The 262,986-nt window shown below is 43.9% G+C and overlaps 4 protein-coding genes, 1 long non-coding RNA gene and 3 other non-coding genes across 10 annotated transcripts; 1 reads left to right on the forward strand and 7 right to left on the reverse strand.

The window, feature by feature from the left end:
- Window positions 1-18,514: 18,514 nt before the first annotated feature.
- Window positions 18,515-51,374, reverse strand: LOC138770143 (oxysterols receptor LXR-beta-like). Its single transcript, XM_069949082.1, has 10 exons — window positions 51,249-51,374; window positions 38,395-38,476; window positions 32,781-32,859; window positions 32,494-32,655; window positions 29,303-29,572; window positions 27,844-28,064; window positions 26,705-26,884; window positions 25,467-25,566; window positions 22,952-23,160; window positions 18,515-20,056 (listed from the first exon to the last, which is right to left on the reverse strand). The coding sequence occupies exons 3-10, from the start codon at window positions 32,818-32,820 to the stop codon at window positions 19,910-19,912; spliced, it is 1,329 nt and encodes a 442-aa protein (XP_069805183.1). The 5' UTR covers window positions 32,821-32,859; window positions 38,395-38,476; window positions 51,249-51,374; the 3' UTR covers window positions 18,515-19,909.
- Window positions 51,375-53,552: 2,178 nt separating this feature from the next.
- LOC138770144 (testicular acid phosphatase homolog) lies at window positions 53,553-116,317 on the forward strand. Of its 3 annotated transcripts, none has more exons than XM_069949083.1 (11): window positions 53,553-53,657; window positions 77,394-77,489; window positions 78,883-78,969; window positions 89,935-90,087; window positions 101,562-101,660; window positions 101,790-101,885; window positions 103,485-103,617; window positions 105,058-105,140; window positions 112,763-112,869; window positions 113,505-113,680; window positions 114,613-116,317. In XM_069949083.1, the coding sequence occupies exons 1-11, from the start codon at window positions 53,553-53,555 to the stop codon at window positions 114,699-114,701; spliced, it is 1,224 nt and encodes a 407-aa protein (XP_069805184.1). In that variant the 3' UTR covers window positions 114,702-116,317. The 3 variants fall into 3 exon arrangements, with proteins under 3 accessions (XP_069805184.1, XP_069805186.1, XP_069805185.1); XM_069949085.1 differs by lacking the exon at window positions 53,553-53,657 and adding an exon at window positions 57,064-57,119; XM_069949084.1 differs by lacking the exon at window positions 53,553-53,657 and adding an exon at window positions 67,941-68,034.
- Window positions 116,318-128,175: 11,858 nt separating this feature from the next.
- On the reverse strand, window positions 128,176-136,523 carry LOC138769492 (nectin-1-like). The gene is made up of 5 exons (XM_069948007.1): window positions 136,361-136,523; window positions 132,433-132,765; window positions 129,611-129,943; window positions 129,037-129,327; window positions 128,176-128,332 (listed from the first exon to the last, which is right to left on the reverse strand). The coding sequence occupies exons 1-5, from the start codon at window positions 136,398-136,400 to the stop codon at window positions 128,295-128,297; spliced, it is 1,035 nt and encodes a 344-aa protein (XP_069804108.1). The 5' UTR covers window positions 136,401-136,523; the 3' UTR covers window positions 128,176-128,294.
- A 5,209-nt stretch (window positions 136,524-141,732) lies between these two features.
- On the reverse strand, window positions 141,733-144,835 carry LOC138769229 (uncharacterized). Its single transcript, XR_011359227.1, has 5 exons — window positions 144,638-144,835; window positions 143,701-143,786; window positions 143,095-143,146; window positions 142,143-142,192; window positions 141,733-141,810 (listed from the first exon to the last, which is right to left on the reverse strand). It is a non-coding gene; the product is annotated as an uncharacterized lncRNA (long non-coding RNA).
- LOC138770215 (small nucleolar RNA SNORD88) lies at window positions 142,017-142,107 on the reverse strand. Its single transcript, XR_011359451.1, has one exon. It is a non-coding gene; the product is annotated as a small nucleolar RNA SNORD88 (small nucleolar RNA).
- Window positions 142,975-143,065, reverse strand: LOC138770214 (small nucleolar RNA SNORD88). Its single transcript, XR_011359450.1, has one exon. It is a non-coding gene; the product is annotated as a small nucleolar RNA SNORD88 (small nucleolar RNA).
- Window positions 143,442-143,531, reverse strand: LOC138770212 (small nucleolar RNA SNORD88). The gene has a single exon (XR_011359449.1). It is a non-coding gene; the product is annotated as a small nucleolar RNA SNORD88 (small nucleolar RNA).
- A 15,500-nt stretch (window positions 144,836-160,335) lies between the features above and the next one.
- On the reverse strand, window positions 160,336-230,043 carry LOC138769396 (neurotrophin-4-like). Its single transcript, XM_069947833.1, has 2 exons — window positions 229,959-230,043; window positions 160,336-161,213 (listed from the first exon to the last, which is right to left on the reverse strand). Exon 2 carries the CDS (start codon window positions 161,190-161,192, stop codon window positions 160,485-160,487), a length of 708 nt encoding a protein of 235 aa, XP_069803934.1. The 5' UTR covers window positions 161,193-161,213; window positions 229,959-230,043; the 3' UTR covers window positions 160,336-160,484.
- Between the last annotated feature and the right edge of the window lie 32,943 nt (window positions 230,044-262,986).

The raw sequence follows: 262,986 nt of genomic DNA on the forward strand, positions 1-262,986 counted from the left end.
GGTTCCCTCACACACACTTTTTGTCTGGGTTTTTTCAAGCCAAAAAAAGAAAAAAAAAAAGGCCATAAAAACTGTCAATGTGGCACGTGGCATTTTTTCATGCATTCGTGATTTTTTTTTCGGGCGTTGTTGACTTTATGTGTGAATGATTAGATTCCACCTTTTATTTTCCAAAGAATGGGTGGGTTCACACTACGGTATTCTCGCGGATAAACTCTGCGGAATTCCACTGTCTGTCCGCGCGCAGCGCCGCGCGCCTTTCCGCCGGCTCCATAGACACCATTCTATGGGCCGGCGTATTCCGCTATCCACCGAAAGGAAGTGACATGTCAATTCTTTCAGCAGATAGCGGAATACGCCGGCCCATAGAATGGTGTCTATGGAGCCGGCGGAAATGCGCGGCCGTGCGCGGACAGACAGCGGAATTCCGCAGAGTTTATCCGCGAGAATTCCGTAGTGTGAACCCACCCAATCTGTGCGGAATGATAGGTGGAATCTGATTGGTTGCTAGGGGCAATTGAGCCAATTCTACTTGTACACCAGTTTGATAAATCTCCCCCATGCGTGTAAGGAAGATCATAAATTTCCATTGACTTCCAGCTAACATCTGGCCGCTGGCATTTTTGCAGAAAAAAAAAAAAAAGCCAAAGTTTTTAATGACTTTTTCCCAAGATTTTAATGCCTGAAAAGTCATTAATACATTTGTATTTAGGATTGTAAATAAGATCGTAATAGAGTTTGCATCATATACTAAGAACGATGAGGGTTTACATTGAAAGACCTGTGAAAGATTTAGGGTGGGTTCACATGTACAGGATCTGCAGCAGATTTGATGGCCAAGACTAGATTTAAAGCAAATCTGCAACTTCAAATCTGGTGCGGATCTGGTGCGGATCCTGTAAGTGTGAACACACCCTAACAATGATTTTGAGCTCAGCTCTTAAGAAGCGATCAATGACATATGAAGACTAATCCAGAAAATTATTAATTGAAATTAGAACGAATTAACGATACATTGCACGATAATCCCAGTAGAATATAGACCCCTGTGTGCCCCACCAGTAGAATATAGACCCCTGTGTGCCCCACCAGTAGTATATAGACCCCTGTGTGCTCCCCCAGTAATATATAGCCCCCCTGTGTGCTCCCCCACTTGGATATAGACCTCCTGTGTGCTCCAAGTTGTATATAGACCCCATTCTGCTGCCCCAGTAGTATATAGACCCCTGTGTGCTGCCCCCAGTAGTATATAGACCCCTCTGTGAAGCCCCAGTAGTCTATAGCCCCCCTGTGTGCTCCCCCTGTTATATAGCCCCCCTGCGTGCTCCCCCCATTTATATAGACCCCCGATGTGCGCTCCCCCAGTTAAACAGACCCCTGTATGCTCCCCCTCCCATATAGTATATAACACAATAAAAAAAACACTTATACTCACCTGGGTCCGGGCGTCTCCTTTTCTCTTCACTCTTGTGGCCGCAGGAAGGGTTTTCCCTGCGATCAGGCCGCAGTCCCCTTGTCCTGGCGCCGATGCTCCAGTGATGTCACAAGGACAAAGCTGCCACTTGTGACCGCAGGGAAAACCCTTCCTGCGGCCACAAGAGTGACTGACAGGAAGGGAGCCAATGTCTCCCGCCCTGTCAGTGCTGCTGCATGTAACTATGAGCGCTCATTACGAGTGCTCATAGTTACAGTTCAGATGGCAGCAGCGAGCAGGGCAGCGGCCCTGTCCAGCGGCAGGGCCGCCGATAGGGCAGTACAAGTGGTACTGCCGTATGGGGCCCGGACCCTAAGAGACATGGGGGGGCCCGCCGGCCACCGCCCCCCGTCCGCTACGCTAGGGGGGCCCGCACTGCCTCCCTTGCCACCTGTTTTTGAGCATCCCGAGAAGCTGCGGCCGCGCAGCTTCTCGGGATGCACTGATCACTTTGATGTTCCGCCCGGAACATTAAAGCGATCAGAATACAGGAGCAGGACCTGTCAGCGTCCTACTCCTGTATTCCCTCCCATAGGCTGCCGACACTTCATACCAGCAGCCTATGGGAGGCCGGGACGTGACCTCTCCGGCAGGCGTGAGGATGTGACGTCATCACGCCTGCCGGAAGTCCCGTCCCTGCGGCTCGCAAGATGGAGCCCGAAGAGGAGGAGGAAGAGCGGATTAGGTGAGTAGGATGTTTGTTTTTTTAGGGGCACCTCTGGGGGCATTATTAGTATATGGGGGGCACCTCTGGGGGCATTATTAGTATATGGGGGGCACCTCTGGGGGCATTATTAGTATATGGGGGCATCTCTGGGGGCATTATTAGTATATGGGGGCACCTCTGGGGGCATTATTAGTATATGGGGGCACCTCTGGGGGCATTATTAGTGTATGGGGGCACCTCTGGGGGCATTATTAGTGTATGGGGGCACCTCTGGGGGCATTATTAGTATATGGGGGCACCTCTGGGGGCATTATTAGTATATGGGGGCACCTCTGGGGGCATTATTAGTATATGGGGGCACCTCTGGGGGCAATATTAGTATATGGGGGCACCTCTGGGGGCATTATTAGCTCATGGGGGCACCTCTGGGGGCATTATTGGTATATGGGGGCACCTCTGGGGGCATTATTAGTGTATGGGGGCACCTCTGGGGGCATTATTAGTATATGGGGGCACCTCTGGGGGCATTATTAGCTCTTGGGGGCACCTCTGGGGGCATTATTGGTATATGGGGGCACCTCTGGGGGCATTATTAGTGTATGGGGGCACCTCTGGGGGCATTATTAGTGTATGGGGGCACCTCTGGGGGCATTATTAGTATATGGGGGCACCTCTGGGGGCATTATTAGTATATGGGGGCACCTCTGGGGGCATTATTAGTATATGGGGGCACCTCTGGGGGCAATATTAGTATATGGGGGCACCTCTGGGGGCATTATTAGTATATGGGGGCACCTCTGGGGGCATTATTAGTATATGGGGGCATCTCTGGGGGCATTATTAGTTCATGGGGGCACCTCTGGGGGCATTATTAGTATATGGGGGTACCTCTGGGGGCATTATTAGTTCATGGGGGCACCTCTGGGGGCATTATTAGTATATGGGGGCACCTCTGGGGGCATTATTAGCTCATGGGGGCACCTCTGGGGGCATTATTGGTATATGGGGGCACCTCTGGGGGCATTATTAGTATATGGGGGCACCTCTGGGGGCATTATTAGCTCATGGGGGCACCTCTGTGGGCATTATTAGTATATGGGGGCACCTCTGGGGGCATTATTAACTCATGGGGGCACCTCTGGGGGCAATATTAGTTTATGGGGGTACCTGTGGGGGAATTATTAGCTCATGGGGGTGCCTCTGGGGGCATTATTAGTGTATGGGGGCACCTCTGGGGGCATTATTAGTTCATGGGGGCACCTCTGGGGGCATTATTAGCTCATGGGGGTACCTCTGGGGGCATTTTTAGTTCATGGGGGCCACCTCTAGGGGCATTATTAGCTCATGGGGGCACAGCGGGGGATCCTACATACAGGGGGCATCCCACACAGCGCAGTTACTATGGGAGCCTACAGGAGGGAGAAAGGGAAGGAAGTTGCTAGAAATGTGCGGAGCCTAAATTGTTTGTCTCGCAGGTTCTGAAAAGATTAAACATATCTGGAAGGAATCATCATGGAGGTCTGGGCCGGATGGAGAGAAAAAGGGAAAGTGACGCCTCAGATCAAAGAAGACGTCACCTGTGAGTCCCTGTATGACACTTTTCTTATTTTGTAGAACATTATTTAGTAGGGGCGCCCCGAGGTGACAGCTACTACATTATCTGTACTCAGAGATATCACTGTGTTATCTGTGGTGTTACATAGGACTGCAGGTGACATCTACTACATGATCTATACTCAGAGATATCACTGTGTTATCTGTGCTGTTACATAGGACTGCAGGTGAAATCTACTACATTATCTGTACTCAGAGATACCACTGTGTTATGTGGTGTTACATAGGACTGCAGGTGATATCAGGTGATTTCTCCAGGTTGCAGAAGTTCAAACTTCATCGTGCCCTGGTGTGCTTGTGTCTGTATACATGTGTGCTGGTGTCTGTATGTGTGTATACATGTGTGCTGGTGTCTGTATACATGTGTGCTGGTGTCTGTGTGTGAGATCAATTCTAGAGAACTGGCTCATATACCCCATTTTCCCCAGTGGCTTAAAATGTAACCTCTGTTATACAGTTATAAAATTGTAGAACCTAAATGTGAACAAGGTGCAATTCAAATAGACACTTACTTGTATAGCTGCCTCTTGTGCTCTGTATGCAGTGCATTATATTCACCCTTGCAACGTACAATTGATAGCGTGTCTACAAGCCCAGCGGGGCTCATTATGATGGAGACTAAAACTTATACAAGAGTGGGGTAGGGGTTCCCCTGTATTCAGAATGCTGTTGAGTGCTAGGCAATGCCCCGTTTGGGATTATTGAATTTCGAGGGTCTATGCAGAGCAGGATAAAGGCACCTCTGCTGCACAAACAGGATCTCCTAGAAAGCGTTCTCACCGCCATGTATTCGCTATCACTGGCTTGGGTGAGCTAAACTAGTCTGCCTGGGGGGGGGGGGGTGATTTGTATATGCTCACTACCATGGAACAGCCTCATTATATTAGCCTTATCAACATATTCTATGTTAGTGAGCATACCGGGGGGGGGGGGGGGGGATATTGGTGAACATATACAAATCAAACAGCCCCCCAGACCCTCGAAATTCAATAACCCCAAACGGGGCATTGCCTAGTACTCAACAGCATTCTGAATACAGGGGAACCCCTACCCCACTCTTGTATAAGTTTTAGTCTCCATCATAATGAGCCCCGCTGGGCTTGTAGACACGCTATAAATTGTACGTTGCAGGGGTGAATATAATGCACTGCATACAGAGCACAAGGGGCAGCTATACAAGTAAGTGTCTGTATGGTGACATTTAAATTGCACCTTGTTCACATTTAGTTATAGCTGTATAACATAGGTTACATTTTAAGCCACTGGGAAAAATGGGGTATATGAGCCAGTTCTCTAGAAATGATCTGAACCAAATTATACCTCCCAGCAAGGCGTGGGTCGAACACACAATTTTTTTTTCATTAATGTAGGGGGCCCAGACACTTTGGTTGTATGGGGCCCCGAAATTCCTGATGGCGGCCCTGTCCAGCGGTCTTGAGCACAAGAGCGGGGAGTGGGTGTTGGGGGCCCCAAGCGATCGCTTGGGGTGCTTGGTGCCAAAGACCACCACTGATGTTATCCCCCCGTCCACCAGTATAATTCTTTCCTGTTTACTCCATCTTATTCTCTATTGTCATCTCCAGATATAATGTATGTGTGTGTATGCTGCTATAGTAACATGCCATGAGAAGAAGCTGTAAATTATCAGATATGGCACAAGAGTATGCGGCTCAGTGAAAAGATAGGGAGGCCTGGAACGTGTACATAGTTACGCACAGTCATTTACACAGGTGTCCATAGAGATAACAGTGTCTTTCCACTGCAAATTATTACAGCAATAAATCAACAAATCTATTATCGGTTTATTCACCAGATATTCCAATATACAAGAGTATGTAGGATTGTTATATATTACTGCTTATTTCTGTTATCAGGTTGCTATGTATTGGGGTTTTCCTAACTCATACAGTAAGAGTTTGTCACTAGGATACCAGTAGGGGTCCAATCCTAAAATGATGGGCTGACACCTGGCCTTGCAAGAAACTACAGGGGACCCCCAGGGCCGTATTTACCACGAGGCACTCGTGGTCCGGTGCCTAGGGCATCACCTTTCTGAGGGGCAGCAGCAGGGAGCAGGGGGAAGGAAGCAACTTTTATTTTTGTTTTTATTTTTTTGGTCTCCCACCTCCCGTTCACACTTGCCAGTAAATTTGGTGTCTTTTCGAGGGGGGTGGGGGGTATGGCGGTATTGGTCAGGTCTGGTATGGCGGTGCTATCCAGTCACAGTATGGCGGTATTGGTCAGTTCTGGTATGGCGGTGCTATCCAGTCACAGTATGGCGGTATTGGTCAGGTCTGGTATGGCAGTGTTATACAGTCACAGTATGGCGGTATTGGTCAGGTCTGGTGTGGCAGTGTTATCTAGTGATGGGCGAATACTGTTCGATCGAATAGTAAGGTATTCTATCTATGGAATATTATCCAATAGTTCGCCGAATATTCGATAAATATTCGATAAGTGTTCAAATCCCCCAGCTTCCCGTTTTTACCTCCAAGTGGTCGAATAGATGTTTTTCAATAATCGAATACTTGTTCCCATATACTTTAAAGTGAACGAATATTCGATCGAATATTCGAATATTCGGGAGATATTCGTACGAATATCAAATATTCGAATATTTCACTATTCGCTCATCACTAGTGTTATCCAGTCACAGTATGGCGGTATTGGTCAGGTCTGGTATGGCGGTGTTATCCAGTCACAGTATGGCGGTGCTATCCAGTCACAGTATGGCAGTATTGGTCAGGTCTGGTGTGGTGGTGTTATCCAGTCACAGTATGGCGGTATTGGTCAGGTCTGGTGTGGCGGTGTTATCCAGTCCCAGTATGTCGGTATTGGTTAGGTCTGGTATGGCGGTGTTATCCAGTCACAATATAGTGGTATTGGTCAGGTCTGGTATGGCGGTGCTATCCAGTCACAGTATGGCGGTATTGTTCAGGTCTGGTGTGGCGGTTTTAAATGTGACGCCTGATCAGAAATCAATATGATATTCAGAAACTATAAAATCATGATGCCAATTTGGTGAGTGAAGATGGGGCATCTTAAGGTTTAGTGTCTAGGGCAGCAGTAGCTGTTAACTTCAATAGAGTAGCAATACAATTCCTTGCCCAGCCGGGTGATAAGGGGCCCCATGGAAAACAGTGAAGGGGATGCAGCTCTGGGGCGCCTTTGTCACAATTGGTGGGGTCCTAGAGGTCGGCTTCCTTCCTCTCCCAACCATAAAATTTTTATGGGATGGGAATACATATGTCCCCCTTTCAAAACCACTAACGTCAAATGATAGCCCCTTTAAAGGGGTCAACAACTCTGCACAGGCAATCTACGCTCTAGAGGCACATGCGGTGTCCCAGAGCAGGTGTTCCACTGCTATTTAGCAAGTGTGTAGGTTGGTAGTATTCAGTGTATATGTTCTGGATTGAAGGTCGCATTCTGCACTCTAACCACTAGGTGCCACTCTATACTTGATCCTCTATGTAGCACAGCTGAAGGAGGATTTTATCCAAGGGCTAACTGTTCTTATGAGTTATTGCTTATATTATACATTTATATGTGATTATATGTAAGCTGATCATGACCAATCTCTGCTGAGAATCACTCATGCAGGGCCCTCCTCAGTCCCTATGCTGTGTCACAAAGTGTGTTTCCCCCAATCGTACAGCTTACTGAGGGATATATATATATATATATATATATATATATATATATATATATATATATATATATATAGTGTGATGAATCTAGTTAGGGTGTGTTCTCACAGGTTGGTTCCGGAGAGAGAGTACAAGAAAAGAGTGGTCCAGGGGCTGGCCTAGAGGTCTGGACCCATAGGTGAGGACTATTGATTAAAGACTATTACTAATTTCTTCCAAGCTCCTTCACCCTAGCCATGTCCGGCTAGTAAGTTAATGCAGTGAGGAAACCAGAATCCCTATCCACCCTGGACAGCTATTTTCTTCAACCCTGATAATTTTGACAAGGAAAACGTCAGTATCTAGGTAATCGCAACTAAAGCCGGAAGCTCTACTGTCCACTGCTAGGTTACCTTAGCGGACTCCCCGATGGCTAACTTTACCCATGCATTCCTGGGTCTGGTGTCACTCTGTGCCCATGGACAGCAATAGGCAGATGTTCATACCCGTGGATGTAGGTACTGTCCACTAAGCCTCCACAGCTGAGTACCTAAGGGCCCACTACACACCCTACCCTGCAGCTCATCAAGGGATATAAGTCACCAAAAAGTATAATGTGTATTGCACCTTTATACAAGGAAGACTGTTTTACATGGTTAAGTTTATCTGCTGGACTTTGTGGTTCCTCTGCACAAACACCTGCACTACACTAACCTATTAACAGACATGTGTGAGTACATCCAGGGGTGGGCACATACCACACCTAACCACTGTGACAAGTGCCTAAGTGGTACATTACACCTGTCCTAGCTAAAACTACTTGGCTTCCCTGGGTTATCTCACACAGACAGATTGCCAAAGTTGCCATGTGTTTCCTTGATCTAATGGCTATCTAGCAGTGTCAGCAGTTTGGAACATAAATTGGAGCTGACAGATTCCCTTTAAAATCTCATTATTCTGAGGATGGGCCATCAATACTGCATCAGCTGCATAAGTGAATACATTTGCTCATACCTGGAATAGTCTTACTATTGGTAGCACCATAATACTGCAGCTTTGCCCCATTCATCAGTATCTTGCAACGCCGTTACAATTTGCAAGTAATTGACTGAAGAGGGACAATATCTCTTGTTGTCTGTTGTCTTCTTATATGGGTACCAGGGCCGAGGTGCTACCCTTACAGCGATGCTCCTACATTGCTGCTTTGATCAGCATACTTGGGTTGCGATGGACAGCAACAAATAATTTACAATGCATTTGGCCACAGCTGCTATACACAGATATATGACCAGAATGATGTTTTTCTTTATATAAATATGGCAGCGGTCTGAACAGGGGCTGACTCAATACAATTATTCCCCATATGTAAATTTTCTGGAAAAATAGTTTGCGGACTGTAAATGTTGCAATACTTATTTAAATCTCATTAGGAATTTACATGCATTACCCATAGATGTATACTTAGAATATGCACAGTACGTTTCCTTTCCATAACAACCTTCATTGCAAAGTAAAAGTTAGACATGGAAAAAGTGAAATGCTGCCCTCTATAGATGATCCAGGCTTATTACACCAAGGAAGTCCTGTCACTCTTAGATATAGACAGGTCAAACCAGTGCAGTTTTTTGTCAACTTCCAAACAGAAGGCCATGACATGTGGGAGGGGAACAGGAAGAAATGCAGTGTCTCTTACAAATCTCCTTGGGTACCCATAAGTCTGTCGCAAAAGGATACCTTCATTGGGAAAAACTGTACAATTGAGGCTCTAGTACCCTGTTAGGCGCCTCTAACCTGGATACAAGATGAGATAAGGTTTGGGATGGAGGATACAGGTTCTGTATAGAATCCAGTAGCATATTTGCACACAGATGTTGTAGCCTGTAGATCCTGCACACTCATAGGTTGAAGAAGTTGGATGCAGCCCTAGAGAGTCCTGGAAAACACGTTTTCCTAGCAGCCTTAGGGCTGCATCCAACTTTGTCAGCCACCGGTAATCAAATGCAGAGCGTTCGAGTTTGGACAAACCTATGTGCGTGCTTGTGGTCGCTCATCACTAATCATGACCTGTTGGGGAACCTGAGGACTTGAAAGATCAGCAGTAACATGAGAAAATATTATTTTACTGAAAGAGTAGTAGATACTTGAAGCAAATTTCCAGCCGATGTGGTTGGTAAATCTTTAGTCTCACACCAAAAGCTACACTGCCCAAAAGTAGCCTTTTGCTGCGTTTACACGGAACGATTTCCGTTCGAATTTTCACAATAATGATCGCACTTGTAAACGCAGCGAACAATCAAACGACGAGCAAGAAATCGTTCATTTTGATCTTACAACATGTTCTTAAATCGTCGTTCGTAAAAAATTTGTTCCGTGTAAACAGTCGTTCACCGATTTAACCTACAGTTTGTACGAAAACAATTTTTCTGTACGATATATCGTTCCGTCTAAATGCTGATCATTATAAAAAAAATAATCGTTAATCGTACGATTGGGCTAATTATCGCTCTGTGTAAATGCAGCATATGAGAAACATATTATAGGGCAGCAGGAGGAACACTTTTACGAATTAGACCACACCTGTAATCACTTACCTATCCGCCTAGGACATAATCAGGATAAATTCTGCAGCAATCCGACATGTCTATCTGGGTGCATTATTTTTTGTCAGTGTATATCAAACCTATTGACAGGCACCGTTGTCAGGATATGGTATATGCCATATGGCAGTGGTTTTAATATTCTGGCAGAGAATTCACTATACACAATTCTTCCTGAGCATAAATACAGTTTTTATGCAAATCTCATTGGCTCAATGGAAGTTCATGGTGCAGATGGTCACATATCTGTTAAACCTAAATCTCCAATTGTAGATAAGAAATTCCCCAGACAATGTAGAAGGATCTGATGCACAGACATGGGCCCTGCCTTTATTTAATCTCCCTTAGCATCCAACAGAAACAAGCAGTGCAGGAAATACCCCGCTCTCTTTGCCAGTTCCAGAGACATCTTGTTTGTCTATAATAAAGGCAGCATGCAGCGCTCTAGCTCTTGTGGCCATCAGTACAATTAAATTCTGTACATACGTGTAAACTTGCCAACAGTCCTGATATTGTGGGGACACAGCAGGGGGCATTATTACAATGTGAGGACACAGCAGGGGATTATTACTATTTAGGGGCACAACAGAGGGCATTATTACTATATGGGGTACAGCAGGGGGCAGTATTGCTATATGGGGCACAGCAGGGGGCATTATTACTATATGGGGGCACAGCAGGAAGCATTATTACTATATGGTGCATAGCAGGGGACATTATTACTATGAGGGGGCCACAGCAGAGGACATTATTAAGGTATAGGGACAAAGCTGGGGGCATTATTCATATAAGAGGGCCACAGCAGAGGGCATTATTACTATATAAGGGCATTATTGCTAAATGGATGCATAGCAGGAGACATTTTTACTATATGGAGGCACAGCAGAGGACATTATTACTATATGGGGGGCACAGCAAGGGCATTAATACTATATGAGGACACAGCAGGGATATTATGACTATATGGGGGCACAGCACAGGGTATTATTACTATATGGGAGCCACAGCAGAGGACATTATTATGATATAGGGACACAGCTGGGGGCATTATTAATATAAGGGGGCCACAACAGAGGGCATTATTACAATATAGGGGCACAGCAGGAGGCATTATTACTATATGAATGCACAGTAGGGGATATTTTTGTTATATGGGGTACATCAGGGGGTATTGTTACTATATGGAGGCACAGCAGGAGGCATTATTGCCATATGGGGGCACAACAGGAGGCATTATTACTATATGGGGCACAGCAGGGGGCCTTATTAGTATATGGGGCCATAGCGGGAGGCATTACTACTATATGGAGGCACAGCAGGTGGCATTAATACATATGGAGGCACAGCAGAGGACATTATTAGTGTATGGGGGCACAGCAGAGAGAATTCTTACTATTTGCCTCCTCCCTGTGCTACAAACTATCATCTATTATTGTGATTCTCATTATCTATTACAATGGTCCCTCAACTTACAATGGCCTCAGGATACAATATTTTCAACTTACAATGTTCCTTTTTGGACAATCATAACTTGAGACCAAACTCAACATACAATGCTACAGAGAATCAGGATCTTGAGGACAGGGCAGGGACAAGGAGTTTTGGTGCCCTAGACAGAGAGGGCAAATGCCCCACCCACATAGTGTATAGCAGGGGTCCCCAAAAAGTTTACACAGGGGGCTAGTTCACTGTCCCTCAGAGCAGTGGAGGGCCAGACTATATACTACTGCTATATCTGGTCCGCAGGGAGCTGTTGCCGCTGGAGGATGACTGTCTCTACCCATGAGGAGGAGGTGGAGGATCATACTGCTCATCTGTCTCTGGTCCAGGGAAGAAGCATTGGGAATGGCTTAGGATGATGAAGTTGTAGTTCTACCACAGCCACACAGGATCATTCTGGGAGTTGTAGTTCTACCACAGCCACACAGGAGCATGCTGAGGGTCGTTGTTCTACACATGATCATGCTGGGAGTTGTAGTTCTACCCCAGCCACACAGGTGCATGCTGGGAGTTGTAGTTCTACCACAGCCACACATAAACATGCTGGGAGTTGTAGTTCTACCACAGCCACACAGGAGCATGCTGAGGGTCGTTGTTCTACCACAAGTACACATGATCATGCTGGGAGTTGTAGTTCTACCCCAGCCACACAGGTGCATGCTGGGAGTTGTAGTTCTACCACAGCCACACATAAACATGCTGGGAGTTGTAGTTCTACCACAGCCACACAGGAGCATGCTGAGGGTAGTTGTTCTACCACAAGTACACATGATCATGCTGGGAGTTGTAGTTCTACCCCAGCCACACAGGTGCATGCTGGGAGTTGTAGTTCTACCACAGCCACACATAAACATGCTGGGAGTTGTAGTTCTACCACAGCCACACAGGATCATGCTGGGAGTAGTAGTTCTTCCTCAGCCACACAGGTGTATCCTGGGAGTTGTAGTTCTATAGTACAGTGTGATACTACATGTCCTGTACTGCTGTGTGTGTCTAGTATCTCCTCTCTACAGTATAGTGTGATACTACATGTCCTGTACTGCTGTGTGTGTCTAGTATCTCCTCTATAGTACAGTGTGATACTACATGTTCTGTACTGCTGTGTGTGTCTAGTATCTCCTCTCTACAGTACAGTGTGATACTACATGTCCTGTACTGCTGTGTGTCTAGTATCTCCCCTCTACAGTACAGTGTGATACTACATGTCCTGTACTGCTGTGTGTGTCTAGTATCTCCTCTATAGTACACTGTGATACTACATGTCCTGTACTGCTGTGTGTGTCTAGTATCTCCTCTCTATAGTACAGTGTGATACTACATGTCCTGTACTGCTGTGTGTGTCTAGTATCTCCTCTCTACAGTATGGTGTGATACTATATATCCTGTGCTGCTCTTTACCTGTGCCAAGATAAGCTGCTCCTTTAGGCACCAGTGGAGGGCGACTTTATTTTATTTTTCTGGAAGTGTACAGGACCCTGAAAATACTCTGGTCCTACATAGGAAGTAATTTAAAGGAACCAGTAGTTCTTTCTAACTGTTGCTTTATCTATCTATTGGGGTGATATTTTGCAGCTTCAGAACCAATTACCAGTTTTCCAAAGAGCTATGGACTTAACATACAATGGTCGTCCCAGAACCAATTAATATTGTATGTTGAGGGGCCACTGTATTATTATAATGATGCAGACATGAGAAAGGCGTCAGGGCCTGTGCGGAGAGGGGCGTGGTGTGGGAAGAAAGAGGTAGGACATCGATGTGAGGCCTAGAAAGGCGTGAGCTACAGTATGTGTGGGACGGTGAGGGGTTCCGCGGGTGGGAGAAAAAGGACGTTCTGAGTGTGCACTGCAACCACAACCACATAAAGAGTGTCCAGGGGGAACAAAGGTAAGATCCTTGCACTGTTTGAATGTTTTTCTTTTTTTAAAGGCTGCCAGAGTTCCCCTTTAAATATTCTCTGATCTTTAGTAATGAATATTCCTCTAATTGCTCTGTTAAACTAATGCAAAGCAAAAAAGATTGATTTCCCTAGAAACAGTTAGTTCCAGGTCACAGGACATAAGGGGAATTCCAGCACCAAACCAAATGGGGGGTGATGTCAGTCTACTGATCAGGCAGGATTCCATTATATCAACCAGGAACATACGATAGTATTGTCTACAGAGGCTATAATAGTCCACTCCGCAGCACCATCACACTAGATTCCTATGCACTCTCAAGTTTTGGACTCACCCAGAATCTGTATTTCCCCTTTCAAAGTGTGTGGGCAGAAATCCATTTTCTTCCCCTTACGGAATCTTACATCATAGGCTTTCATCTGCTTTGATTTGTTCTGCTGTCAGACAGGTTAGATTTGCTCACCATGTTATATCCTATTACCTTTGTTTTTTTTTTGCAATCACTTAACAACTGCTGTAGGCCTCATTTATACTTGTACGTGGATTTGTATCTGTTTGTATATTTGTGCTTTACATGTATTTAAAATTTTTATTTATTTCTTATTGTTGATTTCAGTACTTGCATTTTTGGGGTAATTTTCCTGAATAAACAATCATGTCATTCATCGCCCATGTGACTGGATGTTTCTGAAAATGGCTGTATGCAGTGACCGCAATGTGGGAATGTGACAGTGCTCTGTATCTGCAATGCACATTCATAGCCTAAGGGCTTATTCCCATCTTTCGTGAAACACAGAACCTACGTACAGGGAAGCCCAGTGGACTCTTTCCCTGGCCGGTATCATGTATCAATATGATGCTGGGAGTGGGGAGACTGAATCTTTGTGGCGCTGTAATAATGCAATGTGTCATTACAGTGCAGCAAAGATTCAAACAGTTTCCCCACTGCCAGCATTCATAATGCTGCGTGGGAAAGACTCCACTACAGGGATTCCCTATTCGTAGGTTACATCTCATGCGGAACGGGAATAAGCCCTTAGGGTGCATTCACACGTACAGGATCCGCAGCAGATTTGATGCTCTATTTGGCTATATAGATCAAATCCGCTGCGGATTCGCAGCAGAAAATATGCTGAGATACAGTGTGTGTGCAGCTACCCTTAGGCTGGATTCCCACGTTCCGTATATTTGGTCCGTAGGCAGACTGTATGTCACAGACTGAACTGCTGGAACTCCCTGCATCATAATTCATTATGATGCAGTGAGCTGCAAAACAGTTAAAGTGCCCTGCTACTGTACTGACATGGCTGGCTTATGATGCAGGGAGCGTCCGAAACATACTGTACAGTTGGCCTACAGATCATACAGTATATGCGGAAAGTGGAAATCCGGCCTAAGTTATGTTCACACACAAACTAATACCATAATAATACGCCCTGGTCCCGCACAGTCACATGTCACTAGCACTTATGCATACAGAGTTAGCAATACTGAGCCTCCCAATGTCTATTCTAATGCAGGTTAGCATTAGGAGTAATGTAAAAAAACAAAACAAAAAAAACAACCTTATTAAAGCAAATCTGTCAAGCCCCCCCCCCCCCTCAATGCTGGTATGGTTTATACAGATTTATTGCAAGTAACTTTATTAAAGGAATGCTAAAGTTGTTATTCACCTAAATAACCCTTTAACAGAGGAGATGCAACAATATTGTCCATCTGGAAGACCTCAACACATCTGTCAATGACATGGGACAGCTAAAGGGATATTCGGATATTCTCATCTCAACTACTACAGTTCTATTTGTAGGACTCAATAAATGTGCAAATAGATTCATTTAGCAAACTAATCTCCTTTCCCTGATATGCTGCTCTTTTCCTCCACAGCTCTTTGTCTAGGTTACAGACCACCACTCTGCTCTAAAAGCAGTGGCCTGGCTGGTACATATATAGCTAAATGTATGTTAGATGTATAGAGATATATTGTATATTTACTAAATATATAAATATGTATATTATATCTAAATATAGCAGCCAGACCACTGCTTTTAGCGCAGAGTGGTGGTCTGTAACCTAGACAACGAGCTGTCAACAATGGGAGGGAAAGAACAGCATATCAAGAGAAGGAGGCAAGTCTGCTAAATGATTGTATTTGCTAAAATATTTAACTTGACATCCCCTACAAGTTTAATTATATTAGCTGAGATGAGAATACCCCTTTGCTAATTTCAATGGGCACCGTGTCATACTGCACTTACCCTGTGGGGGCGCTGCAGGAAAAGCCAACACTTGTAAGTTACAACTGATTGCTGATGGTTTCATCAGGGGTTGTCCAGGATTAGGAAAACATGGGCACTTTCTTCCATAAAAAGTGCCACACCTGTAGGCAAACATAACCCGTAGACAGGTGTGGCGCTGTTTTTGGAGGAAAGCTGCCATGTTTTTCTAATCCTTGACAACCTCTTTATTATAAAAGGCGGTTTGTAAAAATAAAGGGATCATCCGGATCGGTAAACCCCTTTAGGAAGCTTACAATGAAATGTATTCTGCTACGGTAGGTGTCCCAGACAAAGAAGCAGGATGTATTTTAACAAGATTTCACTTTATTTTGAACAATCCATTGAAAGGGAAAACCACCGCTGTCCCACGTTCTCAAACGTAAAGCAAAAATTATGTTAAAAAGCTGTAAAAAAAATTATTTTATTGTCAAATATTGTCAGCATTTAAAGAATATGTCTTCAATCATGAATAACTTATTTCTGTAAGGATAAACCGTGGGAGTAGAATTAATGCTATAACAAGTGCCACCCCCCCCCCCCCCTTCAGAAAACAAAGAAAAGAGGAGAAACATAAAAAAAAAAACATACGTGTTAAAGTGACAGCATACCAAGGCGTCAAGAACGGGATGGTCCTTCCTTTTAATGTTAGTTCTGTTGTCAGCATGGTTTACGTTTCCAACCTTAAATAGTGGAGTAATCGGCCATACCTCCCAACAAGGGCCGTTATCTGGTCACTTATATTGTCTGTATGATGACTACAATACACGGCCTCGCTACAGTTCTAATGAATTGAACCTGTGTCACCATAGAGCCCTTGTGACCCTACAGCTCTCTAAGACTTTCCCAAGGAAAGAAACCTGGATTTCCCTTATGGCGGATCAATGCAGGCGTCCCAGGAAGCCTATCCAGGGGCAGTATTCTCCCTGCAGTGGTCAAATATTGTTTGTGGGTAAGTATGTGTGAATGTTTTCAAGGCTTTTGTTTCCTTTATATACTGCAACATTCTTACCCCTAGAGGTATTGCGTACTTTGCTTTAGTGACTTAAAGAATCCAAGAAAAAAAATTTAATCAACTGGTGTCAGAAAGTTATACAGATTAGTAGCAGATTATACAGATTACTTAATTAAATATTTTAAAATATCAAGTCTTCCAGTACTTATCAGCTGCTGTATGTCCTGCAGGAAGTGGTGTATTGTTTCCAGCCTTCACAATGCTCTCTGCTGCCACCTCTGTCTGTGACAGGAACTGTACAGAGCAGGAGAGGTTTTCTATGGAGACCTGCCAATGCCCTGGACAGTTCCTGGCACGGACAGAGGTATCAGCAGAGAGCAATGTGTCACACTAAAGAATACACCACTTCCTGCAGGACATACAGTAGCTGATAAGTACTGGAAGACTTGATATTTTTTTTAATTTACAAATCTGTTTAACTTTTTGACACCAGTTGATTTAAATAGGGTAAGAAAGATTATAAACCTGGAAAGTGGTATTTCTTAGAACTATTTATGCCTGAAACCCCCAAATAAGAATGACAGTGATATGGAAAACCAAGGCCTGGTTCACATTGTTTTTATGCTGTCAATTAAAGTTATCTGTCTGCATCCCGACAACAACGAGATGCAAACTTTCTATCTATCCATCCATCCATACACTGTGGCACACAGCAGCATTAGGATGAAATGGAGCTGCCTAGTGACTCTTTTCAGGTCCATATCTGTTGATATACTCTAATTGAATGGGCTTTAATAGTGTATCAGTCTGCGCTTTTGAGTCCAGTTAGCGTGAACCAACAGAAATTGGCCTGATCAGTCACTAAGTGACTCTGTTCGTGCCAATGAAATGAATGTGCCCGCTGCTGTACACCATAGTATCCCATTCTTAGCAAAATGCAAACACTTACCTGTGACTGACAGGATAAACACAATGTGAACCAGGACCAAGGTACAAAAAGGAAAATATAAATGTGTCATTATATATGCACACAAAACTAGACAGATCTCTCTGGCAAGTCCTTAAAGGGGTACTCCGGGCAGGGGTCATTTTCAGTGTACGGCCGGGGAGGGGGTGGATATAGAAGCCGCCAGTCCATCGCCAGGTTCCGGATCGCACCGCCCCGTTCTCCTGTCGGTCGCCGCTTCCTGGTCTGAGCTGCGGCTTGAGAAGTGACGTCTCAAGGCAGCTCAGCTATTCAGCGGCCGAGGCAGGACTCCCCTACGACTGCTGAATGGCTGAGCTGCCTTGAGACGTCACGTCTCAAGCCGCAGCTCAGACCAGGAAGAGGCGGCCACACGGGAGAATGGGGTGGAGCAATCCGGGACCTGGCGCTGGAACCCTCCCTGGCCGTACAATAAAAATGACCCCAGCCCAGAGTACCTCATTAAGCGTCATTAAGAGGACCCCTCAGCTCTCCCGACCTGTCTGCTGAAGTAAATACTATATTCCCCACATAATAATTCTGCAACATCTTTTCTGGAAATAAAAAAAAAAAAGTCTAAATCTTTATAAATAAGTAACAGACAGGTCAGGGGTGATGACGAAGCCCTCCATAAATCTGGCAAGTCCTTGAACTTGCCATAGCTGTTACTTTAAGGCCGCGGTGTACGATCACCACCAAACCTTCATATTAGAGAAGTGCTATTCTTTACTAGAGATGATACGGCTATTGAAATGCTGAACGATGGGACTCATCTCTAGTCTTTACTTACCATACAGGCTATAACAATTGGCAGTGTTCTGCACATTAGTTTGACTACTTTTTATACTAATTCTAGGAATGGACTGGGTTGTCCATAGGTCACGTGACCCAACACAGCCATTTATAAGGACATATTTTAAGTTATCAATGACAAGTCAAACACAAATAGGGGAATAAATCTATCATATTAGAAGAGGAAGACATTAAAGGGACTTTCCAATTACAAAAAAAACCATAGCAGGGGCAGGGATTGTCTCTCCCAGTTTAGCATCCCTATTGATTTACATTCCACGGTGGAGTAGTCCCTATGATGTTCTTTATACTCTGCAGCCAATCTGTGACATCAGCGGTCACATGCAAGAGAAAGTGCAAATGACTGCTGAGGGCAGTGACCGGCCACAGCATCCCATATACAGTGTACAAAGACATCACCAGGGTCAGGGTGAGTATAATGCCCACCCTCCTAAATGTTAAATATACATATTTTTTGTACTTGTAAAACCCCTGTAACACATCAATATTGGTGGGTAATGCATTGCATCTGGTAACTTCTAGCTTGATATACCTCCACCCTCTTCCATCTAAGTGCTAAAAAGCATGAACACCGATTGTCGAAATTGAAGGGGGAAAGGGTGAACATGTAAATCCATGTTCTTTTGTATGTTTTATAATCTTAATAATATAGTCCCAATGTTATCAGTGATTGTAATGACTATAAGTATTACTTAGATCCTAGAGTGCCTGCCAGCTGAGCAGAGTAAGTGCCAAGAAAAAGAAATATCGTAAGTGCAAACTAATAGGAAGGTGTCGGGGAAAGTGCAAGATGTGATGTGGGGGAGGCTTAGGTCATTTCTAGCTGGTGGAAGATGGGTTATTGGGAGGAGGGGGATGTCCTGATCCATGAAGCCTTGTACAACCGAACATCATAATCTCTGATTCTCTACACTGACAGCACTAGGGAGGTAGCAGACCTCATAGCACAACATTTCTGTATTAGAAAATACTATTTTTTTTAAGGTTCCACAACAGCAGGATTAGTGCGAAGTCCAGTGGCTCAGTCACGGCTTCACCAGACTAAACTAAAGTATCTCTGTACATTTACATCTAGCACGACTTGCTCAGAAGTCATTGTCACATGACTGTGAGGGGTTCTATAGAGCCTTGCAGGGGAGTTACTTTATAAAAGTCATCATCCCGAAGGGGTAAGAAGCTCTGTGTCTAACCTTCTCACCAAACTAAGGTTTATCTAAACCAAACCAGCCCGTGACAGAAGCCCAAAGAGAGGGAGATGGATCCCTTTCCATAGAGTAGGCCAGCTATAAATAAGTCTCTGTAAAGCTGTTTATAGTCCCCGCCAGCCTTAAGTGTCCATCCTTAAGACAATCAGAGTGAGAAAACCTTCTCTGGGTTAGTTGAAACGTTTACATCATCTCCCCATGTGATGTCAGAACGGTCTCTGATGCAGGTCTGGTCATTTAGTCCATATGCAGGACCTGTATCATCCATTGCTTTGCAGAATAGGGAGGTTGGAGAGTCTCAAAATTGCACTGTCCTATATCGTCTACTCGTGAACATCCCAGATCTCAGACAGTAGAGGAGGCAGTTTTTTATCCTGAAGTCGGAGGGCAAACACCTGTTCTGAGTGCACGCTGCTGAGGGTCCGCAGGCTTACCAACTTCATCAACATACGAGGAAACATCAGGTGATCCTAGGGAAGCAATGGAGAAAGAAGGGTAAGTAACCTGGCTGGAGTGGGTTATAGGTATTTGGAGATACACAAAATGTATGTTTCAATACATTGATACATCCCACGCCAGCCAAGTTCTGTGCATGAGCCCTATTAATTAAAATAGAACCCTTGCACGGAACACAGCCAAATGTCAGGTTCCCAGGAGTCAGGACATTTAAAGTGAATCTGTCAGAAAATAGTCCCATATGTAGTATTCACATATTGGAGACAGAATCTAGTCACATGGATGAGCTGTTCATTCAGAAGCTCTTTGCATAGGAATGATGCAACATGAATTACTCCACTTATGATAAGAAAACACAATCTCTTACCGCTGAACAACACTGCCACCTGTAGGCCATGAGATAGAAACACTCCATAAATAGGGGATATTCTCATAATAGGACATCAATAATAGATAACAAATCAATGTGTAGCCTAGGGCTGGGCGATATGAACGATATGCAAAAATATCGTCATCAATTCGGATGACGATATAGATTTTCGGCATATCGTCATATCGCTATACATGCCCACGGAGCGGTAGTGAATAAGCTTCTCACTTACCGCTCCGTGGTACCGCGCTGCAGGGCCTTCCGTTCACGCATCGTCAGCGCGCTAGCTGACGATGCGTGTGAAGTCAGGTCTCTCCCAGTGCATGCTGGGAAGAAGACGCGGCCTCTCGCCTCGCGGACTCCCATCAGCCAGCCCTGCAGGAAAGGTAAGTAGCAGAGGGGTTGGGGGGTGCAGATGGCTATGGCATGGGGCTGATGATGGCCCTGGCTGGGGGGACATGATGTGGCAATGGCATAGGGCTTGGCTGGCACATAGGGAAAGCTGATGATGGCATAGGGGAGAGGGAGATGACTGGCACCGGGGGGGGGGGGGGGGCTGATTGGCAACGGGGGGCTGATAACTGGCAAGGGGGGGGGGGGGGGCTGATAACTGGCAAGGGGGGCTGATGACTGGCATGGGGGGGCTGATGACTGGCAAGGGGGGGCTGATGACTGGCAAGGGGGGGCTGATGACTGGCAAGGGGGGGCTGATGACTGGCAAGGGGGGGCTGATGACTGGCAAGGGGGGGCTGATGACTGGCAAGGGGGGGCTGATGGCACAGGGGAAGGCTGATGACTGGCACAAGGGGGGCTGATAACTGGCACTTTATTTTAAACAATTTTGTGTTTTACTAACACTTAATCTTTACATTGTTTGGAAAAAGATCTGTTATACAATACACATCTTAAAAAATTCTTAAAGTGTTGTAATTTGTATACACACACAAAAAAATTGATACATCGTGATATATCGTTATATCGTGCATGCATCAAATTATATTGTGATATAAATTTTAGGCCATATCGCCCAGCCCTAGTGTAGCCCTACCCTAATAGCTGGTCTGCCTTCAGGATATCCCACCAATGTTTAACCCCTTAGCGACCCATGACGTATCTGATACGTCATGGCGCCGCGGGGGGTGTTCAGAGCGGGGTCCCGCCGGGACCCCGCTCTGAACGGCGCTGATCCCGGCTGACACGTGCAGCCGGGCAGTGCCTCTGTTAGCCGGCGCGGGTCCCGTTGCTGCGCCGGCTAATTAAGCACTTCAATGCAGCTGTCAAACCTGACAGCTGCATTGAAGTGCTTTATGCACAACATCCCTGGTGTCTAGTGGGTCGGATCGGGGGGGAGATCCGTTCTTCTGGCCGTGTCGGGCCTCAGCGTCGGAATGACGCTGATCCCGGCTCGGCAGTAGATTGCTATGGCCTGCAGCAGGCCATAGCAATCTATGACCGATCTCATGGATCTTTGCTGTGTATATACACAGCATTGATCTCTATGAGAGATCAGTGCTGTCTATATACAAGTCCCCCAGGGGGGCTTCTAGTCCATGTAAAAAAAAAAGTAAAAAAGTGTTTTTATTAATAAAAAATCCCCTCCCCTAATAAAAGTCCAAATCACCCCCCTTTTCCCATTTTATAAATATAAATTAATAAATAAACATATTTAGTATCGCCGCGCGCGTAATCGCCCGAACTATTAATTAATCACATTCCTGATCTCGCACAGTAAACGGCGTCAGCGCAAAAAAATTCCAAAGTGCAAAATTGCGCATTTTTGGTCGCATCAAATCCAGAAAAAATGTAATAAAAAGCGATCAAAAAGTCGTATATGCGCAATCAAGGTACCGGTAGAAAGAACGCATCATGGCGCAAAAACTGACACCTCACACAGCCCCATAGACCAAAGGATAAAAGCGCTATAAGCCTGGGAATGGAGCGATTTTAAGTGACATATATTTGTTAACAATTATTTGAATTTTTTACAGGCCATCAGATACAATAAAAGCTATACATGTTATATATCATTGTAATTGTAACGACTTGAGGAACATGCATAACATGTCAGTTTTACCATAGGGCGAACGGCGTAAATGCAAAACTCCCCGAAATCAAAACAAATTCGTTTTTTTTTTCAATTTGACAGCGCAAATGATTTTTTTCCGGTTTCACAACATATTTTATGGAAAAATTATGCCTGTAATTGCAAAGTACAATTGGTTTCGCAAAAAATAAGCACTCATATAAGTCTCTAGGTGAAAAAATGCAAGCGCTATGGACTTTTAAACATAAAATGGAAAAAGCAAAAGCGCAAAAACGAAAATTGGCTTGGACCTTAAGGGGTTAAAGCCCTGATAACCTCTTTTAATCAAGTAAAAGGATTTGCTTCGATTATTCTTTGTCAGGCTATCCAAACAATCTCCAGACTGGCATCAGACCATGGAGTGAAAAGACAACTCCTAAGTCACCAGGTGGTAGATGTCAAGCTGGTCTCTGTGATATATTCTCTTCCGCTCTCACAATCATTCTCCATACCTACCTGAGGACGCTTGATGCGGGTATAGGAATGCAGAGCTTCCACGTATGGTAACTGGAGGGTTTCCACAAGCTGGTGATTCTGCACATTTGGTCGGTCAGCGGAGAAGATGTTTATCGCTATAAGGAGGGCGTACTCTGCATCGTCCAGCTGCATCTGCCGCATGCCACGTGAAAACTCAAAGATGGGGTTTATGAACTCCACCTGTAACCCTGGGGGCAAGAAACACCATAACGTAAAAAGTCAGCACCTGGGAGCTGTTATGGAGGCTACTAAACATCTTCCAAAGGTTTTGAAAATCCAAAAGCCTGCACCCTCCATGTCCTCTATGGTTATGACCTTGTAGTAGTGTTGAGCGCGCATGCTTGGTCAAGGGAAAAAAAAAAGCTCTTTTATGCTCTTCTATTTTTGCTGTAACATTCTTGCTATGGAGCCATCTGCCACTGTAAAGACCAGATTTTGTGTGATCTAACAGAAAAATGTTGAATTTTATCACAAGACAAACCCTTCTGATCGATAGATGTACTACTTACAGATGCGTGTATATGTATTCTCCATTAAATGAGAAGTCTGGCAAAAATTTTTATTAATGTATTGTATTGTCGCCCAAAAGGTATACAAATTACCAATATACACTTATTATGGGAAATGCTGATAAAGTGCTTTTTTCCCTGCACTTACTACTGCATCAAGGCTTCACTTCCTGGATAACATGGTGATGTCACTTCCTGGATAACAAGGTGATGTCACTTTCTGGATAAAATGGTGATGTCACGACCCGACTCCCAGAGCTGTGCGGGCTGTGGCTGCTGGAGAGGATGATGGCAGGGGGATGCTCAGTGTCCCTCCAGTGCCCTGTGTCCCTCAGTGTCCCCCTGCCATCATCCTCTCCAGCAGCCACAGCCCGCACAGCTCTGGGAGTCGGGTCGTGACCATCACCAAGTTATCCAGGAAGTGAAGCCTTGATGCAGTAGTAAATGCAGGGAAAAAAGCACTTTATAAGCATTTCCCGTAAGTGTATATTGGGGATAAAGGACTTCTCCTTTAACTTGTACGTGATTGATCTCACCAGAAGTTTGCATGAATCACAATCATTTTAATAAAAAATGATGATATTGTATGACCAGAACCCATCAGATTCAGTCAAAGTTATTATACAATGGGGATCACGTTTAAGAGAAAAAAAATGATGATGGGTATAAAGATACCCATACACATGAGATAGGAGAAGAGCGACCAAATGTACTGCTGACAACTATCTTTCCCAATCACTCGATACATATGAATGTTCGGCTCCAGAGCTTACTTGGGTATTTCGCTCAAAATGAACTTTTTAAGTTGCTGCCCTTGGTGAGAGCATAAACATGCTATATTAACCTCTCTGCCCTCCCTGCCGTCCTCCTATGTTATCTTCAGGTCCTAGCTGAGCGATCCCACCTCCATTTCCAAGATAGACATGTTTGGGCAGTGACAGCTTGCTCAGCCAATCACTGGCTGTGGTGCTGTCCAGTCTTGGTCAGTGATTGGCTTACACTGCCAGAAGAGTGTCTCAGAAGTGGAGGAGGGATTGCTCAGCCAGGACCCGAAGATGATGTAGGAGGACACTAGGAGAGCACGTAAAGGTAAGAAGGTAGGCTTTGTTATATTCTTACCAAAGGCAGCAACATGTTAAAAGTTAATACAGACCTAGAGAAAGAGAAGTGGCTGCACCTTACACCCATGGTTTACATAAATGCCTCTCGGCTATATTCAAACCATATTGTCTCATGTACCGCGTGCAGGTATTCTGGCACACACCCTACTCTATAACAACACTGTGCCAGTCAGCGACCGCCAGCCCCGCGAAGCAAGCGCCAACAGGGGAGGGGGGGCCACAGAATGGCCCTGCAACCCCACTGTCACAGGACCAAATACCATAAGGGTTGCCGGTAGCTGACCGGCAGAGTGTTGTTTTAGAGTACAGACTCATGTATGCCAGAAAACCTGCACGCGATACATGAGGCAATATGGTTTGATCAAATTATATACCAACATTCTGGCGTTGTTTTTTAAATATAGCAGAGAGGCATTAATGTAAATCATGGGTGTAAGGTGCAGCCACTCCTTTTTCTCTAGGTCTGTATATTAAAAGTTAATACCCCTTTAAATTTTTCCTGTATGAAAGGAAAGGATAAGCCACTGTCAGACTCTCTTGGCAGCAGCTTATTGTTACGAGAACAGGAAGATTGGGAAGTTGAAATCCAACAGGCTTCACACACAAACAGGCTGGTCCAGCTGAATTTGGCAGTTTCACTAAAGGTATGTACCATGGACCGAAAAGCACTGAGTATGCCGCTGTATGGTACCCTGAAGGCAGGAGACCCAGGAGTAACACAGTCTGCGAATCCAAGGGAAGTAAACTCTCTGGGCCTCTGTGTAAAAGTAGAGGCACACAGAGATTATTATTATGAGCCCACAGTTGGCTACGGGTACAGTTTTATTGAACATTGCCACAAGCCTTATGAATTATGTAACCTACCTGCTCTGTGGAAGTCATCCTTGCTGTATGTGAAGTCTTTTAGGAAGGTTATACATTCAGTCTCGTGATTGTAACGCCTTGCAGTCTCCAACAACATGATCTATTAAGGAATCAAGTTACGAAGCTTAAGAGGAGTGGTCTATAGCCAAACACTTCAAGTTTATTTCCAACATTTATTTTATTCATTTACATAGTGCTGACCTATTCTGCAGCCCCACATCAGTCCCCATCCTCTTGTAGGACTTGAACCCAGGACTTCTAGGTATAGGTCTACATATCTGTAAAGGTCACACTGCACTTTGTAATATAGTAAGAGTTAGGGTCCTATTACACGGAGCGATATTTAACGATTGACGATAAACGATCGCAAACAAGATTGTTTATCGTTAAACTGAAATCGTTCACCATATTAGGGTCCATTTACACAAAAACATTATCTGACAGATTATCTGCCAAAGATTTGAAGCCAAAGCCAGAAACAAGAGTATAAACAGAGAACAGGTCATAAAAGAAAGCCTGAGATTTCTCCTCTTTTCAAATCCATTCCTGGCTTTGGCTTCAAATCTTTGGCAGATAATCTGCCAGATAATCTGTGTAAATGGACCCTTACACAGAACGATAGTCGTTAGTTACAATCGTTACTACGATCGTCATAGCGATCATTACTATGATAGTTTACCCCTTCTGACCCCAGCAAAACAATGGACAATATGCAATTACACTGAACAATTAGTAAAAAAAAAATGCGGAACTTGAGCGAACGAATGTGGAATTACAGGGAACTATTAACAATAATTTCAGGTTCAGATCTAAATCAACAACATACGAACAATTTTTTGATCGTTGCCTGTAATTACAGAGAACGATTATCGTTTAAATTCGAACGATATAACGATTTTTCGCACAATAATCGGCCAGTGCAATAGGGCCCTTAGAGTTCTATTACGCACATGCTCCACATTCAACTTCCCAGATAGATATTAGAATCTCTGCAGCCGTGGGACTGAGATGTATTCAAGCCCCACAATCAATATGATATGACCAATATGCTGCCTATAAGGTAAAGGGGGAACTATCAGCAGGTTAGACTATCAACAGTCTAGCCTGCTGATAGTCCCCCTTTACTGAGGGCTAAAGGATTAGGAAGGTTACTATAGTTCTTTTTGTACATCTTCTAAGGGACTACCCCTTTTTCATAGCATGCTCTTGTAAGCCAGCTGACTTGTAAAACTCCTTACCTCAATGGTGGATGCTTTAAGAAGCGCTATCTGGTCTTCACGAGACAGCTCCAAAAAACCCGGGACCTGTTTGGCAAAATCCACAATCTCCTGTACAGAGATGATTGCAAGCTCTGTAAAGTGAGCAAAGCGTTGTTGGCGGGCTTCCCTGCTGTTGGGGTCGTTTGCAAGCGGCCATGGCTGAAAAAAAAAAAAAAAAAAGAGGATAGATTATAAGGATAAGGCCCTTAGGAAAAGTGAGAGAGAGAGAGAGAGAAAAAAAGCATAAGCTAAATGTCAGAGCGGAAAGGAAAGTGCCGAGACAGCATGCTCAGAAACGGGGATGTGAAACTGACACTTGTGAGCCGTACTGCCATCTAATAAAAGTTACAACATGGCGACATCCTCTGTCTGCAGCCATGACAGCAGCTATAGCCAATACAGCAGCAGCAGGACAGTCACCCCTATTCTCAGTACACTCTAGACACTATTTTTTCTCACCTCTCACATTCAATGTACATGTTCTTTAACCAAGTTTCTAGCCAATGGTATTAGACTTGTAATGTGTGCACTACTACTGTGCCAATGTCCAAATCCAGTCAGATAAGGAGTAGCGGTGTTGTTGGGAATCACTGTGATCATATTTATTACAAGCCTTTTGGGGATACCTATAAAAGCAGCCTCATCTACATGCAAATGTTTTTTGTTAAAGTTGTCTGGATAATCCTTTCTTATTATAGAGGCCCCCTGACCTATTATAGGGTGCCTCAATCCCAGGACCCCCAGGAGATTAGCTGTAAACAACCAAGGAACCTGGCAGCCAGTATCAGTTCTCCTGAACATAGCCAAATACAGTGCTTGGACATTGTCATCAGTCCTATCTAGCTGAATGGAGTGGTATAGTGCACTAGTCCAATCTCCCCTCCTTTAAACCAGGTGGAAGCAGGACACACATTTCTGTGATAAATAGGGGTCCCAGCAGTTGTACCCCCACTGATAACAGACTTATCACTTAGGATAGGTGATAAGTGGACCATGAACGGACCATGGTCAATATAATGTATGTACATGCCAGGTCCTCCAGAGCAGGAAACACAATGTTGGATCTCCTCTCTAGACAAATGGCAAACAAAATCATACAGTCTAGTTATTCATCGTACCGTTACTTTGGGCTGATCACTAAAGGAGCGCTTGTTGCATTGTTGCTGTGCGGAGACCAGTTGTTGGATCATCTCTTCTTGCTGGGGTGTGAGCTGTACTACATCCTGTGTGACCATGCAGGGACTGGGTGGGATTAAAATTGCAGAGGACCGAACCACATCTTCCTCTTGTTGCTGCTTCTTGATCTTTTTGCTTCGGATCTGCTCTTCGGAAAGCACACCTAACAAAACATGAAGATGCATGAATGCACTGCCCGCTTTATGAGAATTACTATGTCTGGCAAAACTGAGAGCGACAAGTGGAAAGAAGACGGAGAGAGCCAGTTACATCAGCAGCATTCTGCCTGCTTAACCATTGCTCCATACAAAACGACAGTACCCCTGTCATGAAGGTCTCCTCTGGAGACCCCGCATTAGCCACAGCACAGTATGTCAGTGTTCCTGAAAGTGATACTGTAGGTTACACTTGTCTTGACGCTTTAAAGGGGCTATCCAAGATTAGGAAAAAAAAACAAACAAACACAGTTACTTTCTAGCCAAAACAGCACCACCCCTGTCCTCAGGTTGTGTGTTGTACCACAATTCAGCTCAATTTACTTCAATAGAATGGAGCTACATAACCACACCCAAATTAAAGATGGGAGAGGTGCTGTTTCTGGAAGAAAGCGGACATGTTTTTCTAATTCTGGACAACCACTTACAGGGGTTATCCAGCGCTACAAAAACATGGCCATTTTCTTCAAGAGACAGCACCACTCTTGTCTCCAGTTCAGGTAAGGATTGCAGTTAAGCTCCATTCACTTTAATGGAACAGAGTTACAAAACCCCACCCAAACTGGAGACAGGAGTAATGCTGTCTCTGGAAGAAAGTGGCCATGTTTTTGTAGCGCCGGTTAACCCCTTTAGGGTGCCTTCACACATATCGAATCTGCAGAGGATTTTACGCTGCGAGTTTGCAGTGTGAAATTTTCATTTCGCTGTCAGCATGTGACCCAGGCCCCTTTAACCCGCCGCCTGCCGCCCACAGCCCCATAGCATACATTACCTGCTCGGCGCCTTGGCTGTGTGTGAGGCTCCCGGCTCCCCATCAGCCAATCAGTGCTGCTGTGCACTGATTGGCTGATGAGGATCAACAGCAGCCGGGAGCCTCACACACAGCTGCAGCGCCGAGCAGGTAATGTATGCTCCGGGGCTGCGGGCGGTGGGATGCGGGGGGTTAAAGGGGCCTGAGTCACATACTGACAGCGAAATGAAAATTCCGCTGCGGTCATTTGACCCCATAGACCTTCACTATACCAGGATCCGCAGCGGATTTCGCTGCAAATTCACAGCATGAAATCCGCTGCGGATCCGGTATGTGTGAAGGCACCCTAATAGCCACTGTGATGTCATAATAGTGAAGAAAAGACATATTTAACCATACAGCTTATTGTCAGGGCAATAGAGCTTTCTCACTTACACTGTTCCCGCATGCCGGCCTCTCTGCACTTCCGAAGCCGGCACTCCTGGCACTTGCGACGCATATACATGTCCATCTGGCATTTGCCATTGTTCTTGCAGGTATACTTGGCATTTTTGATGACGCTGCGTCTGAAGAAGCCTTTACAGCCCTCGCAGCTCAGCACGTTGTAGTGGAAGCCAGAGGCCTTGTCCCCGCACACGCTGCACACTTCATTACCCAGCATCTTTGGTGCAGGACCCTTCTTTCTTTTACGCTCGGGCTCATCCGCTGTTGGTTCAAAAGTGAAAAAGAATTTTTTCCAGAAACTAATACATGACACAAAACCCCCTAATCTCTCTTTAAATCTCCAACAACTTTCTAATAGTAAGATACACTTTCAGTCAATGAATGTTTACATTCACAGCTGCAAATCCGGTACACACCTAGTTCTGCTGTCAGCCGACTCCTGACTGATACATTGCAGCAAACTACCAGAGACGTGTCTATCTGCTGGTGTGTTTGGCTCACAGAGCATTGCTTAGAGTCCTTTTAAACTGGCCAATTATTGGCAATGGGCAAAACCCTCCCAGTGAGACGAAAAGACCGGCACAACCTTATTCACACTCAGCGGTATGAACGCTATATTTCAAAGTCCCTGTTAGGAAGCCGGAGAATAAACAGAGACGTCAGCAAACAAAGGCACGAGTCACTGATAGCAATACAGTACGGGAGATGATAGAATTGCGGCACTCACCCGATTTATCTCTTCACCTTATAGTAGTTTAAAGATACATAGAAGTACACTGGATGGTGATACAGGTGAGGGAGGACGTACAGAGGTGCAAACAACAACGGCCGTTTTGTGCGCAAGCGCAATTAATCACGGCTTCACGCGAAACGACTGTCACTGTTTGCACCTGTCTACGTCCCCTCTCAATTGTATCCCAGTGCAGTATACTTCTATGTATCTTTGAACTACAATAAAGCCTGAAGAGACAAGTCAGCTGAATGTCGCAGTTCTTTTATCTCCCTACTGGATCGCTATCGGCAATGAGCAATGTTAGAAATTATCATTTGGCCGATAACTGGAACATGTAAAAGTGTCAGCGATCGGCCATGGAGCAGGAAAACTCAGCTGATTGCATCTTTTGAGCAGCCCTATAAATCATTGTTTGCATGGATGATACAGGAATCGTTTGTGCAGCCCGTCCACTCAATTAATTTTACCATGTAAAGGCCAAGAGAGCCGATCTGACTGATAAACGCTGGTTTGCTTCGAGACAGTCCCATGTGAAGAAATCTAAAAGGACCCTCAGACTGGATACAATTGTACCCACTTCTCAGCTGATAGCAGGCCTAGCTGTGTACTGGTTTGCTGACAGTGAATGTAAACAATAGTAATCCTAAAAATATCAACTGAGACACAAAGTATAGTAGAAAGTTGTAGCTTTTCATTTAAAGGGAAATGAACTGGCGCCAGAAAGTTTTACAGAATTATAAATTACTTCTATTTAAAAATCTCCAGTCTTCCAGTACTTATCAGCTGCTGTGTGTCCTGCAGGAAGTGGTGTATTATTTCCAGTCTGACACAGTGCTCTCTGCTGCCACCTCTGTCCATGTCAGGAACTGTCCAGAGCAGTAACAAATCCCCATAGAAAACCTCTACTGCTAAGGACAGTTCCTGATATGGACAGAGGTGGCAGCAGAGAGCACTGTGTCAGACTCCCTGTGCTTGTGTGCATGATCTTCTACTGGTCCCTAGGACATATAAATAAGGGTCCATTTACACAGAAAGATTATCTGACAGATTATCTGCCAAAGATTTGAAGCCAAAACCAGGAACAGACTATAAACAGAGATCAGGTCATAAAGGAAAGCCTGAGATTTCTCCTCTTTTCAAATCCATTCCTGGCTTTGGCTTCAAATCTTTGGCAGATAATCTGTCACATAATGTATCTGTGTAAATGGACCCTAAGTTAAAGGTAAAGCATTGCTTCTGTCTGAATTTCCATTCTTTTCAATGCACATGCTCAAAAGAAAGTGACACATATTGAATCAAAAATCAGCAGGACGTGGGGCACTCACACCCATATTTGTCCGGCTGTCAAAAAGGTTCACGTCCTCCTGTACAACAAGAATCGCTACAGGGTGAACTCTTATCTTTACAAAGTTCTCACAGGTCATAGTGACACGTCAGATGTTTTGATCAGTGGGGGTCCAAGTGCTGAGACCTGTGCCGAGCACCAAAACAAATGGACAGAAACATTTGTCGTGCCCATGTGCTACTGATCGGGCTGCAGAGAAAGTGGCGCAGTGTGTATGGATGTATAGAAGGTCTCACTTGTGTATCTATACACTTCCAAGGAAAGATAAGCAGCAACAATCAGGTACATTTATAAACTGAGCGCCTGTAACCCTTTGGTTTGGCAGACATGAGGGGCTCAGTGCCTCGACAGCCACCAATCAAAACTTCTAACTTCATAAAAATGATAGGTAACCTACATAGTAACTGTTCACTGCACAATGTTCAAAGTATTACTAGCATTACATAGGCAAAAATACTGCGGAGACACCATCACGTGTTTCTCAACGTCAGTGAGCTAGCCAGACCTTCCTCCGGGAAGAAACAACCAAGCCAAGGAATGTCTCCAGTCAAGGAAACCACCCAAGCCAGGTATCCATCCAGAGACAGCTGTTTCGGGGTGTTTGCCCCTCATCAGTGTAGAGCAGGATTCTGGCTAGTGGGAGCAATGTCTAGTAAGTACTAGCATTACATAACAATTGACACAGAGGAATGTGGAAAGTTGTGGACTTCCTAGAGAAAACTTCTCCTGCAATAAGGAGAGAAGTGCTTAGCTGGGTGCTTCTCCCTGCTCACACCCATACCCCAACAAAACTTTTGACATGTTGCTTCATTCCACCAATTCTCAACAGTTTTATCCCTGGACAAATTTTCAGAACAATTACCCAATCCCCACTATGAGAGTGCTATTTTTTCTTCTACCTTGTTCTGGGGAACCCTTAGACAGGTTACAATGGACTCCGGGGTTACCACTAATGATAGGTAGGAAAACACTGGTTTACCAATACACCCAAAATGCCATAATGTTACATATCTACTAGGTACTTGGCTGCAGTCAGATAACGCTTCTATGGCTACAACTACAGCCTACTGCTCTAAACTCGACCCCATCATCTGGCACACTCACCGGCGCTGTGCGAGGAGCCTTCTCCATCTGTTCCCAGGGTTTCATTTTCGTTGAGCGCTGAGGAACTTCCCTGAGATTCTGACCTTTCCTCCTTTATGTGCAACTTAACAGGGCTGGCAGAATCCAGCAGCAATGTATCCACAGAGTGGAAGGACTCTCCATCTGTTCAGGAGGAAGAGATCATTGTAAGACAAGTCCTTTATTACATTGGGTCAAGTTCATCTTGCTCGTAAAGATAAATCAGAACCTTTAATTCTCTGTATAAGAAGATCGGCTGGATCACTTACCGAGTGAAACATCGGAGCCATTGACAGCCGTGGCTGACATATTTGGTCAGGCGTCTCCAGGCATCTTCTGGGCCAAACACTGTACAGAACACATGAGGGATCAGAAACATTACTCAGAGTTACTCATCATTTACAACCACTATTCTGCTGCTGACATCATCTTCCCAGCAATAAGCCCTGTGTGCAGAGCTGGGGGAACTATCCCAGTCCAAGCATCTATTTTATGCCCAGGAGGGGGTAACACAGAAGCAGCACCCGTCACTAAGGAAAGCAGCAGCCGCCATCACTAAGGGAAGCAGCAGCACCCATCATTAAGGGAGGCAGCAGCACCCATCACTAAACGAAGGCAGCAGCACCCATCACTAAGGGAAGCAGCAGCAGCATCCATCATTAAGGGAGGCAGCAGCACCCATCATTAAGGGAGGCAGCAGCACCCATCATTAAGGGAGGCAGCAGCACCCATCATTAAGGGAGGCAGCAGCACCCATCACTAAGGGAGGCAGCAGCACCCATCACTAAACGAAGGCAGCAGCACCCATCACTAAGGGAAGCAGCAGCAGCATCCATCATTAAGGGAGGCAGCAGCACCCATCATTAAGGGAGGCAGCAGCACCCATCACTAAGGGAGGCAGCAGCACCCATCACTAAGGGAGGCAGCAGCAAAGCAGCAGCAGCACCCATCACTAAGGGAAGCAGCAGCAGCACCCATCATTAAGGGAGGCAGCAGCACCCATCATTAAGGGAGGCAGCAGCACCCATCACTAAGGAAGGCAGCAGCACCCATCACTAAGGGAGGCAGCAGCAAAGCAGCAGCAGCACCCATCACTAAGGGAAGCAGCAGCACCCATCACTAAGGGAAACAGCAGCACCCATCACTAAGGGAAGCAGCAGCACCCATCACTAAGGGAAGCAGCAGCACCCATCACTAAGGGAAACAGCAGCACCCATCACTAAGGGAAGCAGCAGCACCCATCACTAAGGGAAGCAGCGAAGCAGCAGCACCCATCAATAAGGGAAGCAGCGAAGCAGCAGCACCCATCACTAAGGGAAGCAGCAGCACCCATCACTAAGGGAAGCAGCAGCACCCATCACTAAGGGAAGCAGCAGCACCCATCACTAAGGGAAGCAGCAGCACCCATCCCTAAGGGAGGCAGGAGCACCCATCACTAAGGGAAGCAGCAGCACCCATCACTAAGGGAAACAGCAGCACCCATCACTAAGGGAAACCTCAGCACCCATCACTAAGGGAAACAGCAGCACCCATCACTAAGGGAAGCAGCAGCACCCATCACTAAGGGAAGCAGCAGCACCCATCACTAAGGGAAACAGCAGCACCCATCACTAAGGGAAGCAGCAGCACCCATCACTAAGGGAAGCAGCAGCACCCATCACTAAGGGAAGCAGCAGCACCCGTCACTAAGGGAAGCAGAAGCAGCACCCGTCACTAAGGGAAGCAGCAGCACCCATCACTAAGGGAAGCAGCAGCACCCATCACTAAGGGAGGCAGGAGCACCCATCACTAAGGGAAGCAGCAGCAGCACCCATCACTAAGGGAAGCAGCAGCACCCGTCACTAAGGGAAGCAGCAGCACCCATCACTAAGGGAAGCAGCAGCACCCATCACTAAGGGAAGCATCAGCAGCACCCATCACTAAGGGAAGCATCAGCAGCACCCATCACTAAGGGAAGCAGCAGCACCCATTACTAAGGTAAGCAGCAGCACCCATCACTAAGGTAAGCAGCAGCACCCATCACTAAGGGAAGCAGCAGCACCCGTCACTAAGGGAAGCAGCAGCACCCATCATTAAGGGAAGCAGCAGCACCCATCACTAAGGGAAACAGCAGCACCCATCACTAAGGGAAGCAGCAGCACCCATCATTAAGGGAAGCAGCAGCACCCATCACTAAGGGAAGCAGCAGCACCCACACCCATCACTAAGGGAAGCAGCAGCACCCATCCCCATCACTAAGGGAAGCAGCAGCACCCATCACTAAGGGAAATCAATAGATTTACCCTAAAAGTAGTGGCCCACTTGGTGAATTTGCTGTGGATTTTTTTTTACATAGAAACCCCACAGTAAATACAAAGGCAGCTAAGTGGATCTCATCTACATGCTGCAGAAAAAAATATTTGCAACAAAAACTATCCTGGGGGTGCAGAAATTAAAGGTGTTATCCAAGATTACCAAAACGCTTTCTTCCAGAAACAACGCCACTCTTGTGCTTAGTTTGGTTATGGTATTGCAGCTCAGGTCCATTGATATAAACAGAGCAGAGATGTAATACCACACAAGGGCAGGGGTGGTGCTGTTTTTGTTTCTGGAAGCAAGCACCTATATTTCCCTAATCCTCGAAAAACCCCTTTAAAGGGGAACTACTGTATCAGCAGGTTAAACTAATCAAGCCCCACCCCCGGTGCTCCTAACGGCTTACTGAGCAAAGGATTTCACAGCTAACAGTGCAACAATGGTGCAGAGGATGAAGGTAACAGACATACCTCCATCCTCAGCGCCCTGTGCCCACTAGGGAGCTATCAGCAGGTTAGATTTGTCTAAGCTGCTGATAGTTCACCTTCATCAGCATATCATCTGCTGTGTCAGAACAACTGCATATTTTAATGCGGATATGCTGTGAATCCACACTGAAATATATAAGTGTGGATTAGAAACACACGGTATATACTAAAAACAAGCAAATCCACAGTGTCAGATCTGCAGAAGGTCAGCGGAATCAATGCAGAAATGCTGCATCTAACACCACCATGCGATGCTGAAGGGGTCTCCCCCCAAAGTCCTGTCTATCGCAGTGCACACAGAACCTCAAAGGGGTTATTCAGGATTGTAACACAGCTCCACTGAAGGTGCTAAACTTAAAGGGGCTGTCCAACCATTTTCTCTTATTGGAATATAGAATTATTGCCAATCTGTCTTTTTTCCTTAGTTGTTTCTTCCAACTTTTTTTCTGCTGTGTGTCCCGGGGCTTCCTCCTCTGTTGATGCTTTCTGGATTTGTGTTTATTTAGATAAAGAACTTCCAGGTCACAGGGGTCAGCAACCTGCAGTAAAGACGTTGGCGCGCTGCCATGCAATGCCGGCACCCGAGTGATGTCACAGGACAAGAGCGCTTTCAATCACGTCCAGAGAGGTGTGATTACAGCGCTGGAACCCGCCCAGGACCATGACTAGATGCAGAAGACATACGCACAGATGACTACTTGGCCGCTATTAGCATAAAGTGTAGGACTTTATAATAGTAAGATTGTGGATTAATCAAGCAGGGGACGCAGGGTACAGGGGTAAGTTTGGGAAGCGTGCTGGGTCATGTACCAGCATGTTTCCTTAGCTTTAGGGCCATTTTTGGCGTGCTTTATTTTCGTTTTTGCACTTTCGTTTTTTCCTCCTCGTACAGACCCACATGAACCTTAATTTTTTGTGCCACTAATTGTTCTTTGCAATGGCAGGCTTAATTTTTGCATAAAGTATGCTGCAAAGCCAGAAAAAAATTAAATGTGTGATGAAATTGAAAAAAAAAACAAAAACACTTTTTTTTATTTGGGGGAGTTTTGTATTTACACCGTTTGCCCTGGGGTAAAACTGACATGTTATACATGTTCCTCAAGTTGTTACGATTACAACGATATGTAACTAGTGTAACTTTTATTTTATGGCTTTTAAAAATTAAAAACTTTAAAAAATCTATGTTCCTTCAAAAATCGCTCCATTCCCAGGCTTATAGCGCTTTTATCCTTTGGTCTATGGGGCTGTGTGAGGCGTCATTTTTTGCGCCATGATCTGTACTTTCTATCGGCCCCTTAGTTGCGTATATGCGACTTTTTGATCACTTTTTATTACAATTTTTCTGTGACAAAAAATGCACAATTTTGCACTTTGGCGGGTTTTTGCGCTTACGCCATTTGCAGTGCGACATCAGGAATGTGATAATTTAATAGTTTGGGAAAGTACGCACGTGGCGATACCAAATTTGTTTATTTTTATTTATAAAATGGGAAAAGGGGGGTGATTCAAACATTTATTAGGGAGGGGATTTTTTATTAATAAAAACACTTTTTTTTTTCACTGTGTACTTTAACTTTGAGTCCCCCTGGTTAAGTTTCAGTATTACTGGAGTGATCTTCCATAGAGATCACTGCAGTATACTTTATACAGCAATGATCGATAAGATCATTGCTGTATTACTCTGGTCTGCAGCAGACCAGAGGAATCAACTACCGAGCCGGGATCCCGGCTCGGTAAGCAGAAGGGATCTCCACTCTGCGATTGCATCGTGGGGGAGATCCCCCACTAGACCAGGGAAAGGGGGCCAGTAATACCTTTAAATTCAGCTGTCAGTTTTGCCTCGGCCACGCGGCCCCCCTCTGAACGCCCCCTCCCGCATCAGGACATACAGTTACACCCTGTGTGTGACATCAGGTCAAGTATCCTCTCTCCATATTACACACAGCAGCAGCACTGCCCTAACACTGTAACACAGTACAATAATAAAAATATAGGGGAGATTTATCAAACATGGTGTAAAGTGAAACTGTCTCAGTTGCCCCTAGCAACCAATCAGATTCCACCTTTTTATTTTCCAAAGAGTCTGTGAGGAATGAAAGGTGGAATCTGATTGGTTGCTAGGGGCAACTGAGCCAGTCTCACTTTACACCATGTTTGATAAATCTCCCCATAGTTCCTTTATTTATACAGCTCCAACCTATTTTGCAGTATTGTACAGATTTTGTAGGATTGTATAGTCACTCATATTGGTCCCTGTCCCCAATGGAGCTCAAAATGTTTTGAAAGGTGTGATGAAATCCATGCAGACATTGAGGGACATACATGCAGCTGTTATCCCAGGACTCAAACCCTACAAAGAACATGGCTGTAATATCTGTGCCCCCCACAACATGGCTAACCTCTGTGCCCCCCCCCCCAACATGGCTAACCTCTGTGCCAACCACAACATGGCTATCAGCTCCTGGTCTCCTCCATGTCATGCTGCTACTGCTGCAGTTTCTACTGGGCTTAGATGTTAGCTCCTCCTACAGGGGTGGGGCTAATGAAATAAGGATCCAATCGCGGCTGAGCAGCTGATGACGCGGCAAAGGGGGGCCGGCATGAAGGACGGCTGGTGCGGTCCGGCCCGCCTCCCGAAGATGTCTTCATTGTCCCAAGATGGCGGCCGGGGGTCGACACGAATGCGGTGAATATACTGCACCACACTTCCGGGGGTGGGGGAACACGGGGAAGGGGGCCATTCACTTACATAACATACATTACAAAGTTGTAGTACAAAGTTGTATAATATTTTGTGAATAAATGTTTAGCGCCGCACTACCCCTTTAAGTTCCACCCCTTCATTTCTACAAGAATCATTCAGAAACATGCAGAAAATCCTAAAGATTAAGAGTGAGGAGAGATTTTCTCCTTTTTCATGGTATCATTTATTTCTTGGTTTGAGTGTTTCTTTACAAAAACACACACATTTTGATCAGTCAGGTTCTGGCTGACCGATTAGCCAGACCCTGAACAAAACTTTGGGACGTCAAGTTTTTTTCCATTCAGTAAGTGCTCATTTAAGCGTAAACCAGTGAATGAGAAGCATTGATGTACGTACCGCGCAATGTTCAGCAGGGGAGCGTAGTGTGGAGATCCCGGCAGGGCAGTCAGATACACGCTCTTGTCTTCAACTCTTGGATCTGCAGAAAGAAAGTCCACACTGTTAGCATATACATGGTCCTGACACAAGAAAAATAGAAGCAAAGCACGAGGGTCTGTCAGCCGAAAATAAAACCAGGGTTTCTCAACCAAGTTCCTCAAAATACAACGGAGTCTGGCACAGGGTGTAACACAGCAAACACCCAAAACTTTATTACAAATGGCCTGTTATCTCTAACAAAAAAACCTACTAGGCCGACACAACCTCCCCCCCTGTATTACAGAGGTCTTGGACAGCGCGTCCTTGTCCACATGAAATTCCAAAGCTGAACTATTTTCTTCAATTAAAACTTTATCTGAAATGAAAAATCCCCCCCCCCTTGGGAAGCGGCCATATCTCATTGCTATTCCCTATGGAGGCATTCACAGCTGTTATCGAGGAGGGAGAGGAAACGTTCATGCACCAGACCCCAAACATCTGCAGCACTATCTGCACCACCCACACACAGTACAGCAATTATAAGAGTAGGGATGAGGGATCAAAGGCTCAGATGGTTACTGCTAGTGATCACTGCACTGTACACAAGCTACTACAAACAACCTCCTTCTAAGACGCATGTACATATAATGAGGTCCCCCTCAGTCCTTATAGTTTGTTCCGGAGTTGCTCCTTAAGTGCCCTGTTGCTTATGTAACAGATACATCATGCTGTGTGAGACGAATGCTATCAATTGTGTCTTCCTGTCTTTATCTGTCAATTTTATGACCTCATTTCCTGTCTTATTTTCTCACTGCCGAGTTGAGACCTAGAAACGGACATTAGATTGTCAGCTGAACCCATCTGATGTGAATGTCGCCTTCTAGATGGTGTTGGGGGGGGGGGGGGGGGGCAGGGGGGGGGTCGTACACAAGGGAACTGGACGCAGAGGCCAAAGCTGTAAAGAGGACCTGAAGGCCCAGTTATAGCGTGGTCACACTGCCCACACTGTTAGCAAAGAACGCTGAATGAAGTTCTGGACTAATGCCAGGCGTACCGCAAGATCAGTGATATAGTCACAAAGTTACCTATCCCACTATGTGAATTAAAGAGGTTTTGCCAAAACAGACACATCCCCTATCTTAGCATTCGGGCCACTTGCACTATGAAGAGCTGGATTCCTGACGCTTCAGTCTGCACGCTGCGGCCGTGTGTGTAATTGCTGGCCACTTCTTCCACTGTCTAGAAGAAGATTGAAAATAGCCAAGTACAGTGCTCAGCTATCTCTTCCACTGACGGCCAGGTACAAGCACATTCACGTGGGAGCTTTGGAAGTTCTTCTCTCGAGATCAGAAGGGGCCCCAGCCATAGGCTGTATCCATGTTTTCTAGGCAGTCCTCAGGCTGCATCCAACTTCTCCAGGCAGTGGGATTCAAATGTCGATCATTCTGGTTTGTGCAAGCCTCAACTTTCGTCAAGCTCGCTCATCGCTACTGTCTATGGGGGGTGAAATGGGGATCTGTAGCTGGTTACTCTGCTCCAGTGTTAACTATAGACTTATTATTGAATACAATCGGGGACTAGCACGTGGAGGGTAATAATTATCACAATACTTAAAGACCACCTTGGAGGTCCAATAATACCCTAATTTTCTATAACAAATTTTAGGACTACATCTGCTCTTTCTTGGGGCATCTTTACTATAGAAAGGACAATTCCTTTAAATTCAGCTATTCCAATTGGCCACATTACTCCTGAAGATGCCAAATTTTTTGTCCCCACAGAAATAAACAATGAATGCTCGGCCAAACCTAGTGTGAACATTGACTGGGGGGGTCGAGAGAAGTAGATGTTTCCTAAAAGTCAATATTTTCTGTGTATGGCTGCCACTCACTGAGCAACACTCCAAGGCTTCCAGTAGAGAAGCACACCACCACTAAATGCTTAGGGTCCATTTACACAGAAAGATTACCTGTCAAAGATTTGAAGCCAAAGCCAGAAACAAACTATAAACTGATATCGGGTCATAAAGGAAAGCCTGAGATTTTTCCTCTTTTCAAATCCATTCCTGGCTTTGGCTTCAAATCTTTGGCAGATAATCTGTCAGATAATCATTCTGTGCAAATGGACCCTTAGTCTCTATATAGTTCCATCATCGTCTAACATAGTCCTGGTAAAGCTTGGCACAGAGGACGTTTGCTGATAAAACACCAATAAGACTGAAATGACTGATAGTAACCTCTGGGGACTAGTTTCTCCTTCAGCTGGGTTACACTGTGCACCATCCTATGATTCACAATATCTGTTAGAGAAAGACAACGAGCAAAGTCCGAGAGACACAAGGACTAGGGGATTCTTTCCCAGCGTAGATGTGCAGGGGGCAGGGTCTGTTTTGTTGCACAACGTTTCTATGATCTGTAGTGACGGCGTGGTCTATCCAGGTGAGAAGTGAGTGAAACTCTGTACCCTGGACAACCGCATGCATAATACATCAACGCTGACGACTGTATCTTTACCATGGGACAGGTCGCTTACTTCTCTATGTTGGTTGTCTATGTTGGCTTTTATTATGGGTCTAAGAAAAAAAGCAAACAGGCTCCTGAACTGGTCTTACTGGTACACAGTTTGGGTCAGGAAAGAAAAAAAAAACACACACACACAAAAAGATATAAACCACACCTGCTCTAATTATAATGTAAACTCGTCATTGTATTGTCATATCACATAATATTACAGAAGCGATACTCCTAGGACACTGACGTAATATATATCATCTAAAACCTCAGTCCATCACTTGCACAGTTCTGCACCTGCAGGGTATGGAGTTTTTCCTGCACTGTAAACAATAAGGGTTGTGTAAGACTGACAAGAAGGCGGCTGTGGCCTTGGTCATGCAGCCAAAGATCGTGTGGTGCACTCTCTAAATCATGCTAATGTAAGTGAATGGGGTCATATTGCACTTGCAGGAGTAATGATTTATGCTGCGTTTACACTGAACGATTATCGTGCGTGTAAACGCTGCGAAGGATCAAGCGACAAACGAGAAATCGTTCATTTTGATCTTACATGTTCTAAAATAGTCAATCGTCGTTCGCAAAAAATTTGCAGATTGTTCCGTGTAAACAGTCGTTCGCCGATTTAACCAATGTGTGAGATAGGCTTAAGCGATCGCAAAACGAATTTCCGTACGATATATCGTACCGTCTAAACGCTGACCGTTATGAAAAAAAAAATCGTTACTGCGACATCGTTAATCGTACGATCGGGCCAATTATCGTTTTGTGTAAACGCAGCATTAGAGAGTGCAATATGACCCCATTCAATTACATTAGCATGATTTAGAGAGTCTAACACGACCCCATTCACTTACATTAGCATGTGAATAGGGTTGTGTTGGACTCTCTGAATCATGCTAATGCAGGTGAATAGGGTTGTGTTGTGACCTGCAAGTGGCCTTGATAATAGGACTTTGATTTTTAATACATTTCTAGCTATTGTCAAGTCACAGAGTCACAGAGCTTGTGGGAGATCAGACATGAAGTAACTGTGTAGTGCTAATGTTGGAATTGGGCTATACCTACACAGCAGCACTCAATGGGACCCCAACTACATACATTAGCTGCCAGGCAGAGAGACACAGCAGTCATTGGCCACACAACCCCTGACACAGTTGCTGTGTAACCCTAGATGACAGCTAGGACCACATTGCAGCGTAACACAAAGACTACAATAGACCATACTTTATGTCGTTGTGTACCACTAGCTTAATGGTGTTGATCAATGCAACATGATAGAAGATGAAAGGTAATGGCTGCCGCTATATTACACATAATCTGCTGTAGGCATAATCACTCAGATGGGATCACAAGAGATCGCTTGTCAGCTACATCTCCTACAAATCCTCCATCCTGCTAATTCTTACAAAAACTGACAATGTAACCTGCAGCACTAGGACCGAGCAAACACCTGATAGAACCACCTTCTCTAGTCGCAGCCATTTAACCAAACTTGTCGAAACCCACTCAAGAGGAACTGTAAGCAAAGCTTTGTGTGTACACGTCTGAATGAACTATAACACAGTTTCTGATTGCAAAACCCGTGACCTCTGACCTGCATCCACCGACGTCTTCACAAACCACCGCATGGGCTATTTTCATGACTTTATCCCTGTCTGTGGGTCAGTGGCCTCCTCATTCTAATGTCACTGTAAGACACAGTCTTCCCACCACCACCCTATGAAACAGAGCAGGACCTCTACTTCCACTAAGTTCATAGACTCCCATTTAGAACTGCTTGGCTGCCACCACCTGCTCCATTCTATGCTTCATCTCTCACTATAGGGATAAGTATTTGGTACATTGTCTACAAAGAATGGAGAAGTTTGTAATTTTTATCGTAGGTACACTTCACCTGTGAGAGACGGAGGGGGGATTTACTAAGCTTACGCCAGGGAGAAGGTGCAGATTCACCCCTTCTCCCTGGTGTATGCCTCCCGTGTGCCCCGCTCGCACGAGACGGGGAGGAGGCGTGGCCTCATTTATCATGATTTACGCCTGCTCACAGGCGCAAATCATGACGCAAATCTACACCTGCTGGTGTAGATTTCATACGCTGGGCGCAGATTCTGGCACCCGGCCGGCTGAATTCACTAAGAGGTGTACGCCTCATAGTGAATCCTGCCGTGAAAAGGGGCGGGGCTTAATATAAGATCAGCGTAGTTGTACGGCGTACAACTACGCTGATCTTATATTAAGCCCCGCCCTCTTCATAAGCCCCCCCCCCCGAAAATTACACCATTTGATTATTATATAATTATATTTTTATATAATAATTTAGCATTTTATTGCATGAAAATTAAGTATTTGCTACAATAGAAAAACAGAACGTAATATTTGGTCCAGAAACCATTGTTTGCAGTTACAGAGATCGGACATTTCCTGTAGTTCTTGACCAGGTTTGCAGACACTGCAGCAGGGATTGTGTCCCCCTCCTCCATACACGTCTTCTCCAGATCTTTCAGGTTTCGGGGCCGTCACTGAGCAACATTGAGTTTCAGCTCCATCTAAAGATTTTCTATTGGGTTCAGGTCTGGAGACTGACTAGGCCACTGCAGGACTTAGAAATGCTTCTTATAGACACGCTTCTTAGTCGCCCTGGCTGTGCGTTTAGGGTCACTGCCATGCTGGAAGGCCCAGCCACGACCTATCTTCAATGCTCTTACTAAGGGAAGGAGACTGTTGGCCAAAACTATGCAATACATGGCCCCATCTGTCCTCCCTTCAATACGGTGCAGTCGTCCCATCCACTTTGCAGAAAAGCACCCCTAAAGTATGATGTTTTACCCCCAATGCTTCACAGCTGGGACCATTCTGTTGGGGTTGTACTCATTCTTCTTCAACATAAGTAGAGTGGATACCAAAAAGTTCTATTTTGGTCTCATCTGACCACATGACCTTCTCCCATGTCTCCTCTGGATCATCCAGATGGTCATCGGCGGACTTCAGATGGGACTGGACATGTGCTGGCGTGATCATGGGGACCTTGTATGCCCTGCAGTACTTTAATCCATGACAGTGGAGTTACTAATGGCAATCTTTGAGACTGTGGTCCCAGCTCTCCTCAGGTTATTACCAGCTCCTAACGTGTAGTTTCAGGCTGATTCCTGACTTTTCCCAGATCTTTACCCCACGAGGTGAGATCCTAAATGGAGCCCCAGAAGGAGGAAGACTGACAGCCATCTGTGTTTCTTCCATTTTCTAATAATTGTGCCAACAGTTGTTGCCTTCTCACCAAGCTGCTTGCCTATTGTCCTGTAGCCCATCCCAGTCTTGTGCAGGTCTACAATTTTGTCCTTTGTGTCATTAGACAGCTCTTTGGTCTTGGCGGTGGTGGAAAGTTTGGAGTGTGATTGATTGAGTGTCTGGACAGGTGTTTTTATACAGGTAATAGGATCAAACAAGTGCAATTAATGAAACCAGAGTAGGAGGAGCTTCCTCCTAAATAACAACTATCAAGTCTGTGAGAGAACTCTTGCAGGTTGATTGGTGGTCAAATACTTATTTAATGCAATAAAATGTTAAATAATTATTTAAAAATCATATAATGTGATTTTCTGGATTTTTTAAAATAGATTCTGTCTCTCACAGTGTTTCTACGATGAAAACTACAGACCCCTCTACTCTTTGTAGGTGGGAAAACTTGCACAATCGGCTGTGTATCAAATACTTAATTTCCCCACTGTATATTTGAAAAAGAAATGGTGATGTCCCTGGAAGAAGCCAAGTAAGAACAAAGCTCGCAACTCACACCTTCTTAGACCGTGATGAATCAAGGAACCATAGGTACACACAGTATCCATGCACCCCCTAAGGGATACATACTCATAAGTTGCTCTGAAATATAAGTGTTAGGGTCATTCACATGTTCTGTGATTACGGTCCATATACAGAAGATGTGTTATGGACTGGAATCATGGGACTCCTGGCACCATGATTCGGTATTTATTTAATGATACATGATGCCGGGAGCTCAGCATTCTATTCTGCAGCATATTGTCAGTATATACAAACCTTGCATGGAATGTGAGAATGACCCCTTACTGGCTTTAAAACATAACATTTGACATGTCATACAAATAAGCCAAAAGGTTCGATCAGTCAGAGTCTGAGTGCTAAGACCCCCACTGAATGCAAGAACTAGCAGGCAGAAGCACTCAGCTAGGCACTTCTCTCCTCTCTGCAGGAGGTAGGCTCAGAATTTCTAAATAATCTATGTCCTGCAGCAAGCAGAGAGACAGGGAGAGAAGCCATGGGCTAAGAGCTTCTACTGTCTCTTTCTAGGGGCCCAGATATCCCCTCCTATGTTATACCCCCTTGCTTACTGTATTGACAAAGCTGCCTTCTTATCTCTATATCCCTATAATGTCACCCAAATGCCATCTGACTGCAGGACAGGTGATGCCAATGATGTCTCACAGATATTGGGCACATGTATGTAGCTCATGCACAGAACATGTATGGCTGGACAGCTGGAGAGCGGGCATCAATAACATTTTAGTATCAGAAAACCCTTTAAGCAGTGGAAAATCTACAGCCTGTGCACTTGTGTGTGGGGAGAATGGAACTGAGTCATTGCTGCATCCAGCACATATTCATGAGCTATTCACATCCAGTGTGAGGGAGACACTGAGCCTCTGTCTCCATTGCTTACATATACAGTTTGATTAATAAAGAAGCTTCCAATGAGTAATCTGCACGTTTCACACAACGCTGCCAATTGTGCGGCAAATAGCAAAGAAATGTCATGTATAATTCTGGGAATAGGAGTAACAGCGCATTGTAAATAATACACGCCATATGCTCAAGGGGTTGTGTTTTCTTACCATATACAATATGTTAGAACCTACCTCTATCCCCCATGGGGAATGGTCACACGTACTGGAATCTTTCTCCCGTGTGGATTTGCACACAGGACGTACACAGCGGATTACAGTATCATGCAGGTGGATGACACTTTATATATCACATCCACATACCATCACGCCTAAACATATATTCAGCTTCCGCCATCACTGCTGTTCTCCCAAGGTGGTCCTGTGACACCCCACCTGCACTGCTGTCCTAGGACAATAGAAGCGGTGGCAGGGGTAGGATGGGTCAGTACATGTTGGAATATCCCTTGAAGGAGATTTTTGGCGATTTCTATTTTCTCTGCAGACATTTTCAGATTTGTTGCAAAAATGGAATCCAGTCCATCTGATCATCCCTCTGGATTGTAGGTATACAGGAATACATTCTCCAAATGCCACACAACTCAACAGGAGCCTTATTCTATTTGCCTTCTATGAAGTTTCTCTTATTGTGTGTGTATAAGATGGGGAGATTACACGCACAATGTGCAATAAAGAATAAAGCCGCTGGGCTATCCTAAAAGGATCCAACAGGTCACTGTAACTAATAAACCCTGCACAGAATTCTCTAAAAGGAAGCTGTCCCAGTGTATATACAGTGCAGTCTGCAGGCAGCATGATATGGGAACCTGTCCCAGTGTATATACAGTGCGGTCTGCAGGCAGCATGATATGGGAACCTGTCCCAGTGTATATACAGTGCGGTCTGCAGGCAGCATGATATGGGAACCTGTCCCAGTGTATATACCGTGCGGTCTGCAGGCAGCATGATATGGGAACCTGTCCCAGTGTATATACAGTGCGGTCTGCAGGCAGCATGATATGGGAACCTGTCCCAGTGTATATACAGTGCGGTCTGCAGGCAGCATTATATGGGGCAGGAGGAGGAGGCTAAAGGAAGCTGTCCCAGTGCATATACAGTGCAGTCTGCAGGCAGCATGATATGTGAAGCTGTCCCAGGGTATATACAGTGCAGTCTGCAGGCAGCATGATCTGTACAATTTGTCACCCTGCAGCAGCACATGGGATGCCACATCAGCAGCATGTACCTAGAATATGCAGGATACAGCAGAGCTATAATAGGCAGGCTCACTTCTCATACAGTGTGGGGGTATCTGCATTAAAGTGTCATTTAAGGAAACTTTTGACATGTTATAAGCTTTGACTGGTCAGGGACTGGTGCTGAGACCCCCACCAGTAAGAGAAGCCCCCAGCTAAGCATCTCTCTTCCCACTGCAGGGAACAGGCTTTTAGACTGCCTATAGAATCCGTCTCCTGCAGCAAGGAGAGAAGCGCTCAACTGAGTGCTTCTCCTTGTTTGTTCTAACCAATAGTAGGAGTCTCAACATTCTCAAAACTTAAAAGAAAAACTTTCTTCCTATCATAGTTAAGTGTTCAAAGCAGTACTGTCATGCTAAAGCATTACTGTCAGTTGGGGTCAGAGTACTAAGACCCCCACCGATTGCTAGATATAGCTTGGAGAAGCAAACACCTGCCCCCCACCTACTTGGCTGAGCATTCGATCAGACTTAGGGCCCTTTTACACAGAAAGATTATCTGACAGATTATCTGCCAAAGATTTGAAGCCAAAACCAGGAACAGACTATAAACAGAGATCAGGTCATACAGGAAAGCCTGAGATTTCTCCTCTTTTCAAATCCAGTCCTGGCCTTGGCTTCAAATCTTTGGCTGATAATCTGTCAGATAATCTTTCTGTGAAAAAGGGCCCTTACAATGGAGTTGTCACCAATTGGACTGGGAGTGAAGCGCACAGTCAAGCACTTCTCTTGCATATATGTACCTGTTTGGTTAGATTCACACTATAGAATCCGCGCAGAGAAATTCCAGAGGATTCCGTCCCTCATACCTGCTCACGGTGGCGCACATATCCACCTGTGCCATAGACACCATTCTATGCACGGGCGAATTCTGCCGTCTGCCGAAAGAATAGACATGTCTCCGCCCATGCATAGAATAGTGTCTATGGCACAGGTGGATATGCGTGCCACCGTGAGCAGGTATGAGGGACGGAATCCGCTGGAATTTCTCTGTGCGGATTCCGTAGTATGAATCTACCCTTAATGGGGAGTCTCAGCAACAAGACCACAACTGACTGACTTGGTGTGATAGTAACGCCTTAAAGGACGAGCTCTGGGAAACTGATAAAAGGGAGGAAGGCAGGGGGTGCAGAAAAATAATAAAGTATTCTAATGCCAGTATTTTGATGGATGGTAAACCAAGATGAGAATGGACCTGAGCTGTCACTTGGGGTCTACCACCCCCTAAGTGAAATGGGCATGTCAGCACTGATGGTATGGTCTCCAGTATAGGGGATCCCCCCCCTCTCCCTACGTATATGCATATATTTCCAGGAGGAATAACAGAGGAATAGTACAATGCAAAGTTAGGAGAAAACATGGTCTAGACTTGATATTTTATGGAGACAAACATAGTGCGCTTCACTCATAACTCCATCCAGGTCAAACATTGTAGCCATCCTTCAGGTGTATATATAAAAGTTAGTTTTCCTAATGATAGAAGGCATACAAGGTATTGTTTTCTAGTTGTTTCATCTTATCTGATAAGAGAAGGTTATTGTTCAGGTTATTACCCTCCGGCTCATACCAGGCAGAACCTTTATCAGATCTCTGCACATTGCAGGTGGTATAATAACTTGCAGGAGGTGTTAGTGCTACTTTGCATATATTTCTCCCATGGAGCATTGCTTGGAATTCATACCTTAAGCTGGATCTCCTTAATGAGAGCAAGTACCCTGTGAGCTATGTCCAAGACATCTTGGCCAGCAAACCCCAGAACAGCTGTCTATACAGGGGTGTCTCTGGGTTGTGTAACATCCTTAGTCATGTACCCAGGCTCCTTTCGGAGGTCAAACGTTAGCGTATTGCTATGTGCAGCTAGCATAAGAGAGACAGCGTTCTTCACTATGGAAAAGAACAGGTTTGCCAGAACCTGTGTGAAGCCCCTCTCACTGCTGATGGTTACTACAGTTGTATCAATGACCTGGACTACAATCTGACACAGTATATCCCTGTAGCTATTACACTGGGGGCTCACAGAGGAGGCTCTAGACTGGATACATCAGCCGTAACAATCTCTGGAGCTTTGTATCATTTGGCACCACACTTTGTGCTTAGGTTGTGTTCACACGCTGCTTAATGTTTTTTTTGTGCAGTTTTGGAAACCACAACCAAACATACTCTTATTTTGTGGGAAAAGTTCCAGAATAACTTCTAATTTATTCATAACAATCTGAGCTCATTCTAGGCTATGTAGTCAGGTGGGCGGCCCTACTTAGTAACTGACAGCTCCCTATACACACATTTATATATAGATAGATGTCAATCACTAAGTAGCCCCACCCACTTGACTACCCAAGAAGGAATGAGCAAAGATTATCAATGCAACAGATTCCCTTTCAAGTTTCCATGTCATCAGCCCCCTGTGATCTCTAAAATAAGCTTGAAGAAGTACACGATTAAGCGCTTCTCTCTCTGCATGGACACAGTCTCCATTACAAGTCTATGAGATGGCATTGAGTCAGGTAGGAAAGGGCTTAAAGGTGTTATCCAGGATTAGATAAAGCACGGCTATTTTTCTTTCAAAAACAGCACCGCCCCTGTCCCCAGGTAGTGTGTGGTATTACAGTTTATCTCCTTTCACTTCAATGTAACTAAACTGCAAAACCTCCACACCCAAAAGGTGAGGACAGGAGAGGTGCTGTTTCTGGAAGAAAGTCTGGATAACCCCACTTTTCCTCCAGGGCTATCAAATCTTTTGATTTGTCAATGGACTTTGTAATGTCATTTTTCTATCACAAATAAGCAGCAGCATTTGCCCCAGAATTCTCCCCAATACAGTTAAAGGGGTTATCCAGTGCTACACAAAAATGGCCACTTTCTTCCAGAGAGAAGTGAATGGAGCTTAATTGCACACCGCACCTGAACTGGAGACAAGAGTCATGCTGTCTCTGGAAGAAAGCAGCCATGTTTTTGTAGCGCTGGATAACCCCTTTAAATGGGTGAAATCCACTACAGCTATCGATGCGCCTGGGATGTAAGGGATCTGCACCTCCGGGTAGTTTCTTGCAGGTAATTTCTGATGCGTGTGGAGGAGCAGTGTAAGATCCCATCCACGTGCCCAGTATTGTGTCCCACTGTGGACTGCCTGCTCCCCTGATGAGTCCGCCAGGTTTCCATGTTTTACCATAACATTAATACGGGTGTGAACAGAGCCGTACATAAGCCAACACTACCTGCCTGCAAGTCACAGGTGACAGCGACAACAAGGCGGCCACTGACCAATGCCATCAGGTCATGTGACACGGCCACCGAGGCGCACTCTGTGCGCTGTCCGTGATTCATGTGGCACCAGTCACCATCTTGGATCAGGTCGCAGCGTAATAGTGATAGCTGCCATTTCTGCACTATATAATATAGGCTGATGGGATGTGGAGGGGACAGGGCGGCTGTGGAGGCTGTTACCACCTGGAAGGGGCATGAGGAGACACCACAGCACAGGGTCAGCCAGGACAGGGCACAGGCTGCGGAGGCTGTTACCACCTGGAAGGGACATGAGGAGACACCACAGCACAGTGACAGACAGGGCACAGGCTGTTACCACCTGAAAGGGACAGAAGGAGACACCACAGCACAGTGACAGACAGGACAGGGCACAGGCTGTTATCACCTGGAAGGGACAGGAGGAGACACCACAGCACAGTGACAGGCAGGACAGGGCACAGGCTGTTACCACCTGGAAGGGACATGAGGAGACACCACAGCACAGTGACAGACAGGACAGGGCACAGGCTGTTACCACCTGGAAGGGACATGAGGAGACACCACAGCACAGTGACAGGCAGGACAGGGCACAGGCTGTTACCACCTGGAAGGGACATGAGGAGACACCACAGCACAGTGACAGGCAGGACAGGGCACAGGCTGTTACCACCTGGAAGGGACATGAGGAGACACCACAGCACAGTGACAGACAGGACAGGGCACAGGCTGTTACCACCTGGAAGGGACAGGAGGAGACACCACAGCACAGGGTCAGGCAGGACAGGGCACAGGCTGTTACCAGCTGGAAGGGACAGGAGGAGACAGCACAGTGACAGGCAGGACAGGGCACAGTGACAGGCAGGACAGGGCACAGTGACAGGCAGGACAGGGCACAGTGACAGGCAGGACAGGGCACAGGCTGTTACCAGCTGGAAGGGACATGAGGAGACACCACAGCACAGGGTCAGGCAGGACAGGGCACAGGCTGCCACCTATAGCCCCGGCTACACCTGTGACAGCTCACTGCCTGCCCCTCCCACCTCCTGCAGCTAGGGGGTGACATTCCCTGTCCTCAGGTATCCCCCAGCCCTTAGCAGCCCCCTCCCCGGTGCTCGCTCCCGGTATTACCTGCCCTTCTCTCCCGCCGCCGCCGCCTCCTCGTCCTCCCATCATCGGCTCTAAAACTCTTCTACAACAACTTCGACCTCTCTTCCGCGAACCAGCGCGACACTTCCGCCGCTAGCCCCGCCCACAGGCACGGCGCTCAGGGTTTCCCAGGCTCTCCCAGCCAATCAGGTAATACCAGGGCATTGACCTCGCCGGCGAAGAGGAGGCGGGAACGGTGGGCGGAGACTCCGGCGAGATAGACGCAAGGCTCAGCCAATCAATGGGCGATGAGAAGTCATGTAGTTCTGTCCGTGTAATTAAGTGCGTCACCGTTATTTACTGCGCGCGTGGGCTGTAGTCGGGGTCAGCGCTGCCGGAGGCTTAAGGGGGCGCAGTGCTCCGTCACACCCAGCCAGTATTGTCATCCTACACGCCGCTTTTGAGGCCGTTTTCCAGTCTGCAGGGACAGCTATTTAACCATTTAAAGTCTAAGCCGGTTTTTGCTCTACGCTTCCCCCAATGTCTTCTACCCTTTTAATTTTCTTTCTGCCATTTATAGAACCATATTAGAGGTTATTTGTACTTTGTAATGAAACCATTTATTTTTACCTTAATTTAAAATAAAACTTTAAATAACTATATTATATATTATTATAGCTCATGATTGGTATCATTGTGGGGATTTATTATCATTTATTATTATTATGAATGAGGAACCTTCTGCCATCATCGCAGACCAACCCACCTGTACAGTAAGAGCCTGCTCAGCCAATCACTGATGGAGACTGAGGAAGCGCAGCGGCCAGTGATTGGCTGAGCAGCTGTCACTGCAGAAATAGGTTAGTCTGCGGCTGCTGCAGTCAGCAGGGGACCCAGAGACATGGCAGGAGGACATTGAGGGACAGGTACGTATTAGAGATTAGCGAACCCCAAGCATGCTCGAGTTTGTCTTGAGCATTTGATTTCCGGTTGCCAAAGAAGTGTGATCCACTCCCAAGACTGCCCAAAAAACATGGATACAGCTATAGACCATACGCTGTGCTCATGTTTTACACAACTCCTTAGGGCTTCATCCAACTTCTTCAGCCATCAGTATTTAAATGCTTGGGTTTGGATGAACTCGGGCATGCTCAAGGCTCGCTCATCCGTAGTAGGTATAACATCTCTTCTATACACCGATGCCAGAGTACCAATTTAAAGTAAGGACTACACCCCCCTATTGAGCCCTGTAATAGGCTCAGTAAGCGAGTGCTGATCTAGTAGATCTGACGCTAGCTTACCCATCTAATGTGGCCCTAAAACCCAAGTAGTTAAATTATGGTGTCAGGACGGGGAGGTAAGGATGAGACGAGAAATTGGGCCCTGAGCCTGAACCCACCCACTGTCCCTACCTACTTGCCTCAAACGGCCCTAGGCAGCTGCGGACAACCACGAAGACGTGCCCTACACTGTATAGGTGAAACACAGAACAAGACAGACAGGCAAACACAATAAAGGAGAGTCAACAAGCCAAAGTCAGAACCAAACGGGCAACACACTACAAAATCAGAAGGTCAGGTAACAGGTCGAGCAAGCAGAGGAATTAGGAACGGGGATCGCAGGAATAGGGGGAGATGGGATTAGGGTATGAACTTTAATAGCCAGCGCTGGGAAAGACTGGCTCAGCTTTCATTTATGAGGATCAAGAGCCCAGTCCGGATCCATATTGGACCGACCCTCTGTTCCTCAAGGCTCCGGAGAGGCAGAGGCATCTGTCAATCAACAAACACTGCTCAGCTGCAGCAATCAAGGCTAGCAGAGAGCAGTGTAACTCCTGAATTGCCAGTAAGATGAAAAGCAAGTGGGTGTGTCACACAAAAATTAAAAACAGACCCAGTTCACACCAGGCTCATTGCACATTCCTGACATGTGAGTCTTTGTTTTTGTTGTGATTGGGTAGGATGGTGGGCCTAGTTAAGATAAATATACATGATGTTAGACTTATGCCGGCCGATCCCGCTGCTCATCAGTCTATGGTGTATGGGGCCCCTGCAATCAACCACCCCACAGATGGGCAGGGCAGCAGGCAGTTGACATAACGGACGGCCAGATGATCATTCAGCCGTCAGTTATTGAAGGTGTATGGGGGCTTTTACCCCTGAAGCAGAAGGAGGTTCAGGTTGTGCTCCTTGTCCTCCTCTTACAATGTAAACAAATAGCATCACATCCTACAGGATATGGCTGTGTTCAGCTTGGGGGATACTTCCTAATGTAAAATAAACAGCTATTGGGTTTGGGTTGTCCTTATATCTGTACAATTACCTTCTATAAGGGCTTACACACAGTATGGCTGCAGCAATGCTATCCGACTGGCTCCTTCTGGTCTTCTTCTGCACTTCGGTATTAGGAGACTCTTCCTTGAGATTAGACAATCTGACTTTTGTGGTTGTGGTGAGTAAATCTGTACGGCTTTTATAAATCATTGTAGGAATGCTGGATTGATTTAAAGGGGTTTTCTGGTTTATAAAACCTATTTTCAATGTTATTTTTAGGTAATTTAGGTAGGGAAAGGGGTGCTCTACTCTGGACAACTGATCGGAAAGGGGGGAATTTATTAAGATGAGCACAGATGCAGCACTAGGTTCATGCAGCACTAGCTAGAGGGCTCGGCTTGCTGGGTTTATCCTGGCCCCTCTGCTGCTTGCATTGACAACTGATATGCTTTCCCCCCCCCCCCCCCCCAAAAAAGCGAAAGTTTTGCATGCAAAAAATCTTTAGTATATTACAGTATTAGCAAAGCCGAGCATGTATCAATATATAATAGTTACACAGTTACCAAATAATACCACTATACAAGGAACTAATATTATCATCATACATATTACCAGTATAATGTTACTTAACAAAGCCCACTGTACTGAGACCGACACTATAGTGTCCCCTCAAGAAGTAATATTGTTCCCTTCTGTGTCCCCAAGTAGTAATACTGCCCATTCTTAGACCCAAGTAGTAATAACATCCCTTCTGTGCTCCCAAGTACTAATAATGACCCTTCTTTGCTCCCAAGTAGTAATAATAACAGTTCTGGGCTCCCAAGTAGTAATAATAACCCTTCTGTGCTCTCAAGTAGTAATAATGACCCTTCTGTGCTCCCAAGTAGTAATAACATCCTTTCCGTGCTCTTAAGTAGTAATAATGGACCTTCTGTGCTCTTAAGTAGTAATAATGATCCTTCTGTGCTCTTAAGTAGTAATAATGGCCCTTCTGTGCTCCCAAGTAGTAATAATGACCCATCTGTGCTCCCAAGTAGTAATAAAGATGCTTCTGTGCTCTTAAGTAGTAATAATGACTCTTCTGTGCTCTCAAGTAGTAATAATGACCTTCTGTGCTCTCAAGTAGTAATAATGACTCTTTTGTGCTCTCAAGTAGTAATAGTGCGCATTCTGTGTCCCTAAGTAGTAATAGTGCCCCTTCTGCATTCCCAAGTAGTAATAGCACCTCCTTCTGTGCTCCCAAGTAGTAATAATGACCCTTCTGTGCTCCCAAGTAGTAAAAGTGCCTCCTTCTGTGACCCCTAATAGTGACAGTGCCTCCTTCTGTGCCCCAATAGTAATAGTGCCTCCTTTTGTTCCCGCAAATAGTAATAGTGCCTCCTTCTGTGCCTCCAATTAGTAATATTGCCTCCTGCTGTGCCTTCAAATAGTAATAATGCTCCCTGCTGTGCCCCCAAATAGTAATAGTGCTTCCTTCTGTGCCTCCAAATAATAATATTGCCTCCTGCTGTGCCTGTTAATAGTAATAATGTTCCCTGCTGTACCCCCAAACAGTAATAATACCTCCTTCTGTGCCTCCAAATAGTAATAATGCTCCCTGCGGTGCCCCCTAATAGTAATAATGCTCCCTGCTGTGCCCCCTAATAGTTATAATGCTCCCTGCTGTGCCCCCAAATAGTAATAATGCTCCCTGCTATGCCACCAAATAGTAATAATGCCTCCTTCTGTGCCTCTAAATAGTAACATTACCTCCTGCTGTGCCTCCAAATAGTAATAATGCTTCCTGCTGTGCCGTCCAAATAGTAATAGTGCCTCCTTCTGTGCCTCCAAGTAGTAATAGTGCCTCCTTCTCTGCCTCCAAATAGTAATTGTGCCTCCTTCTGTGCCCCAAGTAGTAATAATGCCCCCTGCTTTGCCCCCCTCCTTTATTATGAAGTTTTTTGCAGCAAAGGCCAGGCAGACATAACCAGCTGCTCCAGATCACTTCTAGACCATAGGCCTAATGCCGCCTGCAGTCCAAAAGTAAACAGCTGATCGCTCTCTGCTCTGTGCCTCCTGTCACCTGTGTCTGCTCCCTTATGTCTCAATGGCACAGACACAGTGGGGCACTCCTGTACAGCACAGGGGCAGGGTGTCCAGTGTTATTCATTTCCAGGAGAAATAAGACCAGGTGTTTTTTTTAATGCATTTTACCATGTTTTTTTCCGCTATTTAGCTGATTTGGGCGAAGTTGTGGCAAAAATGGCTCTATTTTACCGAAAGTGAGCAACTCGCTGTTGTTACAGTTATAAACTGCTGATTCCCATGTCTGTGTGAACATACCCTTCAGGGGAAACTGATGTGTAGGGAGGGCTTATAGGATAGGCACCTGCACTGATAAATAATCCTTGCGATAGGATGTCTAAGCCGACTCTCTAAGGGTAGGCTTTAGCATTGCGGCTGAGGACCCAGCTGTGTTTGTTTACATGATATACACCTGGTCCGTATACAGCTCCCAGGAGAAGATGCAGACACAGATCAGTGTACGCAGCTCATCCTAATACTCCATACACAACCATAATACTTCCAGTCCCTGTGATCTGCTCCCAGGTCTCCCTATGGCTATTAGGCTGCGACAGAACTGCTCTATGCAATAAATCCCCAATTTCACACAGTTCAGTAATTGTATATTATTATCATCTATGGTGATCTCCATCCTGTTTACCTGAACCATAAGGAGTCTAATTCTTTGGTCTCACAATGCAGCCACATTACGCCGGTCTGGATGCAGCCTAGCCCTGTACGTGTCCACAGTGTTTGGTCTAAATGATTTGTATTGTGCATATTCCTTGACCCAGAATGCCACCGGAGAAACCGCACCTTATTGTGTTCTGATTTAAAAGAAAGAAATCCCTGATGCAGAACTACATCCCATCCTCCATATTCAACCTCTGCTGCCAATGCTAGTGGCATCTATAGAGTAAATACTACCAGACCACTTCCATAGAGATTTGGCCTATTCTATGGTAAATTCTATTTATTGCTGAATATTATTATTATTATTATTATTATTATTATTGATTATAATACTATGTTAAGTAAAACTGAACTGATCTATAAAAGTAATATTTCCTGGGTCCTAACTATTCAGTACTCAGCTACCCCCAGGACTTACAGCAGAGCTGAACTGTATGACAAGCAGATGATTGCAAAAAAAAACATAAGCATGTATCAATACTGGCAGATAATAAAAATATCAACTCACCAATAGACAACAAGTATTGATGCTGGAATGGCTTACAGCACAAATAGATGATTTTATAGTAGTCAGAAATTAAAGGGGTACTAGTTAAATCAACTAGTGCCAGAAAGTTATACAGATTTGTAAATTACTTTTATTAAAAAAAAAAGCCTTGGAGTACTTCTCAGTTGCTGTATATCCTGCAGGAAGCAGTGGCATAGCTACCGTGGTTGCAGCAGCCGCCATGGCGACCGGGCCCGCCACCCAGGGGGGGTCTGACAGGGGGGTCCCTCCCCCCTTACCACCTCATTGTTCTTATTGCCAGGGTCTGCCTAGTTCCTGCCCAATGTGTGTATTTATCTCCCCTCTGCCAGAATGCTCTGCAGGGCCCAGGACCCTCCCCCATGCTGTACAGTTCAGGTACAAGTAGGAGGTTCTAGGACAAACTAACCATCACTGTCCCAACAACAAGAATGCACTACAACACAGAGAAGCAAGGCGGAACTGAAAACTAAAATACATAAACATATAACAACATACAGCAGCAACTACAAGACGAACCAAAACACAATAAAGAACTAGGAACAAGACTAAAACAGTGTACCAGAGATTGAAGAAACTGCTGTTAGAACGTTCAATCGAAATCAGCAAGGGATCTCATAAAAAACAAGTTTGCAATTTATTTTTTGTTGCTTTTATCATGCTGTAAAACAAAGCTATACTTACTCAGTGGCGGTCTTTGGCACCAAGCACACCAAGCGATCGCTTGGGGCCCCCAACATCCAGGGGGGCCCCCACGCCCCACTCTTGTGCTCAAGACCACTGGACAGGGCTGCTGCCCCGCTCGCTGCTGCCATTTGAACTGTAACTATGAGCACTCGTAATGAGCGCTCATAGTTACATGCAGCAGCACTGGCAGGGCAGGAGACATTGGCTCCCTTCCTGTCAGTCACTCTTGTGGCCACAGGAAGGGTTTTCCCTGCGGTCACAAGTGGCAGCTTTGTCCTTGTGGTGCCGCCGCTCCAGTGACATCACTGGAGCATCGGCGCCAGCACAAGGGGAGTGCGGTCTCTTGTGATCGCAGGGAAAACCCTTCCTGCGGCCACAAGAGTGTAGAGAAGAGGAGACGCCCGGACCCAGGTGAGTATAAGTGTTTGTTTTATTGTGTTATTTACTGTATGGGAGGGGGAGCACACAGGGGTCTGTTTAACTGGGGGAGCGCACATCGGGGGTCTATATAAATGGGGGGAGCACACAGGGGGGGCTATATAACAGGGGGAGCACACAGGGGGGCTATAGACTACTGGGGCTTCACAAAGGGGTCTACATACTATTGGGGGCAGCACACAGGGGGTCTATATACAACTTGGGCCAGCAGAATGGGGTCTATATACAACTTGGAGAGCACACAGGAGGTCTATATCCAAGTGGGGGAGCACACGGGGGCTATATATTACTGGGGGAGCACACAGGGGTCTATATACTACTGGTGGGGCACACAGGGGGTCTATATACTACTGGGTGAACATACAGGGGGTCTATATACTACTTGTGAGGCACAGAGGTGTTCTATATATAACTGGGGGAGCACACAGGGGTCTGTATACTACTGGGGGAACCACACAGGGGGTTTATATACTACTGGAGGAGCACACAGGGGTCTATATCCAAGTGAGGGAGCACACAGGAGGTCTGTATCCAAGTGGGGGAGCACACAGGGGGGGCTAAATACCCCTGAGGGAGCACACAGGGGGTCTATATACTAGTGGGGGAGCACACAGGGGGTCTATATACAACTGGGGCAGCACACAGGAGGTCTATATACTTCTGGGGGAGCACACGGGGGGGCTATATATAACTGGGGGAACACACAGGGGTCTATATACTACTGGGGGAAGCAAACAAGGGGTATATACTATTGGGGGAAGGACACAAGGGGTATATACTACTGGGGACAACACACAGCGGTCTATTGTTTTGGAACGCGTGTCGAGGGGGGGGGCCCAGACATAACTTCGCTTGGGGCCCCAGAAATGCCAAGACCGCCCCTGTACTTACTTGTATCCAGGTCCAGTCTCTTGGCAGATTTTTAGTCCTGTGCTGGTTGAAAAAAGAAACTAAACACAGAAATTCTGGCTAGTACACAGAGTCACGGCTCAATGTGTCCATCAATCACATGACTGCATTCTCTCGGTGAGCACTCAGGCTGGCTTCCTGTGTTTTATCTCTTTTTTTTTCAACCAGCAAAAGACTAAAAAATCTGCCTTCAGGAGACTGGACCTGGATACAAGTAAGTACAGCTTTGGTTTAAAGCATGATAAGTAAAGAAAATAATGAATGTAAATAGCAAACATGCTTTATATCACATGTACTGTTGATTTAGATTTAGAAAGTCATAAAGACAGGTACACTTTTAATTTAATTGTGAGTTTTTTTGTGCACTCCATTGAAGTCAATGGGAAGTTGGCTGGCAGTGCACACACTATATAGAATACTGGGCTGTAATTGATAACAACTGTCCAAGTACTTAAAGGAAAAGCCTGGAGTTTTTTTTATCCCAAGGGCAGGATGGGAAATGATGGGGAACGTGTACTTACCTCTCCCCTTGCCTGCGAATCGCTATGCCAGAAGATCTGAGACCCCCACTAGAAACCATTTTCCCCTGAGTTGTGATGACGTCATGACTTGGAGGGAAATGCTCGACCTGGCTTATTTACAGCCCGTTTAGCCAATCAGTGACTGGAGCAGCGCTCTGCCCCGGTCACTGACTGGCTGAGCAGACTGTCATTCAGCCAGGTTGGGACGTCAGCAGCAGCAGAGGAGATCCCACAGCCAGCGGGGGTCTTGAGGACAGTCAGATGGTGAATGGCTGGCATGGTTAGAAGTAAATTAGTGCCGTTTGTTGTTTTCCTACTGTGCCCCGTCATTTCCACAAACCCCCCTGAGACTTCTCCTTTAACAGGCTCATTATTTACCACCTGATGTCGCTTTTTTGACCTTTTTGCCAGTTCCCACCATTTGCTACCAATTTGGTTCCTCTGGAGAGCAGAGCCCTGCGCAGGTCTTTACAACTGGTACCATTCAGGGATGGGCCCAGTTTCCCCAAGAGCCCCATAGAAGTGCATGGTCTGCCCCTATGGTATACAGTATATGCGCTCATCCCATCACTAGAGAATCAGATGTCTTTTATACCTTAGTACTCTGTATTACAAAGGTTTCAGTTATAAGGATACAATGCACATAATACCCAAATGTTCTCACTGTACAGAATAGTAGGATGTCTGTGCCAGACGATGACACATTTCCTTACACACTATATATCAGGTGCCCCAGCTGAGGATGACTGATAATCCAGCACAGACTGGGAGAGATTGAGTCATGTAGTGTTATGCAAGCAGTCATGCTGTGCCTATCTGCTCGGCTTCCTCCTGAGATATTACACTATTTTCTATGTCCGCTCTGGAATTTCCTGTTTGCTACAGTGAATATATCGGCTTTGGCCTTGGATCAGTGTGCCTGGCAGGCTTTGTGCACCTTGTCTATTGCCTCCCACATTCTCCATACTGTAAATCCTCTTACTGCACTTTCACTCACTGATGCTCATGATGTCATGTCAGCTACAATGCCGGTAACCTGCAGCAGATTCCAGCTCTCATTCTCATCTGATTCACTGGTTATATACGTCATAGAATAGTGATAATACACAAGCAGTGCTAGAATAGAATAGTGATAATACACAAGCAGTGCTAGAATAGTGATAAAACACAAGCAGTGCTAGAATAGAATAGTGATAACACACAAGCAGTGCTAGAATAGAATAGTGATAATACACAAGCAGTACTAGAATAGTGATAATACACGAGCAGTGCTAGAATAGTGATAAAACACAAGCAGTGCTAGAATAGTGATAATACACAAGCAGTGCTAGAATAGTGATAATACACAAGCAGTACTAGAATAGACTAGTGATAATACACGAGCAGTGCTAGAATAGTGATAATACACAAGCAGTGCTAGAATAGAATAGTGATAACACACAAGCAGTGCTAGAATAGTGATAATACACAAGCAGTGCTAGAATAGTGATAATACACAAGCAGTACTAGAATAGACTAGTGATAATACACGAGCAGTGCTAGAATAGTGATAATACACAAGCAGTGCTAGAATAGAATAGTGATAACACACAAGCAGTGCTAGAATAGAATAGTGATAAAACACAAGCAGTGCTAGAATAGAAAAGTGATAATACACAAGCAGTACTATAACAAAATAGTGATAATACACGAGCTGTGCTAGAATAGTGATAATACACAAGCAGTGCTAGAATAGAATAGTGATAATACACAAGCAGTGCTAGAATAGTGATAATACACAAGCAGTACTAGAATAGTGATAAAACACAAGCAGTGCTAGAATAGAAAAGTGATAACACACAAGTAGTTAAAATTCAAAAAGACACCATAGCACTCCTATAAGTCTCTTTCAGACTCACAACATATAATAAAGTCTCTAAGCAGAAAAGCAGCAGGATAGAGTCCATACAAAAATACAAAAGGTAACAGCATCCAGGTGTTGTAAAATGCAAACGGCAGGATGCTGTCACCTTTTGTATTTTTGTAGTACACAAGTAGTGCTAGAATAGTGATAATACAAAAGCAGTGCTAGAATAGTGATAATACAAAAGCAGTGCTAGAATAGTGATAATACACAAGCAGTACTAGAATAGAATAGTGATAATACACAAGCAGTACTAGAATAGTAATAATACAAAAGCAGTGCTAGAATAGTGATAATACACAAGCAGTACTAGAATAAAGATAATACACAAGCAGTGCTAGAATAGTGATAATATACAAGCAGTGCTAGAATAGTGATAATATACAAGCAGTGCTAGAATAGTGATAATATACAAGCAGTGCTAGAATAGTAATAATACACAAGCAGTGCTAGAGTGATAATACACAAGCAGTACTAGAATAAAGATAATACATAAGCAGTGCTAGAATAGTGATAATACACAAGCAGTGCTTGAATAGAATAGTGATAACACACAAGCAGTGCTAGAATAGTGATAATACACAAGAAGTGCTAGAATAGTGATAATACACAAGCAGTGCTAGAATAGTGATAATACACAAGCAGTGCTAGAATAGTGATAATACACAAGAAGTGCTAGAATAGAATAGTGATAATACACAATCAGTGCTAGAATAGTGATAATACACAAGCAGTGCTAGAATAGAATAGTGATAATACACAAGCAGTGCTAGAATAGAATAGTGATAATACACGAGCTGTGCTAGAATAGAGATAATACACAAGCTGTGCTAGAATAGAATAGTGATAATACACAAGCAGTACTAGAATAAAGATAATACATAAGCAGTGCTAGAATAGTGATAATACACAAGCAGTGCTAGAATAGAATAGTGATAATAAACAGGCAGTGCTAGAATAGTGATAATACACAAGCAGTACTAGAATAAAGATAATACATAAGCAGTGCTAGAATAGTGATAATACACAAGCAATGCTAGAATAGTGATAATACACAAGCAGTGCTAGAATAGAATAGTGATAATACACAAGCAGTGCTAGAATAGAATAGTAATAATACACGAGCAGTGCTAGAATAGAATAGTGATAATACACAAGCAGTGCTAGAATAGTGATAATACACGAGCAGTGCTAGAATAGTGATAATACACAAGCAGTGCTAGAATAGTGATAATACACAAGCAGTGCTAGAATAGTGATAATACACAAGCAGTGCTAGAATAGTGATAATACATAAGCAGTGCTAGAATAGTGATAATACACAAGCAGTGCTTGAATAGAATAGTGATAACACACAAGCAGTGCTAGAATAGTGATAATACACAAGAAGTGCTAGAATAGAATAGTGATAATACACAATCAGTGCTAGAATAGTGATAATACACAAGAAGTGCTAGAATAGAATAGTGATAATACACAAGCAGTGCTAGAATAGAATAGTGATAATACACGAGCAGTGCTAGAATAGTGATAATACACAAGCAGTGCTAGAATAGTGATAATACACAAGCAGTGCTAGAATAGAATAGTGATAATACACAAGCAGTGCTAGAATAGTGATAATACACAAGCAGTGCTAGAATAGTGATAATACACAAGCAGTGCTAGAATAGAATAGTGATAATACACAAGCAGTGCTAGAATAGAATAGTGATAATACACAATCAGTGCTAGAATAGAATAGTGATAATACACAAGCAGTGCTAGAATAGTGATAATACACGAGCAGTGCTAGAATAGTGATAATACACAAGCAGTGCTAGAATAGAATAGTGATAATACACGAGCAGTGCTAGAATAGAATAATGATAATACACAAGCAGTGCTAGAATAGAATAGTGATAATACACGAGCACTGCTATAGTGGAATAGTGATAATACACGAGCAGTGCTAGAATAGAATAGTGATAATACTCAAGCAGCGCTAGAATAGTGATAATACACAATCAGTGCTAGAATAGAATAGTGATAATAAACGAGCAGTGCTAGAATAGTGATAATACACAAGCAGTGCTAGAATAGTGATAATACACAAGCAGTGCTAGAATAGAATAGTGATAATACACGAGCAGTACTAGAATAGAATAGTGATAATACACGAGCAGTGCTAGAATAGAATAGTGATAATACACAAGCAGTGCTGGAATAGAATAGTGATAATACACGATCAGTGCTAGAATAGAATAGTGATAATACACGAGCAGTGCTAGAATAGTGATAATACACAAGCAGTGCTAGAATAGAATAGTGATAATACACGAGCAGTGCTAGAATAGAATAGTGATAATACACGAGCAGTGCTAGAATAGAATAGTGATAATACTCAAGCAGCGCTAGAATAGTGATAATACACAAGCAGTGCTGGAATAGAATAGTGATAATACACGATCAGTGCTAGAATAGAATAGTGATAATACACGAGCAGTGCTAGAATAGTGATAATACACAAGCAGTGCTAGAATAGAATAGTGATAATACACGAGCAGTGCTAGAATAGAATAGTGATAATACACGAGCAGTGCTAGAATAGAATAGTGATAATACTCAAGCAGCGCTAGAATAGTGATAATACACAAGCAGTACTAGAATAGTGATAATACACAAGCAGTGCTAGAATAGTGATAATACACCCAGGGCCGGATTAAGGGTGGTGGAGGCCCTGGGCAACAATTTTGTTGGGGGCCCCCCCATTTTCTTCCCCCACAAATAAACCATACAGCATTCTATACAGGTGGCTTCTTACTGTAGGGGACTTAGTACCTACCCCTCCTCACTCCTGGCTGTATGGCTCAGCATCCTCCTCTGTTCTGCAGATGATGGTCCCTAGAGGCTGCAGTGCAGAGGAATTTGCCAGGCCCTAGAGACAGGATGGGGGAGGGATGAGCATGGCGGTGTGTTCCCACTTAATTCAATGCGAGAACACAGCACTTTAGCACTTTCTGTGCTCTCTTGCCCACTGTGTTAGCCACCACAGCTAGCATATGCAGTTGTGAATCGCAGGCAGAACCTGGACTTGCAAGTCTAAGTCCTATCTTCAGTTCCCAACTATATAAACTACCTGAAGCAGTAAGGAGCACCCAGAAAGTACTTAAAGGCTGTGTATAATCTATAGCGGATATGGTACATGTGAACATACCCTAAGGATCATGGCATATATAGCTGCACACAGGCTACATGTCATATGCTGCACACAGGCTATATATATATATATATATACCATGTGCTGCACACAGGCTATATATACACCATATGCTGCACACAGGCTGTATATCATACACTGCACACAGGCTATATACCATACACTGCACACAGGCTATATATCCTATGCTGCACAGAGGCTATATACCATACACTGCACACAGGCTATATACCATACACTGCACACAGGCTATATACCATACACTGCACACTGGCTATATGTCATATGCTGCACACAGGGTATATATCATAGGCTGCACACAGGCTATATACCATACACTGCACACAGGCAATATATCATAGGCTGCACACAGGCTATATACCATACACTGCACACAGGCTATGTATCATACACAGCACACAGACTATATACCATAAACTGCACACAGGCTATATATCATAGGCTGCACACAGGCTATATACCATACACTGCACACAGGCTATATATCATACACTGTACACAGGCTACATGTCATATGCTGCACACAGGCTATGTATATATATATATATATATATATATATATCCCTGCTCTGATATATGCCCCCATAGTATATGGCCTCGGCTCTGATATATGCCCCCATAGTATATGCCCCCTGCTCTGATATATGCCCCTATAGTATATACCCCTGCTCTGATATATGCCCCCATAGTATATGCCCTTGGCTCTGATATATGCCCCCATAGTATATGCCCCCTGCTCTGATATATGCCCCTATAGTATATACCCCTGCTCTGATATATGCCCCTATAGTATATACCCCTGCTCTGATATATGCCTCTATAGTATATACCCCAGCTCTGATGTGCCAATACAAAACAAAACCTCATACTCACCTGATCTGGGCATATGACAAATCTGTCTTCTGGCTCTTCACTGTTCCTTCAGCCTGTCAGCCACTGTGACAGATGCTCCAGCATGCTCCATGATGTCACATCCCTGCTGGAGAGATCAGGTTTCCTTGCTAAGGTCCCACGCAGTCCACTTCTCAGTGAGGGGGAGGGGCAAGGGGGAGTGAGGACCTCGGCAGGAGAAAGGCACCCGGAAGCTTGACAGGAAGAATCCATTCAAAGACCCACCAGGGGTGAGTCTGAGCCTGCCGGGAGGGAGATGCTTACACAGGATTAACCCTACACCTCCCTCCCTCCCTTCCTCCCTCCCTGGACAGCATGCGGTGTGGCCAGTGCTGTGTCCAGGTAGGGTTTCCACATGCTTTTTGCACATGGGACTGGCTCCCAGACACCACTTCTGGGTTTGGGCTGGTGGAGGCCCTCTAGTGGTGGAGGCCACTGGGCACGTGCCCCTTGTGCCCTCCCTTTAATCCGGCCCTGAATACACGAGCTGTGCTAGAATAGTGATAATACACAAGCAGTGCTAGAATAGAATAGTGATAATACACAAGCAGTGCTAGAATAGAATAGTGATAATACACGAGCACTGCTATAGTGGAATAGTGATAATACACGAGCTGTGCTAGAATAGTGATAATACACAAGCAGTGCTAGAATAGTGATAATACACAAGCAGTGCTAGAATAGTGATAATACACAAGCAGTACTAGAATAGTGATAATACACAAGCAGTGCTAGAATAGAATAGTGATAATACACAAGCAGTGCTAGAATAGTGATAATACACGAGCTGTGCTAGAATAGAATAGTGATAATACTCAAGCAGTGCTAGAATAGTGATAATACACAAGAAGTGCTAGAATAGTGATAATACACAAGCAGTGCTAGAATAGTGATAATACACAAGCAGTACTAGAATAGTGATAATACACAAGCAGTGCTAGAATAGTGATAATACACAAGCAGTACTAGAATAGTGATAATACACAAGCAGTGCTAGAATAGAATAGTGATAATACACGAGCAGTGCTAGAATAGTGATAATACACAAGCAGTGCTAGAATAGTGATAATACACGAGCAGTACTAGAATAGTGATAATACACAAGCAGTGCTAGAATAGTGATAATACACGAGCAGTGCTAGAATAGTGATAATACTCAAGCAGTGCTAGAATAGAATAGTGATAATACACAAGCAGTGCTAGAATAGTGATAATACACAAGCAGTACTAGAATAGTGATAATACACAAGCAGTGCTAGAATAGAATAGTGATAATACACAAGCAGTGCTAGAATAGTGATAATACACGAGCAGTGCTAGAATAGAATAGTAATAATACAACAGCAGTGCTAGAATGGAATAGTGATAATACACAAGCAGTGCTAGAATAGTGATAATACACAAGCAGTGCTAGAATAGTGATAATACACAAGCAGTGCTAGAATAGAATAGTAATAATACAACAGCAGTGCTAGAATGGAATAGTGATAATACACAAGCAGTGCTAGAATAGAATAGTGATAACACACAAACAGTGCTGGAATAGAATAGTGATAATACACAGTGATACAGTAGTGATAATACATAAACTTATCACCTTTTCAGAGGATGGATAATAACTAGCTGATCATTGGAGGGTCCCAACAATCAGACTCCCCACAGATCAGTACATTCTCATATATCCTGTGAATATGGTCACACAACATACACCAAGGAGCCGAGAAAAGTAAGTATAACTTTATTTTTTTCCATATACGTGGCAAGAGCTGCACAATCATTGAGCCGTGTAATAGGCTCTGTAAGTGAGCGCTGACCTAGCAGATATGTAATACGGCCCTAACCTAGACAACAAACTGTGGGGCCACGGCATATCAGGAGGAGGATTTGCAAAAATATTTACTTGAATCAGTCCTATATTAGTTAGTTGAGATGGGAATACCACTTTGGGGTTTGTTTTTCAGTCCCCAAAAGATTATTAGGACATGCCGAGGGAAGCACCTGTCTGCATGAGCCAATATTCCAATGGTGGAACCAGCTCTGGACACTGAAGCAGGTCCAATGTCTCTTTAGTTTGATATGTTTATATTTTTTACGTTGTATAGTAAGTCATAATGTATCTTCAAGCCAAAATACTGTTTATACATAGAATGATGACGATCAGCCAAATCCGCAGACTGCTGATCCTACACGTTATAAGTATAGGGTTTCTATGCAGTCTGTATGTTTTCATGGTTTGTGTTCTGCAGAGTAAATAATAATCTACCACCCATACCTTTACATAAGGAGTCTATGGGGTTCCATAAAGAGGTAGATATCCCCAAAGTCCCATATTAGTTGAGTCCCAATCACAACTTGAGTCGTCTATTAGGGCGATATGACAGATCATACGGGGATCTGTGTATAGGTACTGTATATTCTCATGTTGTGGGATTATTATGGTCATTATCTTCTAGTTGTGCTAAAACTTCCAGGACTGATGCCATGTTAAACACAGGCTTCATGTTATGTGAATTCAGCATCCTCCCTTGTTTTCCACCTCTGTGGTTCCCCCACCCCTGAGGCAGATTGATAAAGCACAAGAGGCGAGACAAATCAGGTATTGCTCATGCTATGTTGGCTTGTGTAGGTAACATGGTTTTCTCATACACGTGGACGGCTTACATTGCGCTTATCATTGGATTGTCCCCCGGTGCTTCATCCAAGACGCTCAAGTTTGTTACTTTGGTAAGAGTCATGTTGGTGTATATATGTTGTATATTACAGTCTAAAGAATGATGGGTACTAATGTGATGCTCCACCTACTACTATAACGGATCTATACTGATAAAGATTTTATATACTTGTACTTGCTGTTTTCACATACTGGTAGTGGATTTGTACTATGTATTAAGAGATCTCATTTTGCTGTTTGGAAACAGTCAACAAGCTGGTGTTTTTTTTTTTCTATTTATAGCTCCAGGTCCTGTTCTGCAATTTATTGATAAGAATGGGGACTGTGTAATGCCTGTTTGGAACACTAAAGCTCCAAGTGATTGTTGTTTTAAAGATTTGTTGTGACGATCGATCAATAGAGGCGATTTTATAGCGAACGATTTACATGTTATTATTATACGATTGGTGTACTGAAAGATCATTTTTGCGGTCGTTATATGGTCGCTTAATCGTTCGAGCGACAGAAGAATGGTTGATTATGTAGGTTTTCATAAACGACCGAAAGGTTTCTTATTACACTAACAGATTAGCGAATTATTTTTGAAAGACCAACGATTATTTTTTCGACACATGATGAATGAGATTATAACAATTTTCTGTTAGGCGTTCACTTGTTTACACCTAAGGGTGATCGCTAATGATTGATCGTTTTTTAAACGATAATCACTCTGTGTAATTCGGACTTCAATGTTCTATTGGACAAAGAGATTTTTCATTTTTGCTGAATAACGATAAATAATCGCAAATCATAAATTGCAAAAAAAAGCGTTTTTGGGAACGACCTAAATCATTCACCACAACACACGGAATGATAGTCGTTAGTCACAATCGTTTCTACAGTCATTACTAATACCGTTTACTCCTTCTGATCCCAGCAAAAAAAAAAAAAGGACAATATGTACATACACGAAAGATTAGCGAATATTTAGCAAACATTTTGTGAACGATTAACAATGATTTTATAGTCACCTTAAAAGATGCGACCAACGACACATTGGTGCCCACATACACAGAGAAAGATTATCGTTTAAATTCAAACAATAAAACGATTTTTCGCACAATTATCGCCCCCTGTAATAGGGCCCTTACTGCCCTATGTCCAAACACATTATAGCAAATTGTGCAGGGTCCCAGCGGAGGGAAGGGGGGGTCGTCGGGGACTTTGTAATCCTCTTCTTAACAACCTCTGTACATTACACAGACAGGATTGTAATGGGAATTGTGTAATACTTCAGTTCCCCTGTGGTGGTGCTGCATAGGAACTAAACCCGTGTTCCCAGGTTGACCGTGAGATTACAGGTGATGACTGGAATGCCAGTGTGTGTCTTGATGACTAAACAGCTGCAGAAAGAATCACAGCAAGGAAGAAGTTAACAACATAACAACATATAAGAAGCTCTAGAATATAGCAAAGTGCTGGTGATGAAGATCACAAGCTATAGGGATGGGGAGATTCCATTCAGGAGGCAGCACAAGTAATTGCAGAAAGGACAGCTGTCCAGAATTATATTGGTGGTCAAAATAAGAGGGAAGCCTTGATTTACCTTTCAGGCACAATGTAGACATTCTGAAGGAGGTAGATTGCATGGACAAAGTCCAGACTTTTTCCTCTGCATAGCAATAGCTATGTCCCACCACCACTTTCTGTGTTCCATCTTGGTGTCTCTATTAATAGAGACTGAATTCCCATAACATCAGACAGTGGAGAGCAGTTGGCAGAACAGTGAGACACCTAGTGGCCAAGACTTTAGACCTTTTTTTTCTGGTTAAGGATTCACTTTTTGGTTAATGAAGGGATTTGCAAATATGTTAGGAATCACATGGAAGCATGTTCATTGACCATTTAAGTTACTCTTCTCTTTAGTGACATCTCTTTTACTACATCGTCGTATCTCACATCAGACATTCTGATATAATTCACATCCTGTAGTCAACATTTTTCAAATCTTCCATGGTCCTTCAAAGTCTAAAGTGCTAGAGATAATACAGCTATTGTCTGTTTTGTTGCCCTTCTTTTAACTTGGATACTAGAGATACTAATAAAATGGAAATACTGTAGATTGTAATGGATTCATTGCTCGGTACTGGCTTTCTCAAAGGAATATTGTATAAATCCAACATCCTGACTGTTGCTGGTCAAGGACATGGACCAGGATTTGGTCTTTGTGTTGAGCAAAACAATATCCTAGTGACCATGTTGTGGTTGGATTATATTGTGGTTGGTGAAGGATGGATATCAGGGAGATTGTGATCCCGCTGTATAGAGCTCTAGTGAGGCCACATCTGGAATACTGTGTCCAGTCCTGGAGACCTCATCTACAAAAAGACATTGATCAAATAGAACGGGTCCAAAGATGGGCTACAAACATGGTGGACGGCCTGAAGCATAAAGCCAGGAAACACTTGATCTAAATCTGAATAGTCTGGAAGAAAGAAGGGATGGGGGGGGGGCATGAGTGAAACCTTTAAATATGCTATAGAACTAAATAGGGTTCAAGAAGCAAGTGTTTTCAATGTGAAACTGAACACAAGAACAAGGGGCACAATCTTAGGTTAGTTGGGGGTAAGATCAGACGTAACATGAGAAAATATTACTTTACTGAAAGAGCAGTAGATACTTGGAACAAATTTGAGCACATGTGGTTGGTAAATCTACAGTAACTGAATGTAAACCTGCCTAAAATAAACATATATATATCTTAAAGGGGTAATGCGGTGCTACATAGTTATGCTCAGCCAATCGCGGCTGAGCAGCTGATGACGCGCCGGAGGGAGGGGCGGCATGAGGGACGGCTGGAGCGGTCTGGCCGGCCTCCTGAAGATTGCGTCATTGTCCAAAGATGGCGGCCGGGGTCAACAGTAATTTGGTGAGTATAATGCACCACACTTCTGGGGTGGGGGAAACACGGGGAAGGGGGCCATTCACTTAAATAACACACATGACAAAGTTGTATATTTTTGTAATGTGTGTGTTTTTTAGTGAATAAATGTGTAGCACCGCACTACCCCTTTAGTCTTCTATGTCTCTATGCTCAACTGCCAGGGCACAATGCAGAAGTGTTTTCATGGGGACACCAGGGCAGAGAAGTTGCATTTATTGAACTTGTAACCTCAAGAACTAATGGTAGAGAAGTAAGCCATTCTACAACTTTTTACATTTGCTAGGTACTTATTGGACCTGCTTGGAGTACCTCACAGTATACTTGGCATACTTTTTTTGCCGACATATACCTTGAAGGTACACAGAAAACATAAAATACTCTAAATGATGGTGTTGCTTGTCAGCTGTATGAAAAAGTGAAGGGTTATTCCTGAATATGATGTTGATAGCCTATTCTGAAGATAAGCTGTCATTATGTGATCACTGGCATGGGTGTACATAGTTGAAGGTGCTTTCTCCTCCTCCTAAGTAGTTGATTGGTAGGGGGGACCCTTATGCCTCCAGCTGATCAAGAAGCCTCCTTCTCTTTACACAGTCACAGATCCCATCCCAAATATAGGGCCCTAAGTGTTGCAAGCTGTGACGCCATAAAGAATATTGTCCCCTGTGAGTACACAATGACATTTCCACCACTGAATGACAGCAAGCAGAGATCTTAAAAAAACTCTGAGGATTTGGAATAGAAAGAATGCGGTAAATTTGTAAAACATGTATTTGACGAAACTTGATTTGACATGGCAAATACTTGACCTCAGTTCATCCCAAGCAGAATATGTTACCACAGAAAAACTCTCGCTGTCAGCTGATTTCTGGACGTGGTGATGGACATGCAATCTTATGAAGAGTGTTTCTCAATGATGTGTTTGGAGAGAACACACAGTCACGGCCCATTGTACATAAACATCTGTTCCAGGCTTGGTTCTTGACACTGGAACGTTTTCTCTTTGTGACATCAGTATCAGGGGTTATGAAGGGACGTGTACAATCAATTCCCCAGAACCGTCACACACTATAAAACAGCATTAGAAGGCATGAAACCCTTTAAGACTGGCATCATCATTTGTCATGCAAACCACGATGCTCTGCTGTACAGGTGGTACAAAAAATCCATATTGTTTCCGATGGACCTCATTTTAACGGGTTTGACAGGTCATATAAAATGTCAAAAATTCACCTTATGTACAGTAATGCTTTAAACGAGAAGTCCGACAGATTATAAAAACCAGCAGCTGGCAGGGGGAAAATTAAATACAAATACTAACTTACCTTTCCCTGTGCCCGCGGTGAGTGGTGGGACCAATCGTAGCACCCTTGCTGGAAGACATTTTTCCCCGAGTTGTGATGACGCTCAGCCAATCGGTGACTGGAGCGATGTCCTGACCCAGTCACTGACTGGCTGAGCAGGTAGTTGATCAGCCGGGTCATGACGTGTCAGCTCCGGAGATCCCGGAGCCTGGCGGGGGTCCCACGGCCGCTCCTGCCACTCACTGTGGCCAAGGGAAGAGGTAAGTCAGTACTTGTAATCAATTTCCACCCTGCCATTGCAGGAAGTGCAATCTATAGAAATTATTAAGTCACTGACAGCATTTGAGGTACTCAGCCAGTAGTTGAGATAGCCCTTCATGCCAATTCTGTGGTGTACGGGTAGTGATGGTAGTTGTTGTGACGCCAGTGCTAGTCCAGCACACAGGTGTGATGTGGGTACCTGTTTTATAGATGGCCGGTTTGTGTCCCCAAAATGTTCGATAGCCTTCCAGGTTGTTGCGGTTGCCTTGGGCTCTTGTCACGGCAGTCCTGAGTGGCAACTGACCCACCCGGACTGTCAGTACCGCCACCCACAGAAGAGGGGAGAAAATAACCCAAGGTGTGCGGTTCTGTGTATAGGTGCTGGTGCAGATAGAAGATGACAGAGTCCTGGTAGTGTAAAAATAGAACAGCTTTACTGCAAGACTTTTCAATATAACAGTAGACTTTTCACAATTCTAAATAAATCTTGGTACACTAGGGTGCTTGACCTTGGTGCTTGGAGGAGGTGCTTGACAGAGGTAGTTGAAGCGGTGCTTGTAGAGTAGAGAGTAGAGTAGAGGAGTTTGCCAGAGGAGCCCCAACCCAGTGTAGCAATGTACTCTGCTGGAACCTGGAGATATCTTCAATAGTGAAGTGTTACTTGTACTGGGTATTTGAAAAGACATACCTCCTGCTTCTTGCAGTGTTTTCCTCCTGTTTCTTACAGGATTTTGAGAAAGTGAATAGTCACTCAGCAATGGCCCTGGAGTTCCTGGCATGGGTCAGGGTGTTCCTTGGTTCCTACTCTCACTTGGTATGTTTAGCACTGCATAGTGAAGAAGGTTGCTTTCATAGAGAATAGAGTCTTTAGCTGCATCTGAGTTTGGTTCCTGTCAGGGGTCCTGGCATAAGCCAGGCCATGGCTTAACTACAGCAGGAACTGTCTTACCTGTGTCCTCTCTCCCTGAGAAATCTGACTAGACTGAACTGCACTTCGTCCCACACAGAGATAACTAACTTCTCCTACAGGGGGTGAGTGTGTGTAGAGAGCAAGGATAGGTTGTGAGAAAGAGGGCACCTCCTATTGGTCAGCATGGAGCACATGGTATAACTAACATTAACCCATGACTCACTTCAGCTGTGCAACTCATATAAGGATACAAACACTGGCACCTGGTGCACAGGAAACAAGAAAAACACCCGTGGTGGGACACCACACATTATCTTGTGAATGACAGCTATAGGAGTACTTATAGTACAATTCGTAGGCTTTCTGAACAATATGGCTGCACATACAACTCTGCTCCCTTATGTAAAGATATGCTCCAATGATGCCGCTTTTGAACGACAAGCAATTGATCTGACCCACCGATTCCGTGAAAGAGGTTATAGTAATCGCTGCATCAAGAGAGCTTATAACCGAGCAAAAAATGCCGATCGTCGGGAGTTACTAAGACCCAAAAACAAATTAGAGTCTTCAGATTCAAAGGTAAGATTTATATCTGAATTTAGCTCCCACAGTAAGGAAATGGCTGATGCTTTGGATAAACATTGGCCTATCCTTATGACGGACCCAATACTGAGAAATATTCTTGATCCCACAGTGTCGATAACATACAGAAGATCTCGGAATCTCCGGGACCTTCTAGTTCGAAGTCACTATAATTCAGGGAGAATCCCTGGGATCTTTGGCTCAAGGGGTCCCAGATGGGGGTCAGGCCCTTGCAAAGGATGCGTAGCCTGCCCAAATATGAAGAAGACCACTGTCTTTTTTTCATCGGGTGGAACGAGAGAGTTTAAGATCTGCCATTCCATATCCTGCGAAACCAAAACTGTGGTATATTTCGCTACGTGTCCCTGTAACTTAATCTATATTGGAATGACTTCGCGGCAACTCAGGAGAAGAATCCGCGAACATGTGTTGGACATCAGAGCGGCAAGGGATGCAACAGTGATGGAGGAATTAAAGACCATTCCCCGTCACTTTAAGTCTGTTCACAACTGCGATGATTCTCTTCTCAAAGTTCGGGGAATTGAAGCTCTATACCACAGTGAGAGAGGGGGTGACATGAAGAAACGGCTCGCCCAAAGAGAGACCATGTGGATTTACCGATTGAACACTCTAGCACCGTTTGGCCTGAATGAATATAATAGTTTTGCACCATTTCTATGAAATCCTTATATGTACGTTCTTACAGTACTCCGGTCAAGAAATACTCGCTTTTTCAGGTTTGTCTGGTTTTAGATTTATATATTTTAATTGTTTTTAGTGTTTGTATGGTTTCACTTTGAATGATTATGCGTTGGCCGATTGTATTTTTTTTTTTTCTTTGTATTATTATTATTATTATTTTTTATTTTTTATTTATTTATTTATATTTCTTTATTTTTATGTTGTCCTATTTTTTCTTCTCTATCTCTTTTATAGGTGTAATATTATTGGATCCTCTGGCATGATATGCATGTATGTGGAATCCCTTTATTTACAGGAATGATATCGGACTGTAATATTTTCTTGAGACTATTTGCACTCTAATCTGCGTCATTTGGACTTTTTATAGTTGGCTATTTGAATCTTCGGTATATACAACACACCAGTTTCTTTATTTCCTTTGAGGATATAGGTTTTTTTGAATTGATGGTGTACCAGTTAGCCCATTCTGTCGGCCCTTGCCCATGGGGTATGCATATATATATACATTCTTTATTTTATTTATCTTTTTATTTATTTTTTTGACTGCTTGCGCAGTTTATGTGTATGCACTAGGGGTTAATTTGTGGAGGCATTATATATAAATTTTTGTGAGCACAATATCACTCCAGTCTATGAGAAACATAGACATCATAGGTACAACTATACATTAGGGAACAGACTGGTAGTGTAGTTTAGTGTGATTTATCAACTATATACATATTATTATTGGTACTACTATTATTATTATTTATTTATGTATTTATTACCAATTATGTATATATACATCAGATTAATTATGTATTAATATGGATTTTTACATTTATTTTTGTATTCATAGTTTAATTATTTATCACCTATGGTGTATATATATATATATATGTTTTTTTAGTTATCTACTGGGACATGTGGTTCTGTTGTGGATTCTATATTGGTGGGTACGGTATTTATGAATTATATATTTATTACACTTTATAATTTGGTATTTATTATCTATTAGATTTATTATGTTTTTACATGAATTTTATCGTATTGTCGTTTATTCACGGTTGTATTATTTATTTATGGTATTTATATGTGTATATATATATATATATATATATATATATTTTTTAGTTATATTTTTTAGTTCTGTATTGCTATACACAGTCTAGTGGTGGGTTTCATATAGTTAGGTTGTTGTGTATGAGTATATAATTATGCATATACACATACTTCCTTCTTTACACTTGTACACTTATTAATATTTTATTTTCAGTTTTTCATTAATGTATGCTTAGGGTTTTTTTCAATGTCTGATCTGTATTGGGTAAGTTTAGGGTAGGTATGCTCAATTAAATATATTATGGTTCACTTGAGTCACGTTTGACACTTTGCACATTGCACTTTTGCACTTTAACACTGTTTTTTCACTAATTATGTATTTTTCTCATCATACTTATTTTTTCATTCATCTTTTATCACTAGTCACTTTCTTTATATACCCCCTTTTAATATCTATATGGCTGTGTATGTGTTTTTTGTGTTTCATTTTTTATGTCCAAGTCTCGTTTTTATATTACTGCGCATGCGCCGGGTCCGGACCCTTTGGTCACGTGATGAGTTTCGGTCACGTGACCGGGAGTGTATTTATGTTTCCATGGCGTCTATATGTCCAGGAACCAGATGAGGTCACGTGGTGCGCTCTCGGTCACATGACCGGGATCGTATATATGTTACCATGGTACTGGGACTTCCGGGAACCGATAGATGAGTTCTCTACTTGGAGCATTTCCGGTATGACGCTTAAGTCATGTGACCTAAGAGCGGTCATGTGACCGCACGTACTTCCGGTCCGTGTCCGGAGACGGTCTCATAGGAATGATGCAGATTAGCATAGTAAGTAGGATACACCTGGTAAGGGGTGGGAGATTGGAAATGGGAAGTATTCTTTGATTGGTCTGTGGGATGATTTGTGATGCATGGTCAGCTGCATATGAGCAATTTGATTGGTATCTGGTTGTATAAATAAGACAAGTGACCTGATCTTTATTACCCTTGATAAAGCTTGCACAGCGAAACGCAGCGTTGGGTGAGTGGTGGTACAGGGCAGGACTACATATCATGGATTATATACCCTGAGGTTTGAGTATATCTGTATGAATTTGACACTATATGTAACTTTGTACTAGGTTGCTTCTGAACTGCACTTGCAGCTCTATATATATTGGTTTACATTTTTTCTATGCACCTTCTTACCTCTATGGGCTGATTGATATACCATCAATGGTCGAGATATAGTAGCTACACTATCTATTTATTTGCTTTGCCCCGTATACCATCTGATGTATGTATTGTATGTTTTTGGCTCCCTTTTTAATATGTGTTTTTAAATCATATATATTTCTATGTATGCTATCAATAAAGTAAATTTTTTTCAATATATGTAGATTATTGTCCAGCATTATTTATTTGTAGGTGCTATGTCTTGTGTAGATGCGTAATGGACTTAACTATTGGTGGTTCAATTGCTTTGGTTAATTAATCTTATGTAAAGAATGGCGCAGAGACAACATGAAATTCCCATACTCCAAAATACAATGCTCAAAGAGTCCTGCCTGTTAATGCCCATATAATATTGCCACATCATGCCCGGGGTTGGTCAATCTTAGAGCAGTATACCGCTACATTTTTACATGGCTTTCTGGGGTACCTACTAAGGTGCTATACATTGTTTTCTTCTTGTCATTCTAGATCTATCGACATGGAGACCGTTCCCCCATTGATACATACCCAACTGACACCTACAAAGAAAAAGTGTGGGACAATGGACTGCAGCAACTCACGCAGGTACATTCTTGTGACCAAAGCAATCGTCAATGCTAGAGTTTCTTGTCTGAAATTCTAATTTAAAGTGATACTGTCACCCCCTTTTGTGCATTCTGACATCTCTACACAGGTGTAATGGGTAAATGTAGCAGTTTTCACACCTTATTTTATATCAAACATCATGGTGCTTGTTTAAGTAAAAAGTAATCTTTTATGAACTGCAGATTGTGTTAAGTGGGCGGAGCCTCGCGGAAGTAGCGCCACATAGCCCCACCCACAACACCACCATTGGCCCCACCCCCTTGGCGGCCATTGGTGGGCCGACCTAGAAGGGGTGGGGCCTAGACCTTTAGGCCAATCTGTTCCAATGGTTGGTGAGGGTGCGGGGCCAACGGTGGCATTGTGGGTGGGGCTAAGTGGTGCTAATGCTGCGAGGCCCCGCCCACTTAACATAATCTGCTGTTGGTAAAAGATGACTTTTTACTTGAACAAGCACCATGACGTATGATATAAAAGAAGGTATGAAAACCGCTAAATTTACCCTGTACACCTGTGTAGAGATGTCAGAATGCCCAAAGGGGGTGACAGTGTCACTTTAAGGGGATTATTTCATCTTGGGAATCCTGTTTGTAAGTCAGGTTGGTCAGGTATCATCTGATAGAAAATTGATTTTAGTGTCTGCCATACATTACTACATACCAGTAAGTGGCTGCAGACAGATCTTCCTCCTGTTAATAGCTGATTGCTAGGAATAATCATAAGTTGGGGCGATCCAAGCTGTCTTCACTAGCTGTTGTTCCAGCAAGTGGAATAAAGGTGCCCATACACCCTCAATAGTCGTCAACCAAATGCTTGTCTCACTAACTGCTACTCTTTAAAGGGGAACTATTAGCAGGTTAGAAGTGTGGGGCAGTGCTCTTAGCAGTACAGGATCTGGTTGTTTAGGTGAGTTTTTTTATGACTTAAAGTGAAACTCCAAATGTTATAAAAAGTAGATCCTCTCTGTCATGACCACTTTTTCTTTCTTTTTCTATGAAAGGTTCTTGTAAAACTGTACTTTTTGCAATTCCCTTATACCACAATTTAGATGCGTTTGTGTTTCATTAGTATCGCTGTGTTTCCCAGTGGCTCAGTGGTTAGCATAGTTGCCTTGCAGTGTTGAGGTCCTAGATGCAAATCCAACTAAGGACAAGTGCATGGAGTTTATATGTTCTCCCTGGGTTTGCATGGGCTTCCTTCAGGTACTCTGGTTTCCCACCACACTCCAATCACGTATTGATAGGTGAATTTGGGGTTTAGACTGTGAGCCCCGCTGGGGAAAGAGACCAGTTTGAACTGATAGAGGAATACCTTTAAATAAATGAATATTATTCTTGAATGGAGTTATATATAATCTCTTCTCTCTGGCTTCCAGGTGGGTATCAGGCAGCACTATGACCTGGGGCAATATCTGAGGAAGAGGTATGAAAATTTTCTCAGCCCATCATATAGAAAAGAAGAGGTTAGTGACTCCTTTTATGTATGGTTTTATGCTATGATTCTATGTAAAACTTTCACTCTGTATATATATATATATATATATATATATATATATATATATATACTGTATGTACTTGGTTTGGTTTAATTTTTCAGAAACAGCGCCCCTCATGTCTAAGGTCTGTATCTGGTATTGCACATCATTCACTTGAATGAGCTGAAGTACCAGACACCACTAGGTCTGCATATTATCATGACCATACATAAATACATAGGATGTCTAATTACTGTTCTCTTTTCCTACTTTTATACGGGTCACATAAATTACACTTAGCCTCCCAGGTTCATTCACCTTTACTGCATGTTATCATAATTCGACCTGGCGTGAACTGGTGTCTATGGTGTGAAGTCAGGTATGTCTAGGCCCAACTCCAAAATGTCTGCATTCAGCCACCCTTTTCTAGGGCACTTTTTGTAATTCTTTTTTTCCCCTTCATATTAAAGAGAACATATCACCTAGATTATGTTTTAGTAATAAAGGCCAGATATTGAAACATGTCCTTCATTTCTAATCAGTTTATGTTCTTTGCAATTTTATTTTTTCATTAACATAGGGCAGCCACCAATGCTTTTTTACAGCATTTGCTGATCCCGTAAGCCTTTACAGCATTTGCTATACCATAAGCCCCATGGACATAGTTAGCAACTTCCCTATTGACAGGAATGGGTAAGGTGTCTGGGCATGCTCTATGACCTTTGTAGAGGTCATTCCATAAGAAGGGGAGGAGCAGAGCTGTGAACATCATCTATTGTTTTATCTATCTACTGGTGTCACCTCTCACTGTAATGCACAGATCACTTTCCAGTAGCCTCAACAAACACAACAGGAAGTGTCAGTTTAGTTTAAGGGCCCTGGGGAGATTATTCGTCAAACTGGCTGATATGGCCCTGTATAATAGGGCTAGTGATGGCAGATGAACAAACGTTTATTTGTTAATTATGTTTAACACAAAAACTTCATGTAAAAAATAGGTCATTTTGTGGTTTAAAAAAATTCCCTCAAAAATGTACCATCTGTAATGCTAATATTAGGGTGCCTTCACACCTACCGGATCCACAGCGGATCTCACTTCTGCGGATTCAAAGCGAGAACCGCTGCGAATCCGGTACCATTCACCCCTATGATTGCACATATTCGCAGCAGGATGAACATCCCGCTGTGAATATGTGCTTTAACCCCTCGCTGTCCGCAGCCCCGCCGCCGCATTAGCCCATCCTCGGCCGCATCCCTCATCTCCGGCCGCATCCCCCATCCCCCGCCGCATCCAGCAGCCCGCATCCCCTATCCCCGGCCGCATCCTGCAGCCCGCTGCCGAGAGCATAAAGTACCTGCTCGGCGGCGCGGCTGCAGTGAGGCTCCCGACTCTGGTCCCGCTCATTAGCCTATCATAGTAGGCTATAAAGATCTGATGAGTGAAAATTGGCCTTAGGGGTAGATGGCACCAGAATCAGAATATCAGAATCAGCCCTTCTACTCTAAGCAGCCCCAACATATGGTATTAGACCCAAATACAGTATCACATCCCCAACGTCTCCCACCTCCACCCCAGTGCAGCCCTATATAACATTAGTCCCCCCTGCAGCCCCCATATAGTATCAGACCCCCTCTGCAGCCCCATATAATATTATCCCTCCTTCAGCCCCCATATAGTATCAGTCTTACCCCCCTTTGCAGCCCGATATATTAGTCACCCCCTGCAGACCCCATATAGTATCAGCCCCCCTCCACAGCCCCACCTAATATTAGTCACCCTCTACAGCCCCCCAAATAGAATCAGCCCCCCTCTGCATCCTATATAATATTAGCCCCCCCCCCTGCAACTCTGATATAGTAACAGTCCCCCCAATACTCCCTTGAGCCTCATTTAATATCAGTTCCCCGTGCCCTTGCAGCCCCCATATAGTATCAGGACACCCTCTACAAAGAAAATAAACACTCATAGCCTAGCTTCCTCTTGCTATTGGCTTCTCTGTTCTGTGCCTCTATGTGATGTTAGTCAGATAGCACCCTATGTAACTATAAGCATGTCTTTAAGGGTACAGACACACACACCATATACGCAGCGTATTTACTGCTGCTATACGCAGCAAATACGCAGCAGATACGATCTAAATAACTGAACACAGCATCAAATCTGCACCATCAAATCTGCTGCGTATCTGCTGCGTATACGGTGTGTGTGTTTGTACCCTAAAAGTGTATGGCACAGCAAACCTTAGTGGTTTTTGTGATTGGTTGCTGCGAGCAACAAAGAACATTGTTACTGTAAGACTGCTTGATAAATCTCCTCCATTGTACTTTGCCTTGTTTGCCCATTATCATCATTTTTCGGTGAATAATTTTTCTCGTTTGTGTTTTTCTCAGAACTTTTACTGTATATAGCTCTGATGTCAAAGTCTAAATAAAAGTACACATCATTTTTTAAAGAAACTCTTAAAGGGAACCTGTCATGTTGAAAACACAGTCCAATCTGAAGGCAATATGTTATAGAGCATCGGAATATAGTTTTATAAGAAAATATTTTCAATAAGTTATCACTTATTCATGTAAATCTCTGCTCATATTGGGCAACATAGTCAAGTAGGCGGTCCCATATATGCACATTTATACACAGCTTTCAATCAGTGAGTAGGACCGCCCCCATGACTACTTTAAGTCCATTATGAGCAGATGTTATATATATAATCAGTCTACTCAGCTTTTCCTACTCTATAACATAATGTCTAGAGGTTGGACTGCATTTTCAACTGTTGTTACCACAGGAGTATTACTGTACACTTAAGCAATAGTTCCTCATTAACACTGTCCATTATTATCCATTAATAAAGCTGTAAATCACTGGTCTCCAACCTGTGGCTCTCCAGCTGTTCTGACAACCCTCAGCACACCCTGACAGCTGGCATGCAGGACATTATAGCTATTTATATTGCCATCGGAATCAGGATATAAGCAGAAGCAGCAGACAGACGAGTCTCATTATCTAGGTTTACATACAGCCTGTTAACATCCAACATGCCGATTCTCCCAGATACAGACACTGACAGTCCTCACATACATTATATTAGCGATATTAGCAATGTTCAGTGCAAGTTTTGATGCTGTAACTGGGAAGTGGCACCACCAAGTTTTTCCCAGGGGGTAATTTGGCCCTGCAGTTATAGTTTTGATCAACTTAAAGGGGTTATCCAGCGCTACAAAAACATGGCCACTTTCTTCCAGAGACAGCCCCGCTCTTGTCTGCCGCTTGGGCGGGTTCTTGCTACTCAGTTCCATTAAAGTAAATGGAGCTTAAAGGGGTTATCCAGCTCTACAAAAACATGGCGACTTTCCCCCTACTGCTGTCTCCAGTTTGGGTGGGGTTTTGAAACTCAGTTCCATTGAAGTAAATGGAGCTTAATTGCAAACCGCAGCTGAACTGGAGACAACAGTAGGGGGAAAAGTGGCCATGTTTTTGTAGCGCTGGATAACCCCTTTAACTGCAAACCGCACCTGAACTGGAGACAAGAGTCGTGTTGTCTCTGAAAGAAAGAGGCCATTTATTTGTAGCACTGGATAACCCCTTTAATTACTGACACCCCTGTGAGGAGGTGTCCCAGTCCTCAGCACGTCGTGAGCTTGGGGACGCCTCTTTGACAGTTTGCACTAGGGAATAAAAGCCTTTTCTTCATTCAAGGTAAATAAATGAAATGTACCATGTGTCTCCTCGTCCTAACGGGCTGACCTATTCACTGAACCGAGCTATGGAGGGTCCACATGCACATGCAGTCGGTGCACACTCTCCATAGTCAGTCTTGGGACTTCTATTCCTTTTAAGTAGTCCATGTAAAATATCTCCTGAAATAAAGTGTAAGGCCATGTTCACATGGCGTGAGACACCAACTGTTCTGTGACCCGGAACGGACGGTATCAGAGATGATCTTCATTGCCGCTGAATTGCACACTGCGCCTGCATTCGAATTCCCCGCTGCTAACATTGTGTCTAGTGACAGGTTTTCTGACATGTCAGTTTTTTGCGGCGCTGCTAGGGGTCCCGGCCGGAGTGTATACTATGGGGGAAAGTTATCAAAGTAAAAAGTTGTATTTTTGGGCGTAAAATGGCCAGATGCGAATTAATTTATTCGAAAATGTCAGTTTTGCAGAAAAAATATATTCGCATTTGGCCATTTTACGCCACCTTCACCAGTGGGGCGGGGAGGGGGTGTGGAGGGGGCGGAACGGGGAGCACGGACTCTGGGTCCGCTTCATTTATCATTTTTTGCAATGAAAAATGATAAGTAAACCTACGCCAGCTCTGACCTGGCATAGGTTTCCTTGCACACACATTGGTGCGCACAGGATTTATGTAGAGGCAGTGCACCTCTACATAAATCTCTGCACTGTCGGAGCTGCGGGGACATTTTTACGCCCGGCGCAAAAAACGTCTGACTTAATAAATGTCCCCCTATGTGTATACACTCCGGCCGGGATTCCATAGAGGGCAGCGCTACGTAAGTTGGCAACAACGGCTGTGATTATTACGTTACGTACGTAGTGTGAACGTAGCCTTAAAATGTAACTGCTTGAATATATATAAGTTCATACATCTGAAGCAGAAAAAAGCACAAGATGTAAAAAATGATTACAACTTGCAAAGAAAAAAAGTCAAAACAAAAAATGGATTAATGGCCTCTGTGTTCAGTGTGAAATGAAGGACACGAGGACAAGCTCAGACTAAAAGCCTTATTACACCAGAAGATGTGTAGATGAAGATTTTTAACAATTAACGACTAACGATAAACGATCGCAAACGAGATTGTTTATGGTTAACCTGAAATCGTTCGTCATATTACACAGAACGATAGTCGTTAGTTACGATCATTACTACAATCGTTACTGTGATTGTTACTATGATCGTTTATTCTTTCTGATCCCAGCAAAACAATGAACCATGTGCAATTACACTGAACGATTAGTGAAAAAATGCGGAACTTGAGCGAACAAATGTGGAATTAGAGCAAATGATTAGCGAACATTTAACGATAATAGGTCCAGATCTAAATCAACGACAAACAAACGATTTTTTGATCGTTGCCTGCAATTACACAGAACGATTATCATTTAAATTCAGACGATTTAACGATTTTTTGCACAATGATCGTTCTGTGGAATAGGGTCCTAAAGGCTGTCAGCGCTCGTTTGCTCCTCGTTCCGGGGAGGGCCGGGGGAAGCGGCAGCAGCAGATCGCTGCCAACATGTTGAAAGACAAATGACTTCAACGATCAGCTGACATGAACGATGTCAGCTGATCGTTGCCTCCTATTTTTTTCAATAGCACCCTTTAAGGAAAGTCAAAAAAGAGCAACTGACCATTGCTAAGAATTAGTGCTGTATTACATGGCCCGATGAGCAGTGTAAGCGGGTGCAGATCGGTGGTCGCTTACTGAGCCTATTAGACAGCTCAAGAGTCATGTAGCAAGGGCTGTATTAATATATACACTACCGTTCAAAAGTTTGGGGTCACCCAAACAATTTTGTGTTTTCCATGAAAAGTCACACTTATTCACCACCATACGTTGTGAAATGAATAATAAATAGAGTAAAGACATTGACAAGGTTAGAAATAATGATTTGTATTTGAAATAACATTGTTTTTACATCAAACTTTGCTTTAGTCAAAGAATCCTCCTTTTGCAGCAATTCCAGCATTGCACACCTTTGGCATTCTAGCTATTAATCTGTTGAGGTAAGCTGGAGAAATTGCCCCCCACGCTTCTAGAAGCAGCTCCCACAAGTTGGATTGGTTGGATGGGCACTTCTGGCGTACCATACGGTCAAGCTGCTCCCACAACAGCTCAATGGGGTTCAGATCTGGTGACTGCGCTGGCCACTCCATTACCTATGATAGAATACCAGCTGCTGCTTCTGCTGGAAATAGTTCTTGCACAATTTGGAGGTGTGTTTAGGGTCATTGTCCTGTTGTAGGATGAAATTGGCTCCAATCAAGCGCTGTCCACTGGGTATGGCATGGTGTTGCAAAATTGAGTGATAGCCTTCCTTATTCAGAATCCCTTTTACCCTGTACAAATCTCCCACCTTACCAGCACCAACCCCAGACCATCACATTACCTCCACCATGCTTAACAGATGGCGTCAGGCATTCTTCCAGCATCTTTTCATTTCTTCTGCGTCTCACAAACGTTCTTCTTTGTGATCCAAACACCTCAAACTTGGATTCATCCGTCCACAACACTTTTTCCAGTCTTCCTCTGTCCAATGTCTGTGTTCTTTTGCCCATCTTAATCTTTTTCTTTTATTGGCCAGTCTCAGATATGGCTTTTTCTTTGCCACTCTGCCCTGAAGCCCAAAATCCTGCAGCCGCCTCTTCACTGTAGATGTTGACACTGGTGTTTTGCGGGTACTATTTAATGAAGATGCCAGTTGGGGACCTGTGAGGCGTCTGTTTCCCAAACTAGAGACTCTAATGTGCTTATTTCCTTGCTTAGTTGTGCAACACGGCGTCCCACTTCTTTTTCTACTCTGGTTAGAGCCTGTTTGTGCTGTCCTCTGAAGGGAGTAGTACACACCATTGTAGGAAATCTTCAATTTCTTACCAAGTTCTCACATGGAATAGCCTTCATTTCTAAGAACAAGAATAGACTGTCGAGTTTCAGATGAAAGTTCTATTTTTTTGGCCATTTTGAGCGTTTAATTGACCCCACAAATGTGATTCTCCAGAAACACAATCTGCTCCAGAAGGTCAGTTTTGTAGCTTCTGTAACGAGCTAGACTGTTTTCAGATGTGTGAACATGATTGCACAAGGGTTTTCTAATCATCAATTAGCCTTCTGAGCCAATGAGCAAACACATTGTACCATTAGAACACTGGAGTGATAGTTGCTGGAAATGGGCCTCTATACACCTATGTAGATATTGCACCAAAAACCAGACATTTGCAGCTAGAATAATCATTTACCACATTAGCAATGTATAGATTGTATTTGTTTAAAGTTAGGACTAGTTTAAAGTTATCTTCATTGAAAAGTACAGTGCTTATATATATGTAACAATGTCCATGCACTCATTGTTTCCACATAGAAAATAATAAAGTTCATACTTACCATGCTCCCCCGTGTCCTGGTGCTTGTTCCCTGGCTTACCAGCCCCCCACAGCCACCTCTGACACTTCTGGTCCCATCTCTTTAGTGACGAGTCATTCAACTAATCACTGGCGGAGAAGTTGCAGCTCTGTGGCCATTGATTGGCTGAACGGCCTGTCAGTACAGAGACGGGGCCAGAAGTTTCAGAGGTAGCTGCGGTGAGCAAGAAACATGGGGAAAAGGCTGAAGGACACCAGGGAAGCCTGGTAAATAATATAAAGGACCAGGCACTCACCAGATTCGTTCTTCCAGATTCGTTGGTGCGTTTCGGTCAAGCATGGCCTTCATCAGCTAAGTGGTAGTACCACTTAGCTGATGAAGGCCATGCTTGGCCAAAACGCCTCCTTACCCATATGTACCTGATGTTATCTACACTTTAATAAACAGCAAGAACGAATCTGGTGAGTGCCGGGTCCTATACTATTTAGCTGGTTACTTCTACCTCCACTGACTCACGGAAGTGCCGTCCCTGAACACATCTATACCAGGGAAGCCTGGACAGGTAAGTATAATCTTTACTATTTTCTCACAGTGTCATCAGTTGTCAGCCGTGCATCACTACTACATATAACCATGCCCGGTCAGATCAGCTGATGATGATCTGACTACACACAGGGTTTTTTTGCGATACAGAACAGTGGATACACATATATCTACATCATTTTTATTATTTTAGATGATATAAAAAAAATGCCAACTGTTCTGATGATATCCTTTATTGTTCTGTAGACAAGAAGTCGGAGTAGTGGCAATGAGTAGATAGAATGGTGTAGGAAAGGGTTAAGAGAATCGTGACTGTATGGGGCCGCTGCGCTGTGAGACGTGACAGATAAATCTATAGTGGATGGGGACTATTATGTTAGGATGATTCATTACTGTCGTGGTGTAGCTTGGTTTGTGACTGTATGATGTGCACTCAGTGACCTGTGTAATACTCAGAAACAGCCGTCATAGCACTCGCTCACCTCTACAAGTGGAAGAAACGTTTCTGAAACCTTATAGCCGCATTTACATTTAGCTCTGAGGAAAAAAAAAACTGGTTTGGTCGGGTTCAGTTTACACATGCATAATGTAATTTCTCATAGACTTTGTTTATGAATAGGAGAGCTGGAAAATCACATGATGGTTCTGTATGACAACAGGAAACGACCAGAAAGGCCACTAGCACTGGTGCAAGCTCAAAAAGACAGCGATAGAATCCAGGGGGGTCTCAAACACACGACCCCAGAGACTGTTATCGGTGGCCTGTGGAGCACCAGAGCTCCAGGCAACTGCCTTCCTGTACTGCATCCTCTGGTCACAGACTGCCTCCCTGCACTGCATCCTCTAGTCACAGACTGCCTCCCTGCACTGCATCCTCTGGTCACAGACTGCCTCCCTGCACTGCATCCTCTGTCACAGACCGCCTCCCTGCACTGCATCCTCTGGTCACAGACTGCCTCCCTGCACTGCATCCTCTGGTCACAGACTGCCTCCCTGCACTGCATCCTCTGGTCACAGACTGCCACCCTGCACTGCATCTTCTGTCACAGACTGCCTCCCTGCACTGCATCCTCTAATCACAGACTGCCTCCCTGCACTGCATCCTCTGTCACAGACTGCCTCCCTGCACTGCATCCTCTGTCACAGACTGCCTCCCTGCACTGCATCCTCTGGTCCCAGACTGCCTCCCTGCACTGCATCCTCTGGTCACAGACTGCCTCCCTGCACTGCATCTTCTGTCACAGACTGCCTCCCTGCACTGCATCCTCTAATCACAGACTGCCTCCCTGCACTGAATCCTCTGTCACAGACTGCCTCCCTGCACTACATCCTCTGTCACAGACTGCCTCCCTGCACTGCATCCTCTGGTCCCAGACTGCCTCCCTGCACTGCATCCTCAGGTCACAGACTGCCTCCCTGCACTGCATCCTCTGGTCACAGACTGCCTCCCTGCACTGCATCCTCTGGCCACAGACTGCCTCCCTGCACTGCATCCTCTGTCACAGACCGCCTCCCTGCACTGCATCCTCTGTCACAGACTGACTGCCTCCCTGCACTGCATGCTCTGGTCCCAGACTGCCTCCCTGCACTGCATCCTCAGGTCACAGACTGCCTCCCTGCACTGCATCCTCTGGTCACAGACTGCCTCCCTGCACTGCATCCTCGGGCCACAGACTGCCTCCCTGCACTGCATCCTCAGGTCACAAGGCTAAGGAAGCATTGTTACTACATGGCGGCACAAGGGGACATTATGACTCCATTATTACTGAATGAAGACACAGGTGGGGGCATTATTACTATGTGGTGCGAGTGTGTGTGTGTGTGTGTGTGTGTGGGGGGGTTATTACTATATGAGGGCAAATAACTACATGATTACCAGTAATTTTGCATTGCATTGAATGGAATACGACAAATTAACTTAACACTTTTCTGAGTGCGCTCTATTTTTGAGTTTGAGACTCCAGAGTTAAATCATTCTCTCACCTATTATTCCATTGACTTCGGCATCAGACTTGGTAGTCAATTATACACACCTCCAACGCACTGCCACTCCATTCACTCTTTACAGCAGTTACCAGAGATAGTGGAGAGTTTATCTATCTGATGACAGTTGTCTCAGAGAATGAATGGGGAGTTAGGGGTGCGTGCACACCACTGGTTTATTCTGACAGGAGACTTAGCTTTCAGTTCTTGAAATCATGAGGGGTCCCAGAGGTGAGAACCCCCACAACAAAGAGTTATCCCCTAACCTGTGGATAGCGGATAGCTTCTAATTCCATTAGTGGGGCAGCACCTTAAAAACATCTATACCTTATGGGTGTCCAGCTGTAGTCTAAAAGTGTCATTGTTGTTTAATTTTTTAGTTTTTGCAGAAATCAATAGTACAGGCGATTTTAAGAAACTTTGTAATTGGGTTTATCAGCCAAATATGCATTTTTATTATGAAAAAGCTTGAAGCTCTCCCCCCTGTCTTCATGGTTCTTTTATGAAGAGGGGAGGGGTGGAGGAAGATGAGGCACCAAAACAAGACAACAAAGAGTTAATTAACAGCTACATCACCGGGCTATCTCCTCTGAAGCCAGCACTGACCTCTCTGACCTCTAAATACCCGCTTTCACAAAGGTCCCTCTGTGTAATCCTTTGTTCTCTGATCTCTGCTGCCGACTAATCTTCCTCCTCCCCTCTCCATAGGTTAGACAGGGCTCGACTGATGTAAAAGAGTCAAGATTTCCTGATAATAAGCAGTGAATGAGAGAGAGAGGAGGGAGGGGGCTGGGGAAAGTCTTTTTGAATGCAGATAATGGCATATTTGCCTAATAAACCCAATTACAAAGTTTCCTAAAAACGCCTGTACTAAAAAAAAATAAAAATTTAAAAACAAAACAAAAACACAGTGACACTTTAAGCCTTCTGCTCCTTGGCGCTCACATTTATTTCCTGGTCCCAGAAGTATAACTCCTGAGATGGGAGGGGGCGAGTGTATATCCCAGGCATTGCGTGCAGGCGAAAGGGAGCAGAAAGCTTGAGCCATGTCCTGCTTCCCGCACAACCCCCTTTAATTTTGATCCGTTAGGGCGGAGCTATGATTAGTGACTGTGACCTTCTCATAATGAAATCCACCTCCTGCTTTGTCACACCTTTATGTTTCATACTGCAGCTCTGGTTGTTCAGATTGGCTGCTGTCTATAAGCATAAGCCCACCACCAAATTACCAAGAAATCGGTTTAACAATGCATACTGTATGTGTAATAGAAAAAGAGCAAATCAGGGCTTACAGTAATTTTGTTACTTTGCTTTCCACCCTCAGATCTACGTGCGCAGTACAGACTACGACCGGACATTGATGAGCGCCCAGGCAAACCTGGCAGGATTATATCCTCCAAATGGAACCCAACAGTGGCATCCAGATATTCTATGGCAGCCAATTCCAGTGCATACTGTGCCTGTATCCCAAGACAGAGTAAGATATAGTATATTTCTGTACATTTCTCACTTCTAAACCCCCAATGGATTAGCATGATGACCAATTGCAACATTCACACCATTTTGAAGATACATTGGCGTTCCAGTAGAATAGTATGCCGACCCATACTGTACAGTGTCCATTGATTTTAATGAATTGAATGTATTCTACTAGTGTCTAAACAACAAAAACACCCTGATACATTCCCCTAATGCTGCAGAGAGAATTGTGATGCTCCTGTATGCAGCTCACACAGGATCACCGAGCACTGGAAGGGTCTGGCTCCTTTAAGAATTATTCTCCTGAATTGTCGCCCACACTCACTTATCAGAATTGCAAAAATGTTCAGCAACCCAAACTTCAGTTTAAAAAGGGGGGGGGGGCTATGATTTAACCATTTTGGCTTGTTACAGATGTGATTCTATAAAGCAGCATATAAGTGGCACTTTAGTACAGGATGAGAGCTACATGAATTGATGCTTAAAAGAAATAAACACTTTTAAATAACATGGATTAGGGCTGCATAAATATGTCCAGTAACTTTATAAATGCACTGAATGACGTACACACAGGGCCGTATTTACCACTAGGCACCCGTGGTCCGGTGCCTAGGGCAGCACCTTGCAGGGGGGCAGCACCAGGGAGCAGCGGGACAGAAAAAACTAATTTTTTTGTTTTTATTTTTTTTAGTTTCCCTCCTCCCGTTCAGACTTGCCAGTAAATCTGGTGTCTTTTCCAGGGGGGTGGGGGGTATGGTGGTATTGGTCAGGTCTGGTATCGCCAATAGGTGCGTGAAGATGGGGCGTCTTCAGGTTTAGTGCCTAGGGCAGCAGCAGCTGTTAATACAGCCCTGCATACACATTGGCCAACCCAGCAATTTTGTAAGCCTGGCTGACCCTATAATGTGTATGGGAACATATGGTGAGAAGTCAGGGAAGATGAGCCACCACCAGAGATGTCTGGCACTCTCGTCTCTGTTTCTCAGAGCTCATGCACAGTCACCGAGCTGAGCTATGTATGAGGAGGATAGGAGAGATGGGTGTCAACTAGTGATGAGCGAATACTGTTTGATCGAATAGATATTCGATTGAATAGTAAGGTATTCGATCGTATCGAATATTAGCAAATAGTTCGCTGAATATTCGCTAAATATTCGATGAGCGTTCAAATCCCCCTTCTTTCCTATTTTTTTAATCAATCAACATGCAGAGAGGCTGCCACAGCATCTTGGGGTACGTAGCATCGCAAGAAACGAGAACAACAATGATTAGATGGCATAGTCACATGACCCAATAACATATGTCAGGACTAGTCACTAAGAGAGACAAAATGGCGGACACAGACAGTGCACCCTAAGCTCAGCCCCGCCCACTGACTCTACCTACTTGCCCCCATAGGCTAAACCCTAGGGCAGCAACTGGGCGGCGGTCCCTGTACTGGCTAGGTGGGACAAAAAGACAAGACAGACAGACAAAACACAATAAAGAATAGTCGACAGTCCGTGTCACAACAATCGGGCAGAAAAGTACAAAATTACAATCCAAGAAGCAAGGTCAATAAACAGGCAGTATGGTCAGGGCAGGCAGCTAGCAGGGATGGTCAGAAATACAAAGCAAAAGAGTCAGAATAAACAGAGCAAGAGAAACAGAACCAGGCAGAGACAATATCAATATCAATATATCAATATCAATATCAATATCAAATCAAATCAATATCAATATCCGGCAGTGAGAGGCAGGCTGGTAGACACTATATAGGAGACCAGAGGTCCAGTCCAGAAGCTGATTGGACCAGACCCCTAATCTCCTCAGAACACCTGGGGCAAGAGCAACCTGACCAGACAAGCTAACCAGCATCAGAGTTAACTCCGGAGTGGCCAGGAGTATCTCAGGCAAAGCAGGTGTGGCAGAACAAACACAGAAGGAAATAGGCCAGTGTTCAGAAAAGGCCAAGGACGCCGCACAAACATACAAAAACACTGAATATCAGCGCCATCTCAGGCGCGCAGCACGAGCCAAGGGGCGCACGGAGTTCGGCACAGGCACATTCATGACACATATATACATGTGTTCATCCAGTGCTACGTGCTGCTACATCATACATAAATACAAAGGGTAGTGCAAGCACTCTGCTCACCATTGCTTTGTGCTGCTGATACGTGCTAGACTGCTAGATCTAAAAAAAAAGAGTAGTACGTGTGTTCATCCAGTGCTACGTGCTGCTACATCATACATAAATACAAAGGGTAGTGCAAGCACTCTGCTCACCATTGCTTTGTGCTGCTGATACGTGCTAGACTGCTAGATCTAAAAAAAAAGAGTAGTACGTGTGTTCATCCAGTGCTATGTGCTGCTACATCATACATAAATACAAAGGGTAGTGCAAGCACTCTGCTGACCAAGTGCTTTGTGCTGCTGATCCGTGCTAGACTGCTCGATCTTAAAAGAGTAGTACGTGTGTTCATCCAGTGCTACGTGCTGCTACGTCATACATAAATACACAGGGTGGTACAAGCAGGCTCCTGTGCTACTATAAGGCACTCATATCATGCTACATAATACAGCCGTTCAGCTTTACCTATAAAATATTCATACACCCTTTAATAACCAGGTAATTCACCTGTATAAAATCGACTTGTGACTTTATTACCGGCAATTTTGGGGTGTCAGATGCTTCCCCTGCTGTCCCAGTTGCATTCCAGTGGTGTTGGCATCATTTCCTGAGGTGTCATTGTGGACTTGGTGACCTCCTAGTGGTCGAATAGATGTTTTTCAATAAACAAATACTTGTTCCCATAGACTTTAATGGGATTGAATATTCGATCGAATATTCGAATATTGGGGAGATATTCGAACGAATATCGAATATTCGAATATTTCACTATTCGCTCATCACTAGTGTCAACCAAAAGAACATTCATCTTGCAGCTATCTAATGTGTATAACCACAGTCTGTATAGTAGCCTACGACTTTTGGTTGTCATTGTAAACGCCAAGCTAGTCATTGGATTCCCCCCCTAGACGATCCCTTATAGTGCAATGGGAGGCTGTGTCCACATGTTTTTAAAATGTCCATAAATCAGTTTTACAAGGCAAAAGCCCTTTGTGCATACACACATTCAATGAATGCTAATGAGTTTAATAGTTTTTTGTTTGGCTGCTTATGTGGTGAGCCCCTGTTGATAATGTTATTATGTCGGAGGATCGGCCGGGCACTTGCTAGATGGTCAGGTGTGACGCCACACCGAAGGTGGTTGGCCGAGGTACAGACGGACCTTGGAATGTTGTTTTGTGACGACAGTGCCAGAGGCACACAGGTGTGATGGCACGCCTGCTTTTATTTTCTGAGGCCGGTTGTACTGGGTCCTGCTACTGGGTCCTTTGGGTTAGAGTGATCATGGATGGCCAGAGTGGTATAGTGACCCTCCCGGCAAATGTTTCTCTGGATAAAGCACTGCATAACACACTTGACAATAGTTCCCGATAAATACTTGACAGTACAGCTACCTGATCAGTAGTAGAAGTACAGTGTAGGATATAGTCATGCTGACTGGGTAGTGCGTTGGGTGATACGAAGAAGCAGAGTAGGAGAGAGGAGAATGCCGTGAGAGTCCCAATCCATGAAGTACTGTGCTCTGTCGGGATGTTGGAGGATGAGGTAGAATACTTGGAAGAAGAAGAAGAACACCTGTGCTCATGTATTGACTTTCACTTAGTCTTCACACCACCTTATGCCCACTAGACTCGGTTGAACCTTCCTAGAGGGTGACACAGGCCCCAGACCTTGTTACCTGGGATGAGCGGAATGCTGAGGGTTCCCTGCTGACACCCGCACTGCAAGATAGAGTTCATGGGCTTACTGCAACTTTGCTCTATCTAGATCAGTTCCTAGCTCTTTGGCTTTAGTGGATACTGTCCTGCTCTGTTACTTCCATTAGTTTTTGGCGTGGGTTGAGGTTGTTTCTGGCTTGTCCTCTCCTAAGAGGGGTTTAACAGTGCATAGTGCTGTGTAGTGTTAATTGTAAGAAGGTTGTTGGAGGTGTACTGTCTAGCGTCTTTCCCAAACGAGGTTCTGACTAATATTGGACTTGAGGTAGGACCACTGTGGAGAGCTGTCTAGCTTGTGTCCTTCCTCCACAATGCCACCCATGTGACTTACTTCCCCAGCGTGACTAACGTGCGCTGTGAGTGGGTGAAGAGTGCAACAGAAGAAATAAGGAGAGAGGTGATAGGAAAGAAGAAAACAAGACTCCTAATGTCTACAAAAGACTGTACTGTCTACAGATTCAGGTGACACACAGAGAAACAATAACCCTTTACATCCTTCAGCTGTGCAGCTTCCAAATACACAAATATAATACACCGACATCTAGCGGCGAACTTCAGTACTACTTTCATCACCACACACGTACAATAAGTACAGACTTTTGCGAAGGGTGTATAGAACCGTAACACCCTTAGTAGGGCACCACACTTAACACTTATTTTGCACCCTTTAAAGTGGCTGGTAAAATACCTGGGAAAATTTAAGCTGTTTTTTAATGAAAAAATCATGTTTTAAAGCTTTGGCTTTGGCTGACCAGGCATGATGGGAATTGTAGTTTTGCAACATCTGGAGGGCGGAAGGTTCCCCATCTCTCTTTTAAAGTGTCCCTGTCCCTTTTCACATGTCACACATACTGTACGCTCAGTAATCCCATGATTCTAGTGTAACTACCCTGTGCTGTATGATAAACTACACACCCTTAATCCTCCGGTCATTACATTGCTAGGTATTTAGAGATTTGGCTGTGATGGGGGTCTGAGAGTCTCTCATTCTGCTCAGTCGCTATGAGAGTCCTTGCTTTGCTCAGATAAGCACAGTTTTATTTGCTGGATAAATACACAATAGGCCCCAAGCAGCAGCAGTGGTGTCTTCATCAGTACATACTTGGATATTATGTGTGAGTCTTTGAGCCTGGGGAAATAATAATTTACAATATTATATATTATACTCTCCTCTTTATGTTGTGTTCACACATGTTGCAGTTTCTGTGTGGAATGGGATAGATTCACCGGAGTGAGAAACACATTTTTTGTTAGCAGATTCCCGTCTGGCACAAAAGGTTTTTTTCTCAAGCATACCTTTATGTAATCAATACAATTCTAAAGCCAAGACAAATGAACTCTAACCCCTTCCAGGCTAGGATGTTTATGTAAAAAACAAATATAAATGCAAATATATACAGGTGAATGTGAACAGTACAGAGAAAGATACAGAAAAACATACCGCAAAGATCTGATGTTAATATGTCCATATTATTGTGGGAGATGGGGCATGGTAGGTATATACGTACAGTCCATTAACTTTCACTAGAGATAGATGGTAGAGGAGGTCGCACTTCCAAAACCAATGTTGCGGGTGCTAGAGGTAGTAAGTCCCTATGCAGGGAATCCCAGGTAGCTATCAGTAAGGAGTGCTTAGCACACCAGCACAAATGAAACATTGGTAGTTCCATACAGTACAAAGAACAAAACACCCTGTATAAACGGTGTGTTGTGGACTCTTCGCTGCAAGCAGGGGTGATTCTAGCCTCTCTGCTGCCCGAGGCGAACTATAGAATGACGCCCCCCCCCCCCCCCCGTCAATCCGCCCACATTATAATCCACTACTGCCCCCCCCCCCACTGCTGTCCCCAATAAACATAATGTTTGGTCCCTTTCTGCACAGAGGATGTCAGGAGAGGAGGGGGCTGACTTTATAGGAGAGGTCCCAGCAGCACAGAGGATGTCAGGAGAGGAGGGGGCTAATCCTATAGGAGAGGTCCCAGCAGCACAGAGGATGTCAGGAGAGGAGGGGGCTAATCCTATAGGAGAGGTCCCAGCAGCACAGAGGATGTCAGGAGATGAGGGTGCTAATCCTATAGGAGAGGTCCCAGCAGCACAGAGGATGTCAGGAGAGGAGGGTGCTAATCCTATAGGAGAAGTCCCAGCAGCACAGAGGATGTCAGGAGAGGAGGGTGCTGATCTTTTAGGAGAGGTCACAGCAGCACAGAGGATGTCAGGAGAGGAGGGTGCTGATCTTTTAGGAGATGGTCCCCCTCTTCCCCCCTTATAGATGGTCCCCCTCTTCCCCCCCTTATAGATGGTCCCCCTCTTCCCCCCCCTTATAGATGGTCCCCCTCTTCCCCCCCCTTATAGATTGTCCCCCTCTTCCCCCCCCTTATAGATGGTCCCCCTCTCCCCCCCTTATAGACAGTCCCCCTCCCGCCCCTCCCTTATAGATGGTCCCCCTCTCCCCCCTCCCTTATAGATGGTCCCCCTCTTTCCCCTCCCTTATAGATGGTCCCCCTCTTTCCCCCCTCCCTTATAGATGGTCCCCCTCTTTCCCCCCTCCCTTATAGATGGTCCCCCTCTTTCCCCCCTCCCTTATAGATGGTCCCCCCCTTATAGATGGTCCCCCTCTCCCCCCCCCCCCTTATAGATGGTCCCCCTCTCCCCCCTCCCTTATAGATGGTCCCCCTCTCCCCCCCCTTATAGACAGTCCCCCTCCCGCCCCTCCCTTATAGATGGTCCCCCTCTTTCCCCCCTCCCTTATAGATGGTCCCCCCCTTATAGATGGTCCCCCTCTCCCCCTCCCTTATAGATGGTCCCCCTCTCCCCCCTCCCTTATAGATGGTCCCCCTCTCCCCCCTCCCTTATAGATGGTCCCCCTCTCCCCCCTCCCTTATAGATGGTCCCCCTCTCCCCCCTCCCTTATAGATGGTCCCCCTCTTTCCCCTCCCTTATAGATGGTCCCCCTCTTTCCCCCCTCCCTTATAGATGGTCCCCCCCTTATAGATGGTCCCCCTCTTTCCCCCCTCCCTTATAGATGGTCCCCTTCCCCCCCTTATAGATGGTCCCCCTCTTCCCTCTCCCCCTCCCTTATAGATGGTCCCCCCTTATAGATCGTCCCCCTCTTCCCCCCCTACCTTATAGATCGTCCCCCTCTTTCCCCCCCCCCTTATAGATGGTCCCCTTCCCCCCCTACCTTATAGATGGTCCCCCTTCCCCCCCTACCTTATAGATGGTCCCCCTCTCCCCCCCCCCCCTGCACAGAAGATAAAACAAAAACAAAAAACAGCACACAACTCACCTGCCCTCCGTTCCCCCGTCGAGCCTCTCTGGTCTGGTCCCGGCTGATGTGCGGCTGCCCGGGGTGTCCCGTCCTGTCCCCGGCAGCGCACGCATCAGAGAGCTCCCCGTGCGCCTGTGGCTGTGACTTCCGGCGCACGGGGATCTCTCTGATGCGCACGCTGCCGGAGACAGGACGGGACACCTCCGGCAGCCGCACATCAGCCGGGGGACTAAGGCTGCATTCCCACGTTCCGTGATCCTGACGGATCACGGACGTGGAATGCATTTACCGGAGTCCCCCCGCGCCCGGACAGCATCTGTAATGAGATGCTGTGAGCGGGGGAGACTGTATTCATAAGCGCCGCGCTGTAGTAACAGCACCGCGCGGCTGATTCATTACAGCACGGCGCTTATGAATACAGTCTCCCCCGCTCACAGCATCTCATTACAGATGCTGTCCGGGCGCGGGGGGGGGGCTCCAGTACATGGTACAATCAGTGGCGGATTATAATGTGGGCGGCCGCCCGAACCGCTCATATTATAATCTGCCACTGAATGCCGCCCCCATGAAGATAGCTGGTGGCGCCGCCTGAGGCAGACGACTCAGGTCGCCTCATGATTGCGGCGCCCCTGGCTGCAAGATAGATAGATAGGAGATAGATAGATAGATAGATAATAGATAGATAGATAGATAGATAGATAGATAGATAGATAGATAGATAATATATAGGAGATAGATAGATAGGAGATAGATAGATAGATAGATAGATAGATAGATAGATAGATAGATAGATAGATAGATAGATAGATAGATAGATATATAGATAGATAGATAGATAGATAGATAGATAGATAGATAGATAGATAGATAGATAGGAGATAGATAGATAGGAGATAGATAGATAGGAGATAGAAAGATAGATAGATAGATAGATAGATAGATAGATAGATAGATAGAACATAGATACATTAGATAGATAGATAGATAGATAGATAGATAGATAGATAGATAGATAGATAGATAGATAGAACATAGATACATTAGATAGATAGATAGATAGATAGATAGATAGATAGATAGATAGATAGATAGATAGATAGATAGATAGATAGATAGATAGATAGATGGATGGATGGATGGATGGATAGATAGATAGATAGATAGATAGATAGATAGATAGATAGATAGATAGATAGATAGATAGATAGATAGATAGGAGATAGATAGATAATAGATAGATAGATAGATAGATAGATAGATAGATAGATAGATAGATAGAACATAGATACATTAGATAGATAGATACCAAGTAGAAAATATAGGTGCAGCACTCCAGGTAAATGCAGGGTGGTGCCAGCGATGTACACTGTGGACAGTGGTGTAGATATCTTGAAAATTACTAAATCACAGCGGCACTCCAATATGGTGATCAAACGAAGTGAATTATTTCTCCCACATGTAATGTTTTACTCTAAGGGTAGGTTCACACTACAAAATACTTGCGGACAAGTCCCGGCGGATTCCGTGGTTCGTACCCGTTCACGACGGCGCGCATATCCGCCCATGCTAGAAACACCATTCTATGGCCGGGCCGATTCCACGTTCCGCCGAAAGAATAGACAAGTCAGTTCTTTCGGCGGAATGTGGAATTGAATGGTGTCTATGGTACGAGCAGATACACGCGCCGTCGTGAATGGGTACGAGCCACAGAATCTGCCGGAACTTATCTGCGAGGATTCCGTAGTGTGAACCTACCCTAACAATGAGAGCTTTCTCAAGCAGTGCTTAATGTACCTTCCTTCCTCCAGTAGCGTCATCAGCCTCCGCTAATGACCATTCCCATATTCCATAGGACGTGTCCCTACACAATCTGACACTGAAAGTATTGGTTGGTTGGTTGGTTGGTAACCCAGGGACGCTAGAAGGTGTTTGCAAGGGCAGGTGTTGCGGGACCGCTGCGACACTTGTCACAGGGCTTGGAGTGGTAGAAGCCCTCTCTGGAACCCAACACACATCTGTTAAAAGTATAGTCCCTGTCTCCCTGTAATGTAGTGCGCAGGATAAGGAAGCCAAAGAGTCCACAGCACTTAAACAGAATACCGTTTTTACTTGTAGTTTTCTTAAAGGTGCAGAACAGCAAATACAAAGTCCTTTAACGCTTGTCAGGGTCCTGGTAAAGTGAGACTTTAGAAGCTTTTGAAAGTTTAGTTTCGGAGGCTTGGGAACAGCCAGACTACTTTAACTATCCGAACAGTACTGTGCTCTGCTGTAGGGGCTCTAACCACTCTAGCCTGTACTCATGGCTATGACAATCCATCTATTGCTGGATGAGGGTGACGAGTGACACGTCTAGCAGTACAGGCTTCAGTTTAAGGGTGAGCTAGCCGTTAATATAGGTCCTGGCAATTTGTAGCGGGGTACAGAGCAGTTTCTAGGTAATTTGGACTTGGGGTTCGGGATTGTCTGATCGGATTGGTGCAAGAAAGAAGCATTGTGTCTATTATGGTATAGAGTAGCGTTACCCAACCTTTCAAAAGTCATTTAGGGACTAACCGGTGATGTCTTCTTTAATCTGAGGTGTCATTTTCCTTTCCTCTCCATTTGGCCCAGAGACATGATTTCTTGCAGCTACAATTCATGTCTTCTGAACCTGCCAGAAAAACATCTTAGGCTCCGCACTTTTCCAGCAACTTCATTCCACTTTTTTGTGTCATGTGCAGTAAGGTCAGTAGGTATGTGGGTTGCCTTCTGTATGTAGGATCCCTTGTTGTGCCCCCTTATAGTAATGATGCCCCCTGCTGTGCTCCAATATAGTAATAATGTCCCTTGCTGTGTCCCTAAAGTAATAATGTCCCCTCTGCTCTGTCTTCATAGTAATAATGCTCCCTGTGCTCTGTTCCTATAGTCATAATACGCCCTGTGCTCTGTCCCAATAGTAATAATGTCCTGTGTGCTCTATCCCAATAGTGATACTGTCCCCTGTGCTCTGTCCCAATAGAAATACTGTCCCCCTGTGCTCTATCCCAATAGTAATACTGTCCCCTGTGCTCTGTCCCAATAGAAATACTGTCCCCTGTGCTGTTATAGTAATACTGTCCCCATAGTAATACTGCCCCCTGTGCTCTCCCCATAATACTACTGTCCCTTGTGCTGTCCCCATAGTACTACTGTCCCCTGTGCTGTCCCCATAGTAATTCTGTCCCCTGCGCTGTCCCCATAGTAATTCTGTCCCCTGCGCTGGCCCATTAGTAATACGGTCCCCTGTGCTGTCCTAATAGAGATACTGTCCCTTGTGCTGTCCCAATAGTAATACTGTCCTCTGTGTTGTCCCAATAGTAATATGGTCCCCTGTGCTGTCCCTGTAGTGATGCTGTCCCAGTAGTAATACGGCTTCCTGTGCTGTCCCAATAGTAATACTGTCCTCTGTGCTGTCCCAATAGTAATACTGTCCCCTGTGTTGTCCCAATAGTAATAATGCTCCCTGAATTGCCAAACACATACAAACACAAAAAAACAAACAACACATTATACTCACCTAATTCTGTTATGGAGAGGGTCCCTCTGTCTTCCATCCTGTTACGATGGATCCTCTAGCAGGCGCAATTACGGCATTTCACTGCGCCTGCTGGAAGGAGAGCTCCACTCCAACGCCCGCTGATTGTAAGGATGCCTGCCCATGAGATCCGGGGGTATGGCGACAGCAGCGGCGACCTGCGCAGTCACGGCGGCTGGGGTTCTGCGGGTGGCATTGGTGCTAAGATGAGCTCTGACTGGGGGGGCATACCGCAGCCTTGCCAGGTAACGGTCTGGGGGTGGGAGGCACGTAGTGCGCTAGCCAACCCCGCTGTGTGAGATCCCGGGGGGTGCCACCAGCGTCCCCTAACTGTCTGCACCCCGTGCCGTCGCCCGGCCCACCCAGCACAAGAAACGGTCCTGGCGGGGTACATCAGCTTAGATGCTTTTCTCCAGTCTGCTGGCTTGAGACTAAAGCTCCTGGTGAATTCAGTATGAATAGAGTATCAGATTTCCCCATCAACGGTAGTTGGATCCAAGGTATACTAGCCCTACATATAAATACCCAATAACATATCTAGATTCAGTGCCGAGCTACATATACACAGAACAAGCAGTGGCACATGGGTTCTGGGACACTGCAGACAGGGTTAAAGTGTTTAGGGACACACCCTATTGACAAGGAGAATAGTCACACCCAGTTGTCACTTCATTCGTATATTTCCAGAACTAATACTTACTGCACAACACAAAGTTCCAGAAAGAGATGCATACATGTCAGGCGAGAGGACGGGTCCTCTGCACTGTAGCAGAGCTGTAATGTAGAATAACAACATCTTGTATTTGTTTTCTTTGCTCTGTAGCTACTAAAATTTCCTTCCAAGGATTGCCCCCGATTCTATGAACTAATGAAAGAGACCATTCAGCTGCCAGAATATCAGAACAGGATGGATGAGTGGAAGGTAAGGAAGACTCCCTTGGTGAATAATGACCCATTGATGCATATGACGTATATGCTCGGAGATTTCCCTCATTTCGCAGTGACAACCATTTGTATTTTCCAGTGTGGCTAATAATACTATTTCTTTTAGGACTTCATTGTACGCATAGCAAACTACAGTGGTTATAGTGTAGACCAAGCGGTCCCTCGACGTGTGTGGAAAGTGTACGACACACTCTTCTGTCAGGTGAGAACTGAATTATTCGTGTTCTGCATTAGCCAAAAACAAAATTAGCGCCTAACTAATATCAGTGGGCGACAGTGTGTCAGGATGTCATCTCACGTCCTTAGTTTCTAGTTTTTATTCCAAGATAGTACAGACCAGTGGTCTCCAGCCTGTATATCTCCTGCTGTTCATAAACGACAACTCTAGCTTTCTGGGCATGCTGGAAGTTGTAGTTTCAGAACAGCTGAGGTATAGACCATGGTTATAGTTAGGAATACTGAAATACAGTGGTGCCTTGGATTACATAAGAAATCAATGAAATTCCACACCCCAAAAATAATGATATGTTTTTATTCTGAATAACATGTAGAAGAGATGAAACAAACAATGATAAACAGCTGAATATGTGATATTATAAGTCACTGTACAGTACAGCAATCAGCATGTGGAGTATAATGTATAGTAACTGCATAAATCTAGAAAAAAACTGCAACAGTCTTTGGATACAGGATGGAATTGCAGATCCCCATAATGCAGTAGCATAGTAGAACAGGCTAGAATAGAGAAGCAGGGCTGCTGTCAGAGGTCTGTGTGGTCACATGACAGCAATGGGGAAGGGGTGTGCGTTCAGCATGGGCCAATCAGGAAGTGAGAATCACAGAGCTGTGCAGGAGGACAGTGACATTAACTTTATATACAGCAGTGTGAATGGTTGTATAGTGTGAGTGCAGGCACATTATAGCAGCAGTGTGTATAGCTGAGTGTGAGTGCAGGCACATTATAGCAGCAGTGTGTATAGCTGAGTGTGAGCACAGGCACATTATAACAGCAGTGTGTATAGCTGAGTGTGAGCGCAGGCACAATATAGCAGGAATGGAATGAGATGGGAAACACAAGGGCTGACAGAGACTGCTGGGAGCATGAAGGAATGAGCAGTACAGATGTGGGCACCGTATAGCTGCATTTTCTGTCCGGGGAGAGAGGGGTTACAGCTATGGAAAGATTACCTCCACAGTCCTGACCCCTGATGCAAGCCCCAGCCGGAAGTGGATCTGCTATGATTTGGAAGGTGAGGGAGACTTCCTGGGTCAGAATATAGGGCTATAGACCCCGCTATGCAGACCATGCCCCTTCCCTACTCCCCTCCCACCCAGTACAGGGAGCTCTTAAACCAAAGCAATGCCCTTAATCCAAGTTACAATTTTGAAAAACTGTGAGCTCTTCTTTCAAAACCCTCTCAATCCAAGTTACTTTTAAACTGAGGTACCACTGTATACGTATTTGATGATGTTCCAATATTTCCAATATTTAATCTCCCAATGCCTTATTATATGTTCCCAATTGAGTTACATGGATGTTAGAAGTGTAAAGAGGTGACTTATACCCATTTAAAATGCATGCTCAATCAAGCTAAGTGTGCCTGTTCATGTGCAAAGGGGGGGGGGGGGGGGGGGGTTAATAATAATAGTTGTTTGATGAACAAGCTTATTGACAATGGCCTATAAGACCACAATGAGGAGTCCCATCTCTGCCCCCAAAGCCCTGTAACACCATTGGGTAAATGTGATACTATCTTGCCTTGAGGTAAAGTCTTTGGTAATCTATTTGTTTGACTTGCAGAAATCTCACAACCTCAGTCTCCCTGCATGGGCCACACCTGAAGTGATGCAGACTTTAGAAGAGATCACTACTTTTGATACTAAAGCACATATGGCGCTACACAGACCTGTAGAAAAGGCTCGGCTCACTGGAGGTAGGTGCCCTGTAATACCTTATAGAACCAACGATTCTTTACTGACACCTAGTGGTCATCAAGCAAAGCTCAAGCACCTGTAACAATGCAAGGAATTCTGCCTTCAGGAAACACAGTAAACTTAAGCTGTTCTCTCCATTATAGAATTTCAATTGCTTATTTTATTACATCCAAGATTTAGCTAGCAGAGTATAATGTGGAGCAGTGTTCTCTAAGCCGTGGCTTTTGCTATGACACTACATCTCCCAGCATGCCCTGACATTTAAGTGTATTAAATGTTGGCAGTCCAAAATACATGCCCTAATGCATATAAAGAGCTACCCCCCCCCCCAAAAAAGGCTGGACACTAAACTTTATGTACTAATTAGAGATAAGCGAACCTGGAGCATGCTCGAGTCGATCCGAACATTTGATTAGCGGTGGCTGCTGAACTTGGATAAAGCCCTAAGGCTATGTGGAAATCATGGATATAGTCATTGGCTGTATCCATGTTTTCCAGACAACCTTAGAGCTTTATCCAAGTTCAGTTCAGGGAAGAAAAAGAGCGCTGCACCTCACACCCATGGCTGACACCAGTGCCTCTCGGCTGCATAAAAAACATCAGAATTTTGTGTATGAATTGATCAAGCCACACTGCCCCATGTACCACATGCAGGTATCTGATACACATGGGTCCCTACACTAAGTCCACACTGCGCCGGTCAGTGACCACCACACCCGCAGGCGTTGTTTGGGGGCAGCCTTCCTCGCCGGTGGTGCTGGCTGGGACTTTTTGGGGGGGCATTTTGGGTCTGGTCCTGTGACATGGGGGTTGCAGGGCCACTCCATGGCCTCCCTTCCCTGCATGTGCACGCTTTGCGGGGGTGGCGGTCACTGACCGACATGGTGTGGAGTTAGCGTAGGGACCCGTGTGAACCAGGAGACCTGCACGTTGGTACACGGGGCGATATGGCTTGATCAATTCATATTCCAACATCCTGAAGTTGGTTTTTTAAAATAGGCTTAGCAGCATTAGTATCAGCCATAGATGTGATGTGCAGCCGCTCCTCTATCTCCATGTCGGACTTTATCCAAGTTCAGCAGCCCCAGCTAATCAAATGCCGAACGTTCGGGTTTGGATCGACTCGAACTCGAACCCGAACCCGGTTCGCTCATCTCTAGTACTTATCAGTCTGACACAGTGCTCTCTGCTGCCATAGTTCCTGACATGGACAGAGGTGGCAGCAGATAACACTGTGTCAGACTTGAAAGAATACACCACTTTCCGCAGGGAGTACAGCAGCTGATAAGTACTGAGAGACTTTTTAAATAGAAATAATTTACAAATCTGTATAAATTTCTGACACCAGTTAATTTAAAACAATTTTTTTATCCTTTAATCTTCTCTCTGGAAATGATTATTTCTTGATCTCACAGATTCTCATAATTCATTTTCCTTAGGGATCCTTGTGGATGCTGTCCTCCGCAACTTCACAGAAGCCATTAAGAAATCTTCACCACTAAAAATGGTGATGTATTCAGCGGTAAGTCCTAGCAGATTTGTAACTAGCCGTACAAGTCGCGGTTTACTAACTGCATCAGGTCACCGTACAGAAAGTAGCAGCTACCTGTGTGGACAATTTGACAAAGTCTTCATTAATTCCATATATCATGCCCCCCCCCCCCCCGAGCCTGTGGAACAAAAAGACACTGTGGTCGCCCCTGGGAGACATACCCCGACCTGCCCTCCCCCCTGAACACGGCACTGCAGCATCACACAACAACAGCAGTATACAAGCTGGTCCCTCACCAAGCCACATGAGGTAGCATCAGGCAGCATCAGAACAGCGGCAGCTGCCACCTTGAAGCGCCATTGCCAGCCCCCTACAACATGACCACTGATCTTCCACTGAAATAAACTACAAATAGCACAGGCAACCTAACACCTCCCTCTGCTCCCCCTTTGTAATACCAGCATGCCAGTGGCTACCAGCTGGCTCTTGTTTCCATATTCATACCTGATTATATCAGTTGACACTAACTTTAAAGGGGTTATCCAGCGCTACAAAATCATGGCCACTTTTCCCCCTACTGTTGTCTCAAGTTCAGGTGCAGTTTGCAATTAAGCTCCATTTACTTCAATGGAACGGAGTTTTAAAACCCCACCCTAACTGGAGACAACAGTAGGGGGAAAGTGGCCATGTTTTTGTAGCGTTGGATAACCCCTTTAATTCCTACTGGGGTTGTCCCCCCTCCCAGGGACCTCAAATTCCCTATTCTTAATAAGAAAGACTGTGTCCTTTTTGTAGTTCAACTGCTAATATGTGCACCCACAGCACCACCTTGTGGACAATTGGTTAAAGCAACTTTTCTTAAATTTTTTTTTTTTTTTTTCTTCAAATCATTCCCATTTAACAGTGGTGATGTGACTAAGGACATAGAACAATGCACTCCAGGAATGAACCTCATTCGCTCTCCTTCATGTTGATGGAGAAATATCTCACTGCCTCTTTGTCGGTGGTCTTTTTCTTTCAGCTACCTGAAGACATTTTTCAATAACCTGACCCCAAATGATATAACTAGCTAGACGTACGACTCTTCAGTGACCAACCAGCCAGCCTTGCTACCTCTTCTGGACAAATGATTTGATGTTCCCCATTCCTCTATAACTTCTGCCCTGGCACAGATCTCTACCAATGCTCAAAAGATCACTGACCTAGAGACTTGCAATGTTTCCCATGGGACCTCCATACAGGGTGTCGAACAGTGACAAAATGACAAAATGCAGAAATCGTGACAAGCTAAAGGATCTTAAAAATGGAGTGATATAACCTTGGCTTCTTAGGGATCCTGGAGTCAGTCTCTGGAGATTATATATAAGCAAAAGACCCTCAATGCTGACCTCATGGTCGCTCATAGAATATTCTTGCATACACAAAATGAAGCCATGAAATCAGCATATCTAAATGCCAAAACACTTCTGGACACATACCTGCAGAGACAGGCTAAATGGAACAATGACTGTGTTAAGAACTCAATACTTCTGTTGGGGTAATAAGATAGGCCCACTCTTAGCTAAAATCCACTAACCTCAACACCAGATATACAGTATAATGTACCCAAAATAAAACACACACACAACTTGATCTTACCAACCCAGATGCCTTCAATATTTATTCTTTAAATCACAACCCTATGATGCCAGAGACACCATAAACAGGCACATATCAGAGCTCAAAGTCACGAATGCTATTAAAAGACTGACTGATAACAAAACTCAACAAGGTCCTCACATTAGTCGTGTCATACAGACCAATATCCTTGTTAAATAAAGATTACAAAATTCTCAAAAAAATCCCTTCGGGCAGAATGCAATATATTGTCTGACCACTTCACCTCTGGGCTTTCTTAGACATAGGCATCCCTCCCTTGGTATCTGCCAAGCTATAGAAGCCACTGTAGCCACCCAATCACCACATTTCCCTGTTGCTCAGCACCAGCATTAGGATAGATGCCACCCTGTGCAGAATTTGCTTTTGGTCCTTCTCCACCTGTAGTACACCCACACCACACTACAGCTATAAATCCTGCTCCACCTGTAGTAAACCAACACCACACTACAGCTATAAATCCTGCTCCACCTGTAGTAAACCAACAGCACACTACAGCTATAAATCCTGCTCCACCTGTAGTAAACCAACAATACTCTACAGCTATAAATCCTGCTCCACCTGTAGTAAACCAACACCACACTACAGCTATAAATCCTGCTCCACCTGTAGTAAACCAACACCACACTACAGCTATAAATCCTGCTCCACCTGTAGTAAACCAACACCACACTACAGCTATAAATCCTGCTCCACCTGTAGTAAACCAACACCACACTACAGCTATAAATCCTGCTCCACCTGTAGTAAACCCACACCACACTACAGCTATAAATCCTGCTCCACCTGTAGTAAACCAACACCACACTACAGCTATAAATCCTGCTCCACCTGTAGTAAACCAACAGCACACTACAGCTATAAATCCTGCTCCACCTGTAGTAAACCAACACCACACTACAGCTATAAATTCTGCTCCACCTGTAGTAAACCAACAACACACTACAGCTATAAATCCTGCTCCACCTGTAGTAAACCCACACCGCACTACAGCTATAAATCCTGCTCCACCTGTAGTAAACCAACACCACACTACAGCTATAAATCCTGCTCCACCTGTAGTAAACCAACACCACACTACAGCTATAAATCTTGCTCCACCTGTAGTAAACCAACAACACACTACAGCTATAAATCCTGCTCCACCTGTAGTAAACCAACACCACACTACAGCTATAAATCCTGCTCCACCTGTAGTAAACCAACACCACACTACAGCTATAAATCCTGCTCCACCTGTAGTACACCAACACCACACTACAGCTATAAATCCTGCTCCACTTGTAGTAAACCAACACCACACTACAGCTATAAATCCTGCTCCACCTGTAGTAAACCAACACCACACTACAGCTAAAAATCCTGCTCCACCTGTAGTAAACCAACACCACACTACAGCTATAAATCCTGCTCCACCTGTAGTAAAGCAACACCACACTACAGCTATAAATCCTGCTCCACCCGTAGTAAACCAACACCACACTACAGCTATAAATCCTGCTCCACCTGTAGTAAACCAACACCACACTACAGCTATAAATCCTGCTCCACCTGTAGTAAACCAACACCACACTACAGCTATAAATCCTGCTCCACCTGTAGTAAACCAACACCACACTACAGCTATAAATCCTGCTCCACCTGTAGTAAACCAACAACACACTACAGCTAAAAATCCTGCTCCACCTGTAGTAAACCAACACCACACTACAGCTATAAATCCTGCTCCACCTGTAGTAAAGTAACACCACACTACAGCGATAAATCCTGCTCCACCTGTAGTAAACCCACACCGCAATGTAGAAATAAATGCTACTCCACCTGTAGTAAACCAACACCACACTACAGCTATAAACCTGCTCCACCTGTAGTAAACCCACACCGCAATGCAGAAATAATTTTTTCTCCACCTGTAGTAAACCAACGCTACACTACAGCTATAAACCTGCTCCACCTGTAGTAAACCCACACCGCAATGCAGAAATAAATCCTGCTCCACCTGTAGCAAACCTACACCGCAATGCAGAAATAAATCCTTCTCCACCTGTAGTAAATAAAATAGCAGTGCAGAAACACATTATGCTCCCCCTGTAGGAAACCGACACTACAGTGCAGCAGTCCTATTCCCATCTCCACTCATGTAACCATCCACCAATTTTAACTTTCTGGCTCCCCTGCGCTATCCACTTTCCCCATCTTCAGTTATATTGTCTCCTAGGTAAAGTACCTGGGAGATCATGGTCATGTGACCATGATCATCACGTTATCGCAGGTCCTGTTTACTCTGTGAGTACGGAGCCTACACTGATAATGTAGGGCTGCTATTATCAATGTCGTTTCTGCCTGGGGCCCCTGCTGCGTGCTGATGTCGGAACAGATAGGGACATCGAGCCTAACAGTATGAGAACTATTTAACTATAAGCAAGTCCTTCGATATGATGATAGTTAAAGAGGTCAGTGCAGGTGGCCCAGTAAATGATGGGGTAACGCACCCTATGTGGTTGCACCCCTAAGGCTGGCTCTGTTCATGCTGCTAGGACTAGATACAGAGAAGGCTTTTGACTCTGTCTCTTCGTCCTTACTGGGCACAGTCTTGACACATAGCTCATTTGAAGAGCCCTTCCTTTCCTTTTTGACCATCTCTCAACAATGTTCCCAAACTTTAATGATTTTGGCCAAGGATGCCCCCCTACTATTTCATTAATCTATTGACCCCCTCTATTAACAACATCTTTACTCTAATTCCCAGTATTCAGGTACTGATATTGGAAAATCCCTAATCCCTAAACTTCCCTGTCCTGACTACAATGTCTGAACGGACCGTCTATGGCCCCTCATCAGGCTTTACTCAATACCAATAAATCAACCACTCTCTTATTAAAAAGCCTCTATGAAACCCCCATGGACATTGCAATACGACTGACTACCACTGGTGTACAACTTTGATACCTTATCATAATGGCTCAAATTGTCCAGAAACCCTGGTTGAGACAGACAAAAGCCTCTGCACACCTTCAATGAACTCTGACAGAGTTCTACTATTTTTAAACAAATCCTACATAATCTCTCACACAATGACTGGACAGATCCTTTCCTAAATCTGACTGCCTTCACGTAATACTACCGATGGCTTACCCACAAATTCTCTTATGACGCTGTAAGCTCTGGCCTCTCATATTGGACATCTGTCATACCTAATTTTGATGTTCACCTTGAAAGACCTGCAAACCGCAAGTATTTTCCACCTCCGCCTCTACTCTCTACTCTTTTCCACCTTACGTGCTTCCTCACGCCTCAATAGTGTCTCTTTGGCATTCTCCCTGACAACCTATCCATAAGACTAGTGATGGAAAAGAAGATATTGTTGCATGTATGCTCACAAAGCCATATTATACTGCTCCACCTCGAATGCGACTTTTCCTAGAGAAAATGGTATACTTACTCTGTATGGATTGGATAGAGTCCTCCCTTCTCAAGGAAAGAAGAGTTAAAGGGGTTATCTGGGATTAGAAAACTTTTAATATATACCTGCTCTTATATAGAAAATAATAAAGAACCTATGCTTACCTGTCCATGCTCCTTGTTGTCCTCCTATGGGTCTCCAGTGTCCCCCACTGACCACAACTGCAGCCCTTTCCAACATGAACTCGTCTTGGGAGTGACAGCCTGCTCAGCCAATCCTCTGTCCGCTGTCCTGTCGGTCGGTGATTGGTTAAGCGAGCTGTCACTCTTTAGACGAGTTTGTGATGGCAGCAGTCAACAGAGGACCCATAGACACAGCAGAAAGACAACTAGTGGTCAGTTCATCAATATGAATGACACCATCTTCTGCTTCTCTATTACAAGGTTCATCAGTCAACAACAACAAAGCAGATGAGAATAGCAATGTGTGTGGTGTGTCCTGCTGACTGATATGTGTAGTGAGAGTGCTAGATGTATTGTCAATAGTATATGTCCATTGTATTTAAATTGCTTTTACATTTTCTAGAATACCAGCCCTTTCTTCCGGGTGCCTTGCTTAGTCTGGCCTCTCCCCAATGACCTGTCTGGCACGGGTGACCCCACCAGGAGTATTACTCCCGCCAGCTTAGCTCATTGGATCACGAAGGCACGAAAGCTCCCTCACCACGTCAAGGTGAAGGCACCATGAGGGAGCCCCTCCACCCTATCCCGATTACCCATCCCAACCCTTAATTTACCTGTCCTTTGCTAACACGGACCCTCCTGGCACCCTTCCCAGCCCAGAAATGCCCCAGCACCCTAACACGGACCCTCCCTGAGCCCTTACCAGCCCAGGCCTACCCCAGCCCCCTAATGCAGACCCTCCCAGCACCCTTTCCAACCCAGGCCCGCGCCAGTCTTCTTCTTCTTCAACTTCTCTTCTTCTTTCTCTTCTATTCTACCCAGCCCCCTAACGCGGACCCTCCTGGCGCCCTTCCTAGCCCAGGCCCGCCCCAACCCCTAACGCGGACCCTCCTGGCGCCCTTCCCAGCCCAGGCCCGCCCCAGCCCCTAACATGGACCCTCCCGGTGCCCTGCTTAGCCCAGGCCCGCTCCAGTCTTCTTCCTCTTCTACTTCTCCTCCTTTTCTTCCCAGCCCAGGCCCACCCCAGCCCCCTAACACGGATCCTCCCAGCGCCCTTCCGAGCCCTAGCCCGCCCCAGCCCCCTAACGTGGACCCTCCCAGCTCTCTTGCCAACCGAGGCCCGTCCCAGCCCCCTAACACGGACCCTTCCACTGCCCTTCCCAGCCCCCTAACGCGGACCCTCCCAGCACCCTTCCCAGCCCAGGCCGGTCCCAGTCTTCTTCTTCTTCTACTTTTCCTCTTCTCCTCAGCTTCGCAGGCCCGCCCCAGCCCCCTAGTGCGGACCCTCCCGGCGCCCTTCCCAGCCCAGGCCTGCCCCACCGCCCTAACGCGAACCCTCCAGGCACCCTTCCCAGGCCCTCCCCAGCCCTCTAATTCAGACCGCTGTCGCCCATAGCAACCAATCACAGCTCAGCTTTCATTTTACTAGAGCTCATGAAAACTTTAAAGCTAAGCTGTGAGAACATTACTACTGTAAGACTGCTGGATAAATCTCCCCCTATACGTTCTAATATCCAGTCTGTATAATGCAACACAATCTGTCATTGAGGAGGCTGCAGACAACCCCATATTCCTCTATGGTCCAGATTACAGAGCTATGTATGATCTGAATGGCAGCAGCCTGTAACCTGTAGTGTTATATGGCCGCGTCTTGGAGATGACAGTTTTTTCTTACAGATCTCCATGGCCGCCATTACTAATGTCCTCTATGTCCTGTACAGATAAGTCTGATAAATGTCAGCTAGTTACATGGCCGCCTAACATGACCAGTCTCCCCCCATGATCAGTGTCCCTCTCCGCTGTCCTGTGTGCGGTGTGTACCAGTAATACTTACCAGTAGATGTTCTGGGATGTACTGGGATGCTGTGCCGTCCATCAGGCGTCTGTGACAGGAGAAATGAGCAGAAAATTGTCCCTCAGCAACCACAGCCGCCACCAGACTTGTTTACATCTCCAGTGATGGTGGCAGTTGGTCGCCAGCCTCACCAGCCAGTTCAAATCATAACATTACGTGATTGGACAATGACTTTTTTTTTTTTACTGAAGTAGCTTTATTAACAACCAGTTATCTTTAACACACATACAATGTATTGTGCAGCAGCTCCAGCTAAGAAGCAGCACACAATAAATTACCATATTACATATCCCATAGATAGCCCAACAATATAACACAGGTGCCGCTACACTATACATTATACCATGTTATATAACTACCAAGATTTCCCCCCCCCCCCGCTTTGACAATGAGGGGTGGGATTTATTGTGTGTGAGAGAGCTATGTCACCATGAAGGGTCCCCCCCTCTTTTACATAACCGGCCAGGACAAAAAAACAAACAATCGGATGCTAGACAGTGTGTTAGTGACATCACTGTTAGTTTATTGATACTGACACAAGGACTCTTACTTTAAGCATGACAGCACCATTCTGGCACTACAAGGAGCACTGGGGGTCTATAGTGGAATCCACCCTCCATATGCATCATGTCACCTGTTTGAATTTTACAAGGAAAGTGATGGGTAAGTTGCTAAATATTTTCTGTCTTGTTTGTTGGTTAATAGAGATGAGTGAACCTCGAGCATGTGGGGGTCCATCCGAACCCGATCATACGGCATTTGATTACCAGTGGATGAAGAAGTTGGATGCAGCCCTAAGGCTGCCTGAAAAACATGGATACAGCCATAGGCAATGGCTGTATCTATGTTTTCCTTGACTCTTTAAGCTGCATCCGACTCCTTTAACCACCAGTAACCAAATACCACACGCTTGCGTTGAAGTTCGCTCAGCGCTATTGGTAAGAATCCAATCAGGTTACCGGCACCTTGAAAGCATCTCCAGAATATACCCTTTTCTTACTGTGGAAATGATTGGTACCCTGATTCATTATAATTGTGATTCCTGTAACTAGTAAAGGTTCTTCCCTTCTCCAAACTCTTCCCTCTAATCTATCCTGAACATGGCAGCCAGGCTCATGTTTTTGTCCTGCATCTACAACTATGCCTCTACCCTTGGGGAATCCATCAGAGCCATTGGTGGAATCCAGCTCCAGATTGATGTATATAGCCGGAAAACTATTTATGCTAAGGGTATGCTCACTCATGTGGCTATGGTACAGATCAAGGGTGGCTTTAACATTTAACCTATTTTCTCCCAGCACCTACAGCATTGGAATGTACTATCGTAATGAATCCAATAAAGAACCCTATGAGATGGTGGTCCCAGGATGTAGATCTCCTTGCCCATTGAGGCTCTTCTCTCAGTTAATGGTACCAGTTATCCCACAAGACTGGTGGAAGGAGTGCCAAATCCAGGAACCACAACAAAAAACAGGTAACACCCAGTGTCAGACTAAAGTATCTTGGGCTCACTATACTTTTTGTTTGTCTACTTTAAATTAATCTTTGGGGCTCCATGACAGGACATATTAATATGTCACAGCTTGGGCCCACCAGAGTATCTTCCCCATAGCAATAAAATACTAAATACTATGTAGGATAGGTGCCTCATGGGGCGGGGGACTTGGGCTACAATACACCATGGGCTCTGTTGTCTACGGATAGAGGATCTGATTGTGTAAACATCCATCATCATGATTCCCAGTAACACAAAGGGATCTTAATTTTTTTGCCATAGCGAGAAGCAATTACAAAGAGTGTCTGTCACACTGGAGGACCTATCCTGTCCTGCAGATAACACATGTAAATGGACACAGTGCAATGCTTCACTTACCCCTAAGGTGGCACTGTAGGGAAACTGAACACTTATTACTTAGTTTCCCCACAGATTACAGCTAGAGATGAGTGAACCGTGTTTGTGTTTGAGTCCATCCGAACCCAATCGTTCGGCATGTGATAAGCGGTGGCTGCTGAAGTTGGATAAAGCCCTAAGGTTGTCTGGAAAACATGGATACAGCCAATGACTATATTTATGATTTCCACATAGCCTTAGGGCTTTATCCAACTTCAGCAGCCACCGCTAATCAAATCCTGAAAGTTCGGGTTCAGATCGACTCGAGCATGCTCCAGGTTCGCTCATCTCTACAGCTGATCCTTTGGAGTCAAGCGTCACTTCTAACAAGCACGAGTTGTTCCAAGTAGAGAACCCCTTTAAGACCCAAACAAGCTATAATTAGGGGGCTCGGTACACCACACAGTCAATTTCTGATGGGAGAAACCCTTTCAAGAAAATTACAATAGCTATGTTTGTAATGTGTTAGTTGTTACACTAAGAACCATATTACATCTCTCATATTTTCTTTGCAGATGGAACCATCTTAGCCTTGTCCATTGTTGTAGGAGTCCTTTCTCTCTTACTGGCTGTCAGTCTGTTGTGGATTTGCAAACACCGTTAAGTCCAATCCTATCCAATGTCTCAGTTATAACTCTAAAATTGCCCTATTACAGCTGTGTGATACCAGCCTAACACCAGTGTACTGAGCCAACAATGCTGTGTTTTATTCTGCATCATGTTTTGGTGGTCCCTCTTTCTCTTGACTACATGATCTATACATTACACATGATAACTGGGATGTTAGATTACGACGGTCCAACCACTAGCACCCCCTAAAAATGAACTATGTGAACAGGCTGCATCGGACTCTTGCAAAGCACTGTAATGTGTCTTGTCTCATACACATCAATGTAATAATGCTGCCGTTACAATTGCAAAGACCAACAATAAGTGGCTGCAGCAGAGAAGCCACATCTCTTCAAATAGGACAATTGACAGGGGTGCTTAGAATTAGACCCATCAGCACCACTCTGTGATGTCATACCGATAGGTCACCAATTGACCACTTTAAGGGTCCCTTTGCACAGTCCGATATGGAGCTGTTTAAGGATGTAGTTGATGTTCAGCAAGATCAGCGCTTGGTTGCATTGCCAAGACACGATGAAGAACACAGCTGGGCTGCACAAATGATCATTGTATGGTTTGTGCAGCCATTAACATTCATTGTTATCGGCCATACATCTCTTTTTTACAGAGAGAGATGTGCAGACGGTAACAATACATTTTATCACCACACAAAAGACTCATTGCTGATAAACGAACCATGTAAAAGGGCCTTAAAGGGAATAGCAAGAAAGACAATCCTGGTCAGCGCCCAGTCTTTAAAGATTCATGCTTTCTCATGTAGCCTTATGCTTATTGAGCACAAAGGGAAAAGCCCCTGGATTACCGGGGTGTCCGTAGCAAAGAAAGCAAAGAATTCCTTCAGCTCATATAAAATGTTAAAATTTTATTGTGGGTATTCTTAAAAGAGAACAGCCGACGCGTTTCGAGCAACCTGGCTCTTAATCATGGCATCTGAATCTGGTATGGATCAAGGGGAAAAATGCATCCTATTTGTAATCAGACAAAATTGGCTCTATAGTGCCATATTGCCGGGGAACAGGAAGAGCGCAGCACCGCTGATGACATATTCCCTTTGCTTAAAGGGAATATGTCATCAGAAAATGACTAATTGCTTAATTAATGTTTTTATGTTAAACATATTTTTAAAGAAATTTTTGTGACATTTTTTCACATTTTTCATTTTTTTCTATTAATATTATAAAATAATTCTAAAATCTTGCAGAAAACTAAGCTGAGACTTCCTGTTCTGTTTGTTGTGAAAAAAAAAAGCTGCTGTAAAGTGATCTGTACAGCATTGCAGCAACATGTGACACCAGTAGATATAGGAGACAATAGCAGCTCCTTGTGGAAAGACCTTTTCAAAGGAAACAGAAAATGTTTCACATTTATCTCAAAGGGACAGAGCCTGTTTTTTGTTCATGAGTCTTGCTGTAAAGCATGTCACTAAATGCTGCTGAGAACAGCTCAGGCAAGATGGCCACCCCCATAACAATGTACAAATAGTGAAATAAATTTAAATTAATGTCAAAAAATAGAAACAGATTAGAATAAAAGAACAACCATTAATATCTGACTCTAAATTGGCCAAAGAAAATTTAGGTGATACATTACCTTTAAAGGGAACCAATCACCCAGAAAATCAATGTAAAGACAAGGATATGTGCTGATAGATCACCCAGCACACTTCCCAAATATGCCCCTGTAACCTCTGTGCCCCCCTCAATTAGACAGTAATCTTACTTTGTTCAGGTCACGCGCTGTATGTAAATTTTTGCTAAGTAGTCCTGGTGGGCGTATGTAGTCCTGGTGGGCGTATGTAGTCACGGTCCGGGGGCGTATCTAGTCACGGTCCGGGGGCGTAAGTAGTCACGGTCTGGGGCTGTAATCACGTCCCAGAGGGGCGTGATTCGGAGGCTTGCGGTCCAGTGACGTCATCCGGCGGTGAGGGAGGGAACAAAAACAAAAACAAGTACATGAGAAATGTTTGCATTTTATTAAGGTATTCATGTCAACCATAGCTTAGGTCATCTTCAAGGAGCATCAACCTGCATCACAAACACAAGAGGAAAGTTTATCACGTGTAAGTATTACCTGATCAGGATTTCCCTCTTTTTGGAATAATACCAAGCCTGACACGGAAAGAGAATTTCATGGCTTGGATATCAGGCGATGTTTACTTCAATACCTCAAAGCATATAAATATTTTAGGATGTCTTCTTCCTTGCTAGTTCACCTATCTGCTAGATTGGCATTCGCTTACTGAGCCTATTACACAGCTCGATGATTGTGCAGCAAGGGCTGTGTATATATATATATATATATATATATATATATATATATATATATTAGCGATGTCTGTGCAGCCCTTGCTGTATGTTCCCTGCTCACCACAACTGCCACTGGCACTTCTAAAGCCGTCTCTGCAGTGACTGGCCACTCAGCCAATCATTGGCCGAGATAGGACAGTGCCATGGTCTGTGATTGGCAGAGGGGCCTGTCACTGCACAGACAGGTCAGGAAGTGTCAGCAGCAGCTGCAGTGAGTGGGGAACTGACAGGAGGACATCATGGAGAGCACTCTGCACTTTTTCAGCAACCAGTCTTAAAGTCTTGTTATAGTGCTTGAAAAATCCCTATATTGTAATCCGTATTCTTCTTCCGTTTTAGTTTCTTCTTCTTCTTCTAGCCATTTTTCTGCGCGTAATACAGCCCGAACCGCTTTGCGCACACACTCCATTCAAACTGCGTTTCGAAGCCCTCAGCGGTGAGAGGTGTGGTATCTATTTTTCGTTTCGATCAAAGTTGTTGTTTTTAAGAAATTTACGTTTAAAGACCACTAATTTCCCATAGAAAATAATGGCCCATTGGAAATAATGGCCACATGCTAAACGCTAACAGCCAATCACAGCACATATGCAAATAGCTGAAATATAGCAGCCAATAGGAACTCTACGTTCTTGTTAGGCAATGTATCACACCATCCACAGTCACATGTCCACTATTGGCCAATAGAAGATGTAATATATGGAAGGTCCTTAACAATTGTTGTCTCACTGACATGAGTAAGATTGTCATGGTAACCGAGCAATGATCTTTACCATTATAAGTAGCAGAGGTGCTCATAAAGGGACCCATGTCACTCTTAAAGGGAACCAAGTCGCTCTTAAAGGGACGGGACCCAAATAGCTCTTAAAGGGACCCAAGTAGCTCTTAAAGGGACCCATGTCGCTCTTAAAGGGACCCAGGTTGCTCTTAAAGGGACGGGACCCAAGTAGCTCTTAAAGGAACCCAAGTAGCTCTTAAAAAGACCCATGTCACTCTTAAAGGGACGGGAGCCAAGTAACTCTTAAAGAGACCCATGTCTCTCTTAAAGGGACCCAGGTTGCTCTTAAAGGGACAGGACCCAGGTCGCTCTTAAAGGGACCCAAGTCGCTCTTAAAGGGACCCATGTCGCTCTTAAAGGGACCCAGGTCGCTCTTAAAGGGACGGGACCCAAGTCAGTCTTAAAGGGACCCATTTCGCTCTTAAAGGGACCCGGGTCGCTCTTAAAGGAACCCGGGTCTCTATTAAAGAGCAACCTGGGTCCCTTTAAGAGCGACATGGGTCCCTTTAGGAGCGACCTGGGTACCTTTAAGAGGGACCTGGGTCCCTTTAAAAGCGACCTGGGTCCCTTTAAGAGCGACCTCTGTCCCTTTAAGAGCGACCTCTGTCCCTTTAAGAGCCACCCCTTTCCCTTTTAGAGCGACCTGGGTCCCTTTAAGAGCGATCTGGGTCCCTGTAAGAGCGAAATGGGTCCCTGTAAGAGCGAAATGGTTCCCTTTAAGAGCGACCTGGGTCCCTTTAAGAGCAAAATGGGTCCCTTTAAGAGCAACCTGGGTCCCTTTAAGAGCGAAATGGGTCCCTTTAAGAGCGACCTGGGTCCCATTAAGGTCGCTCTTAAAGGGACCCATTTCGCTCTTAAAGGGACCCAAGTCGCTCTTAAAGGGATGGGACCCAAGTTGCTCTTAAAGGGACGGGACCCAAGTTGCTCTTAAAGGGACGGGACCCAAGTTGCTCTTAAAGGGACGGGACCCATGTTGCTCTTAAAGGGACGGGACCCAAGTCGCTCTTAAAGGGATGGGACCCAAGTCGCTCTTAAAGGGACGGAACACAAGTTGCTCTTAAAGGGACGGGACCCAGGGTTAAAGTTTCTCTTAAAAGGAAGTCACTGGTAAAGGGGCGCTCTTTTCAAGCACTATGTATTTCCCTGGAAATGCAAATCTAGTTTGGGGCTGGGTTCACACTACGTATATTTCAGTCAGTATTGTGGTCCTCATATTGCAACCAAAACCAGGAGTGGATTAAAAACACAGAAAGGATCTGTTCACACAATGTTGTAATTGAGTGGATGGCCGCCACTTAATGGCAAAATATTTGCTGTTATTTTAGAACAACGGCTGTTGTATTGAAATAATGGCCGTTATTTACTGTTATATGGCGGCCATCCACTCAATTTCAACATTGTGTGAACAGATCCTTTCTGTGTTTTTAATCCACTCCTGGTTTGCAATATGAGGACCACAATACTGACTGAAATATACGTAGTGTGAACCTAGCCTAAAACTGCTCTGCAACACACCACAAATCAAACAAAGAGACACTGACGCAGTGCAGGTGCTGTTGGCGTCACTATATATATATATATATGTACAGTAGTAGTTAATAGTATTACTACAGACTGCTGGCTGGGACTTGCAGTGCTGCTACCACGATTTCAGCAGCACACTGTGGTGATCGGCTGCTGGCAGAAAGGGGACATTAGGTGTTGCATACAGACCCCTAAGAAGTGCTCAGTGTACTCTTTTTTGATTTTGGGGCTGGTGGTGCTGCTGTACTACATTGGATTGCTGGGATTTGTAGTACACCTACATAGAACTTTACTACTCATTGGACGGGGGGTGTCAGAGAGTGTGTCTAGGTCCAGCCACTACCACATTGTACCGTACAGCCCCCCCTAAACTAGTGGGTACTACACTGTATTGCTGGGATTTGTAGTACACCTGCATAAAACTTCACTGCTCATTGTAAGGGGGTATCACAGAGTGTGTATTTAGATCCAGCCACTACCACATTATACCATACAGCCCCCCCTAAACTAGTGGGTACTACACTGTATTACTGGGATTTGTAGTACACCTGCATAAAACTTCACTGCTCATTGTAAGGGGGTATCATAGAGTGTGTATCTAGGTCCAGCCACTACCACATTGTACTGTACAGCCCCCTCTAAACTAGTGGGTACTACACTGTATTGCTGGGATTTGTAGTACACCTGCATAAAACTTCACTGCTCATTGTAAGGGGGTATCATAGCGTGTATCTAGGTCCAGCCAGTACCAGATAGTACCGTACAGCCCCCCCCCTAAACTAGTGGGTACTACACTGTATTGCTGGGATTAGTAGTGCACCTTTATAAAACGTCACTGCTCATTCTAAGGGGGTATCACAGAGTGTGTATCTAGGTCCAGCCACTACCACATTGTACCGTACAGCCCCCCCCTAAACTAGTGGGTACTACACTGTATTGCTGGGATTTGTAGTACACTACTCCTCAAGTGATAATCCCTTTGCATGAGACAATTGCCAGATCCTCAAGGATCAAAGTCAAATTCAAAATCAAAACAGTGGTGGGGGGAGAGGTGGTGAGTCACATTATGCAGGGAATGTTACCCCAACTGCTGCAGTCAAATTGAAAATCGAAAGGGTGGTGGGGGTAGAAGTGAGTAGTTACATTATGCAGGGATGTTACCCTAACTGCTACAGTCAAATTGAAAATCGAAAAGGGTGCTGGGGGTAGAAGGCTACTTGTTGGCTACTGCTGGGCCTTAACTGGCATCCATGTTGACTACTGGTGTGCCTGCCCTTGCCATTTTGTTGCTGGGCCTTAACTGGCATCAATGTTCACTACTGGTGTGCCTGCCCTTGCCTCCTTGTTGCTGGGCCTTAACTGGCATCCATGTTGACTACTGGTGTGCCTGCCCTTGCCTCCTTGTTGCTGGGCCTTAACTGGCATCCATGTTGACTACTGGTGTGCCTGCCCTTGCCTGCTTGTTGCTGGACCTTAACTGGCATCCATGTTGACTACTGGTGTGCCTGCCCTTGCCTCCTTGTTGCTGGGCCTTAACTGGCATCCATGTTAACTACTGGTGTGCCTGCCCTTGCCTCCTTGTTGCTGGGCCTTAACTGGCATCCATGTTGACTACTGGTGTGCCTGCCCTTGCCTCCTTGTTGCTGGCCCTTAACTGGCATCCATGTTGACTACTGGTGTGCCTGCCCTTGCCTCCTTGTTGCTGGGCCTTAACTGGCATCCATGTTGACTATTGGTGTGCCTGCCCTTGCCTTCTTGTTGCTGGGCCTTAACTGGCATCCATGTTGACTACTGGTGTGCCTGCCATTGCCTCCTTGTTGCTGGGCCTTAACTGCTATCCATGTTGACTACTGGTGTGCCTGCCCTTGCCTGCTTGTTGCTGGGCCTTAACTGGCACCCATGTTGACTACTGGTGTGCCTGCCCTTGCCTCCTTGTTGCTGGGCCTTAACTGGCATCCATGTTGACTACTGGTGTGCCTGCCCTTGCCTGCTTGTTGCTGGACCTTAACTGGCATCCATGTTGACTACTGGTGTGCCTGCCCTTGCCTCCTTGTTGCTGGCCCTTAACTGGCATCCATGTTGACTACTGTTGTGCCTGCCCTTGCCTCCTTGTTGCTGGGCCTTAACTGGCATCCATGTTGACTACTGGTGTGCCTGCCCTTGCCATCTTGTTGCTGGGCCTTAACTGGCATCCATGTTGACTACTGGTGTGCCTGCCCTTGCGTCCTTGTTGCTGGGCCTTAACTGCCATCCATGTTGACTACTGGTGTGCCTGCCCTTGCCTGCTTGTTGCTGGGCCTTAACTGGCATCCATGTTGACTACTGGTGTGCCTGCCCTTGCCTCCTTGTTGCTGGGCCTTAACTGGCATCCATGTTGACTACTGGTGTGCCTGCCCTTGCCTCCTTGTTGCTGGGCCTTAACTGGCATCCATGTTGACTACTGGTGTGCCTGCCCTTGCCTCCTTGTTGCTGGCCCTTAACTGGCATCCATGTTGACTACTAGTGTGCCTGCCCTTGCCATCTTGTTGCTGAGCCTTAACTGGCATCCATGTTGACTACTGGTGTGCCTGCCCTTGCCTGCTTGTTGCTGGGCCTTAACTGGCATCCATGTTGACTACTGGTGTGCCTGCCCTTGCCTCCTTGTTGCTGGGCCTTAACTGGCATCCATGTTGACTACTGGTGTGCCTGCCCTTGCCTGCTTGTTGCTGGACCTTAACTGGCATTCATGTTGACTACTGGTGTGCCTGCCCTTGCCTCCTTGTTGCTGGCCCTTAACTGGCATCCATGTTGACTACTGGTGTGCCTGCCCTTGCCTCCTTGTTGCTGGGCCTTAACTGGCATCCATGTTGACTACTGGTGTGCCTGCCCTTGCCTCCTTGTTGCTGGGCCTTAACTGGCATCCATGTTGACTACTGGTGTGCCTGCCCTTGCCTGCTTGTTGCTGGACCTTAACTGGCATCCATGTTGACTACTGGTGTGCCTGCCCTTGCCTCCTTGTTGCTGGCCCTTAACTGGCATCCATGTTGACTACTGTTGTGCCTGCCCTTGCCTCCTTGTTGCTGGGCCTTAACTGGCATCCATGTTGACTACTGGTGTGCCTGCCCTTGCCATCTTGTTGCTGGGCCTTAACTGGCATCCATGTTGACTACTGGTGTGCCTGCCCTTGCGTCCTTGTTGCTGGGCCTTAACTGCCATCCATGTTGACTACTGGTGTGCCTGCCCTTGCCTGCTTGTTGCTGGGCCTTAACTGGCATCCATGTTGACTACTGGTGTGCCTGCCCTTGCCTCCTTGTTGCTGGGCCTTAACTGGCATCCATGTTGACTACTGGTGTGCCTGCCCTTGCCTCCTTGTTGCTGGGCCTTAACTGGCATCCATGTTGACTACTGGTGTGCCTGCCCTTGCCTCCTTGTTGCTGGCCCTTAACTGGCATCCATGTTGACTACTGGTGTGCCTGCCCTTGCCATCTTGTTGCTGAGCCTTAACTGGCATCCATGTTGACTACTGGTGTGCCTGCCCTTGCCTGCTTGTTGCTGGGCCTTAACTGGCATCCATGTTGACTACTGGTGTGCCTGCCCTTGCCTCCTTGTTGCTGGGCCTTAACTGGCATCCATGTTGACTACTGGTGTGCCTGCCCTTGCCTGCTTGTTGCTGGACCTTAACTGGCATTCATGTTGACTACTGGTAAGCCTGCCCTTGCCTCCTTGTTGCTGGCCCTTAACTGGCATCCATGTTGACTACTGTGTGCCTGCCCTTGCCTCCTTGTTGCTGGCCCTTAACTGGCATCCATGTTGACTACTGGTGTGCCTGCCCTTGCCTCCTTGTTGCTGGCCCTTAACTGCCATCCATGTTGACTACTGGTGTGCCTGCCCTTGCCATCTTGTTGCTGGGCCTTAACTGGCATCCATGTTAACTACTGGTGTGCCTGCCCTTGCCTCCTTGTTGCTGGGCCTTAACTGCCATCCATGTTGACTACTGGTGTGCCTGCCCTTGCCTGCTTGTTGCTGGGCCTTAACTGGCATCCATGTTGACTTCTGGTGTGCCTGCCCTTGCCTCCTTGTTGCTGGGCCTTAACTGGCATCCATGATGACTACTGGTGTGCCTGCCCTTGCCTCCTTGTTGCTGGGCCTTAACTGGCATCCATGTTGACTACTGGTGTGCCTGCCCTTGCCTCCTTGTTGTTGGGCCTTAACTGGCATCCATGTTGACTACTGGTTTTGGACAACACAGATTACTGGGTGTTCACCCTCCTGGACCATCGGTACAAACCGAACGTTTCAACTGTCATTCCTGCTGAGGAACGCAGTATGAGAGTGAATCAATATCAACAGGCCCTGGTGCAGAAGCTGAAAATGTACTTCCCATCTGACACCACTAGCGCCAGAGGACATAGTTTTGTTGGCCAAAGAGTAGGGGAGAGGAGCGGTGGAGCAGGCAGCTTGTCAAGGGGCAGAGGAACACTCTCCAAAGCCTTTTGACAGTTTCATGGCACCCCAGCAAGACTATGTCAACCATCCCCAGTCCAGACAGAGTAAGGGGGAAGCTTTCAGGAAGATGGTGAGGGAGTACCTTGCTGACCGTACCACCTTCCTTCCTGATCACGTGTCCCGAACGTGTCCCGAACTGGCGCTTTACACCTTTGAGGTGCTGGGCTGCCCTGCCGCTAGCGTGTTGTCAGAGCGTGTCTTCAGTGCAGCTGGTGCCATCATCACTGATAAGCCCACCCGCCTGTCAACTGACAGCGCTGACAGGCTGACGTTTATAAAAATTAACAAAGCCTGGATTTCACCTGAATTCAACTGTCCACCCCGGGAAAGCCGCTCAACATAAAGATTCTTGTTATTTCCTCTCCTCCTCCTCCTTCTCCTCTTCCTTCAATTATCATCCAACAGGCAAGTCTTCTTCAGCCATGCAGTGTCTGGACTAATTATTGGGAGGCTCAATTGCTTCCTTACTCACTTCTAATGGTTCTCTGTGTCCTCACTGCCATGCCCTGACATCACACTACATCTCCGGAGGAGCGGGACTGATTGCCGTGGGCCCGCCGATCGCGCCCCTGGCAACCAGCCAGCTGTTTTAATTTTTTTTTTGTCTAGCCGTGGCCGGGGCCTCACCACCCCCGGTCGAGAGGCATCAGGTGTACCCTTGATGGTGAATGACAGCTGGCCTAGCCAGATTGTACCGTACAGCCCCCCAAAAACTTGTGGGTACTACACTGTATTGCTGGGATTTGTAGTACACCTGCATAGCACTTCACTGCTCATTGTAATGGGGTGTCACAGAGTGTGTATAGGTCCTGCCACTACCAGATTGTACCGTACAGCCCCCCAAAACTTGTGAAAGCACAAGTATTTTTTCTGATTTCTGTATTTCATACGCAAGGCCTATCTAAGTTCCATACTGTGCAGTGTCCATAAAATGGTGAACCCCAGGGGTAAGGGTCAAGGACGAGGGCGTGGGGTTCCAAGTGATGCTGTTGCCGGAGGCCGTGGTTCAGGGCAGTGTGACACAGCAGCACCTGTTTAGGAGGAAGAAGTGGCACACCGCAGACGTCCACTCCCTAGCTTCTTTGCCCAACTTACGGGGTCTCAAGGTAGACCGATATTGAAACCGCAGCAGTGTGAACAGGTGATCACTTGGATAGCGGATAATGTGTCCAGTAACTTATCCACCACCCAGTCTTCCACGCAGTCCACCCACGCTACCCAAGGGAGTGGAACCCTTGCTCCAGCAGCTCAGCCTCTTTTCCCACAGCCTGGCCCCTCCAGGGAAAGAAGGGATTCAGATCCACCACCATGCTCCCAGGAACTGTTTTCTGGACCCTTCCCTGAGTCAGAGCAACCGGAGCAGTCGATCTGTCCTGATGCCCAAACTATGCAGCTCACGCAGTCAGTGGGTGATGAGAGTGGGGACTTGCAAGCGGGGTTGGAAGAGGTGTCTGATGATGACGGTGAGACCCAGTTGTCAGACAGTGAGGGTGTTGTCATGGATGTAACTCAAAGTGAGAAGGAGAGAAAGGAAATGAAGTTGACAAAAATGACATTTAGAATACACACCGCCACAGGTAATAGTTTGTTAATGCTGTTTGTGCCTTAAAGGGGGGGGGGGGGGGGGAACTATCACTTCATAGAACGATTGACGTGACTATAACTTTCATATTGACATGTCAGCCTCCTTACCCCCAACAGTTGCCAAAATAGGGCAGAGGTGGTCAGGTCGTGACCTTTTTGTTTCTGTTTGTCTGTTTGTATGTAAGTGATGATCAGGAAGGAACAGATGCCGCACTCTGCTGAGGGCCCTCTGCCCCTTCCTTTAAGCAAGTAGGGTTAGGGTCAGCACTTGGACCCTAACAAGTTTGGTGACATGTCAGAAATTTGGAAATGATGGTTACCCTTCAGTTAATTTGTTGGGATATATACATATTGTAAGTTTGCACAGTATGAGAAAGAAATCTAGCTGTGCTCATGCTTGTTTGTTAGCACTTAAACCAGTTAGCACTAAGAATTGTCACATTAGTGAATGGGATGGGATGTCACTATTGTTGGGTGACTGTTTTCAGTTCATAATTCACATTGTAAAAGTTTAAAGTTCTGCACTTATTTCACTTTTCATTGGTTGTTGTTTGATTTCACAGTTTGTTTACTTGTATAGATATATTGTACTTTTTTCTTAATTGAATTTTTTATAAATTTTTCTTAATGGTTCTCTGTGTCCTCACTGCGATGCTGTGTCTAGTATAATTTTTGTAAGGCTCACTGGCTACCGCTTCGGCCTTGTTCACTCTGTCCTCACCGCCATGCTGTGTCAGGCTGAATTTTTGGGTGGTCCATATGCCTACCTCTGTTTTAACCAGGCTGTTGCACAGAATTAGGCATAATGGTGCCATTAGGCAGCCTCATGGGCATGCATACATGCTGCCACTGCTGTTTCCTGTCCATTTCCATTGTGTTTCCATCAGTTTCTGTGGTTGTCAGGTTTTTACACGACCTTCCCTCTACCGAGCCTGAGTCCCCTGCAAAAATGCTCGAGTCTTCCATTGACTTCAATGGGGTTTGTTACACGAATTGAGCACTCGAGTATCGGGAGATATTCGTTTTGAGTAACGAGCACCCGAGCATTTCAGTACTCGCTCATCACTAGTACTCACCTTTGACAACCATAGTGGTAGTGGCTTTGAAATTACCACCAGGAAAGGTGGATACCTCACACACGTACCCCCCTTCGTCTGTGTAGCGGACTGGTGAGATCTTGAGTGTTGCACTCGATTGAGATGGTTCCATTAGCTGGAAACGCGATGGATCATGTGAATGGATGCCGAGATGAGGACTATACACCACTAAAATAATACTATGACGCATCCACATAATCTGAGTCACCCAGAGACTAGGATCCGTGTTGGTAAATGTGCATGGCAAAGTGACTTCTTTACCAATGATGCTGGTCACCTTCTTTGTTACTGAAACCTCCTGGAATTGTAGGACTAAAGAGTGGGATGTGATGAGTGGAGTGGAAAAGAGACATGGAAACAATGAAAAGCCTGTTGGGAGAACATATATGGATATTATTACTGGGTTTCTTTTATTGTCTGTGATTATATAGTTTTATGACCTTTTACGTAGCTTAGATTCCAACAGTGGATAAGCCATCAATAGAACTTGATAGTAAGTATGACTGATTGTGTGAACTATCCATTTTGGCGAATTCTAGAGACGAGCGAATAGTGAAATATTTGCAAATTTGAAATTTGATTCGAATAGCCCCCGATATTCGTATATTCGATCGAATATCGAATCCTATTATAGTCTATGGGAGAAAAATACTCGGGACTTTGAAATCAATATTCAACCACTTGGAGGTAACAAAGTCCACAATGACACCTCAGGAAATGATGCCAACACCTCTGGAATGCATCTGGGACACCAGGGGAAGCATGCCTGGGTGCATCTAACTTTTGGGGGTCCTTTCCTACCCAAGGGCCCTATTACATGGGATGATTATCGTTTGCTTACTGTTGTTTGCTAAATGTTCGCTAATTGTTTGCTGTAATTCCACATTCGTTTGCACAAGTTCCACATTTGTTTACTTATTGTTCAGTATAATTGCACATTTTTAGTGTTTTGATGGGATCAGATGGAGTAAACGATCGTAACATTCGCAATACCGATCGGAACTAACGACTATAGTTCTGTGTAATATGGTGAACGATTTCAGGTTAACGATAAACAATCTTGTTTGCAATTGTTTTTCGTTTGTCGGTAAACGTTAAAAATCGCTTTGTCTAATAAGACCCTGAACACACTGTTTCAAAACACCTTCTAAGTCTCTGCTTTCTATACTTTTAGCCCTAACAAGGGCTTTTGGGGGGTCCCTTCCTACCTATCTTCACCTAAAAGCTAATCCTCCCTGGTATACAGTCTCTCCCTCTTTTGCTCCTACCAGCAAGTGACACGAATCTGAAATCCCCTATTCTTATACTCAGGAGGTCACATGGTTTAGCCAGCCAATCACAGTTAAAGCTTTTTATTTTTAAAGTCCTGCCTATTCCTAGTGCCTGTCCCCCCTGCATGTTTATTGGCTGGAAAAAAGTGCCAAGGGGGTGGAAGGGCGAATAGAATTTTGACTGCATTTTCGTTCAAATATTCGAATGAAAACGAATAGCTCGAATAGCGTAGTATTCGATCGAATAGGCATTTGATCAAATACTATTTGCTCATTACTAGTGAATTCGAGAAATAAAAGACTTTGTACAGAGTGTGATAAAGGATGGAATCAAGGCAGTCTATTGGGACAACATTTGGTTCAGTCACTCATACTAATCACACATGCGGTAGTTGGCATCATGGTATTTACCTCTCACCAGGACATCCTGCTGGGACGCTGTGCTCCCAAGAGCATTGGTGACTTCACACAAAAATGACCTGTTTACACGCTCATCCACCTCATCCACATACATTACGTTATCCTTCACCCGAATGGAGGTGGGGAGTGGAGATCCATCCACACTTTTTTGAAAAAATAAATAAATAAATAAGTTTGGAGCACAAACGTAACCACAAATGGTGGGCTACAAATATTCCCTAAACATGGTCTTATCAACATTAAAGGGGTTATCTGGTGTTAGGTGGTTAGGTGGTGGCGACTGCAGTCAGCGGGGGGACACCGGAGACACTGCAACAGGACACCGAGGGAGCATAGAGAAGCGTTAGATAAACCCTTTAACAACAAAAATAATTCTATGACAAAAAAATTTGTATAGGTGTTATTTTGGCAGGTTTTCTTAGGTAGGGTTATTAAGAAACCAATATCAATAAGTACCAATATCAAATCCAGTGTAAGGAACTTTAAAAGCCCAAACTACATCAATAAATGGTTTCATTGATGGGTTCCATTATGTTATCCCATAATGAACGTATAGTATTGATCAAGTGGGAGCAGGAAAAATTTACCACCAACTTTTTCAGTTGTAGAGAGCCCCATAGTGTTACTAACCCTTCAGTTATATCTAGCATTTCTTCAATATTGACATATACCTACGTCTTCCAAGTGTATGATGTGGGAGGGGGGTATCTGACCACTGGGGTATCTGGAGGAGTTACAACTACGATTTTTTAATCAGTAAGATTTATCATTGCTAAGAACAAAAGAGGTAAAGCAGATATTAAACTGGACTTTACAATTGTTTTAAACAAACATTAAAGGTACTTACATTGCACGGACAAATTTAATGGAATGGAATCATTTGTGAACTCATCGTTGATTATGCAAGTGATCGTCATCCCATCGGCCAACCATGTGGGTGTTATTAAGTACTGGCTAACTACAGTGTATGTGCCATTGGAGTTATTGATCATGGAGTTGCTCACATTTCCAGGAATAGATAAGTGCCATGTAATTCGAGACGGGGGCCTTCCATTGGCTGATTTACATCTAGCTACTGCCTGTTCTTGGTCACCTGCCACAACGCTGGAGTTGGCTTCTGCAGAATTCTGTGGTATGGCTGAAATTGGGAATAGGATTGTATATCTAATGAGCTGGAAAACCACATAATTGTGTAATTCAAAGAAAAAGTCATTGACCATAGGGACCAATGGTGCTGCCTTAAAGGGTGTAACATTTCATGCTCTGAATGTTAGCTCTTCATGCACAGTGGATAGTCTACCAAGATTTAAGCTAGTGCTTTACAACCAAATTACTTCATCAATCCCATAGGATAATCATGCAATAGGTGTATATATATATATATATATATATATATATATATATATATATATATTACTCACCAATGACCATCATAGTGGTAGTGCCTTTGAAAGTTCCACCAGGAAAGGTGATTACCTCACACACATACTCTCCTTCATCTGTGTAGGTGACTGGTGAGATCTTGAGTGTTGCACCGGATTGAGATGGCTCCACTAGCTGGAAACGCATTGCATCACTTAAATAGATGCCAAGAACAGGACTATACACCGCTAAAGTGATGCTACCATGCATCCACATAATCTGAGTCACCCGCAGACTAGGATCCATGTTGGTAAATGTGCATGGCAAAGTGACTTCTTCTCCAATGATTCCGGTCACCTTGTTTGTTACTGAAACCTCCTGGGCCTGTAAGACTGAAGAGAGTGGACTGTGATGAGTGGGGTGGAAAAGGGGCAAGGAAACAATGAAAAGCCTGTTGGGGAACACATATGGCTATGTCCTGAATTTTACCTAGGTCAAGACTTTGGTTTTGGGGGCACAGCTACCCAGCATAAGTGTAACTACCGGGGAAGCACATATAGTAGCTATGGTGCCCAGCAATTGATCTAAGCCTATCTATACTAAAAGGTGAGGGTTTTTAATCACCTGCATTTTCATACAGCTGGAGAGGAGTGAGTGACTTGTTAGGACATGGTGCCTTTTATCTACTTTTATTCTCCGGTGCAAAGAGTCAAAGAGGCTTTCCCAAGCTGTTAAAGTGAATGTACCATCAGGTGTATTGCTTTGTGTTTTTGTACATGAATGGATCGGCGCTGGCACGAGGACGCCGGTGTCATGGCCCTTTTTTTGAACTGGCGACCGGTTCCTCAGGATGGTGCCGGTCTATTCCCGAGCACTAGCGGTAATGAAGCACTGGGGGCAGACCAGCCGGCCCCCAGTGTGACGATCTCCTCTCTGTGACGCTGCTCCATTAGAATCAATGGAGCCATGTTACAAAAGGGGAAGGGGTTTTGTCACACTGGGGACCGGCGAGGCCCACAGTGCGTCATACCGGGCTGGCTCCGTGCGCGTGAATTTAGTGCTGGTTCAAAAAAAAAGGACCGTGGTATCGGCAACCTCTTGGCAGTGCCCATCCATTCATGTACAAAAACACAAAGCAATATACCTGATGGTACATTCACTTTAAGGGCTGTAACATTTCCTCCCCTCCCTCCCTCAAACTCTTGATTCTTGAATATGCTCACAATTTCTATGCACAGTGCAGGGATGAGATATGGAAGCAGGGCTCAGTGCTGGAAGCTGACTTTCAATCCAGCAGGGACAGGGATGGGAAACAAGGAGGCATTACAGCTCTCAGCACTTAGTGGGTGGGGATCCTGCTAGGTCATGGAGAACTGTAAAAGAAAGAAGAAAATAATTACTCAGATGGTGGACTGTGAGAAGATGGCACCTTTACCAATCCCATAGGATATTCATGTGTGGTGTACCACCAGGGGTGTTTCTGTTTTGAACACCCCTCGCAAAAGCCTGGTACTTCAAAAGTAAAGTGGTGATGAATTATAATATAAGTTTTGCCACTAGATGTCACTATATCTATTTATGTATATATGCTGCACAGCTGTAGTCACCTAAGGGTTACTCTATTGTATTTTGGGATCCTGTGCACCAGTGAGAGATGCTGTTCTTTCTCTACCTATCTCTATTCTCTTTCCTTCTCACATTCTCTTCTCCACCACTCACAGAGCTTGTTACATACACCGCATAGGAAGCAGTCACATGGGGAGAGGAAGTGTAGTTCAGTTTTTCTCTGATTCCCTGAGAAGTAGCACACAAAGATCAGGCATCCCTGCTGAGCTTAGCCAGGAGCCTGGCTCTGCCAGGCTCCCTGTCCATGACAGACCAGCTGTAGTGTACAGACATGTATGGAGGACACAGAGACTTTCTTTCTTTAAGCAACATTTTCACTAACAATGCAGTGCTAAACACTAAAGGAAGGACAAGTCAGAGGACACCCCAACCCAGGCCGTGAACATAACTACACAGTGCAGGACAGTATCCTAGAAAGAGGACCTGATCCAGATAGAGCAAAGCAGCCAAGGGCCTACATACTCTATCTCAGCGCAGGTGACACCCGATAATTTCGGACACTTTGCTCAACTCAGGTTACTAGAACTGGGGCTTGTGTCACCCTGGCAGGACTAGTAGCTCGAGACTACAGGGCAAAAGGTGGTATAGCGACAAAGGTCGAAACACGGGCACAAGTATTTTTTTTTATTTCAAGTATTCACTTCTCAAGTATTCTTCTTCTTCTGAAGTTCTGGCAGAACACGATACTACATTGGGTTGGGACTCTCACAACAAACTCCTCTCTACTTCTCTGAACTCTCTACTCTTCTCAGCACGTAACCAAGTCCGCACTGCTATTCTACTCACTACCTCAGTATCTCTCAGTACAGATCCAGTGAGAGCAAGTCTGTATCAGCCAAGTATTCACCTGTTTTACCAGAGACTGGGACTGGGACTCAGTGATCAATGCACCAGCACCTACACACAAGCTATACCGTCCTTGGGTCATCTCCCCTTTCTGTGGGTGATGGTACTGACAGTCCAGGTGGGTAATCTCTCCACTCCGGACCACTATGATAAGCGCCGAAGGGACCCATCACAACCCGGCAGGTCACCAGCCATTGGGGAGCAATATAGCCAGCCACACACTAAAAGCAGGTATACCATCACACCTGTGTGCTGAGTTAGCACTGGCGTCACAACAACCTCCTAACCGTCTGAGCTATATTCCACTGACCAACCACCATAGAAGTGGCGTCACAAATCACCATCTAGCAAGTGACCGGTCGCAGGGCAACTACCACACATGCAATAGCTGTATATGTATATTACTTACCTTTGACCACCATAGTGGTAGTGGCTTTGACAGGTCCACCAGGAAAGGTGGTTACCTCACACACATACTCTCCTTCATCTGTGTAGGTGACTGGTGAAATCTTGAGTGTTGCACTGGATTGAGATGGCTCCACTAGCTGGAAACGCAATGGATCTCTTAAATGGATGCCAAGAACAGGACTATACACCGCTAAAGTGATACTACCATGCATCCACATAATTTCAGTCATGCGCATGTAAGGATCCGTGTTGGTAAATGTGCATGGCAAAATAACTTCTTCTCCAATGATTCCGGTCACCTTGTTTGTTACTGAAACCTCCTGGGCCTGTAAGACTAAAAAGAATGGACTGTAATAAGTGAAAAAATTGAAATATTGAAAAGCCTATTGGGAGAACATATATGGCTATAATTACTGGGTTTCTTTTATTGTAGATGGAGTGTTTCACAATTTGACTTCATCGGACCAGTCGTGACACAGTCACCTTATAATATCCTGAGTATACCTATGTCGAGATTTGACATGTAATAACAATGTGAACCTGGTCTTACACTATTTGCTAAAATCTTATATGAATCAAACCCCATACGGGGAGAGGACACTGGCTGGAAAATGGTCAACACTAATAGAGGAAAGCATATACCCCAAACCATCCCAAACCAAGAACAATGCTGCAAGTCACTCTATGTTACTATATGTCCACATATGGGGTATTTCTGTAAAAAAACTTACTGTAACTTCTTGTTAACTTAAAAAAATTGAGACTAGACCAACATTTTAGTGTAAATTACTAGGAGCTCCTTCATGTCTTATGTTTGTAAATGACATGTGTCAGATGTTGTGGTGCTGCCTGCTGGGAGGCGCGACCGGTCACTTGCCAGATGGTGAAGTGTGTCTCCACTACAGTAGTGGTTGGTTGGGGAATAGCTCAGCCAGATGTTAGGTTGTTGTGATGCCAGTGACGGTTGGGCACACAGGTGTGATGGCACACCTGCTTTTATTTTAGGTAGGCTGGCTATACCCTTTCCCCTGTGGTCAGTAACCTGTCAGGCTGTCTGGGGGTCCCTTGTGCGCTTATCACGGTGGTTCGGAGAGGAGTTATGACCCACCCGGACTATCGGTACCACCACCCAATGAAAGGGGAGATGACCCAAGGAAGGTGCAATTGCTGTGTAGGTGCTTAGCGAATGACTACAGTTACAATAAATAAACTCTTCTTTACTGCAGGAAGGCTTAAAGGGGTTGTCCGGCGATAAAAAATTATTCACAGAATAACACACATTACAAAGTTATACAACTTTGTAATGTATGTTATGTCTGTGAATGGCCCCCTTCCCCGTGTCCCACCACCCCCACCCGTGTACCCGGAAGTGTGGTGCGCTATACATTACCTGTCACGTGCCGACCACGGTCTCCGATCCTCAGCAGTGACGTCTTCTTCGGGAGGCCGGCGGATCTTCCCGAGTGCCGGCCGCCCTCTGCAGCGTCATCCGAAGCTCAGCCGCGATTGGCTGAGCATAACTGTGCTCAGCCAATCGCGGCTGAGCGGCTGATGACGCGGCCACGTCATCAGCTGCTCAGCCGCGGTTGGCTGAGCACAGTTATGCTCAGCCAATTGCGGCTGAGCTTCGGATGACGCTGCAGAGGGTGGCCGGCACTCGGGAAGATCCGCCGGCCTCCCGAAGAAGACGTCACTGCTGAGGATCGGAGACCGTGGACGACACAAGATGCGGTGAGTATAATGCACCACACTTCCGGGTCTAGCGTGGGTGGGGGGAAACACGGGGAAGGGGGCCATTCACAGACATAACATACATTACAAAGTTGTATAACTTTGTAATGTGTGTTATTCTGTGAATAATTTTTTATCGCCGGACAACCACTTTAGTATGGTGATATACAGTAGGATCTTGACTTGATAATATACTTTAATCTTTAGTGACACGACCTGTGCTGAGAGCTTAAGTAGAGGTACAGTCGTGGTGAGTTGCGTGCTGAGAGGTAGAAGAGGCTCAGAGAAGTAGAGAGGAGGATGTTGAGAGAGCCCCAACTCAATGTAGTATTAAGCTCTGCTGGTACTTTAGAAGGAGAATAAGTAGAATACTTGAGAGTAGAGAGAATACTTGTGCAGTGTCTTGACTCTTTTGGTCTTTGCACCACCTATTGCCCATCAGTGTCGGGCGACCCATCCTAGAGGGTGACACAAGCCCCAGACCGTGTTACCTGGGATGAGCAGAGTGGTCAGAGTTCTCTGATGACACCCACGCTGCGATATAGAGTACGTAGGCTTCTAGCAACTTTGCTCTATCCGGATAAGTTCCCCTTTCTTCAGGATACTGTCCTGAACTGTTAGACTAGTTCTTGGCGTGGGCTTGGGTGATTCCTGACTTGCCCTCTCATAGTGTGCATTCAGCACTGCATAGTGTATAGAAGTGCTGCTTTCAAGAAACAAGTGCTAAGGTGTCTCATGTGCATCCATTCTCTACAGAAACCAATCAAAAACTCCACACTGGACCTGGCATAAGCCATGGCCCTACTTGGCTACTGTGTGGACTGTTGTCGCCTGCGTTCTTCCTTTACCAAAGCCAGTGTAAGACTCCCTAAGGCGTGGCTACACTTCCTCTCCCCATGTGACTTCCTTCTACAGCATCTGTAAAGTGTGAAGAGAGTGTAAGAGAGTGTAAGAGAAAGAGAAGGATAAAGATAGGTAGAAAAGAGAAAGAGCTCCCATTGGTGCATAGGTCCTAGAAACAATAACCCTTTAGTTATCTACAGCTGTGCAATACTTAGGTACACAATATACATACTGGCGACATATAAAGGCAAAACTTAGGCACTACTTCATTACCTCTTTTACTTTGAAGTGCAGACTTTTGCGAGGGGTGTAAAGACAAGAAACACCCGTGGTGGGACACCACAATGTCTATAAGTGGTTTCTCTCTGCAAGTTTAGCTTTGTTCTTTCAAAAGTCATATGTTGTTTTCCAACTGTTTCAGATACTTTATATTTGAGTATCTACCTTTAAGCCTTCCCCTTCTCCATTTCATTGATATTAGATTGAATCTTTACAATATTTGCAACAAGATATTTTTTTTCCAAAAACCGACGCTTCTTTGCATTAAAGAACTCTGGCCACATCTAAAAATCTGGTGCAGGTGGGGGAAGGGGCATGATAACGACTCTATACTTACCTGTCCCCATGCCCCCCACAGCGATGCGTCAGCAGCTTCCTGATCATCACCAGGCTCCAGTTTCTTACACCTTCCTGCATCATCATTGTCCCAGGAGGATGTACCCAGTCAGCCAGTCAGTGACTACAGTGGTGCCCCGCCCCAGTCACTGACTGGCTGATTTCTCTGCATTAAAATCTAATTCCAATGGCCCTGTCTCGTAAGCACAGACAGGATAGGGTGCATTAGCTGTGGTTTATTTGCCACTGCCCTCTGTACAATACTTTTAATGATATAATCATATCTGCTGTACAATAACAATACAATACCGCAAATACTGTAGTAATTTTTTTACGGCACACTATATTACAGAGTGCTGTAAAAATGATAAGGGTTAACATACAGAAACATGCAGAACGTAACATAAAAACAAGAAAAAAAACTACATGAATAAAGACTGGTACATACAGTAGGGATAGAGAACCCTGCCTGCAAGGGCTTACAATCTACTAAGGGGATCTATGAAGAAAAGGCACTATAGGAGTCTATAGGACTATGTACAGACAGTAATGCAGGGTAAGGCTATATATAAATATAAAATTTTATATATATATGAGACCTAAGCAGGTAATATCTTAGGGTCCAACAAGGCTTTATTGCATGTGGTAAATTTCAGGGGGTCTATAAGTAGGGGAGATCACTTGTGTATATAAGTCGGGTGTAGTGTAACGTATGGGTATTATAGGAGCTGTCACTTTACCTGAGCACAGAAGTCCCAGCAGAAGAAAGAGAAGATGCATCCTGCGGGCACTGTCTCTTTCCTGGTGCCCGCTATGCACTCTCTCTGTAGTTGTTGCTTACTCCTTTAGGAGACTGTTCTCCTTCTCTCTCCAGTATCTATCACCTCTCCCTCTCCCGAGCTTGCACTGTGGAACTGCTCCCAGCTGCTGACCTCTCTTTACTATTATCTAATAGCCCCCTCCCCTTCCACTTTTCATGGGGAGTTAAAAAAAAAAGTTTCTACAAAATATTTTGACAAGAAGCTGGATGCTGAACCCCCCCTCCCCCTTATTTGTTATGGCATCCAGCCTCTCCAGGCACCAAGAGCCAAATGCTGAGCATTCGGGTTTGAAGAATGTTGCTGAACCCAAATAATTCAGCAAGTTCACTCAACAATAGTTATGAGCTGAGCTGTGGTAACCCAGGGGATCCAGTGTTGATGTACCGCTTAGGCAGTTGTCACAGTGGTCTGGAGTGGTATGTGCCCACTCCTGCATACACCAATACACCTCATTAAAGGTTGCTGTAGGTGCAGGTGTAGTGCAGGGGAACTACAGAGGCCAGTAAGTGCTTCAACAGGTCCAATTTTTTACTTGCAGAAACTTCTTAAAGGTACAGTACACGTAAGAACAGTCTCTCTTGAATAAAGGTGCAATACAGATAGTTTGGAGACAGTGACTAAGATCCCTTATATTAAGCTAGGTACTAGGTAGTGAGATAGAATACTTGAAATCACTGCCACACGCATGTATACTGTGTGTAGAAGACTTAGAGACTTGACAAATCACCAATTGACTGGCAGGTATACTTGAGAATACAGTCTCTGAATACTTTAAGATACTCAAGAAAGACTTGACTGACTTAAGCTGGACTTGACTCAGGTTGGCAGTGGTCATAGTGAGCTGCCTGCAGGGTAGGGAGAGAGATGGGTCCTATCAAGACACCCAGGTAATAAGCTGTGAGGGCTTGAGAGAAGTACCTGCATCAAGGGGTGTGAACGTCTGCCTAATGCTGTCCATGGGCACTGAGCGACACAGATCTAAGAACACAGGCCCCACCTAGTGGGAAAAGCTAGCCATTGGGGAGCTCTTACCTAAGTGCTGACTCTTGTAGTTCGTCCTGCAGACTTTTGCAGTGTTTAAGAAGACAAGATGATTGCCCCTCAGCTTGAATAGGATTCCTGTTTTCACGGCCCACTGCAGCCTCACCGCAGAAGACACTAGCCCAACATGGCTAGGATTGAGGTCTCTAAACATAATGTCCCTGCACACAGGTCCTGGCCTCCAGGACAGGCCTTGGAAGAAGTCCTTCAGTAGGAATACACTTTCGGCTTTCTCTTTGACAATACTGGTCAAAATAGAAAAAATGTACTTTGGGAGCTGTAACACCCTTGCAATGTGAACAGGTAAAAGGAAAAATATATACTCACAATTGGTGAGTAGTGACCTCCACCACTCACTACAGAACAACGCCCAAACATAAGCCAGATAATCTCAGTCAGATTCGCTTCACCCTCCAGAAATTCCTAGGTTTCTCCGGTAGTAGTACCATGCAAAAAAACAACAAAAATGGGGAACAATCTTTTTCTTCACCAACTTTTCAATTCATATTATCATCATCATCATAAAATCAGTGGATAAGCTGTCTTACGCACTTAGTGGAGGGGAGATACTTTCTCCCCCCCTCGGTTCCAACAACCGAGGTGTGGAAGGTGGAGAGTGCTGAGAGCTCACAATAGTCTACTATGGGCGTTCCTGGATACGAGGAGGTAGGACGTATCTTCCCTCCACTAAGACAGCTTATCCACTGACTTTATAATGATGATGATAATATGAATTGAAAAGTTGGTGAAGAAAAAGATCGCTCCCCATTTTTGTTGTTTTTTGCATGACAATACTGGTCTAGACTGGCCCAAACCTGCTCCACCTCAACATAAATACCCCCCAGGGAGCAATATATCTGGCCAGGAATATATCAGGAGACACTAAACTCTAGCCTCTGATAGGTTAAGAAATAACCAACTTCAGCTCTCCAGTAAGAAGGTGGGCAAAACACATAGGAGGTTGAGATGGAGGGTTATGGGGGCTTGATATGTTACTGATTGGGTATTTTAGGCATTATTTGGTTGTACTAAAGATCATGACTGGATTTCCACACTTTACATGAAATTCACGGTTTACTGTAGATCCATTAAAACATGCCTTGTTAGAGCCGATACAATGAAACAGAAAAAAATTGTGAAAATGTAGTAGTATAAATACATATACAGTCTTGTATTTGCATCCACAGTCCGTCTCAGGTGCAGTTATTGTAATTTTGTAAATTATTAAGAATCTTCTTTGCCCGTATATAGATTAGTTGTATATAGACAAGTTTACTCTTGCTTAAAATTTGGTCATTATTCATTAACAAATCGTATACATCAACAATTTGTTAAAAATATACATGCAACTTGCTGAGTGTTCACACTATTACTTGGCTAATCTAGCATCCCCCCCCCAGGTGCAATGAATTATGGAAACAATTTACTATCATCTTATGAATAATGTAAATTACACTTAATGTCATAATAATGTTTAGCTAAAAAAAAAAATAAAAAAAAAAAATGCAGTAATACCTTGGTGTTCTAACAATTTGGTATTCAAACGAAATTTCCCCCCGAAGTTTGGTACGGTACTCCAACATTGTTCAGTGTCTGAACAAAATCAGGGGAGAGAACAGTGATGTCCTCCCTCTCCAGGTGGCTGACACACTCAGCTGCGTACGAGACACATCGGCCTTCTGGGGAGAGAAGACTGTGGTCATCCCCAATAAACAGGCATCCCCCAAGTGCACCCCCACTGCACGTTATACTACCAGCAGTCCAGAAGAGCAGCCCCAGAGCTCCTGCACAAAAAAGTCCTCCCTCTCCAGATGGCCGGCGCACTCATCTGCATAGCAGACACACCGGACGCCTGGAGAGGGAGGACGTCATCGTGCAGGAGCTCTGGGGCTGTTCTTCTCCTATAAAGCGTGTTGGGGTAACCCGCGTTCCTGCAGTCCTCCCTCCCCAGGTGGCCAGCCTGTCTCCTATGCAGCTGAGTACGTCAGCCACCTGGAGGGAGGACATGACTTTAGAGTAGGGATTCCTGTCATTATGATGTACCGCTACATACTGATAGTCTTTACACTCTGTGCGCCGGGCGCTCTGCCCTTGACCCATAGAGTGTAAAAACTGATTAAACGTGTTTACATTTTTTCCTATGGAAACACACAGCTTAGTTCTCAAAGTGTTCAGTTCTGAAACAGCCGTCCAGAACCGACTAAGTTCAAGGACAGAGGCATTACGGTGTTACGCATTTTGGAGAGTGTTCACACTGGTGAAGAAAGTCATTCAATGTGTATACGAATAAGAGAAATGCTGTTTTTATATATGCTGTGACCATGGACAGTACGTGGGTGTATTTCATTGTACCATCTGCTCTGTAACCAGACATGTATTAATTGGTCTACAATGAGTCATGGATTTTATGGGAAGTGCAGAAACCCAGCCATGTTCTTTGGTTTCACCATATATATCTGCGCTGCCAGCAGTTTGTTGCACTCACAGACAAATGAACAGAAAATGACCTCCATATTTTTGGTAACCTACTATAGGATTGTGCAATGTGTGCCTGTTTATTATTGCTGCATTTGTACTTTAGCAGAATCATTGGTAGCATGTAAATCAGTCATTGATTTTTACGCTAGTACTTTGTACAGATGCTAAATATTTGTATAACCATGTGCCCGCACTGCCATTTATAATTTGTTATCCTCATTTACTAGCTTTTTATTTGTCCATAATGTACATGTTTTTAATGGGGCGTTAATGTAATAGCTATATTCTTGACACGGCTGGGGGTTTGTAAGTATATTATCCCCCTTATGACAGCCGAGCTGTAAAACCTAGGACACTGCATGATCTGACCGGGTCTAATCCTAATGAAGTCTACTACTGACCTGTCTGGAATTAAATGCAATGTATTAATAACTGTTAAGATCCAGATGAAGGAATTAAGGGAAACTTCGGATAAGAAAAACTTTCCTATTAAAAAGTACATTAAAGATGAAATGTCTATACAATAAATTACTCAACTTTAAAGAGAACAGATGCTTGATCATAATACATGCGTAGAAAAGAAATTTCAAAACGTTCTTTATTCCAATATGGGCGTTACAGGTAGAGAATACAGTGTGCTGTGTGGGTGGGACAACAATGAAGTCATAAATTACTGCAAATAATTCAGTAACACAATGAAACTGCAATGTGTGAACACAGCCTAGATGTTCTGCAACAGCTTTGAGCGGGGGAATAGGCAGGGTGGAGGACTGATGAACAGATGAGGGAAAGCATTGCATTCTAGAACCTGTAGTACTGTGTACAACTGATAAACCAGGAAGTACAGAAACACTGGCTCTAATAAGCAGTGTAGATACAGAATTAAGGAAGATGTACCAGATCCACAGTAGACAAATACCATCTGCACTGTATTGACACCTGGTAATTAGATGAGCAACATTACAGTAGGAACAAAGCGCTTTGTTCCTCCAGCATTCTGCTCAGTCAGTAGGGCTTGGAAACATGCTCCAATCCGTGACGCTCCTCTCCAGGTGCTGGGAAAAGATAAACCTCATCATGGCAAACTTCTCCCAGGAGTGGATCCATCTTTTTTCCAGCAACTGGGGAAGAGCTGCGCAGAGCAGTCTTCAAAGGCCGATACAGATAGGAACAAAAAGCTTCACTTTATTCCTTGTGTAATTTCACTCATCCCTACTGGTAATACTAAAAACTTTTACAGGTCAAGAGTAAGGGCCCTATTACACCAACAGATTTCTTACCAATTTATCTCGCAGATTTTTTTAAGCCAAAACCAGGAATGGATTAAAAGAGGAGAAATCTCAGTCTTTCCTTCATGAGCTGGTTTGTTTATAGTCTGTTCCTGGTTTTTAATTCAAAAATCTGTCAGATCAATTAGTCAGATCTCTATTGGTGTAATAGGACCCTAAAGCCCCCATTACACAGGGCGATGGAGAGGAGCAAATGAGCACTGTCATCACACTCTTGCTCCTTGTTCCCCGCGCTATTACACGCATCTACTGCCGCTACTCCTATTCCACAGAGCAACTGCAGCAGATCCATACCATCTTAGTAGTTTGTATGCCAACATGTTGAAAGACAATGATCAGCTGACATTCATGTTGGCTGATCATTCTCTTCTATTACTTGAGACTTAATAGTTTCATGTACTAGGGCCTCAGTGTGATAGGCAACTCAGATCCAGATCCATACTACATTTGCCAGATTTAAAAAAAAAAAAAAAAAACTACAAGTACAAGATAGATTTTTGTTTTATTAAATTAGATATTCATGTCATCCATAGCCCAGGTCATCTTCACAGATGCATCAACCTGCAACACAAAGACACATTAAGTTATTCACATGCAAGTCATACCGGATAAGGTTCTTAGGTATCCAATACTAGAATTAGTCATTAAGAAGCCATATATTATTGGTGCAAAACTATAACAGTCTGAAATCTGCATTCTATTTGCAGTAACCACCAGTGTCATTTGATCAATTGTTTTACAGCTACACATCTGTACCCACATCAGTATTGTCCCTCAGACCCACTGCATGTCAAGTCACAGCGGGGCACAGTTTTCCTTCACAGCTTTCAGAGCCCAGTGCTGCCATCATTGGGACAGGTTACACCTATTCATAAGGTTAGGGGCTTGTATACCTGATATGTAGACCTTGCACGTCTTAGGTCTATCCACCTTATTCAGTCAACTGTAAAAGAAAAAAAAAAAAAAAAAAAAAAAAAAAAAAATTAGAATAGAAACCAGTATACTACATCTAAAAGATATTCAGCTCTGTCACAGTATTGCTTAGATCTTGTTCACACTGCATTTAATAGGAATCTCACTGCCAGTTTTAACTAAGTCAGAGCTAAGCGCCCAACAGGCGCTGCCAAGTGTGAACCTAGCCTTACTAGCATGTCAATTAGATGAACCATAGGAGTCACCAAGCTGGGAACTGGCAACACTACCCCAAGTTATTGCCATTATAAAAGGACATCACATTTTGCTTGGGCTGCTCTAGCAATAAGTGCATACACCCTTACCAAGGTGCCCAGAAGCTCCTAGTGTTATCCAGTCTCCTGCAAGACACTGCCCTCTATTTCCAAGAGACATGGCTGATCACTCAGACAGGACCCTGCCAGTAGGAGAGGAACGCCGAGCAATAATTGGGGGAAGGATGAAGTCCCATCAGGAGCAGTGGTGACCCTAATAGGTGTATGCTCTAATTTATAGCAGCCCAAACAAAATATCAATGCTCCTATCCCCTTTAAGGAGCCACAAAAGTGCTTTTGTACATTAGTGATAGTCACCTAATCCTATGAGCCAGAACTGCCAGGCCTCTAGTTGTCACCCCTAGCATACCCATGTATCATCCCCTGCTGCAGTAAAGAGATCATACAATGTTGTCAATAGATTAGTAGACCAATACATCACTAGCATTGAGGAAACATTACGTCTACCACCCCTATACTATAATAGATTACCATAGTGCAGTCCCTCAGACCCACTGCATGTCAAGTCACAGTGGGGCACAGTTCTCATACATGGATTTCAGAGCCCAGTGCTGCCATCATTGGGACAGATAATATTCAGAATAGAAGGATTATATACCTGATCTGTAGATACTTGATGTCCATCATCTTCCAGCTTATTTATCAGTCACCTAGAAAATAACTTCTATTAGTATCTACACATGAACATGATTAAAAGTTGTCTAGGCTTACAAAAACATGGCCACTTTCTTCCACATACAGCGTCTTGTCTCAGTCAGGGTGTTATCGCAAATCAGTTCCATTTAAGTGAATGGAGCAGAGTAATACCACACCCCCCCAAGAAAAGGATGGTTGTTTTTGCAAGAATGTATCTATGCTTTTCCTAATCCTGGACAACTGCTAAAAGTCATTTAGAAGGATTTACATTATGCACACAGTAGTCTACATTTTGTGGCTGCAGTATTACCATCCCTCAGGCCCCCTGCATGTCAGGACAGAGGGGCACAGGTATCTTTCACATGGATTCAGAGCCCAGTGCTAGCATCATAGGGACAGACTGTATATATGACACATGGCGCAGACCACAAGGCTTTCTTCTAAACGTATTTCTATTAACTGGAGAGGCTGCCAGATTATGGAACATAGGTCAGACGAGACTAGTGAGCACATCAGATGTCAGTCATGTGTCTATTAGGAACGGTAGGAAACGCAGAAAGAAACTTACTTGAGAATGATGGTAAATCCTAACTCCTCTTAACACCCCTGCAGACACTAGAAGGTCCATCCGCTGTCTTCAGTATCACTGTGGTCCTAAATACCAAATTAAAAATAAAAAGGTTAAACACAATGAATACTATAAAGAAACAAGGTGACTGGGGTGTGCTGGATATAGGGTCCTATTACATGGGCCGACAACAGCCCAATCATTTCAGTAAACAAGCTCCGATATGCTAGATAACCAGGCAGTAAGGGCTGCATGGACATGTCAGCGATGTCCATGCAGCCCTTGCCCAAACACCTGATACCTTACCTTTTCCTTGACTTCTGCCCTGTGCTACGCAGCTTCCCAGTGCCAGTCACAGACCAGGCCATCACTATTACACGTAGCACTTAACAACCTACAATTTTAGGTCGGAACCTCAACCAACAAATGCTGTCATGGGCTGATCGTGGTCTCTAATACACGGAGCAATAATGGGCCCGACTCAGCCGATAAACTCTGTGTAATAGGGCCCGTAAACAAGTCCAGGGGGACTGGCAATTTCTGATAGATTCTTGGATATATTCCATGCTTATTCCTAAAGAATGCTCTCTTCTGCCTGCACACAAGTATTACAACTCTTGAGCTATCCACAGACCCCAACCCCTCTCCATCCAGTACACATGATCATCAGCCCTGTCTATGGATGGGATCATGAGATACACTCACACTCTGCTAAGCCTAGGCTGGGGGATGCTTTAGCAATGGCCATACACACACACACTGCTGCAGAATACAATAGGTCACGTGTCCCTCCCTGCACCATGGTAATCCTGCAGTGACAGACCAAGGAGGGTGACAACCTACAAACTGCTACCTAATCCACTGTGTGCCCCTCATGCTATATAAGCCCTGGGCAGCGACAGGAAACGTGTCCCCATAGGAAAGAAGCAGCTTCTACCTGTAGAGCACAGCAGCGCCCCTGCCCGGCGAGACGGTCACACTGCATGAGAGCAGTCTGCAGCTGGGCACAGGCTTCACCCGAGCTCCAGGACTACACAGCGCCGAGGAGCCGCCGGCCAGGCTGTCCACACCGAGCACATGTTACACAGGACCACCGCTATCACTGGCAGCTTCAGAAAGGAACACGTGCTCCGCCTACAGACCTTTATATATCGCGCTGTCAGGCCCCCGCCGGAGGGCTGCCTCTATTACTGCCTGTAACAAATGCACTGTACAGATAAAGCGTTTACTGAATTTATGACAAAACGCAATGGCTAACACGATACCACACAACAATGAGAGAAAAACGCGAAAAATTCAAATAGGTTTTACTTAAGTGCCAGCGCTTATAGGGACTGGGGTCCTACGGAAATGCTGCTCACGTGACTATGTAACGTCATAGCAGCTAGGTGTCGCTCTGTGTGTGGCTGCACGGTGCAGCGTAATAAACGTTCCGATGAAACTTTGATATTACGCGTATGTTCCGGGGCAGAATGAACCCTACAGGGTAGTGTGGGTGTATTAGTTGTTAAAAAAAAAACTATGGCGCCCGGCTTGCCCTCACAGGTGTTGTAGTTTAGCAACAGCGTGAGGTCCGCCTGTAAGGAACTCTGATATATAATAGATGTCTTATAGTAATGTATGCAGGACCAGTGCATGCCCACTACTCAGGAGCTGTGCATGCTGGGTAACTGCTTATGTGGAGCAGAAAGTAATAGCACGACTGCTGTAACCCGGCTTACTCAGGAACACATAATACCTGAATAGCTGCAGTCAGGTCTGCCCCTTGTAGCCACAAATAATGCCCCCTGTAGCCACAAATAATGCCCCCTGTAACCAGGTTACTGTATATAATGACTGGGTATAGTTATAGCCAGGTATCTGATGATGCTACTGCAGGAAGGTGAGTATCTGCGTTTTAAAACATGGCTGAATGCCTGCAATGTAAGATTATGCACTTGGGCCGTAGAAATAATAAGTACAGTTATGTGCTAAATAATAAAACACTGGGTAAAACTACTTCCGAAAAGGACCTGGGGTATTGGTGGAGAGTAAACTCAACTTTAGTGATCAGTGCCAGGCAGCAGCTGCCAAGGCTAATAAAATAATGGGACGCATCAAAAGAGGTATAGATGCTAAAGATGAGAACATGGTTTTGCCTCTTTATAAATCACTGGTCAGACCACACATGGAATACTGTGTACAGTTTTGGGCACCGGTATATAAGAAGGACACAGCTGAACTAGAGCGGGTGCAGAGGAGGGCAACAAAGGTCATTGAGGGAATGGGTGGGTTACAGTACCAGAACAGGTTATCAAGCTTGGGGTTATTTACATTAGAAAAAAGACGTCTTAGGAGCGATCTGATCACAATGTACAAATATATGAATGGACAGTACAGAGATCTTTGTAGTGGTCTTTTTACTCCTAGGCCTGTAACCATGACAAGGGGGCATCCTCTACGTCTAGAGGAAAGATTTCAACATCAGCATCGACGCGGGTTCTTTACTGTACGAGCGGTAAGACTGTGGAACTCTCTGCCACATGAGGTTGTCATGGCTGATTCCGTAAATAAGTACAAGGGAGGCATTGACGCTTTTCTTGAAAAATATAATATTACAAGTTATAGGCATTAGATTTCTGGTGATATGTTGATCCAGGGATTATTCTGATTGCCATTGTAGGTGTGAAGGAATTTTCTCCATGTAAGGGTGTAGGCACACTACTGAACCCTAATGGAACACCCGTTGTGGATTCCGCAGCTCGCACCCTCTCGTGGACTCTGACGGCCGCGCCATCTCCGCTGTTACCATAGAATCTATTCTATAGTTTGCAAGATTCCGCCCCAAGAACGAGCAGGTTCATTTTTCGGGCTGATGGCGGAGTCTGACAAAATACAAAATGAAGCCTATGGGAGCAGCGGTGGTGCGCGTGGCCGCCAGAGTCTGCGAGCGGGTGCAAGCTGTGGAATCCGCAACAGGTGTTTTGCCACGATTCTGTAGTGTGCACATACTCTAATGGGGCAATTGGCAACTGCCTCATAACGGTTTTGCCTTTCTCTGGATCAGCACAGTAGGGTTCCTGTAGGTTGGCCTTGATGGACTCTTGTCTTTTTTCAACCTTTTTAACCATGTTACTATCTGTGTCATTGCTTGGAATTCAGTAGTGCAACATTTTGGGGGGCGTAAATAAGGAGAAGCAGTGTAAAAGACTAAAGAGGTTTTCCCTGGACATTTATGCTGATGACCTATGTTTAGGATAGACCATCAATATCCAGTTAGCTGATGTTCTGCCAGTCACAGCTCAATGTGCAGAGCTGTTGTGTTGTGATGCTTGCATAAGAACTGCAGTCCCTTTGATCAGCTGATCTTTTCGGTACTGTGAGTCCAATTCTTAACTAGATTCACTGCAGGTCCCCATTCATGTAACATGGGCAGCATTATCACGCAGCTGGAAGATGAGCCCTGTGTGTTAGACGCAGTGACAGTTGCTTTTCCCATGGGTGGCCACTAGAGGCAGTGTCCAGATGTTATCAGTGAATAATTTGAGTCTGCAAAAAGTGAAATGATATAAATGACCAGTAGGGGGCACTGACCTAATGGCTTTGTTTTTAATAGTGTAAGAGGGGTATTGTGTCCCTTTTGGTAAATCACTTATGAATTTATTTATTAACATTTTTTTGGAAGTATTTTTCTTGCTTTGTATATGGTATCTTTTCTCATTCATAAATCATTGTAATCCCTAGCATCTCCCAAGATGACTTATTGACTGAAGAACATGGAGAACATACCTGGTGTCATTCTCATCCTCTCTGTCCTTTTTCAGCACAAGGTTTCCTGGTGTCAGATAAAATGATGGGGATTTAAAAGGATTAGCTAGAAACTTATCGATCTGTTTTATTTTACAGTCATACTCTCCATGCTTTTTTCACTCTACCATATGCAGCCAATGACTTTGCAGGGCTCCAGACTAAAAAATTTACCTAGGAGCCATTGGCTCCTAACCTGAAAAATTTAGGCGCCAAATAGAATATTTGGTCGCCAACATTTTAAACCATGTAAAATTAATGTTATGTTAAATGGGACTTACTGTGTGCAGAGGCCGCGGCAGCATCCTCCTCCTTTAGATTCTCTCTTTTCTTAGTTTGAAAATGTTCAACATGGAAACTTGCAACCTGACAACCATATACAGTCTGACAACCATATACAGTCTGACAACCATATACAGTCTGACTCAGTACTTCAGCTTCACTTGGCTAGCCTTTTAATGAGGCTTACTCTTCTGAACTTGAACTTAAAGGGAACCTGTTGACCCCCGTGCCAGGGTGACAGGCTCCCAACCCCCCGTTAGAGCCCCCTATACTCACCTCATCGCGCCGGATCCCGCTTCTGAAGATGGTCGGGTCACGGAGATCTCAGCCGCTGCAGCCCGGCGTGCGCTGAGAGATGAGTCCAACGCTCAGAGAATGACAGGAGAGTCCAGCGCTCCGTCATTCTCTATGAGTGTTGGACTCATCTCTCAGTGTGCGCGCCGGGCTGCAGCGGCTGAGATCTCCGTGACCCGACCATCTTCAGAAGCGGGATCCGGCGCGATGAGGTGAGTATAGGGGGCTCTAACGGGGGGTTGGGAGCCTGTCACCCCGGCACCGGGGGTGACAGGTTCCCTTTAAAAGCTTGCAACAGTCTATACATACTGAGCTAGACTTATGACTGCAGCCATAGTGACCCCCCCACAAGATGAGTATATAGATAGATATATCTCTCACCTAGTGACTAATGCAAGTGACCCCCTACAATACAGACACCTGAGGGGCCCTGATAATAATAATTGTGCATATATCTATCTCCCAGTGTCTGCAGCCAGTTTGCCCTACACTTATAGATGGCCCCCTCCCCTTATAGATGACCCCCTCCTCCCCCCCATTATAGATGACCCCTTCTCCCCCCCATTATAGATGCCCCCTTCTCCCCCCCATTATAGATGCCCCCTCTCCCCCCCATTATAGATGCCCCCTCTCCCCCCCCCATTATAGATGCCCCCTCTCCCCCCCCTATTATAGATGCCCCCTCTTCTCCCCCCCTTATAGATACCCCCTCCCCTTATAGATGACCCCCTCTACCCCCATTATAGATGCCCCCTCCTCCTCCCCATTATAGATGCCCCCTCTTCTCCCCCCCTTATAGATACCCCCTCCCCTTATAGATAGCCCCCTCTCCCCCCCCTTGAACATGGCCCCTCTTCTCCCCCCATTATAGATGCCCCCCCTCCCTTTCCTCTATGCTAAGCAATATTTAAAAAAAACAAACACACAAACTCACCTGACAACCCGCTCCCCCGGCGATCCTCTTCTTCTTCGGACGCTGTCCCCGGCTGATGCGCGGCTGCCGGGGGTGTCCCGTCCTATCCCCGGCAGCGCGGCGCATCAGTGAGCTCCCTGTACGCCGGGGCTGTGACTTATGACACAGGAAGCGTCTCTGACGCGCGCTTCCTGTGCCGGAAGTCAGGGCCCCAGGCAGCTCACTGATGCGCCGCGCTGCCGGGGATAGGACGGGACACCCCCGGCAGCCGCGCATCAGCCGCGCATCAGCCGGGGACCGGACTTAAAGAGACAGCGCGCCGCCGCCGGGGCCAGTCGCAAATGGCGCCCAGATTAATAAATCTGGGCGCCATTTGCAAAATATTAGTCGCATTGGCGACCATTTTGGTCGCCATCTGGAGCCCTGCTTTGCCACCCATTGGGTTTGCAATGCAGTTATTGGCTGTGTGGTTTTCACATGTTATTAACATGTTTCACATCCATGATATTAAATACACGTCCATGTGTTGCTGCTATAATAAGGATGATAAAATAAAGCCCTTGTAGGCTAGTACGAGCCAATACCATAATAGATATTTTATTTTACAATTTTTTGGACCCATCTAAAAATTTTCCCCCTAAAACAACCCAAGTACAGAAGATATAAATATACTTATTGGGGGACATGTATCATCCGGCATACGGATGATTTTCGGCGGAAAGTGCCGATTTGCGCATTATTTTATTAGAAAATGGCCGATTTGCAAATAAAATATTCGCAAATCGGCACTTTCCGACGAGTACGCTGGGGGGCAGGGAGGGGGTGTGAAGGGGGCGGAACGGAGGGCACGGACTCAGAGTCCGCGCGATTTATCATCCGTTCCGCCAAAAGATACCCCGAAAACCTACTCCAGTCCTCAGCTGGCGTAGGTTTTCGGCTGTGCGCACCGGAACGCACGGGATTTATGTAGAGGCAGTCAGCCTCTACATAAATCCCCGTAGCGCCGGATATGCGGGGACATTTTTAAGTCCGGCGTAAAAAACGTCGGACTTAATAAATGTCCCCCATTGTGTACCTGAACTGGGTGGCATAATACAAAGTGGCCACTAGATGTCGCTGTTACACAGTCTATGCCTTTCACTGTCCTGTTTATACAACTTTATGATGTGCTGAAAGCTCCTGCTGCAAAGGTTCAACAGCTGGAATGCAGTCTATACTCAATATACCACACTGCTCTCTGGGGGCAAATAGCAGAAGGTTTAATATCTTAATATACCTTTCATCAGCATTACTTTGGTTTAAACTGAATCAGTTGGGTCAAATAAACCACTATTCACTGAATTTAAAAGGGTTTTTCCGCATTAGAAAAACATAGTTACTTTATTCCAAAAACAGCACCACCCCTGTCCTCTGGTTTTGCGTGGTATTGCAACTTGGCTCTATTCTTTTCAATAGAATTGAGATGCAATGCCACATGCAACCAGAGGACATGGGTGGTGCTGTTACCAGGTTACCTGGACAAAAGTTTGTACTAGTTGTCTCTCTTGTCACACAATGTGGGCACTATTTGGCTCTCATTTGCAAACCAAGGCAAGGTTTTGCATTACATAGGCAAAGCATATTATTATGTGGTATTTAATAGGTACTGTATACATCTATGTGGACAAAGTACAGACTTCTCTGGGTACCATCAGCATTATTTTACACTATATAGACTCTAGATGGCTTTTAGTGGGTACCATGCAGCTCAGTGTTGGCATTGGCACCCTTTTTTCTGCAAAGCTTCTTTGTTTGGCAGGTTACTTTTGGTTTGGGTGGCAAAGGGAGCAGGGGCCAAACTATAGTTACTATGGTTTACACCATTGACTGGAGTAAATCATAGGGGAAATCAGCCCCTAGATGGGCAGCCACATATGCACTGGAATTATTATAGGGCACCACAGCAGCGGACACAGGCAGGATTTTACATAACAGCAGTGCAGATTTATATGGGCACTATATGACACTATCCAAGCAATACCGTATGGCTGCTCTGTGCACACTACCTTTTCGCTTTTACACTATTTGGCTTGTTTTCTCAAAATTTCTTAGAATGAAATTTGTTTTGACTTTTTCAGATTTTTTAAAATGTTTGTAGAATTTCACAACTTTTTGCGCAATTTAGAAAAATTATGGCTAGCGTGCGATGGATTTGTGCGTCCCCTGACACATAGGGGAAAGTTCACTAAGAGTAAATTGAATAAAATGACCAAAGTCGGGATCACTGGTGCAGTTATTGATGCAGTTTTCCGAACCAAAGAAAAAGGTAAATGCAACAACAATCAGGAACGTTCTCTGTGATGCACAGCTATTTGACATGTTCAATGGGTTGTCCTTGGTGTTGAACTCTGAGCACCAATTGTTATTGAACTATTATTGCAATTTTTTGTGTTGATATCTTTTGTACCACAAGAGATATAGCAGATCTGTTTGCTGAGACAATGCTGGTCTTCTTTGATATTCTTCATGACCACACTCCATTGGAAAAAAGGTGCCTCTCATCCAATATGGTGGCTTTCAAGATGGTGTCCATGTTCTGGACATTGCCTAAAAGATAGGCCCCCTTTCCCATTACATTCTGGGATATTCAGATATGTCATTTCCCCTGAAATAATAAAAGAGAGTGCCGAGACTTTTCACTCTGACAGGGATGACTGTCCCGAAGTCCAAATGTTCCCAGAAATATTACTGTCAGGCTTATTAATACAAGTAATATTTTTTTTTTTACGTACAGTTTGCACTGACAGCACCTCACGCAGTAGCAGACAGAAGGTGATTTGCAGGTTGTAAAATCCACCAGCCGACCAGTGCAAATACCAGAAGCTTTAGAGCCGCCAGGTGCACGCCTTACCAAGCAGATGGCCACACACGTTGGCATCATAAACAGCAAGCATCCAAACCAGGGAGGAATCATCAGTGACTAGCAGAGCGCTAGAAAATCCATATCTTAATACGGTGAATAAGAGCGATGCAAAATATGCAGACGTCAGTCCGTTCCAAAACCAAAATAATTCCTGTCGTCCTTGTAATGATTGCCCATAAGTTACGGAGTGTACTCCATGTGGAATGTGAGAACAGTACAGGAGCGCGCCGCATTGGCCACTGTATAAACCCATATTCACCCATTTCACTTTCCACCTATAAGTATTCTGGCTTTGTTTCGCATGAGCTATTAAATTGTTAATGATGAAACAATCTGGAAAAGTTAAAAGGTGTTACATGACCCGGGGCGCTCTAATGTTTTATTGCCATCAGAATATTTGTTGGTACTTGAAAATAAAGCTTAGGGTAAATTATATCAAAATGCATTTTAACTTCAAGGGTTTACTTACGGCAATCTCTGTACCGGGTTCTCGTAAAAAAAAAAAAAAGAAATTTTTTTTATTTTGCTACTAACATTAAAAAAACTAGGTTATAACTGCAGAAATTCTTGGTTCTATTTCAAGTGGACAATTAGATGCTGGTCACATGACTATTAGCTATTTATTTATTTATTTATTTCATGGAAAAAGTTCCAGGATAACTATTATGTTTTTTCATGTAAATCTCTGCTTGTTTTGGGCTATGTAGTCAACTGGGCGGTCCTCAAATTTTATGGGCACTGATCAGCCATTACATTAAAACCAAGTGAAGGTGAAAGGAATAGCATTGTGTATAAGGTAGCAAGTGAAGAGTTGGGAGAAGAGATGAGCACAACTCAAGCATGCCCAAGTGAGATGGTTCAGCATTTGAATACCGGTGGCTGAAGAAGATGGATGCAGCCCTAGGGAGCTCAGGAAAATATAAATACAACCATAGGCCGGATTCACACAGTGTGAGACACCGGCTGTTCTTTGACCCAGCCGCGTCACAGAAGGGCTGGTGTCAGTGAATATCATCCTGGCCGTTACCACAGTACCGGCCGGATGAACTTCACTTCTTTTGAATTGGGATGCGGGTGCATTCCACTTTACCATAGCACACAATGGAAAGTGCGGCCGGAGCCGCACTTTCCATTGTGTGAACTGACAGTTTTGTGCGGCTGCTTTTCAATGAATAGCGGCCACAAAAAACTGACATGGCTGTTTTCCATGCAGCTGCTTGCAATCCCGGCCAGAGCGTATACTATGTGTATACACTCCGTCCGGGATTTTATTGACATCAGTGTAATGTATCTTTTGAATTAATCATGGCCGTTGTTGCAGTTTGCAACAACGGCTGTAATTAATTAAAAAAAAATACTTTGTGTGAACATAGCCATATGCTGTATCCATATTTTCTGTGACACCCTAGGGCTGCATCCAACTTTTTCAGCTACCGGTATTCAAATGCCAAACGCTCAGTTGTTCTCATTTCTGGTTGGGAGCAGGGAAATGGGCAAGCATAAGGGCCTCATTAGGACGGCTAGATGACTGGGTCACAGCATCTCCAAAACAGCAGGTCCTCTGAGATGTGCCTGTTGTACATACTTGCTAACAGTCCTGATTTTGGTGGGTCATTACACTTTCTATTTGTAAAGTGAGGTTTGTGCAAACCCCTCCCAGTCTTGTGGATGATCTTGGTCATTCTTGGTGGCAGGAGGTGGGCTTAAAGTGACTCTGTACCCACAATCTGACCCCCCCCCCAAACCACTTGTACCTTCAGATATCGGCTTTTAATCCAAGATCTGTCCTGCGGTCAGTTTGGCAGGTGATGCAGTTATAGTGATAAAAAAAACTTTTAAACTGGCAGCCCTGCGCCCTCCAGCTTACCTCAACAGATTAACAGCTAGAATGCCAAAGGTGTGCAATGTTGTAATTGCTGCAAAAGGTGGATTCTTTGAGGAAAGCAAAGTGTGATGTAAAAACAATGTTATTTCAAATACAAATCATTATTTCTAACCTTGTCAATGTCTTGACTCTATTTTCTATTCATTTCACAACGTATGGTGGTGAAGAAGTGTGACTTTTCATGAAAAACACAAAATTGTTTGGGGGATCCCAAACTTTTAAACAGTAGTGTACGTAGTGCTGCAGGCTGAGGGAATCTCGGCCTGAGTGTATACACATGGTATACACTCTGGCCGGGTCCCTCTGGCGGCACCGCAACAAACTGACAAACCCTGTCAGTTCACACAATGAAGCATGCGGTATTGTGTGCAGTGGAGAGTTCTGATGCGGGCACGCATGGATGCACCCACATCAGAACTCAACGATGCTAAAGATTATCTGGCCGGTACTGCAGTACTGGCTGGGATGATCTTTTCTGAGACCGGCTGGGTCACAGAACGGCCGGTCTCTTACCAAATGTAAACATAGCCATAGGCAGTATCCATGTTTCCAGGCAGCTTCAGGGCTGCATCCAACTTCTTAAGCAGCCGGTATTAAAATGGCGCACGTTCGGGTTTGGATAGACCTACGTGTGCTTGAAGTTCACTCATCTCTACATAGAACACATATAAGCAAAGAACAAGAAAACTACTGCTGCTTTAGGAAATAAGGATTTTATTTGGTTTCCATGTCAAAGGAATTAACAAAAAACTTATCAGACTATTTGTCATAGAAAATAGTAACACAAATAAGTTATAAATGAAATGTTGGAGGAAAGAAAGGTTGGAGTAGGAAAAATCCATGTACTTAACATTAATACCAGATATAAGATGCCGTACGGTTCATTGTAAGAAATAGAGGTGTGAATGGAATCACTTTAGACCAGGGATAGGGAACCTTTGGCCTCTCCAGCTCTTGTAAAACTACAATTCCCATCATGCCTGGACAGCCAAAGCTTTGGCTGTCCAGGCATGATGGGAATTGTTTTTGCAACAGCTGTAGAGCCAAAGTTTCCCATCCCTGCTTTAGACATTGGTAGAAAATTCTGCAACCCGTTCCCATCCAAAAAAAGGACGGAAATAACAGGAAAATAAAATGCAATAGAAAATTTTCAAACATTCTGCTTTTGTGAGCCAGTCTTGGGGGGGGGGGGGGGGCTGTATTGTTTCTATATATGCTTGTGTTTGCATAGGCTATAAGGTGACCCTATGTGTACAGGGATTAGCAGAAAGTCTTCTTCCTTTCCTTGAAATAGGTCAATCTGCACCTAGGGCACCTTAAAGAATATGTCCACTTTTAAACCCCTTTATAATATTGATACAGAAAAAAAGCAAAGAAAAATATTGAGTAACTTTTAGTGCTATGCATACTTATCGTATATCCATTCTGCTTGTAATATAGCCCAGAACTGCATTCCTATTTTTGCTAGTTGTCATTGGAACCAATCACCAAGCATGCAGTTAGCCACACGCAGTGTCCCCCATAATGTAGTGGGGAGTTTCTTGCATACTATACGGTTCCTAGTATAACATGATGCTTCCCAGACACCAAACAAGCATGAATGGGAAATTACATCTTTAAAGCCTGCAGAATTGTGAATGCAGCTCTGGACTGTAGCTCAGGATCAGTAGCAGAAATGTAATGGGTGTCAGCCTGCACAGAAAATACCAGTAGTGAGAGACACCTATGAATAGACTCTGATTTATGTTCCTCATACTAAAATGTATTCTATGTATTTCCCTTAGTTGGGAAATCCCCATTTAAAGGGAATATATCACTTTCATGCTGCCTGAACCACGACTCATCAGGACGCTCCCCGATGCGCCCTACCAGGCTTAATTGACAGATATCTCTGTCTCAGTCTAGGGAGAGATCTATGAATGCCAATGGGGCGGGGAAAAGGCGCTGAGCACTGCCCCAATGACTTGTGTTTCAGGCAGCATGAAAGTGAGGACAGGTTTTTTTCTCACCTAGGGCGTCAGTAAGTGTCCGGTGCATACACACCCGTCTGATAATCTGTACTGTAGCAGCATTATAATGTTTGGAAATTATTGTAGTACATGACTCCATGTTAGGGATTATGGGCATTATGGGTAATTAGTAACATGTTATTATTAAGGATGAGCGAACATTTGAAAAGTTCAGTTTGTCCGGTTCGCTGAACTTTAATGCAAAGTTCAGATTCGTGCTGAACCGAACTTTAATGAACCGCACTAAAACAGCTAAATGCTTGCAGGGGTTTAGCTGTTTTTCTGCAGCTTGTAATGGTCACTCATCATACTTACCTTTCATCGTTCCCCCGATGTCCGTCTTCTCCGGTGACAGCCTGTTCAGTCAATTACTGGTCGCGGTGCTGTCCTGACCCAGTCAGCCTGTGATTGACTGAGTGGGCTGTCGCACTACAGGCTGCTAAAGACACCGGAGAGCCACAAGAGGACACCGGGGAAGCTCAGGCTGGTGAGTATATCTTTTTTTGTTTGTTTTAAGATGTGCGGCCGCCATCTTCCCGAACCCATCCGAACATCATTCTGGTAGTGAATCACATTTATTTGCAAAGTTCTGAACGAATCTGGGTTCGGGAGGCTTGGCTCGCCCATCGCTAGTTATTCTGTATGCTTTCATAAGGTGACATACTCTTCTCTAGGGTGGTCTTCTTTTATATTTTCTTGTATCAAGCATGCACAGTTTTTATTCTGTTACACTAATACAGAACTTCATGAGAAGAAAATGTGAATGCAGGTATACAGAGGTACAGTGTGGTGCCATAGAGTGTAGAAGGATGGCTGTATGTCACATGGAGGTCACACAGAGACATAGTATGCCTGTATGCATGGGCCCTTCTATTGCCTGGGTATACTGTGGTCATAACACCTTCTGATCATGTTGCTTAAAGTATACCTTTATTTCTTACAAACTTCTGACCTGTCATTCAGGAAACAAGTAAGATACCAGTGTTTGCAAGAAATGATATATACGGACCCTTATTCATCAAAATTTTGACATTTGAGAAATCTATAAACGTGATAGATATCCTTTAATGCTTCCTCCAAGAAAAATCAACCGTTGTTTAAAAAAGGGGAATATAATATATAAAAGATAAGAGAGCATGGGGGAGATTTATCAAATATGGTGTAAAGTTAAACTGGTTCAGTTGCCCCTAGCAACCAATCAGATTCCACCTTTCATTTTCCAAAGAGTCTGTGAGGAATGAAAAGTGGAATCTGATTGGTTGCTAGGGGCAACTGAGCCACTGAGTTTCACTTTACACCATGTTTGATAAATCTCCCCCATGGTGTGTACCATATAATAAAGCACAAAGGAGGGGGTTCATCCAAGTTTTTGCAAGGTAACAGTGGAGCAGTTGCCATAGCAACCCATCACATTCCAACATTTCTAGTGTAGAGCACAGGTGTCAAACTGATGGCCCTCCAGCTGTTGCAAAACTACAATTCCCATCATGCATGGACAGCTAAAGCTTTGGTTTTGGCTGTCTAGGCATGATTGGAATTGTAGTTTTGCAACAGCTGGAGTGCCATCAGTTTGATACCCCTGTATAGAAAAATGAAAGCAAAATCTGATTGGTTGCTATGGGCAACTGAAACACTTGCCTTGTACCTGTTTTTTTGTGGGTTGGATTTAGTTCTGTTTTTTGTTGTTGTTTTTTTTTTTATAAATCTTCTATACTGACAGACAAGGGTTCACACTTATCTGATGTGAAATTCTGCGGTCGACCACAGTCTCATAACTAAACAGTATATGCATGTCACTTTAAGATTACATTCAGCAAGTAGAAGCAAATTGGTCCGGTGGATACAAGCTGTGGTAATTGTCAGCATCCCATTCCCCTGGGTTGCTGAATACCATATACCCTGGAATTTCACATTCAATAAGTATGCCCTTACCCTCCAGGAGGGTCAAGTCTGAAGTCACATTGAATAACATATGAGACTATTAAGGTCCCCATACACTATATACTTTTACCATAAGCATACAGTGTATGAGAGTCTCCTGAGAGTCCACTTACAGATAATCTTGGTGGAGATAGGGGTTGCATGGAGTTTCATTTCCCAACTCCTTTGCTCTTGGAGAGATAAGCCAAACCCAGAGATGTCTGTTCCTTCTGATCATGAGGACATGGGTCCCTTGTCCCATAAGTAAATGAAGAGGCAGCGCATATGCTTGACTGCGACTGTAGTCACTTGCCATGGCACTGGTTTGGATAGCTGTGCACTTTATTTGGCTATCTTTGGCAGCCCTATAGCAAGTGAAGGGAGCGGTAGCCTGCACACTGGACTGCTGCTATAGTCATTTGCAGGACATGGGATTCCCATCGGTGCCCCTATTTGTAGATACTTTTTATCTTTCCTGTGGATAGATAGGTTATAATTTTGCAATAATCCCTTTAATTACATAGGCATTACACAGGGCCAAATCTGAAGTTTCAAATCTTCAACCTGTGAAACTGTCATCTGATATTTAAAATGCTTATAATTGATTAGTTCTGATTTTATTTTTTATAATAATTCACTGTAAATTATACTGATTAGAACACAGGTGTCAAACTGATGCCCTCCAGCCGTTACAAAACTACAATTCCCATCATGCCTGGACAGCTAAAGCTTTGGCCGTGCAGAGAATTACAGTCTTGCAACAGCTAGAAGGCAGCGAGTCTGATATCCCTATATTAGAATTGGTGACTATGACATCATGTTTTGCTGTCATGAGAGGGCATGTGCAGATGCTTGGACAATGTAAAAACCAATGCATGTTGTGTTACTGTGATAATGCCATGAGACTACATAAATGTAATGTCATGGTGCCCTTAAAGGAAATCTGTCAGCTGCAATTACTGTTCTAAACTGCTAACACTGTTAGATAGCTGTTTGATCAGGGAAACACAAAGTACCTTTAATCTTTTCAGGACCTGGGGTCATTGATTCCTCAATGCCCAGGTCGTTTTAGGACATCAGCTTATGGGATCATAATGATCCCATAAGCTGATGTCCCTATGTCTGCCCCCTCTCCTCTGTCCCCTGCCGCTGTTACAATCTTGTGACAGCGGCAGGGGAGAGAGGGGAGGGTCAGAGCTCACGGGCGCGTGCCCAACCTTCCCTCCTTCCCCCGCTGGCCTCCGTAGTCAGGAAACCTGAGGCTTCCGGTTTCCATGGCTACCATCGGGGCTCTGCGATCACTTCGCAGAGCCCCGATGGACAGCAGACAGAGAATTCTCCCTCTGTAGAGGGAGAATTCTCTGTCAGAAGCCCCATAGATGCTGCAGTATCTATAGGGTTAAATCTCAGCACAGATGCGCGGCTCCGATGCCGAGAGTTGTGGCACATCCTCGGCTATCACTGATAGCCGGGAACCGCCGCGGATGACACAGGCGCAGCTCTCCTGTGCCTGTGTCATTCTGGATAGTAAATTAACATCGCTGCAGCATCAGGCATAGGCTGCAGCGTCGTTAATTTACAGTGCGGCGGCGGGAGGAGGTTAATACATCTGTCGGTGATTCCAGAACTTAAAAGAATGCTTTTATTTTATAGTAAAAGGAGTCAAAGAGGCTTTCCTGAGCTCCTGAAGTGCAGCAAGCTGTAACACCTCCTACTACCCTCCTTCCATACCTGACCCTGCTTGAGAGGGATGAAACACGGCAAATGAAGTTATGCATATTGGTAAACTATAGTGTAATACCTCATATGGCCCATAGGTGTCTCTTTTGCAGCTAACATATGTGACCTTTTAGCATAACAGAGGGCAAAATACAGAATATTTCATTTAAAAAAAATAACTGTTCTTTCCATTTGGGATTCAAGTACAGGATTGCTTATAGAAAATATTATATATATAAACTCATGGCTCCTGGTAGTGGAAACAACAATGATAAAACATGTAAGCCAGAAGTCTATTGTGGAGGGAATGATATGATAGTGAGGAAAGGGTAATAAATATTGGGTAGAAAAAAAAAGCATGATGGGAAAGAAGCAAAATAGGAGGCTGTAACATGCGGTCCATAAAAAGAAAATGACAATAAGTTATATTTCTCAATATATATATATATACACATATATATATTTATAGACATATAAAATTTACAAATAGAATAACCACTTTATAATAGCTTACGATGTCACCCGCCGGGTACCTGTGGGCGGGATAACAAATAAACACACATTCTCCATTTCTACAAAATTATTCATCAAATCCAAATAAATTTTTTTTTTTTTTCATTTAAAATCTCTGCCAGTTTCGCATCATCTGTGTAACGTCACCATTGTGTAGTCATAGAGGATGCATAGGTTGTCCACATCCTACCATGGGTGATAAAATTCATCTGACATGTTCACTACGCTGTGCAAATTCAGGACGAAAAGGCACTAAATTTAGAAAGCACTGAGAGGTGACAATTTCTGCCCCATGTGGACTGAGATCTGTATGGTGTCTCTTTGTATCCAGTTTTGTGCTCCTTCCCAACATAGTAAAGTTAAACCACTCCTGATGACAGCTGTTGGTTCACGACTCTTCCATCCCCCCAAATGTAGTGTGTTTGCGGCATGACTCCAGGAATGTGTGATGTCGGCCATTATGCCATATTGTAAACAGCTTAAGGAAAACAACAGGAGCTCCATTCGCTTTCCTTAACCACAGTAAACCATGGAGAGGATAACCCTCTGTCATCTCTAATTTTACGTCCTTCCTCTTCTGCTCAACAGGGTGCAAACACATGCTGTATCAATCCGGATCCAGCGCCAACCCACTAGCTTTTCATCCATGGTCAATGCTCTGACGTAGGACTGCTTTTGTTTGCATTCTGATATCCACTGTCTTTTATCCACCCCACGACAACCATTGGTGGTACCTCCTTCAGGGTTACACTTGGTCTCAAAAAAGTATTGCTTTAGTGGTCCTGTTAGTGTCTGAATTTCAGATAGGATAGTGACTGTCTTGCCATGCATATCAATGGCTGTCTTCTTGTCCGTCACCCATACATGCCTGGAATCACACACAGAAAGTTCTCCTCTTCGAGAAAGATTGATTGCATCTGACCCTTGTGCCCGTTTCACCCGAGAAGTCCTGTTAGCCGGTTCTGAATGTGAAACCAGCTCTTCCGCCAAAAACAAGAAAGGAGGTCCCGATGGCTCCTGACTAGTGAGGGCAACTCTTGGGGAATAAAGGTTCCACTCTTTGCCAGCCATGTCTGGATATGTGCTCGCTAAGTCCGGGAACAAGCCATCATGTAGTCCCTCAGTAAAATTAAAGAAGTTCTGTGGTTGGTCTGTGGAGTTGGAGGAATTCCGATGGCCATAATCCCGATCTGTGGTCTGGTTTTGGAAGGGGGCAGCTTTAATGGCACAAAGGTATGAGGTCACCATGACATAAAGGCGGAGGAGCATTACTTAATCCACCTCAAACAACTGCAAAGAGAAGAGAGAACACAGTTACGTAGTGATCCTAATATACACATAGACTATACAGAATAAGATGAATTACACTATGACCCCATCCCACTTTTCATACATTACTAGTTCTATAATGAGACATCACAAGTCATCCAAGACACATATATAGTTAAGGGAAGAAATGACAAAAATTGTAGAAATTCAATGTTAATTTTGGTTTATAGGGATCTGGAAATGTTGAGATGGGCTTGTTTCAAGATTAGAGATGAGCGAATTTTCAGCACGCTTAAATTCATTCAAATCCAAGTGAGTGGCATTTAATAACTGATGGCTGTAGAAGTTGGATGCAGCCCTACCAAGTCCTGGAAAACATGGATACAGCTTATGGCATCCAACTTTTGCAGCCACTTTTAATAAGATGCCACATGCTTGGGTTTGGACGAAGCTGGGTGTGCTCGAGGTTTATTCATCTCTACTCAAGATTAATACAGAGCGAAGGCCAGTCCTATAGAAATTGAATTGAGTGATAGACCACCAATCACAAAAATGACATAGAAGGCTTGTTATTGTGATCAAGAGGTCCTGGCAGTGGAATCTCCAGTGATCAGATGCAGGTCAACTATCCTGTGTATAGGTGATAAGTACAGTATGATCTTGAACAACCCCTTTAAGCGCCACATCACAAGAACCAACTTAATGACACTTCATACAGGTCAGAAAAAAATAGTAAGACGCATAAAAAGTTTTGCACAGATCCTAAAAATAAGCAATCACATTCTGGAGCTTATTTCATTGGGAGCTTAACTGGCCCTGAAAGTAGACTACCTAGGACTGTACTTAAAGGGGTATACTACAATGGAAGGTCATGGCATCAATTGTATGCCATCAATTCCTCATCCGTGCAAATCTGACTTCTACCCATATTATGGCATATTCTCAATAGGAATACTTCTTTGAAGGTTTGTTCCCATCCATATGGCCTACTATGTGACAGTAAGAGGGACACCTACATTGGTTAACTAGGCACATCAATTCAATGTGAATAGCTGCCATGTAATGCTACATTTGCCCTCCAGACACAACTTTCCCTAGGGATTACAGTTGGGGTTAGAGAAGCCAGGATTGCAATGATCAGCTGATCATTGTGGCTACTACTTTAACGTGGTCACAGAATAATTATTTTTTTTTTTTGGGGGGGGGGGCAAACAGACAAGAACATTTATGGAGACAACATGGTTGGTTAATGTCCACAGAGAAGCATCATTATTAAAAAATTAAAAAATAGAACTTTTATTGAGGATTTTAATAAATTATCTTTACAGATATCCAGATTGGCACCAGCCTACCTAAGCCCAGTGGGCCCTGGCATTAGCCTTGGTTTGCAGATAGCTCCCGCCCGCTCTGTCTTATCAACTTCTCTAACTGCAGACTGTGTTTTACACCTAACTGTGCTACTCCTACATAGAGACCATAAAGAACAGGTGAATTCCTGTATAACCACTTTAATCAGAGTAATGCCACAAATGTTTTCTGAAATTCCTTAAAGGTTTTCCAGCAAAAACATCCCAAGAATGCAGCCAAGAAGTTACAGCAGAAAGTCAATGACTATAAACAAATTACTTGATGACTAGGATCCACACTTCACCGTACATACTGTATATCTCCTTAACAATAGATGGAAATCATTTATTGATATGCTGCTCGGAGGGTAAATAGTCAGCTGTTTGGGGATCACATTTTACTTACATACATTGGTACAATGATCCCTCAGGTTACAAAATGATTTCCTTTCCGGAATGACCATTGTTTATTGAAGCTATTGTTACTTAACCGCAAGTCTATGCAAAATCAGTAGTTGGTTCCAAAGCCCCAAATGGTTACCCAAAAAAATAAAGATGAAATAAAAGAAAAATGATGAAGTTGTCTAATACAGATAAATATTATGTAGACGTTAAAGGGGTTATCCATCGAAAATCTTTTTTTTTCTCTCACATCAACTGGTTTCAGAAAGTTATATTGATTTGTAATTTACTTCTATTTAAAAATCTCAAGTCTTCCCATACTTATCTGCTGCTGCATGTCTTGCAGGAAAGGTTATTTTCCTGAGACAGTGCTCTCTGCTGCCACCTCTGTCCGTGTCAGGAACTGTCCAGAGCAATAGCAAATCCCCATAGAAAACATCTACTGCTCTGGACAGTTCCTGACATGGACAGAGGTGGCAGCAGAGAGCACTGTGTCAGAAAACCACTTCATGCAGGACATACAGCAGCTGATAAGTATGGGAAGACTTGAGATTTTAAAATAGAAGTAAAATACAAATCTATATAACTTTCTGGAACCAGTTGATAAGAAAGAAAAAGATTTTTGCTGGATAACCCCTTTAACATCATGTCGGAAGAAAGTTTCCCCATGTAAGCAGAGAACGTTCTGTCAAAAAACAATGCACGTCTATGGGAGTAGGGGTGTAAAAAAAAATTGCAAGAACAAGGGTCCAAAAATTGGCTAGAGGATATAAATGTTGGTCAACTTTTTAGATCATTGATTGGTATGTGCTATGGGCAAATTATCTCCTTGTGTAACAGGACCTTTATCCTCTACAGAAATTGAATCTGAGAGGTTAAAGGGATTATCCTGGCGGATACTTATCTTTGTTCCCAACCACTTCAACCTCTCTGCATTTTTTTAGTGTCATTTATTGGGATCATCACACAAGCAAAACCAAACCCACATACGATGACCACATGACCAAACTCATATACGATGATGCAGCATGATGTTACCACAATATAGGGGAGAATATCTCTGCCTATATGCATGGTAACTCATGTCGTCTGTATGGCAACTCATAATGGACAGAAGTCTTGTAATAGGTGCTCAATGTGTTTTAACCACGTGCCGGGTAGCCGGGCTCTCCAGAGAGAAGGCAGAGGGAACACATATTACCATCCCTGTCTTCCTGATTGCTATTTGCATAGCACTTTGTGGGCGCTGTGTATACAGCACAACAGGAGGCAATGCTTCCTGACCAAGCGAGCACTATGCCAGGTATCTGTAGGGGCTCCAGCTACACAGGAATTGTCAGAAAGGTTGGCATGTCAGCCCTGGTTACAGGGGAAATAAGCAAAAAAATTTTCTATAATAAGATATTGTCCCTCAAAGGTGTTTCATGGTGCTTAATATATATAAAAAAAGTGTATATAAATGAATAAACGCAATTGATAAAGGCCATATGGTATAGCCGAGATGTTGCACTGATGAAAGATGGATATAACGCTATAAAGGAGTCTTCTACATCGTGGGGCTGCTTCTACACTTTGGATTTTGAGAGGAGGGTTTGACGGACTTGACCTACCTATGCAACGTGTACCAGACCTCCCAAGATTGTAACATTCTAATATTTGTTAAGGCGGTCTCTCCTTAGGGGATTTTTCTTGCTAGATCCCCACTCTTGTGATGCTAACAGGACTCAAGGAAAGTTTGTGGTTTAGAATGCAAATCTGTTTTCCCTTAGTCCTTTCAGCAGCACAAGACTCCCTTTATTTTTACCAATAAAGTTTGTATTCAATAAATTACACAAAAGGGTGGAATTTAGTCTTTCTGTAGTGTGGCTTATTGATGATAAGTTCCAGCTGTCCTATCAGTTAGCAGGGTTTAGAAATCCCCACTGTTGTGCTGCTGAAAGGACTAAGGGAAAGCAAAGTTACATTCTAAATGTGCTCTTAATATTAATATGCATAGATATGTTTTTTTCAATTTCTTCTTTTGTACATTTTCCCCCAATATCACAAAAATAAAATTTTATAAACGCCTTAGATACGGGTCCCATCAGGGAGAGGTAACAAGCTTTGTCTGGAAGTGGTTAACATTCTGCAATCCCATCCAATTTTTACAACAAGACTCATCCACCCCAATTCCATGTAGTTTTGATACTATGAGGTACACTGGATTTACTGTTTTTATACTGTATCGCAAATATGGAAAACATAACTTTTATAGAATATAGTGAAGTGCAGTGGAGAGAATTTAAGAGTCTCAGTTACTGTAAGTGTATAAGGACCTTGAGAGTCAGCCCCCCCTCCCAGCCTAAAATTGCTGATAGTAGGGATCCATAGATTATATTAAAGGTGAACTATCAGCAGGTTAGACAAATGTAACCTGCTGATAGCTCCCTATTGCGCACGGGCGCCGAAAAGGACAGTATGTCTCTTACCTTTTTCCGCTGTGCCATTCCTGCGCTGTTAGCAGTGTAATTTTCAGTCCAGAGCACCGGTAGGAGCACTGCCCCACCCCCATCATGCGAGATGGCCTGCTCCTTCTAATGATAATCAATTGAGCGGACAGGCCAGCTTGGCCAATGAGGGTGGGGCAGTGCTCCTAACGGTGCTCCGGACTGAGGATTACACTGCTAACAGCACAGGAACAGTGCTGAGGAGGAAGGTAAGACACATACCTTCCTCCTTGGCGCCCCATGTGCAGTAGGGGGCTATCAGGAGGTTAGATTCATCTAACCTGCTGATAGTTCCCCTTTTAAAGGCACAGGTAATGGAAGTAAGTCACACATTAGTCTCTTCTCAATATTATTGATTAAAATACACACACAAAAAAAAGCAACAACAGGAGATTATAGGACTTTTCACACTAATATATCACTGTAATTTTCCCGGCTACGCACTGTTCTTATGTCATCACACTTGTCCACCTGTGTAAAAATAATATTTTCTCGGAAGCAGGAAATTGTAAATCTTTAATAGCCCCAATTTTCTTTTAGTTTGGATGTGAAAACTGAAATTTAGCAACTTCCATTGTCAACACTTAAAGGAGCTGAACTTCAGAGAAAAGGGAGAAACCCTCCTCAGATTTCTTCGTCTTGACATAGTTGGTTAATTTACAGATCAATTAAGTCAAATCCATACTTGACTGGAATTGCTGGGTCTTGACCTGCTATGCGGCTATATAGTATATTATCGTAAGCTAGCTAATCCTTAGACACAGATGGGGAAAGACTACAGAGCGGGAAGGGAGGATTTCTGAAAAGCTCCCATCATGGCCATATGCCAAGTAGTAATAGGAATACTTTGCTCCCACTTATACCAAAATAGTAAAAAAGGTCCAGACTCCTAGTTATTAGAGATGAGCGATTACGATTTGATCGAGTAGGTATTCGATCGAATATTGCGGTATTCGTAAGATTCTAATTCAATCGAGTAGTGTGTCGAAAACGCGGGAAACATTCGAAAGCCCTGCCATTGAACTTGGCGCTTTTTTTAATCCAATGACCATGCAGGAAGCCCGTGAGGGACCCTGGGAGTACGCACGCAGCGGAAAAAACGGCGTCTACACTCATTGGATAGCTGAACCACATGACCTCAAATCTTAAATACTTGGCTCCCGCCTCTCGACCGCGGATGCGCTTTCAACCTAGCCAGGGAAAGATCTTGCATAGGGAGAGAGAGGTTTTAGTAGCGTTTTAGTTAGGCAGGCTTACTACTGAACCCAAAAGTCCTTTTCAGGGCTAAGATCCAGCGAAAAAAGTCATCTCTGAATCCAAAGCACTTCTCAGTGCTAAAAAATAGATGATATAACAGCATCAGCAGGTGTATTCATTCCAGTACCCTGTGTGTGTACAAGTGACTTATAATGTCCCTAGTTTAGCCCACTAAGGGCACGTTATACATATTGTTCCAGTAGCCCACTAAGGGCACTTGATATATACTGTTTCAGTAGCCCAGTAAAAGGCACGTGATACATATTGTTCCAGTAGCCCAGAAAAAGGCACGTCATACATACTGTTCCAGTAACGTTCGTACAGCATTACGCGTGATACGCGCGAATAACATGACGCTCTGCGGACGCGCATTGGAATCATGTATGTAACACTGCGCAAGAAATACAAACAAAATGTGTGAACATTGCCATAAATGTTCGTAAAGCGTTCGCAAATATTTTTCCTTCGCAACTGCAGAGAGTGGCATTATACTGCGATTTTGGGGTGTTGGGTGCACCCAGGCATGCTCCCCCTAATGTCCCAGTCATTCTGGAGGTGTTTGCATCGTTTAGGGAGGTTTTATGGGGGACTTGGTGACCTCCAAGTGGTCGAATTATGATTTCCAAGTGCCGCAAATTTTTTCCCCATAGACTATAATGGGATCGAATACTCGTTCAAATAGTCGAATATCGGTGCCTATTCCATTCAAATTCTCGAAAGTCGAATATTTCACTACTCCCTCATCTCTACTAGTTATGAAGTACATATTGTCAGCCCCGTATTTCTTCTGCGAGCTTCTCCTTGCTAAATCCATAGATCGGCAGGGGTCTTAGCACTGAGACCCTGACTGATTAAAACTTTTGACATGTCTGACATTCAATTTTTTAAAAAAATATCGTTTACGCTTCGAGACCACCGTTGTATATATTGGTGAGAATGTACTATGGGGCCTTAAGTTGCATCTTTTATTACATTTGATCTTTGACACTATGTCAGCCATGATCTGCAGTAGATTTCTGGCATAACTAATGTGGGTTTTGGTAAATCTACCTGTCATGCTTCCTTCGTAATCCCCATCAACTTTTTGAGGAAAAATCTGAAACTTCTTTATTCTTACAACTGAGTACAAAACTTGTGTGGGATAACTGACTGCTGGGACCCCCATCAACCCCAAGAGCACATTCCTATTACGTGGTGGATTTATCAGCCAAATGGTTGATGTAATAGATCGACCAATCAGCTGATAAGTGGACAAGCACATCCCCTATTACACATCTGAACAACAATGACTTTTTTTTAACCCTTAAGGCTATGTTCACATATGACATTTGGTTCGTGTTAATTTTTCTTTTTTGCTGGCAAAATAGCACCAAAATCATGACAAAAAAATGCATAATTAACACAAAAAACGACATGTGTGAACATAGCCTTAAGGGTAAAAAAAAAAAATCATTGATCAGATGCACTAGTCCCTGGGTAATAAGGGACGCGCAGGCAATGAATGGTAAAAACGACAGTGGAGCCATGTAATAGGCTCCTAATTTATATCAGAACTCATGTCAGCCCATCCACAGGCCAAACGTTTCTGCGTTCTCTGTGAGAAGAGGTAAGGCGCAACCATGCTGCTCTGGCGATGACTTATCTCCCTGAGAACAGAGGGATTAGGCAGTAAAATTCTGCTGGAAACTCGAGACCCTCATAAACTTTATACTGATGACAGAATAAAAATATATAACGCACAACTATAAACCCCTATAAAATAACACATTTGTAATAAGTTTCTAATAATATGAAAAGAGTGTACAGAGTACTCTTCATGTTACCAATAACTTTCTGAGAAATTCATTACCACTCTCAAAGGAAATGAAGGAAGGAAACACAATACATTTGACAAAGATAAATATATTAGTTATTGTCAGGTTTGTCTCTTGCCAAAGACAGATATGCAACTTAACTATGACCACAACCTACCATGAGCCACACGCCAACTTATGTCTAATTATGTTGTCTTTAGCTATAATCATCACATATGGCGGCATAGATAATGGTTGGGTGGCCAGTTCATGCAGTTTCCCTCGCCCTTTTATGTAGGAGATAAGAAAATTGTCATTTACTCCTGGGCACCAATGCAGGTCCCTGGTCCCTCAACTACTCAAGTACTGTTCTCTTTATATGGGACTTTTAGGGTGCTTCTGTAACCACTTGTACCTTCTATAGGTCCACCCCTTTAGACTATAAGAGTCATCTTCCTTGACCATGACCTCATGGTCAAGGGCCTTCAACAAGCTTTGTTTAAATAAAGAGCTTTGAACATTACACGGCCCCTTCTGCAGCCATAACATTTACCTGCTGAAGCACGATCCATGGGGCACCGCAGAAAGGCAATGAAATATTTATAGTACAAGAAAAAGAAGCATGTGGAGATGTAGGAACGTTTCAGACGTGCTTTTGATCTGGACATCTCTTGAGTCTCGGAGACTTGGTGAAAACAGTACGTATGTTTCAAATTATCTTCCCTCCTGTGATATGAAGAAACCGATACACACTTGCACATAGACACAGACTCGGAAGAGATCACATTGCTTTCATCCACACCAGCTTGGTCCCTGGCCAAGAACCTGAGCACGCTCCTCCGGCACAGATCAAATAGACTTCTGTAATTCCACCCCAGGCTCAGGTTAATCCTCACATGGGGACTGAAGAACAGATCGGAACCCGCCCGTCTCTATTCTAACGCTGATATTACTGATAAGAACCATGCCACCCAGCTGCCGGCTTGTTGGCGTGCTGACATGGAGTTGCTGCCCCCCGGGGACAGGTTCTTCTTGTAGCTGGGCCTCCAGCTGTTTTTACTGGCATGGTTAACTTAGTGTAAGTGAGCTGTCGTACCCATCGTAGATCAATCCGTCTAACTATGGCACTTTGTCATTCATACGGCTCTTCGTGTGAATGTTAACTATTTGCTTACTCCTAACATTTGTACCTACAGCAAGCTGGATCCTGTCACGTGTAGGTATATCGGGTGCCCATGTTTTGCTGCAAGAGGCTTCTTACTGGCTGAGGGGGCTCACAGGAGGGCTTCTTAGAAGTTTGAAGAAACAGGTTCCCTTATCAGTAGCAGAAATAAAGAGTTTCAAGCCCTTTAAATGGAGACTATACTATCAGGCCGTGTTCCTTATTGTGGTCACTGGCCATGCGATGTTGCTGGGATTGATCAGCAACATTTAATGGCTATTGGTGACAGCTTGGGGGGTGGTCTTGGTGGAATTCGGTAACCACAAAGTGGAAACGCAGCCTTAGAGTATGGCCCATGCCATAAAATCATAGTTACAAATAGTGGCGAATAGTCACATGATGTTGTGGGCACAATCCTGTGGCTGTTTACCACTCCATGTGGCTAAGGATTGTAAGTTGTATAGAGCCGCTGCTACCTGGGAGTGTAACCTCGGTGCCTTTCCTTTAATCCTTGAAAACCCCTTTAAATATCTGCATATCCATCTGATCAGGGAAATATTTGCATCATGTAAATTGAGCCTCGGGCTATGTTTAGACTGTATTCTCCTTCAGTAAATAAGACGAGAGGGATACACAGCAGGAATACAAGGTGTACCCTCTGATTTCTGCTTTGTATTTCACCGTATTAGATGTAGATTCACCCCATTTAACAGGGCTAATTCACATCCTGGCAATTACAGGGACCAATGCATGGTGTAAATGAGTGCGAATCTCAAAGATCCCAAAAAGATCCCAAAAAGCTCTTGAAGGAGGGTCAACCATCATAAGGGGATGACTGATACAATATAATATAAACCATCATAAGGCACAGCACTGTGGTGGTGGTGATGGTGGTAACAATGTAAGATATGCCATAACTGGGATGCATCTTTCACACAGTCAATGCACCAGGCTTGGGGCCCAATTCCACGGGACAATTATCGTTTGCACAATCATTAACGATAAACGATCCAAATGACCGCTATTGCGAACGACCTGAAATTGTTCACCCTTTTACACGGAACGATGATTGTTACTTATGATCGTTCTTGCAGTCGCCTTGTCGTTGCTATTGTGTTCGTCGCTACTGCGAACGACTGAACAATGTTTTATTCCATGCGAACGATTTGCGAACGAGCATCGATAAAAATAGGTCCAGATCTTATTAAACGATCAACGATTTCTCATTCATCGTTTAATCGTTTACTGCTATTCAACCAAACGATTATCTCTTCGTTCTGAACGATTTAACGATTATCTGAACGATAATTGTCCCGTGGAATAGGGCCCTTAGAAATTTCTGGTAGTGGAAGTTCCAGGCTGCGGGAGGCCATGCCCTTCCTGCTAAGCCCATCCAATTTTTATAAAAGTGGCGCATCAATGGAGCTGTGTCACAGAGGGGAGGGGAGGTCGTCACACTGGGGGCCAGCAGGCCGCTCCGGGGCGGGCCGGTGCTCGGGAATAGACCGGTGCTGTGTGCAGAAACTGGGCACTGGTTCAAAAGACGACCACGGCACTGGCAACTGTTAATGTAAAAAACCCGAAGCGAAGTACCTAGTGCTACATTCGCTTTAAAAGGGGGGGAAAAGTGGCAAACTTTCATGTCAAGCGCTCCTTTGCAACATTTGTAATTCCAAAAACTGCCATACTACATTAATAAATTCCCCCTTGACTGCTTATAGCATCATCGTACAGAACAGGGACTCCATTGTGCACTACACGCTTCCAGATGCATTGTAGTAATTATTTATATTGTGAGAGATCTTAGGATGTGGACATCTTCATCACTGACCAAGGTGGGCACAGGCTCATCCATCCATGCATGTATATAGCTTTAAAGCTAATTGACAGCACTGTGTGTAATAAACAACACACGAGGATACGTGAGGATACAGCATTATCTGCACCATAGCAACCCATATTTAGACCTGCTGTAGGCTCAATACTTCTGGGAATATATCTAAACAAGGCCTCTATTCTGAAGAGATGCCATTTTGAGACCCCATCACTTGGCAATGACAGATTATAGCCGCAGCAAGTTTTTATGTGTAGCAGTGATGATCCAGAGGGACTCGATAAAGACAAAAACACATCAAATGACTGCCTTGATCTCTTATAAACAGCCTAAGCCTTGTAAAGCCAAAGTTGGCAGCAAACAGGTTAACTCGTGATGGTTCTGGGATTCTGCTCCGACTGCAGGAAGCCGGGATCTTGATATAATTACATTCTGTTATGGCTGCAGAGCTGGCTTGCATCGCTCTTGTTTTTTGTGTATTTAATGTAAGACATCATTAACGTGAACCATGTGTGGGCCAAAAATCCAACAGGTTTATATTGTTTAAACAGTTTACCCGTGTCAGTGCTGGAAACAACGGATCACCAAAGAAAGGAAGGGAAGCATTAAAAGTCACTTGGCTAAAGCCAACTGGATTTGCTGGAGGCCATAGGGGAGGATCATGGAGGGCTTCTAAATGAGAGGAGTGGTCATGCTTACCTAATGGTCGGATGCCCACTATGCATTTTTATAATTTATCCTACTGACAGGTCATGGAACATCGTTCACACTTTGTAAGACAGCGGTCGTTCTGTGACACAGCCGCGTCATGGAACTTTCTGTGAAGTTCACTGCAGTATCAGCCAGATGAACATCACTTCTTTGGAATTGGAATGCAGGCACAGTCAATCTTGTGTGGCTGCTATTCAATGAATAGCGGCCGCACAAAACTGACATGTCAGTTTTTTGTGCAGCTGCATTGGAATCCCAGCCGGTGTGTATACACTCTGGCCGGGATTCCATAGTAATTAAAGCGATTGGTCACTGTCATTAAATAATGGCCAAAATATACGCTGTGTGAACATGGACTTAGGTGCAAAATCTGGGCACTGTTAGGTAAATTGGCATCATATAGTTATATATAGCTATTTGGCACAGTTATGTGAGCTTGGTATTGCAGGGTTATTAGGGTAGAGATTACATATTTTAGATCATTATCTAGTTCTTGTAGTGCTTACGTTTCTTATTGTGCTCACATCAGAATTTTGGTGATTATTGCATGGTTTTTTAGGCATGGGATTGGCCACTACATGACACAATGATATTTGCTGTATGTAGCATTATTATTTAGGCATTTTGGATTTTTTTTTTTTTTAGCCTGAGATATTTCCCCTTACACAAATCTCTTATATGATGTCAGTTGTATATCATGCTCAGAGCCTAACAAGTTTCAAACAATTATCACCCGTATTTGGCCGATTACCAGCCATTCCATCTAATATTTGTTTGGTGTAATAGCGCATGTTAAAAGATGACGATCAGCCAACATGGAAGATGTCAGCTGATCATAATCTTTCAACATGCTGAAACGGCCCAATCATGACAGCAACAGTCATCGCTCCGTGGAGCAGAAGTGGTGGCAGCAGACCGCTGCTGACTTCAATGTGCCACCTGGACAATCTAAGAATCACCTGGGCAGCCCCTCCGCTGCTCCCACGCCCCCCCTCCTCCCGTTCCTACCCGCTCGCTGTCTGTGTGCCCCCCCTCCCGTTTCTTCCTGCTCGCTGTCTGTGTGCCCCCCTCCCGTTCCTTCCTGCTCGCTGTCTGTGTGCCCCCCCTCCCGTTTCTTCCTGCTCGCTGTCTGTGTGCCCCCCTCCCGTTCCTTCCTGCTCGCTGTCTGTGTGCCCCCCTCCCGTTCCTTCCCGCTCGCTTTCTGTGTGCCTTCTTCCCCCCCCCCCGTTCCTTCCCGCTCACTGTCTGTGTGCCCCCCCCCCGTTCCTTCCCGCTCGCTGTCTGTGTGTGTAATAGCACAGGCAGTGAGTAGGAAATGAGGAGGAAGTGAGCGCTGATCTGAAAAGTCATCGATTGCTGTCTCTTCAATATCGTGCCCTGTAATACGACTTTTAGACCGTACAAGGGGTACAGGGTTCTTAGGGGCCTATTACACAGAGCAATATTCTGCCAAAACAGCCAAATGTGTCTTTTGGTCCTGAACAAAAATTATCGGCAACAGCTGATGACCTTGTAAAAAGATATTAAAGTTCCTACCATCTTGTCAACACACCCATGTGCTTCTGCCCACTCCCCAGTATCCTCCTGTCTTCTGCAATTACTGGCCACAGTGGCTGCAGGACCGGGCAGAAGACATGAAGGCACCAGGGGACATGGACAGGTATGTATAAACTTTATTATTTTACACATTTAAAGCAAGGCCTGCACGGACATCCCTAAAGATATACCGTAGATATACAGTGGTGCCTTGAATTATGAGCATAATTCGTTCTGGGGCCGTGCTTGTTATCCAAATCCACTCTTAAACCAAAGCAAATTTTCCCATAAGAAATAATTGAAATGCAGACAATTGGTTCCACACCCAAAAATAATGATTTATTATTCTGAATAACATGTAAAACAGATGAAACAAACATTCAGAAACAGCAGAATATGTGATATTATAAGTTACTGTACAGTAATGGAGAGGATGGGAAACACAAGGGCTGACAAAGACTGCAGGGAGCATGAAGGAATAAACAGGACAGATGTGAGTACGGTATAGCAGCAATCTCTGTCTGGGGAGAGAGGGGTTACAGCTATGAAGAGATTACCTCCACCGTCCTGTCCCCTGATACAAGCCCCAGCCTGAAGTGGATCTGCCATGATTTGGAAGGTGAGGGAGACGTCCTGAGTCAAAGTACAGTGCTGTAGACCCCGCTATGCAGACCATGCCCCTCCCCCACTCCCCCTCCCACCCAGTACAGGGAGCTCTTAAACCAAGTCACAATTTTGAAAGACTGTGAGCTCTTAAACCAAAATACTCTTAAACCAAGGTACCACTATATATATATATATATATATATATATATATATATATATATATATATATATAGCCCTTGCTGCGCGATAGTCGAGCCATGTAATAGGCTCAGTAAGCGAGCACCGATCTAGCAGATTTACATCACTGATGGAGCCAGGTAATACAGCCCTTACACATCGGTCCAAATTTATAAAGTTGCTATCTGAAGCACAAATCGGATGCCTTTTAGTCTCAGACATCATGGTAGGGTAACTGGCTGCATACAGACGCTCATTCATTCATCCATTTACCTGCTCTGTACATGAATCAGCTACTCAAGTAAGCCATGTCCTCAGCTTGAAGGGAACCAGTCACATCCTTGGTGGTGTGTAACCTCTTCCCCCACCTTATAGCTGTTGGACGATGCTTACCATTAAGTTACTAGCACTCAGGGTGCCAATCAAGCTTTAATGGCTGGGGGAAGAGTGGACGCGGTGTGCCTACATGCCACTGAGGCTCCGCCCCAATGGATAACTACCAGCGGATTTAAGAGTCATATTTTGAAAATGCCACCCGCCGCAGGCACAGTGTTGGAGAGTTGTGTATGACAGCTATAAGGTACTGGGGGGGGGGAAGGTGACATACCTTACATACCTCCAGGGACATGATTGGTTCTGTAAATTCTTTTTCTTTCTAAAAATATTTTCTAGGTACAAATAATTGTTACTATTTCATGGCAGCGTTCTTTCTGCTCATCTTATGTAATGTCAGTGCAGGACGCTGTCATCACTTCCCTATAGAGCGGTTTATTGCAGTTTGCAGACACCTGTTTCTGACTTCCTATCCCACATCAGTTCATAGAAGCCATAACTCTGTTGGCTCTCACATTGACAGTAACTAGTTCAGGTACTGCAGTGAAAGGGTTGTAGCACTCCAGCATCACCCCCCATTTGTTTCACTGATCGTTGATGGCCGGTCCCAAAGCTGGCCATACACATTATCACTCCATATATATGCATGCAGGACTCAATCGAGCATGCTTATGTTTTTTTTTTTTGTTTTTTTTTTTTAATAAAGACTACACTGAATTGTATGGTTCCTATAGAGTACCATACGACCATACTATTACTGCAAGTGTCTACATCAAAGAAGCATTACTAGAGACTATTTATGTACCACAGATTGCAGTGCACAAAAACTGCATCATGTGAATTCAAACTAATGCACAAACAAGACGAAACAATATATGATTTTGTAGCGTTGATAAGATTACTCTTAAAGTGACCACACACCACTTTTCACACAATTCACTTATCAAATTACCACATTTATGACTCATTGCTTCACGCCTGTAGTTGGCCAGATGGCACATAGCTGGTATTTCTGCAGTCTAAGCAGCTGAGAGGGCACAGAAGATCCTATAAAGTGCATCTGGATTCCATCACAAAAAACGCTAACATTTCACCAAAACATTTGGTCTTAGTGAAATTAAGCTATGTATACAGATAATGCAAGGAAAAGGAATGTAAATGATAATAACAATATCAACTAATCAGGTTGTTTCTTGTATTGTCATAGAAACATAGAAGATTGTCGGCAGAAAGAGCCCCCCTGGTCCATCTAGTCTGCCCTTTTAGTATTTTCTTTCTTATTATCTTAAGATAGATGTATGTTTATCCCAGGCGTGTTTAAATTCTGTTATTGTAGATTTACCAACCACCTCTGCTGGAAGTTTGTTCCAGGTATCTACTACTCTTTCAGTAAAATAATATTTTCTCACTTTGCTTCTGATCTTTCCCCCAACTAATCTCTCACTGTGTCCTCTTGTTCTTGAGCTCAGTTTTTTACTAAAAACACTCCCCTCTTGAACCTTATTTAACCCCTTAGCGACCCATGACGTACCTGATACATCATGGTGCCGCGGGGGGTGTTCAGAGCGGGGTCCCACCGGGACCCCACTCTGAACGGCACCGATCCTGGCTGCAATCTGCAGCCGGGCAGTGCCTCTATTAGCCGGTGCGGGTCCCGTTGCCGCGCCGGCTAATTAAGCACTTCAATGCAGCTGGCAAACCTGACAGCTGCATTGAAGTGCTTTATGCACAACATCCCTGGTGTCTAGTGGCACGGATCTCCCCCCCGCAATGCGATCGCGGGGGGGGAGATCCGTTCTTCTGGCCGCCCCGGGCCTCAGCGTTGGAATGACGCTGATCTCAGCTCGGCAATAGATTGCTGTGGCCTGCAGCAGGCCATAGCAATCTATGACCGATCTAATTGATCTTTGCTGTGTATATACACAGCATTAATTTCTATGAGAGATCAGTGCTATGTATATACAAGCCCCCCAGGGGGGCTTCTAGTTTATGTAAAAATAAAAGTGTTTTTATTAATAAAAAATCCCCTCCCCTAATAAGTCCAAATCACCCCCCTTTTCCCATTTTATAAATATAAATTATTAAATAAACAAATAAATAAACATATTTAGTATTGCCGCACACATAATTGCCCAAACTATTAATTAATCACATTCCTGATCTCGCACGGTAAACGCCGTCAGCGCAAAAAAAAACAAAGTGCAAAATTGCGCTTTTTTGGTCGCATCAAACCAAAAAAAATGTAATAAAAAGTGATCAAAAAGTCGTATATGCGCAATCAAGATAGAAAGAACGCATCATGGCGCAAAAAATGACACCTGACACAGACCCATAGACCAAAGGATAAAAGCGCTATAAGTCTGGGAATGGAGCGATTTTAAGGAACATATATTTGTTAACAATGGTTTGAATTTTTTACAGGCCATCAGATAATATAAAAGTTATACATGTTATATATCATTGTAATCGTAACGACTTGAGGAACATGCATAATAAGTCAGTTTTACCATAGGGCGAACGGCGTAAATGCAAAACTCCCCGAAATCAAAACAAATTTGTTTTATTTTTCAATTTGACAGCGCAAATGATTTTTTTCCGGTTTCGCAGCATATTTTATGGAAAAATAATGCCTGTCATTGCAAAGAACAATTTGTTTCTCAAAAAATAAGCGCTCAAATAAGTCTCTAGGTGAAAAAATGCAAGCGCTATGGCCTTTTAAACATAAAATGGAAAAAGCAAAAGCGCAAAAACGCAAAAACGAAAATTGGCTTTGACCTTAAGGGGTTAACATACTTAAAGGTTTCAATCATGTCCCCCCTTTCCCTTCTTTCCTACAGACTATACAGATACAAATCCTTAAGTCTTTCCTGATATGGTTTATGCCTCACACCCTCCACCATTTTTGTAGCCCGTCTTTGGACCCGTTCTATTTTATCAATGCCCTTTTTTAGGTGAGGTCTCCAGAACTGGACACAGTATTCCAGATGTGGCCTCACTAGAGCTCTATACAGCGGGATCACAATCTCTCTCTTCCTACTGGTTATACCTCTAGCTATACACCCCAGCAAACGATTTGCTTTCCCCACCGCCTGGTTGCACTGGAGACTCATTTTAAGGCTGTCTGATATCACTACCCCTAAATCCTTCTCTTCTGAAGTCTTTTCCAACACAGTACTGCCGATGTGATACTCGGATAGAGGATTCCTCCTCCCCAAGTGCATCTTTTTCTAAAGATCATAGAAAAATAAAAGCTGTAATCTGTTGGCGACATGTCAGGGGCCTTGTCGGATATATATGTGAGAGAACCCAAGTTTTGATCGGTCCGGGTCTAAGTGTTCAGACTCGTACCAATCGGGAGAACGAGCCAGGAGAAAATGTGCTGCAGTGCGTCCATTCCCTGCTCTGAGTTAGAAAAAAGAGTTGGCCTTGTAATGGAGCTCTATGGAGCCTGACTCTTTCTTAGACATAGCAGGCTGCAACTGTTGCAAAACTACAATTCCCATCATGCTAAAGCTTTGGCTGTCCAGGCATGACAGGAATTGTAGTTCTGCAACAGCTGGAGGGCCAAGGATTCTCTATCCCTGCTATAGAGGCAGATGTTCATGTTACTGTTACTCCCTTGCAAACCTCATTGGGTATGTTCCACTTTGCTATTTGCTAGCACAAACCTGTACAGAACTCCCCTGTCTATAGAAGGTAGGAAATCATGGAGATGAAAACATACCCTAGACCCCTCTGTACTGGGTGGCAAAATCCATCTCCATAATGCCGGGTTCATATTAATTTTTCCTATTAGGTCCTCCCTTCTATTCTATTCTAGAGAAGACACATATCGGTGGTATCTGACTACTCTGGCTTTGTATTTATGGAGACACATACTCTGCATAGAAGCTGTATACAAAAAAAACCTGTAAAATATTGTACTTTTTTTTATTTCTCTTTTATTTTAAAGGGATTATGCAGTTTTATAAAAAAAAAAATATATATATATATATATATTGCGACTTTCCTCCAGCACCACTTTTTGTATTGAAGTTAATGGAGCTTAAAGTGAATGTACCACCTCAATGATGTTAATGAGTTTTAAACTCCAACTTATTGGAGCCACTGTGCTAAATCAGTTGATGTGGTCCTTTTTTTAAATTGGTCCCATGATCTTTTCCAGTATTCAGAAATAAGAATGAGGTCCGTCATGCACTGAAGGCAGGCGTGACAACCCCCCCACCCCCGTACAAACATAACTGCTCTTCACGAACATCCACAGTCCTTCTCCATTGGTGCATAGTGCGGGGTATGAGCGGTGCTCAAGCACAGGCCACAGAGCCTGAAACTGATGGTGTGGCTTAATATGAAGAGAAAGCTCCGATCACCTGGGTGGGGGCGGAGAGGTATAACAACGGACCTAAGTAGCGATGTGTTTCTAAGGCTGGATAACCCCTTTAACTGGGTTATAGGATCACAGGATCATCAGTGGATATTTTCGAGGTGAAACACACTAGTGCACCATGGATAACACATAGCTAACATGCCAGTCTGCTGTATGAAAGGCATGTACTGGAGAAGGGGGGAAAACTTCCTTCCCTGAATGATCCTTAGCTCTGTTTACACACCTCTTATTCCCTTGTTATCAGGGGCAGCAAATCCCTCTAATAGTAAACTGAGCAAACAGAATTTTACTTTCATCTCCGCTGCATTAAAAGTTCCTTACAATCTTGGAACAAAATCTGTTGAAAGATCATAGCCAAGTGTGAGACAATGGGAGATTTCTTTATTCTTTTCACTCATTCAGCGGCAGATGCTGTGTAACTAATTCACATAGACAGGAGTCACCTTGCAGGTGCTTAGGTCACATGACCTCAGATATGTGCGGCTGCCTGCCCGGTAGCACCAGGAGGGTCACATGGACTTCATGTCGCACAAAGCACGATAAACCTCAAATCATTGAGCCAAAAGTGCACTTGGTCACATAGGGAATAGAAGAAGAATGCAAACATCTGCCTGGATCAGGCTTTAGGATGCAGATGTAGTGCTTTATATTTTATGGTATGTATAAGATGACCTGATAAAGGCACCCTCTGTGCGACTTTCTGTTGCACCACATGCAAATTAGGTTATGCGAGCCCTTACAGTTTCTATTGGTGGCTTTGGGGGCTTGTGTGAATGCTTATTCCAGGGGTCAGCTCAAAGCGAATCTGTAAGTTGTATTTGCTGCTAATAGAAAAAGATATGATTGACTAGCTGTTGGGATATTAAAATCAAACTACTGTCCCTGGAGCTGATGGCGGATGCCAAATTTTATTTTTCAGCCAACTGACAAAGAGGTGGAGCCAAGCTGCCCAAGTGCCACAGTGTGCCACACCTCCTAGCTTATCCTCACCTCTCAGTCCGTTCTTGATTGGATATATAGGGCACTGTACATCAGTCATTGAGATGCTGGAAGGCAAGGAAATGAGAGGAGGTGTGCCAGACTGTGGCATTTGAGGCTCCACCTCCCTGACACTTGGATGAGAAATAAGTAGGTGATTTTATAGGTTTGACAACCACCATCAGCTCCAGGACCGATTCCTTTTATACCCTTACAGCTATTCAATAATGTCTTCAGCTCTTAGCAACGAATAGAGCCGACAGATTCTCTTTAGGGTGAAAATAGGCCTTACGGGGTTAATAAATAAAGAGAGAGGGGTGACAGGTTTATGTGCTCAGCTCTTTTTAGACATTGCTGCCGAGGAGAAACACAAACTGTGGGTGGAACAGACAAAGCTAAGACGGGAAGTACACGGCTCCTGTCAAGGGAACGTGTATACTGCAGGTAAGAAAAACAAACCTGTGACAGATATGATTTAAAGACAATTAAGTGATTTCTACATCATGGAAGCCATATAACCAGAGGCGGAAAGCAACAGGAAGATTGAATGATGGATGACGGCAATACAGGAAAGATTACGATCAAGGGAATACATAGGGTTTTCAGGGATAGAACAATAAGCCACAAACATGCCAAACTGTGGGTCACATGACCCTCTGCCAACCTGGGGTCATATGTCCCTCTGCCAAACTGAGAGGTCACATGACCCTCTGCCAACCTGGGGTCACATGATCCTCTGCCAACCTGGGGGTCACATGACCCTCTGCCACTTTCCCCTAATTTCACTTGAAATTATGTGCGCTAATAATGAAAATAAATTCAACCCATACTGAATATAGGCTGAGGCCTGAAACCCTCCGAGCACTTCAGGTGTCACAGTGTAGAAAAACCTCCTGGATTACATCAGACATTTTGCACTACGTAGATCTGATATCTGAAGAATATACAGGACAGAAAAAACTGTTTATACAAGTCAATGTTTAAAAAAATGTGTCTTGAAGCCAACAGGTTGAGTATCCCAGATAAAGAACCATGGGGGACAATTATCAAGACTAGTGTACTTGTATGTCAATCCTAAAAAAAGCCCCGTCCCCTTTTCCCCAGACGGATTTACTAAGAGTACCTATGTACTCGACCTATGGCTCTGGATTTTCATTCTGTTGCAAGAATGTAGTCGAAACGTTCTTTAACTACTTCTATAATATATTACAAAATATATTATATTTTAATATAATATAATATATATAAAATATTAAAGACACTATGCTTACCTGCTCCCGTTCCTCCTACTTCTTTGGCTCCTGGCTCACTGACAGTCAGCTCAGCCAATCACTAGCTGCGGTGGGACAGTGATTGGCTGAGCGGGCTGTCAGTGAGTCTGAACCAGGAGGAGCAGAGAGGAGCGCTAGGAACGGGAGCAGGTAAGCATGGTGTCTTTATTATTTTTACCAGCCCGGCATAGAAGTAGATAAAGATATTTGCCACTACATTCTCACAGTGGACTGAAAATCTAGTCATAGGCCATAACAGTACTGTGAAAGTCACAGGGTGAAATCTGCTGCGATACGGTACATTTGAATCCACCCTCAGGCTATGTTCCCACACAGTATTTTTGCTCAATATTTTGGTCAGTATATTGCAACCAAACCCAGGAGTGGATTAAAAACACAGAAAGGCTATGTTCACACACTGTTGAAATTGAGTGGATGGCACTTTAATGGCAAATAATGGCCGTTATTTCAAAACACTGGCCATTGTTTTAAAATAAAGGCCATTATTTGCCATTAAATGACGGCCTCCCACTGTGAACATGGCATTTCTGTGTTTTTAATGCACTCCTGGGTTTGGTTGCAAAATACTGACCAAAAATACTATGAGGGGAGATTTATCAAACATGGTGTAAAGTGAAACTAGCTCAGTTGCCCCTAGCAACCAATCAGATTCCACTGTTCATTTTCTAAAGAGTCTGTGAGGAATGAAAGGTGGAATCTGATTGGTTGCTAGGGGCAACTGAGCTAGTTTCACTTTACACCATGTTTGATAAATCTCCCCCTATGTGTGTACATAGCCTTAGGCTGGTTTTAAAAGTGACAGCCTGACCTTACGCAAATTTCTGGTAAAAGTTACATTAAATCCGGTGAGATGCTACCGGCCACACCTCATCGGCTTTAAAACATTTTTTGCATATGCAGCATGAAATACTGAAAGGTCACATATTATTGTGCAAAAATGTGTGAATTTTGTACAAAAGAAAGAAGAAGTCCTCAGCCTGACTGCGAGTCTCCAAACTAAACGGAGACTTGTACGCGCCAATCTTAATAAGCCTGTACGATGAAGGCCTTTATATAAACGTCTCAACATCTTCCAAATATGTATATCCTAACTGAATTACATATAAGATAGGGGTGTCATGGCGTCTGGGAATAGGACGCTCTGATTATTTGTCTTAGGGTAACAGTCTTTGATCCTTAAGGCTATGTTTACATGTCGTAAGAGACCGACCGTTCCGTGACCCGGCCAGGTCACAGAACGGCTGGTCTCTGAAAAGATCGTTCCAGCCGGTACTGCCACAGAGTTCTGATGCGGGCGCATCCGTGCGCGCCGCATTATAACTCCCCACAGCACACTATGAAGCATGCGGCCGGAGCCGGTTGCTTCATAGTATGCACTGAATAGTGGCCGCAAAAAACTGAGATGTCCGTTTTCTACAGCGCCGCGAGAGATCCCAGACGGAGCGTATACTATGGGGGACATTTATTAAGTCCGGCGTTTTTTACGCCGGACTTATAAATGTCCCAGCATCTCCGGCGCTACGGGGATTTATGTAGAGGTGGTGCGCACCGCCGAAAACCTACGCCAGCTGATGGTGAATCGCGCGGACTCTGAGTCCGCGCCCTCCGTTCCGCCCCCTTCACACCCCCTCCCCGCCCCCGGCCTACCCGGCGGAAAGTGCAGATTTGCGAATATTTTATTTGCAAATCGGCCATTTGCAAATAAAATATTGCGCAAATCGTCAATTTCCGCCGAAAACCCCTGGAACGCCAGATGATACATGTCCCCCTATGAGTATACGCTCCGGCGGGGATCCCATAGAAGATAAGGCAGCGTGTCCTTTCGTACAAAGTACGGCCATTGTTGCTGATTGCAACAACGGCCGTACTTTTACGAAACAATACGCTGTGGGAACATAGCCTAATACTCCACATTTACATGGTCACTAAGAGGTCTATACCCTTATAGATGTCTTCAAGACTAGGGATCTGCGACTCATCTGTTACTCCAGCTGCAAACATTTTCTGCGGTTAACTGGATATTTTTCTATGTACAATCAAAGAGACGTTAGAGGTGAGGATGTGATTGAAAAGCAAACATTAGCCTTACGGGCTATGAAGTCGGAGTAGTAGGGACGACATTGCTACAGAGCCATGTGCTACTGACCCGCTGCCTGGCTTAAATGTTAATTCACATTGAGCTGCATTACACATTGGTTTGGACAAGTGGCCTATGATCCAAGAGCTGCTACACGATGACCTCACCGTGCAGAGACTGTAATCATATTTGTCATAGTTCTTAACTCTGTTCTGGAATATTAGTGCCAGCGGAAGGGCAGATGTTTGCCACGGATGCCCGATGACAGGAGAATGATTGATTAGCTATTTATGCTTCATATCTGCATAGCTGGATAGTAAAATACGAAAAAAAATGACTTTATTCTTCTTTTCCCTAACCTTTTGAAGCTGGTGCTGAGGATTTACTGTAAGTCATCAATGGCTTCACGCCAAGTACTGTTTTACTGCCGCCAGTCATCAACAACTTGTCCTTATGCAGCTGTTTGTTACCGCGAGCTGGAGTGTTGTTGGGCTACTCTGCCATTATACCATGCTGCACTGCAAAACATATAAATCTCCAAAAATTAGGAAATAATGTGCCCCCTATTGGCAAATTTCAAAATGTTAGCAGTCACGAAGAGTGCCTGCTTTATTTATCATTGGGGACACTCAGCTGCCGCAGAACCTCTTTGTTTTTGCAGATGAAGGTGGCGGTTTCTGGCCACCATTTATTCGTTGATATATAACACTCTTATAATTTTCATAAAGAAGGTATCTTTATTGTCATTGGGACCTCTGGTGTCATCACACAGAGTGACCTTAATGGGGTCCTATGGGGTCATCTTAAAGTCAATCTGTCACTAGGTTTATGCTGTTTTAAATGAGGGCAACATAAACAAGTAATGCTAAACAGATAGGTGTATTACTTGTATCATTCTGTTCAGTTCTCCTAATATGCAGGAGAATAGGATTCTTGCCAAACCCTTCCCCAGCCTCCAGCTACTGATTGACAGTTGACAGCCTAAAGACAGCATGAATAGATAACTGCCAATCAGCAGCTGGTGGGCGGAGTTTCCTGATTCTCACGAATATCCAGGACTACTGGGCACATAATGGAGAGGACTACTTATTGTCCATGTTATTCAGGAGGATATCTCCGAATCAGCTGCAGAGAAGTGATACATCATTCTGCTCAGCTTCTCTGTCACTAGTTTATGCTACCCTTAGATAGGGCTGCATAAACCTGTCTCTTTGAGGCCCTATTACACTGAAAGATTATTGTGTGAAAAATCATTATATCATTATATCGTTAGAACTTTAGCGATTTGTCTAATAGGACCCTTAGGTTTGGATATCAACGTATTATCAGTGGAGGTATGACCAGTAGGAACCCCATTGACTTGAACGGGCTTGTCTAATTATGGTGCTGCAAGTAAATAGTAAAACTAGTATTGTACATACATAGGTTGGGTTAACACATTGTATTTTGGCCAGTATTTTTCTCCATGATCAGTAGTGGGTCTAAAAAACTGAAAAAAAAGTGGCACTTTTTAGCGTGGCACACTCAGTTCTTCATATGAGGAAAGTAATATGTAAATAGCAAAGTTAATGCCTGCAAAAAAAATTCTGTTTTTCTTCAACTGACTAAGTTCTTAAACATATCATTGTATCAAAGATTGATGAGAGGCTGCAATGCTGAAAAGTGCATACATTATACTGATATACAGCCATGTGTGCATGCTAATATGGAACAACTGCAAATACAGCTTGCTGAACAATCATTTGTATGGATTTTCTACAGATTTATAATTTTTCCACTATTTAAAGGGGATTTCCGCCTAAAGTTATCTTCTGATATGTCTGCAGGGGAGAAGGGTAGACAGTGGGGTCAGTGAATCAGGGAGCCAAAACTTTCCTAAAACAAAGGTGCTGCTTTACATGTCTGATTTCATCCAAATACATGAATGAGGACCCATGACCACTGTCAAAACCTGCATCAGCATCATCCAAGGAGATTTGATGTTCTTTGGATTTGTAGGGAATTGATTATATATTAATTATATTAGTAGAATATAGCTGAAGTATAATTTTAAAGGGAGAGTCCTAAAGGTTTTAATCTTGAGTGGAACTTCGGACCCCCTCATGATTAAAAATACTAACCATAAAAAGCTCTAAAGACTCTCATGGTAGTTCTACATTTGGTCTGTTAAGTCCTATGGCTACGCCATTATATTCCTATACAGTGGTACCTTGGATTACGAGCATAATTCGTTCCGGGACTGTGCTTGTAATCCAAATCCACTCTAAAACAAAAGCAAATTTTCCCATAAGAAATCACTGATATGCAGACAATTGGTTCCACACCCCAAAAATAATGTTTTTTTATTCTAAATAACATGTAGAACAGATAAAACAATGAGAAACTGAATATGTGATAATGTATATAAGCAGGGTGGAGTGGGGCTTCCTCTGGGCCACACTTAAATCTGAAAAAAGAGCACTGGTTACACTATTTACAATTAATACACCTGACACAAAAAATACAGAATAAAGAGAAACTAAGTATACAAGAATGTAAGGTCACTCAATTATTAGATAAGTTAGTTGGGGGTAGAAAGGGTGAGATTAAGCAAATTTACAGGGTTATAATAGAGGAATTGGGAATAACCTATGATAGTAAAGTAAAGTGGGAGAGGGAAATAGGTCCGGTCACTGAAGAAGAATGGGGAAACATTATACGTAATTGTAATAAGACATCACTAAGTATAAATCACCACTTCACTCAATTTAAAATAATACAACGACTACATTTCTATCCAGATATGTTACGTAGAATAAAGAAAGTGGAGAGGGTTGAGTGTCCAAAATGTACAGAGCCCAATGTCAACTACATTCATATGTTATGGGGATGTAATAAAATTCAGGGATTTTGGAGTGCAGTCGCTAACGAAGTAAATAATAGATTGGATATTTCACTCCCATGTGTTCCAAGTGTTATGATTTTAGGGGATACTATGAATACCCAGACCAATGATAAGCAGGTTGTTCTGTTGTATTGAATAGAAATGATGAAATATTTGAATATGATTCTTTTTGTTTGGAAAAAATAAATAATAATTAAAAGGAAAAAAAAATGATAATATAAGTTACTGTACAGTATAGCCATCAGCATGTGAAGTATAATGTATAGTAACTGCATAACCCTGAAAAACAGCCGCAGTTTGTAGATACAGAATTCGGATGCAGATCCCCATAATGCAGTAGTGTAGTATAACAGGCTAGAATAGAGAAGCAGGGCTGCTGTCAGAGGTCTGTGTGGTCACATGACACCAATGGGGAAGTGGGTGTGATCAGCATGGACCAATCAGGAAGTGAGAATCACAGAGCTGTGCATAAGGACAGTGACAGAAAATTCTCTATACATCAGTATTGAAGGAATGAGGGGGGGGCATATGTGGGCACATACTTGCAGCACTCTTTATCAGGAGAGAGAGTGGGGTTACAGCTAAGGAGAGATTACCTTCACAGTCCTGTCCCCTGATGCAAGCCCCAGCCTGAAGTGGATCTGCTATGATTTGGAAGGTGAGGGAGACTTCCTGGGTCACAGTACAGGGCTGTAGACTCCGCTATGCAGACCAAGCCCCTCCTCCACTACCCCTCCCACCCAGTACAGGGAGCTCTCAAACCAAAGCAATGCGCTTAAACCAACTTACAATTTAAAAAATCTGTGAGCTCTTCTTGCAAAACGCTCTTTATTCAAGTTACTCTTAAACCAAGGTACCACTGTACATTTTTATGGATATTCTGATGTATTCCCATGCGGGAGACCATAAAAGTGATGTGACTGGGGCCTGAAAGATACTTTCACATGAAAAGTATTGCAGGTATCTGTACAGATTTATAGTCATGTGTTAAAAATCCAAAATTGTAGATTTTGTAGCAGTTGTAGAGTTTGCAGAATTCTTGTTAATTTTGACCTCCCCACTGAAGTTAGGCTGGGTTCAAACAAAAAATTTTTGCAATTTGTTTTTGCAAACAAAGATGGAAAAACGAATGCAATTTTGTGCATCTGTTTTGATCTTTTTTTCTATTGACTTCAATTATATTAAAAAAAAACAGATCCGTTTTTATCTACAGACACAACAATTAGGTCAACGGATCAAAACGGATGCACACAAGTGCATCCCTTTTTTTCATCCGTTTTTGAAAAAAATAAAAAACGTATTGCCAAAACGTAGTGTGAACACAGCCTTAATGAGAAAAATCTGCAAAAAAATTCACATGCTGCTGCTTTAAAATCCACACTGTATTTTGCCGCAGACAGTAACATGTAGCAAAAAAATACCCTATAGCATAAAACTTCATTTGGGAAATGTTTATTCAATGGAACTCAACTGAGCTGCAGCAACTCTTGACAGCAGAACATCCCAGCAGGGTTGACAACTGCTCCTGGTCCTATAGAAAACTATAAGTCACAAGTAAAACCCAATGGACCTAGCACATGTAAATCACAGTATATGTTGGTATGCCAGAATATTCTCCAGATGTAGCGTACCTCTGTACTCAGTCTTCATATGACTGTCCAATGTGTCCATTAAAAAGTTATTTGCCTGTGATTTATTATTATTATTATTATTATTATTATTAATAATTTATAAAGCGCACTTAATACAGGCGACAGGGGTAACAAACAAGAACATTACAAGATCAAAACACATTACATGAAGGCAGATGGAAAACTTCTACATTAGGAAGAGGACCGCGAGGGCTTATCATCTGGATAAGTTATCCAGAAAAAAAGTAGGCTGGCAACTGTGATCAACCATCTCTATCTTTTCTAGATCACCACTAGAGATGAGCGAGCCGAGCTGAGGTTCAGGTTTGTACGAACCTGAACCATCTGCATTTGAATCCTGCTGTCTTCCTATTCTGTAGGGAAGGTGGAGACAACCCGATTCCCGCCTGGAAAATAGGGATACAATGTATGACCTAGGCTGTATCCCTGTTTTCTGGAGGGACTTGGGCTGTCTCTACCTTCATCATGGAATGGAAAGACCTTGAGATTTAAATGCTGATGGTTCCAGTTCGTACAAACCTGAACCTCGGCCCGGCTCGCTCATCTCTAATCTTCACTTAAAGGAAAAGTCTGTCAAAAATTTTTGTTAAAGTATTGTATTGCCCCCCAAAAGTTATACAAATCCCCAATATACACTTATTACGGGAAATGCTTACAAAGTGCTTTTTTCCCTGCACTTACTACTGCATCAAGGCTTCACTTCCTGGATAACATGATGATGTCACTTCCTGGATAACATGGTGATGTCACGACCCAACTCCCAGAGCTGTGCGGCTGTGGCTGCTGGAGAGGATGATGGCAGAGGGATGCTCAGTGTCCCCCCAGTGCCCTGTGTCCCTCAGTGTCCCTCTGCCATTATCCTCTCCAGCAGCCACAGCCCGCACAGCTCTGGGAGTCGGGTCATGACATCATCATGTTATCCAGGAAGTGAAGCATTGATGCAGTAGTAAGTTCAGGAAAAAAGCAGTTTATGTGCTTATTTCCCTTATATCCCGTATATATAAGTGTATATTGGTGATTTGTATAACTTTTAGGGGGCAATACAATAATTTAATAAAGTATTTAGAACAGTCTTCCACAATATATCTATATTTTTTCTTTGCTCAAATTCTATACTTATTGCCAAAGATGCACATAAAGTAAACCTGTATATAAGTGCACTACCATCAGTTACATCCATTCTGCAAAATTTTGCTATAACACAGATGGGGTCTATCTTAAAGTGAATGTACCACTTAGATCTGTGAAATTTTTTTTTCATACTACAATGTTGGTGCCAGAGCGTACATCCTGGTTCCTGCCATCTTTGTCAGTTTGTAATATGCAAATTGAGCTGCTCTATGCACTGGCACTGCTCTATGCACTGGAAGTGCCCCCAGTGTACCAATATCCCCTCCCCTCTGTGACGTGGCTCCATCAGAATCAAGTCTGGTCGCGTCACAGAGGGGGGGGGGGGGGATATCGGTACACTAGAAGCAACGGGTCTACCTGTAGTGCATAGAGCAGCCCATAGAGCAGTTTTTTTTTACTGATCTAAGTGGTACATTCACTTTAACCTCTTAAGGACATAGGACGTACCGGTACGTCCTATGTCCTCACTTGCACTTCAAAGCGGGGCCGCGCGGCGGCCCCGCTTTGAAGTGCCGCGATCCCGGGTGCCGCGTGTAGCCCGGGACCGCCGCTATTAGCGGGCACGGTCTGATCGCCGTGCCCGCTAATTAGCTAATCGGAGGCAGCTGTCAAAGTTGACAGCTGCCTCCGATTACCGGAGGCAACGTTTCCCTGGTGTCTAGTGGGGGAGATCGCTCCTCCGGGACCTTGTCCCGGAGGAGCGATCTCCGTTACTGATGCCGGCCGGGGACGCGTCCAAGATGGCGCCGTCCTCGGCTCGGCACTCGTTTACTTCCGGCTGCAGCAGCCGAAAGCAAACGAGTGCCGATCTCATGGATCTCTGCAGCATAGATATGCTGCAGAGATCTCAATGAGAGATCACAGTGTATATACTAGAAGTCCCCCATGGGGGCTTCTAGTATATGTGTAAAAAAAAAAAAAAAAGTGTTGTTAATAGTAAAAAGCCCCCTCCCCTAATAAAAGTCTGAATCACCCCCCTTTTCCCAGGTTTTAAATAAAAGTAAACAAATAAATAAATAAATAAACATGTTTGCTATCGCCGCGTGCGTAATCGCCCGAACTATTAATTAATCACATTCCTGATCTCGTACGGTAAACGGCGTCAGCGCAAAAAAATCCCAAAGTGCAAAATTGCGCATTTTTGGTCGCAGCAAATCCAGAAAAAATGTAATAAAAAGCGATCAAAAAGACGTATATGGGCAATCAAGGTACCGATAGAAAGATCACATCATGGCGCAAAAAATGACACCTCGCACAGCCCCATAGACCAAAGGATAAAAGCGCTATAAGCCTGGGAATGGAGCGATTTTAAGGAACGTATATTGGTTAACAACGGTTTGAATTTTTTACAGGCCATCAGATACAATATAAGTTATACATGTTATATATCGTTTTAATCGTAACGACTTGAGGAACATGCATAACAAGTCAGTTTTACCCCAGGGAGAATGGCGTAAAAACACATTTCCCCCAAATAAAAGAAATGCGTTTTTTTTTTCAATTTCACCACACTTCGAATTTTTTTCTGGTTTCGCAGTGTACTTTATGCAAAAATTCAGCCTGTAATTGCAAAGTACAATTAGTGACGCAAAAATTAAGGGGTCATGTGGGTTTCTAGGTGGAAAAATGCAAGTGCTATGACCTTTTAAACACAAGGAGGAAAAACCGAAAACGTAAAAACGAAAATGGGCCATGTCCTTAAAGGGTTAAAGGGGTTGTTCACCAAAAAAAAAATTAACTCCAGTCTCCAGTCTTCCAGTACTTATCAGCTGCTGTATGTCCTACAGGAAGTGGTATTCTTTCCTTCTGGATTCTATTCCACCGTCCGTCAAAAGAATGAACCTGTTCATTCTTTGGATAGGTGGAGGAATAGAATGGAGTCTATTTCACGGACAGAGATGTGCGCGGCCGTGAGTGGGGCGAGCTGCAGAATCCGCTGCGGGTGATCTGCCCGGATTCCTCAGTGTGAACATACCCTCAAGCCGCTCCCAAAGAAAGTTTTTCAGGAGTGTTCCCAGGCAATTCTTGGTAAGTTAGTTCCACCAGGTACAAAATATCAAACAATCCAAAAATTAAAAAATTCCCTTAAACTTGCAAAAGAGTATTATAGAATTCCTCTAGGCTGATTAGTAATCATATTACAGGATCCTTCCTTATAATCCTCTTTCACATAGGAGTGAAAAACTATTCCTGCAGGAACCAAGAGTCTGTGCCAAGAACCCTTGCCAGGCTACTTGACATGGGCCAATAGCTTGTTTGAGACCCAGACAGACACACAAAGTTAATGGGAAAGTCTATTATACCGCAAGAGGCAATCAGACTATAATATCAAACTGTTTAACGTTTCCTTTTTCCTAAATGATAGTATACTTCAAAAAGGGTAATTACTATCAGAAAGAGTTGATGAAATGTCAGCGAACAATTCTCAACAAAGCGCGCTCTCTCCTATGGTATTTTGGTTTCGGGATATTTTGCAGGAGGAATCAGACACCCTGCAGTTGATGGGTAATACAATAACGGCTCTTGACAGGTTATATAATCGTCTACAATACCTCCCGCAGTATGAAGACCATAAAGCATCCAGTCACTTCTTGTCACTACTGCACTGTCCTTAATACACCGTGAAATTAGAGGGCATCCTTATAGCAGGTTGTTAGTACAAAGTCCTGTTTTACGTCCATTGGTGACAGCTGGAATTCCCAAAGGCAAAATATAGTAGTGACTAATACCAAGAGAGGCCGCTTTATGGTATTACTACGTATAGGGTTTAGTGTGTGAAAAAACACACAATACACATGATCACCCTCAAAGATTTTCCAGTATAAGGCTAGGTTCACATTATGATGTGCAGGAAGGTGCATGCATATGTTTATAAGCTACCCAAATGGGAAGTGTACATGCATGTACAAGCAGAGGCCCACTGATTTTAATGGCCCTAACATACTGTAGTTAATGTCTATGGTCAGGTCACTAGAAGTGTGGTGGGTTGCCCTTTGGAAGAAATTTGTATGCTGGAGGTCCAGTGTAGCATCAAGGCGCTGGTCGGCTGAAAGGAAGTTGCCGCATCAAGTAGCATAGAAAAAGCATGCTCGAGTTGTGCTCATCTCTTATTCTGAATCAATGGGTCTTAGCAATGGCTGGAATAGCCAATACATGAACCTATCCGATCTATAAGAATAACCAACTAAAGGTCCTTTTACACGGGCTGATCATTGGCAGGCAGGAACATTAATTGTTAATAATTTGCCCACATAGAAAGAATGTGAACGTATGGCTGACTATGATAACGTTAATAGGCCATATAACCAATCCAACAATCATTTGTGTGGCCGGGTTATATGACTGATTGAGCCTTGCATTGGTTCTGGAAATGAGTGCTGATCTCGCTGATTGGCTCTTGTTTGCAGTGTTAAGTCTGTATCAGGGGGCCCACTGGGGAGACTAGCTGCCTACCGGGAGGGGGGGGGGAGAGGGTGGACATCTGCCTACTACGGAGACATACCTGCCTAAAGTGTAACTACCTGCCTAATAAACAGATATATGTGGATAATGGGGGGACTAACTGCTGTAGGGGACATACCTGCCTAACTACTCAAGAGGACATATGTACTTAATGGAGAACCTAATCTTTATGGTGGCGTGCAGGGCACTGCGGGGTCATTATTACCATTTGGGGGATATTGTATAGAGGTGAGATAGATGTGGGAAGTGAGGATACTTTTCTGCAGAATATGTCATGACTGAAAGAAGTCATCATGGCGGTCTGAGCCAGATGTAGAAGAAAAAGGAGAGAGAACAACTGTGATCAGAGAAGTCACTGTGAGTCCATGGATGTAACACTAATAACTCATATACAGTAGGCTGTAGTGTTGGTATCTACCACTACATGGGGGAATTTGTTTGTGTATAGTTAATTAATTGAGTAACAGTGTGGTGGTGGTAATATGTGGTTATGGTGCGACAGTATTATTATCTAGTGGCATTACTGGTCTTGTTATACTGGTTGGTCAGTAGTAATATGATAATAATATATATGGTGTTAGCATTTGTTCTTTGTATACTGGTATTATTTGGTAGTTGTACGGTTATTATTTTTGTGGTATATTGTATTATCATGTGAAGAACTGGTTATTTTTAGCTATGTTGTCTTGCTTGAGGCTCTGATACCTATAAATGCGGTATTGCATTTTCCTATGTTGTTTATATAACTTAAGGCTACACAAGCGAGGTCTATGAATCATACACCATAAAGACATACAGTCCAGCTCCTAATTTCTATGTTACAAATTAGAGCTGAGTACAGCTTGAGTTCGATCGTTCGGCATTACTGGTGGCTGGAGAAGTTAGAGGCAGCCCTAGGGAATCTGGGAAAAGATGGATACAGCCTATGGCCTATGATTGTATTTATGTTTTCCAGGACTCCCTTGGGCTGCATCCAACTTCTTCAGCAACTGGTATTCAAATGTAGAATGATCGGGCACGCTCAAGTTGCTCTCTTACAAATCCATCTCTCTTTGCACATGATACTTGATAAAGCTTATATGATAAAAACAAATCCATCTTCTACAGCATCCATAATCCTACTTACATAAACATACAGGCAGCAGTACAATGCTTCCAGTTGCCATCATGTTCTCACACTACGTAGAAACGTGGGGAATTAGTCATCTCTGGAATGATGCTGACAGCCTCAGAAGGCCATACAGGTTTTCAAGAAAAAGCAGCTAAATGTACCTGTCACTCAGCCAACTGCAAGACGCGTCTATAGTTCACAGAAAAAAGTATTACTAGAAAACAAAACCTAGAAAAGCACATGACATTATTACTCTGCCTAAGGCCGCTTTCGCACAGCCCAGTTTCTATGTTTGTATTAAAGAGGTTGTCCAGGAAAAAATGACTCCTTCCCCTATCCACAGGAGGAGGTTGCAGGGGGGGCTGACCTTTGACTCCGCTTATCTTAGTATCGGGCCACGCTGGCTCTGTTAAGAATATGGCACGGGTCTATTCATTCCTATGAAATGACGGAAAGAGCCAAGTACGCCTGAAGAGCGCTGTACTCAGCTCTTTCCATTGGCTCTATAGGAATGAATACAGCCGCTCGTCTTGTGCCCTATTCATAACAGTACCAACTGGGCCCGATACTGAGATCAGCGGGGGATACAGAGATCGGACCCCCGCGACCTCCTACTTTCCCCCTATCTTGTGGATAGGGGAAAAGTCTTTTTTTCCAGGACAAGCTCTTTAAGGATGAGTGTCTCAACTGATTGATATTTTGAAGACCTGAACTCGCAGTGTTAGAGATCCCCATCTACGTTCATTAAAGGAGAAGTCCCATAGAAGGACAAAAAATGAAGGCAGGTTGATGTGGTCAGGAAAATAATAAGGAACTGAACCCACCTGTTGCCATGCCGCCAGTGTGCTGGTCCTGGGACCCTTTCACATCAGCTCTGCTAGCTGCGACGTCACCACCCGGGCTGAGTGATTGCCTGCCCAGCCAATCAATGATCGCTCAGCCGGGCCGTGACGTTTCAGCTGGTGACATACCCACTTTCAAGCTGAAGCTGACAACCGGCTCGAGAACAGCACATTGGTGGCACGAGGACAGATGAGTGCAGGTCTTTATTACTTTTCTGCCCCCACTAGCCTGCCTACAGTTTTTGTCCTCCTTTAAACCCACAGTTGGGCCAAGACACTCGGCCTTAAGACGGGCACTAGACATCATCTGTAAAACCACTGCTAATATCAGTGGTGGCCATCATAACCTTTTCACATTCTCTATTGCATTGGTTCTTGAAGTATCTACTAGAGATGAGTGAACTTTGAGCAATCTTGGGCTTTTCTGAACCCCAGTATGCCTCATTTGCATCATTCGGGTTCACTCATCTCTGGCATGTACACAAAAAGTTGATCTACTGAGACATTGCTATTCCTCCATCGGGATGTGCCACCATAAGTTGTCTTGTACAACTGGTGACGACAAACCCTATTGTGGTTTCTATGTGAATCTTTCTTCAAGGTTTGGAGCACTATTTTTTTTAGGTGTATACATAAATTTATAAGGACAGAGTAGACATATATTCTTCACGATTCATGGCTTGTAGATAGCTTGGTGAGCACCTGGATAACACTGCGAGTAGACTGTATTATTACTCTATGTAATATGACTGGGAATTCTTAGTTAGTTTTAGGGATTCCTTGGTTATTTCTGGTATATTTTCTATAGTAATGCTCTGAATAATGTTCCCCACACATGTTCACATTCCCCTACCTCCACATATCCCGTTAATGTGCGTGAAGGGAAAAAAGCCAGTGGGTATTTAGCAGACAAATTTCCTCGCTAGTAGTTACTTACAGACATGATAAGAATATTCGACTCTGTGAAACCACCACAGGGGACAACAAGAGCACAGTCAAGAGAAAAGCACGTACCTGGAAGGAATTTAAGTTTTAGGTTCGTGACCTCTAAATCAAGACCTATAGAGTTACAGAAATGTCAACCTCAATAATGAACCTAATATTAAATAACATTTATTTCAAATAGATTCTCAAAGCCTTAAAGGGGAATTCCCAGGGATAACAAGCTGATCACTGGGGGTTCGATCACAATCCCAAGAATGGAGACACAATTGCCCCAGTAATAGATGGAGTGCTTACCGTGCCTGTGTGTCTACTGCGGACTGCGGCCTGGGGGGTGCAAAACGTGCTGAACTGGGAGGTATTTGTCGTCCATAAAGTGATTAAATGGAGGGTAGGCTGCAGCAGTCACACAGACGATACATTACAGGCCCAATGGCTTATTCGATCTTGGAATTGGTGGGGGTCTCCAGTGATTAGCTTTCTATCCATTATCCTATGGATAGGAAATAACAAGCTATGATAGGAAAAATCCCTTCAACCATGTTATAGTCTATTGTATGACACAATAGGGAAATCCAAAAGCCAAAATATTTTAAAGTTCCCATACACTTTATAGTAAAGTTGGATGACAGTATATAGGGACCTCCCAACTTTCTACCAACAGACGATGTCAGTGAAGATAGGGGTCGGCATGTGTTTTTACTGCCTGACCACTTTGTTCTTCGAGGGGTAAGCCGCCACCAGGGCAGTCTCCCTGTGGCTTAACATATAGATGTTATCACATAGATGTTCAGCCATCTCGGACGGGAGAAATAACTGTCAGCCGAATGTCCATTTGGCCAGAAGTTGACGATACAAACAGACGACTCAATGACTATATCAAAAACTTATATGGTGCTTTTTAAATTTTGGGGAGTTCCAATTAAAGCTGTTTTCCAATCTCATAAAGCAATGGCCTGTCCCTATGATAGGCCATGAAGATTGTGGGAGTCTGACTTCTGAGGCCCTGACCAATTGTTTGATAAAAGGAACAAATCCCCTATAAGATCTGTATCCAACCCTATTCATTGGAACACAAGCAAGCTGCAGTTTCCTACACTGCAGGGGGCCTGGAACATGTGTAGAGAAAAAATAGTGAAGGAGATGCTGTGCTACACCAGTGCTGCATCCCCTTAATTCCCACAATTGGTAGCTAGGATTCATGGGGCCCTATAGCAAAAAACTGTATGGAGCCCCATGAATCTTGTACACTCCACCATGGGGCATCCCCAGTAAACACATATACTTTCCCAGCCCAGCTGTCTGTGGGGGTGGGGGTTTGTTGGGTGCGGGCAGCTATCTGGAAGCGGAGCGGTGGGCTAGTGGCTGTCTAGGTGTGTGTGGGGGTCCTGTGTGGGCCGCTAGCTGTCGCGGGGCGGGGGACTGGTGCGGGTCAGTGGCTTTAAAGAATCAAAGCAGGGTACTGGTGCAGTCTGGCAGCTATCTGGAGGAAAGTTGGGCTGCTGGTGTGAGCAGTCCCACAGAGGCAGACCATGCTTTGCTGCATGGGCCCCGAAGCAGCTGCGTGGTCTGCCTCTATGGTAGATAGGCCAGTGGGTCCAGGTCTCAGATATCGGCTCTTCATAAAATAATGACTTATATTTTATACTAACTCTAATGACTATTTCTACAGGTGCAGTTCCTCCAGATAACAAAAAAAAAAGCAGTTTTAAGAAAAGCTATGTCACCCTTTGAACCTCTGTCTCTTCTTATGTATGGAATGTACCTAATGGTATTTTCAGCAAGTTTAACCACATAGGCTAGTTCAGCAGGAATCATATAGGAAGACATATTTTTCATGCGTTCTTGTAATCTAACACTGTACCACCTCTGGGTGATGGTAACCCAATTCCACAAGTGTACTGTCTGTCAGGTAGGGGGTCACGTACAGATTTCCACCCAATACCTTTGATTCTCATTCCTATCATGCAAGACGCGTTATACTGACAAAAAACAGAAGTCCTCAATGGAATAAATCAAGAGAATGAGTTTGGGAATATGTCAGAAACCGCCCAAGGTGATAGAGTGGCAAAATACCTTCTGGATAAAGTAAAAAAAAAAAAATAGAACAGGGGTCAATGTGTAAGAGTCAGGGATGCTGTGCCTAAAATATATGCTATTTATATCTGTGCTTAAAATGTCAAACAATGGCTGACTTAGAAGAAACGTTACAAATGAAAGACAACACGGGGCATTTGCCGGCATACATTGTTCCACTGTTTGTAGCATAAACTTTATCGTGCATTACTGTACCTCATAATGGAGAAGATAAAAAATAATAATATTATATAATATATAAAAATAAAATTTTAAATAACACATATACATATGACCCATAAATTTCTTAGTTAACTTCAGTCCCATAGTAAAAAAAATCTCCCCCAGTGTGTTACTGAGTACACTAAATCTTATTTGCTGACCTGCAGGAGTTCTTCTGTTTCCTGTGTACAAAAGGGGCTAAGTGGTAGGAATGGTGGGACTGAGCATGTGTGACCACTAGCAAAGGACACATGAGGTGGACGTTCTGGGAGGGAATCAAGAGAACAGCAGGAGGTTCCATAGGAAGTACGTAAGAGCAATGTCTAGACTAAAAGCTACATTTCGCATGATCAGAAATCTCCAAATAGTTACTTTTCTTCTATAATTTTTTGATAAAATTTCCTTTTTGAAAGGATGCAGCAGCACTTAAAGGGAATGTGTCACCAAAATTTTCTTTTACTGATTAGAATCATATACTAATACTTGTTCTTTTATTCTAATTTATTTCTATTTTCTGACTTTTTTTTATTTATTTTACTATTTGTACATTGTTATGGGGGCTTCCATATTGCCTGGGCTGTTCTTAACAGCATTTAGTGACATTTTTTACAGCAAGACCCATGGACATAGACAACAATAGACAGACTCTGTCCCCGTGAGATGCATGTAGAACGAGGCAAGGCGATTTTTAGGAGTCAGAAAATCCTTTTAAAAAATGGTAGAAATGAGAAGTTATGTGACAGATGTATATATAAATACTGAGTCGGTTATATGTGGAGTGCATGCACAGAAAGTTACTTCCCATATAGGTTCCTGGGAGGATCATATCAACAGTGGAGGAGTTGCTTATATGAAGTCCACCAAAAATCTAAACCAGATAACTTTGAGATGAGGGTGAGAACTTTTCCTCCAGGCAAAAGAGGCACTTCCAGATTTTTCCTCTAATGTCACATTAATACAAAAAAGTGGTGGTCTCTTTAGAAGGGCACTCAAAAAAATTTTTAATAGCTACAGGAGGGAATTTCTTTTGCCTGTTTCTTCAGAAAATGTCATTGTTCTTTGAAGGAAGTATTTAACAAGATGGATTGTCCCAATGGAACACAATGAGATTCTTCTCTGGGAGGTCAGGGGATGTAAAGACTGACCTTAGCAGAAGAGTTCATATATCATAGCATAGGTCGGGTACAAGGACAACCATGAGGTTATACTGTAAGGAAACATTTGGAAAACAGAAAAAAAAATTCCCAAAAGACCATTTGGATGCTTCCATCTACGTCTTCTAAAAGTCAACACTTCAACAAGTCAACGTAGGCATCTCATTCCAAAGGCTGGGATTAAAGCAGGATAACTACGTACTGCAGTCCTTACTACACCTCTTGGTAAAGAAGATAATAAATCTTTTTGCCATCTAAGACTAATACTCTCTTATCTTAAAAAAACAAAACAAACAAAAAAACACCTGGAAAATTAGATATATGGGTCAAGGAGGTTGTCTTATAAGAACAAACCTTCTCAATAAAGCCTATCGGAAACATAGAGGGAGAAGATCCCTTGCTTCCAGTTTACTAAGTGAGCCAGCTGGGAAAATACTACATTTGCCGAGAATAAGCATTCCTTAGCATAGATCTGGACCCGCAGAGGCTGCAATATGAAAGGTGAAAGGTGTCTCTAATGGAGGAGCCACATAAAGGGGTACTCCAGTGGGGGGGAAAAACATTTCCAATGTCAGAAAATTATACAGATTTGTAAATTACTTCTATTAAAAAAAACCTAAAGTTTTCTAATACTTATCAGCTGTTGTATGTCCTGCAGGAAGTGGTGTATTCTTCCTAGTCTGACACAGTGCTCTCTGCTGCCACCTCTGTCTGTGACAGGAACTGTCCAGAGCAGTAGAAAATCCCCATAGAAAACATCTCCTGGGCAAATGAGGCAACTATTCTGAGCATGTCCCATAGGATGTATAGGTGCAAGGGCTGTCTGCATGTTCCTTTTATATCAGGACCTGTTAATCTAAAGACCCCTAAAAATAAAGGCCACAATCCCAACTCAAGGAATACGTACTACGAACAAAGAAACATAAGTTTACAGGGAGGTAAAAAGTACTTTTATTGTTCACAAAAGAACAAAAAAAGAATAAAAAAAAACATCATGAGTCTGTAAAGTTCAACAAATAACGAAAACAATGACGAAACACAAAAACTCCACATACAGCAAAAGAGAGCACGTCGGAATCAAACCCTGAATATAGTAATAAGAAATGTAATGCACTGGGACTCAACGCATACAAAAATGATACACAAAAACAGTGCAATAGTGCCAATATGTCCAAGTGAGTTACACAGTAATACTAAAAAGTTCAGGAAAGGGAATACTTGCCAAGCAAAATACACATTATAATTACCGCTACACGCAATAATATAATAATCAGGGGTCCTCGGCCTCAAAACCCAATGTTTATGTGTTTAGTTGGTAATGTCATTGTGTCATGTGTTATATCTTGTACTGTATAGACCCATGATTGTTGTTTTTTTTTATCTTTTATCTTTTGTTCCTTTATTAGTAGTATTTTAGAACCTGGTTACAATGTAGGGCATTGGAGTCTGACACTTTTTAGATTTTGCCTGCCAATCTACTTGAGCAACACATGGGCTCAGATTTGATTGTTTGACTGGCCTTGAAGTCTTTGACTAGGTTTACATCTGCATTGTTTTTTTTCTGTTCATCTGCAGAAGAAAGGAAAGAAAAAAAAACTCATGTTGGCGGATACACTACACGCAGAGCACCAATAGCATCAGAAAGACTCCACTGACTGTAATGAGGTCCATGGGGTTTCCGGCATAACGCCCCTCATTTGACCCCCAAAAATTCTGCATGCATGTTTGTTTTTTGTTTTTTATCTGATTGTAGAAATGTTTGATACAGAAACACAATATTTATTTTAAGTAAAAAAAGATGAAAAATGAACTTGACCTATGACCCTAGAACAACCGGTATTTGACGCAGGTTCTAATCTTACAATATTGGGGAATTACATGCAGTGTTAACAATTTCAGTAGTCAGGATGGATTTCTTCACCGTGAGATAAATGGGAACGTAGAAAGTGTTTTTCCCCCTCAACTTTGTGGAATGTGTTTTAATCAAACAGAGAGGAAGTTCTCTGTCCACCGTGTATGATTAACCTGTCAGAGGGTGTTTAGATCAATCAAACCTCCCTACTGGAGGAACGTCAGACCTCATCAGATGGACCACATAGAAAGGTTACACGCGTATGCATGTACGCAAAGCTTTCACTCAAACTACAGGGCAGCTGTTACATCGTGATGGGGCCGTCACATTTTTCTTTGTGCTTTTTTACACCATTGGTAATGAAGGACTTGGGAGAACAAAGGATGCGTCTATGGTTCGGAAAACGGATATTTTTCTAATGCATGCAAATTAAACAAAATCACAGAGAGTAGAAGATTCACATATGTTCTTCAGACCTACGACCCTGGTGTTTTTTTTTGTCTCCTAGTGGCAGCAGTTTGGGCTTTATGAACATAGGGCTTATTTTTCAACACATGGAGGAACAGTGGATCATTAACTCCTTAAGAACGTGGCCACTGGTTTACTTTTGTGGTGGTTTTTATGAAAAAAAGAAGAGGTCCTGGAAAATAATCAAAGCAGGCCACCCTTTCTTTGTCTTTTTTAAAGGAAAAGTCCGGCCTTTTGAAAATATTGACAGCCGTCAGGGGGTAAATAATAAACAATCATTACTTACCTCTCCCTGTGGCTCTCCAGTGCTGGCTTGCTGCTCCGGGACCCCTGCCGGACTCTGGGATCTGCTACGTCACGACCTGGCTGATGGACTGCCTGCTCAGCCAGTCAGTGACTGGGGCGAGACACCGCTGCCGTCACTGAGCCTGTAATTTCCCCCCAAATCATGATAACATCAGAATTTGGGGAATTACGCCTTCCAGTGGGGATCTCTGAGCTTGTGACCCGGTGCACGGGAAGAGGTAAGTAGGGGTTGTTTATTATATTTCCCCCTGCCCCTCCTGGCTGTCAATTTTTTTTTTAAATGGCTGGACTTCTACTTTAAATTGTACTTAAACTTTAAGTCCATATTATGCTGAGATAAGGGTCCAAATACCATGCAGTATAAAAAAAACCATGTCAAAAGTATTCATCAGTCAGGGTCTAAGTTTTTAGACCCTGATCACTCAAGTAGGATGAGCAGGGACAGACACGCACTGCCGCACACCTCTCACTCCGTTCTGTGTCTGTGTGAGCAAGATGGCCTCATAGACTTATAGTCGGCAGCCATTTTGGCAGCATGACACAGAATCAAGAGGGAATACACTAAGTGTGCTCTTCTCCAGGATCGCTCTCCTGATGGGTCAGGGTCTGAACACTCAGACTTTGGTCTGCTGGGTACTGCAGTAAGGGGATCCCTGAAGCTGGATCACTGTTCATACAATCATGACTTATCTAAAAAAAACTCAGAAAAATGCCACTAACGTGAACAGTCCAGTGATTCAAATAGCTCATTGACACACATTACAAAGTTATATAACTTTAGAATGTGTGTTAATTAGGCTTAAAAAGTAAAACGCCGGAGTACTCCTTTAATAGGCTCAGTGAACAAGCACCCATCAATGACAAACATTTTTTGCACAGTAATGGCAACCTGATAACATATACAGGCTAATCTTCAAAACTGTACAGGAGGGTAGCTGACATCGATGTTGGCATCACCAATGTTCTTCCATTGCATACTATCAATTCAGAATATATGTGTTTTTCTATTGTAGTCCCTTTGATTCATGTCACATTGTTGATCCTTTCTTAGAGATATAGTGTGTGTGTGTGTGTATGGGGTGGGGCGGGGGGGGTGGGGGTTCAAGCATTTTTTTTGATGTTCGGTACACGCTGTTTTATAGGCATCTTAGAAACAGATGGCACTCTTTTATTACCTCCTGTATATCAAGCTCAGCGAGCCTCCCGTGAACACCATACTAGGGGCGATGTGGATACGGCACACACAAATAGGTTTATATTCTCCTGTTCTGCTCAACATTTGGCATATGAATTGTGACAAAACCTCGGCTAGTTTATTATTCCAGGCTACAGAGCTCAAACTGACTGATGAATTGTACTATAATTATGGCTATTTATCATTAGCTCTCAAGGCTATCATTTCAGTGCAGACCTCCCCCCGGATCAGTCAGCTCAGATTACTTTTACAGAAACAAGTTTTTAATCCTAACTTACTTAGACGTCCTCCGAAAGTGCTGCGAGTAGTCTCCACTGAATATGGAATTGCTAACAAAGGTTCCTAAAGGTTCCCAACGGCTAGTATTATTATTAAGCAATATTAGGGGAAAGTCTATAGAGGACGCCAACGTCTTGTCCAAGTGATGAGTTATTAGAGTTAATGTCTTCTAGATGGATCTGCCATTACAGCAACGCAAAGTGAAAATCTGTAATGAAGTGGAAGAAACGTGTATCAAAGAAACAAAAAACAATCACTTAATATGAGATGGATTCCATTGTGGTCTCTTGAAGGGAACTTATCCTGCTGAACCTGCTGTCCTGTCTATAGAAAGAGGGTTATGGGGCAAGAGGAGCTGAGCAGAATGATATATGGTTTTAAAGACAAAATAGACAAATCTTTGGGTACCCCCCACCCCCCCCAGCCCCCATTATTGAAGGTAAATCAATGTTGAAGCCATAACTAAAGCGCAAGGAGCCTTGAAGCATGACTAGGGATTTTCCAACAATACGTCTTTTACCTTTTGAAGGAGATTCTGGTTGCTAGAGCTGAGCACATGAGATGCTTACAAGTGGCAGGATGTTTTATATTCACAGTTTCAGTAACCACTCAAGGCAACTTTGTAAAACTTTGTAAACTATTGTAAACTTGTCTGACGAAGGGATCTTTTGAATCCGGAATGGCCAATAAAGGTATCACTCCAAAAATACTTTGATCGAAAGAAGGACTGTTTTGCGTATATTGCTCAATATTCTCAGGGTAGAACAGATTCCTTCCTTGGGACTAGACAGTTAAATTTTATTGTAAACAGAAAAATGTCATTTTGTTTTAATTTGGAAAATACACTAATGATGGGCACATTTTTAGTATGCCCCTCAGGGTGATGCTGTACACAAGATGCAATTGTAGACACAGCTCCAGTTTCTGGCCACCAAGGCTCATAAGGAGTAATTTCAGGAACTTCACTGTGTAAAACATTATTATAAATTCCAGACGTGTCCTCCGCTGAATATAGGCATAAAAAATTCTGCAACACAACTATGTGCAAAGGAGAAGCTGGGCCGAAACAAGTTTTGATGTTTTCTTCTCACCCTTAGTGCAAATCCGTACAGGGCATTCACACTTTCCATAATCACAGTCCATGCGCGGACAATGCTCTACCGACCAGAATTTGGAATTATGATGGCGGGAGCTCAGAAACTGTAAAAATCTTTCCGCTGACATGCTGTGTCAGTACAGTAGGGTGAAGATTTAAACCGTTTTGGAACTCCCAGCATCATAATGAATGATGATGCCAGAAGCATTGAACTCCGTTCCGTAGTACATCATCCTTGTCTACCAAAACTTTGGACTCCTCAAATATACAGTATGAGCTGGGTTCACACTACGTATATTTCAGTCAGTATTGTGGTCCTCATATTGCAACCAAAACCAGGAGTGGATTAAAAACACAAAAAGGATCTGTCTACACAATGTTGAAATTGAGTGGATGGCCGCCATATAACAGTAAATAACGGCCATTATTTCAATATAACAGCCGTTGTTTTAAAATAACAGCAAATATTTGCCATTAAATGGCGGCCATCCACTCAATTTCAACATTGTGTGAACAGATCCTTTCTGTGTTTTCAATCCACTCCTGGTTTTGGTTGCAATATGAGGACCACAATACTGACTGAAATATACGTAGTGTGAACCAAGCCTAAGGCTATGTTCATACAGCCTAAGAGACCCGCCCATTCCGTGACCCGGCCGGGTCACGGAACGGCCGGTCTCTGAAAAGATTATCCCGGCCGGTACTGCAGCCAGATGATCTTTTCGGCTGCAGTGTTCTGATGTGGGCGCATCCGTGCACGCCCGCATCAGAACTCACAACAGCACACTATGGAGCGAGCGGCCGGAGCCACTCGCTCCATAGTGTGCACTGACATGGTTTTCTGTGGCCGCTATTCAATGAATAGCGGCAGCAGAAAACTGACATGTCAGTTGTTTGCAGTGCCGCGAGAGATCCTGGCCGGAGTGTATACTATGTGTATACACTCCGGCCGGGATTCCTAGGCAGCAATGGACGTATATTTCCGCATAAATCACGGCCGTTGTACAACGGCCGAGGTTTTACGAAGACATAGTGTGTGAACATAGCCTAACATATACGTAATATGGACTGAACATAGTCATAATTTTAGAGTACATTCAATTCATTTAAATCACTGAAACATTGAGGTACATTTCAACATCTCTTTTTTGAAGTAGGGCCAAAAACATGACATGACAAGATTTCACACCAATCCCACCGTAGGTACAAAAAAATCCAACGCCCAAGAGTCCTACGCTGCGGCTGTATTACCAATACTGGAAATCAGGTAATGTCTCTTGATATCACTGCTTCATACTGGATACATGACTTTTGGATGAGCAAACTTACTATAGCAAACTAATGTCCACCACTAGGAATAGATCTCTTACCTTCAGAGGGCATCCACACGTTCCATGCTCGGCCGTAATTACAGACAATATGCATTGGAGTAGGATTCTGAGTTCTGAAATTGTTGAAATCTTAATTACTGTGAAGACACGCTGTGTCAGTACAGTAGCTCAAAGAGTTATAGTTTCGGAGCTCACAGCATCATCATCATCGATAATGATGCTGGGAACTCCGAAGTCTGTTCTGTTGCACATTGTCTGTAATTACCGACCAAGCACGGAACGTTTGAATTTGTTTTTTTTTTACTGTCAGGCAAACTCAACAATATTTGTAGCACCTGCTTACTGGTTAATATGCACAGGGGTCTCCTGACTCTCCAGTCTAAAACCTGACAGGTAAGCCCTGTTGTGGACTCTTTCCCCGCCCGGCATCATATATCAATACGATGCCAGGAGCGAGGAGAGTGTTTCAATCTTCACAGCACAGTAACGACACAGCAGCATGGCTATGGGATTAAGCCCTAATAGTCACGTTTAAAGGGGTACAGTAGTTAAGCAAAAAAAAAAGTTCTTTCAAATCAACTGGTCCCAGCAAGTGGCAGATTTGTAATTTGCTTCTATTAAAAAATTTCAAGTCTTTCAGTACTTATCAGCTGCTGTATGTCCTGCAGGAAGTAGTATATTCCCGTCAGTCTGACACAGTGCTCTCTGCTGCCACCTCTGTCCGGGACAGGAACTGTCCAGAGAAGTATCAAATCCCCATAGAAAACCTCTCCTGCTCTCCAGACTTGAAAAAATACCACTTCCTGCAGGTCATACAGCAGATAATAAATACTGGATGATTTTTAATAGAAGTGAATTACAAATCTCTGGCATTTTCTGTCACCAGTTGATTTAAAAGAATAAAAAGTGCCAACTCTTGTCATCCTATGAAGGCTCACTCATAAAAGAAGTCAGAAGTGAGTTCTAGATATTAGACACTGAGCATCTCTGACCAAGGTTTCCTCATCACAGGACAAAGTTGTCTCCTAAATTTTCCTACTAAAAAAAAAAAACAAAAAATCCAACCGTTTAGTTATGGCCAAACTAAAAACTATGGGGGAGATTTATCAAACATGGTGTAAAGTGAAACTGGCTCAGTTGCCCCTAGCAACCAATTAGATTCCACCTTACATTCCTCACAGACTCTTTGGAAAGTGAAAGGTGGAATCTGATTGGTTGCTAGGAGCAACTGAGCCAGTTTTACTTTACACCATGTTTGATAAATCTCCCCCTTTAAGCTTCACTATACCAGCAAATAAAAAATAATCCCATAACCTCTTCCCTACCGGTGATGTCACCAATACCATTGTTCTGAAAGGCAATTGGTGTATTAAATGTTATCAAGCGTATTGTGTTCCTCTTAACTGTAATATAGGACCCTTTAATAGCTCCAGGCACCAAGGAGAAGGGTGGGAGTCCTGGTGTTGTAATATGGTATGTGCAGCTTAACTCCGAGACAGGCCCTGACCTGCATCCTCCACTGCAGGGCAAGTATCACCGCTTACAGGAAATTCCATGGACACCATAACCTTCTATATTCCCATTCATTTCGTTTATTACAAATCTGCAGCAGTTTATTTTCCGGTTGGAATACTACAATAAAATAAAAAACTATACTGTATATATACTATATATATGTAATATAATAAAAAAAATTATAAAAAAAACATAATAATGCAAATTGAAAGGGGAAGGCAACCTGGACAATGGCAGCCTGATACAAATGTAGACATGGAAAGTATGATAAGGAACCATTTCTGGCACGGAACCTCAGCGGTATGTGGGAAGTAGACAAGCCAAAGAGGTGTATAGAGGAATCTAGACAAAAAGCAGAAGAAAAATGAAGTATGAGAGAAGACAATTAAAGCAGATGGCGAGTGATGGAATCAAGCCTGTATTTAGTGTACAAGGCAGAGGATAAGAGAGATATATGAAATGTTCCCTACAGATAATAGGGGAAATATAGCCGTTATCTGAGCTTCAGTCGTATGGTCTTATCTAAGGAGAGTCCCACTTTACCCCAAGAAGGTCGGATCTTGGAGTGAATTCCAGAGGGACGTGAACATATTTCAGCTTCTTCTCTCCATAATCAGGAATAAATCAGTAAAGGTTGTATCCATAATCATGACAACATGTCCACCCGCCGAGCCAAGTGACTGCAGCTGATAGGAATGGGAAGGAGCGAGGCTTCCTCCTCTGCTGTACACTCCTCTGATCTTATCAGGTATAGCCTTGTACTAATACCTCTCCAGAAGTGTCAGTGATTTTAATGAGGACAGTGGCTACATCCCAAATCACACAAAATCGAGATATTCTGAAGGGTTAAAGGGTACGTAGACAAATATACCCTACGTTTTGTGTATACAGTTCCTATGAACCTGATGTGTCTCCATGGTTACAGCCTACAAACCATCCTGCTATAAGGATTATGCCAGGGATGGGGAACCTTCGGCCCTCCAGTTGTTGCAAAACTACGATTCCCATCATGCCTGGACATTGCAGCATACACACCTCCTCCTATCCCCATCCCTCCTCGCAGCATACACACCTCCTCCTATCCCCATCCCTCCTTGCAGCATACACACCTCCTCCTATCCCCATCCCTCCTTGCAGCATACACACCTCCTCCTATCCCCATCCCTCCTTGCAGCATACACACCTTCTCCTATCCCCATCCCTCCTTGCAGCATACACACCTCCTCCTATCCCCTTCCCTCCTTGCAGCATACACACCTTCTCCTATCCCCATCCCTCCTTGCAGCATACACACCTCCTCCTATCACCATCCATCCTTGCAGCATACACACCTCCTCCTATCCCCATCCCTCCTTGCAGCATACACACCTTCTCCTATCCCCATCCCTCCTTGCAGCATACACACCTCCTCCTATCCCAATCCCTCCTTGCAGCATACACACCTCCTCCTATCCCCATCCCTCCTTGCAGCATACACACCTTCTCCTATCCCCATCCCTCCTTGCAGCATACACACCTCCTCCTATCCCCTTCCCTCCTTGCAGCATACACACCTCCTCCTATCCCCATCCCTCCTTGCAGCATACACACACTCCTCCTATCCCATCCCTCCTTGCAGCATACACACCTCTTCCTATCACCATCCATCCTTGCTTGGTTTCCAGCAGTGGGCCCTCTATGTCAATCAGTCAAGACAGGGAAGAGTGGGTGAGGAAGAAGACATGCATGCTTCAGCTTGGCACCACCTAATTGACACTTGAGTTCTGAGCATGATAAAGGGAGGTCTCGCGCACCTCAGCTCTCTGTGCCTCTCCGCTTAAAGAATTGACATGGCAATGTTGGGGGTTCCGAGCAGAATCTCCACGCCGATTCTGTAGTGTGAACAGGCCCTTACTGTGCAATCACAGCACTTTGACAACTGAAACAATCTTACAAAATTATTAGAAGATTCATTAGATTTGCCTTGAAATACCATAGATCACTTGTAGTCCTAAGTTACCCCATCCTCGGTAAGAAGGAGCAGGTAAAGAGCACTTATATTGACCTTGCACACTGTCACTGCATGGTAAAGAGGACCTGTCACCTCCCCTACCGGGGCAGAGCCCGGCCGCCCCCCCTGGTGGAGACCCTTATACTTACCCCATGCACGAAGTCCTGCTCCTGGACCCGCTGGTCTTGGCAAGATATCGCCAGCGGAAGCCAAGCACGCGCTCATCAGAGACGAGTCCGATGCTCATAAAGAATGAATGGAGCCGTCATTCTCTATGAGCGTCGGACTCATCTCTGAGGAGCGCGCGCCGGGCTTCCGACAGCGATATCTCGGCAACGGTAGCGGGTCCAGGAGCTGGACTTCATGCACGGGGTAAGTATAAGGGTCTCCACCGGGGGGTCGGCCAGGTTCTGCCCCGGCACGGTGGGTGACAGGTTCCCTTTAAAGACTTATCCAGGCTTGAAAAAACATGGCCGCTTTCCTTCTAAAACATCTGTTCTCCTGTCGGTAGTTTGAATGTGGTTTTGCAGCTTAGTTCCATTAATCTGAATGGAGCTGTAATACCACACACTTCCTGAGGACAGGGGTGTTGCTGTTTTGCAAGAAAGTAGCTGTGTTTTTCTAATCCTGGATAGAAGTCCGGCGGTGCAACAATTTTTTGAAAAAGCAGGGGCAGGGGGGAACATAATAACGACCACTACTTACCTGTCCCTGTGCCTGTCCAGCAACAGATCACCGCTCTGGTAGCCTCGCCAGGCTCCATCATATTCTTCTCAGCCGAAGTCACAACCCAACTGATTGACAGCCCGCTCAGCCAGTCAGTGACTGGAGTGGGATACCACTCCGGTCACTGATTGGCTGAGCGGACTTTCCATCTGCCGGGATGGCATTTTCCCTTCCGAGTCGTGGCGTCATCACAATTCGGGAAAAATGGCTTCCGGTGGGGTCCGGGAGCCATTGGGGGGGCACTTCACAGGCACGGAGAGAGGTAAGTAATGCTTGGTTATTATATCCCCTCCCTGCCAGCTAAGTTATTTAAAATTGCTGAACTTCTCCTTTAAGGAACACAAAGAAACTGAAAGCGCAAAGACTCATTGAAAATCCTTTGTATATACAGAACGATCTCTAAAATTCAAGCCCTAGGTGTAGCTTGAACTGGAAAACCTGTTCTATTCGGATAAAGGGGGAAAGTCTGTCAATTTGCTCACTAGATGGTAACTACTAACTAGTGGTGGATCCTTCAGAAAACTAACATTCCTAAAGGATAAATAAGTGATCATTTTTACTGTAGGAAAACCCCACAAAGCATTCTGTTCTTCAGATTTTTTTTATGAGGATTCACCAAAGACGCCTTGGGGGTAAATGAATATGCATATATAGATAGACAGATGCATACAGGGGCAGACAGCTTTTGGCAGTAGCAATTATCAAGCTAAAAGTATGTAACGTGAATAGCAGTTGTCAGTCTCTTCAGCAGTGACGGCCGAATACCCTGAATACTGTGACTCACAGGGATGGCACCTAGCTATAGCCATACAACAATGTCCTTCCGCTGTTTGTTGCTGCACCCTTGTCTGTCTGTGGGATAAGTGTTAAAATTCTGACTACATTATATACAAAAATGTCAGCTTTAACAATTTGTGTAAAAAAAAAGGAGTCTGGTGGCTCATGACAGCCAGGAGGGTGACATCAAAGGGGAACGTCAAGTACCTACAGGTATTTGTTCCTCAAGTCGGGGGATCTGCAGCATTTTCCTGTCACTTTAGTTAGTTATTACTTGTCTTCTGCTGTTTAAAATGTTTAATTCTGAGAAAATTTCAAATGACACTTTATGTGCTATTTCTGTATTCAATAGTTTGTACCTTAACCAGCAAAAATCATGTGTATTCTGTTCACATGTATCTGACTGTCCTCAATTCATCAGTAAAAAAAACAGGGTTTTCTGGCAGCAAGTTCAGCCGAAAACGCTTTGAGATGATCAATCAAAATTGATTTTTAAAGTGCTCATCAACTTGTTTTGTTTTCTAAAACAAGATGGCCAGTATGGGAATTAGTGGAACTCAAAATCTACAGTACTGTTCTTCTGTAGAAGACATGTCTTTTGGTGGAAGGATATTAATGCACTGGCTTTAGACTAGAGGGGGGGGGGGGGGGGAGAAGATTAGATTCAGGAGGCAGCACAGTGCACATACAGTAATACTAGTAGTAGTAGAACTGAAAATCTACAGTACTCTTCTGTAGAAGACATGTCTTTTGGTGGGAGGGTATTAATGCACTGGCTTTAGACTAGGGAGGGGAGAAAAGAAGATTAGATTCAGGAGGCAGCACAGTGCACATACAGTAATACTAGTAGTAGTGGTATTTACACAAGAGGCAGCTGCCCAGAACTTTAGAGAATTTGTTTTTAGAAATGAGAGTGAAGGCTTTGGAGATCCTATGAAAAAGGAAGACAGGGTCACAGACTGCAGGCACAGAGACTCTCTTCTTCTCCTGCACATAGCAGTAGCTAAGCTATACTCCCACATCCTGTGTTCCTATAAGTGCCTCTGTTACTAGACAAAATTCCCCTATTAACAGGTGGTGAACAGCAGGTTGCAGGGAATTGAAACACCTACTGGCCAAGTCTTTTTTTGGGGGGGGTATACATAGAAACTTAGAAGATTGTCGGCAGAAAAAGAGCACCTGGTCCATCTAGTCTGCCCTATTAGTATTTCCCTTCTTATTATCTTAGGATATATATATATATATATATATATATATATATATATATATATATATCCCAGGCAGGTTTACATTCACTGATTTACCAACCAACTGATTTACCAACCACACCTGCTGGAAGTTTGTTCCAAGCATCTACTAGTCTTTCAGTAAAGTTATGTTTTCTTTTGTTGTTTCTGACCTTTCCCCCATAGTATGTAATCATTTTTTGGTAAAATAAGCAATCTTCAAATGTTAGGAATCACATTTGCTATAAAATGGAGGGAAAATATTTCAATATATATTATTTCCTGGGTTGTATTTTATCTTTACAATACATCAGTATTCTCCTTTTTGTTGTTTTTCATATATTTTTTCTCTGTATTGTGTATTGCAGTTTTTAAAGAGAACGTGTCATCAGAAAATAACTTATTATTTACAATAATTTTTTAGTATTAAACATACCTTTTCAAGAATGGTAGTTTTTTCTTAATTATGTTTTTATTATTATGATTTTTATTATGCGCATCATAATAAGCCTTATCTCATTGAGCATTAATCTTTTTATCATTACAGGCAGGATTACACTGACAGGTCACATCTCACCTCTACCCTTTCCACGCATAATGACCTCTGCACAGGCCACAGAGCATGCCCACAACACTCTCCAGTAGAAGTTAAGAAATTTTTCCTAGTGGTTACACTACTGTCTGTTCTATCCAGTCTGTTCATGCCTATTTACTTTTCTGGTCCTGTCCTGATGAGATATTTCCTCAGTGTTGTCCATCTGTGTGTTTGTTGATGCACACATCTGCAGGACTACTATTATCATCAGTCACTAACAACTAAGGTGAGTTGCCTTAGGTTTTTCCTTCTGATATTTCAAAGAAGTTTGTATAATCTTGCATGACTGTTGTAGGATATCACTATACTGTTAAACCATATGTCCTGGGGGTATCTGAGTACTAGAATCCATTCTTACACCAGTTCCAATAAGTCTTCTCCCTAAACTCTGTATTAAAGGAGGAGTCCCGCATAATTTTTGTTAAAGTCTTGTATTGCCCCCCCCCCAAAGTTATACTTATTATGGGAAATGCTTATAAAGTGCTTTTTTTCCCTGCACTTACTACTGCACCAAGGCTCCACTTCCTGGATAACATGGTGATGTCACTTTCTGGTTAACATGGTGATGTCACTTCCTGGATAACATGGTGATGTCACTTCCTGGATAAAATGGTGATGTCACTTCCTGGATAAAATGGTGATGTTACTTCCTGGATAAAATGGTGACGTCATGACCCGACTCCCAGAGCTGTGGCTGCTGGAGAGGATGATGGCAGGGGACACTGAGGGACACAGGGCACTGGAGGGACACTTAGCAATCCTTCTGCCATCATCCTCTCCAGCAGCCACAGCCCGCACAGCTCTGGGAGTCGGGTCGTGACGTCACCATTTTATCCAGGAAGTGACATCACCATGTTATCCAGGAAGTGACATCACCATGTTATCCAGGAAGTGACATCACCATGTTATACAGGAAGTGACATCACCATGTTATCCAGTAAATGAAGCCTTGATGCAGTAGTAAGTGCAGGGAAAAAAGCACTTTATATACATATCCCGTAATAAGTGTATATTGGTGATTTGTATAACTTTTGGGGGGCAATACAATACTTTAACAAAAAATTTTGCTGGACTTCTCCTTTAATAACTCTTGGATATGGCTATATCATTACAACTGGTGACAGGATAGTTTACCATGTAAAACGCTATTGACTTTGATAAAGATAAAGACTGGGTTTAACCTTACTTTAGAATTCAGGTCCCAAGTGACAGGCAGATTAAGGAGTTATGTTCTTACAACAAGTTTTTCTTCACCAGCGCTACCTTCCATGCTCCATCTCTGTCAGTCTGTGTTGTTTTTTTTTGTATCAGAAAACACAACCTGTCCCTGTCAGTCCTTGGTAGTAGACCCCAGCTGCTGACCAGATGTTTCTTCCAGTGCTCGGAAACTATAGCTGCCTGCCTTGCTAGCATGGGAATCATGTGCTACAATATGGAATGTGCAGTGTATGCCTCCCAGGTCTGGGCCGCCCCCTGCTGGGGGGGCAGATTGCAGCATTCTCTGCAGATACACAGGTTGGCGTAACCAAGGGAGTCTTAAAGTGTTTCCACTTTCACACCTCATTAGGCAAAGCAAATAGACATGACAGATTATGTTTTCAGAGACAGGATCTTGCTGGTACAGATATACAGGGATGCCGAAAAAACGTATCTCACCTCAGCAGATGGCTAACATCACCCTCGTCATACACATGGATGGAAAATCCTTTAAACCAGGAATACACTGGAAACCTGAACGGGAACATGAAAATTGAATGTACTAATGTCTGTCCTTGCAAAGCTTACACAATCTCTAGCTCACAGCTTAACTTCTCTATTACACTCATGTTGTTGATGTCCTATACCATAACAAGACATGAGCTGCGTCATCTCAGAATAGCTGCCCCACCTGCACATAGCCCTGACCTTACCAGGTATACAGAATACAAGGGCCGGCGTAGGCGAACAGCAGCTGCAGTGTTTACTCAAAACAAAATATTAAAAAAAAAAAGTTTTCTTTTCAATTTGCTTTGGAAAGTCAGAATAATGCGCATCAATAGTATTTTAAGGGTAGTTCATAAAAAAAATTTTCTTTCAAATCAACTGGTGCCAGAAAGTGCCAGAGATTTACTTCTATTTAAAAAATCTCAAGTTTTCCAGTATTTATCAGCAGCTGCATGTCCTGCAGGAAGTGGTATATTCCTTCCAGTCTGGAGAGCAGGAGAAATTTTCTATGGGGATTTGTTACTGTTCTGGACAGTTCCTGACATGGACAGAGGGGGCAGCAGAGAGCACTGTGTCAGACTGGAGATTATACACCACTTCCTGTAGGACATTCAGCAGCTGATATGTACTGGAAGATTTGAAAAGAAGTAAATGACAAATCTCTGGTACTTACTGGCACCACTTAATTTAAAAGAAAAAAAATGTTTTGGTGAACAACTCCTTTAATAGTAACATACAAGTAACAAGTGTTCAGATAAGAAGACTTGAAGTCCTCTAAAACTCTTCCAGCATTCTCCTTTGAATTCTTTTTTTTCAATGTTATTAAAGTATTCAGAGGTAAAGTCCTACATCCCAATGTACCAAAATTAAAGGTGTTTTCCCATCTCAACTAATATAGTTAGACTTGCAGGACTCATCAAGGTAAATATTTTTGCAAATACAATCATTGTCTCCTTATCCCATTCTCTCCCATTGTTGATAGCTCGTTGTCTAGGTGACAGACTACCACTCTGCTCTAAAAGCAGTGGTGTGGTTGGCAAACATATAGATATAGTCTACATATTTATATATTATACATTATATACAGATGTAGCCTGTGTTAACTTGATCACAATGACAATTTAACTCGATATTCCAATTGAATTGCGTCAGGGATCATGTTAACCCTGGCACACTATATACATTTACACTACATCTATATACTCCAGCCAGGCCACTGCTTTTAGAGCAGAGTTGTGGTCGTTAACCTAGATAACCTATCAATAATGGGAGTACCTTGTACCGTGCAACATTGTGCTTTGTTAAGGGTGGTATTCCACGGGCTGATGGGGCCCGATAAACGAGCGCTGATCTGCTACATCGGCGCTCGTTTACTGGTCCTATTCCATGGCCCGATTATAGTTAAACAAGGGCTGCAGGGACATCGTTACCGATGTCCTTGCAGCCCTAGCTTAACTAGTATACATTACCTATGCATGGTGCAGGGCTCCTCTTCTTCTGCTTCTCCCCAGGTCCCGCGCTCTCCTCCAGCGTCAGGGCGGCCTGTCTCAACTGACAGGCCACTCAACCAATCACTGGTCAGGACCGCCGCGGCCAGTGATTGGCTGAGTGGCCTGAGTGATTGGCTGAGCGGCCTGAGCTGAGACAGGCCGCCCTGACGCTGGAGGAGAGCGCGGGACCTGGGGAGAAGCAGAAGAAGAGGAGCCCTGCACCCTGCATAGGTAATGTATATCGTCAGTCGCCGGCCGCGCACCACTATTCCACGTAGCGGTGCGCGGTTGGTGCCCGACAAATATAGGTCCTAACCTATATCAACGATCAGCCGATGACAACGATCATCGGCTGATCGTTGTCTCTATTTCACGGAGCGATAATTGGCTGAATCGGGCCAATTCGGCCAATTATCACTCCGTGGTATAGGGCCCTAAGTCAGGCACATGTAAAACAGAGGTAGTAAATAGGCTACACAAAGCATAAAAAAGCGTGGAAAGAAGAAAAGTTGGAAAAGAAAATATGGTTTAATTGGTCTCCACCCTCTTCAGACCTATAAAATTTCAAGAACCACATAGAAAAAATATAAGCGCAAACCACAAAAATAACAAAAAGGTATAAATAATAACAAAAGGTGTAAACAAAAACAACAAAAAAAGAGGTTTTCCTGGTAAAGGAGGTGATACAAAAGAAGTGTAGGGTGCCTCTCCTGTCATAGAGAAGACCATGATGCCCTTAGGGTTTCTAGGCTTGTAAATCTTTTCTTTCTGACTATACAATTGAATTGTGTATAAGTTTGGCTGGGAGGCCATCAATGTTAGTATTTAGCAGAGTAGCCCAGGAGGCACATGAACATTTTTTGTGACAACTGCAGCTGATGTAACAAAACCTTCCAATGAGAGCGGGTAATGGGCCAACCATGGTGCCCTATTCACTACAATTCTGAAGATACAGGAGAAAAAGTTTCGATTACCTCCCGGGAATGGGGTATCATTTTGTAAGGATTTTGTAAGATGTTACTGGACATGGATACTGTGCTGGTCCTGTCAAACTGTACTGCTTCAGGAAGATCTTCCAGATTGTCCTCCCAAATCCTTATATAAAGGGTGGAAAAAGTATCTGCGAGAGATCTAAACTTATTTTACAGCATCAATATAATCTCTTTTGTCCTAGGTGTTGTGGTACAGATCCTTAAAAGTTTTGACTTTTGACAGTGGAGATATAAATAGAAAGGATAAGAAATAAAGAATTTGCAGGTAGCAAAGAGGTTCTGGTAGTGGCATAAAATTAAAGGACCTACTTACCTACCTGGGTTCCCTGCAGCTCTCATTATGACATCTTTCAGTCCCCCACTTGTCACTCGTCTTTCTATTTCTCCCTACTTATCTTGGCAGTGGAGGTCTGCTTTGCCAATCACTGACTAAGCCTGGATCTCAGTGCAGTCAGTGATTGGATGAGTGGACTGTTACCATCTCAGATGTAAGAAGTAAAGTGAGTAACAGGGGACTTGAAGAGCTGCTGGGGACCAAGGAGGTGAGTATGCCATTTTTTTTTTCATGCCTCCCCAGCAAAATATATACATTTTATTACTGCTCCTTTAAGACTTGAGGCTATGTAGAATAACTACTGGGCTAAGACTAGGAAGAAAACCGGGGTTGCATAGTAAAGTTTATAAGGATGAGAAAGCTTCTATGTAGTAAGGGAATCTTGGACTATCTAGTTGATGTTTTCCCTGGGTGGATGGCCAGTGCACTTAGTGGTGATGGAGATTTGAGTCATTCAGACACTTCCCTTCTAATACTGGGTACTATTTCATGCTGTGATTTGGCCTGGAAGGGTCATTTTATTAAATTAGTCTCCCCACCATAATATTTATGTACTATGTTACAGAACCATTCCCAATTATCGTGTATACCACAGAAAACAGTGATGAAAAATATCTTCTCTTTACTGCTGTGCGCTCTGCATGAACCAAGGCTCGCCATAATTGCACTGTCCTCAGTGCTCAGGGTGAGCTTGTGAAGACCAGAATACTACTCAGTAAGCAGATCGAGCTCGCTTACTGAGCCTATTGTATGGATAGATGATCGTGTATTAAGGACTGTATAAATATATATATATATATATAGTTAATGATGTCTGTGCAGCCTTTGCTCCCACATACAAAATAATAAAGTTTATACTTACCCATGCTCCCATGCTGTCCTGGTGCCTTTTCCCTGCCTTTCCTGCTCCCTGCAGCCGCCTCTGACACTTCTGGCTCTGTATCTTCAGTGACTGGGCGCTCAGCCAATCACTGGCCAAGACGACACAGCCCTGTGGCCATTGATTGGCTGAGCTGCAGATACAGATATGGGGCCAAAAATGTCAGAGGCGGCTGCAAGGAACAGAAAACACCGGTAAAAGGCTGCAGGACACCAGGGGAGCATGGGTAAGTATAATCTTTATTATTTTGTATGTGGAAGCAAAGGATGCACGGTCGATGACCAATAATATTTCAATATGGTGAAATACAACGATTAGCCAATGATCGGCTCTCCCTCTGATCATTGTCTTTATTAAACGGAGCAATAATCTGCTGATAGTCAGGCTGATTCGGCAGATTATCGCTCCATGTAATAGGGCCCGGAGATGTTTTAATCATGAGGATGTATTTGTTAAGCCTTTGTGCGGACAGACTCTCTAATGCCACTTTTGTCTCAGATAATATTCCTCACAGTTCAGTTTGCACAGGGATCAGGCGTTCTTCAACGGAAAGACACGCCGATGAATTAATTGCTGTAACCCAGCCGTAATCAGCTAAAAGGAGAAGATAACGCCGGCTTTGGACTCAACAAACTTGGCACCCGCAGCCAAGCTCCCCAGTGAATCAGGCGCCTGGGTTCAGCAGGTATCTCTGGGCATTTGTGCCTTGTGAAAATCAGGACACCTAGTCCCAGAAATGCAATCCCCCCTCTGCGGAAGACTTTAATGCCGCTCTCCTCTCATCTCCTTGCAGCTGCTTTTAATCTAACAAAAACTGAACGTTACCATCTGAGGAGGATCAAAAAAAAATTGAATAAAAGAGACCGTGCAGGTTTACAGATAGGACGGAGAACACAAAGGAGCCGTCCATGTTTAGAAGCCGTTGTTTATGTCCATTTCAATATCGAGAAATCGCCATAGAGATGTCTAAGCATTGAGCTATAATTAACAAGGAATTACAAATGTGTTGTCTGTAGCAATGAGCGCAACTCCGTCCGAGCCCGAGCGTTCGGCATCTGATTTCCAGCGGCTGAAGAAGTTGGATGCATTTCTACGGAGTCCTGTAAAAAACATGCTCAGAGTTGGACGGACTCAAGCTGGCTCAAGTTGCGTTCATCTCTGACATTATTGATGGAAAAAAATTATACAAAAATTATACGGATCACATCTGCTTTATTGGAAACAGCGCCACTCTCGTACATGGGCGGTTTCAGGTATTACAGTTCAGCTTAATACGATGCTGAGCATAGCCCCTTGATTAAAGGGGTATTCCCATCTAAACTAATGCAGTTATACTTGTAGGACTTGTCAAATGAAATGCATTCATTTAGCAAATTTGTCTCCCTCTCCTGACATGCTGCTCTTTCGATCCCATTTTTGACAGCTGGTTGTCTAGGATACTAACCACCACTCTGCTCTAAAAGCAGTGGTCTTGCAGGTGTATATCCAGCTATAATGAAGATGTATTGAGTTATAATGTGAATAAGCTGTATAATGTATGTAAATCTATACTATAACTATACATACACGAGCCAGACCACTGCTTTTAGAGCAGAGTGGTGGTCGTTATCCTAGAGAATGAGCTGTCAACAATGGGAGGGAAAGAGCAGAATATCAGGAGAAGGAGGCAAGTTTGCTAAATGAAAACGTTTGCTAAATTTAACATCGCAAAACCGACAAGTATAAATATGTTAGTTGAGATGGATTTAACCCTTTAAAGTCTCATATTTCTAACCACAAGTAACCCTTTAAACATGCCTTGGATCACCCCTTTAGTAATCATCAGATCACTATGGCACGACTGCTAGAACTACATACTGCCAAATCAATGATTATAAAGTTGCGGGTACAGCAGGGTCCTGAATCCTTGTATGGCCCCCATACCCTGAATAGGGCAAATGGACACCCATTATTCTTATAGGACAATACATGTAATATCATGACCTTCAATTAAAGTGATTATTTGGCAATTTCAGGTGCTAGTATAGATCACCAGTGTAACCAGAATACAACAGGGCAATGTCAGTTCTTTATAGACTTGCTTTATTCATGAGTTGGATAAGAATTGTTGCAAATTGTTTCAGGTCAACGTAGTATAGTAATATAGTTAACTTGGAATAACTACCGTACTTTACTATCTGTAAAAATATAACATATAAAAAATATATATAATTTGACCCTTCTGGCACATAAGGCAAAAACACACAAGGCGAAATTTATTAAGGCATTTGCACCTATTTTTAGGTGAATAATTCGTTTTTTTTTGCCCATTTTTGGTCTAAATTCTATTCATGAAGCAGTATTCAACGGGCGAATATTTTTTAGATGCAACTTTTTTTGAAAAATCTGCCTGTTTTGAGTATTCACCAAAAAGTTCGCATAATCCGGGATTAGTGTCCAAAATTTTCATTTGTGATTTCTTAGTCTCACAAACAGGTGCAGGATAAGGTCTGGTCTGTACCAGGTGAATATGTTTTTGCAATTTTTACTTTTTTGCGATACATACACTATGGCAGTGTTACCTTTTTATAAAACAGTCACAAGATATTGGAACAAAATATTCACCCATCCTCATTAGAAGAGTCACACAACACATTAGACTCCTTAGTAAGTGTCCCTTATAAAGAAGAATGCAAAGACTACATCAATGTTCTAGCTTGTTCATGAGCTCTTCAGGGCGCATCACTGTAACGCATACAGGACAGTACAGGTGACTGCGTCTCTTTCTATAGGCACAGGCAAAAAGATGTCAAAGTTGACAGTAGGTTCACCAAAAAGTTCCCATATGAGTTCATAAGTATAAGACATGCATGTCCCATAGGATAGTCATCTCTCTATTTCTTCCGCAAATGGTTAATTTTCCTCTTATTTACACAACTAAAATGAATAAAAGTTTTATAATATAACACATAAACCTCCAACATCAGTCTATAACCTACAGAAAGCCACTATTTAAATGTAAATGAGGCTTTTCTACCAATAGAACAATCTGATCTACAATCTGAGCCTCAATGCGGAGTCTCTATTGTGTCCTCTGAAAAGAACAGGTGCTCACCTAGAATAATTACGGACGTAGAACGAGACAAAGTTAACGTTTATAACCCCATATGTGAATGCGCCCTAATGTTTGCAGTGTATGAATGTCACCATGGCCCACAAAAGAAGCACACGTTACACACCGGAACAACTGCAAACACGCCATAAACGACCCAACACAATGCCGCAGCTCTCACTCACAATGTCAATACCTTGAATTTCAACTATGATGGAGTTTACGAGGGCTCTCTCGTCTCCCTGGCGCGAAGTTCTCCTTGTGGATGCATCCCACCAGATGGAACGTGACGAGTGGGATGGATGTCCCCTCTTTCTTTGTTAATATAGTTCTTCAGGTTGGAGAAAACTTCAAAACATTTTGTAACGGAGGCAATGTATGGAGGCAATGTAACTTCAACCTCTGATCTCGAGGCTTTGAGAGGGCAACAGTGGTCTCGTATAGCTATGGAACCCTAACCCTTCCAGCTCTATACCTGTAGGCTGCTTCGCCGACATCAAACCGAAATGTAGGATGAATAGAGATTTTTTCTCCTCTATCTCTTTCTTTCTCTCTCTCCTATTCTGCTATCACCAAAGAGTAAAATAGAGGGCGTTTCATCTTTCACATGAAAACTTAATAACGTTTTAACAGGAGGGAGATCGCCTTTCCTACTGCTATTCAAACGCGAGGGGGGCGCAAGGGGAATAAAGACAGAAGTAAAATAGTTTACTATGTAGCAAGGCAGAAGGAGAAGGCACTTTACGCACTTTTGTCCTTTGATGTGAAAGATTGTGAGATCGGCGTTTGTGAAAAATCAGAGAAAAGCCGACAAAAAGAAGGGGAAAAAAAAAAAAAAAGATTGTAAGACAGATCGGGTAACATAGCACCTCATCACAAGTCTTTCAGCAATACAATCTATAGATAAAGATCCTCTAGGGTTACTTGTGCATATAGACTCTAGCTCTGTTCTTTTTTTTTTTCGACAAGCCCGAGCTGTTTGTTTCATATAATCTAATAGCTTGGTTTACATTGTTTGAAGATGTAAAAAGACAGGATCATCCTGATCATCTCTTGTATGGTGGTGGTGAGGAGTGGAATGATGTATACAAAAGTGGCATATATTTGGTGGTTTGGGTTACAGCATATATTGGGTTACCGCATTCCAAATTGGTGTCCTCAACTGGCCACAAAAATCCTAGAGAATGAACGTTAATGGAAATGTAAATTAAACATGAATCCCGAAGCATAATAATTGCCGAAATAGGCAACTGTCGACTTAAATTAAACATGAAGTCAAAGCTTAAAGTAATTATATGTGTGCGCATCTTATTCTCTGGTTGTTGGAGGAGGAGATTGCAATTTTGCTTGCTCCCTCCACATAATTGATGAGACCTAGTAGTGCAGACACGAAGCAAAACTGAGCATGTGTGTCCACCTCACCATGTTTACTACGCTGGACGCATTAAAGGTTATTGAAAAGAAACAGCAGGTGGCGCTATACCAAGATTATTGCTTGAATATCTGGTGATAAAATAAAAAAATAAAAATAAATTTGGAACTGGATTTAACTAGAATATTCCTTGTGGGACTACCATGGGTTGAATGAATGTTCATGGTAAAGTAAGGACATCTAAACATAGGAACATGTCTTTGCTTATAATTGCTAATTTTTGTAATGCAGCCTGTGCTATTTCTATTAATTTCATATGCGCCCTCCGCCCTGATTATGTCATTTCATGGGGTGAGGAGATATTTACGTATTTGTGGAAAGGAAATGACATGGACCAAAGGAAGAAACACATCCCAAACATGCTCAACACATGTACTTTTACTGCCCTGGAATGTATTTTCTCATTCAATCCGTGATTGATCTCAGATGTCAAAACCCATTAAGAGTTACACATACCTAGGTCATCTAATACTGTCATAGGTTTAGCAATGTAGCGGGAAATGAAATCTTTTTTATTTTTGAAGCCTTGGTTGGCATGGATGACCACCATGGTATCACTGGAGATAACACCAACCATAGGCACCAGAACACCTGGTTTGCTTGCTAAATCGCCATGTCATCTGAAATGGCTATGGAACGATGGAGTAGTGCACCAAATGGTAATTTTAGAAGACACCACTGTTAGATGACGAGGCACTGGGTCACCAAAGACTGGACGCTTTACAGAAGAGTTAGTAGAGACAGGGCTGGCCATACATGACCAAACACTGCATGAATAGTAGAAAAATGACCAATGACTGCACAAAACATATTATTGGGTTTTTAGGAGCTAGTCACAGTATGCGCCATTAGATCTGTCTATGATACACTCCATAAAACTTTTAGTTGTATGAAGCCATAAAGTTTTATCAATAGCAATCAATGGGTCCATGTTGTACCTATGTTGTAGCCTCAGGTTTCCCATGGAGCCATGCAGAATTTTTTTTTTCTGTTGGATTCATATGCCAGAATAAAAGACTGTGGTATACTGACTTGGATGTCCTTTTACACCCTTTGATAAATCTGATCCTTGCGTCACCATACTGGTTCACCTGCGTCAGTTTACTGACTCTACTGGGTACAGGACGGTATTGATTGTTATGTGATTCATCCATGATCAACCAGACCTGTTCACATTAATGCTGAAAGCCCCCATTGGATGGTTCCATCAGTTTTGATGGAAAGAACAGCACAGAATGTAACATTATACTTTAGCTGAACCCCTAACCAACCCCTTGTAAGTCTTAGCTACCATTTCAATCTATCATACAGTGGATCTGGCATAGCATCATAGCTTCCACTGAGAGATGACATGACTCCTTGATGAAAAAGAGTCTAATGCATCATTTAATTTCCATGTAAGTTCAATCCATAGCGATATTTCATTATCATGTACATGCAGACATATAATAATAGTAATACATCAAACCTTTTACATCGACAACGGAGCCCATGTTTATTCTTGGAAAGAGTAAGGCCAATGGAATGGAATGAGATGACTTGACGTCTCTGTACTTAATTCGATAAACATGCGGCTTAGGCAGCAAAAGGTCACTCACATCTTCAGTTTCTCACATTTTTCCTGCCTTTCTTTCCTTATCTGATGTAATATTTTAACCAGGTAAAGACCAAGTCAAAATAGAGTCATTACCGAATAATGGAAACCAGAAAACAGCAGAAAAAAATGGACTTACTGCAGATATCACTTGGTTCAATCCCTCGGTGCATAGACCTTCCAAATAGTCACTGCAAATTGCCATTCAACACAAGAAAGATCTTCTTGCAAAAACTTTATTCATAGTCTATTAAAAGTCCACAGGACAAAATCAAGTTGCTGCGCGTGATGCTTCTGTGTTTCAGATGCACAAAGCATCCAATTCCTCTACGGCACCTGAAATGCGTAAGAAACTAGATTTTTTTCTGTGGACTTTTATTATGTGGTGACTAAAGGCCCTATTACACGAAAGCGATTATCGGCCGTATTTGGCCGATACCAACCGTTACGGCCAATAACAGCTTAGTGTAATAGATGACAACGATCGTTGTTTTTCAATATGAAACAACAGTGACCTAGTAAGCAGTGATATGCTGCCGTCATTCAGTGCAATTGGAGACTGCCGCTATCTTTTATGGGCTGCCCGGACGATCTAGCGTTCACCCGGACAGCCCCCCACTGCTCCCCCTTCCCCCGACTCTTAACCCGCTCGCTGCTGGTAATAGTGTCGGCAGCGAGTGGGGAACAAGGAGCAAGCGAGCGCTGACCTGACAGGTTGGCGCTCGTTTGCTCTTATGAATCGCCCTGTATAATAGGGGCTTTAGGCTTCTTTAAGAAAATCCCTCTCATGTTGGATGACAATTGTTACCATGTTGCACATATCATAACTTCAAGAACATAACTAGATCCAAATCCTGAAAAATGAGTTGTCCTGATTGACACCATGATATGGCTATCAGCCTACAATAATAATGCTTTTATTTGTATAGCGCACACTGATTACGCAGCACTTTACTAAGCTTAACAACACCAGTAACTTTTAGTGTTCAGTACAACAAAGTCTAAATTAACCCCTTTAAAATACTCACCCCTATTAGGCAAAGTAAAAAAAAACAGTTCTCCTATTTTATGACCTGACTTGTCTATGTATTGTATGGAAACCTCTTTGATATCAAGACTAGCTTTTTTTCCCAGAAACATCAGCTGATCTTAGGGAGTCCTGACAGTGAGACTCTCTATGGCAGGGATGAGAATGGGGAACCTTCAGCCCTCCAGCTGTTGCAAAACTACAATTCCCATCATGCCTGGACAGCCAAAGAAAAAGCCCTGGCTGTCAAGGCATGATGGGAATTGTAGTTTTGCAACAGCTGGAGGGCCGAAAGTTTCCCCCCCCCCCCCCCCCCCCCCCCGCTCTATGGTCAACTTGAATGGGCACTGTCACTAAGAAGAACTTTTGACATGTAATCAGATGTGTCAAAATTTATTGATCACAGGGGGTCTTACTGCTGAGACCCGCTTTGATCAGAAGAGTGACGATCCTCTCCCCTGCCGACCCCTCATTCTGTCATTATTTTATCATAAACATTTTTTATATGCCACAATCTCACATTTATTACTATAACAGGTACACTTTAAGGTCCTTTTAGACGGCCCAATATGGGAAGAAAACTAATTAAGCGTCGGTCCACATGAACAATCCTTGTATTGTTTGTGTGGTCATTTAAATACATAGCTATCAGCCTTTATTAAAAATGCTATTTGCCACCTTATAAACTTTTATTCCTATGCCATGTTTGAGAATACAGAGGTAACAGAGCTGTCTTCCAATCAGTGCTCCCTCTCAGCTAATAAAAAGCGGACCTCCCTTAAAGGGGCTCTCCATTTTTGGACAATCCCTACATGTTAGACATATCCCTTGGTTATAAGCAGATCACATGCTGGAATCAACCTGAGAGTATGGGGATAATTTATTACTATTATTTTTCAAGCCGCCACTTTCTCTTTCGAGACAATTGCACAAAATCTATGAAATTATCTCAGACTGTGTGGCTGTCACAGACAGATTGATCAATTTAGGCCAATTGATCAATCTAGACTCCAGTCTCTTGGAGTCTGGTTGCCATAGGCCACATAACTGTGCTGCACTTGTCAAGTATCGACATTCTAATAGGCCTTGTTGCCTATAGCAACCAGACTCCACTTTTCATTTCTAGCAAAATGAAAGCAGGGCTCTTATTGGTTACTGAGGGAAACAAGGCCGGCTTGCTGATATAGGAAGCGTGGAAAGCAACTCCTGGCAGGCTCTGAACTATAAAAGGCTTTGTCATTCCTCTAGTAATGAGCCCTTAAAATCCTGAGTGCTAGACAAATGTATGAGTGACCTAAGGAAACGGGGGGGAAAAAACAAAAACAGATGGCTGCTTATAAGGGAGACACATAGCAAATTCTCTGGTGTTGGCTTCTAAAGGAAGTCTTATAAACTGACTATGAAAAACGGCAAGATTTATATCAAGTTAAGCAGCGTCTTAGCCCCCGCGCTTCACGCTCTAAGTATAAATGCGTCCAGAGTAATGTTTTTTACAGGCTGAATAAAAGTGCAAATCCAAGATCGGGGGTGGAAATGATATATTGCAGACGGAGTCATTGATAAAGAAGCCGTGAAGCCGCTTTGTATTATAGAGCCCAGTTCTCATTACCGCTCATTTTGGGTGACAGAACTTTATCCAAAGAGAATAATGTGAAACATACGGGGAGCACCATAATCCAGTATAATACACAGGGACATACTGAATACAATGCATGCTGGGATAACAATACCCAGTCTTTTACACTTTACTCTGGTTGCGGAACAGGAGTTAGAACTTATGTGTAACATGTTGCTCCGTAGCAGAACTACCTTATAACTATGGGTTATAACTAGAGGTTGCGTTGAAGGGTCCCTATGTCCCATACAAATGCAATGGTCATACAAGGCCCATATACATTTCCCTATTATGGTGCCTTATAGTCTCCATGTACAGCCATTGTACACAGTACCATGTGTGTAGAATGTGCAGAGGTCTTATGCACTTGAATGGCAACCTCTATAATAAAATGGAGCCATAAAACGGCCATCAGATAGAGATGATCGAACAGGGCCTAGGTTAAGGTTCGTACGAACTTGAACCATCGGCATTTGACTCCAGCTGCCTTCCCGTTACGTGGGGAAGGTGGAGACATCCTTGGAAAACAGCGATACAGCCTATTACCTAGGCTATATCCCTGTTTTCCAGGCGGTACTCGGGCTGTCTCCACCTTCCCCATGGAACGGGAAGGCAGCGGGAGTCAAATGCCAATGGTTCGGGTTCGTACGAACCTTAACCTTGGCCCTGTACGGTCATCTCTACCCTGAGACCTAAGTGACACAAGATAGCTGGGGGGGCTTTGTTACAGATTCTATATCAGGGCCCAGTTAAAGTTTACACTTATATATTATACTTTAACACTACTATAAACCAGGCGTTAGATCATAACCTGCACTTTTCATTTGTCCAGGGGTCTAACAGAAGTAATAACCCATCCGAAATGCGTCTGGTTTGTGATTCATGGTGTTGTTACAGGTCAGGGGCTCGGCACACCAGCCAGTCTAATAAGCTGCAAGATCGCTCTGAACTCTGCGAAATGCAAACCAGCTGGCACGGAAAGTATACAGGACGGTTTGCTGCAGACTAATCACACGCCCTTCCAGTCTGATTGTGCAGATTTTATGAATGAAATAAAAGCAAAGGGACAAAGCCGAAAGCAATTTCGAGTGACATGACTCTACTGCCAATATAACCTTATTGCGCCTTCTTCATACAACCTTGGGATTTAACCCATGAATGACACATACAGGGTTGTTCATTAGTGTGGTGAAATATGTTCCTTGCATACTCCTTCCATCTCAACACCCTTCTCCTGCTGTGAATATTTACTTAGTACTTATCTTATTGTAATTTGGATACCATATAGAGTAGTTTTCTTATGAACAATTTTTATGGAGTGGCAAGAGAGGTGTGAACGGTGGGGGTAAGACCACAGGGACCATCACTGATTCCAAGGATGAGAAGTCTGGTCCCTGTTCCTGGAGGTGCTTAGTCATGCACGCCCCCCTTCCCCCACTACCATCGCAGCCAAGTGTGTATATATATATATATATATATATATATATATATATATATATATATTATCTTTTTGGGCACAATGAGAGTCCCAGCACCCGGAATCTCTCATTGGTCACATGTCTAAATGAGATGCCAGGATCAATAGGCATAAAAAAAACTTTAAAGACATTCCTTTTAGATATGATGGTCATCTGTAAAATGGGCCAGGAGAAGCATGCAGGTATGCACTTCGCTCTCTGCCAGGCTTTATGAGAGGAGATCCATAGACTTATACCAGAGCTCATCCCATGCAGTGAAATAGAGAGTTTTGGGGTAAAGTGATAACTGCATTTCTCTCGACTTAATGTAGATTTAGAGAACACTCAGATCACGACCTTCTCTGTGACATGTCAAAAAGTTTTTTTCTGATGATTAAAGTTAATAGGAAATTGCATGAATGGCAGTTCCCGAATTATATAAAGTGTCTATTTATTTCTATGGGAATTAGGTAATGCTTAATCTCCATGCAATGGTACTTATACTTCGGGGTTACCCCACAGGTGATCTATAGCAATCCTAGCAGTGAATAACCTGTAAAAAATGGACATCCCCTTTAAGTAAACCAGATGCATACTTTGACAGAGGGAAGGAGTTGTCCTACTTCATCTATTTTAGTCACTTATAGGCCTATAGCTTTGACCAAGATGCTACGGCTTTGTTCACACATGCACTAACGCAATGAAAATGGATAAATGAATAGATAAATTAATTGCAGTAATTGGTCAGTTCATTATGTTACTGCATCACTTCATTGCAGTAGTTAACCATTTTATTGCCATTCAGCCGTCCTTCATTGTGTTAACGCAATGAAACTCTGTGTGTGAACGTACCCTAAGTTTTAATTGGTTATAAAAAGGCAATTTACCGATTGAAGGTATTTAAGGCTTGGATTTTGCATGCACGCCAATGGGAACCCTGAGTGAGCCCTTACTCCCATGCAGTTGTGTTCTCTGCAGAGTAGTGGAATATCCAGTATCGTACACTAAGGAATCCCAATCCCACATGTGCAGCTCCTGCTGCCATTCATTGTCCGCGTTGCCTTCCTGTGCTGCATTGCCTCACATAACCTCTCTTACAACTGTATTTACATAACACAGTAACATCAAGTCATATAGGCAATATGCAGGATTAGATCTGACACCAAGACACATTTGTCTAGGATTTACAAGGTAAAAAAAAAACACAACACCCCGCCAACTCCTAACCAATAAATCTCTTTAATTTCTCTGCATTCTATTGTTTGATATAGAACAGGTTATTTTTTTTTTTTTAAAGGGTCCCGAAATAGAACCACTGTTTAGCATATCCATTCCAAATACAAACGTGACTTCTAGGCTAGAATTTTTTTTTTTTACGGTTTCATCCGAGCGTCTGAATTTTCCTGTATATCAATATAATTTATTAGGTTTAGAATTTGTAATGCAAATGCCAAATCAGTCTGGTATATCTTGGATGGTAGAAGGCAATGAATCATACGACCTAATAATAATGGTGCTATACTACCGCAGAGACCGAAACGCGTCGGTACCAGTAGGTGTGAATGCTCCTTTAGGATTATTTGCAATATGTTTTTAAAAATATTTTTATCAGCAAGTGATAACGTACATGCGTGATAACCCGAGTGCAATAAAAGATCAATGAAATTTTATTATTATTTATTATTAGTATTATTACCCTTATATGTAATATTATCAGTCTGTTACCAGCGCCACAAATACTCCCAAGACATGAGATACACATTGTATCCTCCGTCACCATTAGGATGTGCTGTATTTTACCAGTTTACTAGTTGGTCAGTGACCGACCCGCCAACAGCGACACATGGAGATGAATTCAGCGAGCAGGAATTCATCTGATAAACACATTACATTAGATCCCATGCACCCTGGTCAAGTAGTGAAGATTTGCAGGCTTCTTACCTTCCTCCAGCAGTAAGTTCTTCAGTCTCCCAGGCACACATGTGATCAGGGACATGCAAGCTGCAGCTTTTTTGATCTGTGTCTCTTCTGTCACTCCAAAAACATATGAGCCTGCAGAATAGAAGGGAGATGAAAGGGCACCCACTGCCCTGGTCCTCTGTGCACCCTGCACCCTCTCAGGACACTTTAGTGCCAAAACTTTCTGAGAGAAATTGTGTCCAAAGCAGGAAGAGAACAGTCATTCTTGCAGGCTGGAGGGGAGTGTTTCTTGCTCCTTGCTCTGAAGTCTATAAGGCTGGAAAGTAACAAGCACAGGCTGGATTACAGCACCCTCCCCAGCTCCCTGTGTGAGTCCACTGTGCACTATGCCTAGCTCTTTGCAGATGTCCACTGAGCACTGTGTCAGGCTCCCACTGTGCACCCTCCTTGTAGAAGTCACCCTTGTAAAAGTCCACTGTCCCAGCTCCTTGTAAAAGTCCACTGTCCCAGCTCCTTGTAGAAGTCCACTGTCCCAGCTCCTTGTAGAAGTCCACTGTCCCAGCTCCTTGTAGAAGTCCACTGTCCCAGCTCCTTGTGGAAGTCCACTGTCCCAGCTCCTTGTACTCTTCTGTGCACCTTCTATAGTTCCTTGCAGAAGTCCACTGAGCACCTTCTCCAGTCTCTTGAAAGAGTCTTCTGAACACCTTCTCCAGTCTCTTGAGAAAAGACCCTCCCCAATTCCTTAGAAGTTTTCTAGGCACTTTCTCCTGCTCCTTGTAGAAGTCCTCTGAGCGCCCTCCCTAGTTCATTGTACTATCCCCACTGAGCACCCTTTTAGCCTCCTGTGAGCACCTTCCTTGCTCCCATATAGTGCTCCTATGATCAGTCCCAGGGAGCTCCTCCTGCCTGGTGCTGGCCCTGCTACTTTTTCATATATATATATAACTTGATCCCTGTTGCTTCCCCTCCGCCACATGTGAGGTGAAATTCCCAGCAGGAGGTGAAATATACTTTACTCATAAACAAATTCTCCCTTTTTTTCAGTCTTTACTAGTGATGACGTGTCTTTCCACTCCTCTTCTCTAGATAATATCACCCTGATAATAACACCCAGGCCACTGGGCAAAATACCTGGGTGGATCTGCCTTCCACTTCCACTGCAGTGCTGCCTCGCTGTCTATACAGCACCTTCATGAAGCGCTGCCTGCCATCTAGTGTGAAAATCATTATATATAAAAAGATTCTATAAAAATGCTCTTGTTATATAATAGAGCAGTTTTTTTTATACAATATATTCAAGCACTTACAAAAATGATAACTATGTGGGTCACCTAAAGTATCAGATAGAATAGAAGGAAAACTACATACTATATATGTTAGATATATACGTTATCACATTATTACAACATGATATTGCCATTATATTGGTGGGATAAATATTCTGCCCTAGCGCTGTATTTAACGCCTTGGTTACGGCTGACTGGCTTGGGGGCTTCTGTCCTCAGCTCTGGGGGCAGATGCCTTGCCAGAATCAACCCTCTCCTATACTATGCTACAAGGGTTGGGGTATTTATTAGGCAAGGTCTGGGCTCAAAATGTTTTTCAATTGGCTCAGCATACTGTAAAAATGAAAAAAAAAAAAAAGTCATACTCACCTTCCCTGACCCCTCCCCGCTGCCATTCCAATGCTACCGGTCCACAGTGCTCACTGCTGCTTCCTGTTTCCTATGACGTGTTTACCCCACAAGAACTTCCAGCTCAGCCAGTCACCGGCGGGTCACCACTGTGATAGCCCGACCAAACATGTCTCCACAGCTGTGGTGACCAGGAGTGTAGGAGTGACAGTGGCAGGAGATCAGGGCAGGTGAGTGTGACATTTTTTTTTTATCTCATTCTGAGCCAATAAAATTGTAGCTGGGGCTGGACAACCCCTTTAAGATCTCCTATTGCTGTCAGTTAATGGGAACATTCTTGTCACACCCAGAACCTATTCAGACCTCATACCTTACAGCTAAGTGTTTGCTGCAGTTGTATCCAGTCTGGTCAGTCCACAAGCTAAACTCTAGACTGAGACATATTTCCTGTACCTTCACATAGTAGTAAATTGCTAGGAAAAGAGATGGAATAAGCTCTGGATTTCTAAAAGACTGTGTAAGGCAAAACAAGTTGTTCCATCTGGTGTCCCATAGACTGAAGTGAGTAATGGTGCTGGACCCATGGACCATCTGGCAGATCATAATGCACTATATCCGAAATTTTTGAAGTGGTCCAACCACGCAATTAAGCTGGATTACCAGACCTTCTGATCAGGGGGAAAGTTTCTTTTAATTATGACATCTTATATTCTGGTAATAAAGCGGAAAAGAGAAGGAATCAGATTCCCCATCATCGCTATCCAAAGGCATCAAGAGAAGAAGAGACCGTCACAGGCGGCCACATGTGCCATCATCCCATTAGGGTGGGAGCAGGGGCGTAACTACCACTATAGCAGCCATAGCGGCTGCTATGGGGCCCGCCGCATCAGGGGGCCCCATGGCCTGCTCCTGCAATACACTGGGCCCCCTGAGCCGTCATCATTTGCAGCACCGGGTGGCCCTGCTGGTCTCCTGGGTTTTGCAAATGTCCCTTTAACAGCAAGCACTCCTGACCAGAGCTAGCAGTTATGTAGTTATGACTTCATTTGACCGTTTAGTGCTTAGTCGGGGGGGGGGGGGCAATCAAAAGTTTGCTATGGGGCCCAGCCATTTCTAGTTACGCCCCTGGGTGGGAGACTATATCAAGGGTGGTATTTGTGGACCCTCACTTGACCTGGTCATGTTCTGGAAACAACACCGCACATGGGGACATATTTAGACCTGATGAAGAGGATAAGAACCCTTGAAATGCGTTGTACTTTACACTGATGATAAAACAGTTGTTAACCCATCACTGTCCGTGCACATCTACCTGGGACTCACCAGCTCTATTTACGACACAAGTATGGACCAAGATATCCACTATGGCTGTAGCAAGTTTTTATACGCCATTATTTACTGCATATAACAACATATGGGGTAGGCAGGCCTTTAAGGCAATTTAATTTGCCCTATCATGTTGCAGTATATCTACTTTTCCTAGAGAAAAATTCCTGTAATAGAAGTATATCAGGAAATTGCTGGAAATTTTCGCATCTATTATATATCATTATTCACTATTATATAAGTAGGCTCACTAGTGACCATTAAATACAATTGTGTGGCGAATGTGTTGAGCAGAATCGCCTTGTAGAGCTTTCAGGGCAGTGAGGCATTCTGGGTAATGTCACAGAACTGACCTGCGCACAGTATATACAAAGTAAATTGTTCCTTAATCCCCTTTGGTTTCCCAAAAAAATAACATCTCCTAAATAGGTCATATTGATAATAAAGGATAATGGAGCAGGCTTGAATGGCATTGGTAACAGTGGGGAGTATAAGAAAAGTGGTCTGGATTCCATATAACTGTATGCGATACTGAGCATACTCAAAGGGGAACAACATTTAAAAGTAAAACTTCAAATCAGACACTTTTCAAAAGACTTCGCTACAGGGAAAGTGTCATCGGACAATGACTAATCTGTTAAATCGGGTTTTATGTTAAATATATATTTTTAAAAAAATTTTTAAAAATGTATTTTTATTTTTTTTTAGAATTTGACGATTTAAAATTTTTTTTTTAATTCTAAAAGGGATATTGAAAATAGTTTATTTTAACTATTTATAACTGCACGCATACTCAATTCTTTTGAGTACTCTTTAGGCCATAAAGTTTATTGTAGTGTTAATAATTCCACATAAGAAGACCGGTAATAATAATAATATTAATAATAATAAATAGATAATCACAGTATACAGGTATTCTGATGAGTTAGTATACCATAGTGTTTAGGATGTTTCGGATCTTTCCTAACAGAGTACATAATGTGATGAAAGAAAGGTGCAAGAATAGATAATGCCGATCCTGTGGTGGTTCGGAGTTTTGCTGGCTGGCTGGAGCCAGCAACAAGACAGGACTGAGTGGATTTTTCTAGAGTGGAAGACAGTTTGGGGGTAGGGTTGGAAGATGCTTGATTTGTCTGATAAGATACATTTTTGTCTGATAAGATACATTATTAAGTGTCTTCAATTGGCTCGTACTATTAAAAGTCCCTATTTAGAGAATGTTTGTCGTACCAAACAACCTAGACTGTTAGTGAACACTAGCTGTTTTACAGCATGTGTCTGCACGTCTGTCACAGAGTACATGCTGCCACAAACAGATGTAGATGGCATGGTAGGAGGTGCAGGATGTAGGCATAAAAGGGACTAATCCATACAAAAATTAAAAAATGTCTGCAGTATTCAGACAACGCGTTTCTAAGCTGATGGAGAAGGACGCGAGATCTGGTCACGATTCCTATAGTTTGAAATCTTCCTAAGGACCAGGCAATTTATTTTTGTTGCTAGTTGATGAGCAGCAAGTGGTTGACCTGCAAGAGGTCAAACAAAGCTGACGTGAGGCTTCTGTTCCTGAACACGGAGTAGTCATTGCAGCACATGGGTGCTTTATCAATGTCACCAGCGGCATATGGCTTTGCCATCAGCTTTACATTACAAGGTGCCAAAATCTCTCCCTGACTTCCATATGGACTCAATCATCTCCCATTCTGACTGTCTAATGCAGTTATCTCCTCCATTCATCCACTTTCCTGCACAGGGTAAACAATGCTTATGGCCCATCCAGTGTAGAAATGAGCTGAAAAACATGGCTGGCAGATGGTGTGTCTGTAAACCTCGAAGACACCTGAGGCACTGGTGGAGGAGAAGGTGCAACCGAATGGGAGGATCACTGGTGCTGGGAGACCTGGGACACCAGGCAACATAGCTAGAACAAATGCCCTTGGTGCCAGGTGCTGGACAACCTCCAACACTCAATAACTCCCCCCCCCCCCCTTCAAAATAGCAAGATGAGGAAAAGCCTAGAAAGGCAATCAACTACAAGATATAGGGTGGGCATGAACACAGAAGAGGGTCGACATGAGTGGCACCAGTTAGTTGTAGGAGTACTATGGAGAAAAAAAATGGTGTCAGGAAGTTTTACAGATTTGTAAATTGCTTCTATTTAAAAATATCCAATGTTCCAGTACTTATCAGCTTCTGTATGCCCTGTAGGAAATGGTGTGTTCTTTCACTTGTGACACAGTGCTCTCTCCTGCCACCTCTGTCCATGTCAGGAACTGTCCAGAGCAGTAGCAAATCCCCATAGAAAAGCACTCTTGCTTTAAGAGCACTATGTCAGAGTACCCCTTTAAGTTAAAAGGAAAGTTCTGGGGTTGGAACATAATTTTAAGAACTTGTCTTGATTATCCAGTATTTTCCATAGATCAGATAGTAACTATATTGGCGGTCAGAGTCAGAGTTATGCTCAGCCAATTGCGGCTGAGCAGCCGATGACGCGGCAGAGGGGGGGCGGCATCAGGGACGGCTGCAGCGATTCGGCCGGCCTCCCGAAGATTACGTCATTGACAGAAGATTGGGGACGGGGACAACGTGCGTCAGGTATGTATGGTACACTACACTTCCGGGTCCACGTGCGGGGGTGGGGGAACACAGGGAAGGGGGCGATTCACATACATAACATACATTACAAAGTTGTATAACTTTGTAATGTGTGTTATTTTGTGAATAATTTCTTAGCGCCGCACTACCCCTTTAAATAGAGTTTTCAGTAAATGGTGACCTGTTAGATACATTAGATTGTAGACTTGGATCCACAGCCTGTCCATTTTTAGACATGTCCACCATATATATCAGTACACCTTGTAAACCAATGAGGGAATAGTTCGGCCTGACATAGTATGAGCAATACAGACAGAAAACAGCCACCATCATAGTTGGTAGGGTTCACAACTGTCCATGAATTGCCTGCTGCAAGATTAGTGCCTGCTGCATGCCAACTGAATGGTGGACTTCCATTACAATAGATGGGTTTAGGCAGTGTCCGGATAGTATACGGTATGACTAGTGGATAATGGAATGCATGAATCTGTCCCCAGCATGAGACATTGTTTCATCAGCTTCCACATTGGCCGCTTGCCAAGAAAACCTGTGATGTCACCATGATGTCATGGGAATCGGAGTATGAGAGCCGGCAGGGGAAAGTGCAGGGAAAACATGATATGGGATCCTGCATGTCCCTATTTATAGGTCACCAGTAATTGTGATGTAAGGGACAGCTGCCCTCCTGGAGGCAATGCTCTATACATAGGGAGAGGCACACAAGGAATAATAGACAAATCATGGAGCAATGCATATACTGTATATGTATATAGTATATTATAGTATAGTATGTGTTCTGTAGAGGAAGGAATCCGGCTTTGTGCCGTCTCTTAGGTAATTACTAGATTAGGCTCTTTGAGACATTTTGATTATACTTTGCGGAGATGATGCAACATGTGAGGACTAGTCTCCTTATTAGGATACAATGTAGATTGTTCAGCTTCTTGATTCATGTTGTCTTAAATAGACTTTAGTGCTGAAGAGAAACATGCGTATCAATAAAGGACGGCTGAGTGGGGAGCGCTGGGTTATAGACCAACATTGTGTCCTTAAAAGCAATGTTCCCAGCCATCCAGATGTACATTTATATAGGAAATATTTCCTAATAAAGAACGTGTCAGATTGAAGGTCGGTTAAAACCAATGGTATAGCACTAAGAAGAGCAGTATTTGGGCACCTGCATAGGGAATATCCATTATTTATCACCATATTTTGTATAGAAGATATATAAAATGCTAAAATCGATTCTTAATATAGCTTTATAGGGGGTGGTGTTCCATTTTTTTTTATACAAAGCTTAGGTAAATGGGTAATAATTTGGATTCCTGTAGCTGCCACTAGAGGGAGCATATGAGCTTATTGCATACTGCATATGCACTGATGCTAACCAATATGAGACAGCTGCCATGTAAATTCCTGGTGGTGACTGCAGGCATGTAGAATTTCACTTAAAGTGTCATTTCCATCTCAACCTATTATCAACTATTCATAGCATAGGGAAAACAAGCTGACCAGTGAGGGTCTGAGTGCTGGTACCACCACCAATTCCCAGAATGGGGGCACAGTTGTCCACGGGATGAATAAAGTATGCACTATGGCCACCAAAGTCTGACAAATGTTTCTGAGTTCCCAGTCTCTTATGCATGTGCACTGATCCTCCATTGATTGTATATGAGTAGACAATAAATGGAGTGGCTTGTCTGTGTCAGGAACTGTCCAGAGCAGTAGCAAATCCCTGTAGAAAAATCTCTCCTGCTCTGGACAGTTCCTGACATGGACAGAGGGGGCAGCAGAGAGCACTGTGTCAGACTGGAAAGAACACACCATTTCCTGCAGGACATACAGCAGCTGATAAGCACTGGAAGACTTGAGATTTTTGTAATAGAAGTAAATTACAAATTTCTGGCACTTTTTGGCACCAGTTGATTTGAAAAAAAAAAAAAAAGGGCTGAATAACCCCTTTAAGTGTATGGGAGAAATCCATGCCATGTATTCCGGTTTTCCAATCACCTGCGTAACAATTTTGGTGTTTTTAGGCCATGTTTACCATTAATTGGGTGGGGCTTGAGAAGAGGGTGTGGCTTCCCATGGCTTAACACATATAACACATTTACTTTATTTTCTGCCATAAATGATAGCAGAAATCTGTGACCCACAAACTTAATATATGACCTGCGCAGCTAAATAAATATGACGTCCGAGTATAATGAATCCATAAACCGTTCTTTATTAATCCATGGATAAAACATATAAACACATCCACATAGAGCAGAACCCAATGTGTTTTAGTTAACTCTTCTTCATAGCCCCTAGCACACTCCGGAGACCTTCCTTAAAACCATTAGAATACAGTCACATGACCTACAAGTTTAAACTCAGTAGTAATTATTGAGGATTATTACTAACATGAATAGGAGGAACATTGAAAGATTACAGAGGGGATACAATAACAATACTACACACACTCGTAAATAGTAAAAAAAAAAATAAAAAAAAAATACAATAACCGCATTGCTGCATAATAGGACATAGCAGTTTATTTCCACTTGAACTATAAAAATTAGCTTACCTCTGATTGTAGTCCTTCTGGTGTCTATGGTCCAGGGTCAGGATCCAGGGTAACACCACTACCATCTCATACTAGGATTTAGTCGTTCCACCCCCTTGCCTATGTGTCATTGTGCGTACGACTATATGGGGATTGTATTTCTTACCCCACATTCCGTTTTAGTTATTGTTTGTATACTTAAAGGGAACCTGTCACCCAGACAATGCTATCTAATCTTTCGCCATCATGTTATAGAGCAGGAAGAGCTGAGCAGATTGATATATATCATTGTGGGAAAAGATTCAGTATAACTTGTAACATGCTGCTCATTCAGTGATAAGGAGTCCAGTGGGCGGAGTCACTCAATAGACTGGACTCTTTACCATGCAAACATCAGAGATTTCTATCAATAAATTACAAGTTATACTGAATCTTTTCCCATAAAGTTATATATCAATCTGCTCAGCTCCTTCCACTCTATAACATGCTGCCCATAGCTTAAGTAGCATTTTGATGGTGACGGGTTCCCTTTAAAATGTAAAAATTATTATTTTTTTTTTTTTTTTAAAGCCAAACATAATCATCCTGGTTGTGCTCACATGATAGACTCCATAGAAATAAACTGGTGCAAACGTAATGGCACAACAGGTAAAGACAATATAGGAGCATCTTATTACAGCACATTTTTTGTATTGGGAGGAAGACAACGGAATGGTGTGTTCTATACATTCGCTGGGGAATATGCAGTTGTCCTAATATAGTATGTTTGGGCAACGTTTCAGAAGCAAAGCATCTGCCTGGCAGCAGACAAGGAAGCATCTCCGACCTTTTGTGAAGGATCCAGTACGCTCACCCACACTTCATTGAGAAGTTGGCATCTCTTACGTGGTAGGTGGGCATGAGAATCTTCAGTCCTAACTACCGGGGAGAGAAATATAGGGGCCAAGCACTGGATAATAGATTTCATGGTAAGTGATGGTGGAGAAATTGGCAGGGGGACACTGGATCTCTTCTAAAAGCAGCGTAATACATCATCAATAAGCATTGTGCTTAGATTCCGGACATTGACAGGATTGTAGGGGAATGAAGTCACATTTTTCCAGAAGCAGCAGTACTCATGTCTGGTGTATTGGTACTGCTAACATTGCTATGTATGAAAGCTGCAATACTACTACTGGCCAGTAGGCTACATGACAAGCTTCCTTATATCCTGTGATGTCCCTGTATGTTGCACATTATGCTCTATATATTATTTATCATAGTCATCCGATGGAAAATAAGTTGAATTTATCCCAGAACTATTTATTCTATGCATCCTATGATTTCTATACAGCACTGGCGAATATGTTGGTGCATTATAAATAAAGTCATAGGAATATGTCAGCTTATCGTGTGAACAAGTGTCCAAGTCAAGCGCTGGTTCCGAGGAAGGAGCAGGAGGTTATCTGTTAACGCTTTCCCCGCATATATGAGACAATGACAGGTAGAAGATCCACAGCTCAGTTGTGTAAAATTTCAGGCTTTATTAAGGCATCCTAAAACATCAGAATAGATAAAACATACGCCGACGTGTTTCAGGGTTGTACCCCTTAATCATGGCCATTTCAAAGGCAGCTCTCCTATATCTCTGCACAGTAAACCTGTGATGATTTGTTGAAAGGAGTTGCCTGATCGGGCCCTTAAATTCATTTTGGTTGGACTTGATGGTCAGTTTAGATTACTACATGAGCAGGGACCCCTGTCTAAAGACAGGAGTTCTTGCTTGCATACACTGAACAGTGATTATATACATTGTATGTCCCACTGTTCATTTAGAAATAGGCTTGAAAATACTTAACAAATTGGACCTACAAAGCTTGGCTCCCAACAGGTAGATAATTGTGCTGCTGTAAAGTAATACTCACAAAGGTTGAGCTGCAATCTCCTAAAGCAGGATGCAGATTTGCACTGAGATGGGATGTGGAAGCCATGACACCTGGTCCCAGATAGAGAGCCCTTACTAAGAGGTTCTTATGATGTTCCTCCTCTCTTACTAGGCTGTCACTCCTTCTAAGAGGCAGGCAGGTATTGGGGGGGGGGGGGGGGGCAAAATAGATAGAGATATGATAGATACATAGATAGATAGATAGATAGATAGATAGGAGATAGATAGATAGATAGATAGATAGATGATATATAGATAGATAGATAGAGATATGATAGATAGATAGATAGATAGATAGATAGATAGATAGATAGATAGAAAGATGTGATATGAGAAAGTTATACAGATTTGTAATTTACTTCTGTTTTAAAATTTCAAGTCTTCCAGTACTTACCAGCTGCTGTATGCCCTATAGGAAATTATCTATTTTGTCCAGTCTGAACATTGCTCTCTGCAGTCACTTCTTTCCATGACAGGAACTGTCCACAGCAGGGGAGGTTTTCTATGGGGATTTGTTACTGCTCCCGACAGTTCCTGACATGGACAGATGTGGCAGCAGAGAGCACCCTGGCAAACTGGAAAGAATACTAAATTTCCTGCAGGGCATACAGCAGCTGATAAGTACTGGAAGACTTGAGATTTTTAAATAAAAGTAATTTACAAATCTATATAACTTTCTGACACCGGTTGATTTAAAAACTTTTTTTTTTTTGCCGAAGTACCCTTTTAATAGAAGAGTGGCCTCATTGGGGGTCCTTATCTATTAACCATAGCAGATTGCTGTTAACAAGAGTGCTGCTCTGTGTCCCAAGCATGTGCATTGTGGTAAAAACTCATTATGCAGCCGTCATCATAGAAGGAATTACAGGTAAATTGCTCATATTCTCTCCAGTGCATATAAGGATGGAGTTTCCCTTTAAATCTATTTTGAGAAACTAAAAGTGCGTAATGGGGCTGTTCACGATGTTTATCTATAATGAATCTTAATGGTGGTTCTATAAAATACTGAATGTGTGGTCGGGCTCTGTGACTGCTCACTTGCTCTGTGTGTCGATGTTATTTCCCAGGTTAATGCTGCCCTGGTCAAGTGGCAAATTGAGTCCATAAATCTGCAGGCAGTAAATGAAGCAGCGCAGGTCTCTGACAATAGCTTATGTGCACTGCTGCATATCACCTAACGCTAGAATGGAGGACACTAAGGGATATACGTCAGCCTATACTTTGGTATATAGTCACGTTTAATAAGGGATTTATAGTTTAAATATTCATATATCTTTAAAAAAAAAAAAAAAAAACTAAATTTATACTAAGAACTATTTATTTAACAGTGGAAACCTAAACGGTCTTGTCACCCTTTAAAGGGGTAGTTCACTTAAACGAAAATTTCTTTCAAATTAACTGGTGGCAGAAAGTGCCAGAGATTTATAATTTACTTCTATTAAAAAAAATCCTGTTTACAGTACTTAGCAGCTGCTATATGTCCTGCAGGAAGTGGTGTATTCTCTCCAGTCTGATACAGTGCTCTCTGCTGCCAGCTCTGTCCATGTCAGGAACAGTGCTTCCCAACCTCTTCCACCTCGGGGCACACCTTGGAAAAAAAAATTTCCTCGCGGCACACCTACTAAATAATGTTCTACAAAATAAGAAAACCGTCATACAGGGACTCACAGGTGACGTCTTCTTTGATCTGAGGAGTCACTTTCCCTTTTCCTCTCCATCCTCCATGATGATTTCTTTCAGCTACTTTTCATCTCTTCAGAACCTGCGAGACAAACAATTTAGGCTCCGCACATTTCTAGCAACTTCCTTCCCCTTCTCCCTCCTGTCGGCTCCCAAAGTAACTGCGCTGTTTGGTGTTATGTGCAGTAAAGCGAGTAGGAATGTGGGATGCCCCCTGTATGTAGGATCCCCTGCTGTGCCCCCTGTATGTAGGATTCCCTGCTGTGCCCCCATGAGCTAATAATGCCCCAGAAGTGCCCCCATGAACTAATAATGCCCCCAGAGTTGCCCCCATGAACTAATAATGCCCCCAGAGGTGCCCCCATGAACTAATAATGCCCCCAGAGTTGCCCTCATGAACTAATAATGCCCCCAGAGTTGCCCCCATGAACTAATAATGCCCCAGAGGTGCCCCCATATACTAATAATGCCCCCAGAGGTGCCCCCATGAACTAATAATGCCCCCAGAGGTGCCCCCATATACTAATAATGCCCCCAGAGGTGCCCCCATATACTAATAATGCCCCTAGAGGTGCCCCCATGAACTAATAATGCCCCCAGAGGTGCCCCCATACACTAATAATGTCCCCAGAGGTGCCCCCATATACTAATAATGCCCCCAGAGGTGCCCCCATGAACTAATAATGCCCCCAGAGGTGCCCCCATATACTAATAATGTCCCAGGGGTGGGCTCCATATACTAATAATGCCCCCAGAGGTGCCCCCATGAGCTAATAATGCCCCCTGCTGTGCCCCCATGAACTAATAATGCCCCCAGAGGTGCCCCCATATACTAATACTGCCCCCAGAGGTGCCCCCATATACTAATAATGCCCCCAGAGGTGCCCCCATGAGCTAATAATGCCCCCAGAGGTGCCCCCATGAGCTAATAATGCCCCCAGAGGTGCCCCCATATACTAATAATGCCCCCACATGTGCCCCCATGAACTGATAATGCCCCCAGAGGTGCCCCCATATACTAATAATGCCCCCTGCTGTGCCCCCATGAACTAATAATGCCCCCAGAGGTGCCCCCATATACTAATAATGTCCCCAGAGGTGCCCCCATATACTAATAATGCCCCCAGAGGTGCCCCCATATATTAATAATGCCCCCGAGGTGCCCCCCATGAACTAATAATGCCCCCTGCTCTGCCCCTTAAAAAAAAACCCATCCTACTCACCTAAACCGCGCTGTGGCTGCAGGCAGCAGCTCTTCCTCCTCCTCTTCGGGCTCCATCTTGCGAGCCGCGGGGACGGGACTTCCGGCAGGCGTGATGACGTCACATCATCACGCCTGCCGGAGAGGTCACGGCCCGGCCTCCCATAGGCTGCTGGTATGAAGTGCCGGCAGCCTATGGGAGTGAATATAGGAGCAGGATGCCGACACTTCCTGCTCCTATATTCTGCTTACTTTAATGTTCCGCACTGTGAGCGGGCGGAAAATGAAAGTGATCCGTGCATCCCGAGAAGCTGCGCGGCCGCAGCTTCTCGGGATGTTAAAGAGACAGCGCTTATTTCCCACCGGGATCCCGCGGCACCCCTGGTGGGTTCTCCCGGCACACCAGTGTGCCGTGGCACCCCGGTTGGGAAACGCTGGTCCAGAGAGTACCTCTTCTGCTCTCCAGACTGGAAAGAATACCACTTCATGCAGGACATCCAGCAGCTGATAAGTTCTGGAAGACAAGTTTTTTTTTAACCAAAGTAAATTACAAATATCTGGAACCAGTTAATTTGAAAGATTTTTTTGGGGAACTACCCCTTTAAGCAAATGTTAAATATATTTTCTATTTTGTTCTTTTTCTATATTTTGACGTAATCCTGAAATCTTGCAGTTTTCATTCTTACCACTAGGCCTAAAACTAAGCTGAGACTTCATGTTCTGTCTGTGATGATAAGGAGGAGACTGCGGGAAAGAGATCTGAAGATAATTAGAGAGAAAGAGGAAACCAGCAGATAATAGCAGCTCAGCCTCTGCTCCACTATAGAAAAGCAACCACACCTCCAATCCACTTGATCCAAACACAGGTGAGCAGGTCATCCACCACAAGGGCCAGATAATATAGAAAATAAAAATTTGATTAGCAAAACAATCAAATACATAAAAAGGTAAAAGCACAACATGTTTCCAGGCCGGACCGGCTTCTTCCTCAGGTAACTCACCTGCACCTGAGGTGAAGGCCGGTCTGGCCTGGAAACAAGACCTGCGGCCTCTCACCTGTGTTTGGATCAAGTGGATTGGCAGGTTCACAGTGGGCTGCAGTCCCAGAGTCCTGCACACGCTGTACTGAGAGTTGTGCCACAACGTGTTTCAGCTCTGTATTCGGGAAAAACCTTCTTCATGCATAAAGCATTGACATAAAACATCAGGTTTAAATATATAAAATAACAACAAGACCCTTCCATATCCGATCACCTCATTGGGCGCAGAGGTCATGCTTCTTTGTAGCCACGTTTTTGCACGTATGACATATTAGTAAAATGACGACACTAGGAAGCGCCCCCTTGTTTTTCTGGAGGTTTTTTTTGTTTGTTTTTTTTGCATTTTTTACAGTGTGTAACATCGAGCTGGAAAAAAGAACTGTTGGAAACACCATAAAAAGTCATGACAATTATTATAGAAATGTTATGTGTTAAAGCAGCTGAAGCCACATTTTTGCATCTGTATTACGCGCCTGACAGCCAAACCTGACAGCTGCCATAATACAGACAGTGGCTGCAGTACAGACACAAGCATGAGTCCATATTATGCTAGTGTGGCCTAAGGGGGGATGAAATGAGAAATTAGACAACTTTCTGCTTTTTTCTCCCTATAACAGCAGGACTTGTATCCATGGGCTGTGTCTGCTATTCTCTGCATAGGGCTGAGCTTCTATATCAGACTGGGCCAGTGGCGTAGCTATAGGCTCCTGGGCCCTGGTGCAACCCCCTCCCCCCCAATCAGATGTAGTCAGAGGCAGAATAAACAGTTACATCCAGTGACTCACAGGTGACGTCTTCTCTCATCAGAGTCGTTCATTCGTTTTTTTCCCGTCCGGCCCAGGCTGCCATATAACTTCATCCAGTCACATCTCATCTATTGAACGTTTGCTGCCCAAATGTCTTTAAATCCTTACTCTCTATACTATCTCCTACTACTATGTTGCACATGTGCCACCTGATAATATGCCACCTAAATAATTATGCCACAATGACCCCTTGAAGGGATAGTCGGAATTATCTTTTAAAAAAAACAAACACCTGTTTTATCTCTGCTGTGTCTAGTGTTGCAACTCTGCTCCTCCCTGCCACCTTTATTAAAGGGGAACTCCAGGTAGAGGTTAAAAAATATGAAACTTCTGCAGAAGCATAATGCATTACTTACCTGTCTATCCCAGTTTTGAAACTACCAAAAAATCCATTTGTTTGGGGGAGTTTGCTGTGTTTTGTGTTTCTCTCCTTCCTGGTTTAGCATTTCCCAGAATGCAATGCTTTCCCTCATGTGATCATCACAGCCCCCTCCCTCATCACAATCAGTAAAATTAGTTCAGCAGCTGCTTCTGGCTGGACAGAGATGGTGACTCAGTCAGTGGATTGGGTTATCCAGCCCCGCCTCCTGTGACATCACGCCCTGCCCCCTGGATGCACCATCAGCAAACACACACAATGTGGGGATAGCAGCAGGAGACAATGTGAATTGGCACAGGGGGCATTTTTTTTTACTTCCTGGATTTCTATCAGCTACCAGTGTGGGAGAACTGTACAGATACAGTAATACAATATATAGACACATCTACATAACTTTTAATGTACTTTTAATAGAAAACAAGTTTTTATCCGGATTTCCCCTTTAAAGACCCTATTACACAGGGCGATTAGAAGGAGCAAGTGAGCGCCAACCTGTCAGGTCAGCACTCGCTTGCTCCTCGTCCCCACACACTGCTTACTGACGGCACAATTAGAAGCGACGACAGTGATCAGGTAAGTAGGGGGGGGGGGCGCTGAGAGCTGTGGGGGGGGGGGCTGCCCATGGGATTGCTAGATCGTTCGGGCAGCGCTTAGATGATAGCGGCTGTTTGCTGCCGCCGCTCCTGTTACACATGTCGGCAGCAGATCGCTGCTATCTAAATAATTGATGTTTCAATATGTTGAAAGACAACAATCAGCTGACATCGTTTATGTCGGCTGATCTTTGTCTTCTATCACACGAAGCGATTATTGGCCAATAATCGGTCAGTGTAATAAGGCCTTAACTTTCCTGCAGAGATTATTTTCCCACATACCCTGTAGTAAATCCCTGGCACAAAACCCATGAAGCCAGTAACTTGCTATGTAATATCTGCAGGGAAGGAAACAAAGGGGGCACATAGGACCAAGGCGGGAGCACTGGACATGGCGGAGATAAAATAGGTTAGGATGGCATACTATAGAAACTAATTCTGCCACTGTGCCCATTTACATCACTTCATTGCGCCACTGTATCCCGTTAAGTAATTTAATGATGTCACTGCCCTCCTACTGACCCACTGTATCCTAATGAACAGTTTCCTAATGTGTTGCAAAACCATGCCCAAATGATCTATATCACTGTCACCTACAGATGTGCCATCATGCCCGAATGAACTGTGTAACTGTCCCCTCTAATGTTCTGTGCCACTGTCCTCTAATTGCTACTGCTCTGGACAGTTCCTGTCATGGACACATGTGGCAGCAGAGAGCACTGTGTCAGACTGGAAAGAATACACCACTTCCTGCAGGACATCAGCTGATGAGTACAGGAAGACTTGAGGTTTTTAAATGGAAGACATAATATTGTTAGAAAGAACAACGGTACTACTCCAATGCACGACTAGGAATGTATGGCAGGAACTAAGTGTGAATTGGACTGACAGTGATTGCCTTGGTGGTGCATCTCGTACATTGCACTCTTGAACAAACAGTAATATTGATAAAGAAAAGAGCCAATTGTCTGCAAATTCTTTATCCCTGTTAATACTTGAAAACAAGCAGGACATACAATCGCAGGCGGGGACACCAAGCACCCAACAGCACAGAACGTAGCAGCTGTTTCGCGTGCATGCGCGCTTCATCAGACCGGCTAATCTGAATTTTTTTTTTACAGAGTACCTTTTTAACTCTTCTTACTTACGAGAGGCTAAGTCTAAGCTTGAACTCCATTCTAGAAGGTTCTTACAGTTTTAAGAACTGGTTATATCCATTTTTTCCAGGCAGCTCTAGGGCAACTTGCTGTAAATTCACTCATCTCTAAGTAGGAGTATAGGTTGGATTTTATGGACCAGTGTCTTTTTTTTTCAGCATTATTAATTATGTACTTATGGTATATTCCCCGGATTGCTGGGATATATTCTTGAGGAATTATAGAAGAATAATATACATTTCACGTCCAGTGGTCGAGTCACTCCGCTTATTTTGTCAACACTTTCCTCTCTTTTCTTGTCATCCCATTTCACTGGCTGGGCTTCATTAGGGAATTGCTGGGGATTTGGCGGGATTAGTATTCCTTTCTAGTAGATTATTATATCTGGTGATGTCTTACACCCTCCCTCCTGTCTCAGCTACATCTTAATGTAAACAAAATTAAAGGATTGAAATATCTGAAGATTTTCCTAAACCTGTAACACAAAAAAAATGTATGAAGGTGTGGGCCCTCTGGCTGGAATCCTGCGGCAGTAATCTGATCATTTCACAACACTCGTGTTGGGTGAAGCGTATAATTGATTCTGGACAATTATCCAACAGCTACTTAAATGGGAACTCCACATAGAAAGAAGACATTTATTCTTGGGTTATTCAGATAACATAGTACAGACTAGTCAGTGAACTTTACAATGAGTCTCCAGAGAATAGACATTCCCATACCGAACCAAATGAGACTGGGCAATTAGACAGTTGGCCAATAGAGTCTGGACTTTTAAAGTGTAGCTATCACTTTTAAAAAAAGTTTGACAGGTCATAGGTTATAGCAAAAGTTTTGATCAGACAGGGTCTGAGTGTTATGACCCTGACCGCTTGCTAGAGCTCAGCTCTAGCTCTCTGGGGATTCAGTCTCGGTTGTATTGGAGACTAGGAGTGAACTTACCTAGCAAGCAATTCTCCCAGCTTGTTCTAGTGAACAGTCAGGAACACACAGACCCAGGACAATTAAATATTGGGCATACAATGAGACGATGGGCCACTATTGATTTTCCATAGGTAATATACTGGATCACTAGTAACTAGACAAATAGATATTGGGCCACCAGAGATTTTACATTCAAGATCACAAGTATCTGGAAAATTATATACAGGACCACCAGAGACTGAACAGTTACAACTAGGACAACGGAGACGGGCCATTATTGCATATCCTGTCCCATCAATGAAGAGATAATTACATACTAGGCCACCAAGGTTGAATGTACTATGAAATACTGGAGAATGGACTTACAATGATATCATAGACCACCAGTGACTGGACAATTATTTACTAAGCCACCAAAGATTTGGTTATATACCGGTCCACTAGAGAATGGCCATTCATTGATATACTAGACCACCAAAGTCTGGACATTGAATGGCTTTCAGGGATTGGCCCTTGAGTTATACACTGGGCTGTCAGAGACTGGACATTCGATGAAATACTGGGCCATCATGGATTGGTTATTTACTGATATAGTATTTTACCCAAGACATCCCAATTGGCCACAGCAAAAAATAGGGTTATGCTCATAGGATGTTTTTTCTTTACGTTCTTTTTTTTTTTTTCAAATTATGTCCATCATTGTGATTTCCAAATCACGTTAGTTATTTTGCATTTTGGCTGCCCGTCATTACAATTAATAATGGTACATTATTCTAGTTCAGGCCCGTTTGGGTGGTTCTTTTTTGTAGGTTCACTGAATTTAATAGTAAAGACGGTGAAAAAAAAATGTGTGAACAACTCAAAATAAAGAACCTTGTTTGCAAAAAAAAGGTCGGCAAATAATTGCCATGAACATTAACTTGATGTCCGCACAACGTATGTTATTTAATATACTGTGTGCATTGGGCGGTCATCATTCCATTGAATTCAATAAAATAAAAAAAAACAGTAATAACGGACGTTATTTTAGTTATACTTAGTAACAATGTGTGGAACCCAAACTAGTCAACTATTTTTTTTATTTATTTTTTTAGTGGAAGGAAACCTAATGGCTCTGTGATGGTTTTTATGCTCGCTGGCTGCCCCTATGGTCGGTAGCCTCTGGGAGTGTTTTGGGTCACTTGAGCACTTGTCACGGTAGGCTAGAGTGGTAGCAGACTCACCCCAGGTTGTTGGTACCACCACTCACAGAAAGGGGAGGAAACAGAAAGGGGAGGTAAGTATAAGATGGTGTGTAGGTGCAGGTGCTAACAGAGCAGACTAGAGTCCCATGCGTTTTAGTAAAAATTATAATACTTTACTGTAGCATAACTAAGGCTGAAAAGTACACGTGATAAAAACAGTGCAAATCTTGACACAGAACATTGGTGTTGACAGTGAGGTTGAACCAGTGCTTGTAGTAGTAGTAGTAGTAGGTGCTTTGTGGAGAGTTGCCAGAGGAGCCCTGTCAAAGTAGTAAATAATAATAATAATAATAATTTTTATTTATATAGCGCCAACAGATTCCGCAGCACTTTACAATTCTGGAGGTACATACATAGACAAAAAATCGACATTACAGAGATATAAATGGAAAAAACAAAGGGCGACAGCGCTCCATGGCGAGGATCAGAAGGACAAGGTGCAAAGGGGTTAGTGGTGCACGGCAACCCTCACCTGATGTGGTTGTGCAAAGGGAGGCACAACACTCTGCAGCGTATAGATCAAGGACCGCAGCCACTACCGATATCCAAAAGGAAACAAAGATACAAACAACCTCCAACTCCAGACTACACGGATTATGGGGCGCAGGTCCAACCGAAACGCGTTGAGTCTCCATAATAAAACATTTTTATTACTCACTGTGCCTCGATCTCAAGTTGGACCTGTGCCCCATAATCCGTGTAGTCTGGAGTTGGAGGTTGTTTGTATCTAAAGTAGTAAATGTGCTCTGCCAGAACAGGTGTAGAGATAGAAGAGATACTGGCCCCATCCTAGGTGGGTAGTAGGAGCCCCAGTCGTCGGTTATATGGGTGTAGCAGACTTCTAAGGTTCTCAGTTGTCCTGCACTGCGCAGTAGGATACATAGACCTTTTCACGGTAGCTTTTTCCTACTGAGGTCAGTTACACTTGCTTTAGGTAACTGCCCTAGAGAGGTTCCTGTTGTGGGCAAGGTGTTTCCTATATGGCTTCTCTCCCCTTTGTAGAGCTTAGCACAACATAGTTATCTTCATAGTTCTCACACATCCGTCCGCTTGGACCTCCAACCACTAACTCCTAGCTACTTCCCACCAAGAACTAACTCCTCCTACAGGGGCTGAACTAAACCCTCCTGTAAGTGGTGGGGCTGAGAGTGTGTGTGTATGTGTGTGTGTGTGTGTGACAGAGAGAGAGAGAGAGAGAGAGAGAGAGAGAGAGAGAGAGAGGAAGAAAAGAAAAGATAGGACAGAAAAGAACTAGCACCTGAGATTGGTCAGCACATAACATGTGGTACAAACAATTAACCCTTACACTCCTTCAGCTGTGCAATAGGTTAAGCAGAAACAGTAGTGACACCTAATGGGGAAAACACAACACTACATCTCCCACTTGTTTGAACCTGAGGGAGTGACTTACTAAGGTGCCATAGACAGCACCAGTGGTGGGACACCACAGCTCCCTCTACTATATTTATTCCCATAAGGGACCAAGAAAAGAGTGATTGACTGTTTTTGAGAACCCGTCACATGACCCTTACAATTGTATACTGAAAAGCGCAGACAGGCAGTAAACTGTTAGGAAGCTATTTAAATTGGTTCCTTCTTTAAAAAAATCTTTTTAAATTGATTGAAAACTTTCAAAGTGTTTTTAGGTTGTGTTCTTTCCTGAGGCTCCATGCGTGTGAATCCGCTAACATTTATAAAGTATGTTAAGACGGCGTTTAATCTGGAAGCTTGCACATACCACACCCAGGATATATAACTGGAGAAATCTGCCTTTGGTGTAAACATTAAACCTCTCATCAATTGCCTGCATCCAAATCAAAGCTAAACTATGAGCGGCTCCTTGTTATGTAATGTATGCCTCGTACTGGTATCATTCACAACAGGGATTAAATTAGATTGGAATTTAATAGATCTGATGATATGAGATACAGGGTGAAGCCAAGAAAACAACACAAGATTATCTCCATAGTGTTAAATAGGGAAAGTAGTAAAAGTCAGGGCTTACGACTGTATTTGTTACGGCCCTATTACGTAAAACGATTACTGCCTCTACTGCTACCGTACCAGTGAGAGAGGAGATGAAGGGGCAGAGTGTGCACTGCTGAGCGCTTCTGCCCCTCAGCACCCAGACCCCACCAGTACAAACATCTGACATATGGCTATAACAAGTTTGTTCTAATGGCAGATATTTAAAGGGGTACTCCGGAGAAAAAAAATGTTTTTAAATCGAATGGTGTCAGAAAGTTATACTGATTAATAAATTACTTCTATTAAAAAAAAAATTCCAGTACTTATCAGCTGCTGTATGTCCTGCAGAAAGTGGTGTATTCTTTCCAGTCTGACACTGTGCTCTCTGATGCCACATCTGTCCATGTCAGGAACTGTCCAGAGCAGGAAAGGATTTCTGTACGGATTTGCTACTGCTCTGGACTGTTCCTGATATGAACAGAGGTGTCAGAAGTCAGACTGGAAAGAATCCACCACTTCCTGCAGAACATCCAGCAGCTGATAAGTGCTGGACGACTGGAAGAAGTAATTTACAAATCTGAATAACTTTCTGACACCAGTTGATTTGAAATACTCCTTTAAATCCTTGAACACTTACATCATACTTATGGGAAAGACTGCAGAGAGTATAGACCTCTTAAAGGGGTTTAAATAAACACAGCTACTTTGTTTAAAAAAATAGCACCAACCCTGTCCTGAGGTTCCATTCATGTCAATGGAACTCAGCTGCAATACCACACCCAAACTGTGGACAAAAGTGGTGCTATTTGTGGAGAAAAGTGGCCTTGTCTTTCTAAGCCTGGATAACCCCTTTAAAATCTGACCAACCAAGTGGCCTCGAGAATGGAGGATACAAAGTCCAGCTGTGTCTATTTTGTACGGGGACACTTCTTTGTCATGGGCAATGGTGACGCCCTATTGCCAAATTATTTATAAATCTCTGTAATATAGAGTTCCAACCAAACATTCTCCAGAGTTGTTATTTTATGGGCAATACAAGTATGTAATAAAACAGATCACTGACATCACTGCTCGGCAGATGAAAGGGAGGACGTTTTTTGTTTTGATTTTGCGCTTGTTTTTTTTTTTTGCTGTTTTAGCATTTCCTCTTTTTTTCCCCCTCAATTATACTACCCCTTAAGTGGGGTTTTCTGATTTAGTTTAAAGGCAAATTACAGCCTGCTAGGGCTGTAAAATAACTAAATACAATATACTTACCTATGGTGTAAGTGTTAATGGCCGTCATCAACATAACTATGTTTTGACTTCTTTTTGTCACGGCCCCGCCCCCTTTTACAATATTTGCCTAATTAAAGGATCACCACACTCAAAACTTCAAAAAATGTCTCTTTAAATCCAGCAGAACTAAACACAATAGATCTTTTTTTTTATCCCTTATATCGGCTGATTGCCTCCAAGGCTTTTGAATGACACCACAGTAATTGTCAAGATGGAAGAAGCCCAAGCTTTATTATAACATCAAGGAATGCAACGTTTCCACCATCAAAGGTCTTTATCAAGCATTTATCATGAAGGTTAAAACGTTGCATTCCTTGTACTGGATGTTATAATAAAGGTTGGAGTTTGCTGTTATCTTGGATCCTGTTGGAATCTTCCATCTTTGCAAGTTGTTCCTGTGTCCACGCTGGGATTGTGACTCTCCTGCATTCATAGACCACTGAACGGCCCGATCATAAACTGTAAACGAGAACCAATCTACTAGATCAACGCTCGTTTAATGATCAATTAGGCGGGCTGACTATGGGGCGGTTAGGGCTGCACGGACATCTTTAGCGATGTCTGTGCAGCCCTTGCCTTTAGTATACAATAATAAAGTAATAACTGACCTTACCATGTTCCCAGTGTCCTTGGGCCTTCTCCGTTGTCCTTGAAAGCCTTCCCGGTGTCTGCAGCTCTGCCTTCTCTGCACTGACAGGCCGCCGGCTGCTCAGCCAATCACAGGCCATGGCCTGTCTCAGCCAGTACATGGCCTGTCAGTGCAGAGAAGGCAGAGCTGCAGACACCGGGAAGGCCTCCAAGGACACCAGGGAACGTGGTAAAGTGAGTTGTTACTTTATTATTCTATCCTACAGTCATCAGCAGTTCATCGATATTACATGTAGCGATGCACGCCCAACGATTTTAAAGGGGTTATCCAGCGCTACAAAAACATGGCCACTTTGTTTCAGAGACAACACGACTATTGTCTCCAGTTTGGGTGGAGTTTTGTAATTCAGTTCTATTGAATGGAATGGAGCTTAATCGCAAACCGCACCTGAACTGGAGACAAGAGTCGTGTTGTCTCTGAAACAAAGTGGCCATGTTTTTGTAGCGCCGGATAACCCCTTTAAGTCAGGACCTAAAGAAACGATCAGCCAAAGATTGTTTCATCCGCTGAATGTTCTCTCTACTACACGGAGTAATATTCAGCCGAGTCATCCTGATTCAGCCGATTATGGCTCCGTGTATTAGGGCCCTAACATAGGCGTTATGGGACTATACACATTGGTGCCATAGTTTTTGCTTTATCACAGTAATTGTCGTCACGTAACGTAAATGGAACGCTATCTAAAATTCTTATAGGTGACCTTTGGCTCTGCTGTTTGTATATATGGCCGATCAGCCTTATCACATGAGAGCCCAGAGCAGTGTGAGTGGTGTTTTATCCATCTGTATGTCTCCTCACTCCGGTCATGCGCTCGCCGGCTCTATTAATGCAGCGTGGGAGATGTGTTGTGACGCATGTGAAATATGTATGCATTTTTCCCAAGTGCTTGACAAGCTTCTACTACACCATGTTTACATATCACACACACACGGGTTTAGACTAATGTGAAGCCTCAGACAATCTAATGGACCAGACATACTTCAAAGATGTAAACACATTTTGATTTCCGTGAAATATGAGCGGATAGATAGCGCTTATGCCAAGGACATAGTTAGAGGGGAACTCCACCTTATACGAGCTCTCCCATTTCATGGAAATAAACTTTTCTTTCCATTTTACTAATATACTTTGTATGGCAAAGCCTCAATGTTCTTCAAGAGCTCTGCTAGATGTCAGTGAATGGAAATGTCACTGAAAGCACTGAATGTCACCCCCATAGCACTGATCTGCCCAGCTGGCCCACCCCTTCTAATGTTAATCAATGGAGTTGGCCGGATCATCGCCAGGGGGCGGGGCAGTGATCCTAACGCTCTTACCTGACCGAGGAGTAAACAACTAAGTGCACAGGAAGTGACATACCTTCATCCTCATCGCCTCCTGCGCAATAGGGACATATCAGGTAAGATTAGGGTCTTACAAAAAGAATCTTGCACTTAACTTTACAGATGTAAATGGAAATTACCAACCTTTCAATTGAACTCTATATAAATGGCCAATTTTTTAATCACTTTTTAGAGCTGTAAACCATCTGAGCATATATAGCATATCCAAATGTCCAAAAGATGCGGGTCCCACCTCTAGGACACTTCGAGGTCTAGGCCCTGCTGACCACCTGTACACTGGCTGGGATGGCTGGGAAGCTCATACAAAGCAAAGGCATCTATTTTATGCAATTTACATAACTCCCATAGATGTTAATGGGTGCAGCACAAGCAGTGTACTTCTATGAGAGTTATATAAACCAGTTTGGCTTGGTTTTCTCATGGGTAAAGGAGTCTTAAAGGGGTTATCCAGAGCTACAAAAACATGGCCACTTTTCCCCCTACTGTTGTCTCCAGTTCAGGTGCTGTTTGCAATTAAGCTCCATTTACTTCAATGGAACTAAGTTTCAAAACCCCACCCAAACTGGAGACAACAGTAGGGGGAAAGGGGCCATGTTTTTGTAGCTCTGGATAACCCCTTTAAAGGCGGAACCCACATCCTGTGAATACACCATGTGCAGATGGGGATACCCCTTTATCCTACAGGCAATTCCATGCTCTCTGGTAGTCTAGTAGGGATTATTCTGGGTTATAGCAGATGGTGCATATAGGAAAATAACATTAAAACACTAAAATAAAAGCTATTACTCATAAAACATATTGTAAACTATACACTGTCCGCTACAATTATCAGCCAGAAACTAGATCCACACCAGAGATACTTCATTAAAAATACATATTTTTAGTGAATGACGATAGAGAATGTTATGGAAAGGGAAGAAGTGGGGGAGGGGGGAGGCTGAGAGAGATTCCAAATATTTGGAAGTGATGTTACTTTAGCGAATTCCCTGCTTTATGAATCACGCTGAAGTCCCAAAATAAACAGAATATTTAAAGCATTGGAGGAATGGAAACATCGCAGAAAGAGTAACGTCTTCTGATAAGCTTCCCCCAGATAACAAGTGTCTTCCCCGTGACCCCTTACACTCCTGATAGATCTTATTTTCCCTTCTGCATAAAAGGTAAGAAATGGGACTCGGTTGTTTTTCCTCTATAAAGAATGAAAATCCTAAAATCCTTCTTATCGTCTCCCGATGACTTACCGTGGCCTAAGAATAAAATCAGTAAAGCAAAAATGTAGAATATAAATCCAGCTCGAGTTTAAGAGGTTACCCTTTACCTATGGTCGTTATATCTTTTGGTAGGAGAGATCTCTTAAAGGGGTACTCCGGAGGAGAAAATGGTTTTGAAATAAACTGGTGTCTAAGAGTTATAAAGATTTGTAAATTACTTCAGCTTCAAAAACTCAAGTTTTTTTAAGTACTTATCAGCTGCTGTATGTGTTGTATTCTATCCAGCCTGACACAGTGCTCTCGGCTGCCACCTCTGTCCATGTGCAGAGCAGTAGCAAATCTCCATAAAAAACCTCTCCTGCTCTGGACACTTCCTGACATGGACAGAGATGGCAGCAGAGAGCACGGTGTCAGACTGGATAGAATACAACACATACAGCAGCTGATAAGTACTGAAAAGACTTGAGTTTTTTTAAATATAAATAATATACAAATCTGTATAACTTTCTGCTTCCAATTGATTTAAAAACATGTTTTTCCCCTGATTTTTCCTTTAACTGAAACTTAAAGGGTTTTTCATGGCACAATTTAATCCTCTAAATATGTCATTAATAAGATTAATGGAGTGCCAACATCTGACACGTGAACAGTTTAACAGAGTTGTGGCGCCTCTATACATAGTGAAAAAGAGCAGGAATCAGGCAGCTCCGTACATTGTGTAGTGGCCAAGCTGAGTTACTGCAGCTGAAGTGAATGGAAACTGAGCTGCAGTAACTTAGAATGACCACTACACAACGTATGGAGCTGTCTGCTTCCTGCTCTGTTTCACTAGGTATAGATGCACCACTCTTAAACAGCTGATCGTTGGTTTTGCTGGGTGAGGGCGTCACACTGATCTGATGACTTATCCTTAGGATATGTTATCAATGCATTTTGCACGGAAAATCCTCTGTCTAGCAGGAAGACATTTATATTTTAAAGCCCCAACAACATGACGGCCTGAAGGCTCTGCATGCAACCGACTGGAAAGGACATAGGGGAGGAGTCCTCTTCATTCAGCAATAGCCAGTCATCATTGCTATAAACACTCCAAGGAGTGCTGATTGGCTGAGAGCAGCTAACTGACAGGGCTCTCCTCACAATGCTCCTCCCTCTTGTCTTTTTCAGCAGTCCTCAGTTTACAGCCTCCAATACCCATAGACAAATCTTCATGATCTTGACTGGTTTGTTCCAATTGGTCACTGAGAAACGGTTGGATAATTTTATCTGCCACGTTGGTTTCTTTGGCCAATGATGTGACGTCCCTGGTTGGATAAGCCGCCTTCTGTCCGGTTACACTTGTTTATTCACCTGTATACATTCCTTTGTGAAACAAGCCATAAAAATCGTCAAATTATCTTAGCACTTTAAACTGCAACAATTCGGTTGACCTTTACGGATGACTATTGTCTTACGCTGTCTCCATTCCCTCCAGCTACTTCACCTTAGTTTTCCACTCCATAACATTAGCCGTCACCTTGGAAACCTTTAAGGACACTATTAAGAATAAATCACTTTTTTCTAGCCATAGTTTTCCCAAGGGCAAGAACTTCTATGCTGTATTGTTTCCCACTAAGTCTTCATGGCATAAACTTGTTACTATAGCTTTGTCAGGTCCCATAAATCCTGAGGTTTGGACAGGTTGGAAATTCTTTTTGGCTCTCCCAACATAGTAGGCGCATGTATCCCTCCAGGTGGCTGCTTTACCTGGTCAGATGTAAGGGGCCTCACCTGGTCAGATGTAAGGGGCCTCACCTGGTCAGATGTAAGGGGCCTCACCTGGTCAGATGTAAGGGGCCTCACCTGGTCAGATGTAAGGGGCCTCACCTGGTCAGATGTAAGGGGCCTCACCTGGTCAGATGTAAGGGGCCTCACCTGGTCAGATGTAAGGGGCTTCACCTGGTCAGATGTAAGGGGTCTCGCCTGGTCAGATGTAAGGGGCTTCACCTGGTCAGATGTAAGGGGCCACACCTGGTCAGATGTAAGGGGCCTCACCTGGGCAGATGTAAGGGGCCTCACCTGGTCAGATGTAAGGGGCTTCACCTGGTCGGATGTAAGGGGCCTCACCTGGTCAGATGTAAGGGGCCTCACCTGGTCAGATGTAAGGGACCTCACCTGGTCAGATGTAAGGGGCCACACCTGGTCAGATGTAAGGGACCTCACCTGGTCAGATGTAAGGGGCCTTACCTGGTCAGATGTAAGGGGCCTCACCTGGTCAGATGTAAGGGGCCTCACCTGGTCAGATGTAAGGGACCTCACCTGGTCAGATGTAAGGGGCTTCACCTGGTCAGATGAAAGGGGTCTCGCCTGGTCAGATGTAAGGGGCTTCACCTGGTCAGATGTAAGGGGCCACACCTGGTCAGATGTAAGGGGCCTCACCTGGTCAAATGTAAGGGGCTTCACCTGGTCAGATGTAAGGGGCCTCACCTGGTCAGATGTAAGGGGCCTCACCTGGTCAGATGTAAGGGACCTCACCTGGTCAGATGTAAGGGGCTTCACCTGGTCAGATGTAAGGGGTCTCGCCTGGTCAGATGTAAGGGGCTTCACCTGGTCAGATGTAAGGGGCCACACCTGGTCAGATGTAAGGGGCCTCACCTGGTCAGATGTAAGGGGCCTTACCTGGTCAGATGTAAGGGGCCTCACCTGGTCAGATGTAAGGGGCTTCTACTGGTCAGATGTAAGGGGCTTCACCTGGTCAGATGTAAGGGGCCTCACCTGGTCAGATGTAAGGGGCCTCACCTGGTAAGATGTAAGGGGCCTCATCTGGTCAGATGTAAGGGGCTTCTACTAGTCAGATGTAAGGGGCCTCACCTGGTCAGATGTAAGGGGCCTCACCTGGTCAGATGTAAGGGGCTTCACCTGGTCAGATGTAAGGGGCTTCTACTGGTCAGATGTAAGGGGCCTCACCTGGTCAGATGTAAGGGGCTTCACCTGGTCAGATGTAAGGGGCCTCACCTGGTCAGATGTAAGGGGCTTCACCTGGTCAGATGTAAAGGGCCTCACCTGGTCAGATGTAAGGGGCCTCACCTGGTCAGATGTAAGGGGCCTCACCTGGTCAGATGTAAGGGGCCTCACCTGGTCAGATGTAAGGGGCGTCACCTGGTCAGATGTAATGGTCAGGGGCACAGTCATGTTTCCACTTAGAGGTTAACAATGACCAAACCCATCCATTTCAGCAGGATCGGTCAGCCATCTAATGTGTATGGGCCTCTTAACGCTTGACTACATTGGAGCAGTCAGGGATGCAGAATTTCTGAATTTTCAGAGAGATAATTCCCTTTACAGATTAACTAAACTTAGTGTGAATGGATAAACCAGTGTTTAGAGTTCATGCTGCTCTAGGCACTTTAAGGGTTGACGCCCCAAACCAATGGCCCCTGGAGCTGGGAAGGGAAGTGTTGGGCTATGTTCCCATATTGCGTTTATGTTAAGTTAATGTGCAAACACGGTGTTTCCCTTTCTGGACATTCTTCTCCGCTAGCACAGCAGGTAAGAGTGCCCTCCATTTAAATTTGTTTTCTTCTCTTTTTTGTCTTACAGATACCTGTATACCGAGGAGTAAGTGGGATTCAGAGGACTACTTTAACCCCTTAGGGACCAAGCCTGTTTGGGCCTTAATGACCAGGCTCATTTTTCAAAATCTGACCTGTCTCACTTTATGCTCTTATAGCTCAGTGATGCTTTAACGTATGCTAGCGATTCTGAGACAGTTTTTTCGTAACATATGGTACTTTATGTTAGTGGCAAAATTTGGTCACTGTCTTGTGTGTTTTTTGTGAAAAACATCAAAATATAATGAAAAATTTGAAAATTTTGCACTTTACGAACTTTGAAATTCTTTGCTTCTAAAAAAAAAAGTCATATGACATAAATTAGTTTGTAAGTCACATTATGAATATGTCCTCTTTATTCTGGCTTCATTTCGTAAACATATTTCACTTTTTTAGGGTGTTACGGGGCTTAGAAATGTATCAGCAAATTATCAAATTTTCATTAAATTTCCAAAACTGATTTTTTTAGGGACCAGTTCTTTTTTTAAGTTTATTTAGGAGGCTTGTATACTGGAAACCACCATAAGTGACCCCATTTTGGAAACTAGACACCTTAAAGAATAAATCTAGGGGTATAATGAGCATTTTAACCCTACAGGGGCTGGAGGAAAGTATTCACAATTAGGCCGGAAAAAAAATGGAAAATAGAAATTTTCCAATAATATATTTGTTAAGATTAAAGTATCTCATTTTCATAATAAACATGAGAGAAAATGCACCCCAAATTTTGTATCGCAGGTTCTCCTGAGTACAATGGTACCCCATATGTGGGCATAAACCACTGTATGGGCACACAGCAGGCCTCAGAAGGAAGGGAGTTCCAATTAGCATTTCCAGTTCAGATTTTGCTGAAGAAGTTTCTGAGTGCCAGGTGCATTTGCAGAGCCCTTGTAGTGTCAGCAGAATAGAACCCCCCCAAAAGTCACCCCATTTTGGAAAGTACACCCCTCAAAGAATACATCTTCGGGTTTGGTGACCATTTTGACCCCACAGGTATTAGAGGAAAATATTCAAAAGAAGACAGTAAAAATGAAAAAATAGAATTTTTCCAATAATATGTTTGTTTAGTTTGAAATTTCTCAATTTCACGAGGAACAGGGGAGAAAACTCACCCCAATATATGTAACGCAGGTTCTCCTGAGTAGAACGGTATCCCATATGTGGGCATAAACCACTGTGTGGGCACACAACGGGGCTCAGAATGGAAGGAGCGCCAATTAGCATTTCCAGTTCAGATTTTGCTGAAGAAGTTTCTGAGCGCCAGGTGCGTTTGCAGTGCCCCTGTAGTGTCAGCAGAATAACCCCCCTCCAAAAGTCACCCCATTTAGGAAAGTGCACCCCTCAAAGAATACATCTTGGGGTGTGGTGACCATTTTGACCCCACAGGTATTAGAGGAAAGTATTCAAAAGAAGACAGTAAAAATGAAAAAGTAGAATTTTTCCAATAACATTTTTGTTTAGTTTGAAATTTCTCAATTTCACGAGGAACAGGGGAGAAAACTCACCCCAATATATGTAACGCAGGTACTCCTGAGTAGAACGGTACCCCATATGTGGGCATAAACCACTGTGTGGGCACACAGTGGGCCTCAGAAGGAAAGGAAGCGCCAATTAGCATTTTCAGTGCATGATTTTTCTGAAGAAGTTTCTGAGCGCCAGGTGCGTTTGCAGTGCCCCTGTAATGTCTACAGAATAGAACCCCCCCCCAAAAGTCACCCCATTTTGGAAAGTACACCCCTCAAGGAATTCATCTTGGGGTGTGGTGACCATTTTGACCCCACAGGTATTGGAGGAAAGTATTCAAAACTAGAAGACAGTAAAAATGAAAAAAAAATTAATTTTTCCAATAACATGTTTGTTTAGTTTGAAATTTCTCAATTTCACTAGGAACAGGGGAGAAAAAGCACCCCAAAATTTGTAACGGAGGTTCTCCTGAGTACAATGGTACCCCATATGTGGGCATAAACCACTATATGGGCACACAGCAGGGCTCAGAAGAGAAGGAGTGTCATTTTAGTTACAGGCAATATGTGGGTGTTTACTGGTTATCTGGGGTGGTATTGGACAATCTCTGGGTGTTTACTGGCTATCTGAGGTGGCAACAGGCAATCTGGTGGGGTTATGGGCAATCTGGGGTGGTTACTAGCAGTCTATGCAAATCTGGGGTGGTTACGGTCAATCTGGGGTGGTTACGGTCAATCTGGGGTGGTCACGGGCAATCTGGGGTGGTTACGGGCAATCTGGGGGTGTTTACTGGCTGTATGGGGTGGTTATGGGCAATCTTGGGGTGTTTACTGGCTATATGGGGTGGTTATGGGCAATCTTGGGGTGTTTACTGGCTATCTAGGGGTGGTTACTGGCTATCTGGGGTGGTGATGGGCAATCTGGGGGTGTTCACTGGCTATCTGGGGTGATGACCGGCAATCTGGTGGTGTTCACTGACTATCTGGGGTTGCAACAGGCAATCTGGGGTGGTGGCGGAAAATCTGGGGTGGTGACGGGCAATCTGGGGTGGTTGCGAGCAATCTGGGTTGGTTACAGGCAATTTGGGGTAGTTACAGGCAGTTTGTGTCAATCTGGGGTGGTTATGGGCGGTCTGGAATGGTTATGGGCTATCTGGGGGGGATACGGGCAATCTGGGGAGATTACGGGCGATCTGGGGAGATTACGGGCAATCTGGAGTAGTGACGGGCAATCTGGGGTGGTGACGGGCAATCTGGGGTGGTGACGGGCAATCTGGGGTGGTGACGGGCTGTCTGGGATGGTTATGGGCTGTCTGGGATGGTTATGGGCTGTCTGGGATGGTTATGGGCTATCTGGGGTGGATACGGACAATCTGGGGTGGATACGGACAATCTGGGGAGATTACAGGCAATCTAGGGTGGTTACAGGCAATCTGGGGTGGTTACGGGCAATCTGGGGTGGTGACGGGCAATCTGGGGTGGTGACAGGCAATCTGGGGTAGTTACAGGCAGTTTGTGTCAATCTGGGGTGGTTACGGGCGGTCTGGAATGGTTATGGGCTATCTGGGGGGGATACGGGCAATCTGGGGAGATTACGGGCGATCTGGGGAGATTACGGGCAATCTGGAGTAGTGACGGGCAATCTGGGGTGGTGACGGTCAATCTGGGGTGGTGACGGGCAATCTGGGGTGGTTATGGGCTGTCTGGGATGGTTATGGGCTGTCTGGGATGGTTATGGGCTATCTGGGGTGGATACGGACAATCTGGGGAGATTACAGGCAATCTAGGGTGGTTACAGGCAATCTGGGGTGGTTACGGGCAATCTGGGGTGGTGACGGGCAATCTGGGGTGGTGACGGGCAATCTGGGGTGGTTACAAGTAATCCAGGGTGGTTACGGGTAATCCAGGGCACTTGACTTTGGTGACAGGCGTAAAAAAGTGCCGGCACCATTTGGAACAAGCGATCAGTGGTATATAGTATATACCGCTGATCACTTGTACTGGGAACACACCGGGTGGTCACCGATCATTGCCCCATGCTCTCTGCCACCTCCGGTGGTGAAGAGAATGAAGCTTTGATAATTTTTAGGAATCCATCACTGTGAACAGAGTCTGTTCACAGTGATGGCGGCGGCCATCTTGGATCAGATGGCCGTCCAGGGAGGGGAGGGTCAGTGGCCAGGTCACTAGGGTTAATTCTGGGGACGGGGGGGGGGGGAAATGTGGATTCACGGTGAGAAGAGATGAAAGCGTTCAGCTGCGCTGGCAATGTCCGTTACCGGTGGCCGACGTTGTACTGATAATAACGGCGATCGCCGGTGAGGGGACTTTCCGGGACTGAGCCCACACTCTGCCCCAACCCCTCAGCTACCTCCAGTAGCTGAGAGGAGGGGGCTGCGGGCATTACCGGCGCCGCTGCACTATTCTGCACCATCGCCATAAAGAGCTGATGGCAGCAGAATAGAGCCCATTAGTGATCGCTGTAAAAATCCGTAT

Source organism: Dendropsophus ebraccatus, chromosome 12, assembly GCF_027789765.1.
Source record: "Dendropsophus ebraccatus isolate aDenEbr1 chromosome 12, aDenEbr1.pat, whole genome shotgun sequence".
Classification (NCBI taxonomy): Eukaryota; Metazoa; Chordata; class Amphibia; order Anura; family Hylidae; genus Dendropsophus; species Dendropsophus ebraccatus.

Excerpts from the sequence above, each read along its gene's own strand:
- LOC138770143 (XM_069949082.1), bottom strand. The coding sequence starts at position 32,820 with ATGTCAGCCACGGCTGTCAATGGCTCCGATGTTTCACTCG. Across the intron at positions 32,656-32,780 it reads TGGCTCCGATGTTTCACTCG|ATGGAGAGTCCTTCCACTCT; the intron begins GTAAGTGATCCA and ends CCTCCTGAACAG. Across the intron at positions 28,065-29,302 it reads GGCCGGCATGCGGGAACAGT|GTGTGCTTTCCGAAGAGCAG; the intron begins GTAAGTGAGAAA and ends ATGTTTTGTTAG.
- LOC138770144 (XM_069949083.1), top strand. The coding sequence starts at position 53,553 with ATGGCTGCAGCAATGCTATCCGACTGGCTCCTTCTGGTCTTCTTCTGC. Across the intron at positions 101,661-101,789 it reads ACAGGATGGATGAGTGGAAG|GACTTCATTGTACGCATAGC; the intron begins GTAAGGAAGACT and ends TATTTCTTTTAG. Across the intron at positions 112,870-113,504 it reads TTTTACAAGGAAAGTGATGG|CACCTACAGCATTGGAATGT; the intron begins GTAAGTTGCTAA and ends ATTTTCTCCCAG.
- LOC138769492 (XM_069948007.1), bottom strand. The coding sequence starts at position 136,400 with ATGCATCTTCTCTTTCTTCTGCTGGGACTTCTGTGCTCAG. Across the intron at positions 132,766-136,360 it reads GCTGGGACTTCTGTGCTCAG|TCTTACAGGCCCAGGAGGTT; the intron begins GTAAAGTGACAG and ends CATTCTTTTTAG. Across the intron at positions 129,944-132,432 it reads TACCACTATGGTGGTCAAAG|TCTTACAGGCCCAGGAGGTT; the intron begins GTAAGTAATATA and ends CACTCTCTTCAG.
- LOC138769396 (XM_069947833.1), bottom strand. The coding sequence starts at position 161,192 with ATGCTCCTCCGCCTTTATGTCATGGTGACCTCATACCTTTGTGCCATT.